This window comes from Polyodon spathula, chromosome 7, assembly GCF_017654505.1.
Source record: "Polyodon spathula isolate WHYD16114869_AA chromosome 7, ASM1765450v1, whole genome shotgun sequence".
Taxonomy (NCBI): Eukaryota; Metazoa; Chordata; class Actinopteri; order Acipenseriformes; family Polyodontidae; genus Polyodon; species Polyodon spathula.
In genome coordinates, this window is record NC_054540.1 from 1,971,181 (window position 1) to 2,190,745 (window position 219,565).

A 219,565-nucleotide genomic window follows, 5' to 3' on the forward strand; every position below is an offset into this window, starting at 1 on the left:
ACCACAGTAATGCAGTCCTATCACTGTGATGTGTGCAGTGCAGTGTGTGGATACCACAGTAATGCAGTCCTATCACTGTGATGTGTGCAGTGCAATCAGTCCTATCACTGTGATGTGTATGAGAGATACCACAGTATAATTGCAAGTTCAGCAATGAAACAGTAATGCAGTGCTATCACTGTGATGTGTACAGTGCAGTGTGTGGATACCAATAGACAGTCCTATCACTGTATGTATGCAGTGCAGTGTGTGGATACCACAGTAATGCAGTCCTATCACTGTGATGTGTGCAGTGCAGTGTGTGGATACCACAGTAATGCAGTCCTATCACTGTGATGTGTGCAGTGCAGTGTGTGGATACCACAAATGCAGTCCTATCACTGTGATGTGTAGTGCAGTGTGTGGATACCACAGTAATGCAGTCCTATCACTGTGATGTGTGCAGTGCAGTGTGTGGATACCACAGTAATGCAGTCCTGTCACTGTACTTGTGGATAGTAATGCACCTATCACATGTGTCTGCAGTGTGTGGATACCACAGTAATGCAGTCCTATCACTGTGATGTGTGCAGTGCAGTGTGTGATACCACAGTTGAGTGTGTGGATACCACAGTAATGCAGTGTGATGTGTGCAGTGCATTGCAGTAATGCAGTCCTATCACTGAGAGAAAACTGATGTCTACAGCTTAATGCAGTCCTATCACTGTGATGTGTGCAGTGCAGTGTGTGGATACCACAGTAATGCAGTCCTATCACTGTGATGTGTGCAGTGCAGTGTGTGATACCACAGTAAACCTATCGCTGTGCTGTGCAGTGCAGTGTGTGGATAATCCTTAAGTGTGTGATACAGTCCTATCACAGTATGCAGTACCTATCATGTGATGTGTGCAGTGCAGTGTGTGGATACCACAGTAATGCAGTCCTATCACTGTGATGTGTGCAGTGCAGTGTGTGGATACCACAGTAATGCAGTCCTATCACTGTGATGTGTGCAGTGCAGTGTGTGGATACCACAGTAATGCAGTCCTATCACTGTGATGTGTGCAGTGCAGTGTGTGGATACCACAGTAATGCAGTCCTATCACTGTGATGTGTGCAGTGCAGTGTGTGGATACCACAGTAATGCAGTCCTATCACTGTGATGTGTGCAGTGCAGTGTGTGGATACCACAGTAATGCAGTCCTATCACTGTGATGTGTGCAGTGCAGTGTGTGGATACCACAGTAATGCAGTCCTATCACTGTGATGTGTGCAGTGCAGTGTGTTGATACCACAGTAATGCAGTCCTATCACTGTGATGTGTGCAGTGCAGTGTGTGGATACCACAGTAATGCAGTCCTATCACTGTGATGTGTGCAGTGCAGTGTGTGGATACCACAGTAATGCAGTCCTATCACTGTGATGTGTGCAGTGCAGTGTGTGGATACCACAGTAATGCAGTCCTATCACTGTGATGTGTGCAGTGCAGTGTGTGGATACCACAGTAATGCAGTCCTATCACTGTGATGTGTGCAGTGCAGTGTGTGGATACCACAGTAATGCAGTCCTATCACTGTGATGTGTGCAGTGCAGTGTGTGGATACCACAGTAATGCAGTCCTATCACTGTGATGTGTGCAGTGCAGTGTGTGGATACCACAGTAATGCAGTCCTATCACTGTGATGTGTGCAGTGCAGTGTGTGGATACCACAGTAATGCAGTCCTATCACTGTGATGTGTGCAGTGCAGTGTGTGGATACCACAGTAATGCAGTCCTATCACTGTGATGTGTGCAGTGCAGTGTGTGGATACCACAGTAATGCAGTCCTATCACTGTGATGTGTGCAGTGCAGTGTGTGGATACCACAGTAATGCAGTCCTATCACTGTGATGTGTGCAGTGCAGTGTGTGGATACCACAGTAATGCAGTCCTATCACTGTGATGTGTGCAGTGCAGTGTGTGGATACCACAGTAATGCAGTCCTATCACTGTGATGTGTGCAGTGCAGTGTGTGGATACCACAGTAATGCAGTCCTATCACTGTGATGTGTGCAGTGCAGTGTGTGGATACCACAGTAATGCAGTCCTATCACTGTGATGTGTGCAGTGCAGTGTGTGGATACCACAGTAATGCAGTCCTATCACTGTGATGTGTGCAGTGCAGTGTGTGGATACCACAGTAATGCAGTCCTATCACTGTGATGTGTGCAGTGCAGTGTGTGGATACCACAGTAATGCAGTCCTATCACTGTGATGTGTGCAGTGCAGTGTGTGGATACCACAGTAATGCAGTCCTATCACTGTGATGTGTGCAGTGCAGTGTGTGGATACCACAGTAATGCAGTCCTATCACTGTGATGTGTGCAGTGCAGTGTGTGGATACCACAGTAATGCAGTCCTATCACTGTGATGTGTGCAGTGCAGTGTGTGGATACCACAGTAATGCAGTCCTATCACTGTGATGTGTGCAGTGCAGTGTGTGGATACCACAGTAATGCAGTCCTATCACTGTGATGTGTGCAGTGCAGTGTGTGGATACCACAGTAATGCAGTCCTATCACTGTGATGTGTGCAGTGCAGTGTGTGGATACCACAGTAATGCAGTCCTATCACTGTGATGTGTGCAGTGCAGTGTGTGGATACCACAGTAATGCAGTCCTATCACTGTGATGTGTGCAGTGCAGTGTGTGGATACCACAGTAATGCAGTCCTATCACTGTGATGTGTGCAGTGCAGTGTGTGGATACCACAGTAATGCAGTCCTATCACTGTGATGTGTGCAGTGCAGTGTGTGGATACCACAGTAATGCAGTCCTATCACTGTGATGTGTACAGTGCAGTGTGTGATACCACAGTAATGCAGTCCTATCACTGTGATGTGTGCAGTGCAGTGTGTGGATACCACAGTAATGCAGTCCTATCACTGTGATGTGTGCAGTGCAGTGTGTTGATACCACAGTAATGCAGTCCTATCACTGTGATGTGTGCAGTGCAGTGTGTGGATACCACAGTAATGCAGTCCTATCACTGTGATGTGTGCAGTGCAGTGTGTGGATACCACAGTAATGCAGTCCTATCACTGTGATGTGTGCAGTGCAGTGTGTGGATACCACAGTAATGCAGTCCTATCACTGTGATGCTTACACATAGTAATGCACTCATTGGGTGGTACTCAGTTGTAGGCGAGAACACGTTTTATTGTTTCCAAATCAACACTGTAATGAATGTGTTTATTTAACACCTGCTGGTAAATACTTCTGAAAGGGAATTCTAAGTTTGAGCATCAGCACAGCCCCTCAGTGTGCAAATCCAGTCCTCGAGTCCTCTTAGTTTAATAGATATACTTCAATAATGAATTGATTATAACCTAGAAGGTTAAATTGGTTAAACAAAGTAATTCGAGGTACAGGTGGAACAAAGAACAGGGTGATAAAGCACATTATCACAAAATCATTTCCTTCAATAGTTTAACGACTGTTTGCACATGCATGTTTGAAATCCTAAATCAGTAACTTTCATCGAGAGGAACATTTAAATGTTTCACAAGTCTGGCCCACACAACCATCGTGCATTGAAACGCACTGACATCATTTACAGCAGTTAAAAATTCTCCTTGTGGCAACACCACTTCAATAGGAGCAGTAAGCGCTGCTTGGATATCTCTAATCAATTCCTCTGAGCTGCCTGGCAGCACTTTTTTTTTTTAAATGTAAAAATGTTTTGGCAGTTCTGAACAAGCCTCTCATAGTGAAAGCCAACACTTGAAAGAAATTGCATTGCGTCCGTACCCAAGCCTGTAATAGCCATTAATGTCTATGTTCCAGCTGACTAGCTACGGCTCTTGTGTTTCCTTTTTTTACATGTTTCATTATGCCGGTGATACTTGTTTTGATGGAAATCTAGCTAAAATTCGTGATTGACGCAACATTCTTTTATATAAATACACCCCCAAAAGGTAAGTGGGTGTAATACTTTAATATTGATACTTTCTCTCATTTTTTGTTTTAATTTTACAGGCTTTATCTGGGTTTTTTGTACCAATCAGGTCGTTATTTAGTCAATCGACCCTGATATTAACTAAATACCCTCGTCTTCATCCAATTGCACCCCTAAGCTCTGAATTAAAAGCCTATGGCATCTTCATTGCTATACTTTATAATGCCTGTGGTGGCGCTGTAAGGTCCATTGAATCCAGGACCAGGTAGTGAGTGGCTCAGCCAGCTTGTTGTCAAGCAGGACCATATAGCTCTACTGTGTAAACTCTGACTATTTGCTCCTTGCTCTTCTCAGAGTTGCTTTCACTAAACGGCACACCCACTGTGCCAAGACTCTGGAATTCCCTGCCAGTTCTTATTAGGGAGAACAGCCATCCAGCCTCTTCTTGACCTACATGTTAAACACCTTGAGAAAGCCACTGCTGCTGCCGGTGTATTAACTAAAGCCTGCTATTGTAGCGTTTGTTGTTATAAATTGTTTAATAACCCTCCACCCAGCTTCTAAAGCAGTGGCTCTTCCTCTCGCCTGTGTGACCTGAGTTTGAATGGCCCTCCAGGGCTGGGATTGCTCATCAATGCTGTATAAATGAGTCAGAGTGTACTGGGTGCCAAAAATGACCGTGCTCCGATTTGCTCCTAAAACAGCATTAACAAATGACAACAAAATGCAAAGGAACCCAATACATCAATGACATCTGAAATATATTACTTCATCATCTTGAAAGAATATCTGAACATGACAAACCTGTGTCTCAGCACTAGGATAAATGTATCTTTTATTATCATGATTGTTTAAAAAAATAACTATATATATATAGTATATATATATATATATATATGTGTGTGTGTGTGTGTGTGTGTGTGAATGTTACTCAGATCAATGCAATCGTGCAATTAAAGGACTGTCAGTAACCCTGTATTGATGACATGACAGTGCTGTTGAATATGCATAATCGATTCAAATGAACCCGCGACACTGCAACAACAAAGACCTCCAAGAAACGTTGCTTCACACTTATGCAGAGCCGCCTTATGACAAGTTGAACTGTTCGCATTGGAAGTACAGCTAATGTTCTGCCACATTTGCTCATCCTCGCCTGTACAATCACAAGCGTTGTCTCCGGCATTGTGTCAAGCCGATGATTCATGGTACGGAATGCATCAATAATGGATATTACCTACACTTTAGTGTGCATGATGTTCGTATATCATTAAGGGTTACCGTTGTGAAGCTGCCTATGATGATAACACCGGGGATCTCACCTCGTCTCAGCCCTGACACAAGCCAAGCCAAACCCGGAAAAACTGATTCATGTACCTGACTCTGTCTCGCACACAGAAAAAAAAGCCTGCGTAAATCAAACTGGAGTCAGATTCGACGGATCGAATACAGGTTGCTTTGATATGCACCTGTCCTTACAAACATTAGATATAGAATTGAAACAAACGTCACAGTGATCAACCGTGTTTCCCGTGGGCTAAACTATCTCCCCTTAGCATCCAGTTGAATAGGATCGTAAAATTGTGTCAAGACTAAACTATCCAAGTTTCATGAAATCAGTGGAAAACGACTGGGTTCATATTCGGAAAGAACCCCCTTCGCCCTATTAAAACTAGTCATGTATTATCATAACCGCATTATCTCATCCACCTCACCTGGTCGTGTGCCCACCTTTCCTTACTCAAATCAGAAGGGCGCTGTTTGATAGACCGCCTGCCTTCAGTTTCTAATCTCACACAAACAGACCCATCGCATTACCGACATTTACACCGGAAACCGAAAGAGAATGAGAACGCACTCATGCAGCTCTACTGCCTGGCAATCGTTTTAAACGCAGTGTACTTTTATTTTTTGGAACGTAATTGCATTGTTAAGGCAGAAGGTGATTGTTTGTAACCCCCCTTATCCTGCCCGACTGCCTCCTTGCAGTTGTGATAGAGCATGGCCCCAATCAGCTAGCTAGTTGGCTCTCTCACAAAGCGAATCTCTCTCTCCTCCTCCCTCTCACTCACTCCATAACGAGGCTGCGAGAGACACAGCATTGAATTACAACGGCAAGAAAAAAAAAAGAAAAAAAAAGCATAGTAGGGATACAAACGTAAGAGACTGGCTGTACCGAGATTGAAATGCACCTAAGATTTATATTCCAAACCTTCTGAATGAACACTTTGCAGAGAAATGCCGGGCTGGAAAAAGAGTATCCCCGCCTGTCTGCAGACCGAGGAGGGAGGTAAGAGGAGATTTATAAAATACAATCCAGCAGTGATTGCTTGCATCGAGTCAGCTGGAATGGAGAAAGGGGGTGGCTAAGGTAGCACCTTGGCTTCAGACCAGCTTTCATATTCCCAACGCGAGGGTGCTGGAAGTTCGCGTGTTCGGGCACGTTGTGTTTATAAGATTGATTTAGCAGCCTTTCCTTCACTACTTCGTTTTCTGGAACCAAATCCCGCCGCTGTTCCCACTCTCCTGCTTATCTCTGCCTAACTTTTTTTGTAGCTGTGATAGTCGTAATACAGTGCGCTGCAAGCCCACTCAGCGACTCGCGGCTACGTTTTAATCAGGCCTGGGTTGTGAAATATTTATTACATTTATAGATTTTTATGTATTTATTTATTTTACAATCCAACACCGCTTAACTCCCAATCAACCAATGCCATACACATTTTTTTTTTCTATTATTCTTTTCAGTTCGCAGGGACCTGATGAACACAGTTGCTTGCGAAACGGTTTCATTGTAACCGTGCCTTGCAGCGTGCACGCAATGTACCTGTTCGCTTGTAAATGTGTGATGGTTTGTATTTGTTGAACGCTTCTTTCGGCTACGCGTCAGTGGAGCGCCCAAGTCTTTGGTCGAAAGGGTACTAACACTCTTGTATTCGGTGCGATCTGGGAATGGCACACCTGGGCGGTGTGGGAGAGGTAGACACGATTACAGCATTGGGAGTGTTGACAAGGGTGGAAGAGGAAGAAAGCATTTTATGTCGCTGCGAGGCATGCGTTGTTCGACAGTTTAATCTCCAGCATTACAGACCTGAAGTTTAACATACCTTCCTGCCCGTGACAACGCTGTTTTTTTTTATTAAGACAGATTGCTGTTTTTATTCTGACTAGTGTCGTTTTGTGTGAGCTGATATACACAGTTGTTTGACACGAGCGTTGGAAAGTATGACAGTATGTTTGTCAACTAGGTCAAAACACTAAATAAAAAATCTCCCAGATAATATATATATATATATATATATATATACTTATGTATATATATATATATATATATATATAATATATAATATATATATAATTATTGATAATAAATATTATTTATAAAAATATATTGTTAAATGCAAAAAAAAAGCAATGTTCGGATAAGGATCACAAAGGATAGTTATGGAAATATTTCAAATGATGCATTTTCTTTGCATTTTAGGGAATGCACATAAACAAATGACCTATTTTAATACTGAATTTCAGTTTTTAAGTGTAACTTTGGTCAAATATTTATAAATAATGAATTACAAATCCATAACAAGCATTCAGATAAAAAACGATTATACAGTGAAACTTGTAATGCAATAAAAGAAAATCCATTCCATTTCTCAAACCAAGGTTTCCGAATGAAAGCCCCTGTGAAGGGGTTAGTGGAGGCGTCCTATTCTTGCACAGATCTGGAGAACTGAATCCAGTTATCATGACACTTGGCAGTAACATTATTTAGCATCAGTTATTGTGAGTATCAGACTCTGAGGATATATGGAGGTGTCTGTCTGTCTGTCCATCTGCTCATTTCATTTTTGCATATGTCTGCAGAACCTCTGAATAAACACTTCTAATTATTTTGATTCTGTAGTATTCTGTACTTACTTGAATGTACAGCTGTGCCAATGGGGGATGACAGGCTTGTATGTTGGGTCCTGAGCTGTGCAATCACTGAGCGTCCTTGCTGAGTACTGTGCAGAGGAAATTACACACACACGCTATACAAGACATGTAGTGCTTACACTTTGTTTCTGATAATATTATATCACTTTAACTACTACTGCATATACACTTCTATTGCGTGCGTGTGTGTGTGTGTGTGTGTGTGTGTGTGTGTGTGTGTGTGTGTGTGTGTGTGATGTACAGGCTTTGTCTAATGCAATGTCAGCCAAGGAAGGTTCTGGATCCAGATATGGTTTACTGAACTCCACAATATGTCTCTCTCGATTTAGAGGTGAACACTGGGCAAGAGTTAGTTCTCAGCATGCACAAAGCAAATGAGATGTGTGTGTTGATGTCTCTGAGTGATTGTACTCCTGTTCTACGTAGGCCTGCTGTTTTACATATAGATTGAGAATACGCACAGTAGTTTTTTGATGATTCATGCATCATGTATACAATATGAATACAGACCATTGTATGATTGAAATGTATTCAAAGCCCCATCTTTCCACATACAGTATATTGGTTTTAGCTAAACATGCCTTGACTGCATGTAATAGCAATGAATAATAATGAATGGCAAAGTCTTGACATTTTCCATTGTATCAGCTTCATAGTAATTTAGCCTCATTAAAGGTTTTTTATTATGCTATTGGAATTATTTAATTGTCTTGCCTGTGCTCGGATAATGTGAATTGTCATTCTAACATTCAGTTCCTCAATATATACTGCTACCTTGTGACTAGTAGGATTTGCATACTCTTTTATTTTTAATCCAAAGTGAAACATTACAACTTCCGAGACTCTCTTAATTTTAAGCTTATTTGCACTTAAAATTCAGGGCACGTTTTGCCAAGATCTCGGAGTGAGTTGGTGAACCAAATCCAGTTAAAGAAGTAAATGCTCTTCTGGGGTGACATTTGAGCAAATACTTGAAGATAAGAGGAATGTTTCTGAAATTGGAAAAGGATATTAAACAGAACCAATCAGCTTAAAGGCGTTCTGACAGCTACTGATGTTGATTTCATGATTGATCACGGTGACAGTTGTCTGCTGGCTTACAGAATTTATTTTGTTCTCTTCCCGTTCTTCTCGGAGGTGCCATGCTAGTACTGTTTTCCTCATTGGGGATTGTTCCAGTGGTTCTTTAAAATTAAATATTTTTTCAATTTTTTCATCCAGTTCTTAGTTGACACTGCGTTTTGAATTACAGCACGCCCCTCCACCCGGAGTGCCCAGAAGTATGCTTCTCCCAGGCAGTTGCATCACAAGGGGAAAGTAATACATTCATTATTGAAGGGCTTTAACCCTGAAAGTGAAAGCAGCCCTTTAAAGCACTTCTGTGTTAGGCATTAGCCCATGCTTGTGTGTAGAAGCACAGCTTCAATTTGAGAAATCCAGTACAGCCACATGCTGCGCCTCGGTAAAATATCCTAAAGTGAGAAGGCATTGTAAGGTGGATAGCATCTGCACTAGAGCTGTTAGTGAAGCTCTGTGCACAGGAGCCTGTTCAATGCTGATATGCTTCCCTGCGTCACTTCCTCAAATCAGTCAAGAGGAGTTTGCTAGAATAGCTATTAGAGGCATTCCAAAAAAACAAGTGGGAACAGCACCCGAGGATGTGAAATATCAATAGACAACAGGATCTGTGTGTGTGTACATGTGCGTGTGTGTGTGTATGTATGTGTATGTGTGTGTGTTTTACATCAGGTATGTGACACCTGTTTATTTTACCTTTTTTTTTTTCTTGGCATGAATATCTCTGCTCTGACTGCATTTGACCAGAAGTCATGTCATTGACTAGCAAAGTCGCTGCAACCCGTTGTATAATTAATAGGATTCATGATGTTTCAATAAAGATCTCGAGTCAGCTGAAAGTAAATAAGGTACTTTAAAAAGCGAGTGATTTATTATGGGGTTTTGTGAGCCCCTGAAATAAAAAATATATTGACCAGAAGCAGATCTAGATCCAGATAAAGAAAAAAGAGGCAGCTCATTGTATCCTCTTCTATTCTCAAAACGTGTTCTGAAGATAAGCAGTCCTCTTCAATGACTGTATTTAAATAACAAGAGACATAGCATGCAGCCACTATATCTCCCTCGCTGCGGACAGTAAAGGGTTAATGTACTTTAAACACCAGTCAAGTGGGGGAGGCTTGTGTAATTCAGTTCGATTAACTGTGGGGGGTGGGGGTGGGGTCCTATCTTTAGCATAGCTTTCAGCTGTGTCACTTGGATACATTCATTACATCTTTTAACACACATTTAATCTGATTAAAAATAATAATGCTGCCGTGAGTATTCTGCCCTGGCATTAAGACACACAGTTTGTGAAGCGTCATCTGTTTGTGTTAAGTGAGAATGTGAAAGGATAGCGTCGATGGCAAGGCTGGGTACTGTCAGGAGACTCGGAGACAGAGAGCTGCAGTTAAGGCAAGGGGGCGCATGTTTATTTACAAACACAAAAAAATTTAAAAAACACTGAAACAAAAAAAGTACAAGGACCAAAATAAAAGGGTTAAACAAAACTCAACAAATCCAACAGCAAATCAGACACCCAAGCAGTGTTATCACGTGCATCTTACATGCACGCTTGGTTCAGGCTGGGCATTAGCCTTTACTGAACCCAACTTTCAAACTCGTCTCTCTAAACAAAGTAGTTCTGCTTTTATTTATTCATCCCAGTACTATGTTTAAAAGCTTCATTTGAAATCTGTGCATGTCTTAGGGGCACACATTTTGCAGAGACCTGTTAAGTATTTTTAGACAGCATCAAATTATACATGTGCATGGCTTGTGTTAGCTGCAAGAGACTTGCTGTGGTAAACGGCTGTCTAGTGGGAGGAAACGCATCATTGAAATGCCATTAAATAACCGTAGAAAAGAAATCGCTCACTTTGTGTCACCTTGCTGATAAATGTGTACTGCAGTTCTGTGTTAATAGTGCATTTTTGATCAGTGGTTAGAGGAAAAGAGAGAAGCTGATAAAGACCTGATTGGAGCCCAGCCTAGCACAGCAGAAGAGAGCGGTACAGCTGGGAGCAGTTTAGTTTTTCAAACTGGAATCGCTGTGCAGTATGGATTTTTCACAGCGGGTGATGGCTTGAGTGTGGCTGATGAAGAAGCATTCAGGCAGCTGGCATCAGGAGGGACAAGTTGCTGTTTGAGCGTTTTTTTTTCTCTAAAGGTGAAACGGGGCATTCTCTTGGGGGTTTATTTTCCCACAGTACCCTTTCGCCATCATATGATTCCTGCTGCCACTTTTAATGTAAACGCATAATGTATCCTCACAATGGATTCTTTGCTAATTCTGCCTTGTTGTCTGCAAAATTTAACAGGAGGAGTGTCTCCATAAAGACATTCTGTCTGAAACAAACAGTGTGTAGTGTGGTGACTACATCCTTTACACAGTAAAGAGATCAGTTTCTTTTAAGGATTGTATAGCTAGAAAAATAGCTTATAGCTCATTTCTTCATTGTCAGATTTATAATTAAGTTGATAATGAAATGGTCATGCTTAAACATTGCAAATTTATACCTTTATTAAATGCAGGTACAGTGGAAAGAAATAAACTAAATAATAATGAAATAGGCAATTCATTTAGCTTGCTTACTTCAGAAAAGCCCTGCTTTGAGTGCAGTACCTTGGGTCTTGAGATTTTCAGCATAGAAGAATGCAGTGCTTTGCCATTTATTGTTCCTGTCTTTTTTTGCTTTTAAGTTTAACATATCAATTTGAACATAAAGCCTGCACATAATAATTACAGAGAATAAGAACTGATTATCATATTAATAAAATCCAAACAGTGTGCAGGCAGCACATCCAGAGTTCAGGTATGTCAGGAAGGGAAGCTCTTAATAAAACCTGAACTGGATCACATTGCAATTCACTGGCAGTCGATTTGCTGCCTCTGTTGCTGTTCTTATCTGCAAATCTCTGGTGCTGTGTAAGAGTATTCATCCTTTTTTATCTAGCACAGCAGCTTCCAAAGAAGAGGATGCATGAAACTGATGGTAATTCTGACATATTTCTCTTGTCCAGCACAAGCTTGCCCTAAACAAGTCCTGTCCAGCTTGCACTTAGTGTAACATCATGGGATAAATCCATCTAGCCCTTCCACTGTCTACCTGATGATTGGAAATCCGGGACGGAAGTGATCCTGATTAGAAATTGCGCAGTGAAATGTCACAGCGGGTCAGTGAACTCCAGCGAGGAGGAGGAGGAGGAGATTTCTGTGCGATCACATTAATGTATTGCTTAAGAAATGGATTCACTGCACCGTATTGCCTCTTTCGAATGCCTGCGATCCTATTGGTCTCTTACCTGAGGCAGATGCCTTGGGGGGCAAAGAGACCATGGTGACTCAGACAGGAAAACAAGAACTTGATCAGCTGCAGAGAACGTTTCTGCCATTTTCCAGGGCTCTTTCCATTGGGCTGATTCATTCAGGGAGAGGGAGAGACTTGTCACGCACACACACTGTAGGGTCAGCCCAGCTCGTGTGGCTCAAGTGGGGGGGTTCAACCCCTTATGTCAATCACTCATGTTCACTATTGTCTGATATAAAATACCTTGAAACAGGCTTTCAAAGTTAATCTTTTTTTTAAATTATTATTTTTTGTTGGGATCATCTCCCACATGGAGAAAAAGAATGTCAAAGGTCATCAAAGTGGGCTTTACAAAAAAAGATGTTTGTCAATGTCACACCTGTGATGTCTTACACAGATCTTCTTTGGTATAAAGAGAACGTCTCCATCACATGTCATTTATGTGCATCATCAGCCACAAATGGAAGAAACGGCATATGACCTGAAATGACCTACAGTGTGTGTGTGTGTGTATGTATGTTTTTTTATATATATATATATATATATATATATATTTATATATAATATATATATATACATAATATATATATATAGATATATATATATATATTATAAAATCAGTATTGAAATCCTATCTGTAAATGTGTTATAGAACTAAAAGAATCTGACTGAAAACATTGAGACATTGATAAAAACTTTTGGTCAAAACGTTTGTCATTGAGGGCATTGAGAGAGACTTGCTTCTAGGTGAAATATGTCAAATAATGTTATACGTTTATTTGGTATTAATACAGTAGATCTTTAGTGTTTTTATGGTTATAGGTGATTTGTTTCATTATGCACTTTCGAGTTGTATCCAGTTGTAATACACAGTGGTGCTGATCTTCTATCAAATCTAGATAGTTTTCTAATCTAGATCTAGGTAAGCGGTTGTCTTGCCGGTATGTCTTGTGCGTGCTGCTTCTCGTTTTAATGAAGCTGTTGTAGCACTCATGCTTCTGTTCTGATAGATGGGTCATCATCTCTGCTTGAGCAGGATCCCAGTGAGACCCAGCTGTGATGCAGGTTTGGGTTAAACAGGGAGGTCATGGGCACAGTGGGTTCGCAGGTGTTGCGTTATATCATTATTTCCATTGTTGAGAGACTGTGACATTTGAGTCACAAGTTGAATTTAGATCTAGTTTTGACTTGCTTCCAGGATCCAGCTGTTTTGGATAATGGGCCTTGCTTATTTATTCATCATGTTGATTAAGGGTTTAGTGTATTGCACCAAACCCAGCGGATTTCATCATTTCCACCCATCAGAAGGTAAAGTTTGCAATGATATGCACAGTTTGGTTTGAGAATGTCAGTTGTGCTTACTCTTCTAAAAAGTTTCCCATGGTGAAAGAATAGGAAAGTGTAATAAAGCACAGTGAAAGCACTAAATCACTAAATGTGACCAACAGTGGTGAACTATCTGTCTTTATTTTTATATAGCGTCTTTCAAAATAGATCGCCGCAAAGCGCTTTACAAGGATACAAACATTAATAAATATTACAAAAAGTGACAATAAGTAAAAATGAACAGAATAAAAACAAAACAATAAAATGCACATGAACCAGTGAGAAAACATTAAATATATATACAATATATAATATATATATATTATATATATATATATATATATATAATATATATTATAAACTAATATTTTTAAAAAAAATCTTCCGTTTTAGATACACTATAGTGATATCAGAAACCCTTTGGGTACTATAATGATATTAATACTGTACACTTTGAATTGGGGTTCCCTGAGGTGATTTGTAAACTTGGTGAACCTATAGGTAATTGGGTCTTTAAATCAATTATATATATTTATATATATATATATATATATATATATATATATATATATATATATATATATATATCGCACTTCGCCATCACCCCACTCCATCGGCAGTTTTCTGATACAAAGCCCATCATACTTGTTTATCCGTCACAGCCCGTGTTTTTTTTTTTTTGTCTTTATTGTGCAGTTACACAGCGCTTCCTCCAGTTTCACAAAATGCAGCCAAAACAAAAGTGAACGAGACAAGCTAGGGTAATGCAACAGTTACTCATTACACAGTTTTAGATACTGTGATGTATTTTCATTTAAATCTGTGATTTTTAGTTGTGTTTGTGCATTTTCATTTGCAAGTGAACTGTGACATTAGGGCCTTATCGAGCAGCATTATATTCCGTAATTTTAAATACTGACTTTGGATACGGTTTTAATTCTGGAAGTGTTGTGGGCTTTTATTTTTTTAATCTTTTGCTAAATTGCATTGGCTTTTACGTTGTACGCAGTTCTGTGCGTGGGTAAAATGTTGTTTTTATTTTACTGTTGGGTCGTTAACGGGGAATTTGACATACTGCTACAATATGTACCGGATTTAAAAGTATGTACTGTATTACAGTCCGCGTGTTGTCTCTTCTGGCAACTGATATTTGTTGAAAATATAGTACTGTATCAATAAAATGAATACAGTACATCTAATTGGAAGCATGCTTATTTTAAAACAGTCCTTTTGGATATATGTTTTTGATATTGTATCTTTTTTGGTGTTCCTTGAAAAGTGGACAAGTTTTGGAACCAAAATTTTGGGCCAAAATTAAATAATCGAAGATGCGCCACACGCGTTTAACCGTCACTGTGGTTTTTTTTCCCATTTCAATAGAAGTTTAAACTAGCATTTTTGGGATGAATATATAATCTTACATTTTCATATCATTTATAGTGCTACATGAATGTATATTAGACTGCATTTGTACAGTTTTATGAGCAGATGGAAAATAAGTTACTGTCCACTTTTTATTGTAGAAACAATAACCCTGTATTTGACAAACATTTTGAAAGAAAAAGGTTCACACTTTTATTTGAATTTCTTGATACAGTTGATATAAATTATGCTAAAGAAAATGAAATTGGACAAAAGTGTCTCGGTGAGATGTAATCAGACCACGAAATGGATGGCGCCTCCGATAGTTTTTGTTTGCAAATGAGACCGTGCAATAGGAGGGTGCTGCTGTGTATTCCTGTTTGCTCAGCAAAATGCAGTGTTGCATTTACATGCAGTCATTTTTTTTCATTCATTTTCCATTAAGTGTTTTTATTAGTTGAGCCATCTGAAAAACAATTGCTACTAAAGCTTTTGTTTGTGTCCTAAATGAACAGCCTTGGCGCTCATGTTTTTAATGCTGTCACAGTGCCATCACTGCAGATTTATTAAAGAGGTGATTTATTTCTGCTTGTCTGATGCAACAGAAGAATAACGCTTCTCTGCATTTACGTGCTACAACATTTTACACAGTGCTTAGCATAGCCAAGGCCTTCTCAGAGAGTTTACCACGCAGCCAAGAAATGTAATAAACAAATCAAATGAATTCACAAGTAAAAGAAGTACATTTCAAAAAAGCATTATATACAACAAATAAAGTAGAGATTGAATTCAGGTTTCATACAAATTTGTAACCGAAAAACTTTGTGTTTTGCATCTTCCAAAGGTTACAGAAGAACACACCACTAGTCTTAGTGTGCTTAGTTTGCTACCAATTTAACACTTGCCATACTCAGTGTCTGCCTGTATCTTCTATCAGATCCATTTATGTGTGCTGGTTCATTATCCAGAATTTGGTATTCAAGTTTTAAAACTGACTTGGAGATCCAGGAACCCTGATAATGATGGGAATCACACACTACATTTGTTTTTCTCCGCTTCCAGTTGTGCTGGCTGTAAACAATTGAAAATGGATGCCCGATTTATAGCAAACCCTTTAAGAAGACAGCTTGACAACTATTTTAAAAGATGATTATTAGAATAATAGGCCCTTTAGGGGGTCAGCTCAGGCTGCAAACCCCAGAGGTATCCCAGAGACTGGGCTGCTTCATCATACCCCTCGTTTATAGACAGGCTGCAGTTTGGGATGGGTGTCCTCTACTAAATCAATAAGACTCGCACACACAATTACAAACCCCAGAGGTATCCCAGAGACTGGGCTTCTTCATCATACCCCTCGTTTATAGACAGGCTGCAGTTTGGGATGGGTGTCCTCTACTGAATCAATAAGACTCGCACACACAATTACAAACCCCAGAGGTATCCCAGAGACTGGGCTGCTTCATCATACCCCTCGTTTATAGACAGGCTGCAGTTTGGGATGGGTGTCCTCTACTAAATCAATAAGACTCGCACACACAATTACAAACCCCAGAGGTATCCCAGAGACTGGGCTGCGTCATCATACCCCTCGTTTATAGACAGGCTGCAGTTTGGGATGGGTGTCAGAGGTATCCCAGAGACTGGGCTGCGTCATCATACCCCTCGTTTATAGACAGGCTGCAGTTTGGGATGGGTGTCTTCTACTAAATCAATAAGACTCGCACACACAATTACAAACCCCAGAGGTATCCCAGAGACCGGGCTGCTTCATCATACCCCTCGTTTATAGACAGGCTGCAGTTTGGGATGGGTGTCCTCTACTAAATCAATAAGACTCGCACACACAATTACAAACCCCAGAGGTATCCCAGAGACTGGGCTGCTTCATCATACCCCTCGTTTATAGACAGGCTGCAGTTTGGGATGGGTGTCCTCTACTAAATCAATAAGACTCGCACACACAATTACAAACCCCAGAGGTATCCCAGAGACTGGGCTGCTTCATCATACCCCTCGTTTATAGACAGGCTGCAGTTTGGGATGGGTGTCCTCTACTAAATCAATAAGACTCGCACACACAATTACAAACCCCAGAGGTATCCCAGAGACTGGGCTGCTTCATCATACCCCTCGTTTATAGACAGGCTGCAGTTTGGGATGGGTGTCCTCTACTAAATCAATAAGACTCGCACACACAATTACAAACCCCAGAGGTATCCCAGAGACTGGGCTGCTTCATCATACCCCTCGTTTATAGACAGGCTGCAGTTTGGGATGGGTGTCCTCTACTAAATCAATAAGACTCGCACACACAATTACAAACCCCAGAGGTATCCCAGAGACGTTTATAGACAGGGCTGCTTCATCATACCCCTCAGAGGTATCCCAGAGTGGGCTTCTTCATCATACCCCTGCGTATAGACAGGCTGCAGTTTGGGATGGGTGTCCTCTATTAAATCAATAAGACTCGCACACACAATTACAAACCCCAGAGGTATCCCAGAGACTGGGCTGCTTCATCATACCCCTCGTTTATAGACAGGCTGCAGTTTGGGATGTTGTCCTCCACTACTAAAGCAGTAAGACTCGCACACGCAATCACAAAAACTCATGCACTAGCCTTGAAAGGAAAGGCCTTTTATGACAAACTAGGCAGTGCCCATCATTTCAGATGGGTACAGTCTTATTGTGACTAACTAGGTGTTTCATTGTATTTGTGCAGAGCAGGTACTGGCCAATACAGCTGGCTCACTATTGTCTAGGTTATTTGTGTGTACCGAAGGTTAGTAAAATCAGAGACCAAGCTTTCTCAATGTATTCGTGTTTAGCTGTCCCAGTTCTCTTCTGTCGGTCACTAGCTGCATTTAACCACATGGAGACTGAGTTGATAGTGGCTCTTTTTATTGTGTTTTATTTATTGTTAATAAGGGGTTTGTGAAATCAGTCAGTTTAGAGAGTTGGAGAGGAAACAGCAGCAGGATTAATTGTTAAATGTTTTTTGAATGTTACTGTTTACACTAGATCATTGAATTGACCTCAATGTCTTCATTCTTTTTTTTTTTTCTGATTGCAGTTTGGGGATAGTGATGCTCAAACTCCTCGCCACCCACTAGGCTCCTTGCAAGCTCTGATAAATCTTTGCTTCAACCCTTTTATATAACACAGCTGATTGCATGGTAGCTCGGTCCCTTTGCATGGCATGCCTCGTCTGCTCGAGTCACTAATGCTTTCTGTACACGTTGGTGGAGATGCACAGTGTGCTGTTTAGGTGAATGGACTGGAAGTTTCCCGTCCGGCTGACAGTATCAGGGATTAATCGTGGCGTTACAGTGGGTTCGCTGTCAGTCAGCTCCCTGATAGATGACTGATTTTATGGCCTGTTACCGTCATGATTAGTCTGCGTTGGGAGGGAAGTCACACAGCAGCAGCTCAGAGGCAGTGATTCATCTAGCTTCAGGATAGATCAGCTTCTGCCCCAGTGGTGGGCATTGCTGTGTATTTCTGAAGGTGCTTTCCCTTAAAACTTTAAATGATTCGTGGTGGTGTCGGTCTCGGCGCTGTCGGTGGGTTTGACTTGCAGTCAGGTACCATGAATTCAGATAAACATCCTTGTAAGAGACCATTATACATTGAAAGGACCATAAAAGGTGTCAGTGATGGTGTCTATGAGGATGACCCAGAATGCATGTAGTTACACAGCTGAAGATAGGTCTACATTCTTGTGTACTGGTCGAGGAACTGGATAGATTTAACGTTGAAACGTTGCTTGGTGTCAAATCACTTTTTAAGTTTGTACAAAATCTCATGGAAGACAATCTGGCCAGACTATCAGAGGTTGTTCTGTTTCTAGGCACATTCAACATCTAGTCTTTTCCTCTGATTTCGATCGGTTACGAAGTCTCTTGGAAAGCGCTTCTTTGCTGGTCTTGCTTTACAAGCTGGGCTACCCTCAATAAGGCCAAGTCTTAAGATTTTGTAATTGCAGCACATTGAGGACTCCTGGAAGGGTTTTTCTGTTCTGTTATCCAGCTGTACTGGTATTCTAGTTCCTCCTGCTTTCTGTCCTTTGTAATGCTAGATATGGTATAGATAATCTTATATAGTTGTTACTGTCTTTTTTGGGTCATTGAATGTGACTGATTTCCTTCTGCTTTCTAAACAATACATATTTGACAGTGCAATAAAATTAAGTATGGACAAATGGAAGACGCAAATGCATGAGAGCCTCATGAGTCGGATGCCATTGTTTCCCCTTTAATTCAGCTCCCCTCTATTGTGGGAGAGATCCATGATAAACCTGTGTGAATCCCCGCAGTACATGCACTGTGCATTAACCTGTGTGTATCCCTGCAGTACATGCACTGTGCATTAACCTGTGTGAATCCCCGCAGTACATGCACTGTGCATTAACCTGTGTGAATCCCCGCAGTACATGCACTGTGCATTAACCTGTGTGAATCCCCGCAGTACATGCACTGTGCATTAACCTGTGTGAATCCCTGCAGTACATGCCCTGAGCATTAACCTGTGTGAATCCCCGCAGTACATGCACTGTGCATTAACCTGTGTGAATCCCCGCAGTACATGCACTGTGCATTAACCTGTGTGAATCCCCCCAGTACATGCATGCATTAACCTGTGTGAAGCATTAACCTGTGTGAATCCCTGCAGTACATGCACTGTGCATTAACCTGTGTGAATCCCTGCAGTACATGCACTGTGCATTAACCTGTGTGAATCCCCGCAGTACATGCATTAACCTGTGTGCATTGCAACCTGCATTAACCTGTGTGAATCCCTGCAGTACATGCACTATGCATTAACCTGTGTGAATCCCTGCAGTACATGCACTGTGCATTAACCTTTTCACTTTCCAAGCAGCCCCAAGAACAGGGCAAAAAAATGATGAAAACACCCTTCCTGTATGTGTTTGAGCTTCTGCTTGTCTGTGTGTTTGCTGAGCATTCAGATTCATCTGATAAATGCACAATAGAACACAGAGCTGAGGACTGTACCAGGCGATTTCTTTAAACCATGACCGAGCAGAAGCTATTCTGAAGTGTGTTATCACCAATATGAATGCGGGTGTTTTCATCAACTGCTGATCGTACGGATCCTTGATTGGCAGTGCTGTGTGCAATGTTATTACTCTTTGAACCGTATGAACTGCAGTCCTTGCTTTTTGATTTTGTTGGCTATAGTAGAGCGTTATCTGTTAACTTCATTCTATTCCACTGGTTGTCTATAGAAAAGTCTTTTGCAAGGTGGATTAATGTAGTTTGGGAGATTCCAGCTTTCTTTGTATATTTTACTTCCAGCCTGCTTTGCTTGGCATGCATTGTTTCAGTGAAGCTGCGTGTGTGTGCCTGTGTTTGTGTGTGCGCCACTCTTCTCAAATAATGAGATGGGGTTCAGATTATCTAGAATAGTTGTGTATATTTTTCCTTGTTGTGCTATTGTCAAACAAATCAGTATTATGTATAATTATAATTAGGGCTTCTGTTTTTTGGGTTTTATTAATTCAATTTTTCGGTGCTTATTTTGAGCTATTTTTTAGTTTTAAAAGCGTTTTTTTTTTTTGGGATCCTTCATTTTTGATATACTGTATGAAATATACTGTGTGTTTTCGGTTACTTTCCAAAATGCTTGAACGTTTTTTTTGTGTGTGTGTGTGAAACTGTGTATAGTAGTAACTCAACAGTACTTGTATACTTAAGTTGTACCTTTCTTTAGCTGTCTTCCACAGCGGAATCTCTATGGTCACGGGCACATTCTTCTGGGGTTTTTGTGTGGAGGCATTTTTGTACATTTCCCCACAATTCTGTTTTAAATCCTCTATATCTTAACTGTAATACAGCTTTAAATCTCGCTAAGAATCCTGATTGCAGTCTCATTTTAAATCTCGCAAGCGGAGTCTCCAATAGAAATGTGGGAATGTGCTGTCACTGGGTTGAAAGGTGGGTTGAAACGAGTCAATGATAGCTACAAGTCAGTAGGGCGGGACATTGCCCAGCAACACTGGCAAATGTATTTATTATTATTTTTGTAGTAGATTTTATTTTTTTGAATAGGAAAAGGGTAAAGTCAACGTGAATAGATTAACCATTTCCACAGTGTTTATTGGCTATCCACCGATTTCATTATTGGTTGAAACCGAAACTTAAAAGCCCTAATTATAATGTACTGCTTACAATATGTAGACACCGTTACTGTAGCTATGATGCAATTTTAATGTTCTTTCTTGGATATGCCAAATGTTTGCCAATTTCAAAAGATCATTCCAGCTCAAGTGGACCAACTGAGCTTTTTTCACCAAGGTCTAGGTCAAGATCCTCACAGTTTCTTTTAAGTTTTCCTCTGATGAACAGACATACTGTATGAAGTGGAAAGAGAAACTTGGAATAAGTACTTTAAAATAGAATTCAGTTCAGCACTCGGTCGTGAAGCCTGATGTGCATCGCAGCAGATATTAGTGGAGTTAATGTCTTTGTATTGTTCTCTGGGTGGTAGGCTGATACTGCAGCTTTTATAATTGACCTAGTAAATATCATTACGAATGCTGCTATATGAGCGCTTGCACAAGATTTTTTGAAAGGTTTGAAAACCCCCAAACTGTTAATGGAAGATTAGAAAATCATTGAGGCAGAATGCAAGCAACATAGGACTGCATTCATAACCCATATTCACACATAGCTTAATACAATAGAACCTATGAAGCATAGGTGGGGTTTGTTAGAGACACAGCCAATCTGGAAAGCAGACTGTGATAGTTTGTAGGTGGAACACTATAATGTGTGATTGCACTGTTATTTATAGGCTAACTGTAAGGGTATGGGTCCTGTTATTGCATACACATGTAGAGGCTCCGGCTCTACACAGAAGGTTCCAGAGATTCTAGTCCTTGTATAAGACTTCACTGTTCAGTATCTGACATCACACACCTGTTTAGGCTTGAATTAAACTGCTTCTGAAGACTGTGGACTGACTTTATTAAAATCCACTGTGTACAGTAGGCATTCAGATATGGCTTTTCTCATCAACAAGTCTTGTGCTTTATAAAAATAAGTGAGATTTTGTTCCCCTCTCTATCGCATTGCTATTCAAGAAGTGGCTGCATGCCCTGCGGGAATGCAGATATCTTCCAAGCGCAGTTCAATGTGTTCTTCCTGTTCCTGTGCCTGTGCCTTGAATCGGTGGGATAATGCTTTTAACCCACGAGAGGAATCCTCTCGTTCTCATTTCTGGCTTCTTTACCCACATTTAAATGGTGTAATAACTTTTGTGCTGTATGCTTGCCTTTTTTTCTAGCTTGCCAGTGCTCTCTATGCATCGCCGCTCATTGTTTTGAAGGGGTTTCGCTGCCGTGGAGATTTAAAAAAATGATTTCCAAGTTATGCACCTCTTACTTTGTCTTGTAATTTTTAATGCTGGCAGCATTTTTTATCATCTTTCTGCAGATTCCTGTCACCCAGTCCTTCTGGCCCAGAAACCTTTTGAGAAAAGACTTTTTGCAGCCGAGCAGCTAGATGTGCGTTTGTTTTTTTTTTTCTTTCAGGGTTTAGATTTTTGTCCTCCACTTTCCACAGGCAGTGAAATGAATCAAATGCATTTTGATAAGCTGAACCAACAAATGCACATTGATTCCTTTTCTGGTGTTTGAATTGGTACCTGCATTGATCTCTCTTGTAAAATAGAGCAGTAAGCATTGTGCTGTGCTTTCGCAGTCTCTGCTGTATTCACTGGTAGAATTAATGCATGCCAAGGGAATTGTACAGTTGTGAAGTACTTTCACAACAAATTGTTCTTCTGTGAACACTGGAGAGGAAATATACATTTAGCAATGTGTTTTACATTGCAGTTATTTCTCCCTTGCCATCTGCCAAAGTCTTTAAATTACCCTGTTCTGTATTTAAAGTATTACATATTAGAGCCAGTAGCAAATCACATACACAATTGAGATTATGTTATGATTATATTTCCCACCAGCTGTGGAATATGTGTCTTTTTGGTATCCACGGTGTATTTTTTGAAGTCATGGTCCCAGAAAAACAGGTTTCCTGAAGATTTACTGTGTGCAAATATTATATACCTCTCAACCTATACCACGTCTGTTGGGATAGATTCAATTTTTGTACACAGTGCATGAAACTTTTAAGAAATCCTCAGCCGTGTGTGTGTGTGTGTGTGTGTGTGTGTGTCTATATATATATATATATACTCATGCAAATTGTCTCTTGATAACACAATATAAAAACATGAAACAGTGAGAAAATAACTAAAAGCCGGGGTCTAATCTCCATGTTTTTGTCAATTAGTTTATTATTGACACAAACATTTGAAGACACAGCAAGAGAGGGTTTCTTCCAGAGATAGCCAAGCATTTGGTTCTGCAGATATTTTTGTTTTTGTTTTTGTGAATAGTAGTATTTTATAGAAATGTTCAGGTAGATAAAAGCACCCTGACTTCAAAAATGCTACAACACAAAGCAGACTTAATAACACATCCATATTTAAACTAACATTGGGACAGGATCCCGCTGTTGCTGTGAACGTCAGAGAGGAACACAGCTTGTACTATTGTTCTTTTGTTCTGTCGATCCTGCCTCCCCTGGGTCTCCTCCCTCTTCACTCCGTGTCATCTTCCTCCATCATAGAGACTGTTCTTTACTCATATCTGTCCGCCCCCTGAGTGCATGTGTGTGTGTGTGTGTGTGTGCGCGCGCGCGCATGTCTGCTGTCCTGCAGCATGCTTTTTTCAGAGCCGCTGTTTGGCCATGGTGTTTAACCCAGGTTCTATCTGTGTCGTTGCTGTCAGGAGTCCCAGGTGCTTGTTGAAGATAAAGAGCAGAGTTACTGACCCCAACGATCAGGCCACAGAGCCTCGCCTCTCCAGATAAGGAAGCATGGGGGCAGGGCCCGGTTCACAATGAGCATGATGTTTGTTCAAAGCGCTACCCCGCATCAATACTTTCAGATGAAAAGAGCTTGAAATATTCATTATCTCTGAAGCTCTGGGTTGTCAGGGATTTGAAGCTTTTAACAGTGGTTAGCATTCTGAGAGCACTCTGTCCTGTATTATGTTTGTAGCAGTGTTTATGTGCACTGTATAAGGATGTCTTCGAGGCTGTCTGTGCTCACTGCAAAAATGAGACATTTAAAATCAATATTTAGGACCCCTGTTGAAGGGAAATCCCAGACTAAAAGCCAAGATCTTTTATTTTTATGCCTTCCCTTATAAACGTTTCCCATAGGAAAATCACAGCACAGTGTAATAAAGCACAGTGAAAGCATGGTAAAGCACAGCGTGGTATAGTAAAGCATATTAATAAACCAAGATAAACTGTAGTAAATACATAGTAATAACCATGGTAAAACTTTCGTAATGTTTCCTTTGTCTTTTCAAGTTTGCAAATATATTGAGTGGATCTGGGTTCTGTTCATATATGCAGATATGCGGTTTTTATTTATCTCTATGTCTGTCTTTGCCTATTAGTGAGTGTGTCTGGTAATTTATAACTTGGCTGGTTCCTCCTACTCGCTGTCCATACAGGTAGAGTTGGCTGGGCCAGCAGAGTTGAAAGCTCATGTTGTCACATGGCAAATTTTTACATTTAATAGTGTAAGTGTTTGTAACCCTTTTGTGTTAACGGCTGTGTAACATTCAAACTGTCCTTACGGGTGACTTGATTTAGAACTGTATAGTCATATTTTATATTTCAATGCTATCTTTCAAATTTGACATACACTTTTCCCATGCAGTGTTGAATTGTAGTAGTTTGCAACGTATACTATTGAAATAAAAAATCTATTGTAAGATCCTAATGAATCTGCGAATTTTCAGGAAATCATATTATGTGCATGCACTGTGCAGTTCAGTTGAAACCATTCACAGCTCCCTCCTCTTTCCCCATCATTATAGTGCCATTGCTGTGGTGTGGAAGATTGCCTTGTGCTGACCCGAACTAAATGGCAAGTCCTAGAATGCTTGCGGAACTCTGGCTGCAGAATTTCATTGGGTCGTTATTAGTTTATTGGTTTACTGTACATGGCATGGCTCCTGAAAGAAGATTATCTTTGAGTGTAACTGAAACGCACACATTTGAATTGTTTTACAACTCCATTATTAACATACCCAGGGAATGATTAACCCTTATGTCTGTTTAGGAGTAGTGTGGTCGCTGTAGATGTTGTTTTTTTTGTATTGTTTTTTTTTTTTTTTTTAATGTGGTTCGTTATACAGTAGGTATGGAATATCAGAATTATATTTACCAGTGTATTTTTCTTTAGGTTCACATTGTAGAATTTTCTGTTTGTTAGTCCATCCCCCCCCGCCTTGCAGTGGATGCATGCTAACCTCCAACCGGACCCCCTGCAGCACTCGCAGTGGATGCATGCTAACCTCCAACCGGACCCCCTGCAGCACTCGCAGTGGATGCATGCTAACCTCCAACCGGACCCCCTGCAGCACTCGCAGTGGATGCATGCTAACCTCCAACCGGACCCCCTGCAGCACTCGCAGTGGATGCATGCTAACCTCCAACCGGACCCCCTGCAGCACTCGCAGTGGATGCATGCTAACCTCCAACCGGACCCCCTGCAGCACTCGCAGTGGATGCATGTTAACCTCCAACCGGACCCCCTGCTGCACTCGCAGTGGATGCATGAAATACCACTTTTGTGTTTTTTTTATTTTTTTTTATTTTATATTGACAGTAATGTGCAAATCTATTAGAAGATTTGCCATTTATATGTGAATTTCCATTTTCGCTCCAGTATGTGTGAATTTTCACGATGTGTGAAAATGTAAGAACACTTCTTTGTGCTTTAATTAGGCATCTTAAGTCAAGCATTTTACCATTTGTGGCTATGTGGTCCTTTTCTCTTACTATTTAAAATGAATTGCATGTCCTCAATTTAATTTAGGGCTGTGTTCAGAGGTTCGTTCGCTAGCCAGGGATTCGAAGAGTGTTTTAAACCTTCGAAGGTTCGTCCGACGCCATTGATGCACTCTGTTTTTTTTTTCCTGTGAACAGAAACATTTTGTAGTGTAGTTGTATTGCTTCAGTAAAATATGTAGTGAATATCTAGTGTACAAGACAGTGTAAGAGAAGTGCTATGGTACAATATGTACAAACATGCAAAATATACTTTAACACTAATTTCAATTTCAAAAGCTGAGCACCGCCCCCTCCCCCCCTCCAGCTTGTGTTATCCAGAAGCAGACCTTTCATTTCTTCATTCTCCATCTTGACAGCAAAGAGTTGTATAGCGTAAGCTGCATTGAAAGAAATGTCTCTCAACCCCTCTGCTGTTTGGGATTTTTTTGTTAAATGCCCAGATGACAAAAAAAAAAAAAAATTGAATGCAAACTGTGCAAGCGACTCATAACATGGAGGTGTAACCAGTCTCTGGGTCACTTGCCAAGCATAAGTTCATATTATTATTATTATTATTATTATTATTATTATTATTATTTTTAGTAGTAGTGAAAGGTGACTGTTAAACTCCGCTGCAGTTGTGCAATGCAAGCTTACTGTATGTATCGCAAACCTCTTAAATTATGTGTAAATAAACAACGTGTATTTTTATTTTAATTATAAAAACAGGATTACTGTTCTATATAATGTATTTTTAAACTACATGTGAATGTTTTATTCCATTTATATGGATTACCCATAAAGTAGGATTTTCAATCCAATATAAACAAGTAGTTTTGGTGATGTCACCAGAAGATTATGGTAATGATTACCATTGACGGTTCGAACCTTCGAAAGTCAAAACGTATACTTCGTTGCAGCTCTCATTTAAATTAGACAATCAGTAAATTTGCCTATTTTTACCATTTTTCAAGATTCAGTTCCAGAGGTTTTATTTCACACGCACAACATACTAAAACGGCAGATGCAGTGGGGTGTTGTGTAAATGTGCACACCACTGTACAGATCGATTTTTCCATGTGCTACTCCTGCTCCACCATGCGTATTCCTAATTAACTTATAATTAACTTCTGGAAAAAACTTGCGAGCTGATAATAACCTTGACTTGGGGGGGGGGGTCAGGTTAGTTGACTAACTCCTATTCATACTGACTGATGAGCATGGAGCTATTCATGTGCAAATGATGCCTGAGAGGGAGCCCTGTTTATTGTCATTACAGTACTGTAAGTGATGAAAGAACTCCAGGAGTGGGCTGTTAAGTACAGCAGTGTTCAACCAACTGCTGCTTTTACAACATGATATACTCTTTTCAGCTTTCAATGAATGATTAATGTAAGTTCTTCAAGTGCAATTGGGGCTCTTGACCACTGACATGATATCCAGACAGCTCTTGTGTGGCACGGGCAGGGTTAGATCTCTGTGTCTTAGTGTGAGACTAATCGCTGGGCGATGCTGTTGGATTGTTGCAAGATTTGTCCCCACTGGCTGTGCCAAGTGGAATTATTAATTAGACTGAATTACCAGCCCTGCGCAAGTGAACAAGTTCATTAAACTCACCTCCAAAGCAGATACTGAATGCTTCTCTCCTTGCATATCCACTGTATATCTGTGATCATTTTGAAGACTCAAATAACACTCTTGGACTGTAAGCTGTCTGTGTTATTAATATGCAATCTTTAAGTATTGTATTTGACCTCCAAAAAGAAACCATTTCACAAATGCCATCATATTAAGTAGATGAAAGTAATTGGGGGAAGTTTGTGTCACTTTAGAAAATGCTTAACCTTAGCAGCTCCCCCTAGCTAAAGTCATCATCGTTTTTTGTTTTTTGTTTTTTTTCTTGGCTTTGAAGTTTCTGGTCGGTTTAATCAGACAGTTTCTCTATTACTGACTTGGGACCTTCAAGTAAAGATGTGTGAAATTATCTGGGATTGGCACAGATCCTTCCAGTGGAATTTCATGTATGGAATCCCACTTGGATTTGGTATCGCACTGCACTGCAGCACTATAAAGCTGTTTGTTTAATTAAGCCTTGTTTATGGATCAAGTCCACCACCTATTATGCACTTGCACCCTGTTGGCGTTATACACTTTCAGTATGAGAATGCACCCATCTACTGTACCAAAATGGTTTGAGGTGCATTACGGAGACTTTGGGCATCTTACATTGCAGTCTATGCCACCTTGTGTCAAGGGTGTGAGGCAAGTGGTGGCCTGACCAGATATTAGATACAGGTCCTAATAAAGCGGCCGTGCAGTGTATAACCCGTGCTTTATCCTACCTCACGCTCACTTGAAAAGTATTGTTCTTCGAGCTGATCTGGTAAGAAATGTCAGATGCCAGCGGCATTCCAAGAAGAGAGCACACCTATACAGGTGTATATATATCAGGTTCAGTTACCTGATAGGGTGAGTCACGGCCCTGAGGTCCAGTCATCTTTACTTTTATTCAAAACGAATCCGTCACTCTCCAACAGAGCAGCCTGTCATACAGAGGAGTTTTAAAACCACAGAGCAATAAATTGCAAGCATTGTTTGTGAGCTTGAGACAGCGCTATGGGAGGAAACGCAAATACCATCGTGCACGCTCCTGGAATATTGCACTTGATTATTGAAATATTTTCCCCTCCAGTGCTCTTGGCATTATGCCGTCAGTTAAATGCTTTGTGACATTTTTATACCCGCTTTAAAGCGAACACTGAGAAACGCTGGATTTTTGGATTTCGCATATCACTTCTACATGGAGAAGCAATTTAGACTTTATCTCAACACCCAAGCTAGAGTGGAGCAGGAAAGGTCTGCTGTTTTTCTTAGCTGCTAGGATCTGAACATTCTGATTGCTCTTATCTGTGAATGATTTTGCCTTCATGTAACTTAATTCCGTTTTTCTATGGTATGTGTAAAATACAGCAATATTTAAAATAGTTTTTTTTTCCTCGGAATGGCGCAGTAAGTGATGCATGTTGCCAATTTTGCTAATTTGTTAATGTTTCTGATCCCTTTGTAACCAGACATAGTTGTGTGGCAGCATTCTAATTTGATACAGCAACCTGCTGTTGTGTGCACGAACAATGGATGCATATGGAGATGGTTCTGTCTAAGGAAAAGCATTTTGCATTGTTCATTGAACTTTTCACTGAACCAAACTCAGACTGCAGATTGTGGGTAATTCCTTACTCTGTCCTGAACAGAGTCTTTGGTGTTTAATTAATGAGCAGTATTGTTCGTGCTCAGTATGTCAGGGTTCACGTTATTCATGATCCATTTAGGTTAGATTTTTACCCTTTTTATGTTTTTGAAAATGATCTTGATGGAGGGCTTGGTCTTGGTTACAATGACTCTGTTTTTTTTAGCGACCATAATTGGTTCAATTGACCAAAAGCCCCTGTTGCTTATAGAGATGTTTTTGTTTCTTATGTACTCTCCATTTCACTGTTGATGCAATATAATAAAAACTTATGCCCAATTGCCTTGCTTTTAATTTCACGTAATTCTCATTTCTCAGTTCTCCTGGCTGCATTCAGGTCGATCCATCAAAACCAGCTTGGTTATCATGGCTCCTTGCACTGCTCCCCTTGCACTGCCACACTGCAGAGGAGAGCCTGGATATTCACTCCTCACACTGCAGAGGGGAGAGCCTGGATATTCACTCCTCACACTGCCACACTGGAGGAGAGAGCCTGGATATTCACTCCTCACACTCCCTCACTGCAGAGGGGAGAGCCTGGATATTCACTCCTCACACTGCCACACTGGAGGGGAGAGCCTGGATATTCACTCCTCACACTCCCTCACTGGAGGGGAGAGCCTGGATATTCACTCCTCACACTCCCTCACTGGAGGGGAGAGCCTGGATATTCACTCCTCACACTCCCTCACTGGAGGGGAGAGCCTGGATATTCACTCCTCACACTGTGGAGGGGAGAGCCTGGATATTCACTCCTCACACTGCCACACTGGAGGGGAGAGCCTGGATATTCACTCCTCACACTCCCTCACTGGAGGGGAGAGCCTGGATATTCACTCCACACTGCAGAGGGGAGAGCCTGGATATTCACTCCTCACACTGACAGAGGGGAGAGCCTGGATATTCACTCCTCACACTCCCTCACTGGAGGGGAGAGCCTGGATATTCACTCCTCACACTCCCTCACTGGAGGGGAGAGCCTGGATATTCACTCCTCACACTCCCTCACTGGAGGGGAGAGCCTGGATATTCACTCCTCACACTCCCTCACTGGAGGGGAGAGCCTGGATATTCACTCCTCACACTGCCACACTGGAGGGGAGAGCCTGGATATTCACTCCTCACACTCCCTCACTGGAGGGGAGAGCCTGGATATTCACTCCTCACACTCCCTCACTGGAGGGGAGAGCCTGGATATTCACTCCTCACACTCCCTCACTGGAGAGGAGAGCCTGGATATTCACTCCTCACACTCCCACACTGGAGGGGAGAGCCTGGATATTCACTCCTCACACTGCAGAGGGGAGAGCCTGGATATTCACTCCTCACACTCCCTCACTGGAGGGGAGAGCCTGGATATTCACTCCTCACACTGCAGAGGGGAGAGCCTGGATATTCACTCCTCACACTGCCACACTGGAGGGGAGAGCCTGGATATTCACTCCTCACACTGCCACACTGGAGGGGAGAGCCTGGATATTCACTCCTCACACTCCCTCACTGGAGGGGAGAGCCTGGATATTCACTCCTCACACTGCCACACTGGAGGGGAGAGCCTGGATATTCACTCCTCACACTGCCACACTGCAGAGGAGAGCCTGGATATTCACTCCTCACACTGCCACACTGGAGGGGAGAGCCTGGATATTCACTCCTCACACTGCAGAGGGGAGAGCCTGGATATTCACTCCTCACTCCCTCACTGGAGGAGAGAGCCTTGATATTCAGATTGCTGAAGTCACCACTGGAGAGTGTGTTGGGAAACTGGTTGACGATTATTAAGGAATTAAAAGAAAAATATAATAAACAGATATACAAAACATACATCATGCCAAAGTCCTGCTAGTAAATTTGTGAGCAACTAAAAGTTTGCAGATGGTTTAAAAAGTAACTATTATTTTCAATAATATTTCAATAATATTATCAATTATTTTCTGTTTTATATTTGTAATTAATTTGGAACAATTTGTAGATTTTATTTTTCACTTTGGCATTATGGACTTTTTTGTGTTGATCAGTGGCAAAAACTCCTAATTAAATCCATTTTGATTCCATGTTGTAACACAATAAAATGTTGTGCTCAGCATTGGTTGGATTTTATGTATGTGTGTGTGTGTGTGTGTGTGTGTGTGTGTATATATACAGCTCTGGAAAAGATTAAGAGACCACTGCAAATTTTTCTTAAATCTGCATCTCTACATGTATGGCAGCCATTCCATTCCAGTGTCTGTTGAATTCCAACACAGGCACACCTCATTCTACTGAATGAGGTACTGATTAGGGGATCACCTGAACCAAATCTTATTTAACGAGGAAAAGTATAAAAACCACTCCTGTGGTCATCACTATCCTCTTGCAATAGGACCAGCTGGATGGTAAAACAGTGCTACTAGTACCTCAAAAGTAATTGAAATCAAAAAATAACTATTGACCATGCCCAAAGAGTTGAAAAGGAAAGTTTTGAGTGAGGAAAAGAAGGGTTCAATTCTGGCTTTACTGCCAGAGGGATACAGTGAGCGTCGGGTTGCTTCCATCCTTAAAATTTCAAAGACGGTGGTTCATAAGAACAAGGTCAAGCAGCACACATCGGGGACAACAAAGCTACAGACCGGCAGAGGGCGAAAACGATTCTCCACTGACCGGGATGACCGCCAACTCATTCGAATGTCACTCAGCAACCGTAGGATGACATCAAGTGGCCTACAAAAAGAATGGCCAAACGGCAGCTGGGGTGAAGTGCACGGCGAGGACGGTTCGAAACAGGCTGCTAGGGGCAGGGCTGAAGTCGTGCAAAGCTAGAAAAAAGCCCTTCATCAATGAGAAGCAAAGAAGAGCCAGGCTGAGGTTTGTAAAAGACCATAAGGATTGGACCGTAGAGGACTGGAGTAAGGTCATCTTCTCTGATGAGTCCAATTTTCAGCTTTGCCCAACACCTGGTCGTCTAATGGTTAGACGGAGACCTGGAGAGGCTTACAAGCCACAGTGTCTTGCACCCACTGTGAAATGTGGTGGAGGATCGATGATGATATGGGGGTGCTTCAGCAAGGCTGGAATCGGGCAGATTTGTCTTTGTGAAGGACGCATGAATCAAGCCAAGTACAAGGTTGTCCTGGAAGAAAACTTGCTTCCTTCTGCTCTGACAATGTTCCCCAACTCTGAGGATTGGTTTTTCCAGCAGGACAATGCTCCATGCCACACAGCCAGGTCAATCAAGGTGTGGATGGAGGACCACCAGATCAAGACCCTGTCATGGTGAGCCCAATCTCCAGACCTGAACCCAATTGAAAACCTCTGGAATGTGATCAAGAGGAAGATGGATGGTCAGAAGCCATCAAACAAAGCCGAGCTGCTTGAATTTTTGCGCCAGGAGTGGCATAAAGTCACCCAACATCAATGTGAAAGACTGGTGGAGAGCATGCCAAGACGCATGAAAGCTGTGCTTGAAAATCAGGGTAATTCCACCAAATATTGATTTCTGAAGTCTTCCTAAGTTAAAACATTAGTATTGTGTTGTTTAAAAATGAATATGAACTTATTTTCTTTGCATTATTCGAGGTCTGACAACACTGCATCTTTTTTGTTATTTTGACCAGTTGTCATTTTCTGCAAATAAATGCTCTAAATGACAATATTTTTATTTGGAATTTTGGAGAAATGTTGTCAGTAGTTTATAGAATAAAACAAAAATGTTCATTTTACCCAAACACATACCTATAAATAGTAAAACCAGAGAAACTGATAATTTTGCGGTGTGTCTCTTGACTGTGTGCTGTCATGTACAGAATATATATATATATAATATATATATTATATATAGTATATATATAATATATCTATATAATATATTATATATATATATGATAAACAAATGAACTCAACAAACTGCATTGTTAAGAAAAAAAAGGCTGACAGCGAGGCTGTTCTAATTATCCAAATAATGGAATAATTAAAGCTAATCAACAGAATATTTATCATCATGCAGCTATGTAATTAAGAACCAAGTAGCTTGAAAATGTCATTTGAATTGCATGTTGCATTCCCCTCACTGTGTTATGTTGTTTGAGGAGTTCTGGCTCGTTTGCTCCCATATTGAAGTATTCTCATTTTTCTCTGAGTCTGCTATTACCTTTCTTCTACCCTTCTCCACTGGCACATCCGACCCGTGAGGGCTCGGTACAGTACGGGTACGGGTGCTTCTCCACTGGCACACCCGACCCGTGAGGGCTCGGTACAGTATGGGTACGGGTGGGTCTCCACTGGCACATCTGAATCCGGCCGACGAGCCAGGGGAGGGGTTATGGTGAGGGCTCGGTACAGTACATGCTGGGTACGAGTGTGGTGGGTACAGCCTCCACTGGCACATCCAGAGAAGTGAGGGATCTACAGTCATGCGTCAGAAATGAAAAAGTTTATGCATGACGATTTGAAGCAAATGGGCATAAACCATGGTACACTTGAACTCCACTGGCACAAAATTCAACCGACTTCCTTGACCTTTGAGAAAAAAATGCAGCTCTGGTACAGTGCGCAGCTTCTTCTAAGCACCCAAACAAAAAGCAACTCTAGAAAAAAAAAACTATCCTACATTATCCTAACCATAACCGTACATTACCCTAACTATAACCCTACATTACGGGTAACCCAACATTACTCTAACCATCTCCACTACTCTAACATAACCCTAACCCGTGAGGGCTAACTATAACCCTAACCCAACATTACTCTAACCATGACCCTAACCCAACATTACTCTAACCATAACCCTAACCCTACATTACTTCAACTATAACCCTAACCCTACATTACTCTAACCATAACCCTAACCCAACATTACTCTAACCATAACCCTAACCCTACATTACTTCAACTATAACATCTAACCCTACATTACTCTAACCATAACCCTAACCCAACATTAATCTAACTATAACCCTAACCCTACATTACTTCAACTATAACTCTAACCCTATGTTATTCTAGCCATAAACCATTTCCTTCTTAAATGTGTTTTGCGGTCCTCAGTGCTGGCTCACTGTTTATTTAATTTCAGTAACCCATCTCTTGCATTATGATCAGCCAGCCGTGCCTTCCAAACACGACCGCCCTCTAGTTGCCAATCATGCTGAGGGTCAGATGTGCTTTTGTCTTTATCTCTATCTGTGCTGTGCAAGCTGGCAGCAGCATGCAAATGAGAGTGCTGCTGTGGATCACGTTGGGATTGTGCTTCATAGTGCCCTCTGTTCTGGAGAACACCACAGTGTCCCTGCACTGCAAAATGAATTCTAATTCTAAACTGCACATGCGTGAAAGTGTGAAGTAAGGGTTTGTCTCAAACAGCTTAGGTTCAGAAGTTTATTTCATCCTGCCTTAATACTTTTATCAACTCAGCAGAAGGGTAGAACTTATAATAATAATAATGAAACAGAATGACTCTGCCACTTGTGATTTTAGCTCTGTTTTTGAAGAGGTCAGTGGACTGAAGGGAAGAGGGTAAAATCTGTTCTCAGGTCACTAGAGAATGTAAGAATGAAATGACGGATATTCATGGAACTGTTCTAGAATGTTGTGGGATTCTTGACCAGCAGTCTAGAGTTCCATACAGATCAAACTCCTTCATTACTGATTTACTGTCAAACCCACTCATGTTATGTTTATTATCACGACACTGAAATGTTCTGGACAGACTATAATGGGAGTCAATGGGGGACAAACTCCTTGTAACGCATTGGTTATTATACTCCGGTGTGCTGTCCCTTTTCTATTTGACTCCACTGGCACCCCTGTACCTAGTGCGACCACAGCAATATCTCGGAGGGCTTCTGTGTTTTAATCCTAAGTTTTTGTTGAACTAATTTCTTTCTTGGTCCAGTGTTGAAATTATATCAAAAGGATACTGGCACATTGTTCAATGCCGACCCTTGGTTGAGGGCTCTGGTTGTTACAATAGGGGGTGAAGGAGGTGTGAAACTTTTGGGTGTCTGGGTTGAGAAAGGGGAGAGAGATTTGTACGTGAGAGAGAAGATTGAGGTGAGTAGTTTACCCATACACTGTGAAGAGCAGAGGTTTTATTTAAGGTTGATGTAATTAATATTGCAGAGGTTTTATATAACCCAGCATAATTAAGTATTGCAAGGGAACCTGATAGTGGACTGGGAGTTAGGTTTCAATTCAATTTGTGAAATATGATTTGCAAAATTATTTAAAACACACACACATTTGAGTTCTTCAAAGACCTGAAGAATTACACGGCTCTGATTCATTGATTGGGAAGATGATATGTGATCTTTAACATAATGTCAGGAGGATTTTTTTTTCCAAAAAAGCAATCTCAATAAGGATTAAAGCCCATAGTTACCAATGATAATTTGTTACCAATGATGTCTTTTTTTTTTTTCATGCTGTGGGGTTCTGAAATCTCTATCTAGCTTTGATGCCCTAAAGGAAAAATGCAGTCAGTAAAATATGATGGGTGTTAGGGCCACTTGTAGTATAGGTTTCTCCACCCCCTCGATTTCTTCCCTCGGACGGCTTGACGTTTTTTATTGTGAAGATGCAGGATCTGTGACTCACTCAGATGCATATCGTTGTGTTGTGTGCAGAGAAGTGCATTCAGTGTGCACACTCAAACTGGTCCTCATTTTTCATGTTCTAAACTGACCTTTTCATAACAGGGCTCTCTGAAACTGAGGGGCTTCTCCTCCCTGAGGTGTGTGCTAATGTTATGTGGGCCTCTGCGCTTGCTGGAGCGCTGACGTGACCAAACATGATTTCCCTTGCGAAGCCTACAACGCTATCACTTTGGAACCGGATTCCATCACCTCTCTGAAGATGCAAAGTTCAGAATTGCTACAACTAATTGCAGCCAGGCACGCTGATAGCTGTTGAGAACCAGTTTTGGACAAGGCAGAGAGCTGTGTAGACCCTTGGCTGTATCAGGAACAGTGTGGGATTACTAGTAACATGTGTGTTCTAAAATGGAACTGTGGAAATAGGCTATGTACAGTGTGAAGCATTTAACTACTAAACTCACTGCTCTCTGCATACCCATAGTCAGTGTCTGGACAATCTGTACTGAATTCTGGCTGGATTGACACTGTTCCAGCCAGCGCAGTGTTCCAAGTTGACTTCAGGTCTTTCCTTCAGCTGCTCTTCTCTCAAATAACAAGCCAAATCAATAACTCAAATTCGTGTGACGATCACAGCACTGATCTATCTTGTGGTGTATTGAGTCTTTAATAACTACATGCAAGATACTGAGACTTTGTTTAAAAAGCCGGAGCGTTAACGCAGCTGTTTTTCATTCTTCCCAGCATTTTAAAGTATCAAAATTAAGTATCTCTCCCCAGCAGTAAATTAAAATGACTTCCTTTGCTTGTGTTTTTTGTCAATTTGTTTTACTCAGCAGCAAAAAGTATGGGTATGGGTACGGGTGGGTCTCCACTGGCACATCCGACCCGTGAGGGCTCGGTACAGTATGGGTGCTTCTCCACTGGCACACCCGACCCGTGAGGGCTCGTTACAGTACGGTACGGGTGGGTATCCACTGGCACATCCGACCCGTGAGGGCTCGGTACAGTACGGGTGCTTCTCCACTGGCACACCCGACCCGTGAGGGCTCGTTACAGTACGGTACGGGTGGGTATCCACTGGCACACCCGACCCGTGAGGGCTCAGTACAGTACGGGTACGGGTGGGTCTCCACTGGCATATCCGACCAGTGAGGGCTCGGCACACTATGGGTACCGGTGGGTCTCCACTGGCACATCCGACCCGTGAGGGCTCGGTACAGTACGGTACGGGTGGGTATCCACTGGCACATCCGACCAGTGAGGGCTCGGTACAGTATGGGTGGGTCTCCACTGGCACACAAGACCCGTGAGGGCTCGGTACAGTACGGGTGGGTCTCCACTGGCACATCCGACCCGTGAGGGCTCGGTACAGTACGGTACGGGTGGGTCTCCACTGGCACATCCGACCCGTGAGGGCTCGGTACAGTACGGGTGCGGGTGCTTCTCCACTGGCACACCCGACCCGTGAGGGCTCGGTACAGTACGGGTGCTTCTCCGCTGGCACATCCGACCAGTGAAGGCTCGGTACAGTACGGGTACGGGTGCTTCTCCACTGGCACACCCGACCCGTGAGGGCTCGGTACAGTACGGGTGCTTCTCCACTGGCACATCCGACCAGTGAGGGCTCGGTACAGTACGGGTACGGGTGCTTCTCCACTGGCACACCTGACCCGTGAGAGCTCAGTACAGTACGGGTGCTTCTCCACTGGCACACCCGACCCGTGAGGGCTCGGTACAGTACGGGTGCTTCTCCACTGGCACATCCGACCAGTGAGGGCTCGGTACAGTACGGGTACGGGTGCTTCTCCACTGGCACACCCGACCCGTGAGGGCTCGGTACAGTACGGGTACGGGTGGGTCTCCACTGGCACATCCGACCCGTGAGAGCTCGGTACAGTACGGGTACGGGTGGGTCTCCACTGGCACATCCGACCCGTGAGGGCTCGGTACAGTACGGGCACGGGTGGGTCTCCACTGGCACATCCGACCCGTGAGAGCTCGGTACAGTACGGGTACGGGTGGGTCTCTACTGGCTATTTGTGTAGCCGAGCGAGAACCAAACCGCAAAACTCTGGCCTCACAAGACATCTGAATCCGGCTGCGAGCTGAGCCAGGGGAGGGGTTATGGATTTTTGTCATTACGGTGGGTCAGTCAGTACACAAGAAATAAAACAACAAACATGCTGGGCAGCGAGTGTGATCAGAGAAACGTACAGCCTCGGGACGCTGAGGAAGTGCAGGCTGTAGTTTCTGTGTGGGCAGATAGAAGTGTTTAGGAAGATCTACAGTCATGCGTCAGAAATGAAAAAGTTTATGCATGACGATTTGAAGCAAATGGGCATAAACCATGGTACACTTGAACTTGCACACTCAAACACAAAATTCAACCAAATTTCTCTTCCTTGACCTTTGTTATTAATATAAAGAAAAAAATGCAGAAAATAAAACAAAACTGTAGTAAAACAAAATACAGCTGTCCTGAACATGCCACTATGACTTGCGCAGCTTCTTCTAAGCACCCAAACAAAAAGCAACTCTAGAAAAAAAAAACTATCCTACATTATCCTAACCATAACCGTACATTACCCTAACTATAACCCTACATTACCCTAACTATAACCCTAACCCAACATTACTCTAACCATAACCCTAACCCAACATTACCCTAACTATAACCCTAACCCTACATTACTCTAACCATAACCCTAACCCAACATTACTCTAACCATAACCCTAACCCTACATTACTTCAACTATAACTCTAACCCTACATTACTCTAACCATAACCCTAACCCAACATTAATCTAACTATAACCCTAACCCTACATTACTTCAACTATAACTCTAACCCTATGTTATTCTAGCCATAAACCATTTCCTTCTTAAATGTGTTTTGCGGTCCTCAGTGCTGGCTCACTGTTTATTTAATTTCAGTAACCCATCTCTTGCATTATGATCAGCCAGCCGTGCCTTCCAAACACGACCGCCCTCTAGTTGCCAATCATGCTGAGGGTCAGATGTGCTTTTGTCTTTATCTCTATCTGTGCTGTGCAAGCTGGCAGCAGCATGCAAATGAGAGTGCTGCTGTGGATCACGTTGGGATTGTGCTTCATAGTGCCCTCTGTTCTGGAGAACACCACAGTGTCCCTGCACTGCAAAATGAATTCTAATTCTAAACTGCACATGCGTGAAAGTGTGAAGATAAGGGATTTGTGCAGCAAACAGCTTAGAAACTGTTCAGAAGTTTATTTCATCCTGCCTTAATACTTTTATCAACTCAGCAGAAGGGTAGAACTTATAATAATAATAATAATGAAACAGAATGACTCTGCTGTCACTTGTGATTTTAGCTCTGTTTTTGAAGAGGTCAGTGGACTGAAGGGAAGAGGGTAAAATCTGTTCTCAGGTCGAGTTTAATGATCTAGAGAATGTAAGAATGAAATGACGATTGATATTCATGGAACTGTTCTAGAATGTTGTGGGATTCTTGACCAGCAGTCTAGAGTTCCATACAGATCAAACTCCTTCATTACTGATTTACTGTCAAACCCACTCATGTTATGTTTATTATCACGACACTGAAATGTTCTGGACAGACTATAATGGGAGTCAATGGGGGACAAACTCCTTGTAACGCATTGGTTATTATCACACTCCAGTGTGCTGTCCCTTTTCTATTTGACTGGCCCACTGTCCAGCGATACCCCTGTACCTAGTGCTGTAGTTTCCACAGCAATATCTCGGCATCAGCGCTTCTGTGTTTTAATCCTAAGTTTTTGTTGAACTAATTTCTTTCTTGGTCCAGTGTTGAAATTATATCAAAAGGATACTGACATATCATTGTTCAATGCCTGTTGACCCTTGGTTCTGGTTGCAATGCTGGTTGTTGACCAATAGGGGGTGAAGGAGGTGTTTTTGAAACTTTTCTAGTGTCTGGGTTGAGAAAGGGGAGAGAGATTTGTACGTGAGAGAGAAGACTGAGGTGAGTAGTTTACCCATACACTGTGAAGAGCAGAGGTTTTATTTAAGGTTGATGTAATTAATATTGCAGAGGTTTTATATAACCCAGCATAATTAAGTATTGCAAGGGAACCTGATAGTGGACTGGGAGTTAGGTTTCAATTCAATTTGTGAAATATGATTTGCAAAATTATTTAAAACACACACACATTTGAGTTCTTCAAAGACCTGAAGAATTACACGGCTCTGATTCATTGATTGGGAAGATGATATGTGATCTTTAACATAATGTCAGGAGGATTTTTTTTTCCAAAAAAGCAATCTCAATAAGGATTAAAGCCCATAGTTACCAATGATAATTTGTTACCAATGATGTCTTTTTTTTTTTCATGCTGTGGGGTTCTGAAATCTCTATCTAGCTTTGATGCCCTAAAGGAAAAATGCAGTCAGTAAAATATGATGGGTGTTAGGGCCACTTGTAGTATAGGTTTCTCCACCCCCTCGATTTCTTCCCTCGGACGGCTTGACGTTTTTTATTGTGAAGATGCAGGATCTGTGACTCACTCAGATGCATATCGTTGTGTTGTGTGCAGAGAAGTGCATTCAGTGTGCACACTCAAACTGGTCCTCATTTTTCATGTTCTAAACTGACCTTTTCATAACAGGGCTCTCTGAAACTGAGGGGCTTCTCCTCCCTGAGGTGTGTGCTAATGTTATGTGGGCCTCTGCGCTTGCTGGAGCGCTGACGTGACCAAACATGATTTCCCTTGCGAAGCCTACAACGCTATCACTTTGGAACCGGATTCCATCACCTCTCTGAAGATGCAAAGTTCAGAATTGCTACAACTAATTGCAGCCAGGCACGCTGATAGCTGTTGAGAACCAGTTTTGGACAAGGCAGAGAGCTGTGTAGACCCTTGGCTGTATCAGGAACAGTGTGGGATTACTAGTAACATGTGTGTTCTAAAATGGAACTGTGGAAATAGGCTATGTACAGTGTGAAGCATTTAACTACTAAACTCACTGCTCTCTGCATACCCATAGTCAGTGTCTGGACAATCTGTACTGAATTCTGGCTGGATTGACACTGTTCCAGCCAGCGCAGTGTTCCAAGTTGACTTCAGGTCTTTCCTTCAGCTGCTCTTCTCTCAAATAACAAGCCAAATCAATAACTCAAATTCGTGTGACGATCACAGCACTGATCTATCTTGTGGTGTATTGAGTCTTTAATAACTACATGCAAGATACTGAGACTTTGTTTAAAAAGCCGGAGCGTTAACGCAGCTGTTTTTCATTCTTCCCAGCATTTTAAAGTATCAAAATTAAGTATCTCTCCCCAGCAGTAAATTAAAATGACTTCCTTTGCTTGTGTTTTTTGTCAATTTGTTTTACTCAGCAGCAAAAATGCAATAAAAGCAATCGGTAATCAACACAAATTACACCCGAGTTTGTGTTGAAGTTGATGAATAATGTACGTTAAAATTATTTTGCAGAAAAGACCCGTCTATATATTGCTCCTTGTATGAATGTATTAACTGACAAATAATTTTATATAGCAAAGGACTAATCACTTAAAAATGCATGCTTTGTGGTCTGTATAAAATTCCACAGCTCATCGAGCGTGCTTGTGATTTCTTTTCATGTAGGTTGCTGTACAGCTCTGGCCAAAAGTTTTGCATCACCCTATAGAATGAACTGATTTTGCTTCATAAAGTTGAATGAAACCAGCTGAACAATGTTATATTGAATTACATACCGATTTGCAGTTTCATATAGTTACTATAGTTACAATAAATGCCCCTGATGCCGCTGTCCAGATCCTCACGTAGCTAGCTAACATAGTCCTTACATAATGCTGTTAGATCAAAGCTCTTCCGTTTCATCATGAGAAAGAATCTAATGAAAAAAGCAAATGTCTTCCTTCTTTGCAATAATGAAAGTAATAGTTAAAATAACATTCTTAATGCATGCATTATCGTACTGTTTATATGTGTACATGAATGTCTTCAATTGTATTTGAAGGCTTGCTTTTGATTACTAAAGTGTTCGCAATGTATTGTTGATTATTACCTGCCGGATATTGCATTAGGAAATTGGTTGCATCTCATCAGATAGGCTGCATCTCCCTGTTGCAATAGGTTTCAGTCACATGACCGCTGGTATTCAGTTTGCAAGAGACATTCAAATTGCTTTGTCCAATTATTTTTTGCAATGCTCAATTTGGGATGTTTAGCCCACTTCACAAATGTAATTGGCAATGCTTCAAAACTAGATAAAGAAATCCTTATCACCCGCTACCCGAAAGCGCTGTGCAGAGTTTAATGTTCAATTCTGTAGACTCAAGTAGGTCCGATGGATGAGAACAGTGCAGTAATTAAATGCTAAACGTTGATTGGCACAGATTGTACTGGCAGATTGGCACTATTAACAGGCCATGCCTGCATCTAACTTGAAACGTAATGAGATGTACAGATATTTGCAATGCACATGCTGTCTTATTTCTCTTTTTTTGAGTTTATTGAACTCAAAAGGTAACTTTTTAAATGTTTACGGATTCCAAGGTGTCATGTTTGTGCGTGCTTGTGATTTTTTTCATCTGCACTACGAGGGCTTTTCCTGAAAAAACAAAACAATGAAACAGGCAATCATTAAAAACCCATGAAGCTGTCCTCGTCCAAAATGATTTAGGCCTAATACCGAAAGCATGTTTAAAGACCACGGGGAAACAAACCATGGAACAGTTGTTTATTCAGATTTGCAAAACAAATTGATGAATGATATGAACTGTAACTGCTTCCTGTTTTTCAGCAACCAGTACACATACTAACATTAATTTCTTGTGATAATGTGTCAGAATGTGTCTGCGCTCCAGGCATGCAGAAAGCCTTTGCAGATGACAGCTAAGCTGCAGAGTTCAGACAGTCTGCTGCCAAGCTCAGGGCAGCACTCATCCTCAGACACAATATCCCAACTGGAATTAATTAAACCGGGGCTATGAAATAAGAATGCACTGTTTAGTAATGTTAAAAATGCATTGTAAAACATCACTATTTACTAGTAATGCTAATAAGAATGCACTGTGTATAATATCACTGATTAGCAATGTTAAGAATGCACTGTGCACAATATCACTGATTAGCAATGTTAAGAATGCACTGTGTATAATATCACTGATTAGCAATGTTAAGAATGCACTGTGTATAATATCACTGATTAGCAATGTTAAGAATGCACTGTGCATAATATCACTGATTAGCAATGTTAAGAATGCACTGTGTATAATATCACTGATTAGCAATGTTAAGAATGCACTGTGCATAATATCACTGTTCAGTAATGCTAATAAGAATGCACTGTGCACAATATCACTGATTAGCAATGTTAAGAATGCACTGTGTATAATATCACTGATTAGCAATGTTAAGAATGCACTGTGTATAATATCACTGATTAGCAATGTTAAGAATGCACTGTGTATAATATCACTGATTAGCAATGTTAAGAATGCACTGTGTATAATATCACTGATTAGCAATGTTAAGAATGCACTGTGTATAATATCACTGATTAGCAATGTTAAGAATGCACTGTGCATAATATCACTGATTAGCAATGTTAAGAATGCACTGTGCATAATATCACTGATTAGCAATGTTAAGAATGCACTGTGCATAATATCACTGATTAGCAATGTTAAGAATGCACTGTGTATAATATCACTGATTAGCAATGTTAAGAATGCACTGTGTATAATATCACTGATTAGCAATGTTAAGAATGCACTGTGTATAATATCACTGATTAGCAATGTTAAGAATGCACTGTGCATAATATCACTGATTAGCAATGTTAAGAATGCACTGTGTAAAACATCACTGTTCAGTAATGCTAATAAAAATGCACTGTGTAAAACAAGAAAGTACAATGTTCAGATTAATATAGCTTCTCTAATGACATCCGTCCTTATTCCTTAACCTATCAGAAAAGGCAATTACATACTGATGCATATTTTTATCAACCAATCATATCATTGACCACGTGGGTCCACCTTCCTTTTATTACGTTTAGTGAATGTGACATCAAAGCCTCTGATGTTTTCCACGGGAAACCATAATTTAAGGCAGGAAGGAGATTGTAATTATTTTTAAGGTTTTGGCCCCAGAATGTTATCTCTGAGAAAACACAGGGTCCCTTTAAATTGCAATATGTTGCATTTCAAAGCTTTCTCCTTGCCATTTGTCATCCTGCTCCAGTAATTCATATTAAACCCAAAATTGTCTAACTAACTGAAACCCAAATACTAACTGATTTTTAAACCCAGTTAATTTAGTAAACTATAGTTTCTCCAACACACGCGTGTTCATTTCTTCAAGTCTAACAGCGGTGCTCTAAAACCCTCCTGGTGCAGTGTTCTGTTTCATGTGCCATACTGCGGCATGGTTCTGTTTGAGTTGAGCAATATAGTTGCAGTGTGCTGCTGTTCATTCTAATAGATTGTGTAGCCTTTAGCCTTTTTCGTAAACTCCTGCTGTAGGTGTGCCACACTGGAAGACAAACCTGACAGCCCTCAAACACATAATTACTCCACAACGGGATGTATTTCAGTCTTCAAGTTTGAGTCATTGCAGAAATCAGTTGAGTGCTACCCGGCAATCGCTTGTGCTGCAAGGAAGAATAGCAGATTCCTCTGTGCTGATATAATACACACTTAACCCCTGAGCTGAGCGACCTGTCCAAACCCCCTGTATAAGGAACTGTCACATTTCCTATAAATAGTCTGCTTTGAGTCTTTGCATTTCAACATATTGTTGATTTTTTTGGGATAGTTTAAATGCCTGTATGTGTTGAACTTTTAGAATACTGGAAGAAAGTTGAACTGTTGTCATAAATATGCATGTCCAAAAATAGTGTTTATCGCTTCAGTAGCTCTAGAGTGATATTTTGTTAATTATTTGATCAAAATCTTTTGCATACACACAAAGATAACAAGCAACTACAGTAGCAAGACAATAGCCAGGTGCATCTAGGGATTTAGAGACGCCTTTATCCAAGGCAACTTGGAGACTAGGGTGTGTGAACTATGCATCAGCAACAGAGTCACTTACAACTCTCACTGAAAGACGGAGCACAAGGAGTTAAGGGACTTGCTCAAGGTCACACGGTGAGTCAGTGAGTGAGCTGGGATTTGAACGGGGGCCTCCTGGTTACAAGCCCTTATCTTTAACCACTGGACCACACAGCCTTCAACAGAGTTCTTTTTACAAAAACATATCCTCCTCTTTTAGCAGCTGCTTGTATTTGAAGCAGCACATACAGAAATAGTTTCTCCCTGATACCTGACTGAGGAAGCAGTGCTCCCCAGGCAGGGGGATCAATTCATGGTCCAGTGATTAAAGAAACAGGTTTGTAATCAGGAGGTCCCCAGTTCAAATCCCAGCGCAGCCACTGACTCGCTGTGTGACCCTGAGCAAGTCCCTTAACCTCCTTGTGCTCCATCTTTCAGGTTTTAAGTGATTCTGCAACTGATGCATAGTTCACACACCCTAGCCTCATATCTTATAAAACTCTTTGTGATGGTGGTCCACTATGAAAGGAGCTAAACAAAAATAGATTAAGATTGTACACTCTGCTGTTGGGTATCTTGAATTACCACTGTATTTCTAATATATACAAGGCTTCCTTGGTGTGAGCTGTGTGGTGCTTTATAATCTTCATTGCCACTGTATTTCTAATGTATATGAGGCTTCCTTGGTGTGAGCTGTGTGGTGCTTTATAATCTTCATTGCCACTGTATTTCTAATGTATACGAGGCTTCCTTGGTGTGAGCTGTGTGGTGCTTTATAATCTTCATTGCCACTGTATTTCTAATGTATACGAGGCTTCCTTGGTGTGAGCTGTGTGGTGCTTTATAATCTTCATTGCCACTGTATTTCTAATGTATACAAGGCTTCATCAGGACATGGTTGAAAAAGTGGAGGAGTGCTTAATTTATCTGAGATTGAAGTCGGTCATCTTTCTTTCTTTCTTTCTTTAGCTCCCTCTCCCTCTCCCCCCTCTCTCCTGGTTCTCTCTCTGGATCAGTTACTTTTAAAATGTTAATGCTGTTTTTCATTGGCATGGCAGCAAATGTAAAAGTTCACAAGTCTTTACAGGTCTGCTCGAGGCTTGACTGAATTCTGAAATTTGCTGTAACATTGTAGAAAGCATCTGTGGCTGCTCGTGTTACTTTACATGGGTTGCGTTTCCGTTTGTTGAAATTGGATTTCATTTTTTTTTTATTGTTTGATTTTTTTTCTACCACTGAATTGGAGGCAGAATTGGATCCCTCTGGCATTCAGCATGTGGGTGAATCCCTGCAGAGTGATGCTGGAGTCCTGCTGCAGGGATAGCGCTCCACGTAAACCCCACAGGAATCCCTGCAGAGTCATGCTGGAGTCCTGCTGCAGGGATAGCGCTCCACGTAAACCCCACAGGAATCCCTGCAGAGTCATGCTGGAGTCCTGCTGCAGGGATAGCGCTCCACGTAAACCCCACAGGAATCCCTGCAGAGTCATGCTGGAGTCCTGCTGCAGGGATAGCGCTCCATGTAAACCACACAGAGGATGCAATCTCTGGAATTTGGGATATACAGGAAAACCATAGTTTACCCTGGTTTGCCATGTTTATTAATATGCCTTACCATACCTTGCTATTGTTTACAATGCTTTACCATGCTTTCACTATGCTTTATTACACTTTTCTAAGCTTTTTATTATGGAATGCTTTTATAAGGGTGGTAATGGTGCTTCCTAACAGCAAAAAAAAAAGAAAAACTGTTTATTGGTGTAGCCTGTGTTGCATATATTTATATTTGGCAACTAGAACTGAATATCTAGTCCCAAACTCAGATGAAACCTCCTTAAACACAAAAACAAAGGATCGCAATATCTGTGGCATAAAAGAAGCACTCAGAATGCGTGCAGTCCTCATACCTGATGTGCTGTCATGTATAAATCAATTTCTATGTACATACCAGTAATGGTAAAATGGGGCTGATTGCAGCCAATCACAGCACAAGTGCACTGGGGGAGCTGCCTGTGTGAATATGTAAATGATCTCTGAAAGGCATGTCTCCGAGCTTTTTGTAATGCTCTATAAAGATATTTTATGATTTTAAAAATAAAAAAATAAAGAATGAAGGGGTAGATAGCAATTGAATTTTAATTGATGCAACAACCAGGGGAGTGAAGATTCTGCAGTTCAGGCGTGTGTAATATTTCTCACTGCATTATTATTATTATTATTATTATTATTATTATTATTGTTGTTATTTTGGGGAGATTGTTTTTGATTTTTTTTTTCAGTGGGGCTGGACACCAGATAATTTTCATATTATTCAAAGTTTTTTTTTTTTTTTTTTTTTTTTTAACCCTATTGGACTTGTGTTTCCCTGAAGTGTAAGTGAAGGTGTGTGCGCACCGTGTATGGCATTGTGGTAATAGACCAACTAAGCTAGAATCGTATCTCCTTTTTTCCCCAGACCACACAGACCAGCACAGGGAGATTCAGCTTGTGCTTGCTTGAAGTCCAGTAATGTTGAAATACAACAGTAGAGGGCACTCCAGGTTTATCAACAAAAAATACAATTGCTAGAAAGTTGTGTGTCTCCCAGTCAGTTTCAGTGTTTTGCTAAAATTTGACTGTTTACTGTAGTTGTTTCCATAGTTTGTCTTCTGTGTCCTGTCTTCTCAGAAGTTACTCCTGTCTTCAGAAGTTACTCCTGTCTTTTAACATTCCAGTTTGTCTAGATAACATTCCTCAAAGGTTGCGTTGGCTACAGAGTCGGATTAAAGGATGTGGGGGCCCTACGCTAACCCATATTTTGGGGGCAGATGAATATTATGGTGAATGCTGTTATTGGCATATTGGTTAATCCAGCCCTGTGCTGACGACAGAGTGAGAGACTCTGAGACCAGGTCTGCTGTAATCAGGAAAGAAATTCATAGCTGTCATAAAAGAACACAATTAACTAAAAGCAAGCTTCTGTGAGCCTCTCTTCCTGTGTGTGTTGGGGCTTGTCCGCACACATGCAGTTTTTGTAAAATGTCCCAAACAGACGGCAACCTTGCGGGGGCCCCAATTCTGCTGGGAGCCCTACTCTATAGTGTCATTTTCGTATAGGTTAATCTGCCCCTGTTTGGCTGGAAAGAAATCATAGATCTACCCTAAACATCATGCCATGTCTTCAGAATTGAAAGTGACGGTGCATTGATAACTGGGTACAGGTCCTAGCTGCCGAGATGAATGGGCCAATTCAACATTTAAGAACATGGTTGGAACAGAGACCTGGACTGGAAGGAGCAGATTTGGAAGGACTAGCTTTTTAAGTTGATTTGTCCCCAGTGATGCTAAAAACATGAAAATATATATTCTTTTGTTAGGAAGGGATGATGCCAACCTTTAAACACGGCAACAAACTATACTTTATATGTGTTTATTATTATTATTAGTAGTAGTATTAGTATTAGTAGTATTATTATTTTCCTTCTATTTTGGATTGTTAAAGCTAGTCTGAACCTCCTGGTGTGTGGCAGTCCATGCACTGTCACTTCACATCACTAGCTGTGTGGATTGCATGCTAGACTAACAAGATTCTAAAACAGAACCTTTAAAACAGTGCTACGAATGAGAGCTGACTGTCACGTCTCATTACTACCCAATGCTTGGAACTGTATACATTGTATAACTCTTTAGATTGTGTAATCAATAAGAGAGATTTTTCAGTGCCCGATTATTCCAAACTGTTTGGATTTTTCCTCTTATTTGGTAATAAGGGCTTCTGAAGGATTATAGGAGGCGATTTCAACTCAGTATTTTTTAATATAGTTTGTGGTTAAAACCTGTGTACACAAAGGGAGGCTTCTCGTATTCTTGTAACTATTTCCAGTAAATCCGCAGTCTATTGGATTATGCCCAAGTGCAATCTATAGCAGGCCAGAAAGAGGAATTGGAGGCAGGTATTGTGCTCACCATGTAGAGTGTGACAGACAGACAGACGGATACGATGAGTCGATAAGGCTCCGTACAGTAACAGTGGTAGCAATATTTTATGTTTAAATGTATTTTATGGAAATATTGGACTGTGAGTGTGAGAGAAGATGACACCTGGAGTATTACTTTTTTTTTCTCTGTGTACTGGCCCATGTTATATGGTGTTTTATCACCACTAATGATCTTTTCTGTACTCATGTATATTAAGCACGTCTTTAAAGTCATCAGCCCTTATTTGAATCTTTGGAGCTCTCTCCGAGCAAGCCTGAGCAAGATGGAATTTCACAGATTTAAAATGTTACAACTAACTTGAAATCTGCAACTGGTTAAGCTGAAAACAAGTAAAAAGGTCTAATTAAGTAAATTATTAGTTCAATTAAGGGTTAATTTAAGTAATTGAGAGCTCAGTTGGAATGAAAACCAGAAGACAGCGGGGTTCCCAGGACCAGGTTTGAGAAGTACTGACAAAGTAATCAGTACTTTAGAATTGAAATAAAATAAAATATAAAAGAATGTTTACTCTTCAAAATACAGTATTATTATTATTATTATTATTATTATACAAAGTAATATAAGCTTTGCATTCAGAACTTTTATTATTATTGAAAGCAAGATGATGTCGCAGGTTCATATGCCAGCCCATCTGTACATTGGAATGTTTCTGTCTGCAACATCTGAAACCCCCAAAACATACATAGACAGTGCAACCCGTCTGTGCCTGTGTGCTTGAGACAGTCCAGGTGAAACAGCTGGAATTTGTTTTTGTTGTAATGCTATGTGTATCACATTGCTAGTATGGTCATGTTCATCGTGTGATTGTACACTCGTTGCGTGCTGTTGAGACCTGCAGTCTAAGGGCTGTGTTTCCAGGTGAGGAATTTGAAATAGAATGAAATAAACAGCACCTGAAACCACCTCTGGGATCACAAAGAAAGTGTGTGTATAATTGTATCATGTTAAGTTTTCTATCTGTGTTATACTTTTATAATTCATAAATTTTTTTTTTTTAAATGTAAGATAAAAATGTAATTCTTTTACCCTTCAATATTCTAAACACGAGAAATTAAATGGAAGAAAATCTGAAACTGGCTTGATTCTGATTACAGGAGATGCAGTAACAAAATTTGCTTCCTCCCATCCAGTAATGTATCCTCCTTTCAGAACAAATGCCATTCTGGATGAAAGTAGAAAACATTGTCAAATGTATTTAAACAATTCAAATTATTGTGAATGTTTGCAAACAATCAAAGCCATTGTGTGAAACCCTCCTCATATCTGATAAATTACTGCAACACAAACCTGTATGTGTACGACAGCATTTAATTCTATATGGAAAGAAATATGAAGTAACATTGAATATAAAATCAATTGGACTGCACTGTACACTGACTATGTAAACAATGTAGATCTGAACACCTTCATAATGGACAACAATGAAATTCTTAACTTTTGACTAATGTTTAAAGTCGTACACCTCTGTTGGTTTCAAGAGACTCTTCTCTGAGAGAAGCACATTGTCTCTCCGATGGGTCTGTTCCAGGTTGGAGCTCAGGGCTCTGCTTCTAGATTAGTCTCTATCAGATGGGTCTGTTCTAGGGTGGAGTTCGGGCTCTGCTTCTAGATTAGTCTCTATCAGATGGGTCTGTTCCAGGGTGGAGTTCGGGCTCTGCTTCTAGATTAGTCTCTATCAGATGGGTCTGTTCTAGGGTGCAGTTCGGGGCTCTGCTTCTAGATTAGTCTCTATTAGATGGGTCTGTTCCAGGTTGGAGTTCAGGCTCTGCTTCTAGATTAGTCTCTATCAGATGGGTGTGTTCCAGGGTGGAGTTTGGGCTCTGCTTCTAGATTAGTCTCTATCAGATGGGTCTGTTCCAGGTTGGAGCTCGGGGCTCTGCTTCTAGATTAGTCTCTATCAGGTGGGTCTGTTCCAGGTTGGAGCTCGGGGCTCTGTTTCTAGATTTGTCTCTATCAGGTGGGTCTGTTCCAGGGTGGCGTTTGGGGCTCTGCTTCTAGATTAGTCTCTATCAGATGATCCCAAGCATCAAGTAACCCTTCCAAGACTACAGAATGCTTATGCCAGGCCAGATCCTCACAGGCTTAACGAATGTATAGGATTATTAGCATGGTCAAGATACCATATCATCACTTACTGTGATACTGTGTATACCTGATACACAAACAAGAGGACTGACTTCATCCCGATGGACTGAGAATCCGCCAACTTATCCTGGAATGTGGAGTGAAGAGGCTTGTTCCTTCTGAATAACGTAGACTGCCTAAAACTACTCCACCAAACCATCCTTCTGGGATGTTTGGCTGGAGCAATTGTGTTTCCTCTTAGCCCACTGAAAATCCAGTTCATTTGACTTGTAGTCTTGTTTTATGTGAAATACCCCATTCCACAGTTTTTCTTGTTATTTGATGATGTCAGCTGTATGAGTGGAGTCTCCATAGAGGAGTGCATATTAAGTTTATATTTTTATTATTACAGTTCATTTTGTTTTTTGTTAAACATCGTCTGGGTCTTTGCTTGTTTATTTAATCTGGCATGCATAGATTTTTCAAGTACAACGTTCTATAGAAAAAAAAAACATGCTCAAACTGTTTCCTCCTGGTATCTTTTCACTTTGTGTGTGTTGGGTCACATGGCTTGATTGCAGCTCTGTCATTGGAGTAAAACTGGGCCACCGAAATGATTTCATACCAGGAGGAAGCATCAACATTTACTTCCAGTACATGGCATTGTCTTAAATTCCAAATTGAAGTTATAAAATACAAGCAAACATTAACAAGTCTGATAATGTACTATAAACAGTAAAAGGTGATTTGTTCATATTAATAAATTAATACATTTATAAGTGAATGCATTGAGATTCTGACTGCTATGGCTCAAGCCAGCCCTGCATTGATAGAGCCCAGACGTAGCTTTGCTTTGCTTTTCTTTATAGCAGTTATTTTGGGACATCTGTAGGGACAGTGAAGTCTGTTGTCATGACACCAAGCCTGGTGGTTGTAACCTCAGCAATGGGAGGTGTAACTGTGAGTTGGAGCTGAGCAGGCAGGATGACTGAACTCCCACAGAGAGCCTGGCAGACTGGCTGCTGCCCTATTAGAGGGTGCAGGAGGTCACAGTTTAATGGGTAATGGTATATCTCAATGCTTGATAATAGCTTCTGCTTTACATCTTTTTGGCTTTTTGACTCCGTTCTCTCGTAAGGATTTGCATCTCACACACAGAATGAAGCCGGTCCCGGTGGTGTTAGTGTTTTGTGTTGATTTCAAGCTGCTGATGTTTCACAGTACTAAAAACAGCATGAGGTTTTTAGCTTGCCTGGAAAGTTCAAACTGCCTAGGACAGGACAGACTTCCTCATTCCATTCAAATCATGTGATAGAATGGCATGTTGATATAACCACTCTGATAGAAGCTCTCAATGATAGAACAACTGAATGCTAGAACCTCTCTCAATGATAGAACCACTCTGAATGATAGAACCACTCAACAATAGAACCTCTCTCAGTGATAGAACCTCTGAATGATAGAACCTCTCTCAATGATAGAACCACTGAATGATAGAACCTCTCTCAATGAGACAACCACTCTGAATGATAGAACCTCTCTCAATGATAGAACCACTGAATGATAGAACCTTTCTCAATGATAGACCCACTCTCAATGATAGAACATCTCTCAAATGATAGTAGAACCACTCTAAGTGATAGACCTGCTGTCAACGATAGAACCTCTCTCAATTATAGAACCACTCTGAATGATAAAACCTTTCTCAATGATAGAGCCACTGTGAATGATAGAACCTTTCTGAATGACAGAAGCTTTCTCAATGATAGAACCACTGTGAATGATATAACCTTTCTCAATGATAGAACCACTCTAAATGATAGACCCACTCTCAACGATAGAACCACTCTGAATGATAGAACCACTGTGAATGATTGCAAAGATCATAAGACAAGGGAAAGGTGGATGAAATGCATTTGCTCTTTAGCTATAAGCGTAACTGGTAACACTAGACATGTTTCAAGTCACTTTGCTCTAGATTTAGATGTGTGATATTAGAGTGAGTCATTCACGTTGCTCTGCTAAGACACGGTCACAGTTTTTGGTTTGTCAGTTGAATTGATACATTTTATAAAGCATTTGAATCCTGTGTTGTACTGGGTGGAAGGTTGTAAATAAGTGAGGAAAATACTTTAAGTTTGAGCCAGTCTTTATTTCGTGGTTTTAATTCACAGCCATGTGTTAAGTGTGGCTGGTTGATGCTCTGTGGACGTGACCCAGGAATCCACAAGACAAAACTCTTTCTTCTCTGCTAATTACATCCTCATATGCAAATCATTTTAATTACAAAGCAGATGTTCACTTCTTTTTTTTTTTTTTAATACAGGATACAAACATCCTTGTTTGTTTTAACTGTGAGTGAAACACAGAGCTTGTAAAAGTGTCATAAACACACACGTTGCTGTTTGTATGCTGTGGTTGAAGTTGATCATTGGTGTTTGCTATTATTGACAAGCCCCAGCCCTGCAGCTCTTAGATAATTGTGCTTTGTTGTCAGTTTTATTAAATCCACTGTTGCTAATCTGAATTTAATTACTGTCAACAACTGACAGCAGAAAACTAAACAAGGCGTGACTCTATCAGCGTCCACCAGAATAGCTGATTATTATTACTGGGATTATACTGGTCATTGCCAACAGCTACTGAAAAGGTCTGCTTTCCATGGCACTGTAGCCTTCAATAGAACACCTTGAACTGCTGCTTCTGTACAGACCTGACTGACCGGCTGCAGTTCCGGTTCCCTTATAGAGCTGAGGGTGCTTGTGTCTTAACCCTAGAAACCACACTGCTCAACTTGCAACCAACTTATTAGAAAGGGAGTTTGAATGAGAGTATGTGGAGAGCACAACGCGGTACAGTATGTGCAGATATGGATGACGTCGCAAGAGCTGGGAGTGATTTACAAGTGACAATGCAAGTGTGCGACACAGTAAAACCTGCTAGCACTACATGAGTAATTGGGAAATCAAATGAATGTATTACATTTTGAAAAATTTAACCTGTAAACTCGTTCTTGAATGAATCAGAGTTGATAATATCCTGATCTAAATTTGCTGCAGTCATTTTATTTGTGTTATGTTGATGCTGTTACAGAGTTTTGAGTTTGTACAGAATTCTCTTGTATTCTCTTGAACCAATGCCTGTCACTATAAGGCACATGTTTTTAACATGCTTTGTTGGTGTATTGCACACTCCTTTCTAGAACCAGCCAACTGGTGGGTTGTACACTACAGGTCTGTACACGCTGCGCTGTCTTATACAGGCAATGCTATCCTGTGACGTTAACTACCTGGGTAATTCTGCTTTTCAAACCCCACTGAGGGGAATTAAAGAGACACAGGATGAAGGATTTTCTTGTTGGGTATCAGTGAGATGAAGTGTGGCTAGAGATTGGATAGGACTTCCATTGTCCTCATTTAAGGATAGGCTAGTTTAAAAAAAAAAACTGGAGCATTTTTAGCTGCCATTTACCTGTTTAAATGTTCTCTTTACCTATATTGTTATGGTAACTTACTCTAATTTTGTTAAGTGCAAAAGTTTATGACTAAATGCAATATATCAAATAACAAGTTCAGCTTGTGTTCTGATTTACTTCAAAGGAAAATGTATTTGGTACTTCATGGATTAAAGACATGCTAATCTGATTTTTGTGCAGGATGTTTTTGGTTCAATCAGTGTGGCTTGCAGGCAGATAGAGAGTCATTAATATAATGGCAGAACAATGGAATTCACAGTTCAAAGGTCGCAGTAGTTGTGGATTTTGCTGATGATGTTGGCGAGAGGATAGATATGAAAATTAGGTGGATGGAAAATATGTGGCCCTGGAATTTAGCCAAACCTGCAGAGAATTAAGAACTGGACTGCATGCAAGAAGTCAGAGCTAATATGAGAGTGCTGATTTGACGCAAATAATGTATGTAGAAACTGGCTTTTCCAGAGGGTAGCTTGGTATGCATTATGTTAATAAGTCTGTGCTGTGAGCCATAATGCAGCAAAGGAAAATAACCCAATTTGAATGATCTTTTCAATATCTATCACAGAATGTTGTCAGGGCCTACGAACACAGTACCTCAATTAGCATATTAAAGTGACACAACAGATGGTGTGCAGAATTCCATTAACATATTAAAATGCCAAAGTAATGCTTTTTTCTTTAAAAAAAAAATAAAATAAAATACGTATCGCTAATCAAATCTTGTTTCAGTTTGACTAAACTTGATATATTTAGAAAAAAAGGTGTTCACAGAGGCTTTGCATTAGTGATCAAACCATATTGTAGTCAGAAGTGACAGCCATGCTACTACCAGTACAACAGAGTTCAGTTCTAAAACAGTGTCTTAAAATTACTCTTTCTTCTTTTCAATGTTTCATTTTCAGGGGCTCACAAAATGCCATAATAAATCAACTTGCTTTTAGAGTACGTATTTGACTGGCGTTCTTTGTTACACACCATGAAAGCTGTTAATTATAAAGCCGGTTTCACCACTTTCAGGTTGAGTCGTTTCAGACCAGCTGAGCGACACAGTGTGATTGAGTGGGGCGGAGAAACAGTATCCACCGCTTACACCATACAGGGTTATTTCGGGCAGCCATTTATATCCGACAAATAGTGTTTGCCGTTTGCCATTCCCATTGATTTCAATAACAAAGGCATTGTTTATACTTTGTTAAGCACCACGTATAATTTGGGCAAACTCAACTGTTTGGATCTCGGTCTGTGCCAGTCACACAGATTTCAATACAAAAGGCAGCACTTTACTGTAGAGAAAGCTTGACTGTTTGATTAATCTGCTGTTTGCACCTCGTTACTGAGTGATTACTCCTGTACTGTACCTTGGCTATTTTAACACTTGGCTGGAAAGAGAAAAGTGATGCGTATCATCATAAAAATTCAGGGTGTAAATCAATTGTCTCTGTTAGATACTGTGCGCTTGCTAAAGCATGCTTGGAACTCTGTCAAAGTGCTGATGAAAATACAACAGAAACTGAAACTCAATATGTACAGTATTGGACTTGATTAATTGTTTCTGGGTGTTTTAATCACTTTTGGGAATGTTTCTAACACATGGTCATCATTCTCTGTTTTTGCCGCTTGGGTTTTAATCCTGTTTTAAAATGTATTGGGGCATTTTGAATGGTGTGTCAAGACCATGCTGAATAGCCCAGGCATCAGGAGGAGCCCTGGGGCAGCTCCGAGTCTCATTGTAGAAACTCACATAGCATTTGGGAGTCTTGCACTCAGTTAGTTCAACCCATTAAGTAACAGTGCCTATGAAGAGTCTGGGCACGCACACACACACACACACACACACACACACACACAGATAGAGAGCTTCCTTCGTAATCATATTGTGTTTTAAGTTTTGCTAAGGAAGTGATTTAAGCTTTTACCAATTTATTACTGCTTTACACAAGATAGTGACATTTAATAATAATGGGAATATACAGTATATCGGTATGTGCAAAGCTGCAGTGGCATTGTTGGGTTGGAGCATTCCCGCAATACTGTCATTTTGTGAGTAATTATAAAATATCAGATAAATAATGTGTGTTTCCAACAGTGGCCTAAACCAAAAAGAAAGAATGATAAGCACCAATGACTGAGGTGTTTTGTTCCTTTGTAAGCAAAAACTACTTGCAGGAAAGTCTCAATTAATCTGAGTTAAACTTGGTTTAAATCAGATTAATTGACTGAAAAAAAAAAAACTTTCTAAGTTGCAACATGTCTCCTGCAGCTGGTGATGATGTATTTGCATCTTGACAAGCCACGATATATAGCCACAGCCATTGGGTCCTGCATGTTCTGAAGTCATCTGAGCCCCTTGCTTGCACCTCTGCCATGTATTTGGGGCATAAACCTGTCAACTACCTGATAAGATCGCAGGGTAATAAACACACAACCACTGGGAAGTGAATTTCAAACCCAGGGAATTCTTGAGAGGACTGGACCTTGGACTCTCGTATGGGAAGCTGGTGAGTGAATGCCTGGAGAGATCCTGACCTGCAAGAAGGGAAGCCAGGGTGGTGAGCTCACAGCTGGCTGGGGGTCTGGCGTGTCGCTGAATGATATCTGAAGTTACAGAACTACTTGAGACCTCGGCTTGGGTTTCAGAGCGGCTTTGGAAGGCAGGGGCATGTTATTGACTGCTGTGCATAATGAATGGCTTGTTGGCTTTAAAATGTGGAATTAGCATCTTGCCTCTCGCATTGTGAGGCAGGCTGACTGCGGGTGCTGGGTTTGTGTGAAAGGAGTGCTAACCAATGTTTTCATTTGCATCTTCTCACCTTATCAACAGTGCTAACATTTGTTACTGAACCCATTGTCATGTATTCCAAATAGACAAAACAATAACTCCTGGTACCTTACGTTCCCGTGGTCTGATTGCAGCTCACCCGCTGACGTGTGTTTGAATTTAAGTCTATGAAGCAATTTGGTACAAGGAATCGCAAGCAGCATTTCATCAATACCGTTGTTTTTTAAATATCTGTATATTCTAAACTGAGAGCTAGCATGGCTAGTGCTAACGAGAAGTAAGGAAATCTCTTCTGAAATCTGTATTCTAGCACGCCCTTACTGTAGATCTTTCGATTACGACGGCTGGATTGATACAATTTGCATGACCGATTTGCTCTGTTGACTTGATATGTTCGATAAAGGGAAATCAAATTCCATTCTGTCCTTGGCTGCTATTGCGTTGAGCTCCTGATTGACAAAATCCATTTAGCAGCTGATTACAATCTGACCGTAGCATACTGTACCTCAACTGTATACTATGGGAGTTGTTAGAAAGACTTTTATTGTGATTCATGTCGAATTAGGTTTTAACAGTGAAGGTCACTGGCCTATAAGATGTTGTTTCTCTCCGTTCACCAGGTGGCAGCACACGTGTATAGGGGCACTCAGTTTTAATCAAAACATCCTGAGATCTGGTAGTGCGGTACCCAGTCGGGTCAGTATCGTTGTAGATTACACACTCCTGCAACCATTAGTATAACTGTGGATTTGACAATGCATTGCCAATGAACAGGTTACAAATGTTTGCCGCTTTAGCTTTTATACTCTGGTCTGTCTGTGGGTCTGTCGAAGCAATTAGATTTTTTTTAAAAGCCTCACAATATGAATAATTCAATTGAAAAACACTTTGCCAGGAGGTTCTGCATGAACAAATTACCATAGTGTGCACCCAGGCAAGCAGGAGTGCTCTATTTGTAGTACTGCCAGTGAAAACCTGATACATCCAGTAGCCTGTGTGTGTGTTCCAGAATATGGATTCCCGTTTGGAACACTGGGTATGTGAACAATCCGAAAGTGCACTGACAACCACCCCGGAACAGGATTTGTTTCCTTGATCTGGATTGGATGACGACAGGAAATCAATGCCAATAAGCACCCAGGCACTTTTACTCAAAATTACACAAATCATTTCATTCCCAAATTATATATCATGCTGTGCACAGTAATGTAATAGGCAAAATACATATGCTGCCGTATTGACTGTGTCCTTTTTTATTGTTTCAGCATCAGATGGAATGTTGAATTGGTTTCCTGCATGGCTGTACAGTTGATGTGCTCATTTACATTAGATGTAATTCTGCCAGGATATATGTCTGGCCACCTCACTGCTGCAGAAGTTATGAAATCATGTTTCTTCTACAGTGAGATATTGATTGCTGTACTTATAAGAAGGAGAATTAGCATGTTCAGTGCTAATTGTGTTTAGTACTGTAGTTGGATTGTACGATTGCCCTGTCTGCTTGTTTAACCACGATCCTGGTGCCCTGCAATACAGTGTAATTCCTTTTGGAGAGATTTATGATGTTGTAGAAAATATTTTCAAATGTAATCGAAGGCACAGAGTTTCATTAAAGAAAAAGGATAAAGTCTGAGGGCATTAGTTCCAAGCCACAATTACATTTTCTCCATGATAATACACCCTGTCCAGATTGATCAATGTCCTCTGTGCTGTAGCATGGATAAATTGGCCTTGCAAGGGCTCTTTTACTTTAAAGGTGCTCTGTTATGTACAGAACTGAAACACTGTAGAATATGAAATCCCAGAAAATAAAATCAGCACCCCACTGGCCCACTTCTCTGTACTTGATATACCTTTTTGCATTTCTGATTCAGTTATTCTGCTGTCCATGTAACCATTCCTACTCAATCAGTCAATCCCGCTCAGAAGTGAGTTGCTAAGTGTTTTGTGTTTAGTGTTGCATTTAGATCTGCCAGCGCTGAGAGAGTCAGGGGACACGATCCTGTAATACTAGTGCCAATCGCTCCTGAAGGCACGCCACTCATGTGGCCATCGTCTCAAAGGGCACTCCATCTTAAACAGAGCAGTTACCAGATTATAGCCAAATGCAATCCCAGACCTCTATAGGAACCTCGGAGTGTGTGTTTGGTGTCTGGTGAAGAAATCAAGGCAGTTTGTGTTCATCCAGTAGAGTGTGACACAGATAGACACACACACAGACAGATGGAGAGACGTAATTAGATAGCATTATATTCATGACGACAGAGTTCTACTAGGTAAAACAGTCAGGAATCTAATGCACACAAACTCCTTTCTAGGCATATTAATTAAGCTATTATCTGGAGGTACCAGTGAATGAAAACCATGCAGTTTTGTTGAGATCTGGATAAATTTATAATGATTTATCTCTATATATTTATATCCCTATATAACATATCAAGAACAGTCAGTGAAGGAAAGCTAGATTTGAGAAGAGTACACTAAGAAAGATCAAAAGAAGTTTATCAGCAGGGAAGCGGATAATGCATCAATCTTCAGTACAGACTGCAGATTATTATTACCTGCAGGCATATTGCTTTTAACCCCATTGCAGCCCGGACTGGAACTTGCTCAAGTTCCTATGTTACCAAGACTACCCTAGTAGTACATCAGATTTGCTGTAACCACTCTTGTGACTCCAATTGTAAAGTCTCAGAGGCTACACAAACTTGATTGATTAGATCAGTCTGGGTGATTCGGAGTCAGGCACTGGACTGGTTTAATTGGTCGGTAGGGCACTTGGAAGAGTTTTTTTTTTTATAGCTTGTCTTCCCCTGGATGCTTCATAATGAAATTAAGTCTTACATTGGACACTTTCATTATTAGTTTACTCTGCCTGTCATCCTTGTGCAGGAAATATCAAGATTTCTCTAGTGAATAAGACCACTATATAAACTTTAAGTAGGTTACTTTGTCATACGTATGCAAGTACATCAGAATCCAAGGTAAGCGGATGGTGGAGTGGTCTTTAATTGATTGAGCTGGAAGCAGCACTGAGCTCTGGTTAATGGGATTAACTGTGGTGTTAAGTAGCAGGCAGTGTGCTCTAGAGGTGAAAGCAGCAGGAGAATCTGGGTTTGAATGCTGACACCGGGATCGTTTCTGTGACCTGGTGCATGGCTCTCTCCTGGGTTTGAATGCTGACACCAGGATCGTCTCTGTGACCTGGTGCATGGGTCTCCCCTGGGTTTGAATGCTGACACCGGGATCGTCTCTGTGACCTGGTGCATGGGTCTCTGCTGGGTTTGAATGCTGACACCGGGATCGTCTCTGTGACCTGGTGCATGGGTCTCTCCTGGGTTTGAATGCTGACACCGGGATAGTCTCTGTGACCTGGTGCATGGGTCTCTGCTGGGTTTGAATGCTGACACCGGGATCGTCTCTGTGACCTGGTGCATGGGTCTCTCCTGGGTTTGAATGCTGACACCGGGATAGTCTCTGTGACCTGGTGCATGGGTCTCTCCTGGGTTTGAATGCTGACACCAGGATTGTCTCTGATCTGGTGCATGGGTCTCCCCAGTTCAAACTGGACCCCATTGATAATGAGATGCCTCCTCTCCGAGTGAAGGAATGTACATGTCATATATAGTACTGGAAAATTAACCCATTAAGTGCTGGTGTCCTCGTTTGAGGACAGGCTTCTTTTTATTGTCTTAGAGCATTTCTAACTGGCATCTACCTGTTATTTTAACTTTCTGTTTAACTATGTTGCAATTCTCATTTTGTTCAGTCTAAATGTAATATCAAATGACATAAACACAGCTTGTGTTCTGGTCTTTCAAAGGAAAATTAATTTGGTGTTTAATGTGTTAATGCACAGGGAATGGTGAATACCTTAGCTTTTAATCTGTCCAGTTTCACTTGTGAAATCCTTCCTGGCTTCCTCCCTTGGACATGCTTCACTTTGGCATCAGCGGATTTAATTGAGTGAAAAGCGACTGTCCGTGATCCATTGACGTGACAAACACTTGACATGATTACGGCTAGAATTGAGAGTCCATGATCAGTACAAGCGTTTTCATTACCAGTGCAAATATGTCATTCAGGCATCACATGTCGTTGTACTGGCTGAGTGATTCTTCAAATGAATCTGCAGCACACTCTTTAATTACAGTTCATTCCCATCTTATTCTTCAGCTTCTGTGTTAATCATTTACATTTCATGACCCTGTTTGTCCCGAGACAAAGCCGATGTTGATTCTGCTGCATAAAAAAGCCAAACAATACTAAATTTACTAAATTTAAATATAATTCAGTTTTCTCTAGTTCATGTGTTAATGCATATAATAAATACATGTACTTACAAATTCAGATAGTTGTTTACATTTTTTCACAGAAATTTCAGAAACAGGCCAACTCCATAAGACTTCAGTCAGATATGCCACTCCTGTTATATTGAGTCAGCGAGCCATGACGGTGTTTTATCACTAGCCTATTAAAAGCCATGCCAGTCATCCGTCTGTATCAGTAGTATGGTGTAATTGCAAGTCTTATTGTAAGGTTTTGCAGGTAAACATGATGCCCGACTATTCCAGATGCCCTACTATTAGTGTTTTTCTCGAGTAAGGAGTGCAGAGGGTTCAGTTATATGGTCATAATTGTCGCAAACTGGCCCCTAGTTAGATCACACCAGTCTGGTAGTACAACAAGAAGGACTTCCATTCCATGGGAACGGTACGCTTGTAACAGGCAAGCCCATGTTATTTTTTGCACTGATCCCAATGCACAAAATCATCAAATAGTCTTGTGCTTGCCAGTAGACTATAATTGGTGACTTATCCAATGTTACAAACATGAAATTACCCTTTTTTCACATTTTGGATCCCCAATCATGCACACAAAACAGATTCAACTTTTTGTCAAGGTGAAACCAAACCAACACACTACAGCTGCTTCCTGCAGCAGAAGCAGGTTATGAAATTTGTATTCCATAAAAATGATTTGGAAAGTAAGTGTGCAGGGGAGAATGAACCCTGTGATTACTTGGTTTGTAGGCAAACGCTGTGCAAGCTAGTCAAGCAAGCTGAGACACCTGAGACCATACCGGTCAAAAGCAGGTGCCTTTGCATCAGAAACAGTTGGAGAGCTAGAGAAAGTCGTTTTTAAAATGAACTTGTCAGGAGTGAAAAGCATTACCGACGTCTCGGGACATCCAGTAAGGTCTAGAAGTCTGAAGAGTGATTGTTTTTAGCTAGGCACACCATCATGCCTTTAATAACTGATTTTGTAACAGTATTTCACTGGGGTGACTCGGCGTTAGGGCGAGGGGGCACATTGCACTGGGGTGACTTGGCGTTAGGGCGAGGGGGCACATTGCACTGGGGTTAGGGCGAGGGGGCACATTGCACTGGGATGACTCAGGGTTAGGGCGAGGGGGCACATTGCGTTACATTGCACTGGGGTGGCGAGGGGGCACATTGCACTGGAATGACTCAGTGTTAGGGCTTCAGGGGGCACATTGCACTGGGGTGACTCAGCGTTAGGGCGAGGGGGCACATTGCACTGGCAGTGACTAATGGGTTAGGGCGAGGGGGCACATTGCACTGGGGTGACTCGCCGTTAGGGCCAGGGGGCACATTGCACTGGGGTGACTCGCCGTTAGGGCGAGGGGGCACATTGCACTGGGGTGACTCGCCGTTAGGGCGAGGGGGCACATTGCACTGGGGTGACTCGCCGTTAGGGCGAGGGGGCACAGTATTTATTTTTTTTTTTTTTGAAAAAAAAAAATGGGAAAGAAGAGCTGACAGCGGCAAAGGCAGGAAAAGCAGTAGCAGCAGCTGAAGAAATGTAAGCTGATGCAGCCACCGCTGGAGGACCCGGCCAGACTCTTCCCTTGGTGTTCCTGGTGCGGGAAGGAGGAACACCGCTGGCGGTCCTGCCCAGACGTGCCACCCGCAAACTGGTGTGGCCGGTGTGAGGAGGACGGCCACAACTGGGCAGCATGCACTGGGGATGACTCGCAGTAGACATGGGGAAGTTAGGCACATTGAGGGGGTTAGGGCCATTGCACTGGGGTGACTCGCCGGTTAGGGCGAGGGGGCACATTGCACTGGGGTGACTCGGCGTTAGGGCGAGGGGGCACATTGCACTGGGGTGACTCATAGCGTTAGGGCGAGGGGGCACATTGCACTGGGGACAGCAAGGGTTAGGGCGAGGGGGCACATTCAGCCGTTAGGGCGAGGGGGCACATTGCACTGGGGTGACTCTGCGTTAGGGCGAGGGGACAAATTGCACTGGGATGACTCAGCATCTTCACATTTGATAGACACAAGCGGTAAGACAGGTCCTTTGCATCTGTAGAATATAAACAGTGTGTGGGCAGGTTTGTATACTTCATTGCTTCTATTCTCTTCTCTCGGGCAGTAAATATGTTTCAATGAAATGGAAGAACACCAGCTATTGTGGGAAAACAATAATTACCAATAATCAAGTCCCAGAGCCAGAGAGGGAGGAGGATCTGCCGTCGCTCCCAGAGCCAGAGAGGGAGGAGGATCTGCCGTCGCTCCCAGAGCCAGAGAGGGAGGAGGATCACCAGAGGCCGTCGCTCCCGCAGAGCCAGAGAGGGAGGAGGAGCTGCCGTCGCTCCAGAGCCAGAGAGGGTGAGGAGCTGCCGTCGCTCCCAGAGCCAGAGAGGAGCTCCCAGAGAGTGAGGCCTGCCGTCGCTCCCACCAGAGAGGAGCGAGGAGCCGCCGTCGCTCCCAGAGCCAGAGAGGGGCGGAGGAGCTGCCACCAGGCGGTGGTCTCCTCGGACTCCTGTATTGCTTCGCCGCCTCTACTCTCTCCTTGCAAGGGGGTCGCGCTCTCGGCGGGCAGCTCCACCAAGGAGTACAATGAAATTGAAGAACGCTTTTCCTCCGCCACAGAGGGAGCCGGGCCGCCGCCGCCCGCTATTGTGGGAAAACAATAATTACCAATAATCCACCCCCTCCGCCCGAAGGGAAGCCGGTCCGCCGTTCGCCCGCCTTCCGCCACTGCTATTAACAGCCCACCCAAGGGACATAATTGTACTCTTGCTGGGGGGGGGGGGGGGAAGGGGGGAGTTGGCCGATTGCGGCCGGTGTACGTTGTACATGGGGGGAGGTGTGTGGCAGAGCAAAGCTATACCAAGAGCTTCAAAACTACTCTGCTTTTGCAGTGTCTAATGGGATCAGCTGCTCGCAATGGAAACCTTGGTGGTACTGGTTTCATATATTTTTTCTGCCTATTTTTTATTTCCTGTGTTTGTCTTAATAAGTTAGAGTTTTTTTCAAGATTGATCAAAACACTGGTGTTTTATCAGGACATTTTCTATTTTGCATTCTACTCTTCTGGACTTGATGTGTCAATGCATCTTAACTGCAGGGATGGAAATAAGACTCCCGTTTCATAGCAGTTTGATCCATTCCTGGTTTCACTAGGAGTTTAGTAATGCACACCTGAACTTGTTGCCTAGATACTGTGGCTAATCAAGTTTATATTAAACCTGGAATGGATAACATTGCTCTTCAGTAGGAGTCTTATTTCGAACTCTGACCTATTGTTAAATTGGAGTACAGATGGGGATCGCAGGGAACGCTGTTTCTTTTATTCACTGTATTCCACAGCCACATGTTTTCCAAAACCATGTTCGTTGGTTCCTTGTTAAAAGACGTCCCTGTAGAATAAGGTGCTCAGGTTCACAGCTTTCTTTTGGTCTGCGGTTCATTTATCCATCATGCGAGACGCCTCTGTACACATGCTTGTGTTTTTTGAGCTTGGGGTTAAAAAATAAAATAAATACCCAGCGTGCCATATCTCAACAACACATGACTGTAACAAGGTTGTATATTACAGTCATTTACCCTTTAAAAAAAAAAAAAAAAAAAAGGAAAATAGATTTTGCACTTGTCATTATTATTAAAATTATTAGCCTGTATGTTTCCCCAGTATGGCCGTACTGCGTGTGTGTTCTGCATGTGTGTGTGCTTCTGTATTTTGTTCTGGGGACAGATCTGCCCCACAAGCAGAATAACACATCTCCAATCTAATTGGTTTACTATGGAAAGGAGGCAGGGTTTTGTTTCAATGACATTTCTCCAATTAATTGGTTTACATTTGGAGGTGGGGTTATTTTTGACTGTTGAAAGAAGCCACTGATTTGGAGGGAGTTATTCATTTATATTATATTATGTTAACTTACAAGCTTTTCGATTTAGAAATCTTTGTAAGAGGTATTCCTTAAAAACTCAAGCTAAAATGACTTTCATCAGACACTTTGGAGTATTCTGTGGTAATTTGCAAAGTTTGACTTGCTATTTTAAAAAATTGTGCGTGCATACTTTTACAGTATTAAGTAATTTTTAAGCTTTATTTTTTAACATCTCTCTTTTCAGAGCTTTTCCTTTATGTAATAAAACATTTATCCAAGCTTCCCGCATATTAAGAATCATTTTCCAACATGTAGTCCCAATTGTATTACATTTTAAATTACTTTACCTCTGAACTTTTTGTGAACACACTCACACCCACATCATCCCCCAGAATCTCACACTGACACACGCCCACACCCACATCATCCCCCAGAATCTCACACTGACACACGCCCACACCCACATCATCCCCCAGAATCTCACACTGACACACGCCCACACCCACATCATCCCCCACAATCTCACACTGACACACACACCCACGTCATCCCCCAGAATCTCAAACTGACACACGCCCACACCCACATCATCCCCCAGAATCTCACACTGACACACGCCCACACCCACATCATCCCCAGAATCTCACACTGACACACACCCACATCATCCCCCAGAATCTCACACTGACACACACCCACATCATCCCCCACCACACCCACATCATCCCCCAGAATCTCACACTGACACACGCCCACACCCACATCATCCCCCAGAATCTCACACTGACACACGCCCACACCCACATCATCCCCCAGAATCTCACACTGACACACACCCACATCATCCCCCAGAATCTCATACTGGCACACGCCCACACCCATATCATCCCCCAGAATCTCACACTGACACACACCCACATCATCCCCCAGAATCTCAGACACACGCCCACACCCACATCATCCCCCAGAATCTCACACTGACACACACCCACAGCATCCCCCTGACACACACCTGCACACACATCTTCCCCCAAGGCAGATTCTCTAAAGGCAGAGGAGAACCATGACAATAATAAACCTGTAAACATAAATATTAATATTCCATACCTGTACATAATTCTATACAACCTATATAATATTATTGCTAAAATGAATGGCTATGAATGAGCGCTTCTGTGAACTTCATTCTTGCAAACACATGTATATCTATATTTTTTGGTCATGCAGTAAATAATAGCAAAACAGTATGACATTGTGAAAATGTAGGATGGTATTTTGAAACATTATTTTGTTTGTTATTGAAGTGCGGTACTGCGTAGCTTTACAGTTGACTGTGTGATCTCGCCTCGGCTCGGCTACAGATCAGTGGGCTCGGCTTATTCATAACAAGCAACAAGGGCGACCGAACATTCTAATATTTGACCGAAGTGTGTTTGTTTTCAGTTATGAAAAAACGAACCATGCATGCGCGAAGAAAAGTCCAAGTATCTCGGTAATTGATCGAATTTGTTGGTTCCTCAAAAAGGCCCTCCTCGTTAATAAGTTCTACCAGCCTACCAAAGGAGCTGTTTAAACTCGCAGCCGTTTTTTAGTTATTTGAGAGCAAAAAGTCTGAATAATTTGTAAAAACTAATTTTTACTCTTCTGTAACTTTAAAACTACCGAACAGATTGTCACTACCTATACAAAAAAAAAATCTCGTGACACGGACACCAAGCGTGCCAAATGGCATCCTGAAGGGCAGAGAAAACATACCCCCCAAAATCGGGTTTAAACAAGACAAGTCAGCCACTATTATAATAAATGAACAACTCCCTCCAAATCAGGGGCTTCTTTCAACAGTCAAAAATAACCCTGCCTCCAATCAGCTGGATAAAAGTCATTGAAACAAAACCCTGCCTCCTTTCCATAGTAAACCAATCAGTTTGGAGATTATTCTGCCTGGGGGGCAGATCTCCCCCAAAACAAAATTCATCGCAAATAACTGAACTGAGCAAATTCTCTGCTACTCTTTGTTTTCATGGCTGGACAGCGACGCCAGTCTTTTAGTGACTGGAAAACTAAACCAGCCTATTCATCTGTGCAATATTTGTCAAGGTCAGAGCCTTATCTGCCAAGAGATTCTTAGCCGAGGTGGTAGAGTATGACACTGCATAGAGTTTGTTAGTGATTTCCTTTCATGCGTGAAATGAAATTTAAAAAGTGGCGTGTTTATTGTAAACTCAGACTTCCAGTGTGAGTGGAATTTGAGACTGGAGGCCTCCCCACCTCTCCGATCGGGAGGGTAGCCAGCTGTTAGCAGCAGCATCTGCTCTGGGCCTCGTCCTGGAGACTGCATCTCTGTCTTGAACTGCCTACGACGGTAGGTTCATCCAAAGCAAAACAGCTTTTATAAACTCACTCCCCTTACTATATAGTATAGGAAAGGTTTTAAGGCAGATTCGACAGGAATGAGTTCCAAACAAATTATTGCTCATAAAAACAACCTTCGTCATTAACTCAGATGTTTACTTTAGGTGGTTTAAAGTCATTTCCCTTTGTTTAAACTTTTTAGGCTGCTTTTACACTGGGTCCGTTTGAAACAATGTAACTTGCTTGCTGTTCACACTTATCTGCATTCAAAGAGACCCAGTTAGTTTGAATGCATGCTGAAGTTTGAACCTTTCCCTTGTTTTTCAGGACTGAGTTTGTTTATGTTCACAACGCAGTTTCTAAGTGCATTCGGTTCCTTTAGCTGTGGTCTGTGAACTTGGTTTACCTTGTCCTGCAAGGTATCTTCAAAGATGGCAGCTACTGACATATTGCTCCGGTTTTTAGTAGCATGTTTTATATTCTTGCATTCTTATGCATTGCTGTGGAAGAAAGCAATGATGAATACTGGAGGAGAGTTCAGGACCTCGAGGGAGAGCATTCTTGCCATCTTCCAGTGATCCACAGCCGCTGCTGGATGCGTTCTCCAATGAGAGAGAGATCCAGAGCAGAGCAGGCGGCATGGAGTGTTATTATTGTTATTATTTTCTTTTAATTTTTTTTTTTTGCTGAGGTCAGGTTCATAATATTGGTTTTTAAATGGTCAGTATTTTATTAGGTCTGTCTATTCCACTCAGCTGCTGGGCAAGGCTCAGCTGTATCTCGAATGCCAAGCCTCAGCTCCCCCCTGTTTACACTTGGCATTTGGAGCTAAACATTTAAACATCTGTGACGCTCTTATCAGTTACATTACCTGTTAACACAAGTCACCTTCACAACCGAAGCAGAAATAAATTGGCTAAGGCACGCGGCCATGTTCTAAGGCCCTGAAAGAGATTGTATTGTTTTCTCTCCAGTAACTGTAAGTTAAATCACAGGTGTCCTTACCGTTTAAATCATTTTAATAGCTCTCTTTGTGGTGTTCTGTATTCTTTTATAGGGGTTCTTTAAAATCCCATTTAAAGTCATATTATCCAGCAGCATTGCCCTAGTCTCTCTGAGTTCCCGCTATGTTTTGTTACTTAAACACAACACCATACATTGAAAGTTGCTCTTCCTGGCGGCTAACAGCTTCCTGGTTTGTGTATCACTCCTGTAATCGAGCCATGTGACCTCGAGCAGGAAGTGATTAGACACCAGGCTAATCTGTAGCATTCATCCATGACTATAAAACACTATCAATTGTAATGTAGAAATAAGAAACTGGTAAAAAAAAATAATAATAATAATAATTAAAAAAAAAAATTGACAAACATTTTAACTAAGGCTCTTCATCAATGTTAGGAAAGACTACTTATCAAAGAGTTTGACTAATTTTGTTTAGTATTTCTACATACTCTGCAGTGTTATTTGAAAAATCTGCATATTTTAAAAGAAGCAAGGAAACAAAATATCTTCAGCCACACAGAGGTGGGTTTGGGGTGAGTGGGTAGTAATAATGTTAATCATGCTAAAAAGATGTAATGCACAAAACCAGGGATGTTATAGTGGTTTTAAAGACACAGAACCAACAGATCTGCTGCAGTGCCCTGACAACAGTGATGCCGCCATGTTGTCCATCAATCAACAGTCCAAAGCACCTTTGACCATTGTTCCATAGTCCAATGTCTGTGTTCTTCTGCATATTGTGGCCTTTTAGTCTTGTTTCCCTTTCTTAAAAAAGGTATTCTTACTGCAACACATCCTTTCAGGCCTGATTTTAATAGTGACCTTTGTACTATTGATGGATGGACAACGACACCTGTGGCTTCTGCTGGTTCTGTTTTTCAGTTCAATGCCTGTCTTCTTTCTATTCCTTAAGGATATTATCTTCAAGTATTGCTCATCCTTGTTGGGGAGCTTTTTGGGTCTTCCAGTCCTGGGTTTGTCAATTAAAGATGATGTTTCTCTGTACTTGTTGCTTATGCTTTGGATACCACACCTTGAAAATTGAGTGATGCAAGTGATTTCACTCAATGTTTTCCCTTCTTTATGCAGGTCAAGGTTCTTATAATTGTAGAAAACACTGGTGGAGGCTTTGAGTAAATTGTTGATGCTCATAATGCATCAGAGTAGAAAAATGCAACATGTCTGAGACTTTCGCACAGCAGCGTACATCTATAGATTCAAATTCCTTTTCACATTTCAGGCTTATCTAGTGATGCTAACAACTAAATCTTTTAGGAAAAAATATATATATATTTGATGATGATCGCAAAAGGACATGCTTTACAGTGGATCTAAAATATATCAACATAACAAGTCCTGTTCAGACTTTTGATGTGCACATTCAGAGCCATAACAAGATTGGAGATTAACACACAATGCATCCCTTAGTTCCTCCAGCCCTCTGAGTGTGCTTGCTGCGTTGTCTTGCTTTGTTCTTCTCTGTATGATTATGCGCTGTGGGAAATAGATGCACAGTATCTGAATAGTGGTGGGTGTGAATAGTATTTCAGATGTATTATTGCCCTCGGAGTAGAAGTGCCATTTTAAAGCAGCTGCTCCCCTGCTCCAATTAACACATCTCCACTTGTCTATTAGTGCACCAAGTGGATTAAACCATTGTGCTTAGCACGGCAACCACTGCCTTAAATGTGGCAGTTCTCAAACTTGCGAGGTTAGCAGTGTCCACAGTGGAATTTCAAGGCAAGCAGTGGAATACCTTGATTGTCTCCAGTTCTGGTGCAGTCTCTAGAAATGCAATGCATCCCCACCCCCCCTCTCCACTCCCCCTCCCTCCTGCTCTGTAATGGAATGACTGTGTGTGAGAGAGAGAGAGAGAGATAGAAGAGATAGTAAAATCCAAGCGCTGGGATTCCTCGCCTGTCAGGCAGCTCTTTTGAACTTTATTCCTCTCCTGTGAGAGACTAACAGGAGCCACTGCTAAATGTTGTGTGTGTTTTCCATCCACCTTGGGAAAATAATATGCACACACATATGCTAGCGCAAATGGATTTGACTCTGGGCAGTGATGCTGTGTGCTGGAATAAGGAGTGCTGCTGCTGAAACAGTGGATGACTAAAACTGCCTTTTGCACTGACGGAATGGCAGGTTAAGAGAGAGCAGCTCTTGTTTCTTCTGTTCTTGGGCTTAGTTTTTTTTCTGTTCTTGCTGCTGACTGCTCCTGCTCTCTCATGCTCGAACTGCTTTTTGTCAAGACCTCCTGCTGGCACAGACACACACGCACGCACACGCACACATACACGGTTTGTGAAGGTGAATCGCTGCTGACTGCGCAGACAGGGCTGAAATGGAGCGCTTCTTTGGGTTTGTCAAGCTGATCGGGAGGTCCAGGAGACGCAAAGGCAAGAAGTATCGCCCCGAGGAGGATTACCACGAGGGTTACGAGGACGTCTATTACTATGCCTCGGAGCACCTGCAGAGTAAGTGCCTGTGCTGGGGGACTCTGAAGAGCCCTCGTCCCTTTTGTTGTTGTGCTGTAGTTCAACACTGGCTCTCCTGAGCTCCGCTCCTTCCATCATACTGTATGTATGCATGAACTGGGGATTATGTAAAGTTTGTAAGAGAGAGGAGGGGATCTTAAAGTGGCAGACACTGAATAAGACTGTAATATTTTAATTGTTCTTTAAGTGTTTTCAGTTTGGGTTTTTTTACGTGATCAGTCCTCCAGGCATTACTTGCTCTTCAGAATGTGAAATTAAGCTTCCTTTTTCTTTTTTTTCTTTTCTTATTGTAGATGAGAAGTCTTTTTTTAAGTAGCTTGTTTGAAAACAAATCAAAGAGTAATACACAAATCCCTTTTTAGCATCGTGTGCAGTTACTGCTTCCTACACAGTGTGTTTGTGGCGCGATCAAAGGGATGTGAAGTGAACGAAATTCGTAAGTGGCAAATATATATATTTTTTTTAACCTGTCCGAGAGGCAGATATTCCCGGCTGTGTTCCCCTGGCCTGCCTCAAAGCAGAAGGTCTCTAATGCCAGAGGAATGAGTGGTGGCCTATAATTTGCATTTTTGCTGGAGTGTGGGAGTTTGCTTCTCAAAGGGCTCTGACTAGCCCCTCTCTCTCTCTCTCTCTCTTTCTCTCTCTCTCTCTCTCTCTCTCTCTCTGTGAGTGAGACAAATGACTGCAGGTGCGGATTGTGAATAATTATCCTACAAAATAAATGTCAGGCTGAAAATGTGTCTACCACCAGATAAATAATTAAGCAGTGCTTCAGCAGGGACCTTTTTGTTAAGCTGTCAGTCCTCTTAAAATCAGCCCTGATCCCAAGGCCCTCTCCCCACCAGATACGAACTGCCTCGAGCCACCGTAGGGGATAGAAGCAAGACTCTAATTACACAGCAGTTTGATGCATTCCTGGTTTTATGAGTTTAATAAGACACACCTGACCTTGTTACCTGTACACCGTGGCTCATCAAGTTTGTAATAAAACCTGGAATAGGTGAAATTGCTATGCAATATGAGTCTCATTTCCATCCCTGCTGTACTTTGAGAATTTTATTTGGAGCACCAATAATTAATTATAGGGTGGGGGGTCAAACAGCTTAGCCAGTCAAGGTATACTGTGGTGCATCTAGGAGTCTGGGAGTTGTACATTCCCCTTGTCAGAAGCACCTGAGTGTCGCATTCTAACATGAGATTGGGTTAGCATTAACCATCGCCCATGGCTACTATTCCTTTCTTTTCTTTTTCTTTTGGTTGGTATGTTGTTAAATTCGGATTATTTCTGTACACTTGTTATCCCGGCCTGTCTAGGAGCTTTGAGTAAATAGCTGTTGCATTAATCAGCCGGTCAAGACAAACTTGGCAGATCAAGAAAAACAGTGACCCTCTGTGGCTTTAAATCCTTGCACAGAATGCAGCAGTAGGTACGAAGCTGTCATGGCACTGCCTGCACACGGAGTGTTTTCAGGTTACTCAGCTAAGCCACATGCAGTAGTTTAGACACTGCTGTCAGAGGAAGCAGTCACATGGAAAGATTCAGGTTGCACAGACATTTGTCTTATTTATTATTGTATTTTTGTATAGCAGTTAGTAAACCACAATATTAGTCCGGGTTTTGTGCAAAACTGCATAGGAAGTGTATTGCAATTCCTGAGCCTGCTATAAATATTGAAGTATACGGAAAACAAAACTGACCACACTTTATAATATAATAAATCAAATGTTTATTGATTTAAATGATAGCACTGTGTAACAATTTTTTTTTTGTTGCTGGGTAGTAAGTGTTATTTCCTAATTGCTTATGCCTCAAAAGTATAGAAAATGGCTATTATTCTCCACAAACTTTGCTTTTGTGACCAGGACAGGTAAATTTCAAAATATCACTATTTCCAATGAGAAAACGGGCAAATTTGTGTCTTTTCGTTCACATAAAGTCAGAAAAAAACAACATATGAATCCAAATTAACATGTATTTATACTAAAGTAATACAAAAATGACTACAAAAGATTTATAAGCGAGTAGTTTTTCGAGATTTACGATTATACTGTAAATTTACAGTATGTGGGGAATAATAGCCATTTTCTATACTTTTGAGGCATAGCAATTAGGAAATAACACTTACTACCCAGGAACAAAAATTGTGTTACATAGTGTAATAGGGTTTGATACGATTCAATTAGATTTTACCTGAATTCCAGAGGACCTGTGTCGCAGTGTAATTGCACATAAATTGCCAGTATTAACACTTCTTGTTAAGTGTCTCCTGATCTAGTCCATACAGGAGGTTACTGCAGTTTTTCCTAAATAACTCCAAGCCATTTGAAACATTGAATAAAAACCAAACCATTACTTCAACTAGACAGCATTTGTGCACACTTGACTAAATCAAGGCCATCTGCCTACTAAATATGAACTAGCGTCAGTGGGCAAAACACTGCTTTTATCATTTTATACTTAAAAAAAAAAAAGCCAAACTGCAAATGGAAAACAAGATGCTTGCTATCTGCTAAACTACTGTGCAGGATTACAGAAGAACGCGGATCGAGCTCTGCTTAAACAGCCCTCGAAAACTTGGCCACGTGGGAGGGGCCTCCAGAGGTTCTTCAGCGAGTCTTGAACCCAAAGAGCTGTCCGCAGCACAGAGCGCACACACCACAGTTGTGAAGGTGTACACAGGTCCCACTGGAGCGCCTCAGAGCCGGCATTGTAATCTCTTGATTTACCGGAGTAATCAGTTTATGGGGTTTGATTCATGTACAGATATATTTTTTACAGCCAAGACAACAGCTGGTTTTCCTCTGAGTCATTGGTCTTGTGCACAGGAGGATTGGGTGATAATTGGGTCTGATTTTGCAAACCTGAGGCTTAATTCAAGCATCTGATTCAGCAGGATTTAGGTGTTTGTGTGTGTTACTTTTCATTCTAAGAATGTTTTGCACTTACTGTTTTGCAGTACTAACCCATCAAGTACCAAATTCATTTTTCTTTGAAAAAATCTGAACACAAGTTGTATTTATGAAATTTGATTATTGCGGTTAACAAAATTAAAATAAGTTATCATAACAATATAGTTAGAGAAAATTTAAGTAACAGGGTAGATGCCAGTTAAAAATGCTCCAAGCCTTAGCAAGTCTGGCTTAGCTGGAGACAATAAAAAGATTCACTTGTTCAAAATCATGATAAAAGGCAGTATACAGAGTAAGAAAGAAGCATTGTGGCATCGGATTTCTGTTTGGGTTTATAGTTATGTGTTTTATACAGTTTATCAGCCAATGGTATGAGAAAAAAAAAGATAATGGAAAAACAAATTATTCATGATTTTGGTAACAAGTAAATTCTTAATGAATGGACTCAAAGGGATTGTGAGTCAGGTACTAGCTTTCTATCATTGTACAGTTTGATTTTTCTTTCCTCATTAAATTACAATGACGCAGTGGCGTAGAAAAAGCAGATAAATCAGATAAATGGTTTAATGCACTTTCATTTGCTTCAGTATAAGAATCTGGGTATAGAAGCAGTTTGTCTGGCTGTCCGTCCGTCCTGTCGCACTATGTATATTTGTACTATGTGCATACGGTGAATGTTGGTCATGGTATTTGCATTTCACATCATGTCACCTCAGTGCTATTTGTCTCACTGCGAAATGGAAGGATTTTCTGATCTCTGTGTATAAAGGCATCAGTGAAGGCTTTCCTCAATTCATCTCTAGGTCAGACTTACTCAAACCGTGGTCTTGGATCAATTTCACAGGGGAATGCATCCAGAAAACCAAGCTATGTTATCATTGTAGAGGTTTGATATCATGTCAACATCCTACAATAGAAAAAAACACATCAAGCAATTGCTCAACCGATCGATCAATGAAGCTAGGTGATGCACTCTTGAAGTTCACCAGTGCTCTATGTGTTCTCAATGATACTGCACACTGCATTCTACCCATCTGCATTGAAACGACTTCTGTTGTAAAAGCATTATCTTCAGTACAGTGTGATAATGTTGTGCACGAACCGATCTGAGAATGTAAGAGGTGTTTCTGCGTTCTTATAAATGACTTGTGACCGACAAACTGCAGTATTGATCTGGTCCACTGATAAATCTTGGCAGCTGTACTTTGTTTATGAGTAATGTGTGGGGGTTTCAGAAATAGGAAAGGCAATTCAGCAGGGAACAGGGCTTTGTTTACCCAGTGAGAAGGGAAGAAGTGCTGCCTTGTGTTTCGAGGGAGGCAATCCCAGTATAGTAAAATGACGTTTTCGCTAGTGGAGGTAGTAGTGCTTGCAATGCATTTCATTTTTTAATTCTGCATGTGTTTTAAAAGGGTGCTACTTAACATCCCTTCAGCCTGTTCACAAATCTTTTACTTATTATTTGAAGAGTTTTTATAAACTTTTCATTTGGTTTATGACAAGAAAACCAAGCGGAACCATCTGTGGAGTCTGGAAAAGCTAGTCATGAATGCCAGCCTTGTATAATCTAATAAAACCGGCTTTAATATGGACAGCGACATAGCAATCTCTTCTATTTCCCTACACCTCTAGACAGGTATGCCGTGTTGAAAGACACAAACATCTGATATCATTGTGGTTCATCACTGAACATTTCATCAGCAGGCCTTTGGAGAACAAAATGTTAGTCCAGGTTTCTGAGTTAAACCACAGCTTAAAAGAGAATATTTGACACATGCAGCACCTTCCAACGCACATACAAGACAGTGGTTAATAATTCTGTAAATAATATTATACCTACACGGAGGGATTTTGTGATTACAGACGCTTGCTCAGATGCATTAAAAAGAAAATCTTCTTTTCGTTCGTTCTCTTTGTGGTGTGCAGGGATATTGCTGCTGGTGACTAGTTGTAGGTTGCAAGTTTCTGAGACCATTGTATTCTGCATGAATCACTCTGTAATACTGCAGTATGTTTAAATGATGATTATTATTAGGATTGGGGTAGCTTTGCCTATGTTTTAGGCCAAGCTACCCCTTTTGTAGACCACATCACACTGGCTACTGATTTCTGAACACCCCCTCGTAAACTAGATGATGGTTTAGTCCAGTGATCTCTTCTTTTAAAATAAAGGAAGGGCTTGGGGTTCTGTCATGTTGCTAGCTGTGAAATACATAAGATACAGTGCTGAAAGAGAGTAACACTTTGGCACTCATGGTTCAATGAAACAAGACAATACAGGTCTCTATTAACAGACCAGAGCGTGCACAGTGACAGGCTCACGCCGGAAGCACCTAAATCTGTTTGTGTTCATTTATGTTACCAGGACAGAGCCCAGTGGGACCCACCCCCTCCCTCCCCTTGTGAGTCCAGCCGAAGTGCAATGCAACGCAACAGTTGAATGCAGTCTGATTAACACAGCACCAGTCAGTAGAGAACATTTCATTTTGCAGAGCAGTGACTTCAACACAACCAAGCTCATGTAATTCACAAAAACACATAACCAAAAAGCACGTCCATCCTGCAGAGTCTTTTAACTGTTGTATTGCAATGCTGTCAAGCTTTGAAAGTGACATGGTTTCCATCTGTACAGGGCCTGTACTGTAAATAATGGGAGTGGGTTTTACAGTTGAGAGGTTAGTGTTAATTGGCTGGGAGGATTTGAATTGCATATCGGAGTTGTTAAGGAGCCCAGTGTGCAAGCTGCTTTCCTGGGAGTGTTAATGAAGGTGTTGGGTTTCATTTACACGCTTTGCCAGTTCAGTCTTCTGAACCACTGAAATCGAGCTTGTCGGGCAAACCTGAGCTGGTCTGTGTGCTTACTGTGTTGGACTAGAAAAGTGTTGTTCCAAACGAAGGCCTTTTTTATGCTGAATATTTCATTACTATCTTGTGTTTTTGTAGGGAAGTTGCTGATGGTAGTTGAAGAGAAATCGTTGGCTGTTTTAATCATCTAATGGATGAACCACAATAGTTCTAAGTGGGTTATGCAGAACGTAATTAAGACAGAAGGCAGTTTTTCCTCACTAGTTGATTATTTCCATAAGATACCAGGTTGTTGCCATCTTTTTTTCTCATTTTTTCTGCATTAAACTTCCTTGAATGTTCTGAAGTAATGGAATGCTTTGATTAGATTTGCCGATATCGATCTATGGAAAATGTATTTTCTATTGAAAACCCCACAAGTGTGTTAGGCAGATGCTTTTAATACATTATTAGACCACCCTGCTATAAGAATAACATACACTTCAAGTCCTTGACAGAAATAATTATATTTTTTTTTAAATGAGGAAAGCCTTTTTTTATATCATATCTTACAGCCTTATTTAGCAATTTCATTCAATACTGAGCACCCTCACTTTAAATTATTGTTCTTTCAAGAGAAAAAAAACAAAAAAAACAATCCTTATTTCCATGACCATCATACCCTCAAAGTGTTTCCAGTTCAGTGTAATAAACTGTACTGGAAGTGTTTAAGTGGAGCCCCATTAGCTCCCAAATGAACATGTCATTAGTGCTGTTTGTATCTTTGTGCTGAACCACATCCAATGAGGCCTGCAGCCACCCCAGTGCTTCTCGTGCTTTTGGAAATATCATCCATATTCAAATGAAAAGCAAACGCCGCCACAGAGTTCTTTCCATTTGATCTGACCTGAGCTCATTACAAGGTGCCTAATGGCTCTGAGATTAGGAGGGGTGGAATGGATGTCTCAAAGATATTTCCAGACTTTGGGCAGAGCAGTAAAAATGTCATTGACATCTAAGCCTAGGAGGCGTCTGAGCTATTGCTTTTAAAATGAACGATGGAGCAAGCTCTTGATAATGGCTTGGGGGAGTCCGAGCTATTGCTTTTAAAATGAACAACGGAGCTACTGCTTCCTTTTTATTTATTTATTTTTGTATCTGAACGACTATATGAATTTAATAGTAGTTGGTTTAAATTTCCCAAGCTCAGTCCACTATGTAATGATGATTGATTTGAATTAGCAGCTCCACTCGGCACTGTTGCCGGGTTTTGCACAAACCCTGAGCTGCACGTTAGTCTGCATCGCGAAGTAATTCGTTCGGATTTCAATCGTGTGTTGACATCAAAGCAGATTATTCCTGCAGTGCACCTCCATCTGGTTCTTTATTTCATCGAGGTTAAACGATGGGCTTGGGATGCAGAGGTTAACTACGTATTCAGTTAACTAGGCTTCAGTCTTGGGTCTTGTTCGATTAATATTAGAAAGTGCAGTCTTTCCTTTAGGTCTGTAGTTTACTGAGTCGGGAGGAACGTACAGGACAGTGTTTACCTTGAAGCTGCAGTATGTCAATCACTCATTAATTGTTGAGTGCAATACAATGCTCACTGTGGAGAGACTTGGTTTAGGGTTACCCACCTGCCAGCTGTTAACAGTACAGTATGTGCACTGACGATGTCATGTTTTGAAGAATACATAATGGAAATGATAGTGGCTTGCAGTGTTCAACTACCATAGCCTCGTGCCCCATGACGCACATGTAGATTGGGTCTGCAGCATTCTAACTCGTATTAAGCTTCTGTATAGGTATCAGTACGACTGGGTGTTGAACGAAACGAGTAGTGGAATAGAACAGTGTTATTTAAATGCAATCAGCCATTATAGGGAGGGGCTGGGATATGTAACAATGTTGATCAACTTTACTATCGCAGGGAAGCACAGTGGGGGTCGGCTTGATCATTGTAAAGTGCATATGAAGGAAGTTTTTGCAGCAGAGATGTTTAGTGTTTATCAACACAGATGAAGCTACATGCCGTATTTGTAACTGCACAACTAGCAGCCTAGTGCCTAGCAACTAGTAGCCACATCTAGACAGAGCTTTTTAAAATTTATTAAATTTTTTTTATAAATTAAGTAGTCACCAATTATTTATTTTTTTCTCTCCAGTTTAGTAGTGCCCAATTATTTTTAGGCTCAGCTCACCGCTACCACCCCTGCGCTCAGGAGGGGCGAAGACAAACACGCGCTGTCCTCCGAAGTGTGTGCTTACACACTGCAGACTCACTATGCAGGCACTCAAAGCAACAGCGTCGGAGGACAACGCAGCCCTAGGCAGCTTACAGGCAAGCCCGCAGGCGCCCAGCCAGACCACAGGGGTTGCTGGTGCGCAGTGAGCCAAGGACACCCTGGGTGATCTAGCCCTCCGTCCCCCCTGGGCGGTGCTAAGCCAATTGTGCGCTGCCCCCAGGGAGCTCCCATCCACGGTCGGCAAAGGAATAACCTGGACTCGAACCGGCGACGTCCAGACTATAGGGAGCATCCTGCACTCCACGCAGAGTGCCTTTACTGGATGCGCCACTCGGGAGGCCCTAGACAGAGCTTTTTAATAGGAGGCTACAGGACAGTGTTTGTTACTGTCCTAATATTGCTTTATATAACCACCATATCTCATTTGCGTTTAAGCTGCCTACATTCTCTTGTTCTGTCAGCTCATAGATTGCATAAAATGCTGAAAATGCTATTTAAATTGTGGTCATGGCTCAATTTGTTTTAAAGGCTAACAAACTAATGTGATTGCATATGCACTGTATAACCGTGATAGATTTTGGCAATTTCCCAAAGGAACAGAAAACTCCCTCTGAGGTGTGTGTTTTTTTTTTTTGCTCTGCACCCATTCTGGAAAGGGATAAGCTCAAGGGAAGCATGGGAATGATGTGAGCCCCTCTGACCACTAGGGGCAGCACGGCCAGTGAAATGCACACCACCTGTCCACATTTGTGACCCGAGGCAGCTGGGAATGCCTTAGTGTAAGAGCAAGGAGGACATTTAAATAACTGCACTCAGCTCAAGACAGGAAGTGGAGTCCAGAGAACCTGTGACCAGCAGGTTAGCTGTTTCATACTCTTCACAAGACAAGCCACCAGAGCCGCCAGTCCAACAGCGTTGCTCTTCTGCACAGTGCGGGCACCTGCATCACAGTGTGGCAGCTGGGAGGCAATACTGAAAGGTGAAACAATGCAGTGAGGCTGTTTATTTGCCCAGCAATGTTCCAAAGCACAAGTGGGGTGACCATGAGTAGCTGTATCAAAGTCACTGGAGACCAATTATTCCATTAAAATGCACCGCATTCAAAATGAAACCTCTCTATTACTTTTAATGAAAAAAATTTAAATGTATAATTTCATATTTCTAAGGCTGGCATCATTATGGTGTGTGCTTTCATCGCTAATAGTGGTAACACATTGACATGTCATTCTGTATTGCTCCTACTGTAGTTCTGTTTCTCTGCGGTATCTGATTGGAAAGCTTTCTGCACCTAGTCAAACATGTCCTCTGTGTGGAACCAGAAAGCCAAGGTTCTACAGAATATACTCGCATCTGTACATTGCACATACTCAGAACTATTCTAGGGTTATGGACTTTTTCACCTCTTGGCCGCTAGTACATTATGAGTGTGTGGTTGAGTGTAAACAGAATTAACAGTAGCCTTCTGTTATGTTACAGATTCATATTGCATAACCGTTGTTTAAAACACGCACACTCACTGAAATAACAGCAAAGCCTGACTGTTTGCAGGGTTTTTTTTTTTTTTTTAATAATAAAAGACTGGAATAATTACTTCGCTATACTGCTGTATTGTTTTCAGCGGTAGCCAATGACCTTGATGATTCGGAGTCCACAGTGTCTGTATTGACAGTAGCCTAAATCCTTGTGTTCAATGAGCATTGATTGCATAGGCTAATGCAGTTTACTGTTGACTGCTTTTATTTTAAAAGGCAATTAATAGTGCCAGTGTGTTTTATTTAATGCGCGCATCCAATTCCAATTGATTGCTGTGCACCCTGTAAGTAAACGCTGTCTCCAGCAGCGACGTCTGAGCACCGCATTCGAGTATGAGCTCCAGGGTCTAGATACAGGACGGTGTGCTGTTCTGTTTCCCTGTGGCTCCAATTGGTAAGAAACTGGAAAACACTCTATTGCTGCAAAATACACTTGATTCTTGTGTTACTTGAAAGAATGAAAAAGAAAAAATGGACAAGTCTGTAACATGGGGATTCTACCTACAAGTTACACCAAGAAATGAAATATTTATAATGGAAGATACTTTTTTTCCCCCTCAATAATTGCAGTTTTGCAAATTATTTTAGATGTCTGTATTTTGTATTAAATATTGTGTGTGTATATTTTTTTATTTGTTTTTTTCCCCACATTGATTAGGCTCCTTCAGTATATCCGGTCTGTCGTGCCAGTTTGGGCAGCAGCAAGGCAGGTCTTTTGAAAAAGTGCTCTCGCCACTGCAGGCAGATTCCTGTGCAGATTCGCTTCATCATTTCTGCGTGTTTCAGGTTATTTTTACCTTTGATTCATTGCAAGTCTGGAGTCCTGGGTTTGATCCATGCTCAGGTCACAAGGGAAATGGGTGTGGTCAGCGCAAGACACCGGTAGTCCACACGATAAAAACCTTAACAATAGCGGACAATTGCCAGTCTCTGCTTGTAAGAAGTCCAGAACTAAATGGTGGTCATGCAGGCTGACTAAAATGTAGGTAATAATAATAATAATAATAATAATAATAATAATAAAACACTGTGCTGTTTATTATGGAAGTGTATAGTTTGGAATATTAGTAACTTGCTGTTTTTTATTTATTTTCGATTTTGGTCTAATGAAAAGTCAGCACTGGGAATGGCTTCCTCCTGCACACTAGTGTGTGAGCCCTTTGTGTTTAGCAGACCTTTTAGTTGTTGTAACCTTTCAATGCTGGTGGATAAAGGTCAGGCAAAGCCAGAATAATTGGTGCTAAAGCAACGCAGCCCTTGTACAGTATTCCATAACATGCCAACAGTGATGGCTAACTTCTGCAAAGACCAATTAATATCTCCTGGAGTTTTGAAGTACTGTGCGCAACTGGATTGATCATAACTTATCACTCGAGAAAATGTAATAATGCATAATAAACGCTTCATTTTTAGGGCTTCGTTCACAAAAATGTGGATGCACTTAAGTGCTGATTTTGTCCATCCGTCGCTGTGTCTGTCTCTATACATGGTAACCACGGAAACAGCCTTGATTCTTGCACAGGTCTTCCACAACATACACTCCTGTCCTCCAGTAGACATTTCAAATGCATTTGATATTGTCTCAAAACTCGATTTTTTAAAAATATATATATTTTTTTACCTTTTCAGGTACTGTAGGATGTATTTAGAACCGCCTGTGCTTTTTTGTTATTTATTGATTAAAACCTGAATTGATTTATTTATTGATCAGAAACCCTAGCTACGTATGACATGCTGTGAAAAAACTTAAATGCAATGCGTGTACACTCAACTGAGACTTATTTTTAAACTCACAGCAAAGCCTGGAATTACTTAAACTGCATATTATATGTGGTCAATCCTTGAAGCCACCCTCCACCCCCTGCATCCTTTTCAGCATGAATCGCACCTTTTTATTCAATTCCGAATGTGTTGCGTTTTGAAAAGAAATATCTGAAAGTGTTTGGAGCTCTCAAAACATAAGGCCCTACGATGACAATGATAACGAGGTTCTATCAAGTGTGAGCTGCTGGCGCAGCAGGGCGTATTGGCTTCTCATTGCTGTGACCTTCACATCCCTGCTCTCTGTTTTTCTTGTCATTACTCTGGCAGTCGGATTTGTCACCGAGGAGTGATGACATCTCGCGAGCTGTCAGGAAGCTTGGGGAAAAATTGATGTGTCATCTTTTGGCAGATTTTTTTTGTTTTTGTTTTATGCCTTCTCACTTCTTTTTTTATTATTGGCTTCCACAATCTAATAAATAGTTTAGCGTGGGGGCAGATTTCTGCAAAGCACATTTGAATAATTGCTGCAGCATTTAAGATGTAAGCTCTGAGACCAATTTGGCAAGATAAAACAGAATTCATCAATATTTTTTAGTATTAAAGTATGAGAAAAAAAATGCAAACTTCAGAAACACAGCCAGAAATCTCCCACTAGCAAGGATACAATGTGATTCCTCACCATTTTATTAAAGCTATGGATCAGAACGCGTACTATAGAAATCTGAAGGAATACCAGGGTCCTTGTGACTGGAATATATTACAAGAATCCCAGCAGCGTTTAACAGGATATATTGCTAAGTGATGTAGCCCCTTTGTCTTAACCTGAGCAGGGCAGCTGATTTCCCTGTGATATGCACATGTGTATGTGCAGGGGGTTGAGCAGGGCAGCTGATTTCCCTGTGATATGCACATGTATTGGTGCAGGGGGTTGAGCAGGGCAGCTGATTTCCCTGTGACATGCACATGTATTGGTGCAGGGGGTTGAGCAGGGCAGCTGATTTCCCTGTGATATGCACACAAGTTGGTGCAGGGGGTCTATGTGAGGAATATATTTGTGTATTCTGCCCTGGGTTAGAACACTGCAGTTCTGCAGGGTTGCTGGAAGGGTGCCAGACTGAGTTTAATTAGGCGCTTCATTGTGTAGGAATGTGCTAAATAGTGTTCAAGCTCTGCACAGGATAGACTCTGCTGTAAACAAGGGGTCTGGGTTTAGCAGTAAAATCAGTGGTTGTTTAACTAGCTCTGCCTTTGTGCAATATCATTGCATAACCTGATTCTCTAAACCATATTTACCCTGTTTTTTTTCCTTCTTTGTCATAACTACTGCATTATGTAAACTGGTTTGCAGGCTTGCATTGAATATGAGATAAATATCAATTACTGCTTTCATCAACAACAAAACGATGACATTAATACGCGTAATTTAAATGTTGAAAGGAGGTACTTTATACAGGGAGACCTTTCAGCAAATATGCTGGTCTCCATAGGAGACCTCGTGCTCTGGTATGAAAGGAGGGCTGTACAGTTCAGTGATTCCCTGAACGGCTTTTACATATCGGGAGAATGCAGATGAAATCTTGGAGGCCACAGACAGGCAGTTGCAGACAGATATCCTGAAAGATGTTCAAGTGCAAGTTTGTTTTTTGAATGTTAGGTGTTGGGAGAAGCAGATATGAAGTGGGTGGGACTTTGATCACACTTTGATGATGAAAGGAAGGAACGAGTCCCTTTGGGATCTGCACGTTATCAAAGCAGATGGAACAATTGCTTCAACGTCCATTTCAAACGTTGGGCTCAACAGCTGCATAGCCCTCCAATAAGCAATCCCTTTATATGACTAGAACCATTCCGAGCTACATATAAAAGGGTGAAGGATACAAACATTTCAGCCAGGGTCTTCCTCAGTGAACAGATCTGACCCTCTTCAGTTATCACTTGTAAGTGTTACCACCAATATCTGTTGACTAAATATAGACCGTGCACAGATTCAGTAACATATGCAGTAGACCTGGGATCTATGTAAGTGTTGAAGCAACCCTTATAAAAGCTTCCCATAGTAAAAAAAAAAAAAAAAAAAAAAAAAAAAAAATGCAACATGAACAAGGTACCGTGTTTCTCTAAATTAACACCTTTACAAGCAGGATATGGGTTAACAGACTGTTGGATATTATTATTTTAATAATAAGAGGCTGTTTGACCCTGGAGGCTGCTCCCTTATTAGTACTGCTGGAAGGACGGCTGCTAATCCTATGATAGATCCCAGTATTTTAGGCCACACAAGCTTGCCCGGGATCTTCATCTACATGGACATTTAGTGTCTCAGCAAAGATCTCTTCCATTTAACCCCCCATCGTCCTCACCTCCTAGAAGTAGAAATTTGGGCTGGTGTTACCCACTCCACTTAAGATTTTGTACACATCAATACATTCAGTAACCCTTACCTAGCTCATTTGTAGACTGTACTGCTTCAGTGACACATGCATTAAGCCTGGGATCAGTGTAAGTGTTGGAGCATCCCTTTATAAAAGATTCCTCATGGTAATAACAGAGCAGAGTGTAATAAAGCACAGTGAAAGCATGCTAAAGCATATTTAAAAAACATGGCCATCCGTGGGGAAAAGTAAGGGAAACTGCAAAACGAGTGTGAATTTACAGGGGTGACGTTTTTGAAATGAAAATGACTTTACGGAGTATTATTTTTACGGAGCACTTTTGAAAGACGGTTTCCATTCCAGAGCCCCCTCCCTCAGTTGGTAATGATTTCCAGTGTCACGGCAATGACAGCTGGGTACAGCGGAACCGGATCACTCGGACACTGAAGCAACAACTCCAGCAAATGAGTGCAGAGGAAGTCCGCTCGCCTTCGTTCCGCTTTGCACTGCAAAAACATCCAATATAAATATTGTTTTAAAAGCAAGGATTGTGGTGTCTGTGTCGGGATGTTATGTTAAAAATATTAATAATAATAATAATAATAATAATAATAATAATACAAATATTGTTTTTAAAGCAAGGACTGTGGTGTCTGAATAGGAACGATAAGTAAATAAATGAATAATAATTAGTTACAGTAGGGCGTTAAGCTTTCCTTGGGGGGACGGTAGAATACCATAATTATAAACATGAGACAGCGCTCTTTATAAGAGTAGCAGACACACAAACAAAGCAAAGAGGAGATTACAATGTTGCCCCTCTCGTGCCCTTACACAAAGACTTGAAGAAAAACAGCATAATACTAATTGTAATTAGCAACCCAGGCTGTGACATTTCACTTTGACAGCTTGCTTTGTGTGTAAAACTGCAAGCTTGGGTTGGGGTTCTGCTGGTGGAGCGGATGTAGCCAAGGGGATTCTGACGAGGGCAAATTAAAGCACGCTGGCGTCAGTTATGATAATATTCATTTGTATGCCTCATTATGCTTGGTGACACATCCCTGTAAGGATCCCTAGGGTGAAAGTAATGGAGCTGTCATCCATGCCATTGGATTTTGTCACATTTTGTTTTGTTAATCTCGTTTTTTATTGTTGCAAGATGTACAGAGTTTTCTCTGGAGTAGGAGGTGATAATAATAAATATAGCGCCTTTCAAAGCACTTTACAAGATATGAGACTAGGGTGTGTGAACTATGCATCAGCTGCAGAGTCACTTACAACAACGTCTCACCTGAAAGACACAGCACAAGGAGGTTAAGTGACTTGCTCAGGGTCACACAGCAAGTCAGTTGCTGAGCTGGGATTTGAACCAGGAACCTCCTGTTTATAAGCCTGTTTCTTTACCCACCGGACCACACAGTGATGGTTAAAAACAGTCTTTATCTTGAAAATATCCTCAAAATGTCCTGCTTGATTGGTTACCAGGTTTCCAGAGTGAAAAACTAGCTTTTTTTCTTCAATTCACCGAAGCCGTTAAAATAACTATAAATAGTCAACATCGGATTTATTTAATGCAGATCCTCACAACTAATTGTTGTCTTTCAATTGTCATCTAATCAAAACATGTTCATGTACAAAAAGCCAGATTTGAAAAAAAAATGATTATCTATAACCGTTTAAACATCCTATACTCATAATCAGAATTATTAAACAAACACTGAGAGTTTATTTCATTTTATAATGGCACTAACACAACCTAATGAATGACTTTGCTGTTAACGTGCTGAACCACCTCCTTCTAAATCCAGCTTCGAACGAAGCTGATGAGATTGGTGCAAACTTTTAGTGAACGGATACATGATTAGCAGTAGAAAACCTAACGAGTGAACATGTTTAAATGTGACACACATAACAGACACGGGCCGTAGAGGGAGATCTAGCCAACATCAACATAAGATTGCGTTGTCATGGTGAAATTAAAACCGTCAGAAGGCAGTAAACATTGGGATACACCAGAATTGAGGCTATTCATTTTTATTATGGTTTTATAAATGTCACCCTTTAGATTGTCCAGGACTGGCTGGTACAGTGAAATAAATGTTATGAGAACCCTTTTATCTCTACCTGTGGAAAAGACATCTTACAGGTGTCAAAGAGAACACAAATTACTTCTGTATACCCCGAGCAGGCTTTTCTAAAAGCACAGGTTCTTTTCTGCTGGAATAGTTAGTAAGCCTGGTCAACAATGGTCTCCGAGAAAGACAGCGAACATTATGAGATGCTAAACTGATGAGAAATTATATATTATAATTATGAAAGTACAGGTGCTATTGTTAAGGACCCCTTGGGGGAAAAACAGCATACATTGGAAGTATATTTAAGACCCTGTTATCGTTTTTCACAGTTATTGAGCATGCATTTTGGCCTGGTTCTCCGGAACCGTACTGTGAGAAGCTGCCGAATTAGAGAAGTATGAATCAGTGTGTGGCGTTTTCTCTTTCACACTTTAAAGAAACTGCTTTCTAAAAAGACGATGGATGTTATCCAAAGCAGCCTCCAAGGACTGGGTGACTAACCCCGCTCCTCGCTGACGTAGCGCTGGAGTAGGCGGTGGTGTTGAAGCTGTGCTCATGTGCTTCAGGAAGCAGATCAGAAGTGTCTGTCGACTCGCCTCTCTCTTGTTACCTGTATACTGCATGTAATCAAGCATGTATTAAAGCCTGGAATGAGTGAAACTCTTATGTCCATCCCTGATATGGTATTGTGTTTTATGGGGGAGAGTTTGTGTGTGTGTGTATCAGAAATTGATATGGGGTAGCAGTGGTGGGCGATGAGATCTGAGATGGAGTACATTTAACCATGAGCATGGTAAGCCCTGATTTACTGTGCCATGGCTAGCCATTGCCAGACCATGTTTGGTAAATGGAAACACAGCTAAACCACATTCTAGTCAACGTGTAACACTCATGGGGTCTTAAGTTGAACTGACCAGATCTTAAGAACGGCACAGTTTTAAATCATTAGGCAAAATTCCAGGTTTGGTCTGATTTTAATATTCTGATGGTTTATTTTTACTGTTTAGATCAATTGAATGAAACCCATGATCAGCAAGTGTACGTCCTATGGTGTACCAAGGATGGAAATGAGACCCTGTTGCATAGCAGTTTCACCCATTCCACGTTTTTAAATTCGCTTGATTACCCACAGTGTATAGGTAACAAGCTCAGGTGTGTCTTACTAAACATAGTACAACCAGGAGTGGATCAAATTGCTATACAATGGGACTCTTACTGTCATCCTTGTATACCTGAGAGTAATTGGTTTTAAATGACATTTTCACACACACACAGAGACAGACAAACACACACACACAGACACACACACACACACTTCCAGACCCCTTACCTTTGTATGATGTTTGCAATCTTTCTGAGTCGTTCTTGTTAAAACTTACTCTTTGAATCCTGTGCTTGTAAGGTGCTTTGATTGTGAATTCAGAGTCTGTTGCTCAGTTCTAGTTGCCAGTCATATGCATAGAGTACAATGGCTTGATCGCTGTTTTCTTCTTTGTTTTGGAAACCTCTTTTCTATCCTCGCCACTAGAGGGATGCATGAAACAGCAATAGAGGTGTTGCGCTAGACCTGCATTGCGTGTGTGCCAGTGTAACACACAAGCAGACTGACTGCTGGCACTGAGCTGACATGGGTGTGATGTCACTTATACATTCTGATTTATTAAGCAGTCAAAGAAGTGTAAACTGAATCATGTGTTTGACATTCTGCCTGGATTTGATTTGTATTTCCCTGCTTCGGACTGATATGCGACTATTCGGGGGAATTCGCTGATATGCAACGTACAGCTGCACTGGCTTTGCTGGTGCAGATGTGGCTGAGTTCATTAAACACCCAATCAGATACTGTATGGTTATCAAGACTGATTCAGAAACATGCTTGAGTGGCTGTACAGTAAGTGTGCCAGGTTAGAGGCTCTTCATATTGAGAAAGCACACCTAGGTGGACACTCCAGGGCCATAATGTAGCTAGCAGTGGTTATTTTGCACTTGGTAAATCACTCCACAGTGCACATCAATATTTAGACATGCTATGTCAGGGAAGCACAGTATTAAACAGATTTGTATTAACCATGGCTGTTAGTCGTGTTGATGTATTTGAGATTATTAGATCAATACTATACAATGCTGGCAGTTTTAGGGTCCTCCAGCCTTGTTATCTCACTGCCAGGAATAACCAGCACAATATCAGTTCAATTCCATTTTAAGGGTTCAGTTTCATACTGGGAATGAGATGAGTTTGAGTTTTACAGACTGGTTTCATGGTAAATATGGAAACATTTGTTTAAAGCATCCTGTTGAGACAAGCACTTTAAAATTTGCCCTCAGGCTTTCATTTCCTCATTCCAAACAGAATGTGCTTCTGGGGTTATAGTATAGAGCTGGTGGAACCAAAGCATCACAGGGCATAGTGGTCACTTAGCGGTCCAGTGAAGTTAGCTGAAAGATGGTTGAATATGACAATAAAAAAAATGATTAAAAGACTGTACTGCAGATCACATTGTGGAGCCACCGGGTATGACAGCAATCATCCAACGTTTCTCTAGAGGTCTTGTGGCAAAGTGGTGAATACGTGCAGGTGAGTGCAGTGCAGAGAGGATTAATGACACAGACGAATGATTTACAGGTGCAAGGGTGTTTATGAAATTATTGTAATGTCCAGAGCCTTATAGCGAACCTGCAAACAATAATAGTGTTGGAAGTGGTACAGCGGCGTGTATCACTTCTGATTATAATCCCACGGGTTTGACCCGTAACCCAAAGTCCAGTTCTTTCACCCATACAAAACACAGACACAATTCCGACAGTGTGTGATTTTAGTGCTCGTGGTGCAAAAAGACAGTTCCTGTAGTGGAAACGGTGAGTGGTGATATCCGGGTTTTACACTGGCCTGCGGCTGCAGCTCCGGATCGTGCTCAGTATTCTTGGTGAGAAACGACACACAAAACAAACAGTGTTAATACACAGACGAGCAAAACACTCACGGTTTTTATTACACAGACGGGCTCCTTCTAGGTTATTTGGCTTAACCATATGCAAAGGAACAGATCGCTGAAGCTACACCCCCCTATTTATACTCTCACCCATGACCCCTAGGTTAACGAGGGCATCTGCTCCTCCAATCCTCGGATGCCACGCCGTCAACCGTCCGGGTCAGTGAGCTTGGGTGCCATAGTTCTGTCCTTTTCCTAAATGGCCGACTTCCACCTACCCTACGGAATAAATTGTCTTGTCATTTGCGTAAGGTTACTCTGTTCCTTCTTTCTAGTGCCCTCACAGGTCAGGAAGGAGATCTAACACCAAGCATCATTCGATCTCTGTCACAGGTCTGAAGAAATGTCTTTAGATTTTATGATTTAAGGATATAAAAACAGCTTTCAAAGCCAATTACTTTAAGAACGGACAGCTAGGCATCTCTCTGGAGAGGAGCAGTGAAGTAATGATGGCAGCAACAGGCCATGAAAATGATTCATCCATCAAGTGCTGTTAGTCACCATAGCCAGACTAACTAACATTGTTCTGTAATCCTAACAAGCACACGTGCGCACGCATGCATGCACCAAGACACGCACACACACTGACGCGCACTCGCACACACTCACACTGAAATGCATGCACACACTCACACAGTCACGCAAGCACACTGAGAGGTGCGTACTGAATGTACACACACACACACACACACACACACACACACACAGCCATCGTGATTCTGCAGGAAACCAGTCTCAGGACATCCATCAAACATTCGTTCTGATCGCACAGCAAACTCCATCCACGATCCCCGCAGCCCAACAGTCATTATCTTCACCAGACAGCTTGATTCCTTGCAGCTCAGCGCCAAACAGAACGTATTACTCTGTATGAATTGTTTTTTTATCCTTTTATGGGAATGTTTTGATTTGCAGCTCCAGCTGCCTATCAAGTGAGTGTAAAGAATGGGATTTCAATTTCGACTACCATTTTAAAGGCTTTGTTTTTTGTCAATTAAAAATGACTCCCATGCTGTTTTATTTGTTGTACTAGTCTGCGTTAAGGTGCTTTCAACTAAGTAAAGGCGCTGTTCTTCTCTTCTAGTTGTCTAAATGTCACCTGTGTCTGGTGAAACAATGGAGCTGTTACTTCTATAAAGACGGTTGTCTGATCTGACAATACGCTGCTGTGCACTAGATGCCGCTGTCTCTTACTTCAGTGGTGACGCTTTGGCTAATCTGACACTTATTTGAGAAACTGCAGTGAGAAGCTCCTTAAATGCTTGTAAATATCAGAAAGTAGTGAAGAAAATAGGAAAAATGTATTTTGAAGAGACCGGCGCTTTAACAGCATGTTAATACTGTATATAGAACTGCTGACAGAAGAAACTGAAACCATTGTTAACTGGCCTGTGTGTTTTTAACCCTGTTTCCTGTCACACTGTCCTAGCTGAGCACAGCCAGCTGGTGGTGCCCCTCCTGGTCCTCTCAGCTCCTTGGTCCTCACTCCAGGGCACCCTGGGCAGGGCTGTCAGGTGGGAGTGCTGCTTCACCAGCTTTCAAAGCTTAGGAAGCAAAGCTTGGGCTCCATGAGCTGCCTGCTTATCATGACGTCTACTGTCAAGCCTCCTGGAATCAACAAAAATGAACAAGGTAGAGAAAGTTGAGTGCAGAAGTAAAGGTGCATGGCTATCAAGTATAAAAGGGACACTTGAATATTTAATTTGCTTACAAACGCATTTCAATTAAATACGAGCAGTTTCACCCATTCCAGGGTTTAGTATGTGTGCGATTAGCCACAGGTGTATAGGTTACGAGATGAGGTATGTCTTATTAAAGTCAAAGTAAACGTGGAATGATTCAAACGGCTATACAATGGCTGTTCGTACTGTGCATGCACGTTCTATAGGGTTTCTAAGTTGCCGGGTAGAGATACTCAGGCTGGCCTGAGTCCGACCGGAAACTACAGTATTTTAATATACTAACATTTGTTATTATGCGCTAAGTTATTTGCATGTGTAAGAGATTACAGGATAAGCATGGTATCAACTTTTAGTTCACGAAAAGAGAAAATCAGTGCTTTTGAAACTTTTATGTGTGTGTGTGTGTGTGTGTGTGTGTGTGTGTGTGTGTGTGTATATATATATATATATATATATATATATATATATATATATATATATATATATATATATATAGCTGATTGGTGTTTCCAAACCTGCTGTTTTGTTCACTGCAGAATGATCTCAGGTAAATAATTGAGTTATCTACTGTTGCTCCCAGTGTGCCTCACTAATTGTATTCCCTTCCTGGAGTTGTGGCACGGCTCCCGGTCTTTATTTCGATTCTCCTGGCAGGTTGAAGACAGACTCATTCTAGTCGTGCGGATCCCGTACATCCCTGAGATGATGAACACAGATGACAGTAATCAGTCATGTGGCAGCTGCTGTCTCTGAGCTGGCAGTGCGATGTCAGTGCAGGAAATATTTACTCACATCTCAAGTGACAGGCTGTTTATTTATCTGAACTACTCCTAAAAGGAAAAAAATGAACTTCTGTAGTGAAAGGTGATAAAAGAAAATCAGAGATAGACATGGCAGTGATTGATTTCATTCTACAGAACAAAAAGTCTTGGGCTGGCTGCCAGGCAGGGGTCATTGACTGTGCTGTAACAAAACAACTGTGATACATAACAGCAGCTGCTAACCAGAAATAAAGTGTTAACAGAAAAGTGAAATTGGACTTTTCCAGTAGATTATTGGTGCAATTATGACATTTGGGCACTAGGTGGTGGTGTGCATTAAGACTAAAACCCCAAATCCTATTTACACCGTGCAGCCACTTGGTGGCACTGTGCCTATAATTTGTTTAGTGGGTTCTCAGAAAAAGAAGAAAGCTGATACACCAGGAAGTTGCTCACTGTTCCTTTCAGATTGTCTTGCTTCAGCCTTTTTCATTAGCTTGTTGATTTTATTAAGAGCAACATTGCTGTTGCTAATTGTTGCTTACATACCATGGACCCATTAATGACTCCATTCCGCCAGGCAATAACCCATTTAACACATTTATATCTGAGCAGCGTATAGCTGAGTCATGTGGCAGCTCATTACCCAGCTCTCAAATGCGCAGCTCTATCGACTGCTGCATTGAAACCACACGGGTTCATACAAAATGACACGAGAATCGAAGGCTGTCTGGAGCTCAATTGAGTTTATGTGTGTGGACAGCACATAGATGACCTCTTCCCTGGGTAACAGAGTTTTGTTTTCCCTTGGGCAGGTGCACCCGGTGGAAGACTGTATTGGTTTGAGTGTGCGTGCCTTGATCGCTGACTCTGTGTTTTAATGCGCCCCCTCCCCCCCCGGGTATTAGAGGAGGCAATTAGTGCAAGTCCAGTGAAGTCAATACTCCGATCCCTCTAAACGAGCACATGGCTGCTGCTTCCCCTGATGAGCTCCAGCCTCCCAGCTCCAGTATTGACAGTCTGTGTCATGACATCGCAGCAGCAGCAGGAGCAGGAGCAGCAGCAGGAGCGGGATGCTGTGCGCAGAGCCCTGCTCTGCTGTGCACCTCCTGCATTCTGCATCCCCTGGAGAGACCGGCAGGAGCGCCTGGCTGTGGGTTTGTCACATTCTTTAAATTTTGCAAGGGAGGCTTTTTTTTTTCTTTTTTACTGCCTTCTGCAAGTTCTGTAAGTGAAATATGGAGTTAAAAAAAATAAAGTAATATATATATATGTGTGTATGTATTTGGTGGGAAATTGTTTTATTTGCTTATTTTAAGTAGAGTTAATATTTAAGTGTTCTTGGCCGATCTTTCTACTGGCATTAAGTGTACATTGTGTATAACATGAACTGGTAGTTTTGATGCTGTATCAAACTTTAGGTAGAACTGCAGTGTTACTTCATGGCCATCCTTCACAAAGGCTTATTTTCATTTTCTTCCATGGTTTTTTTTTGTTTGTTTGTTTTCTTCCTGGTAAAATCTTACTTTTAAAAACTTGAAGTAGAGGCTTAGACATGCTATACACAGTATGTAAGGGTGATAGTTTTCAGTTACATCTTTCAAGTGTTATTTCTTTAGTTTTTCTTGCTAGATTTGATTGAATCAGTAACTATGTAGCCGATCTGTCCTCGAAGACCTTTTTTATTTTGCATCAGTGCATCCACAACAGGGCCAGCCTCACAATGCAGGACTAACCAGTGATATATAAATATCCGATAGCGTTTTATTTTGCGGTGTAATGCTGACACACACACACACACACACACACACACACACACACACACACACACACACACACACACACAGCTACTTCCTATTGAATGACTGCTGAGTACTGTAGCTGAAGCTCAAGAAATGGGCCATTAATTATCAATAAATATTTATTCATGCCACGCAAAATAAAGCTTAAGCGCATATTCTAAGTTCTTCAAAACGCAGCTTTAGCTGCAGCTCGCTCAGGGGAGCTGTTGTGCTGTACCTCTTGTTTCTTTAGCTGCAGCTCGCTCAGGGGAGCTGTTGTGTTGTACCTCTTGTTTCTTTAGCTGCAGCTCGCACGGGGAGCTGTTGTGCTGTACCTGTGGAATAGTGATGTAATGTCGCCCTTGTGGTTTTTAGTGGAGTCGTGCTAGATGTTTGTTTAGCTTGCTTTATTCAGGTAGGGTTTCATGTTGTGCATCATGATGTCGGAGCAAACATTATCAGAAAACCGTTCTGTCAAGTAGTCAGCCCTATTCCAGTAAAATTACTGACGCTGAAATCTAGAATCGTTATTTACAATGCTCCTGAGAGAAATGGCAGTGCATTCATGAATAACGCACTGCATGCATTTATAATAATAATAATAATAATAATAATAATAATAATGATAATAATAACCTGTGCTAAGGGGGAGCTAAAGTGAAAAACAGGCCTCTTTTAATGGTTAATTTTCTTGCATTTTTTTTTTATCCACGAGAGGCTGCTGGTATCATGTTAGATGAATAAAAGAAAGAAGGGAAGATGATAGAAAAAGATTAAAGCAAAAAACTAGGACATAACCTTTTGAGTACTTGTTCGGTGGAAACTGGTTGACTTGCAGTATGTCATTTTGTAAAGCCTAATTATTAGTTGGATGTTTTGTGAGAAAGCTGGAGAGAGAGAGAGGAAGCAGTTACAGTTCTTTAAAAATAAATTACTAGACATCAGAAAGGAGATTAAGGAGGTCTCTGGCACAATTTTACCAACTACACCTATAAGGCTGTTATTTTTGTTCTTCTTTGATTACCTTGCAGGAACTGACAGAGCTAGTTCAACATATGAGAGCTCCTACATGCTCTCTTGATCCTATTCCTAAAAAACTATTAAAAGATGTCCTTGGTTTATTAATACTCACATTAAAAAAATGATAAATGGTTCACTTTCCTCTGGTACAGTTCCCTCAGCTCTTAAGGTAGCTGTGGTAAAGCCTGTGCTTAAGAAACACAATCTGGACCCTAAAGTCCTCAGTAACTATAGGCCAATCTCCATCCTGCCATTCTTAGATAAGGTTCTTGCAATTCAGTCACCAACATTTCTAACTCTTAATGGTATATTCAAGAAGTTTCCTTGTTATCAACCCCGTATCTTTCGAACCGCACTCTGAGATGACAGGATGCAGGGCTGCTGGTTATTCCTAGGGTCAACAAAAGCAACATGGGAGGTAGGGCTTTTTCTTGTAGAGCTCCTAAATTATAGAATGCTCTGCCTTCATTTGTCAGGGAAGCTGGGACCATCACAGTTTTCAAGTCAAGACTAAAAATGCACTTTTATAAAATGGCTTTCTTATTAGTGGGTTTTAATGTAACTTTAAAATTGCTGCTTTTGTATTATGTGTGTACTGTTATTTAAAATTTAAATGGCCAGACTCTGGCAGTTGTATGTGTGACATGCTATACAAATGTATTGTATTGTGGTTTGTTCTTTTATTCTGCTATGTGCTGTACAGTGCTTTGCGATACTTCTGTATAAAAAGCACTATATAAATGCAATAAATAAGTAAAAATGCAGCCATGGGTCTTAGCAGTGCTTTAGGAATTCCCGGAATACAAATTCACAGCATCAGCCAGAATGAATTTCAACCTCTTCCTTCAAACGCCTTGTAATCCTCCACTGGACTCAGATATCCTGTCATGAAGCAGAATCATTTCTTATCTAAAATATCGCTTCACTTCTCCCTCAAGTTCTGTGTTCTGAGAGGCTGAACTGCACAGCTGAGCCTGTCACTTCAGTGGCAGTCCATGGCAGTTTTAAACTGGTGTCTTTCTTCAGTAATGGACCTGGAGGATATCAGTGGGTAAATGAACTGGGCCTGGCATTGCTAATGACATTCGGTATTGTCATCGAGGCGCAGGTCAATTGCAGTCATTTCCCCTCAATTAGGGTGTGATTTAGAGGAAGCCCAGTTCGGAAAATTCATTCTTTGCCACACAGTGTCACTGTTAGCCTATCACAGGCATTGCTTCCCCTAACATTTCATACTATGTATGTCATACTGCTTTCATTATAGCCCTTTTTATATTACTTTCCAAGCTGATTTAATCAACTAGGCATATTCAATTATATATACAGGATATAGCATGAACATTCATGGAGTGCTGTAGCTTTTCCACAAAATAACCTAGTGGCTTGTCCACAGCCACAATCATGAGTGAAATAATCACAGCACTCAATGAGTTTTCTTTTTATAAAACAAGAGCCATGTATGAAATATTTCCACTGCTCTGCCCCAGTATTCCTCTGTCAGTCACTGCACAGTGTGGGAGTGTCCTGATTGGTGCGTGACAGTTTTTTAAGGTTTCTAATTCATGGTAACTGGAACTTGATGTTCATGTAATAAATTGCTTTGAGAGACAGCTTTCTTTCTTGTGCGATGCATGATGAAATGCAGCTTTCTGTAAATGCGACATTTCATTAAAGAGTAAGTCCAGGAACTAGGATTAGTGTATATGACTGGATTTTCATGCTCATTTAAATTCAATATTTCAGTTTAAGAGACTTGCAATGTGGAAATTAACATAATTTAATCTTAAATGGGAACTATGAAACAATTGTTATTACAGAATATGTAATAATGCATAATTATTTAATTGTACTGAATTAATGAATCATTAAAGCACAGTGGGAAGGCTGGTTTATCTCTTTAGTCTTGCAAGTCTGTGTATTCGTGGAACCAGCTAGAGTAACCCTCAATGACAGTCGCTGGATTGAAGTACGAACCAGCCAAAAAAAAACACACAGTTTCTGCAGAAAGATACATAGAATCATAGGCTGGTCCAGCCTCTGTATAAAGGAGTGCCATCTGTATGGAATTCGGACAGCAATGTGTACCTAACTGTATCTTTTGATTTGAATGTTGTATTTATTCTGTCCCTAGCACCAAGAGGTATGGTGTGCATACTGTATTGTTACTGACTAAAGTAAAAAAAATATTGCATATGCAAATAAAACTTGTTCAATCTGGTGGGCTGATTCTTAAAGCTGTTTGCATAATTTATTTCAGTTGATTTTATTTTATATTTATATATTCCACCTTTCAACCCACAGTGGCTCAAAGCGCTTTATGCTTTACACAGGGTTAAACAGAAAGAAGTATGCAATATTACAAAATAATAATAATAATATCATCAACAAATAATAACAATACAAATCATACATAAAACAATTAAAGAATACAGGAAATATAGTAAGAATTATATTAAAAAATAAAGATTACAAAAATAAGCAAACCAACAACAGATTAAAACAGTTAGATTTGTAAGTCAGGTTAAAAAGACTAAACTATAAAAGCAAGTCTTTAATCTTGACTTATATATCTCTAATAAGGTGATGAGTTCCACAGCCTGGGAGCATTATCACTAAGTGCACTAAACCATGACTGCGGCAGGTGCTGTACATCAAATACACACCTGACTGCAGGTTAATGTACCAGATGAGAAGAAGCTGTACAGTAGGCAAAGCAGTATTTAAATACAAGAGATGAATAGAAGCGACGCTGTTAGCACCTCTATTCTCGTTAACCTTGTTTTTCCATTAATTGAGTTTGCAAAAGAAAATGAATTGTTTTCATGAGCACGGAGAGCACAGTGACTGCTTGTTTCCTCATTGGATGAATGCCCACGTTGTCTTGCTTTGGTACTAAACCAAACCTTGGGCTTCATTACAAATACCACCCCCCTCCCCACCACACTCTGGATGTCTTCATTATATTAGATGGGTATGTTCCTTACACAATCAAGGGCATCAGGCTCTCCTTGGCTGCTAAAGCCGCTGATGAAATTGAACCACTTTGTCTCGGAGCTGTAAAGCTAAACAGCAGCTCAGATTGCTTTTCATGATCACGTTTAACAGCTTTGTTAAGACGATGGAGCAGAGGATCTGCTGAGCTGTGCAAGCTTGCCGTTGCTGTCTTTCAGCACGCAAGAAAAGACACCTTTTTTTAATAAGGCGAGGAAAAAAAGATTTGCCAAGCACCGATCAGCTGTTTGGATGGCCTTGTTTATGAATGACAAAGCTCTGCTACATGATAGAAAGCTGATCTCTGCATCTGCCAAGGGGAATGAAGCTCTGTCACTCTCTTGTGGGACTGCCTTTCTCCCAGTATGTGCCAGGAATTCAGATGCTGCTTCTGCATCCACCAGAGCACAGCCTTAAGAGCACTTTGCCTTCGTGCCATCAGCTAGAATGATAGCTGTCTCTTTCAAGTGTCGCTGTCAGATCCTACGCAAAGTGGCTAAAGGTACAGTGCTTATTCCTGCTTGTGCATATCATTGATTCTGCTGCGATGTGAGCTTGAGCTTGGCTTGTGGTAATGCATCAGTCTGGCACTGGTGCAAGCTCTGTATTAGGGAAGTGGGTTGGAAAGTGGGAGCGTGGTGTTCCACAAGGTGTTGTTTGGGAACAGTGCTTCATGTTGCATCCAAAGGGGTTTTTACACTCTGATATGAATTTAATGTTTGGTTTATTCTGTGTTAAAGCAACTAGGATTAAAAGCCACACCATATATATATATATATATATATATATATATATATATATATATATATATATATATATATATATATAAATAAAATGTGTGTGTGGTGTTGTCAAGTGTCAAATTAGCTTTAATTTCTGTTGTATATGATTATTGGAATGTTTCCAGTGTATCAGCCGTTTTAGTGCCAGATTTATCAGTCATCAAAATGCTGCTTTTTTTTGTTTCATTAAAAGTAATCATCTTACAAAACATGTAAAAACATTTTTAAAAAAGACGTTATGTATCAGTAACAGATTTATTTTTCTTTCTAAAAAAAAAAAAAATGTCCAAATTGTGTGAAGCCCTTTATAAATCTGGCCCTGATTTGTTTGTGTGTGTGTGTGTGTGTGTGTGTGTGTGTGAGATGTGCTTGTGCAATGAAATTGTGTGTGTGTGTGTTATAAGATTTGCTTGTGCAATGAAATTGTGTGTGTGTTGTATGAGATTTGCTTGTGCAATGAGATTGTGTGTTTCTTAATCTTGGTTAATAAATACTGTATACATATTTTACGACACTTGGAAGGGGCTAGCTGTGAAAGAATTGTCCTCTTGACGTATATTTGTATAGTTTTACCTTTTTAAAAACAATACACATATACAAATGAATAACTTCATGAAGCTTATTGAGCAAACGCTTCATCTTGGGGGCACTCAGTATTGTTTTGAGGTCATTTCTGCACATGGGTTCTTCAGATCATTTAGAATGCTAACCTCGGAGCATCCCTGCGTAATGAACTGTGGGTGTGCCCTACGTCATCCACAAAAACGTAAGAACCATTCGCCCCATCTTGTTGGTTTGGTCGTTAGTAGCTTATTGATCCCAGAATCTCATCAACCAGCTTCTTGAAGGATCCCAGGGTGACGGCTTCAATAACATTACAGGGGATTTGGTTCCAGACCCCCACGATTCTCTGTGTAAAAAAAAAAAAAAAAAAAAAAAAGTGCCTCCTATTTTCTGTCCTGAATGCTCCTTTATCTAATCTCCATTTGTGACCCCTGGTCCTTGTTTTTCTTCATGCTGAAAAAGTTCCTTGGGTCGACATTGTCAATATCTTTTAGGAATTTGAATGTTGTAGTCTTCTTTGTTCAAGACTGAATGGATTAAATAGTTTTACCCTGTCTGCATATGACTTGCCTTTTAAGTCCGGGATAATTGTGGTCGCTCATCAGCTGATTGGCTTTCTGAGTCTGACTGGGCGGGACTGTGTGAAGCAAAAAATATTTAACAAATAGAAACCTGCTGTCACAAAAATGAAAGAGTGCTGGTGAGTGCAAAGTTATGTATAATAGTGGTGTTGCACTGTTTTGGTAGATAGTGTTTACTGTATAAAAAGAAATTCAAGCAGTACGATTAATTATTGTTAAGAGGCTCTCCGTATAGAATCGCCACCACAAATAGTAAATACATTTACTAAACTGCTGAAGCAATTCACACTCACTTTACATGTCGAATGCATTGCAGTTTAGAGAGGCGAGTAAAAAAAAAAAAAAAACCTGACCTGCCTTAGTGTCCTGAGATTCTGGAGCCTGCTGACAACCCTATCTGAGAGCTACGAGGAAGAAATTACCGTGATGATCCCTGTACCGGTTGTGTAACACATATCAAATAGTTTTAAAATATGTTAATAAAACACAGCAGCTCCCAAATGGTTTAACTTGGCACATTACAATAACATAATTTAATTTCTTTCACGTCTTTCACATCTGACAGTTGTAAAGTTAGCAAAAATATATATTTCTGTGCACAGATTATTATTATATGGTCTCTAGAACACGTTTGACAGACAAAGCAACAGTTTGTCGTTACTGTATATTACAGGTTTACTGCATAACTTTACTCCATGAAAAGTGTGATGTGAATGTGCTGTTGCATATGGGGGTATGTTTGCATTCAGCAGCTGCGTGTGTTTAGTGCATGCGCCACCAGTAATAGGGAGTTGAGAGCTGCCACAGAGTTCATCACATGTGTTCTTGTTCTTAAATACAACAGTTAGGTTCAATACCGGATTTGTGTCTTTTATTTAAATAAATGTTGCACACATTGAAGGGATGTATTAAAATGGATGTGCATGTGGGAGGATATAGGATTCGGATTCGGTTCACTGAATCCTAAGTATTCGGCAGAATCCGAACCCTGCTCAAAAAGTTGGTATCCGGGCTGAAACCGAATCCTGGATTTGGAGCATCCCTAGTTTATAGGGTGTTAATACCCATAATCGCACGCATTCACAGTGACCCAGTGGGTTTGTAATTCTTTTGTGTCTGTTTTTTTTTTTTAATTTAATCATTGCCAATGGGTTTTTACCCCTGTTTTCTCCCCAACTTGGAATGCCCAATTGTTATTTGTATCCCAGTTCACCGCTGCAACTCCCAACTGGAACACACGTCCTCCGAAACGTGCTCCTGCCAATCCGTCATTTTACACACAGCAGACTGGCAGCGAGGCCACCGGACCTATAGTGCCGGAGGACAACATATCTGATAGCTCCATTGCAGAACCGCAGGCGCCCTATCGGCCACAGGGGTCGCTGGTGCGCAGTGAACCCTGGATTCCCCTGCTGGCCTGAGCCCCCCCTCCCCCTGCGATCCCCAGGCTGTAGGGCGCATCCTGCACTCCACGCGGAGCAGCTTTACTGGATGCACCATCTGCATGCTGTTTTAATAAGCAGCCCTGTATGGACAGAGCATTTCAGATTTACAGTCTGAAGCACTCGTTAATTCCATAAATATTTTAATGGCAGCTATTTGTATCAGCTTGGCTCAGCAGGTCAGCTCTCTCTCTCTCTCTCTCTCTCTGATTAATCAGAACTGCGGCATATAAGTGCAATGAATGTTTTATTCTGTGTCAAACTTGGCTACCCGTCTTCTTTGTTGGCAAATAAGTTGTAGATGCATTATTGAGTGCCCTGAGAAATATCCAGAGCTGTCAGTGTTCACTTAGAACAATCTACAGTGATTTATTCTGAAGTGTAACTTCATTGAAATACGCTTGGATTTGTATTGGCCATAAAGCAGCTATCCCTGCTGTCATCTTCTATTCAGAGACCATGCAGACATTCAGGGGACACCATTTCATACTCACTTACTGAACCCAAAATCCAGAGACCAATTATAAAAAGCCAGGGATTGAATCTTTTCATTACCCATTGTTCAGAGCATTTTAATTATTATTATTATTATTATTATTATTATTATTATTATTATTATTATTATTATTATTATTGTTAATAATGTTGGGCTTTACAGTGCTTAATGCATCGCCTCCCCATAGATTAACGTTTCAGCTCATGCCTCCTTCAGTGTTCTGAGTTGAAAAGCTTGGACGCTGTATTTGTTGCATTGTTCTGAGTTGAAAAGCTTGGACGCTGTGTTTGTTGCATTGTTCTGAGTTGAAAAGCTTAGAGGTTGTATTTGTTGCATTGTTCTGAGTTGAAAAGCTTGGACGCTGTGTTTGTTGCATCGGAGGGTGTGTTTGGGAGAATAAAACAGTATTGGTCTGTCCACGAATTAGGCTCCGAGAAAAATCTGTCTCTCTCTCTCTCTCGACCATTCTTATCATGTGCACCATGCTTGAGGTAAGCTTCTCCAGTCTTATCATGTGCACCATGCTTGAGGTAAGCTTCTCCAGTCTTATCATGTGCACCATGCTTGAGGTAAGCTTCTCCAGTCTTATCATGTGCACCATGCTTGAGGTAAGCTTCTCCAGTCTTATCATGTGCACCATGCTTGAGGTAAGCTTCTCCATTCTTATCATGTGCACCATGCTTGAGGTGAGCTTCTCCATTCTTATCATGTGCACCATGCTTGAGGTGAGCTTCTCCATTCTTATCATGTGCACCATGCTTGAGGTAAGCTTCTCCATTCTTATCATGTGCACCATGCTTGAGGTGAGCTTCTCCATTCTTATCATGTGCACCATGCTTGAGGTAAGCTTCTCCATTCTTATCATGTGCACCATGCTTGAGGTGAGCTTCTCCATTCTTATCATGTGCACCATGCTTGAGGTGAGCTTCTCCATTCTTATCATGTGCACCATGCTTGAGGTGAGCTTCTCCAGTCTTATCATGTGCACCATGCTTGAGGTGAGCTTCTCCATTCTTATCATGTGCACCATGCTTGAGGTAAGCTTCTCCATTCTTATCATGTGCACCATGCTTGAGGTAAGCTTCTCCAGTCTTGTCATGTGCACCATGCTTGAGGTAAGCTTCTCCAGTCTTATCATGTGCACCATGCTTGAGGTAAGCTTCTCCATTCTTATCATGTGCACCATGCTTGAGGTAAGCTTCTCCAGTCTTATCATGTGCACCATGCTTGAGGTGAGCTTCTCCAGTCTTATCATGTGCACCATGCTTGAGGTAAGCTTCTCCAGTCTTGTCATGAGCCCCATGCTTGAGGTGAGCTTTGTTGCAAAAATATATACATAACATGTTGTAAAATAAACAAAAATAACACTTTCCTCTTCCATGAATTGAATGACAATCGTGCGCTGTGACGATATATTCGAAGATGCTTCTATCGCTCCTGTTCATCAGATTAGTTGACCTGCAACTGGTATTGTTTAAACCTGAAGATTATGTTCAAACATGACTTGGCAAAGGGTGGCATGCAGCTACCGACACCAACTATAATGCATGAAACCTACAAGCAGGTCTTGAAACAAACAATGCTATTTCTCTTCCTGAACCTTTTTATTCTCTTAACTTAACCCCTGCCTTTGTGACAAAAAAAGAGTTTGCTATGCCTGTAGGGGAAAAGATTTTGTAAAAGTAACCAAGTTGCTTCGATCTGTAAAGCTACTCTGCAGTGGGAAAAATCATATTGATGGCCACGAGTTGCAGAGTTGAATTAGCTTGATTAACATGTATCTTGTTTCCCACATAACCGTGCCTGTAAACTCTGAAAGCGAACACAGCTTTACAACCAAGATGCATACACATCAGCAACTTCTGCAGTGCACTGCAATATCCAAACATCCCTCGTCTGCTGTAACCCTTGTATTCACTTCAGACAGGCTGGGGGCAAAGCGCTCTCTGGACTTCAATATTGAAAACAGAGGACTGTTTGAAGTTAAAGCATGTCAGCCCTGGCGATCGGGAGGGGGTTTCATATGCAGGGCCGGTCCTGAATGCAGCAGGGCCTTCTTTCTGACAGAAACGTTCTACCATACTTTCGTAAGGTTTGCACGGAAAACAGATTTCAAAGTCAGGGGCAGTAAGCAGTGTTTGCTTATTCTCCGCAATCAACAATACTGTAATCTGTTATTAATTGAGTTACAAACCATTACAAACTGTTAGATTGTCGGGAAGTGTTTGGAATCTGTACCGACTCGACAAAATGTTCATCATTGGTGCATGAGCAATAAATCAGCAAAGCCAACTGCAGAGAGGGAGTTTGAAGGCTGAGAGAAGCATTCACTACAACACCAGGGAAGCCTAAGGGTTCAAGTCTAGTCCACGTGAAGATACAGTAGTTTAAAGAACAAAGCCAGAACAGACTGAACATAATTTTCTCTGCTTACACTGGGATCCCTGGTTGTTTGAACAGATAATGCTGGTTTCCACAACATATAAACACCTCATTTATTCCATCCTTGTGAATGCCAGCAACAAACAGAATGTTTGTATTTACACAGGGGTGACACGCAACTTGCAACTTCCAACACACATTCATTTAGCATCATTAAACAAAAAAGGGTTATGCATGTGCTTTCCAAGTGAAGCGTGTTCGCTGACAGCACTGATACATTTAGAGCTAAATCACATCAGGAGGCACCACTGAAATGTTTGTGTTATCGGTAGGATAATGTCTTTCTGCTGTTTCACCGCCTGCTTGTTTGGAATCGAGCCCACCTTGTTATCTGCGTGTCCAAACTTCTGTGGCTGTGTCTCATTACCCAGCACTGCAGTCTGTACTGTAGGCGATGCAGTGACGATCCAGATTCAGAATTCATCTCATGAGATTTTCCAGATGTATTCATTTTATTAATTTTTTTACATCGGTTTTGTTCTTTCTGAATTCGATGATGTCGTCAAAGCATTCTCCCTACATTTAGATTAGCACTGCCACAGGAAGCCCTCTTCATTTACGACAGAGCCGCACACATTTCAGAGGTGTTGCAGAAAGCAAACAGTTTCTGAAAATAATTGGACTGGTATGTTAATAATCACACCACATATTTTACCTTCAGGGACAGTCTGTGATCAAGCCTGAGCAAGGTGGGATTTCTGTAATGAAGCCAGTATAAAAATAGACATGTGGGGTGCACTTAGGGGGAGAACTGGTAATTTTTTCCTTTCCAGCTCTCTGTTTCAGGGGGGAAAGAGATCAATGTTGCACACCTTTGTGTACTGACCTTATTACAGAAATCCCACGTTGCTCCTGCTTGCTCACCATGTAAAATATCAGAAAGAGTAACGATAGGGAGTTATTAAGATCATGAGTTAATATAGTAAATGGGCAAACACGTCTATATACATTGAGAGGGTATATATACACACACGTTGGTTTTCTTGCTACATAAAGTTTCCAGTATATTGTATACATAAAGGAACATCGCTTAGCTTGGATTTTGAATTTTGACCAGTCTAGATCCAGACTCTGGTATAAACACGATAGTATCCAACTCTAGTTGAGTGCATCTCTGCTCCCAGCCCTCAGAGCCACAGCTGCTCTCTAAGCAGGACAGTGCATTAAGGCTAAAACAGAAAGTTACTGGAAGGCTGGTTGTGAACCATGAAGAGGAAGTTGACAGGCGGAGGCCGAGAGGGAGCCTGCGGTCTGCGTTCAACTCCCCAGCTCACCTCACGGAATGAATGTGAGGGGAGTGAAGAAAAAAAAAAACTATTCCTGAGGCACCGACTGTTCCAGTAACTGCTTCAACCATCTTAATATTGCAATACTTTATTATGAACATCCTTTTACAGCATAACAAATAGCCTTCAGAGAAGCAAAGATGCTAGATTATAGTGATGTTCGTTTTTTAAAGAAAAGGTTTGATGTGAAAGATTTAAGGACAATGCTTCCGTGTAATGTAATTACCCTGTCTTCTAATGAAAATAATACTTTGGTGCTTGCTTTATGTTGGGCGTTTGTTATATTTACGGCAGAGGCTCATGCCCTTTCTCTTGTCCGCTCCGTTCTGGTAGGGATTGATTCAGGGATGTAGATTTATTCTGGAGCTTCTGATCCTCTCGGGTCGTAAAGCTTTCATTGTAGGCTTGATTCACACGTTAGTGGCACTGAAACTGCACCTGCAGTTCAGGATTCTTTCAGGCATTTGCCGAGAAACTGGCGCTGCAATATTGAAAGGCTGCATACACATGGCCCATTGTTACTGTGGTTCAAAGCTGCATTGTCAAATGTGAAAGTTAGGCAGAACCATTGGTAAAGCCGGGTCTTTCAGTGACAGGATCTGTGGGAATCACACTGTCAGCCCCACAAGCTGGTATTGCCCTGGATAGATTGAGGTCCCATTCAAACATTTCTATGGCAAATACAAGTTCACAATACAGAGAAACCTTGCTGCATGTATGGTGTACTCTGATTGGAGCCTGAATAAGTCTGTGGATTTGTATGACTAACACAGACTAAGCGTCAGTCAGGTTCAGATGATCTGTTAACTGGGAGGCTGGTTATTCTGTGCTTTGATGTTGACAGGTTCAGATGATCTGTTAACTGGGAGGCTGGTTATTCTGCAAATCAGACTGCTGGTTCCCATGGAAAGAAGGTTTTCCAGGTTGCAGTGTAGATCTTGTTATTGTAAACAAGGCAAGGGGGCACCTAGATAACGACTGTCCTGTTTTCTACTGCATCAACAGATCCATTACTGTACCGATGAGTCTATTAATCACAGAGACGTGGTTGTTTATTTAACTAAAGCATAATCTAATTCTAGAAAGGGGTCTCTGTTTCAGCGCATAGCAGTCTCTTCCCTTTCGCTTTCTCTAACACTAGGAGAGACGCAGCAGTCCTGCAGTTCTCCGGTCGCTGGTTCCACACTGTGATCTGTCACATTCTACATGGTGAATATGATGACTGCCTCACCTTGGCATCAAGCTTCTAAACTCACTCCCAGCCTCCTCTAGATGTTTCAGATTGAATTAAAGCTATAATCCAATAAACTCGCAAATTTATACCTGGTCATTCAGCCTCTCATGTTTTAACATTAACACTTACCTTTAGATCCAGATTCTGCCTCACTGAGCAGCATTACCAATGGCACACTTCAGATCAATTAGATATTAGACACATTTAGCCCTTGCATCTATCAGGTACTGACATTATGAGGCTTGTGTATGAATGTGCCTGGTCTGGTTAATGACGTGTCCAGCTGTGAATTTCAATCTGTGGGTGCTTATTCTACAATCCAAGCACATTTAAAGTGTAGTATACACCATATGTTTAGCTTATAATTCCACTTGTGGGATATATTGCTGTGAATTCCAAACAGTATGCATTAGCCTTCTGTAAATCCAGACAAGAATAAAGTAAGCAGATTAGCATAAGGTCCACAGCTGTTCCCAGACGTCATCAAAGAGAATATGTTCAGTATTTACTCAAAAATGTGCGCTATTTTTATAGCAATACGTAATCCATCGCAGAAAGATGCCAGTCTCAATTAAATTTAGCACTGCTAACTCACACTGCACTTTAAGATTTCTAAAACTGGTACAGTATGTTGGGAATTCATTTTATAACATCTGAAACGTCAGATAGCTTACAAATAATAATAATAATAATAATAATAATAATAATAATAATAAATAATAATAATAATCAGGGTTCCTAGTTGTTGTTGGTATAGCAGACTCTTACTAATCAGAACCCTGGTTGTCTTGATTCAGCATTGCTGTTCTCATAATTAAGTGTAGAAAGCAAACTTCAGCATTACATTCAATGGGAACTCCCTTGTAAAAGTAGTTTTGCATGATGTTTGTGCAGTTTTCCTATGCATTTACCCTGGTTTGCCTTCTTTAATATGCTTTACCGTACCTCGCTGGACTTTACAATGCTCGCTGTACCTGTGCTTTACCATTCTTTCAGTGTGCTTTATTACACTATGCTATGATTTTACTATGGGAAACTTTTATTAGGGCTGTTCAAAACATTTGTTGCTATCTCTGTATTTTTATTTAAAGGGTTATTTCCTGTTTCTCTAGTACATTGTAAAATGTAGTTCTAGTAACTTAAGTAAGCCTTTGTTTCCACTTCCACAAACCGCATTCTGACCTGAACCTCGTACTTGATGAGCACTGTGCTGTTCCAGTGACTGTCCTGCCCTCCCTGAGGAACATAATCTTACATTTCTTTAACCCTGTAATGCTCATTTCAGTATCAAGTCTGATGCAATGCTTAGCCACCCCTCTATATTATTATATTTTAAATCCAGCCTCGCAAGCCAGAATTTTTCATATCAGTACATTGTGTTGCCAGAAGGAAACGGAATCTAGAACCAGTATGAACTTAGTTGTTTTTTTTAAACATAATGTAATGTTATGTTGTGCAGTGAAAATGTACATTAATTGTCTGCTTAAGGATCAGAATGGAAGTTTCATTATTGCAATAAAGAAAAAAACACAGAAAGACCTGAACTAGATCCCCCCACCCATTCCACTTTGCCTTCTGTTGTCTCCCACATCTCACAAGGCTGGGAAGCATGCTTGACTTAGTGTGACAGAAAGTGGCCTTGCATGAATACCAGCTAGAATACCGCATGTAAAATTTAACAGCTTTTAATCCCAACACACTGCGGGCGGGGGCGGATTTTTCCTGTGATGATCACATAAATGCAGGAGAGAGCTGCTATAAACTTTTTTTTTCTAGTGTGTGCCCTAATTAAATGTTCCTCCCTTCCTCTTTTCTATATGTGATATGCATGGTTGGGCATTGTATGAACTGACAGCACTGCATCAGTGCACTTTAGGGGCACTTCACTGCACAGGCAGTGTTGCTAGTCTAGGGAAGCATGCTGTAGGGAATGATGTTTTTTTTTTCTTTCTGTTTTTGTGAATGAGTTGACCTGGTACACGTGTATGTGTTGTGTTTGAGCATTGCATACACCTCGGTGTTGAATGGCCTGGCTTCATGACTTAGTTCTGTAGGAGCAGGCTGAGTAAATGCCAGCTGCTCGGTCAGCTGATCAGTAATACAGCACTGACTGGAATTCCACTGCTCCCCACGGGGCGCCAGGAGCGTGTTTAAATGCAACTATGGAAATGCGGAGCGACCTGCCAAATGCCTTCCTGATTAGCGTATAAGCTAAATTAAAAAAACACTCGGCTGCTGGGCTGAAAGGGTTTCCCAGGGTAGTTGCAGTACAGGTACGCGTTTTTGAACTAATGTAGCTAGCTTTCTGCGGTCGGGCGAGAGACAAAACTATGATCTGTGAGGATTCAGCAGGACAGCTGGGAATAAGACAGGAGCTCAGGGGCTGGTTTCTGAATGGTCTGGTACTCCCAGTGAGCTGCCATCGAGTAGACAAGCAGCAGATAAGCCTAGCCTGCTAGGGGACCTGTCATGGCATTCTTATGTGGCACAAGTCGTGCTTTTCGCGATGAAGTTGGTAAGTACAACTGATTCTTGAAATGAGATACTGTATGTTTTTTGACAGGCACGGGACACTTTTGCTGCACCTGTTCAAGTAGTCTGCTGTGAAAGGTGTAATTTGACATGTACCGCATGCATTTCTCGTACTGTAATTGTGTGTTGAATTTTCAGCTTTGAGTTCTATAAAGTTTACCACCACTGGTGTTAAGAGAAATGTGACAATGCTATGGATGAGGATTTGTTTCATATACAGCACATGAGGTTGTTTTATGAATACGTTTCCTGAGGTAATTTGCTTTACTGTATATGAGAGGGGGAGGGTAGGGCTGTGCTTTGTGGAATTTCGCTTGGTTTTGAAGAGGTGGAATGTGAATGTGCTTTTCCGCCTGTCACAGCGTCAGTGTGGGAGAGCTGAGTCATCACCAGCTGTGCGGGGATCAGGAGTCACTGCCCTGTCTTGGCTGTACAAACTACACCAGGGTCCACACCCTGTCTAATGAGCGTTGAAAATCATTAGTGAGGTTATAGGACGCCGTGTGTCTATGTGTGCAGGAATATCAGCATAAGTACAACATTCAAGGTGGGCCTGTTTTATTAATCATGATCAACCTTGCTTTTGTCCATTTATGGTTGTCATTGAATGAAGCTGCACTCAGGAAAGCATGCTTGCGAGTCCCTCATTGAGCACCAGGGAGTAGCTGGAGTTGTTAATGATCATGATGATGGAGTGTGTTTCTCAGCCTCTGAATTGGATGCAGGCTGCCGCTCTGCCACACGTTGTATGTTTCAGTCCTAACGTTGTTTCAGCCCACAGACGAGTGTTATTAAGTTTGCTGACAGCACACTTGGAAAGGCAATGCATCTTCTGTCCTGTGTTCCTGGATCGGAGCTGGCTGTATTCCAGGTTTGCTCCAGGCAACATTGCTAAGGGAGTAACAACAGCATTGTCATGCAAAAAATACAGGCGGAAAAAAGACAAGGACTTGGGCTATGTTATGCTTTCAGAAATAAGTTTGAATGTGCTCAGCACGGACAGTGTTCTCCCTGGCATATGATTCAGTCAAAGAGCCTGTTCAGGAGCACCGTGAGTCTTGATGCATTAGCACAGGGATGCAAAGCCTTTCACGTCTAGTTCTAGTTCAGACTAGTGGCACCCATTTCGATCACATTGTGTTTGAGGGGTGAGCTGCTGGTATTTGAGTTTTAGCTGTAATAGTCTCGATCCTTGTTGCCTGTTGTTTTCTAATGTGTTTTTTTTTATACTTTCACCCTTGTTCTCTCACTGTCTCCGTCGGTATACTGGATCAGGTACACAGTATATAGGAGATAGTATATGTGTGTACCACAGGGATTGAAAAACGACTCCCATTGCATAGCAGTTGGATCCATTCCTGGTTTAATAAGCACCTGAGCTTGACACTGTGGATCATTATTATTTATTTCTTAGCAAAAAGCTCATAGTAAAACCTGGAATGAAACTAGGGATAGATTATTTTTTGGAAGGTCAGCAGATGATATACAGGGAGGATTTCAAATATATTTCATCAGCTATTGCTTGGAAATGACTGTGCTTTAGGAGCAGTGACTTGAATCGCCTGAGAATCTACTGTTAATGAGCCAATGAATTAAGTAAACTGTCTCTTTTTAAAAACAGTTTGTAAGCATGCTGTCTGGTGGACGAATGATAAATAGCCTGCTGTCAGAGGTTGAAGAAGTGAGCCACCTCCTGTAGCTTTGTTTATAATATGATGATTGCTGCTCATTACAGAGAATCCCATGAAAATCCTCTCGACTCAGATTGGAAGTAATAGGCGTCCATGTTGGTTTCCCTTGCTGTTGCTTTAGGCAGTGCAGTAATACAGCACACACCTGTGACCTCTCACCCCTCCATGCTGATATAGACACGTGGCATCCAGTGCTTCTCTGGTCTGGGGCTATGAACTGGTTCTGGCACCACACTGCGCTGCTTGATTGTTCTGATGGTGCATCATCATGCAGCGTGTGGGCAGCTGCTTGTTGCTGCTTGAAATGATGAGCACTTTGTGTCTCGCAGTGTTGCTCCACCTTCGTTAGGAATTGAATTCAATCCAGTCTCTTGAATTCTGTCTCCAGTAGAAGGCTGTATACTTGCCTGGGTTGCTAGTCTCTTGTCTACTTCACTGTGCTCAACTAGTTCTTGGCTTCTCTGTGCATTTGGTACTTTGCCCTTGTCAATATGCAAGTCACCTAGCTTATTATTATTGTGTCAAATTTGCAAACTGTTAACTTTTTTAAATCTTCTCTTCCATTTTCCAATAATAAATCACAGATGTTTTCTTAATTGTCTGGCCAGTACTGATGCTGCTGCCAGATCTTTCTCTCTTGTACATCTCTTATTGTTATCATTGAGTCCTGCCAGTCCTGCCACTACATGACTATGTGAAATCAGTGGTAACCCTTTGCTTTCTCTCTATTTTCAGATGAGGGACCGTATTCCAAACCGTCCAACCCCTCGAAGCCACCAGAGGGAGCGCTGGCTGTTCGAAGGCAGAGCATCCCAGGTACTTCATTGGGACTTTGTGAAACTTCTTTAATCTTGCCGGTCAAAACGTCTCGTAGCTTTACCAAATGAGCCACATGATTGTGCTACGTGTGCATAACAAATCTAAAATATTTATACAATGATAATATTTACATTTTGCTTGTTTCAATATGTTCAAACTTCATCCAAGCAAAAAATAAAACAAAAAAAACAAGCAGTTATCTGACTAACCACTGCTGAGTTGTGGACGTGTTTCCTCTCTATCTGCATGCTCCATCGGTGTGCATTTGCATGAAGATAGCCAGAGGCTTCAGTCCCCTTCTGTTTCTCTCAACAGGTTGGTCTGACAGTCAGGCTTCAATCACCTGTGAAATGTATTTCTGTGCAGGGTAAATATTGTACACAGTGACGCTCATAATTATTAGGGATGTGAACTAAACCATAAGCTTGAGTACGCCAGCACTAGTCCAAGGAGATTTACAGTTATTGATTTTCCTTTGTAGTTATGCTGTAGTGAATAATCAGATGCTATACAGAAACCACACAAAGGGCAAGGAATTAACAAAGAAAGCCATAGAAATACCCTTTTAATGGTGGCTGCCAGCACATTTCCTTTTGACAACTGCTTTACAAATGAATTCAATCCAAGGCTGTTAAATTTACGTATTCAGTATTGTTTTTGGGATGATAATAAAAGGATTCCTTTCTGAGGTTATGTTCAGACCGGGGGTCAATTACAATTGTATTGTACAGTTCCTAATTAAATGCCATCACAATGTAAGTGCAATTACATTGTGCAGTTCCTAATTAAATGTGATCACAATGTAAGTGCAGTTCCTAATTAAATGCGATTTACAATGTAAGTGCAGTTGTAATTGAATATTGGCACTCCTGCATAATTTGTAATTGCACCATATCATTGATCCATTCCAGTTCAATTACACACTGATTTGTCATTCGATCATTATTGGATTTTCAACCACTTTTGGGCACTCCATTTCATTGAAGAAAATAAGTTTGCAGTATGTTTGTATGTTTGTACCTGTGGTTATTGTTTGGTTATTTTGAATAAATAGAGTGAGCATGTTAACGTGTGTAGTTGTTTCGTTACTTTTTAGAGGGATAGTAATTAGAAGTGTGATTACTGCAGCATAATGACTTTGTTTTCAGTTGAGATTTGTAGGACCCTGTAGATTTGAATATGACAGCGTCTTTTATAACTCCTGCTATACGGTGTAAGTATGGTAGCAATCTTAGTCAAAAAGGTGCCGCAGCATGTTTCACTGCAACTGGAGGTTAAACTAGAATAAACTTTAAGCAGTCAGACGTTTCAGCTAATAATTCCTTCACCAGAGAAAGGGAGATTGGGTTTGGGGATTGGTCTTGGGGAGGAGGTCATTTAATATTTATTCTCTTGTTAGTTTTCTGTAATTGTAAAACTAACAAATAGAATTGAAGGATGTAAACTACAGAACCTAGTGTATAAGTATGTTCAGTAATAATTCAAAGGTATTGTAAGACAACTGTGCTATTTTTATAAGAGCATTTCGATTCGCATTCATAAAACATAAGAGTGCTGTTAAGTGCACTGCAGCTCTTCAGACAGCATGTTTCTCTATCTTAGTTCATGCATTTTCTGGCATATTTAAAGAGCCAGTTAAAGAAAAAGAATGTCAGTAATATAAAAAGGATCTAGATCATAGAGGTGCAGCACGATGCCACTAGATCATAGAGGTGCAGCACCGTGCCACTAGATCATAGAGGTGCAGCACCGTGCCACTAGATCATAGAGGTGCAGCACCGTGCCACTAGATCATAGAGGTGCAGCACCGTGCCACTAGATCATAGAGGTGCAGCACCGTGCCACTAGATCATAGAGGTGCAGCACCGTGCCACTAGATCATAGAGGTGCAGCACCGTGCCACTAGATCATAGAGGTGCAGCACCGTGCCACTAGATCATAGAGGTGCAGCACCGTGCCACTAGATCATAGAGGTGCAGCACCGTGCCACTAGATCATAGAGGTGCAGCACCGTGCCACTAGATCATAGAGGTGCAGCACCGTGCCACTAGATCATAGAGGTGCAGCACCGTGCCACTAGATCATAGAGGTGCAGCACCGTGCCACTAGATCATAGAGGTGCAGCACCGTGCCACTAGATCATAGAGGTGCAGCACCGTGCCACTAGATCATAGAGGTGCAGCACCGTGCCACTAGATCATAGAGGTGCAGCACCGTGCCACTAGATCATAGAGGTGCAGCACCGTGCCACTAGATCATAGAGGTGCAGCACCGTGCCACTAGATCATAGAGGTGCAGCACCGTGCCACTAGATCATAGAGGTGCAGCACCGTGCCACTAGATCATAGAGGTGCAGCACCGTGCCACTAGATCATAGAGGTGCAGCACCGTGCCACTAGATCATAGAGGTGCAGCACCGTGCCACTAGATCATAGAGGTGCAGCACAGTGCCACTAGATCATAGAGGTGCAGCACAGTGCCACTAGATCATAGAGGTGCAGCACCGTGCCACTAGATCATAGAGGTGCAGCACCGTGCCACTAGATCATAGAGGTGCAGCACCATGCCACTAGATCATAGAGGTGCAGCACCGTGCCACTAGATCATAGAGGTGCAGCACCGTGCCACTAGATCATAGAGGTGCAGCACCGTGCCACTAGATCATAGAGGTGCAGCACCATGCCACTAGATCATAGAGGTGCAGCACCTTGCCACTAGATCATAGAGGTGCAGCACCGTGCCACTAGATCATAGAGGTGCAGCACCGTGCCACTAGATCATAGAGGTGCAGCACCGTGCCACTAGATCATAGAGGTGCAGCACCGTGCCACTAGATCATAGAGGTGCAGCACATAGAGGTGCCTAGATCATAGAGGTGCAGATGCCACTAGATCATAGAGGTGCAGCACAGTGCCACTAGATCATAGAGGCACAGTGCCACTAGATCATAGAGGTGCAGCACCTTGCCACTAGATCATAGAGGTGCAGCACCGTGCCACTAGATCATAGAGGTGCAGCACCGTGCCACTAGATCATAGAGGTGCAGCACCGTGCCACTAGATCATAGAGGTGCAGCACCGTGCCACTAGATCATAGAGGTGCAGCACCGTGCCACTAGATCATAGAGGTGCAGCACCGTGCCACTAGATCATAGAGGTGCAGCACCGTGCCACTAGATCATAGAGGTGCAGCACCGTGCCACTAGATCATAGATCTCATTCCCATTCTTTATTATTTAAAAAGAACAAAGTTTAAAAACAAAGAAAAGTTTCAGCCAGATGGCCTTCACCAGGCTTTAGTGAATAGACACAGCCCACACCTTTTAACTACATTGACACCTAAGCTCAATACAATCATTGAAAATTAGCAATTCATATATTCATCATAATACATGCAAACAATGCTATTCAAACACAATACAAATATTTGAAAACATGCATATATGTATATTTACTTTTCTATTATAATCCCAGGTTTTTGAACAAGCAAGGTGGAATTTCTACAGTGAGGCTAGTATAAAACCCACCACCAGAAATAGTGAGTTTGTTACCTGTGTTCCATTGTAGGCTCAGTGTTTCAGGTGGGGGTATTAATGTATATATACTATATATTATATACTGCCCTTACTGTAGAACTTTCACCTTGCTCAATTCAGTCTAACCCAGATACAAAACTTACAGTAGCTGGTGACCTTAATAAACATGCAAAATGTGAAACAAGAGTGCTGAAACAGTAATAAACGATGATGAACAGTTTAAAAAGAATACCTATAATGGTACTGAAAGTTAGCATTGCAACAAAATGATGGGTTTATAAATCCTGTATCATCATGAAAAAACAACATTCATCATATGTTGATACAACTGGCCACCAAGGGTAAAGTTAACAGCAGCTAACTCATTTAGCTGGATTCAAACCCAGCCTGATGCATTAACCAATAAAACACTTAGCCACGATCACCGGTATATCCAGACCCACAAGCCCCAGCAGAGGGATTTACTGCACGGAAACATCTCTACAATGATTGAGGCCGGAGCTGAAGTTTTGGGATGCTGAACAAATCATAGCTTGGGGCTCCCTGGCGATTTCATACACTTCTGCTAGAATGGCTGGATCTTCAAAGGCGCATTCGGATGGGGATGACAGAAGGAATGTAGAAAGATTAAAAAATCGGAAAAAACATTGTCAGGTAGAGATCAGGCCAGAGGTTCTTTACATCTTGGCTCGAGAAAGAAAGAAAGGCTTTCTTCACAATTATGATAAAGCAGGTTTTAGCAACCTTGTGCTGTCGGCAACAGCAACTAAGACCTCTTACAGAATTGTTCTAAAATCTATCTGGATAAAACTAACCATGTTGCTTACCTAGCTGATTGCTTAGGAATGGAAATGATATTGTTCTTGCATTTAATCACAATGCTAACTGCATGCCTATACGTTCCTTGCCTTTAATGGTCCAGGGTATGAATATTGCAGTACTATATAACCCCCAGTAGTTGTGAATAATGATTTGAAACTAGCCTTGATCCAGGCAAAAGGCTCTAGTGGCTTAATAGACACTTGCTGTCCTTAATCACTGGGCTTCTAGCCCCTTCAAAGGACTTCTCCATTATGGCACAGTGCATAAGAACAAAGACTACCTCTGCGAATCTGTATTTGAAAGAGGTTCATGAAGTCTACAGGTTTTATTTCACAGATTTGTAAATCACATATGAATAACCAATGTTAAATGCCACAAAACCAAATTTAAAAGAAAGAACTTGTTTATGTTTAATTGTAGTTCCTGAGTTTTTATGATTTCAAAATAGGTAATGTGTAAGTTGTCTCTTATTATTTGAAACTTCATTTACCCACAGTTTCAGCAACCAGAGCCTCTCATCCACTGCACGTGATTACACCCTTTTACTATAATAGATACCCTCCAGGCAAATCAAGCTCATTTGTATTTGCTCTTGTCAACTGATTGATTTGTGTCATTCTCAGAAGTGTTGACTGCCAAACCGGTACCTGCAAACTATAGCAATTTTAGGTGTATACTGTATATGCAGCTCAGGAAAATGAAAAGCTTGCAGCTTGAGTTGCACAGCCTGGGTGATGAGAAGAGGAATGGAATGGGTACCGATTAGAAATGAAGAAGCCCTAGCAGAATGAGTTGCACAGCCTGGGTGATGAGAAGAGGAGTGTAATGGGTACTGATTAGAAATGAAGAAGCCCTAGCAGAATGAGTTGCACAGCCTGGGTGATGAGCAGAGTGGAATGGGTACTGATTAGAAATGAAGAAGCCCTAGCAGAATGAGTTGCACAGCCTGGGTGATGAGCAGAGGAGTGTAATGGGTACTGATTAGAAATGAAGAAGCCCTAGCAGAATGAGTTGCACAGCCTGGGTGATGAGCAGAGGAATGGAATGGGTACTGATTGGAAATGAAGAATCCCTAGCAGAATGAGTTGCACAGCCTGGGTGATGAGCAGAGGAATGGAATGGGTACTGATTGGAAATGAAGAAGCCCTAGCAGAATGAGTTGCACAGCCTGGGTGATGAGCAGAGGAATGGAATGGGTACTGATTGGAAATGAAGAAGCCATAGCAGAATGAGTTGCACAGCCTGGGTGATGAGCAGAGGAATGGAATGGGTACTGATTGGAAATGAAGAAGCCCTAGCAGAATGAGTTGCACAGCCTGGGTGATGAGCGGAGAAATGGAATGGGTACTCATTGGAAATGAAGAAGCCCTAGCGGAATGAATTGGAAAGAGGACACATAGAATATCCAGCTCTACCCTCTGGTACATTTAACACCGGTCTTTGGGACTGTACACATAAAGAATGTTTTAAATACTACGATGACTACTACTGCTACTTTCCCTTCTACATCTGAACATTTCATTTACAGTCCCTTCTGAATTGGTTTCTATTTCAAATTAGTTCAATATCCATCCCTGTTCGCACCGTTTTTTTGAAGTTGCTAAATAGTATTTTTCTCCAGTTGTCATTTGACAGCTAGTGTGGTGTCTCATATGTATATGTATGAGTACTTCTTATAATAATATTTATAATGTTGCATTTACATGACAGTCTGCTGTTTTGCTTGTTGCATTGCTATTAAAAGCTGCCAAGTGTAGAGCAATGCCAGTGATAGTACTTGGCTCATGTAAACTGGCCCACATTGTGTGAGCTGGTGTGTACAGCTGAAGCAGCGCTTCTAGGCAGTGACTGCTCGTCTGGAGGAATTGCAGCGCTGGAATCCCCCTCCTGGCTTTTAAACCAAGAGAACCCCTTCAAAGGTCAGACATGGCTGTAGAACAGCGACCTCAACTGCACAGAATTAAAGACCATTTCTCATAGCTGAATTTGCATAGACCCCACGGAAAGCGATCGATTAGATGTTTCAGTGCCTGTACTACCCACTTAGTTTAGCTAAATTCATTTTGTACATTGCATTACCTCTACCTTTCCATATTTGGAGGCTCTTGTTTCATATAGTAGTTATATATATATATATATATATAATGTATGTATACAATATGGCCCGACAGGCCATCCGTATATGTCAAATATACAGACGCCTCGGAGTGTTGTGCGGCTCGAGACAAAGTCGAGTGGCTCCAACCCCCGGGAAGACCGGATATTCAACGTATACAGACACCCTGAAGGGCCTTGTAACATTTATAATCCAGGTCAAACAGTGGATTTGAAGAAAAAAAGCATTCATCATGTTTAGGGCATCCTTTCGCCAATGAAGTAGCCGCATTTATAACTTTGAACTACACGCTAAGTTAAGCCGAGTAAATTCATTTCACTGGAACATGCAACTGGAACATGCAAAAGAAAGTAGATCTGTAATTTTGATATTGTGGACATTGCCATGGAAAGATATGGCACTAAGTTATTTTTTCCCCTGTCACTGATAGTGTCCTCTTGACAGTGTAGACAACCTGTTTGAGCAGAACAGATGTGAGGAATAGAAATAAATACAACAACGTCTCGGATTCCAATTATTTGAAGGTAGGAGTGGATAATGTGCAGAGTGTCTTTTTGTGTTTTTCTTTAGCGTTTACAAACTGCTAAAAATACATTATTTTAAGTGACAAAGTTGGGGTGAGTGAGTATAAAGAGTATTTTATTTGTATTTTTTGCTATCTTCCAGTTAATTTAATTGTTCTTCGATTCAGTTTTAAGAGAAAATAAATGTATATACTCTACAGTGCATGCAAAGCAATATGTGTGTAGGGAGTTAGAATGATGGCTTAAAGCAAAGCAACATATTTATTATAGAGTGGTCACATTTCTATAGGATTTCAACAGAGGCATTTTCCATTGTGTTCCCACACAGTTTGAACTCAATAGAAAGAACAGTAACAAAAACCAAAGTCCTCATGAATGCTGAGGGACTAAAAACATTGGCTACCATGCTTAAGCAAGAATAGGACATCAGAGCCTGACTGGTCACCACTGTGACGCACAGAATTCCCATTGGCTGAATGGACAATTCAAATCCAATATACAGTATGATGGTAGAGGTTAATTAGCTTTGCAATGAAGAGGTTTCAACAGAAGGCCATGGTATCTGTCACCCCTGTGTCTGAGCAGTGTGTGTGAATCCCACAGGCGTGTATTTCTGTTCTTTATACAAACCACCATCACATCAGGCTTTTATCAGAGGGATTTCACAATTTGGAAATCAGTAGTGGAACAGTGAGATTGTGGGCCATGGTAACCAATAAGTAGTGCTGTACCATTTCTAGATGTCAGAGTGACTTCATTGAACCAGTTATAGTTAGCCAGTTAGCCTCTACCATCACATACTGGATTTGAATTGTCCATTCAGCCAATGAGAGGTCTGTGCATCACAGTGATGACCAATCAGGCTCTGATGTCCAAGTCTTGCTCAAGCACAGTCAATGCTTTTAGTCCATCAGTATTCATGAGGACTTTAGTTTGTGTTACTGTTCTTTTTATTGACTACCAACTGTGTGGGAACACAATGGAAAATGCATCTGTTGAAATCCTATAGAAATGTGACCACTCTATAATAAATATGTTGCTTTGCTTTAAGCCATCATTTTAACTCCCTACACACATTTCTTTTCATGCACTGTAGAGTATATACATTCATTTTCTCTTTATAATAATTAAATAAACAGACCCATACAGCCAGTTTATCCCAGTACAGAACTAAATCATTTGAAACATTTCCACTGGAAGTCTTAAACATCAAACTCAAAACAGAAACCAGAAAACTCTTTGCCTTGTACTTTGTTGAGCAGAAGAAATATGAAAAATCTCCTGTGTCTCCACCTGCAGTCTCTACCCAGGCTCAGTCTCCTGTGTGTTTCCCTACAGTCTCTACCCATACTCTGTCTCCTGTGTGTCTCCCTGCAGTCTTTACCCAGGCTCTGTCTCCTGTGTGTCTCCCTGCAGTCTCTACCCAGGCTCAGTCTCTTGTGTGTCTCCCTGCAGTCTCTACCCAGGCTCTGTCTCCTGTGTGTCTCCCTGCAGTCTTTACCCAGGCTCTGTCTCCTGTGTCTCTCCCTGCAGTCTCTACCCAGACTCATTCTTCTCTGTGTCTCCCTGCAGTCTCTACTCAGGCTCAGTCAGGTGGTTCATAGTTCTTGTGGGTATGTGACTCGTGCGATTGAATGTTCTTTAGGTGTCTGATCCATTCTAATCTTGAAAGCTTTATCTGCTTGGAGCTGTGCACCCAGACTTGAGCAAATCCTTTACCTGGGAAGAAAGCTCCTTCTTTGCGCCTGACTGGGGATGGCAGCTTGTTGGCTTCATCAATAGGCCTTAGAACAGCACAGTTTTATCCTCTCGCTAGAGTGCTTAATTATGTTCATTTAAATATATCATGTTAACTCATCAAGTTACTGCATCTGCCTTCATACTTCTCTTGCCGTTATTTATTATGCATGCATTATTCTCCAGGGAAGAGGCCTGTGATTGATTAAAGGAGGACAGAGTGTACGATAGTGAAGGGGGGGAAAACTCCTGAGTCATGTTTTCAGACTAGCAAGTCTGTGAGAAGAATAGTTAATCCGACGCTCCCTGAGAGACGTGTTTCTTGGAATGTGATTCCGCACAACCCGGCACAATTCCCTCGCCGCTGACCCTCGCGGTTTTGTTTGCGGTTCTGAAATGGATCAGAGAGCAAGTAGAATGGATCATTGTCTCATTCTCTATCTTTTTTGTTTTATAGAGGTGTGTTAATGTTAGATTGTTGTTGGCTCTTCTTGTTGTTGGTCTCTAATTAAACAGTTTGGCAAGTACTCCTTTCAAAAAGTGTTTGTTTTAACCCTCCCCAGCTGAAGTCACTCTTCAGTGAGGAAAATTGCTTATCCAATTGTGATGAAACAAGTTACTGAGAGTGTCGGACCATGGAAGTCAGTCGGGTAGATGCTTCAGACAGAATGTTTGCCTACGTGACTAAGTGGTATATTTTTCAAACTGTACCCACTGGGATAAGCCACAGCTGTGTTTCATTAGTGCATTTTAAAACACTGAGGAATTGCCCCTGATTGCATCAACCACATACCCAGGGGTTTCCTAAATATAAGTGGTAGATGCCATGCAGGTGGGTTCCCTAGACCTGTAACATGAATCAGCTGTGGCTTGGATGATCAAACTGTCAGAATTCGCACATACTCTTTTTACTGATATTTTTGCTCTGAACACACTTCTTAAACCCAGGGGAGACGTTTAAGGAGGACAGAGATGTTCAAAACTGTAAGTGGTTTTGTTCGTGCACTGGGCATACTGTATGTCCAGACAACTTTAATATTCAAGAAAATCACACAGACTCGTTTAATTTGAAGTTTTAACGAATCAGAGCAGTAGCAGTGCTATTTTCAGTTTATTAAATGCTTTAAAAATTGGATTGGTTGGTTGCGCAGACCCCCATAAATCCCAAGTAATAAGCAGTCCAGGCGATCTGGTGCCTTTACAAGTTTAACAGCATTAGTACTTCAATATAATAATACAAATGGTTATCATATGCTTAGCCTTCAGGCTGTAACATGCAAAAAGCTAATACTCCCACAACTATGCTTTAAAACATTCAATATATCACTCTCTACAGCTAAAATAAAAATGATATACCTTATAGCAATGCATCCAATATAAAAGTGATATTAAATTCAAATATATGCTTACCTTCCAGTATATGGAAGAGTAGTGTAGGATATATGAAAAATAAGAACTTTCTTCAAAAGGCAGAGACTTCTGAACAGTCAGTTTTTCGGAGACCCTCAGAGCATGGACCGCGTCAGCTTGCAAGTTCAAGATCAATGGTATCGAATGGCATTTTGCTCTGGGGTTATATAGGATTTTTCCTCCATTGAGTACGTCAGGAGTCCCAGTTAAATCTGATCATCAATCTGCCTTGACAGTTCCTATCTTTGAGTTAATGACACATTTCTAGAAGGATCTGGTCAACTCTTTTTAAAGCTAACTGGAGATAACTTCTTTCCAAAAAATATTGGAACCTGATTTGGCTCCCTTTTTCCTAACCCCTCCTTTCTCCAAAAAGTCAGGTGAAACAAAGTTCACAGGATCCCTGCTGCAATATAATGCAATATGATACAAGTTTATAGGTGTATAAAAAGAGATGTTGTTTTATATATTTAACATCAACTTTCTGTATGATTATATTAATCTTAACCTGATTACTATATTCCTTCTGAGTAACATATCACCTTTTCAGTTTGGTTTACTTTAATATACAGATATGTTAACAAAATATGGAACGAAAAGACGGTAGGGGTTTATAACAAGCCTTTGAATAAGTTTACAGTGGTTAGTTATGATTTCCATTACATGGGAGCGGATGTTAAACTTCATGCTGATTTGAACTCGACTCTTGCCAAGATAAGCACCAACTAAGACGTAGCTTTGCAATAAACTAATGTGATCCGTCTGCATCTCCATCCATTTGTATTGTTTTCCATCTGATGATGTAGATATCCTTCTGTCTGATGTTAATTGCTGAAGTGTAATGCTGGATCCAGGGATCAGCTCATTTTGCTTCCCCAGCGCATCAGCACACACAACGGCTGCGATGCTGGCTCTGGGGATCAACCACAGTGCGGTCTCCCCAGCGCATCAGCATGACAACCGTTTGGATTGAGCCAAGTAGGGTACATCTTTGGGGTCTTCAAGTGGGCACCTGCCATCCTCGGTGTTTCGTTGACTAACCCACGACACCTCAAGAGGACTCAACAGTTATTCTGGCGTCCCAGCATCACCCCCCTCCATCCCCCACTGAGCTCAGCCCAGCTTACTTACCTGTACATCAGCGTTGCTTTCTTTCTATTGTGCTTGAGATCCCCATCCAGAATCTTTCTGTCTCAACCACAGCCAGTTGCTGCTCCTTTCTGCTGCTTCAGATAAGTTCTTCAATGTGTGACGCAACTCTTGGCCACTGAACCCGACATCTCTGAGAAACCGGGTTGTAGAGTGTGCCACAAATCCTCAACAGCCCACCTCCACTGGGTCAACTCGGACTCTCCATCCTCGCTGTACCGCTTCAGCAGTTAGTTGAGCATACCAAAGTTTCTTCCACTCATACGCCTCATCCACAGCATCTTCCCATGGCACTGTTAACTCTACCAGATGAACAAGGCGTGCTGATCCAGACCACAAGACAATGTTTGGTCAAAGGTTAGTGGTGGCAATCTCAGGTGGAAAAATAAGCCGTTGACCAACATCTGCCAGCATCTTCCAGTTGTCCTGGGCGAGGCTTGGTTTTAACACCTTTTCTTGGTGGTTGCTCTCCTGGATGGAGGAATGTTGTCTTTTGTGTGTAATGCTTTGATGGAACTGGTGGCAAATTATTAGTCAGGCTTGTCTTCCAATGCTAAGGCCAAGTAAACCATCCTTGGCTAAGACCCACCTTACATCCTGTCAAAATGTGTCTTATTGTTGCAGGTGATGAACACAAAGGACAAAGGGTTCAGTTATTTCCATGTAAATGTAAGCTATAATTGAATATGTTAAATATAATAGTCTTATATTAACTTGTGCAATGCTTGGACTAAAACTGACCTCTCTTTGTTTCTAAAGGTTGTCATTCACAAACAGGTTTCCACACACCTTGTTTACTTGCCAAGCCTTGTATGTGTGTATGTATGTGTGTGTGTGTGTATATGTATATATATATATATATATATATATATATATATATATATATATATATAGAGAGAGAGAGAGTTTTTCTTGTTTATAAATATCTCCAGGCAGATGCAGCCATTTCCACACAAATCTTCATAGATAAATGCCACGGGTCACAGTGACCCGAAACATCTTATTTGTATACATGACCTGTTCTAAAAAAAATAAACATCTCAAAGGTTCAGTTTTCTGTGTATAAGTTCATGACCCTAGTTTAGGAAAAGTCATAAAATTTCAGATAGATAATGAAAAGAAAAGTAGCATTTAAACTAATTGGAAACTACAGTCGGGTCAAATAGACCCAAAACCTAAAGGAGGGTTAAATGGCATTATAAGATGTAATTTAAGCTTTCAATGGAAGGTCCAGTTATTTACATCTAAATACAGGCCACTGTTAACATATTAGAATGGTATTGTGTTATAGTGACTGAACTAAGTCTGACCACCTTCACTGTTCATACAAAATCGTCAAAGCAGGTTTTAAGACAAACTCTGCTTTTTGCCAATTTTAGGGTTGATTACGTAAACATTTTCCATTACTCATTATTTCAAACCAATATCTAACTTAACGTATTAACACGTCCTACGCTTTCCATTCCCATCTCTTCCTGCCAGGTTCTAATTCATTTCTGTTATATATAGAAAAATATTATTGGAGTATAAACTCCTATCTTCTGTTATCCAAAAGGTATTTCATTCGTTAATATTACCGAGATCGCTCATTATAGAGAGGATCTTGGCTGTTAAATCGCTGACTGTCAGAAAAAATCCGGCTTCATCGGCCAAAACCAATGAGTCATCTTTAACACTGCCTGTACCACAAGCAGGTGAGAATCAAGGTTACAACATTAGCTTGTATTCCTTTAGTAAGTGTACTGTTAGAGTTACAGTTTGTACTGTTTTTATTCTATTGTCTTGCTTCTTTTAAATACAACATTCTAATAGCTGTATTATTGTAATCTAATAAAAGATTTACTTCTAACTCTGGCTCCTTTTAGATCAACTTGCAATGCGCAAATGATTGCAGCAGATGAGTTTAATGGCAGGTAATGTTTGTGGTGATTTACAGTTTACAACCTTTTACTGTGTAAACCAATGGTTTCAAATTTCATAGAAGCATGTATAATAGTCACCAGATTGCTCAGCTCAATTGTGTTTTTAACTGGTTGACGTGAGCAGCAGATGAGTATTTTGTGGATGGCAACTATTGGATTTACTTTGAATGTACAGTGCAGGATAGTTTGCCTGAAGAGCAGCTGTTATACACTGAGCAACCTGACCCCAAGATAACTAATGAAATAGTTTCTTTCCTGAACTGTCTGCAGTGCTGGAAGGGTTAGTCTTGGTCCAGCCACAGTTAATTTTTCAGTTGATTCTTCGTTCTGGAAAGCAGTACCCTAATTTTGAAAGCATTGATTACACTTTTCTTTAAAGCTGCGAGATGTAAGTTTGTGACATCTTGCAGATCAAGGTTTCAGCAATTTGCTGTATCAAGAACATTCAGTGCAGGGCTGTCTGTTTATTGACAAGCCGACTAACCCCAAAGTCAGGACATTCGCTTCCACATCGTTATTCAATCATTTAGTTTGTAGTTTTATTGATCAGCAGACCTAAGATAATATAAAAGCTGTCTCCTTTTGCTTTAATCACCAATACTCTGCTCCTTATTTATAGGGCCTGACACCTTTGCTGTGTATTCTCTGTGGATTGTTCAGTTACACAGATTTGCAGAGCTGACGAACCTTGTGAAGAAATCGTAAATCAAACGACGATTTTAAAGACAGGGGTTTACTGTTATGTGATCTGGTTTGTGGATTGCTTTTATCTAATCAAAGAAAGTTTAAAACAGCTTGTGAAAGAGGCCTTTGGATTTGACAAGTATTGTTTTAAGTTTTGTTTTTATTAACTGATTATCTCAGACAATCAAGACCTGTAAAATGCTAAATTGAGGGATGCGTCCTAGAGAAACCTAGCCTTGCTTTCTATACGTACCAACCGAATAGAAACTTGAGAGAACTCAAATGTTTGTGGATTATCACATTGTTTCCCACCACTGAGAAATCAACCAATCACCATTGAGGATTTATCAAATTTCCAGTATTCAGGGTATCCTATGTACAGGTGTTATCTTGTCATAGAACCTTCAGCATTGTTATAAAGTTAAAAAAACAACACAAAATATTTAACACTAGTTCTTGGGAACAGTCTTCAGTTTTGTAATTTATAATAATAATACATTGTGTGTAGGGTGTCTCCTATTGGTGGCAAGGTAGTGTAACTGCAGTAACTGAATAATGTAATTAAAATCAAAGCCTTTCACAGCTATTTGAGTATCTCTTTCATGTTTGTGTTAAACACAGTAACATTCAGGATTGCAGTGTTCTTTCATACCTCAAAGATGTTTGTGGTAATTAAAATTATTCATCTACTTGTGGTCATTGCAAAAATAATTATGTACAGAAAACTGCTTTTTGGAACGTAATCAGGCAACGTTTTAGACCAAGCTGAACTTTTGTTTTGTGTTGGCAGCGAGATGCATATTCCAAATAACAGCAGTGCTGCTACAACAAACTAGCCATCAGCCTTTCAATCCCATGTAGTCAACTGTGCATTGGGAATGCTATGGTAGAAAGGCAGCCCACATTGAGTTAGAATACAGCATGACCTTCTCCCAGCCTAACCTGACACTCTTGTTCTTTCCACAGATGAGTTCAAGGGCTCTACAGTAGTGGAGCTGATGAAGAAGGAAGGCACCACCTTGGGGCTGACGGTGTCTGGAGGCATCGACAAGGATGGCAAGCCCAGAGTGTCTAACCTGAGGCAGGGGGGCACCGCTGCTAGGTAACCGCGTCTGTCGCTGTGGGTGGAAAGCGTTGCTAGGTTACCAGGTCTGTCACTGTGTGTAAAGAGAGGTGCTAGGTACTCTTGTCTGGTGCTATGTGTGGAAATCGTTGCTAGGTTACCAGATCTGTCGCTGTGTGTGAAGAGAGTTGCTAGGTTACCAGGTCTGGCGCTGTGTATGGACTGGGTTTTCAAGGCTGCCTCGGTGAAGCGGTAGGGCCTGTTGGCAAAGACAACACTGGTGCTAAAACACAAGGACTGTGAGTATGCTCTCCAGAGACGAGAATACAAGAATACTCCGGTCTCATCTCACACTCATCACTCATCTGTCTTTTTTAAATGCAGTTATAGCCATTAATAAATCATCTGTCTACATGAAAAATTGCCCCTTTGTTTATGCGAGTGCTCTGAATCTGTTTCTGCAATCTGTCCTCCAAATACCAAGTGCAATAAGCTTTGACTCCTTTACTTTTTATATCAATTATTCATTGGTGTATAAACAAATTGAGAGAGAGAGAGAGAGTTGCATCAACGTGCAAGAACAAAACAACTGCTGTGTATAGAGCTCTGCAGACCAGTTCATGATCCAGAACATGCTTTCCCATCAAATGAGTCAGAAGAGCTGCTGTGTATAGAGCTCTGCAGACCAGTTCATGATCCGAACATGCTTTCCCATCAAATGAGTCAGAAGAGCTGCTGTGTATAGAGCTCTGCAGACCAGTTCATGATCCAGAACATGCTTTCCCATCAAATGAGTCAGAAGGTGTCTGCTAAGTTTCAAAAACTAAAAGTGCAGCTATTTAAATAAATAAATAAATAAATAAATAAATAAATAAATCAAATGCATACCAATGCGGAAATGCACAGTTGAGTGACACTCACTCCCTATGTCTGTGTTTAGCACTTTCATTCATTTCTAGACAGGTATTTCACTAATAAGCACATGCTTCCTCTTAAGTGTGGGACACATTCCATCTTTCTTACCATCAGAGTTAAAAGAAGCTACTCTGTGATGTCTAATTTGTCCACAGTGTATTGGACAAGGAGTGTGCAAAGCAGGTGTTTGTATATACAGCCTTGTGATAGGAATCTCCTACCATACAGAATTAGCACAGCAGACAGATACAGAGGCACGTTACTGGAGGACGGTACAGAATGCTCCGGATGTGCTGACAAACGCGTCCCGGTGTATTGAAACCCTGACTACTGCATGTAAACACTACAATCCGTTGTCCTGTACTGTGCACTGTATTATGACTGGGGCTACTGAGTGCCATGGTTAAGTCAAATATAATGCTGGAAGTACACTTAGTTCCATCTGGAAATCCTGTAAAGAGACATTTGAACCTAATGTTTGATGGCAGACAGTACTGATGATCTGTTGATCCTCCCATTTATTCTCTCACGTCTTGTTTTCGTTTACAGAAGTGACCAGTTAAACGTCGGCGACTACATCAAATCGGTAAACGGGATCAACCTGACCAAGTTTCGTCATGACGAGATCATCAGTCTCCTGAAGAACGTCGGGGAGAGAGTGGTCCTGGAGGTTGAGTACGAGCTGCCACCAGTCTGTAAGTCCTGATGTGCAGAGAGCGGCAGGGAATCCACGCGGCTGGTACTGCAGAGCGGATAAGAAGGGCGCTCTGCGTTTCGGGAGATTTCACTGTCTGATCGCAGTCGGATGCGTCAGTCAGTCACTACATTTGTTTTACTGTTTTGTTTCCAAAGAGACTGTCTCCAGTGATAATTAGATTTTCATTCTGAGAGAGAGAGCTTTCTTTGTGTCTGTGGAAAGAGAAAAAAATGAATTGGCAGCAGGCATCTATCGACTTGGCACGATATTATTATTATTATTATTATTATTATTATTATTAGTTTAGTCAACAATTATTTTTTAAATTATTTTCTCCATATTTATAATGTCCAATTATTATTTAAGCCCGGTTCACCGCTACCACCCCTGCACTGACGCAGAAAGCAGCAAAGATGAACACACTGTCCTCCGAAGCAAGTGCTGACTGCTTCTTTCACACACTGCGGACTCACCAGGCAGCCACCTCATTACGAGGGTCTCTGGTGCGCAGTGAACCGATGACACCCTGGCCGACCTAATCCCCCCCCCCGCCCCCGTAGATTTACAGCCTTACAAAAAAAAAAAGGTTGAATGTTTTGAATTTCTATCTGTTCATATTTACTTCACAGAGAAACTGCCCTTTTTACACTATAAGCATAAGAACAGAAGAACAGAAGAAAGGTTACAAACCAGAGGAGCCCATTCGGCCCATCTTGCTCGTTTGGTTGTTAGTAGCTTAGTAATCTCAGAACCTCATCAAGCAGCTTCTTGAAGGATCCCAGGGTTCTGTGAGAGATGTATTGTATAATGCAGTCATCTGGAGCTCTCGGTTTTGCACCAAGAATAGCCATGCAAGACAAATATAGAATTCAGCATGCTATGCTGGGTGTTACCTGGGTGTACTGCAGTGATGGCATGCCACCCTGCGGTGTACTGCAGTGACGGCATGCCACAGTGAATTCTATATTTGCATGGCTATTCTTGGTGCAAAGCAGAGAGCTCCAGATGACTGCATTATACAATGTCTCTCACAGAACACATACTAAAGTTAGTGCATTTTAAAAGCTCTTTACTGTGATAGTTGGTTGAATAGTTGATTTTCAAGCTGTGGTTTGCTTTGGTTAGCCCTGTACGAGTGAGAAGATCTGTGCCTGCAATCTGTTCAAAGTGCTTGCAAACTGTTCAAAGTGCTTGCAGTCTGTTCAAAGTGCTTGCAGTCTGTTCAAAGTGCTTGCAGTCTGTTCAAAGTGCTTGCTGGTTGTTAATATGCCTTCTGTGTTTTCTCACGTTGCACATCCTCTTTGCTCTCTGTGCAGCTGTGCAAGGATCGGGCGTAATCTTCAAAACCGTCGAGGTCACTTTACACAAAGAAGGCAATACCTTTGGATTTGTTATAAGAGGTATGTTTGTTCTATTCTATAGAAATCTTTCAATTTTTGCAGTACAACCCTGATTACAGGGCAACACCGTCTGGTAGACACTACCGTACAGACAAGGTGAGCTACCAAGGTGAAAGGTGCCGGTGTGCCTCAGTTCACATGTTTATTTACCTTTTCAATGTTTTGCCTTTTTCTTGTTTCTCTTTTTAAAAGCTTCACATTCTGTATAATTGTGTTCCAGATGTCTACCAAATGGTAGTGCTCTGCAATGGAGCTTCCTGATTGGTGGAAGTTCTGATGTAGAACCCTTATAACATTGCATTGCAAGTTACAGGCAGTGCTACATTCTCGAGATCAACCTTTTTTTTTTACTTTGCCATTTTTTAGTTCATATCATTTCACCTGATTTGTCCCTGCACCTCCCTTCTTCAAGAGAATTGTGCGTAGAATTGATTGTGAACTAATGTGTATTTACTTCTCTTGCCTTTATTCTCCAGGGAATATAGAACAGATTGTGAATGATGTTTATATTCTTTACTTTCAAACGACTGCTTTGTCTTCCAAAGGGGGCACCCATGAAGACAGGAACAAGTCCCGCCCTGTCGTCATCACCACAGTTAGGCCCGGAGGCCCAGGTGACAGGTGAATCTCACTTGCTAAGTGTGGGGCTGCTAAAGATGATGTAAAGAAACTAGTATTGCGTTTTATAAGGATTCATGTCCAAACAGTAATTAAGAATTTAAAAATAGTTCCCTTTATTGCTCCCAGCATTCAACAGTTACTCACATATTAGACATTGTCATTAGACATTACAATGTAGCAACTAACTATTGCAGAAGTCAGGCATCGATCGGTTTACCTTTCTCATGGGAGAGCGTCGGCACTCACCTTCAAGCAAGAGTACTTGGGTTGCATCTCAAACAGTGTCTCTCCTGTGCCTATTATATGCCATCATGAAGCTGTGAGCTATAAGCTTGTCGTGTTGCCAACTGGTTTTTGCTGACTTGCTAATTGTACTTTCAAAGGAAAGTAGAACTCAACCGAAGCACTGTGGAATATGAATTGTCACATAATTTTTGTGGCTCATAATCCCATTAACTCACATATGAACGAAGATTACTTTTTTTTTTTATTTGAAGAGCAAATTGATATCAAAGCAGTGCTTTACCACACAGCAGCTGGCTCTTTGAATATATGGAAATTCCATATTAAAAACATTTCCTCAGTGATTACTGCTTTGCGTTTCAGCCTTGGAGAACACATTACAAGTCATCTCATTTTGACGGTTTTTACATTAGGGGAATTAAATGGATTACAGTGTTTTTCCCTTGGTTCTCTAATGTCAAATTGCAAAAGCTATTGTAGTCTTCCGCCACTATTTAATCTGCTAGTATTTCCTAAACGCCAATGTTATTTGAGATGTTACTGATGTGTAACCTTCGATGGCTAGAGCAACATTGTAACATATACAGTAACTACGTAATACTCGTTCTCATTTATATTTTTAGTACTTCTATTTAGTTAAACTGAGGAAACTAAAAAATGTCATCTTGTATTTAAATGTTTTTACTTTTATGTCTTTATATGCTTTTATGAAAGGTTCCCACAGTAAAAGCACAGCAAAGTATAATAAAGCACAGTGAAAGCATTGACAAGCATAGGAAAGCATTGCCAAGAGTAGCGAGTTATGGTAAAGCATATTACTAAAGATGGCAAAGCAGGCTAAACCTTGCTAAATGCATAGTGTAACAATGGAAAAGCATGGGGGGGAAACTGCAAAAATGCTGTGCAGAAATACTCTGATAAACTTGTGGAACGGTTCCATATTGCTGAATTGACTTTATCTTTGTCTTTGACAGTAACGTGTTGGAATCTGTTTGGATTCACATTCCTGTCTTTCCAGAGAAGGAACCATTAAGGCAGGAGACAGGCTGCTGAGTGTGGATGGGATCCGGCTGCACGGGACATCCCATGCGGAAGCCATGAGCATCCTGAAGCAGTGTGGCCAGGAGGCTACGCTCCTGATTGAGTACGACGTGTCCGTGATGGGTACGTTGTGAAGGAGAGATCCGCTTCACAGCCCTCTTCTGACTAGGATACTGGTAGATACTGATCAGGTGCTGGTGTACTGTCACTGGGGTGACTGTTAGCATTGCTCATCTCTCTGGATTCACGAGACTGGAAGTGCTGCCCCAGACTCATTTCAGACTGGATGTATTACTGGCAGAGCTGCACAAACCGCTTGTTGGGATCAAAGCTCTCTACTGGTCTGGGTCATCGCTGTTGATTGGGAATGGATTACCATTCCAAGTGAAACAGCTGTGAAGAAACAGCTGCTTGGATTTGTGTGGATTGCTGTTGCCCACAGAGCCATAATCTCAAATCCAAGCAGCTGTTTCTTCACTTGTGTGATTTGCTAAATCAGCCCAATGAACACTGTGTGTTTTAATCAAAAGCTTCCTAAGTTGAGCACCCTTGAGTGTTTTCTATTTATGAGTGTAACATTATTCTTGGAAACATAGATCCCAAACAGAACAAGCACAACCTACGCGTTCCACTCTATTAAACAGTTTCAGCAGTTTCAAGCAGCGGCTGCTGGAATATACTGTTTCTTTCTGGAATGAATTTTGCTGTGCTGTTAAAATTAATAAAAATGAAGACGTCCAGCACTCTGCACAAACATTCATCAGCAATGCTTCTCGTAGAATTCCACAGCCAATAATTCAAGGCAACGCTATGAGCTCGGCAGTCACGGTGGAGGTATTCTAGTGATTGAAACATCTTGAGTAATTCATGGAGCGCTGATTCATTTTTCATAAGGCTGCTTGACTCCCAGCTGCATATAGGCTCACTCTTGTCTATCAAGGTTCTGTTATTGATAGGTTTCTCTGTATCCCCCTCCCTTCTGTTATTCATAGGTTTCCCTGTATCGCCCTCCCTTCCGTTATTCATAGGTTTCCATATAGCCCCTTCCCTACTATTATTGATAGGTTTCCCTGTAGCCCCTTCTCTACTGTTATTGATAGGTTTCCCTGTAGCCCCTTCCCTACTGTTATTGATAGGTTTCCCTATAGCCCCGCCTTTCTTTTAGATAGGTTTCCCTGTAGCCCCTCCCTTCTGTTATTGATAGGTTTCCCTGTAGCCCCTCCCTTCTCTTATTGATAGGTTCCCTATAGCCCCTTCTTTCTTTTAGATATGTTTCCCTGTTGCCCCTCCCTTCTCTTATTGATAGGTTCCATATAGCCCCTTCCTTCTGTTAGATAGGTTTCCCTGTAGCCCCTCCCTCCTGTTATTGATAGGTTTCCCTGTAGCCCCTCCCTTCTGTTAGATATGTTTCCCTGTAGCCCCTCCCTTCTCTTATTGATAGGTTTCCCTGTAGCCCCTCCCTTCTATTAGATATGTTTCCCTGTAGCCCCTCCCTTCTGTTATTGATACGTTTCCCTGTAGCCCCTCCCTTCTCTTATTGATAGGTTTCCCTGTAGCCCCTCCCTTCTATTAGATATGTTTCCCTGTAGCCCCTCCCTTCTGTTATTGATAGGTTTCCCTGTAGCCCCTCCCTTCTGTTATTGATAGGTTTTCCTGTAGCCCCTCCCTTCTCTTATTGATAGGTTTCCCTGTAGCCCCTCCCTTCTATTAGATAGGTTTCCCTGTAGCCCCTCCCTCTCTTATTGATAGGTTCCCTATAGCCCCTTCCTTCTGTTAGATAGGTTTCCCTGTAGCCTCCCCTGTCTGTTATTGATAGGTTTCCCTATAGCCCCCTTCCGTCTGTTATTTCAGTTGACTTTACCCATGCACCCACCATTTCATTGTTATGAATGATGATTGTTTAGAATGTATTCTCCATTTGCTTGCGCTGGTTGAGTGTGAATAGGACTTGTTCTGTCTATGGCCTCTTTCATACCTCTCTGCTTACCACTGTATGGCTATCAGGGTTCACCCTGGTTGGCTTGCTACATGATGAATGCATGCAATCTCAATATTGCCAGATGGTGGTGTTCAACAGAATGTTCACCCTTCCGCATTTACTGTACCATACTCACAATTGCATTCAGTGCTATTTAAATACAGATGAGATGCCTTGTTGTTAATTGGGGATAGTGTAATGTATTGTAGTGTTGTGTTTTTGTTGCTTCTGATAGATACAATAGCAACTGCTTCTGGACCTCTGCTGGTGGAAGTTGCCAAAAGCCCAGGCTCCAGCTTGGGAGTTGCGTTAACTACCTCAATGTACTGTAACAAGCAGGTCGTTGTCATCGACAAGGTCAAACCTGCAAGCATTGCCGACAGGTAATTATACAGAGCTTTGAACCCTTGTCACAGGCACTGTACTCGAGGTGTGCCATTTCACCTAACTGAAGTTGTATTGTCTTTTAGTAAGTAGGATTTTCATATTCTCTTCCACTAATGAGAGGTTTTCACAGATATTGTGATGAAATGTAATCTCTGATGCATGCTAAAAAACCAAACTGTCTAGCACAGTGGAATATCCATTTAGTTGTTTATTCCACTTGTTGGTTTTTGGTGTCTACAAGGTGCATGCAGTCCTTTTAAAACATGTTTTCCACTTCTTCAACCCTCACTCTGCTGGGTTTGTTTAGTAAGTGAGGTGTTATTGAAAGGTCGTCAGTGCAGTAAGTGATGTTTTGCTCATAGTGCCAACATTGCACCTTTGAATTTGAACGTTCTTACTTCTCTTAGAATTTTTTTTTAACTTTATTTAATATAATAAGTAATGTTTTTGATAAAAGACAATCAAAACCAGGTGCTAGATGAGGGACCTTTTCCATGTGAGTGCACTGGCTGGATATTGTTGAACCCATGTAGGTGTGGTGCACTGCACGTCGGCGATCACATCCTGTCCGTCGATGGCACCAGCATGGAGTATTGCACTTTAGCAGAGGCCACCCAGCTCTTAGCCAGTACCTGTGAACACGTCAAACTGGAGATCCTCCCTCACCACCAGACCCGGCTGGCTCTCAAAGGCCCAGACCACGGTAAGAACCCCCCATGACACTGTGGCAGAGCTGAGCCAAGCCAGAGGCAGGGCAGAGGACACGTGTTGGTATTATTATTATTATTATTATTATTATTATTATTATTATTATTATTATTATTAATATTAAAGCTTCTTCCAAGGGTTTTATAGTTATCATTCTGTTTCTTTGCTTATTTTACATTATGTTGCCCACAAAAATCCTGGCTTCAGAAAGTGTCTTTATTATTTTCATGCTCCATGCTGAATGTTGAAAAAGTGCCTTAAATTACATTGAGGGTCCACTGCAGCACCAGCTCCCATCCTGCTGCTATCTGATCCCTAGGACAGCCCTCTACACTGTTACAAAAGACTATTTCAGTGTTCTATCCAGAGATGAGATGATGAGAGCTGTGGAGAAGCTGGCTATGACAGGGCTGTCAGATTTGAGTCTTCCAATGCCTCCCAGTGGCTTTCGCATGTCTGGCAGGCAGCTACAAACAATGAATGGATTTGCTAAATGAATGCTGCTGGGAAAGGGAAAGAGAAATGTACGTGGAGAATCCAAGGCAACTGCAGACAGCTGCAAAAAACGGGGGTGGGGAATTAAAAAGAGTATTTGTTTAGTGTGGGCCAATCAGGGGGCTGTATTGCATTCACCAGAGGACGTTTAATTCTGTGTACAGATGCTATCGACACTAGGAACCACGCAGGTCCTTCAGTTTGTAGAATATTCCGTAATTAAGAAATAGAGACCCCTACAGCTAATCTTGATAGTGATATCAACGTGTTGGTTGCTGTGGTCCTAGCAGGTTTCATAGTCCTAATCATAATCTTCCGGTTGTGTTGCATGTTGTATGGTTCACAGGGGACAATGCTCTTGTGACTACATTATAAAACCAGCTGGAACTGCAGCAACCAAGCTTGAGCAGCAAGCAGCTTCCTGTTACGTTTTCATCTTTGTATGTTTCATCTTGATGTTTGTAATCATTCTGAGTGGTTATTATTGCAATTCAAGAGATGCTGTTCAGTTATGGTTGCCTGTCATGTACATATGTAATGTACAGTAGGCTCAATCAGTCTTTTATTTGTATGTGGCAAAGCCAGGGTATTGCCAGAAATGCAAAAACTGTGGCTGGTCTTGCCTCTGTTACAGCCCATATATCTGTGGCAGTCCATTATAACTGAAGAGAAGCTCCTGAACTCAGTCCAGCAGTGTAATCCAGTATTTGAAAAATCTCAATAAGAACCGCTCAGAGTGATTGTAAAGAGGATATAAGAGGATAATAAAACAATGAAGAAAATGTGATTTGACGCTACTTGCTTTTTGATTTTAAACCGCAGATGCGACCCCAAAAACACTAATTTATTTAATGTTTCCAGTTTCCGCTCACTTAGTTACCTTTCCCTGTTCTCTGGTGCTTTTTGTTTTGTTGTCTTGTTTTTCTTTTCTTTTGGTCTGCGATACCTGTCATCCCTTCATGTGGACAGTCAAGGTGCAGAGGAGCAACAGACAGCTCACCTGGGATTCCTGTGCCAACAACAACAGCAACTTCCTCACCTACCAGCATTATAACACCTTCCACCCTGACCATAGCAGGACGCAAGCCTTGAAATACCAGAAACACTCTCCAAACAACCTTCGTAATGTTCCTTGCTTTTTTCCCTCTCCTCCTCCTCCTCCTGTCTCTCTTGCAGAGTGCCTTTCTCTTTTATAAAACAGATCGCTACTAACACGCCTGGTTAGGGATATTGTACCTGGAATACAACAAGATCTCATGTCCAGTCCTTTCCAAAACCACCGCTCAGAGGAGCCCTTGGCAGTGGGAGCAGCGTTGTCAGTAGTGCTCTTTTCTTGAATGAAATCAGATGAAAGATGGGTTGGTTTGGTCAGGCATACACAACCAGGTTTTAGGAACACAAATTAAATCTTGCCGCTGAATGTTCTATAGAACCTTATGGGTTTGTGTCGCATGGCAGAGTCGTTGTGCAATGTGAAGCTCAGGGGCACAGCAGCCTGGATGCTGATAGCTGGAACAAGTAAAGGGAAGCACGCATTTACAATGGCAAACCGATGTGTTTTACACTGTATAATGCATCTTAAAAAGCCCTATTAAGAGTTCCCCTTTATTCAAGACTTAGTGCGGTGCTATATAAAAATAAAGATGATTATTATTATAATTATTATTATTATTATTATTATTATCGTTATTATCGTTATTATTATTGTTATTATTACATGTGTTCAAAAAATAGAGTGCTTCCTGCTGTCTAGTCATTTCCTGTGCTGAAGATCATAAGCAGTGGACAGAAAAGGGATACCCATAAGCAATATCCACCTGCGATTCTGTAGAATTGTATTTCAAATATTTTAATATAGGACTAGAGCTATCTGCAACAGAAGAAAAAGGGGGGGCAGTATTGGATGCTGCTAGTGCTAATATGAGGGAAGAGAATTGATTTTAAAATGATAAAATGGCTTTTGATATAAAACTGAATTCATCTTCCATGGCTAAACCCTAATGGACCTCTGAGTCTGTTGCATTCCAATGACAATGTTGTGTATGCTAGCGTGGTGTTCTTCATATTGCATCCTTCACAGTGAAGCATTCAAGAGCAGTCACTGCCTTCTCATTTTACAAGCTGCTGCTCATTAGCCATCATGCAATTGTCTTTTTGTTTTCTGCTCTAAATCATTTCAATTTTTTTTTTGCTACTTGAAGGATATTCCAGTTTTCTTTCTGGTGGTGAGGGGGTAGTGACATCAACTATTTCAGAAACGGCTGAAAGTTAGGTTTCATTTGCCTGTTCAATTAGTAAATAATGCATTCTCCAGACAGTAAAACACAAACGTGTATATTTTCAAAGTCTGTTGCACATGAAACTATTATTGTGTGTCTTGCATTTTGTTGTGCTGTGTAGCAATAATTTAACAGATGTTTGTTTTTGTGGTTGTGTTTAAAAAAACGGTATTGTTGCTTTGTCTAGAGCAGAAAAACAAGATGATTAAAGGCAGTTGAGCGGTAAAGTGACTAACTTTATCAATCATAATTTGCTGTACCAATAAATGCATGCATTCATGTGCCCAAGGCCTGTGTGTATAAGGCAGGTCTCTGTGGAATGTGTACTGTGTCCAATTAGACTTAAATATTTGATGGTTTAATACAGTGTATTAGATTAACTGTGATATAAAGCCACTAACTTTTCAAGACCTCAAAAGTCTCTTCTTTAGGTGCAAGTAGAAGTTTAAGAAAAAACAATGTTCTTGCCAGGTTCTGGGTTAGGGTTAGGGTTGCCATTGAAGAGAATGGAAGTGGTCAGCTTCCTCTACCGAGAACAGCAGAATGCATGCTGATCTGAAAGCATTTTTAGCAGGTGTTCAGGAGAGAACATGTAGCTGTGTCAGCCCCAGAACCCTGCAATTGCCTAACTAGAGCAGGGATTTAAAAAAAGGAGATCTGAAGCCATGCATGCACAATACTTGCGTGTGCCTTTTGGTTATTGTGTTCCTAGTACATGATGGACATTTCTTGAAATGGGCTTGGCAGTACGCAGCACGTTTTCATTTTAGATTTTGCAGTTTATACAGTAATTGCCAGAAAATGCCTTACAGTGGTTAAGTGCTTCAGTACTCACATTATTGTGCTGAATAATGGTACCTACTGATCCCGTTTGAAGTGTAGGTTAGCGATAGATTGACGGGTAGATAGATTGATGTAGGAGTCCGTGTCTGTCTGCTTGTGCTGTATGATGGGACTGACTGTGTGTTGTGGATCCTCTCTCCCCCCAGCTGTGGTGTCGTTGTCCTCCTTCTCTCCTGCCTCCATGAGTGTGTACAGCCTGAGCTCTCTGAACATGGGGACCCTGCCTCGCAACCAGTACCCCACCAGCCCGCGGGGGACCCTCATGAGGAGGAAGCTGAAGAAGAAAGATCACAGGAGCTCCTGTATGTCAGCCCTTCACTACTGCTTCTGCAGCACGCCCTTGTGGTGCTGCTGGTTTATTAAGCGTGCGCGCACACACACACACACACACACACACACACACACACATATATATATATAGCAGGTGATTCTCACAGTGTCTGTTAAAGCTGGTGTAGAATGGTCCACCTGGGATGGAGTTGCCTACCCTGCTCTTTATAGCGTGGAGTGGAGTTGTTTAGACAGTGAGAGCTCTGGAATACTGGCTTTTTGTTAGCTGGTGAACATACTGTACTGTACATGCCTGCTAAATGCCTGTGTCATTTAAAAGAAGTGGCTTGTATTGTTTTGCTGAGCTGCAGATTCAATCTGTTGACAAGTGTACTGGCCAGTCACAGCAGATCAGGATTGAGGTCTGTGATACGGGACTCTGCTTACACAGGCTCTGTTGACAGCGGTGCCCTTTCTGAAGACAGGGCCTCAGATAATGTCATTGTGAGGCTGCATGAGAGATGGAAAGCCAGAGACCAGGGAGCGTAGGAGCTCCACAATGGAGGCTTTTCTAGGTGTCAACCCCTGAATTAAAATTATTATTACTATTATTATTATTATTAGTAGTAGTAGTATTAGTATTGTTGTTTTAATATGTAAGCAATGTATGTGCATTGTTAAAGTGATTGTAGCTAAAAAAACAATAAATTAAAAAGCAATTCCATGAATCTCAGGTCCTTTGCACAAGCTACATACTGTAGGTCTCAAATGTGCAGTTTTGAAAGCGTGAAACGCATGCTACAGCAAGCATTCATTTTAACCCTGATATCTGGTACTACAGTGCCTCAGGCTGAAGAAAGTGTGCATAATGAATGGCACAACAAGTAAGATTAATTCTCTTGTGAGCTACGATCACTTTAAATTGCACTTTATAGTAACTATTTCTCTTTTTTTTCAAATGTTCTAATCTATTTTTGAATTTATATTAATGACATGCTAAATTGGCAGCTTTTTTAATGTGTCACTGGCATTCTTCAGCTCTGGGCTTTTAGTGATTTAATGCAGCAGGGTAGACATTTCCAGATTCAGCAGGTTCACATTAACATAATGTAATTGTCAGCTAATGTTCCGTGTTGCTTGATATCATTTCCATACAGTGCCATTACCGCTAGTAATACTGCTGGAGAAAATCCAATCAAATAGAAACGCACTAAAGGAAACCATCGTGTTTGGAAGACCTTGATTCTGTAGTATAAGCCAATGCAATTTCATGCCTTGGGTGAACTTTAAACCTCAAAGTATTTGGAATTAAATCTAAAAAAGGCTTTATTATGAGAAGAACAGTTTTATAATGCAGTTAACGGTCGTTTTACATACAGGGTCATTTACACCGAAAAACATCCCTAACTTTGTGAAGGCTGGCATGCATCAGGATTTGTTTGTGGAAATGCAGCATAGCTAATAATCGTAACAATGGCATGTCTTTCTAACAAATGGTGCTTGGTGATGTCAGACCAGTAAATACAGACTCAGTGCTGTGAGTGAATGCGCTGCGGCACAGATTTATTGCAAACTAAATGTTTTAACAAAGCAGAACAAAACACTGATAACCTAAAATAAATGACCAAAAGAAGCAGACACACAAAACAAACAAACACTAACCCCAAAACAAGTGTCATGCTGGTCCTCCCAATTATAAATGGATTTCTCTCCTCATTCCCGTTCTCCACTCTGAACACCCAGCTTCGAGTGTGAGAACAAAGCAGCGTGAACTATTTGTGCATTACCCATGCCCACATACCAATATACATTTTAAATAACCCATGCTGTTAACCCAAGCCATACAAAATAACACAAAACACACCAGGGGCGAGGAGTACCTGTCACATGCCCGTATTAAGAAATCGTTAACCGGCTAGCAGTAATTGAATCATGTGGCCCATTTGGTATTAGAGTGGTTAGCTGACTTTATAATGGCCTTCTAGTCCAGGCAAGCTACCAATAATTTCTATTCTGGTAATAGAGAATTTCAGAAACATGTATGGCATGAATACAATCAAGTAGTAGGAGTAAAAATGTTTTTTTCTTTCAAATGGCAGCATTTGAGATGAAATGAGCATGAAATATAAAGTAACAATAGGCCATAAGAATAAAGTCCTTGCTTGAAATAAGTAATTCCATTGGGCAGTGAAAAGGCTTTTGCTCCCCCCTGATATTCTCTCTCTCTCTCTCTCTCTCTCTCTCTCGTGTCCAGTGTCTTTAGCCTCCAGCACTCTGGGTCTCTCCGGGCAGGTTGTCCACACAGAAACCACCGAGGTTGTCCTGGTCAGTGACCCCGTCACAGGCTTTGGGATCCAGCTGCAGGGTGGAGTGTTTGCCACTGAGACCCTCTCTTCTCCACCTCTCATTGCGTACATGGATCCCGACAGCCCTGCAGAAAGGTGAGGAGGTGTTGATGAAGCCAGATTTAAAGCTGTACCGCACCTTTAAGCAGAAATGTTAGTTGTTAAACTCAAGCGATTCGTAATAATAATTTCATGGCGTACTTGAGAGTTTGGACCTTTTATGAAGTATTGGAAATCTATCTATCCAGAGCTACAAAACATGATCAAACACTCAATGGAAGATAATGCAAATGAAATTATTTAACAAACATTGATTTTTGAAGATGTTTAGAGTGTCATAGCTCTTCTTTTAGTTGTGTGGATTTGTCACTTTTTATTAGAGCTTGTCTGTTCTTACTGTATATCTTCCAGAGGGAGAGGAGATAGCAGAGGTCTAGAGCTGATTGCTAGGGGGATAGTCTTTCCCAGTTAATGATGCTCTGTGGCTCGAAGGGACAATTCTGTCTTTTCTTAAATCAAGAGATCTAACGCCAGCCCCACCAGCTTTCAGAGGAAAATGTCTACCTTGTAAAGGACATGAGGCCATTGTAGGACTGTCTGACCTCCCAATGCTTTACTGTGACTTGACAAGAGCAAACCTTTTGTGAGTCTCACTTAGTGTCAGAGCTGCAGTGACAGCCACGTGTATGTGAACCGTGTCGCAAAATATCAGTGACTAGCAGGAGCATTCAGATAATGCAGAACTCATAGAAAATGTTTGTAAAATCAAACATTGAAAAGCTCTTTTGGAATGCTGTGTAGAAACAAGGTTTACAAATGCAGGCTAGAGCGATTTAGTTTTTGTCTTCATGCTAGCAAATATAAATGTCAAGGTGTTGTTTGCCTCTGTGATGAGCAGGTGTGGGATCTTGCAAGTCGGGGACCGGGTTGTGTCTATCAACGGGATCCTGACGGAAGACAGCACCCTGGAAGAGACCAACCAGCTCCTCCGAAACTCCAGCATCGCCAGCAAAGTCACGCTGGAGATAGAGTTCGACGTCGCCGGTATTTGCATTGCAAAATAATTTCCCTTTTAAAGAGGATTTATCTTCAGATGACATTTATAATTTTCAACTCTGCCAGCCCCTATTTATATAACCAGAGATGGAAATAAGACTCCTATTGCACAGCAGTTTCACCTATTCCAGGTTTAATTAAGAACTTGATTAGCTCAGGTGTGTTCTGTTAAACCTTTTTTAATGCGTGAAATATAGAAAATAGCTGAACCATTTTTTCCATTGCTTTACGTGGGGAGAAAACCTCATCCACATATAAAGACTAGAAGAGAGGGTTTTTTTTTTTTTTTTAATCTGTCCCCACATGAAAGGGTTGAACTCATAGTAAAACCAGGAAGGGATCAAACTGCTATGCAATGGGAGTCTTTTTTCCACCCCTGGTGACTACAGTGGCTTGCGAAAGTATTGACCCCCCGTGGCATTTTTCCTATTTTGTTGCCTTACAACCTGGAATTAAAATAGATTTTTTGGGGGTTTGTATTATTTGATTTACACAACATGCCTACCACTTTGAAGATGCAAAATATTTTTTATTGTGAAACAAACAAGAAATAAGACAAAAAAAACAGAAAACTTGAGCGTGCATAAGTATTCACCCCCCCAAAGTCAATACTTTGTAGAGCCACCTTTTGCAGCAATTACAGCTGCAAGTCTCTTGGGGTATGTATCTATAAGCTTGGCACATCTAGCCACTGGGATTTTTGCCCATTCTTCAAGGCAAAACTGCTCCAGCTCCTTCAAGTTGGATGGGTTCCACTGGTGTACAGCAATCTTTAAGTCATACCACAGATTCTCAGTTGGATTGAGGTCTGAGCTTTGACTAGGCCATTCCAAGACATTTAAATGTTTCCCCTTAAACCACTCGAGTGTTGCTTTAGCAGTATGCTTAGGGTCATTGTCCTGCTGGAAGGTGAACCTCCGTCCCAGTCTCAAATCTCGGGAAGACTGAAACAGGTTTCCCTCAAGAATTTCCCTGTATTTAGCACCATCCATCATTCCTTTAATTCTGACCAGTTTCCCAGTCCCTGCCGATGAAAAACATCCCCACAGCATGATGCTGCCACCACCATGCTTCACTGTGGGGATGGTGTTCTCGGGGTGATGAGAGGTGTTGGGTTTGCGCCAGACATAGTGTTTTCCTTGATGGCCAAAAAGCTCAATTTTAGTCTCATCTGACCAGCGTACCTTCTTCCATATGTTTGGGGAGACTCCCACATGCCTTTTGGCGTACACCAAACGTGTTTGCTTATTTCTTTCTTTAAGCAATGGCTTTTTTCTGGCCACTCTTCCGTAAAGCCCAGCTCTGTGGCGTGTACAGCTTAAAGTGGTCTCCGCTGTGGAGCTTTGCAGCTCCTTCAGGGTTATCTTTGGTCTCTTTGTTGCCTCTCTGATTAATGCCCTCCTTGCCTGGTCCATGAGTTTTGGTGGGCGGCCCTCTCTTGCCAGGTTTGTTGTGGTGCCATATTCTTTCCATTTTTTAATAATGGCTTTAATGGTGCTCCATGGGATGTTCAAAGTTTCGGATATTTTTTTATAACCCAACCCTGATCTGTACTTCTCCACAACTTTGTCCCTGACCTGTTTGGAGAGCTCCTTGGTCTTCATGGTGCCGCTTGCTTGGTGGTGCCCCTTGCTTTGCTTAGCCTTTGGTGTTGCATTGCACACAGGTGGACTTTATTTAACTAATTATGTGACTTCTGAAGGTAATTGGTTGCACCAGATCTTATTTAGAGGCTTAATAGCAAAGGGGGTGAATACATATGCACGCACCACTTTTCCGTTATTTATTTTTTAGAATTTTTTGAAACAAAACAAACGACATTTTTTTCATTTCACTTCACCAATTTGGACTATTTTGTGTATGTCCATTACATAAAATCCATATATAAATCCGTTTTAATTCCAGGTTGTATGGCAACAAAATAGGAAAAATGCGAAGGGGGGTGAATACTTTCGCAAGCCACTGTATGGTGTAGGAAGCGCTGGCAGAGTCAAAAGGTCATATTGTCACATAATTTGAATTTGAATGAGTATCAAGTCTAATGCATACATGCTACACAGAGGAGCTCAAAGGATTAACATTTGCTGTTGAAGGCAAACTTTAGAAAATATACAAGATAACCTTTTAATTAAATAACCCAGACCTGTTTTTCATCTTCTTGTGAAGTTTCTAAGGTGTCTGGTTTTCTCTTGTGTTTGAACCTGTGCTCCTCTCTATCTTTTCTCCTCAGAGTCTGTTGTTCCTAGCAGTGGCACGTTTCATGTGAAACTCCCTAAGAAGCAGGGAGTAGAGCTGGGAATCACCATTAGCTGTAAGTGTCTGCTGTTGTCTTCCTGAATGAATCATGCTCTGCACTGACATCTTACCCTACTGGAAAGGGTCATTACTTTTGTTACTACTGTGTATTAAAAAAAATATATATATATAAATGTATATTTAAATGTATATATTTTGACTTCATCTATAACTGTTAAACACTCAATAGAGCTAAATGTAGAATAACAAAGAAACTTTATAAGTTCAGTGACAAATGTTTGGACAATTGTCAAAATAGGCAAATTAGTAGTTTGTCTAACTTAATTGATGACTATAATAGGCCACTCATGAAGTTTATTTGAAACAGTAAGAGAACAAGAACACATAGCTACAAATGGTAAAATGCATGAGACTTTTTTAAAAGTTGTTTAAGATGCCTAATTAAAGCACAGTGGTCTAACATTCACACATAAGTGTGTATTGTTTCTATCACTGATTACTGACTGAAAATTGAAATTCACCCTCTGAGGTTTTCATGCAGGTAGGTATATAAAAGATTTAAATGACAGATCTTAGGGTTGTTCTAATATATTTGCACACTACTGTATTTAAGGCTTTTTCTGTACATGCAAATTTTATGTTAGCAGTTTTTGCAAATGCTAATGCTATTAAATGTAGTTGTGCACAGCCTATATGGCATGTGGTTATGTACTCGCGTCCTGTAGATTGTGCTGCTTACCCGAGGGGGGTAATAGGACACTCATTGCAGAGCTATTTGAGCTGTGAGCTTTGTTTGCCCCTCCTGAGTATATCCCTGGTGACCAGCATTCTGACCGTCCCTCTGCTTTAGAGTTTGGACCTATCTGTGTAGAGAACATCTAATCCAGTTGTGGTGAAAGGGCATTGTTTGTTTAGCACAGTTTGTTGGGTGCGTATCCCAATATGGGGGTATTCGGAAGCGGTCCCTCTGTTTGGTTGCCTCATTTTGATGTGGCAAGTGGGATTGGGAACATTTCTGTTGGAACGTGAATTTTATTTTAGCAATACCCAACTTCACTGCCCTTGGTTTGCAGAGTTTGGGTCCGATTGTTTCAGGGATCAGTGCATGAGCTGATATGGGACATGTATTTATTTATTTATGTATTTCATCTTTTATCGATGCTGTGATAATTTGGTATCAGCTGATTCACAGGGCTTGTTAAAAGGTGAAGGCATTTCCCTTATTATCTTATATACATCCTCTTATTATGCATGAGCACTTATTATGTCCCGCGATATATATATATATATATATATATATATATATATATATATATACGTAATAGTGATCTGGTTCGTGCCCCTTTAAAAATGTGACCCAGAGATAAAAAGTTGGATTTTTTAAAGCGCTTACACGTACTTTAGTTCAAAATACAAAACAATCCAAACAAACATAACCCTAGCTCCCTTGGAGCACTAACTACACATATGCAGGTCCCTGACATACGTGCAGGACAGCTAAGCTGTTTACCTGACATATAACACAAAAACAAACTCTAATACAGATTTTTATAAAACCAAACGTAGGTTTTACACGGACTTCCAGTCGGGCTCTACACTTCACAGCAGCAGCACAGAACAAACTGGCTGCACTCTTTAAATACCCTGCACCTGGTTCTAATTTACAATTACCTCCAGGTGCAGGGAATACTTAACAATTAACAAACACAATTAACAATTAAATTAAACAAAACATGCATTCTCTTTAAAAAAATCTTATTTGGGTCTCCGAATCCTGAAAGAATCTTTTCGGTCCCTGTTCTGTACACAGGTGCATTCTGAGAAGTCACAATAAATTGTCAATAGTGTCAAAGCAGGCACTTTAGTGTGTGTGCCACGCAATCAGGCACGTTCAGCCAGTCTATTCTGAGAGCAAGCAGGCAGCCAGGTCTTCATCATGAATAGTATATAACAATCTCTTAGAGAACGTGTGTTCTGAAAGGTACAGCTTTCTTTGGTGGTTTTGCTTCTCCGCTGCTGTTAATGGTTTAAAGGGAGCGGGGCTGTGTATGAATGCCTGGTAGTAGGAAAGGATCACCATAGGGACAGATTTCATCAAAGAGGCAAAACCTGGAATGAGACGTGATGGACAGTGCGTCCGTAGCAACAGTGAATGATATCACATGGCAGACTACAGGAAGGCATTTGAAAGCACGTCAATTAAAACGTTCATTCACAAATTTGGCTTATTCACCCATTAGACCATGTTGACAGCATGTTGTCATTTATCTTACTGTATAAGGGCCCTTCCCTAGTTCGCTGTTTTCAATATTTCATGATTTTTGTGATGTGTAAAACTCGGAAAGGGAGCTCTGTATTGTGTTAGTGTTAGCAGTATATTCCCTGGTTAGACTTGCTGAGACATTGAAAGCACTGTGTAATACAATTCACAGACTGTAAAAGGGTAGAATACAGAAGGACATTGGCATTAATAATGCCCACAGTTTGATTTTCAAGTAAGATAAGTATGGAAAGGGCTCTTCTCAACGGACAGACGTCAGTGTTCTTGGTTTTCTCGACACAATGTAAGGGTATGTTCTGGGGTAAACTTGGCCTTGTCCAGCTAGCTCACAAAATATAGTGCATTTTCCAATGAAACACAAAGGTACAGCACATGTGAACAAGTACCGGGTCAGTTCCACTCCAACTGTGCAGAACTTTAAAACAAAACTTTAAAACTCAGTGATATACAATAGCATACAGGTAAGTGACTCTGCCCTGGAGATCACGATCACTCAGTGATATACAATAGCATACAGGTAAGTGACTCAGCCCTGGTGATCACGATCACTCAGTGATATACAATAGCATACAGGTAAGTGACTCAGCCCTGGAGATCACGATCACTCAGTGATATACAATAGCATACAGGTAAGTGACTCAGCCCTGGAGATCAAGATCACTCAGTGATATACAATAGCATACAGGTAAGTGACTCAGCCCTGGAGATCACGATCACTCAGTGATATGCAATAGCATACAGGTAAGTGACTCAGCCCTGGAGATCACGATCACTCAGTGATATGCAGTAGCATACAGGTAAGTGACTCTGCCCTGGAGATCACGATCACTCAGTGATATGCAATAGCATACAGGTAAATGACTCTTCAAGGGCTGGCAGCACTATGATAGGGATCATTTCAACAGGTTGTAGTATGACCTGAATACAACAATGATAGACCCGAAACAACTGTGCAAAAACCCTTTGTAATAAATGTGCTTCACTATGAAGCTCTTCTGTTTTCTATCTAAAATCTCCCCCTGTCTTGCAGCTCCATCCAGCAGGAAACCAGGGGACCCACTCATAATCTCGGACATTAAAAAGGGCAGCATAGCTCACAGGTGAGAGTCCCGTGTAAATCCAGCTGCAGGATCTGTATTCTCTCAATCTCTTTTGAGGTGAGAGTCCCGTGTAAATCCAGCTGCAGGGTCTGTATTCTCTCAATCTCTTTTGAGGTGAGAGTCCCGTGTAAATCCAGCTGCAGGGTCTGTATTCTCTCAATCTCTTGTGAGGTGAGAGTCCCGTGTAAATCCAGCTGCAGGGTCTGTATTCTCTCAATCTCTTGTGAGGTGAGAGTCCCTTGTAAATCCAGCTGCAGGGTCTGTATTCTCTCAATCTCTTGTGAGGTGAGAGTCCTGTGTAAATCCAGCTTCAGGGTCTGTATTCTCTCAATCTCTTGTGAGGTGAGAGTCCCATGTAAATCCAGCTGCAGGGTCCGAATTCTCTCAATCTCTTGGCAGGACGGGCACTCTGGAGCTTGGGGACAAGCTGCTGGCGATCGATAACATCCGCCTGGATAACTGCTCGATGGAGGACGCCGTGCAGATTCTGCAGCAGTGCGAGGATCTGGTCAAACTGAAGATCCGCAAAGATGAGGACAACTCAGGTATCAGCAAACGCACCCCTAAGAAAGCAGGGTGTGCTTTTACAGGAAACTGCACTTGAAACGGGATACAGGGCTCCTGTAACAGATGTGGAGATCAGAGCCTGGGGATTTTAACAGATAAACACAGCTCTCCTGGTTTATTTCGTGTTTTCTTATTGTTATTCCTCATGTTAAAACATGTGTTGTATTAATACACATAGATTCAACCTGGGGTGTCCAATTTCAGTCCTGGAGGGCCATTGCACTCCAGGTGCAATGAGATAATGAACCATGGCAGGGTCTGGGTGCAGGTTTGATTGGTTCAGTTAAACAAGATAGAACAGGGTTTGAACAAAGACCAGGAGTGGAAGATTCAGCTCTGGCCACCTCTGCATTACGTCATTGAAAATAATAAGTTTCACAGATGCAGACATTTCGGTATTATGAGCATCCACCATTCCTCCATGCTTCCCTCAGATTGCCATTTCTTCAAATTCCTGGTGTAAAGGAATGACTGTAACATTTTAAAAATACGGAATAGCTTTCGTTTTGTATTTTTTTGGGGGGCAAGGAAGAATGTTTTACTGTGCTTGGATTAGCAGTATTTGTTTTGGTTTTTAATCCCCTTGCCAAAGCCTTGTGGAAACAGCGTACGGTTTCTCTGATTGAAGCACCAGACAGCTGCAAGAATTGAAAAACTGAACACTTTGATCCTTGATCTTTTACATTGTTTTATTTTATTAGAACCATAAAATGGGTTTTCAATAAAATAAAATAAACCGTGGTAACGCAAAACAATAATGTATTTTATATTATTATCTGTGGGCATGGCTGGGTGTCTCTTTAGTTAACTCTTTCAAAACTGCAGAGCTGTGCACAGGTCAGATAACAAATCTTGCATATGCCCATTTAATACCTATTGCATTCTAAGTTAAAACCTTTCCATACTGTTATGCATAGATGGGAGGTACTTGAAAAAAGTGTTAACATCTACCTAAATCTGACATTTATACCAGAAGAGATTTGCTTTAGTGACATAATAGGAATAAACGTAGGGTCGACATCCATTCCTCATGTTTGTTGTGCAAGCTGTCTGCAATAATAGTATAGCTTCAAATGAAATCTGGAAAATACTGTAGTGCACCCCAATGTACGCATGTAGATTTGAACAAACTGTGTCTCTACATGCTGCTTTATGCTTTTTTAATCGCACCATGATTTTTAAACTTTGTCTCAGAGTGCCTCAGCCTGTTGCTGGTTAAAACTGAAAAATAAATGTTGTAATTAATAAATTATAGTAATACCTGAAATCATTTCTGCCATGCATAAAGACCAAGATATTACCATGCATAAAACCAATACGTCAATATGCGTCTAATTACTGACTGACCCATTGATTTCACAGTATACATGTAATCTTACCCGTAGTGTCAAAGGAGTCCCTAATCAAATTCAACAGTAAACATTTTTTAATTATTAATTACTAATAATTTCCTCAAATTGCATATCAATTACTTTCCCTTTAAGATGTTATTGGGTACTTTTTGAGGCTATCGTATAGCACTTCTAGAGGCTGAATGTTATAATTGCTCTGATATAAAAGGAGAATTTATACATTCTTCTTAAAAGGATGGCCCATTTTGAAGTAGGCTGCATATTTGTGGGTTGAGTGGGACAGTAGTGTGTTTTGATTTTAACTTCTCCTAAGATCCCCTTGGCTGTGGCTGCATCTTTTGGAGGAAATCCATGTTTCCTGTTTTTTTGTTGTTGCAGATGAGCAGGAGAGCTCCGGCGCAATCATCTACACGGTAGAACTGAAGCGATATGGGGGGCCACTGGGGATCACCATCTCTGGGACCGAGGAGCCCTTTGACCCCATCATCATCTCCAGCTTAACAAAGGGGGGACTGGCAGAGAGGTAACTGACATGCTAGATTAACACACAGACTGGATCAGCAGGCAGGCTAGATCAACACACAGGCTGTATCAGCAGGCAGGCTAGATCAACACACAGGCTGGATCAACACACAGGCTGGATCAGCAGGCAGGCTAGATCAACACACAGACTGGATCAGCAGGCAGGCTAGATCAACACACAGACTGGATCAGCAGGCAGGCTAGATCAACACACAGGTTGGATCAGCGGGCAGGCTAGATCAACACACAGGCTGGATCAACACACAGGCTGGATCAGCAGGCAGGCTAGATCAACACACAGGCTGGATCAGCAGGCAGGCTAGATCAACACACAGGCTGGATCAACACACAGGCTGGATCAGCAGGCAGGCTAGATCAACACACAGGCTGGATCAGCAGGCAGGCTAGATCAACACACAGACTGGATCAACACACAGACTGGATCAGCAGGCAGGCTAGATCAACACACAGGCTGGATCAGCAGGCAGGCTGGATCAACAGGCAGGCTAGATCAGCAGGTAGGCTAGATCAACACACAGGCTGGATCAGCAGGCAGGCTAGATCAACACACAGGCTGGATCAGCAGGCAGGCTAGATCAACACACAGACTGGATCAGCAGGCAGGCTAGATCAACACACAGGCTGGATCAGCAGGCAGGCTAGATCAACACACAGACTGGATCAACACACAGACTGGATCAGCAGGCAGGCTGGATCAGCAGGCAGGCTGGATCAACACACAGGCTGGATCAGCAGGCAGGCTAGATCAACACACAGGCTGGATCAGCAGGCAGGCTAGATCAACAGGCAGGCTGGATCACCAGGCAGGCTAGATCAACACACAGGCTGGATCAACACACAGGCTGGATCAGCAGGCAGGCTGGATCAACACACAGGCTGGATCAGCAGGAAGGCTAGCTCAACACACAGGCTGGATCAACACACAGGCTGGATCAGCAGGCAGGCTGGATCAGCAGGCGGGCTAGATCAACACACAGACTGGATCAGCAGGCAGGCTAGATCAACACACAGGCTGGATAACACACAGACTGGATCAGCAGGCAGGCTAGATCAACACAGACTGGATCAGCAGGCAGGCTAGATCAACACACAGGCTGGATCAGCAGGCAGGCTGGATCAGCGCACTGCTTCTTATATAAGTAAGTGTATGAATAATGGCAAAATCTGTGCATCCCATATAGAACCAAACAGAGATGTACTCAGATCAAACAAAGTCAATTCTTAAGACCACCGTGAAGGCGTTAAGACATCTCATTGAAATATTTGTCTTTCTAATACTTCCATGTATTTTATTGGAAAGAACAGTCCCATTATGTTTTATAAGAGCTACAAGCAGTGTGAAATCAGCCATTATAACTTGCAGATTGACATCTCTGACACAGACTAATTTCAAGTTGCATGTACATACTTTTACACAACCCTCTCGGCAATATCCCTGATGTGAGTGATCTGTCACTGCTGCCCAGGCTCTTGTTAGTGTTTAATGCTGTTTCAAAAGAACTACTGCTGCAGGTGTTGTGTGTTTCATTGGATAGCATGGAGCAATAAAACAAGAAACTTCATTGTTCACTGTGCAGCTTGTAAGCCTGGTAATATCTCTCTCTCTCTCTGTCTCTCTATCTCTCTCTCTCTCTCTCAGGACTGGAGCAATTCATATTGGAGATCGAATCTTAGCGATTAACAGCAACAGCCTGAAGGGGAAGCCATTGAGTGAAGCCATTCATCTTCTACAGATGGCTGGAGAATCTGTCACCTTGAAAATCAAGAAGCAAGGAGAGGGTGAGCCAGGTCTGGAGCAGGGCCAAAGTGCAGGCCTTCATCACACACTCAAATGCATTCTTTATGCATGTACTGCAGATCATGATGGCAGAATCTTACTGGAATAGAATCACATGTGCTGTCAGCTTGACGTGACTCAGCCCTGGCTCTTGCTTGCAGTACAGTGTAATATAGTGTACAGCATAAGGGTGGGTCTGCTTCACAGAGAACACCAAGCACCCTCAAGCACATAACAATAATGTTCTACTGGGCCTGCACTTGCACTGGTGAGGTGCAGACCCTGCAGTGTGCATGCTTGCATAGCTATTTCTTTAAAGCCTTATCAGATATTCCAGTTTTGCAAGCCGTTCTGTTGATGATTTTGAGCTGCATTGGATTCACGTAATCATTCCCATATTTAAAACCACTGAACCCAGGAGCAGTCAGTAACCGTAGCACAGCTCAAGCATTGCATTAGGAATGCCTATTGCACTTAACAAGTGGGCTACAGTAACTATGGTGTTAACATGTCAGATGTTTGTTTATATAGTCCAAGGGGACTGTAGGGTTATGAAGGTGTAAGGAAACTAAATAAGGCATCTGTGTGTGAAGGAGCGCACACAACAGGGGTTTAAGCAGAATTTAACAACTTTCCTTTTATTGATCCCAATAACCAAGTTACAATTTTACAGCTTAATTGTTATCTTTAGACACAATAATGAGGCCACTAGTTATTAACAGAAAAAACAGTTTGTGGAAGAAGCAACGGACATGACGTTGGTGTGTGTTCACGGAGGATTTTGATGCTTCTCAAATGCGCCTCCAAGTGCTGCTGTTTTATACAGTCTTGATACCCCTTTAACACACCTAGTTGCTGGCTTATCTCTGTGTGACAGCAGCATTTTAACCAGACAACTCCTGCTTGCACCAGGTCTGGTAAAGTCAGTTTTATTGACACTTTCTCAGACAATAAAACATTATTTCCCTCATAGCAGCCAGATAACAGGATACATATTTACACAGTTGAATCGATATTGATATTGTTGAGAGATTGTTAAGATAACAGAGAGCAAGCGAAGCTCGGCTTTGCACACACAGAGTTAGGCAAGATATTCAAGACAGGCACTCATTAGTGAGAAAAGCTACCCGAATCCTCTCCTGACGACAGACCACCCTCGTACCTAAGCTTTCTCCCAGAAAATTATGTAACCGATCACTGTTTGATTTCTGTTTAGAGCTAGGTGCTACATTGTTGTGACTATTGATAATGTTTAAGCTATATGTGTGTAACTTTTGCATATTAGAATCAGTAAAATAAACCTGCTAATGCATCATATTGCATTGTGCGACTCATTGACAGACATCATGGATTTGTTTATTAGTTTCCTTACAGCTGCTGTTTGTGTTGCAGTGACAAGCCCTAAGAAGAGCTCTGTATCAGGGCAGCTCAGCGAGCTCAGTGATGTGGATGATGAATCTCTGACAGCGCTGCAGCCCGGCAAGCTGTCCGATATCTACGGCACCACCATCCCCAGCGTGGACAGTGCCGTCGAGTCCTGGGACGGCTCCGGCATCGACACGGGCTACGGGAGCCAAGGTAGGAGCAGGGAACCCCTCTAACAGTTTGCCACGGTGTTCTCATTGTTCTTTTTGCAGTTTTCCCATGGTTATACTGTACTATGCATTTATCTATGCCTGGTCCAGGGTACCAGGCGTCTGGGTACAGCTTTCACAGCCACGAGTGGAGAAACGCCAAACACATGGGCAGCCTGTCCCCTGCCAGCCACCAGAGGAACTACGCCTTCCAGGACATGGGGCTCAGTGACGATGAATGGGACAGACCCACCACTAGTGGGTAAGCCGGCAAGCCAGAATTCAGTAGCCCTATGGTACTCCCTTCAGGCGCCCTAGTGCCCCCTTACGTAAACCACAGAAAAATAAAGCCGGTCTTGCTATGTGTTAATCCAGGGGTGTTCAGCAGGCCAGAATAACTGCATTGAGATGATTAAACATAAAGGTATTCTTATTTGTTATCACAATCCAAGAATTCAACTTCTGATTAGCCTAGCTTCAAGGGGGTCCACGTGTGTCTCTCAGGTTAGCTCAGGTAGCTCACCCTGCACCAGCCCTGTTGAGTTAGGTGGCTGGCTCTTGGTTCTTCTGTTTTAAGTTGTGTCACGCGTGGTCCCTGCCAACTGGGAACGGTGTACTGTTCTTGCTTGTGTGCTCAAGGTTAACCCTCTTGGTCCGTTGCAGCTACACTGGCATCAATGACGGCACTGAGCCTGACCAGGAGGAGAATTTCTGGTCGCAGGCTCTCGAAGATTTGGAGACATGCGGTCAGTCTGGCATCCTGCGAGAACTTGAGGTAATCAGAGAGTCAACATCATTAACAAGTCTTGGAATGTAGATCTGCAGCGTAATGACACAACTGCATGGAATTATGGATTGATTGTTGTTTAAATCCCTTTAGCGTTTCTCGGTGCCCTGTTGTCACGTACAGTACTAGTAGTGGATTCAATCAGTGTGTAATAACTCCTTTTTTTTCCAGGACAAGCCTGACAGGCTTCTGAATAAGAGAAACCTGGCCATCTTGGTACCCTTCCCTTTTGTGCTTTTCTTTGCCTGTGACGCTCGCATTTGTTCAGCTCTCGGAGCTCTCTATGCACCGGCTGGTGACACAAAGTGGGTCCTCCTGCACGGTAGCTCCAGACCACTTTGTTCCACCATGATTTCAATTTTCTATAATTTGCTGTATCCCAATATTTTTTTATTGTTTTGCCTAGGAGATTGTTAGAATATCTCTAGTCTTCAATGTTACCTTCAAATGGAGGTAAAGTGAATAGTGTCTCTTATGGTGTCCCAGATTTCTATTTGCTTTGAGTAATTCGATGTGTACAACAGCTTGGATGAATAGAGAGCACCGTGTTTGATGTTTTTTTGCTGTTGTTGTTTTTGGTTTATTTTGATCTCTCTGTGTTATGACAGCACCGTGATGGCAGGTTTGAGTGACTTGAATTGATGCACTTCAAACCGTCACGCCTGAGGGAGCATGTCTGCTCTTGCAAAGCATGAAAGGAAAGGCTTCTGAGTGCTGTGGCTAGATTGAGGGATTAGCGGTTTACTGAACTGCAGTCAAGATTCTGAAAAGTCATTTTAAAACAGCATATTTTGAGGTCAGGGTTGGGGCTTGTATTGCCATCGCCTGCCTTGTAAAAATGACCTGGGTAACCTTTTCTTTTTTAAATGCACTCTCTGTTTGGGGCACGTCTCTTTGCCATTATTTCTTGTGAACTTTCTATAATGGTATGGATTTAACGTATGGTATGGTATGGACGTAACACACTAATGAGCAAAGCTGGGGGAGGCGTTTTAAAGTAACACAGCTCCAGAATCTTGTCTCACATACATTTGGTGTTTTCTGTTACCACCGCCTAAGAAATAAAGACAACCCAGCATGCAGTTGCAGTTCTTCTTTCCTTTGCATTACCCTTTGTTTTGTGTGGGCTGATAGCAACTAAAAAGCGGTGCCTCTCTAGCTGGATCGCAGCCGTGTTGCTTGTACTCAGACGTGGTGGTGTTTGTTTTTTTGGCAGGCTACCATCATGTCCGGGAGTACGATGAGCCTGAATCACGAGCCGCCCCAGGCCCGCAGTCTCCTGGGCAGGCAGGCCAGCTTCCAGGAGCGCAGCGCGTCCAGACCCCAGTACACTCAGGCCAGCCGCAGCAACACCCTGCCCAGCGCCGTGGGGAGGAAGTCTGTGGCCGTGAGGAAGATCAAGCAGGAGATGATGTCTCCCACCCCTGTTGAGCTGCACAAGGTTGGCCAGTTTCATTCTTAAAAAAGTTAATAATTATTCCATACATCTTACCATTTTGTTACTGTATATGGGTCTTCAAATATTATAGTAAATTGGTATTTCATCAAATGAAATGTCATAATTCAACACAGCAGGTCAAAACTGAAAGGATAGTGCTCATGTACGATTTGCAATTAAATATATCTTCATTTCGACACAGCAGCATTTTTTTCTCGCCTACTGTAGTACTGAAATGATCCACCTAGTGGTCAAAACTAAAAAGACAGTGCTGAATTCATAGTTTTCTATTAAATAAGTGTTTTGGTTTGAACACAATATAGGCGTTATTTATCTGGGTATTTAAAACTAGTTTTTATTAAGCCTTTTTTCCTGTGCACTTGCTGTAAAGACCTTGACCCATCTGGCTATAAGTGTCATGTTTTATCATTTTGTTTTTAGTCGTTTCATGCATGTCTAAGCATGTGTGCGTGTGTTTTTTCTTCGTTTTAACCACAGTGCATGTTGTTTTTTTCAGGTGACGCTTTACAAGGATTCCGATTTGGACGATTTTGGTTTTAGCGTTTCAGATGGAATGCTGGAAAAGGGGGTGTACGTGAACAACATCCGGACCAACGGGCCAGCTGATCTGGGAGCCCTCAAGCCTTACGATCGGCTGCTACAGGTAAACTGTTCTCCAGAATGTGTGCTCTGTGTTGTAGTACAAACTCCACACACTTTACAGACTAAAGTGCCTAAATCCTCTTCCTTCCTTTCTGTGCATTCTCACTGTTATTGACCACGCTAGTGTGCATATGTGACATTGTCACGTTTTGCACATCTAGAGAAATGCTTATCCAGTTCTAATGAAACTTGATTCTAGCTTCCAGAATCTGGGGTACAAAGAGAGACGTGTTTGACCATCCATAGGTCACTCTTACATGCAAGGTGGATCCAGGCCACGGTGATCTACTTTCTCACGATGCCGAGAACGCTTATATTGGATTTACAGCCGTGGGAGGAGAGGAATGTAGCAAACATGCTTGTGCAATTAATGAAAACTGGTTTTATGCTGAAACTAAATCCAAATAACTATTGTTATTTATACATTTGTTTTTTTGTTTATTTTAGGTAAACCACGTGCGGACCAGAGACTTTGACTGCTGTCTGGTGGTGCCTCTTATTGCAGAGTCCGGCAACAAACTGGACTTGGTGATCAGTAGAAACCCCCTGGCTCGCCAGCAGGGGGCAGAACTGGTCCAGCCGCTTTTACAGCAGAGCGTCTCTGGGGAGTGGAACAACCAGGGTGCCGTGCTTCAGCAGCAGCAGCAGCAGCCTGGACGATTAGCGGGAATCGATATGAGAGAGCCCACGAAAACCTTATAGCAAAGCCAACTCTGAACGACTTGAGCGTTCCCACGGTGCTACAGCACTTTGAATTGTGCTCCCCTGTGGCGATTGGGGCAGATGTCTGTCAAGAGTCTATAATAAGCACAGTGAATTTCCTATATTACCAGAGCATGACCCACAGTTAAAGCCCTCGGACCCTACTATCTCTCTTACCTAGGATGGGTGTGTTTCAAACCTTTGTGATGATAATGATGATAACAAAGTGCTTTTGGTATGTGAAAAAAGTGCCATCCCTTATTTTTAACCCAAGAAATGTTAAAAGACTATTGTGCTCACCTGAATCAAAGAACAGAGCCAAGCAGATGACATGGATGCTTTTATGTTGCACCGACCAATTTGTGTACATGACTGGGGGGGTTTACGCCCTTCAAACCAGACCCTCCTCCTAAGGGGACATCCCATATACAAGACTAGTGATTCCAGTAATTCAGCAAGGTGAGACATAAGCCCTCTAGACCACATCCCTGCCGGTGGAAACTGAGACAGCAGGTAAAACAGTGAAGGGAAAAAAACTGCTGTCTTTAATCTTTAACTGCAACTGCACGGGGTCTTCACTTTTCCAAAACACATGAATATTGTGCTCATACGGAACAGGGGGCGGGTACAGCCTCAGCATTAGATTAATTAGCGGGTTTCCGGAAAAGAACCCTGCTCCTTACTCTCTAAGAATTACACTTCAGGATTATTTTTCCCTTTGTCGAGGGCATCCACTTAAATGTGTTGCTTTAAAAGGCAACCCTAATCCATAAACTCAAGACGCATTTAAGGGGAATGCAAATTGCCTATTACATTTGCTGTAGAAAAATGTGCCTGTGATTTGACCATAAGGGAACATATGGGCCCAGGGTGTTTTATGCAACTGGCCACAGTCCCTCAGCAATCAGGAGACACTGTGATGAAACAGGTGGCATTGTAGCAGATTTCTCAGCCTCACACTTGGGTCTTGCTTACACCTTCTTTATAAGCCTGAGGTGCCGCAGTTAACCCAAGCTGATACAACTGTACTGTTTTTTTTGTTTTGTTTTTTTTACTCTGCATCTTTTCCCAATTTTAGTAAATATTTACTGACAGTGCATTGATGTGGCATTGCAGCTTTGAGTTTGTGGTTAAGCAGCTGTTTACTGTGCTGCAGGCTGTACAAATAGAATTGTGTGTAAGATGGCACTTTACAGTATGTGGGTTCTGAGAGTTTTGGGGTCTGGTAAATTTGCTGTATTTCAACAGAAATGCAATGGTTTTTTTTTTTTTTTTTTTATTAAAGTTTGTCCATAAGATTTAAATATTTTAAAAACACAGGTAGAAAATGCACTGGGGAAAAAAAAAGCCATGTGTGTTCAGAATGATTAAAATACCTGTGCATGTGATAGTGGCTTGTTGACTGCTGTTCCCCTCATGTAGACACCCAACATTTCTCAGCAAATCTCACAGTAAAATACCCCTCATTTCAGCACCCTGACCAAAATGCACACAACCTTGAAATGTTTCCGGAACACCCTGTAGCGTTTAAACAAACACATTACCATGCCTGTCTGGTGTTGTGCGGCTCTGGCATCAGCGTTGATTTTGGCTACAGGAGGGGGATGTCTGTGTGTCTGGACTGGCACTACAGATGTAATCGAAACATGACAAACTGTTTTAGGGCAGGTGCAGTGACTTTTTATTGTGCTGATTAACAACTGGCATCACCAAAATGCTGCAAAATGATCTGTCGATCTTGGGCAGGTGTTGTGACTCTTGGTCTCCCAGTTCATGGCCTGTCATGGACAGTGTCTGGTTATACCGTCTCAGTATGCTGCCCTAGTCCAGCCTACAAAGTGCCGATTGCACGAAGTCGCTGCTTTCTTGACATACATGGCATTTGGTTTTGTTTTTTCTGCAATTTTTTTCTTTATTTCTTTTATTCAAGCTTGCAATTCAAGAGCTGAAATCACTCCATATCCAGTGTCCAATCAACTGTCTCACTAATTAGGTGATTAAGTGCATGTGCTTCAGTCATAGTCACTCAAGCGTGTCGTGGTCAAGGATGAATGACCGAGTAATTAAAAAGAAACCAAAAACATTTCGTCAATGTCCATCAATTATATACCTTTACTTTTTTTTCCCGAAAATAAATGTTAAAATAGTGATAAGTTTCTTTTGATGCTCCGTGTATTATAGGTACCCATATAAAATTGAAAATAACACTTTAAAATAATCGGTTTCTCATTCAATCCCTTGGATATTGTATCTATTTTTAATGAACGAGCATTACAGACTGTAAAGTATTTTTGTACAAATCAAATACTTTGGTAGCATGATATTTAATCGTCTGTGTATGACTGGGAATTCCTACAGATGTAAACCTTTGTATGGGGGAGGAATAAAATATACACAATGGTATAAAGGTGTATAAATTAGTTTATTTATTATACAAATTGGCACGTCATTATAGTGCAAAACTGAATTCTTCCATTATCACATATTTATACTTACAGCAACTTGCACAGTGTAAAAAATGATGTTATAATTGTTGCCCTTACAATTGACAAACCACTATTTTAGTCATAATATATGCAAGGGCTTGACTGAACCAATGTCAAGCTACGTTTTAAATTTGCTGCTTCATTCCTGAAAACGGTTCCTACTGTAGTTCTAATGACATTACCTGGGAAACAAAATAAGTAGATCATGATGAACTTCATCATTAGAACTCTGACCGGAAACAACAAACTACTCTATTACAGTACAGTATATATGCTTTTCATTATCCTGCACATTCCAAAACAAGGTATTTAAACAATTAAAGTGATGATAAAAAAAAAAAAAAAAAAAAAAAACCCACGTGGGATTGTCAGTGTGAGGGAGCAAGTTGAAACAGCTGCCTGGGTCCTGTCCTGTGGCTGGCTGTTCAGAGAGGAGCAGGGTTGAACAGCTGCCTGGGTCCTGTCCTGTGGCTGGCTGTTCAGAGAGGAGCAGGGTGGAACAGCTGCCTGGGTCCTGTCCTGTAGCTGGCTGTTCAGAGAGGAGCAGGGTGGAACAGCTGCCTGGGTCCTGTCCTGTGGCTGGCTGTTCAGAGAGGAGCAGGGTTGAACAGCTGCCTGGGTCCTGTCCTGTGGCTGGCTGTTCAGAGAGGAGCAGGGTTGAACAGCTGCCTGGGTCCTGTCCTGTGGCTGGCTGTTCAGAGAGGAGCAGGGTGGAACAGCTGTCTGGGTCCTGTCCTGTGGCTGGCTGTTCAGAGAGGAGCAGGGTGGAACAGCTGCCTGGGTCCTGTCCTGTAGCTGGCTGTTCAGAGAGGAGCAGGGTGGAACAGCTGCCTGGGTCCTGTCCTGTGGCTGGGTGAGGGCTGGTCAGAGGGGAGCAGGGTGGAACAGCTGCCTGGGTCCTGTCCTGTGGCTGGGTGAGGGCTGGTCAGAGGGGAGCAGGGTGGAACAGCTGCCTGGGTCCTGTCCTGTGGCTGGCTGTTCAGAGAGGAGCAGGGTTGAACAGCTGCCTGGGTCCTGTCCTGTGGCTGGCTGTTCAGAGAGGAGCAGGGTGGAACAGCTGCCTGGGTCCTGTCCTGTGGCTGGCTGTTCAGAGAGGAGCAGGGTGGAACAGCTGCCTGGGTCCTGTCCTGTGGCTGGGTGAGGGCTGGTCAGAGGGGAGCAGGGTTGAACAGCTGCCTGGGTCCTGTCCTGTAGCTGGCTGTTCAGAGAGGAGCAGGGTGGAACAGCTGCCTGGGTCCTGTCCTGTGGCTGGGTGAGGGCTGGTCAGAGGGGAGCAGGGTGGAACAGCTGCCTGGGTCCTGTCCTGTGGCTGGGTGAGGGCTGGTCAGAGGGGAGCAGGGTGGAACAGCTGCCTGGGTCCTGTCCTGTGGCTGGGTGAGGGCTGGTCAGAGGGGAGCAGGGTGGAACAGCTGCCTGGGTCCTGTCCTGTAGCTGGCTGTTCAGAGAGGAGCAGGGTGGAACAGCTGCCTGGGTCCTGTCCTGTGGCTGGGTGAGGGCTGGTCAGAGGGGAGCAGGGTGGAACAGCTGTCTGGGTCCTGTCCTGTGGCTGAGTGAGGGCTGCTGAGAGACAGGCTCTGGAGTTTGGAGCAGCCCAGGGGAGATTCAACTAACAAGACCTTTGAAACAATACAAAACGAAGAGCAAGACGTAGGTTAATACAGTAGCAATGCATACAATATTAATTTCTAGTCCATGTGTTACTGTATTTCAGCATATGACAACTCATTTTTCAGAAGGCTCATATCAATTGGAAAATAAATTTGAAAAATAAATAAATAAAATCAACACTACTTGCTGCACTGTTGTTCCTAATGCCTAAAAAACACAGGAGCCAAACACAAGGACATTGCTTTGATGAAACAATGGTATCAGCCAGTAATTGCATTTTTGTTTCTCTCTCAAAAGCTCACTCGTGACCCTTTTGCTGTAACATGGAACAGTATATGCAGGCCCATAGGCTGCTGTAATAAGCAAGGAACCACTATTGCACATTCTTGCCAAGAGATGACTGGCCAATATTGCGCCTGCTTTTTTTTGTAGATGTTCTAGAGCAGTGTCTCTCAACCCTGGTCCTGGGGACCCCGTGTCTGCTGGTTTTCATTCCAACTGAGCTCTCAGTTACTTTGAGACCCTTCATTGAACTGATAATTTGCTTAGACTAATTGTTTTCAGCTGTTAAACAGTTGCATAGTAAGTTAGCTATGATATTTTATAAGTAACTTGAAATCTGCAACTGTTTAAGAGCTGAAAACAATTAAAATGCCTAATTAAGCAAACTATCAGTTCAATTAAGGGTCTAGTTAAAATTGGGAGCTCTGTTGGAATGAAAACCAGCAGACACAGTAGGTCCCCAGGACCAGGGTTGAGAAACACTGTTCTAATCTAGAGGATACAATTGACCTGGTGGTAAATCCCAAAATATGATCTGGTTTTTAAGATTTCTACATGGGAAGCACGTCAAGCCTGTGTGAGTACTGACTGCACAGCTCTTACTTTGGGATGCTTTGTAGGAGTCTCGTGCTGGTCAGTGGAGCAGCTTTGTCTTTTACTGCCAGAAGAACAGCCTGAAGAAGCAAGTCTTTCACAGTTCACAGAAGTGCTCCCGTGGTCAGAGCCACCGGCCCGAACCTCAGAATCCGAGGAGCTCATCTGAAGGGGCTCCTCTTCTTCAGCAGGTGGAGAAGGCATGTTTAGAAAGCCCATTGGGGACCAGGTGTACGCTTGTGAAAAAGTGACATCATCTAAGAGAGAGGTGTCTCCAGTCTCTGAGTCTGTTCTTTGCTTCTCCCCCCAAGCGTTCCTTTGGAACAGGGGGTTAGCGGAGCAGGTCATGCCAGCATGGTTTCTGGGACGTGCTTTAGGGGAGGACTGTGTGTAAGCCCAGCCCCCGAGCCCTGTGGCTGGCTTCAGCTGCTGCTGGGAGTCAGTCTGTGTGGAGGATCTCTGGCTCAGCAGATCGCCGCCCACCTCCCTCCTGCCCCTGGTCATTTTCTCTCGGATCAGCTCTCTCAGACGGGTGTTGCGCCTGGGGCTTTTGGAGACAACTGTTTTGATGAGGTTGCTTTCCTGAGCGACCACATAGACTCGTTTGCGCCCTCGAGTCACGGCTGTGTACATGTGCTGCCAGTTCTGTCTGCCTGCAGGGCCGAGGACATACACCACCGTCTCGGCTTCAGAGCCCTAATGAGAAAAACAGTCGTTAGTCTGCAGGAGTAGATCAGCATATCACTAATTAAGTAGTTTGTGAATATTTTAATGAGCCAATACTATGCATGCACTTTTAACAGCCAGTGCTGAGCAAATTTGCACAGTAGCCAAATAAGCCAAAAGCATCCAAGTTTCAAGGGTGAACTAGAACGACTTGTATTTACTTTGAAACAAAATCCAAAGTTGAATATTCTGTTATGTACAATACTGAAAAATGAGGTCTGGTTTCACAATACCCAGTTAGCACTACTATTACTACTACACTCGCTAAAGTTACATTAGGTAGTCCAAAACCAGACATAATAAAGCACTCCTACAACTCAGCTGAAACTCCATACTGAAGATTGTTTGGGTTCCACAACAAATAATGGTTTAAAAAAAAAAAAAAAATTCAGGCTCAAGGGTTGATTGTCTAAACCAAGCAACTTCAATAAAAACAATAATGTATTTGTAAAACCTCTTGTATGTACCAGATCAAGCAGGGTAGGGGTTTCCAATTCCCTTTGAATCAATTCCAAGAGAATTAATTCAAAGGGAATGGGAATTGATTTTAAAAAGGAATTGGAATGGAAAAAAAAAAAAAAAATGACCCACCCCTGGGACCATGTTTAGTTTAAGTGAGATGTACAGTATTAGTTACAGCGGTTCTGAAGAGACCAGTGAAAGAAAGACACTTGGTGAAGTAGGGCACATTAGGGTTGTATAAAAAGTGAATCATTGACAACATAAACCCTCCTGGATGCCTATGGTGGCGCCACACACAGGGCAGCACTGTGGTCCTCAAGACTCAGCCCAGTCTGGGCTTCTGTTCAAAATCAGGTGCTAAGCGAATTAACTGACCCATAGTAGGCTCAATGATCTAATCCAGGACCTGCCTGGAATAAAATCCTGGACTAAGGTTCAGTATGGAGGGCCAGAGCTGTGCACCGCTGCCCTCCACTCTCTTGACAATGATATGGCAGGCTTTTCCCTGTTCGTGTTCAAAGGGTAAGTTTTGTACCTGGAAAGTGTGGATGGTCCTGGCCCAGGCATGAGTCAGCCTGCACTCTTTCTGCAACTCTTTGAAGGAGACACACACCTGCCGCCCGTCTCTGTCATCTAATGTCAGGTATCGCTTCTTGTCGCTTTCTTCATCCTTTGCAATAATAATTTTAAAAAACACAAACAAGCAACAAAAACCATAAATAAATAATCAGCAATAGAAAAAATTTGACTCCTGCAGAAAGCAAAGTACCTGAAACATCTATCAGATACAAACATCAGTTGTGTGGCTTGAATCCATCTATCCTCAATGTATTACTGCGATATACAGTAAAACCTCTCTAATCTGGCATTGATTGGGACTAGTAAATTGTGCTGGATTACAGAGGTACTGTAAAATCTAATGCTGTACCCCAGGAAAGTAAGTATCATTGATAAACTACTTAAACTATATCACAGTATGTATTCATGCAACACCCTTGTGCCGGACTGCTGTGTCAGATTTATGCAGATAACATTTACCGGATTCCAGAACAGACTCTTTCCGGATTGTAGAGAGGATCACACCATTCATTTCTATAAGGGTTTGGACAGGACCAAAACATTATGCCGAATTACACAGAATGATGGTTTGCAGAGGGGCTGGATTAGACAGGTATAAAACTTCAGTCATTGCAAAAGCCTGCACATTGAAGTATGTATTTTTAAACTTAAAAGAATATTCGGAGCTATAAGCTTTGATGTTTCTTTTTTTGACTGTTTCACAGCACACACACGATCTCCCCAGGCACACGTACCCCCGTAATGAAGAATATTTCCCCGTTACAAAGCCGGACAGACTCCTTGCTCTTTTCGTCAGTTTTCATGTTGAGCTCTTTTTCTTTTGTCCGTTCCAAAACATTTCCGTTTTTTGTACAACAAACTTTGTCACGAGGCTGGAATACTTGCTTATTTTTGTGGTTTCTAAAAAAAAAAAAAAAAAATAGTAATATTTTTTAATTGAAAAGAACTGCCTTAAAAACAAATGGCTGTGTTTTACAGTGATTCATGTTGACTGCTACACTGTTTACACGTTGACAGAATTTGATTGCAATGATACATTCCTCAGAATTATATTCTTTAAATCTGACCCAGCGTGATACAACCCTCCATGAGAGCTTTATTTATCTGCATAAAATGCTTCTGTAACCACGCTACTCTTTCTGCAAGCCTGCCAGTGGGAAACACTAGAGTTGTGTTCTTAGTTTGGGCTGTCCCATTGAAACCAGTCTATGAAACCTGTTTTGATAATATTGTATTTGAAACAGTATTTTATTTGAAATTACTCAAGGGTTGTAGTATCACTTATATGTATAGTTTATAAATTCCTACTACCGCTAGTAGTTCCCTGCAGGAATTATTAATGGACATCCTGTTCCATCTACAGAAATGATGGCCGATGAGGCTTTACAAAAAAAAATTAAAAAATTACGACAGATATTTACATGCAAAAATATATCCTTTAACCCTTAAAGGTACAAGGGACATATGTGTCCCACAAATAAAGTGATGCTAGCTTTCTTATTTTTGCAATGAGGTGCACAAACAAGGGTTTAGAACTTACTGACAGTTTGGATCTGCTCATCCACATTGACAGTCTCTTTCTTGTGATACTCGAGTCGCTCTCAAATGCATTTTAAGAGGAAACCGTTTGAACAGCTGCTCAATTCCTCCAAGGGGTCGGAGCAACACAACAAAGAAATGTACTGCCATGACAAAAAAAGTCTGAAAGCACATCCAAATCTGAATACCCAGAATACACCCCTGAACCTTGTCGGAAGACAGATGGGCACGTATTTTATACATTTTTTAGATGGTTATCTTTTAAAACAACAGGGACAAGTTCCACCTTACTTGGTTAAGTGGTTGGAGTAATGATTGCAGCAAAGTTCATTTATTAAATCACAATCCTTCCTGCAATTAAAGAGAAATGCATTTCTTTAAACAGTAATAGCAAAAGGTTAATTTCATCCTGACGTGCTTTTTTAAATATTCATAAAAACAGAGCTGACCAGCGTTTTTGGTTCAGAGAGCCACATCAATTTCCATACTATATATATATATTATAGCCAATGAGAAAAAAAAGGTTTAGTCTACTAAAAAGCAGACTGAATAGTAGCAATTGCGCTAAGACCTTGTTGCAGCAGTTCATTAAACATCAATACGATTCATTCTGATAGAGTCTTGCAGTCTTTTTAAAAAGAGCTGTATTGTGGAGCTCAATAAGCCAGACATAACACAAGTCATCCTTTGGGCAGCCCTGCTTTATACTGTATGTTTCTAAGTGTTTGGTGGCTACCGCTATCAAGTTGAGAGCGGATTTCTCATGCACGCTTTGCTTTGTCATGCATACAAAGAGTGTGAGAGAAAGTATACTCTCAACTTGATAAAACTAATTGCAAGCCATTAAATATAAATTTAAAAAAATGAAAAGCTGATTTTAACATACTTAATATGTTCATATTCTGTTGTGGCTTATTGTGACTAGTATTTATTTATTGTTGGAAGCCATCAAGGCAACTGTGCAGCCAGGATCCTGCTAAACCTGGGCTTAACAGATCAGACCTTGATAGAGGGTATACAAGTATAAAACAAAGTTATGCTTTTCAAATCATCACAAAAACAAACAAAAAAACCAAGCCAGATTGATTTCCCATTTTTCCTACTAGTTCTAAAGACTTTGCATTGTGTATTCTGCATAGCCGTCACTCTGACTTTGAAGGGGTCTGACTGCTCATCTATTCTCAAGCTTTGATATGGTGTAAAGGAAGAGCTAGGAAGGTCTACTCTCATAACCAGGAGAACACAAGTCTCATTTTGTTTTGACCAAGGACTACAAATGCAGAGATGCATTGTGCTCTTGAGTAATAATAATAAAAAAAAAAACTTTCAGAACGCCCCGCGTGCTTTCCTAATTCTCACTCCGAGTAGAATGATTTTTACCTTCTGAATGCAATGAACTGTGAACAGTTATCATCCTCCAGTCCTGGGGCTGACTGCAGAAGTAATTTGATTGCATCCTGAAGCTCTAAAAGACAACATGATTGTTAAAGTGTAGAGTATTACTACAAAATGCATTTTGAAAGGGCAGATAAACAGTATGTAAAAGGAGCAGGGATAATATCAGGGATGTACAAAACAAGAGGTCTGAAAAGTTTCCAATGGGGGTGTTAATAGTTGGGAGTTTATTAGATCTTTTCTGATTTCCAATATGTTAATGGATACAAATCCCTCTAGTTCCCAGTATCTCTATTGGAACATCTTCTAACAAAATCTTGGTTATCACGTCGAGCACAGTGCACTTTGAAAAGGGGGAACACACCCTCGCCTGTCCCAAGGGGAGGTAGCTACTTGCGATAAACTACTCACCAAAGTTGCTGTCTGTCGGCGGCAGGGCTAGCAGAATAAACCTCTTGTCTGGGGAGGGCATTGAAACAGCAGAGCCACCCCCAATCACAGCCAGCTCTGCATCAAAATCTAGGGGTTTATAGCAGCTCTTCAACCCATTATCAGCAATCCTACAACCACAGAATGGAGACACTCTCTAAGGATTCCACAGGTGCATTCTGGTTTATGATAATGAAGCAGCTTAGTAGCGTGGCACTGATGCTTGGTTCAGCAATCAATAAACTGGAGCAGAACTGTCCAACTTTGGATAGAAGAGCCATGACAATTGTTTAGGGAGTTCTAAAACACAGTGACTTTTACAATAGGAAAAAAATCCTAAGCTTTAAAACGTTTAGGGGACAAGGGTGATCCTATTGTCACGCGACTACTAACTAAAACAAATTGCTGTGGACAGTGTGTCCCTTCGCAAATATTCATACTCAGTAAGGAGGCGTCTATGACTAATCAAGTAAGACTTGTTTGTTTGATTTGTAAGAGAAGAATAAAGTCATTGTAATGGTAAACAACTAGAAAGAACCGACTCAAGAACAATGTAACAACTCTTTGCTTCAACTAGATCGCTTCTTGTTACCCCTATGCTTCTACACTTTCACTTTCTTCCCAATAGGATCCCTTTGTGTAATGTATCCTGCCTCATGTCTAATACGTACCTTGCAGCGTTATCCACAATGAGCTGCGACTCGGCTCGATGGTTGCTTTTCATTTCTATGGCCCATCTGATTTCAGAAAGGCTGTTGAACATGTCAGCCAGAGTGTTCCCGGGCTCAATGCTGGGTAACTGCCTTACATCACCTAACAAGAAACCAACGAGCGACACAGACCACGCACCATTTCATTACTTTAACACAGTGCTGAAAATACCAAGAATCCACCAAGTATATTCCAAATCAGTGTTAATCCACTAAATTGTTCAGATTCTTCTTCTTTTTTTCTGCTTTCTTACCTTTTTATGGTTTTCTCAATTATTCCGAGTGGTTCTTACTGAAATTGTTTGTTTTCTTTCTTTTTTCATATGTCTGTGATGTACTTGAGGACCTGCTCTTCAAGTCTATTTGTCTGCCGCAGACATCTGTAATATAGGCTTGATCAGCCACAGTGTCTTTAAATTAGTTAGCACCAGCACTCTCCAGTGCACGGTAATATACCGCCAGAAAAACAAAAGGAAACCCAAAGTTGCCAGTGGCTTACTATGCTGATCTAGCAGGCAGCTAGAACAGAAGAGCAGGTCCTGAACACACAGTCAAGCACCTTCACACAGATTACCAATACACTGCAATTAAAAAAAACAGTATTTCATGAATTGCATGAATTTATATTTTCCTAAAATAGATATATTTGTGTTGCCTCCAGCACAAATATCATCCCATACCTGGCCATTTCAATAGCCCTTTCCCTCAAAACGCTTCCACATGCACACACAGTTTCTTTGTTGCAAAAGCCATTACACTTGTGTCCTAGGGAAATGATTCTGGTAATTACGTCCTGTCATTCAAGCACTCTGAAGTGCACTGTGCTGTACACGAATATGTCAGAGTGTCTAGCTTGAGTAGACTGGAAATAGGCACAGTTAATAATTCAATTTTTTTTTCTATTATTGAAGGGAAACCATCACAGATAGAATTATGCTAAAGGACATCAAAGTGGGGGGAATTAACCAAGTCTATTAAACTCACCCAGAATAACTAGCTTTCTCAGCTGAGCGTGCTTCATCAGCATGCTCAGCACAGAGTTAAGGATCTGCACAGAGACCAAGCTGCCCTCATCCACCACGAATATCTGCACTGCACTGAACTTCCAGTTCTTAGGGTTGCCTTCTTCATCCTTCTCTGCTTTCATGTAGCTCCACAGCACCTGGAAAGAATGCAGTTTGACATATGAAGACAGACATACAGTACAGCACTGCACTCAGGACATTTTTACATACCCACATAGTCCTTTATAACTAGATTCAACAAAGATTGGGGAGGTGGTTCTATTCAATTGATCTAAAACAGTGATAGATCTTAAGACAAAATCACACTTAAGAGGCTCACACACACACAGTGTTGTTTTAATAGGGCATAGAGGCAGTTCAGTTTGCATGCTTGCTCAACCCCTGGTCTCTCCTTTTGAAGCTGCCTGTAGAAACGCTCAGTGACGATTATGCTGACCTATGGGGTGGTTTAATGATGTAGACCAGTGGGTCTAACTTGCAGATCTTTCAATGCATTCCAGTCCAGGACATTATTCCAACTGTGTCATGAACTGAACTGAACAACCAGGTCCTTAATTGGTTGAACTTAGTTATTCAATTGAGTAGTTATAGACCCACGCCTGGATTAAAATCTAAATTATGGCAGCGCCTTTGCCAGTATGAAGTATAGCTATGGCACCACCATACACTTTTTAATTTAGGAGCTGGTACCGTAGGAACAAGGCCCTGTTTTGGATTGGAATGAAACAGCTGCAAGTGAGCATCACTGACATAGACAACAGTCCACCTATATTCTAATGCAATCCCTCCCTTTACCTTCCATTAAAGAATGTCATTGAGCACAACCCACCTGGTGCAACGTGTACGCCTCGGATTCCGTGCGTTTGTGGAGCAGGGACGCGGCTCTCCCAGTCGGGGCTGTAAGGAGAACCTTCAGAGGCTTCTTCGGGTCAGAGTCCTGGGCGCTCTGCTCCTGGGGCTGGCTGGGGATCCCTATAAATGTGTCCCAGTCTTCCGAGGCACTCAGGTCGTTCTCAAAGTCCTTGCAGGCTCTCTGCACCTCCTCCTCCTCCTCCTCTCTGCGGAGACTCCTCGCAGCCGCTTGGAATATAAGACTGACCACAGTGGTCTTGCCACAGCCTCCTTTCCCACTGATCACAGTTACAGGATTGGTGCACATCATTTCGGCAGCTTTCACCTGATCGGGATCCAGTTCAGCGCTGCAGTCGCTGTCCTCACATTGGTTTTTAGGATCGGTCCCCAGACCATTGACATCGCTGTGCTCCAAATGAACAGAATCTGTACTCTCAGCACCATCCTCAGTTAAATCATCGCATTTGCTCTCGTTTCCATTCCTGTGTGCCTTTATGGCCATCCTATTAATCTGGGCGTCCCGGAGGACCTGTTTCACATCCAGGTCAATGCACCAGGGGGGCATCCTCGCCAGCTTCTCAACGCACTCGGCTATCCCCTTCTCGTACCGATAGAGGTGTCTGAGGAAGACCCTCTTGCTCTCCTGCACCACCACTTTTTCGTCCTTCAGAAACTTGAGGGATTCCCAGGCCTTCTCAGCAGGAATGTCCCTCAGGGCTCTGGTGAGGTTCTCCACGGTGATGTAGGTGTGGCCCCACTCCCTGCAGGAGCGCTTCAGCTCATCGTACAGCAGCAGGGCGTGGTGCTGCAGCTCAGGGATCTTCGAGACCAGGTCAGACTGGCGGAACGCCTCCAAGGTAGCCTCGCAGCGGACTAGGCCAAGATCCCTATAGGTCATCTAGAGGAAAAAGATCAGGCTACTAGCTAGAATTATATAGGCTATTTCAAATATCTCTGTTCAAAGTGATCTTGGAAATATTAAGTAAGTTTAAGGCCCTGGTGGGGTCCTAGAAAGACTGCCTCTTGTGGGGAGATATGATCACACACACACCAGACAAACTGTACTTTTACGTACAGCTATTGACATATTTGCTCTGTATTAAGATCTCTGACTATACAGTATAGATTACATTTCATTTGAGGATATATAGATATAGACATATATACATATATAGATATATAATTTTTTTTTTTTTTTTATTTCTACAATTTTTAAATTATTATTATTTTTTTTTTATTTCATGTCACAATTAAAGCTCTGGTTATTACCGGGGGGAGGGGGGATCATTTTATCCACAATGTATTCTTGGTTTTGCATGTACATGTGACTATTTCACTTCTAACACTGTACTGTCCACCCCAGGCAAAAGCAACTGCATACTTACTACACTGAACCCCAGCTTCCAAACATCTGTCCTGAGCACCTCTTCCAGCTTATCCAGGACAAATGTCCCTGTGCCGTCCTCGCTTCTTCCGTCGCTCTGCTCCCCCTTGTACTTCTTTAACAAGTTCTCAAACTGTCGTGGCAGGAGCCTGGGCACATAACTCATTACCTGTGGGTAGCGTGAGGCTACCAGTACAGCTTTCCCTGCATCTGACATCAAACAAATTCACATTGTTTAGAATGGAAAAGAAAACTGAAGTCTGTGGGTGTGTATTGTAAATGACTGTAAGGAAAGAGTTTCTACAACTTGAAGGTGATATTTTAAAAGTACAACCCCTCTTAACAATGGATAAGAACAGAAATACCACAATACATTTTGAGTTATTTTATTTATTTATTTTTATTTTTTAAGAGCGCTGTGCCCATTGAAGTTCTATAGGAAGAAAAGGAAGAGGAGGGGTCTGTCTTAAGAACAGCAACTGCAGTGCCAAACATCTCAGGCCGCTGTGAAATTACACCTCCAACAGGAACACAATGTTGTAAAACTCGCTGAAAACTTGGATCCAAACTGGATTTGCAGTTGATTTTTATTGTTTTAATTTGTATAGATAACTATTAGAAACTAAATTAGCAAAAACAAGGACATGAAGATAGTGGTCAATGGAGATTATGAAAATGTGGAGTTTCCTGCTCTTCCCAGACAGTCTAGAGATAGAGCTGGCATGTTTAACGCCTTACAAAAGAGAAACAAACGCATGTACCTGAGTAACTGATCCTTGAGATTATATCTGACGCAACAGTATCAGAGTGATCATACTGTTCGTCAGCAAAATCTTTCAAACGGTCGTGCAAGTTTGAAAAATCCAGCCTGCATGATGCAGGGACCCATTCGATAAACTGCATGACGTGCTCTGCGACCACACCGCACTCCTTGAGGAACAGCGCGATGACGGATTTGGGGTTGTCCCCCAGGTCGGTCCGCAGGCTGTAAGAAGGGAACCCCAGTAGGAAGAGCTTGGACCGCCGCCCTCCTCCTCCTCCTCCTCGCACTGGAGCTGTCACCTCCCACCACGGGTCACAAAGAGAAAACCGGCCCACCAGCTTGTACTTCGACTCAGAGTTCAAGTCCTGAAAATCAACTGACAACAACAGGGATGGAAAAAAGACTCCTACTGCATAGCAGTTTCAGCCATTTCACGTTTTACTATGAACTTGATTAGCCACAGTGTATAGGTAACAAGCCTAGGTTATTAAACTCATAGTAAAATCAAGAATGGAGTTTGGAGTCTTATTTCCAGCCCTGAACAAAATACAGCAAGGTTAGGAAAAAAATTAGACACAATATAGTAATGGGTCATTCCAGCAAAAGTGGACTAAGCGGGCTTCCCTTGCCCCCTCAGATCAATGACTCAGGGATGGAAATAAAACTATTTCTTAGCGGTTTCAGCCATTCCAGGTTTTACTACGAGCTTGCTCAGCCCCAGTGCATACGTAAGAAGCTCAAGTGTGTCTTAATAAACTCCTGAGCTTGTCCCTGAACACCTTCCGGTGCCTCCACAAAACACACCTGTTCAGACAGCATCTGTAAACCTCACAGCACTGGACTATACTGGACTATATGGCACCCTATTGTACCACTACTTGCATCAGCTTGTACTTGCACTGAACTGCTCCATACCTTGCAGTATTCTACTACTGCTCTTAATTACAACTGTTCACTGTATCTTGTACTTGATTTTACTCTTATAGATATCCATATGCACGTTTTTGGTAATTGCTCTCATTTGAAATTGTTCTTAACCACTGTACTTACTATGTGCTCTTAATGGACTTGTATAAGCAAATATTTTTACTATAAGTTAACTGCTCTTAGTCCAACTGACTCTTAAATGTAATTATTTACTGTATTCTTTACTTTGCTCTTATTTGAATTTGATCTTATTTTCTACTGATTTCATTGTACTTTGTAACTGCTCTGAACTGTAATGTGATCTTCTGTACTGATATTTTGTAAGGTGATACAGTACTTTGTATGGTGATATTTAGTAATAACTGTAAGTCGCCCTGGATAAGGGCGTCTGCTAAGAAATAATAATAATAATAATAATAATAATAATAATAATAATAATAATAATATGGAACGGGAGTCTACATATCTTTAAAAGTTACAGTACACAGTGACGCTCTTAATAATAATAATAATAATAATAATAATAATAATAATAAAGGTTCGTAGTTTCACCCATTACAGGTTTTAATGTATGCCTGATTACGCCCAGTGTAAGGCTAATAACAAACTCAGCTTTGTCTTATTAAGCTCATAGTAAAACCAGGACTGGATCAAACGTCTGTGCAATGGGACTCTTAACATTTCTACCTTCCCAGTTGTTTAAACACAGGAGGAACCACTGAGAAAAGTCGACCGAAGAATATTTATTTTTCACTACAGTGCGTTTTTTTGTACTAAACGCTAGTAGGTATTGGATTATTATTATTGTGATTATTATTAGCATGTTGTCCACTCAGTCTGCAGTGCTGTATCTTCTATCCATTCTTGTTTACCTTCTCTCCGCGGTGGAATGGAGGATTTGATCAGCTGCCCTCCCGATGAAACGCAATCCATCTCCTTGAAGTCTAAAAACTCCGGCTCGTTGTTGTCCTCCTCTTCCGGCTCCGACAGCGACTCCGCTCCTTCATCTCTCAGAAGTACTTGTTTTTTCGGTAAGATATACCCAACTAAAGACCTGTTTCCGCTTGTTTCAGCTCTGCGTTCAGTCATTTTCAAAACCCCCGGGCCGAACATCTGACCGCAGACAGAACTTTTTTTTTATTTAGGCAGGGAAGCAAAACTTTGCGTCTCTTGCGTCGAACCAAAGAGTTTCTAACCAAGAATGTATATATCTGCATATATCTTCATTTATTTCTGAATACGCCCCCTGCAGGCCTCATTTTAAAATACCGCACAGAGAGAGCCGACTGCAGCGTAAAGCAATACCCGCTAGAAACTAGCTCCATAGGCTATAAAGCGAAGCAAATACTGTACAGTTATTTAATATTCTTTATCAGTTTAAATGTTTTACATGGTCATTCTTTTTTTGTTTGTTTTACAGAACAAACATTGAATTTATTTTGAAGTAAATGAAACGATGTTTGCGAGAAATCACTCACTACCCAACATTCAGATAGAAGCTCATTGTTATTAGTAGTTGTCGTCATGGTGTAGTCGTATTTGTTGCAAACTTTAAATAACCAGTAGAAAATTACCTGCTTCAGTATTTCGCGTTAAATTGGATTCATTTTTCTATGAGTTTTTTTTTGTTTTGTTTGTATTCATCTGTTTCATTAGGTCTATTCAACCCCAAATAGCTTGTATTCATATTCAAACTAAAAGTGCCCAAATATTTTGCTTGTTGTTTCACCCAGTGTGGGGTTTTGTTCCACTGGAGTCAATGCAAAGTCCTCATAAACGTAATAGTACATCAAAATAAGGTTTCCTTTCTTTATTGATAGGACAAAATTTTAAGCGACTAAAAACGAGTGATATAAGCATGTACAGTGTCACATTTTGACTTGCTGAGTTGTGGCGCTCTGAAATGAGGTTTAGAAGGAGTGGGTAAAATGACTGGCTTGAATACTGCTGGTAGCTGAGCCTGCCACTGGTTTAAATTTGACGTCAGTGTGGATGGTTGCAAGATTAATTGCAAACATGACAAATAATATTGGCAGGTGTATTTGGAATCGCCTTTCTTAAAGAGCTTGGATTAATTTACTGTATCACATGCGACAGCCAATATGAACTCTACAGTGACATTTGAAACAGTTTACCAAATCGTGATAGGACACAATTACGTTTCTATTTGTTTTTCACTTGGTTGTTTTGGCGGTACCTAAAAGCACCTCCCATTATTCTCATCCCAGCCAAAGTTTCGAGTTCACAGATTTTAGCGTTATAGGGTGTGTCAGATCACCGAATAATTTATTTGTCATTCCTGTAGTTTGAAAATGGCAAGACAGGTTGGAGCTCAACGTAAAATTATAGAATTCATATTAAACAATGACCATGGTCTTCAAAACTCAGAAAACGAGACCGATTCGCAGGTGGAGGAAGATAATTGCGAAGAGGAATTTCTCGACCCTAATATGCTGATCAGTGTTTCTTCGGCCAGATACCAACATATTCCACCCTCTGCTGCCCGGCAGAGAGAAGGTATAAGTGTTTCCATTCTAATTTGATTCCAATTATTATTATTATTATTATTATTATTATTATTATTATTATTATTATGATGATGATGATGATGATGTAATTGAAATGTTACTGTACAAGTCCATTTCTTAAAAAAAAAAGTCAATGTAGAGTTGGGTCAAACTTTTGTTTTTCATAACAGATTATTTGTAGTGTATGAACAAGAAGGAGCCAATAATCCTGAAAAATTACGACCACTAAAACATACCGTAATATATCTCTTTATATAATTTAACACAGCATCGGTCTACCTAGCGATTGCATGCTACCATGTTATCTGAAGAAAACAGAAGCAGAAACGTTGTAGCTCCAATTATTAAAATACTAGTGAGTTTGAATACAATATTATCTTACTTATTATACTAGCCATCCTAACTGTAAATTAACCAATAAGAAAAACACAAAGACAGTTTACGGTAGGTAGGTACGAATCCGGACATCTATTCTAAACGCTAGTGTTACTCGAGTCAGATTATACTGTTCAGCAGTCTTTCCTGTGAGGCTGCCAAAGCGCCAAAATTATTAAACGCGGCAGAACCTTCCAACCACCAATCAGAAAGCAGCATTCCAAGGCACTTCCACGCTGTAGTTGACCACAGGGTTTTCACATAATTTCTAGTTTCACACACACACACACACACACACACACACACACACACACACACACACACACACACACACACACACACACACACACACACACACACACACACACACACACACACACACACACACACACACACAAAAAAAAAAACGCGCTAAACAGGCGGCAATGAAAACTGCCCAGGTAAAAAAAAAAAAAAAAAAAAAAGTAGTGGTATAGTGGTTAGCACTGCTGCCTCATAGTGCCTGGGTCTTTGGTTCAAATCCAGCCTAGGGGATATGTCTGTGTGGGCTTTGCATGTTGTTTGTCATTGGTCATTTAGCAGAGGGTGAACTATGCATCACCTTATTCTGGGTTTGCTTTGAATGTTCCTTCATCTTCATGATGTAGTTTTTGTTAGGAAATGTACTAACCAACTGTGGGACCTCCCAGAGACAGGTGTATTTAACCTGAAATCATGTGAAACACCTTCATTGCACACAGATGAACTCCATTCAACTAATTATGTGACTGCTAAAGACAATTGCTTGCACCAGAGCTTATTTAGGTGTGTCATAGCAAAGGGGGTGAATACTTATGCAATCAATTATTTTCTGTTTTATATTTGTAATTAATTTAGAACAATTTGTAGATTTTATTTTTCACTTTGACATTATGGACTTTTTTTGTGTTGATCAGTGGCAAAAACTCCTAATTAAATCAATTTTGATTCCATGTTGTAACACAATAAAATGTGGAAAAGTCCAAGGGGGGGGGGGGGTGAATACTTTTGAGAGCCACTCTGAAAACTGTCGGTGTGACACACACACACAATCACATACACACACATATATATTATATTATTATATATATATATATATATATATATATATATATAATATATATTATATATATATATATATATATATATGGAAACCAAATTTTTAAATGGTTTAAACATTGGCACTATTTTCAACCGCCACCCTTTAGGTCAACTGACCATTGTATTATTTTGTACACAACTGTATTCTATGATTCTCTCCATCAAGTTCCCATTACAGGTATTGCCCAGTACAATTGTTAACATCTAGCTTTATTATTGTTAGAGAACATGTGCTTTTCACAAGTCTAATACACAATAACTAGTTTGCAGCCACATTTGTGATTTTTTCACAAATCTATTTAATGTATTTTACATACCATTCTATCAGAGTTGCCATTCTCCTTACATTATGCCCCCCAAAAAAGCTTTAGTTCCTTCAAGATGAAGTTAGAGAATTACTTATCCACAATTATGAAAGTACTTACTAAATGATCAGCAGCAAAACAGTACAGGATGTGGGAGTATGTAAATGAGGTTAAAGCCATGGCTATTTCCCCTTTAACCCAGACACCATGTTGTATAGTTCTGTTTCAGGAACAGAATAAAAAGGAGAAGTTGAAGGTATATGGCTATTTTCCACTCACTGGCCCGTGGTGGCACCTGAAAGCATCAGTAAACGTTGGATATAGCAAGAGCTTTCTGCAATGGTCATCCTACAGCTTGAGTTCAGACACAGACCAATCCATAATCTCTTTATTCCTGACAAAATGTGATGTTGAAGATAATCACAGAGTAATGTTTTTACAGTGGGCTAAAGCAGTTCATTTAAAAAATTTGGAAGAACAATTGCAAAGGTTTGCCAGTAGAAAGCCTAATGACTCGGAAGAAATTGCAAGACAAATATGTGAAAGAATCAACAGGTCAGGTAGGTGCAAAACAGAATGCATTACTTGGAAATACGAAATAATTAATTGCACATGCATTACAATTTCACTTTTATACCCCTTTGTTTATTTTCTTTTATAAGATGCAGGAAAGTTTGTACAGATAGCCTGCGATTACCCGTTAGTAATGGAATATGTGTCCAGACTTCTTCCAAGGCGATTCATAAACTTGCTGAAAATGGCAGAGAGAGTTCCAGGTGATGACACACACATCAGAGGTCTGAAACCGGGTTTTTTGGACAAACTGGAGGAGATGCTTACTGACAAAACAAACATTTGGAAACTGGGATTTTCTGAAGTAAGTGCTCTAATCTGTGGGGCTTGCACAGTATCCACTTATTTTGAATGGACGCTGGGCCAAATAACAAAGTGTTTGTTTGCAAATAAAATACTAACTGGAAGCAAGGTTTGCATGTGATATTGTGTTTTATAAAGAAAATGTGTTTTGCTGTAACCTGCCTGTACATAGCAAAGCAAAGTGCGCAACAGATGGGATGGGATTATCCGAACAATATCTTAAAGCAGGAAAATAATAGGATTTTTCTTAAGTACCTTTACGACTGTGAAAAAGAAATAGCTGAATCCGTACAACGACTGGCTGGCAGGCCAAAATCATACTTTAATATGGAGAGTATTGTCACTCTCGTCAAAAATGAAATACTGTTGGACGAAGAACAACAGAAAGCTGTTGAAATGATTTGTCACAATCCTATCACATTAATAAGTGGGAAAGGTGGATGTGGTAAAACTACTGTAGTAAGCCAGACTTTGAAAGCTGAATACCAATCCGAAGGAAAGGAGCCTGGGAGAAAGCCTAAGGTTCTCCCCACTGCTCCAATAGGAAAAGCAGCAAACAATTTAAAGAAACAAACTGGCTTTGATTCTTATACATTGTATCAGGTATGTATCATGTTTAATTAGCTTCTAAACAATGTTCACACATCATATTGGAAGCAACCTAATGAGCATCCAATGCAAAGGCTGATGCCCCAAGATGAAATTAAAACAAGACTTTTTTCTGACTGGTTTCATGGTGCAGATGGCAATGTGGCACAGTTCTACACAATTGTTTCTAATGAACAGGTATGCACCTAGATGTCGGTGAAAATGATAGCTAGGCGCAAGAGCACACTGCTCAACAAAAACGCATTGCATACATCGGAGAAACAACATAAGGCAGTGGAAACTTGCATTCAAAGTGTTTATTACATTACAAAAAACACTGGAGCATGCGTACTGTAATGCGCTACTGTAACACTGTGGATGCCAGATAAAATCCCAATGTTTATTTCTGACAGGTGCTTTGGAGTTATTCTCTTTATCAAAAAGAGAAGGCTAAAAGAAAAAAGAATATGAGGGTTATCAAGAAGAGTTTACATGGAGGTTTTCTGAGGTGGAGGTCTTTGTGGTGGATGAGGGCAGCCTGGCTTCGCTCCAGATCTTGAACTATGTGTTTACACTGTTGATGAAGGAGGCACAGTTAAGAAAAGTAATCATTCTCGGTGAGTTTGATATGGCAGTTTCTAATTAAACGGTTATTTCCATCATGTTAGAGGTGTACTCTTTGACTGAAAAAAGTGGTATGCGCAGACATTGCCCATTTCTTTGATAAGCTCAGAGATGCCATCATAGATTAATGGCAGGAGAAAACATGTTCAGCAAAGTTCAATTGCAGTAATCCTGGATTTTGAGGAATGAAAAAAGCTGATTAATGCACAGTGGAGGTTGTGTAAAAGGGGTCCTGGCAGTGGGCACGTTTGTGCATGTGAGACCAATAGGTTCTGCCCACTATACCAGCTGAAATAATGTGGAATAATACTGCAATACTTATGTAGTAGCAGACTAACTAAAATAATTACAAAATGAACACAACTTTGTTCTCAATCTCTTATATTTGTGCCATTTGCTACACTTGCATTTTAATGTCGTTTTATTTTAAATTCTGGAATGAGTGGTTAAATGAGAAGGTAAATGTCAGAAGAGAAAAATATTCATGTCCTCAAGCTGTGGCCAAGGAACAGGAGGACTGCTGCTCTACAACATCACAGTTTAAAATACCCAAATGGAGCTGTATTATTTCTTCTTAGGTGATATCAGACAACTACCCAGCATCCAGCCTGGCAATGCTCTGTCTGACCTGTTTGAAAGTCTCAAGAAAAAAGGATGGGCTATAGAGTTAACCACTAATCATCGTTCTGAATCCCATCTGATTGTGCGTAACACTACAATGTAAGTTCCTGGAAAACCCTGAACGTCTGGTTAATATTTACGGCTGCTTGAATACTGTAGGTGCTTGGTCACAAAGATCCCTAGCATGCGCTTCATGGCAGATCACATGATTAACAGTGAGATAGAAACTTATCTTTTTAAATACTTTGACCTGACTTTGGCCAGCTTCTCATTGTCAGACAGTCAGTCTGTGCTGAAAGTCCTGTGGAACTTGCTGTTCATGGCATGCTGATTGTCTGATGGGTTGCAGGTTGTATGGAATAATCTATGAGCACTTGGTTACCAAGGAGATGTATTTAAATGTGGCCAGCATTAGTAAAGACAATCGAAAGGCAAATGTTTTGGTTGGCCTAGTGTAATTCTAGAGGTTACCAGGGGATGTTGCCTGACGATTTCGATATTAGATTTTGAACTGAATGACATTGCACATAAATTGCTATGCAGGTTTCATCCATGCCTGTAGTACAACTGCATGGCTGTAAAAACACATTTAACATGATTTGTAAATGAATGTCTATCTGTGCTCCAACTGGCTGAAAATGACCTTGAACATTGTATAATGTTATGAGCCTATGCTCATTTGCCTATGCTTTTGGCTAGAAAGTTTTTTGTGTCTCTATAGAATTCTATGTATTTATGTATTAATTTAGAATTTCGGAAACACACACAGGGGTTGTTGCTATGCCGGCCTGGAATTTGATGCTATCGTCACTGTACCGACACAGAAAGATTCGAAAGCCACAGTGCAGACTGATGACAAGAGCTTTATTTTCATACCTCTGCCCCCTGGTAAGTTAAACTGTGAGCACCTTTAACTAGTTTTTGGTACAGGAGAATGATTTGCAAGATGCACCTTTTAAACTGTTGTTCTATGATGGAGAATTCAGTAAGGCCAATCGATTGTTTTTTCTGAGTTTTTTTGCAGGAGTTTGTTTTTTGTCACCAGTCTTATTTCTGTAATCGATAGTATCCATGGAAACTAAACACTTTAAGCACTAACATTACAAGGATAGTTCCATCCTGGGGATAGCAAATTAATATTTTCAATATACTGACTAATTGATCAGACACAGTTATATGTCCATTCCTTTAGTTTTGAGTGGAGTTGTCTTTCCTAGATTTGCGTACTGGTCTGCTGTGGTGAAAGAGTTCAATATATTTGTTTTTGTGTCTCCCAGGTTTGGAAGATGCTATTAGATTCCTTTTAGAAGCAGCCCCAGGGTTGAAGGATGATGCAAAATCACAGTTCATTACATTTAAAAAGTAAGCCATTGTTTGTTATATCCTTTCAAAAGTACTACTTTCTCATTGTGCCCTTGTCCATTTAAACTGAAAATATTTAAAGGATAAAACACTCCAAGGTCTTGTTTGTGAACTGATAATTCTGAAAGAGCTGAAAGCATTTATCATCTTACTAGCAAAAACTGTACACCTAAAACACAATTTACATGAAGTAACACAAATATGAACATTCAACCATATTTTAATACTGTACAGAACTCCAAACAAACTTTCTGCTTTAGGAGCCAATGGCTCCTAGGCCCAAAAACATTGGTTGCCAAATCCAATTGCTGGGTGCCACTTTTTACACAACAGCACTCACATATGATTGGTCATCATCACAACTGCTGCATGAAACTGGGGTTCCCTTATTCTGCTGGTGTTAATACAGCACCTCTGAACTTCCAAGCATTTGTCTGATCAGATTGTTACCATCAATCTCGCACTTCAGTTTAAAATATATGATATTTAGGCTTGTCTTTCTTTACAGCACGACATCATAGCACATTCATAAATACTGACATGTTTTTAAATGGAGAGTGTGACAGGGCAGCTTCATGGCCCAAGCTGTTATCAGCAAGAAGGAGACCCAGAGACAGAAAGCTGCAGTGTAAGCACTGGTGCACACATTTACTGTATGAACAAAATAAACTGGCACAAGGGCCAAAATAAAAGGTTAAAACAAAAGAATAATACCCTTGCAGGCTGGGCATTACCCACCACTACCACCACTACCACTACTACCACCACCACCACCACCACCACCACCACCACCACCACCACTACCACCACCACCACCACTACCACCACCACTACCACCACTACCACCGTGTGATGGTGATGGTGGTGGTGACCGTCATGTTGGTGTGGTGACCACCACCACCACCACCACCACTACCACTACTACTACCACTACCACCACCACCACTACTACCACCACTACTACCACCACTACCACCACCACCACTACCACACCACTACCACTACCACCACCACCACCACCACTACCACCACCACCACCACCACCACCACCACCACCACTACCACCGCTACCACCACCACTACCACCGTTACCACCACCACCACCACCACTACCACCACCGCTACCACCACCACTACCACCACCGCTACCGCTACCACTACCCCCACCACTACCAGTACCACTACCACCACCACCACCACCACCACCACCACCACCACCACTACCACCACCACCACCACCACCACCACCACCACCACCACCACCACCACCCACCACCACCACTACCACCACCACCACTACCACCACCACTACCACCACCACTTCCATGCATTTGTCTGATCAAACAAGTAAAAAGGTCTAATTAAGCAAATTATCAGTTCATTTAAGGTTATAGTTCAGTAATTGAGAGCTCGGTTGGAATGAAAACCAGCAGCCACAGGGGGTCCCCAGGACCGAGTTTGAGAAGCCCTGTTTTAGTCACAGTCCGAGCCCTGCTGTATTTTGCTATATCCTATTTGCTGACCATGTTGGATAATAAATGAGTGAATCTAAACCCCATGCTATTATACTATGTTTATTCACATAGTATGTATGTTTATTCACATTTTTACTGAAGTGATGATTGTGATTTAATAAATGAACTTTGCTGGGAACACTATTCCAAAAAGAAAAGCAGGTAAGATATTTGGTATTCGTTGATTCATTCTGTCATACTAATGCTAAGCCACTTTGCACAGTGCTGTGTCAGCACTGTGCTACTGACCTTCTTTGATATCTGAGAGTGACAGTGGAGTGGAGTGAGAGTGCCTGGCAGGTACAGTGTCACACAAACATATCAATTCTAATTAAGGATATCATTGTTCATTCTGCAGGTCTGAGGCAGCACACCCCCAAACACAAAGCATTGCATTGCTAAAAGCAAGGTAAGACCCAATCCCCCAATCAATACAGTGTAATTCCTCTCCTTAAGTAGAATGCTGTCTGATTGGTCACGTTTTAACTCTACAGATCAAAACCTTCAACAAGTTTACACAAAACTGATTGCTTTGTTTTGTGTAATAGACCTGGAATGCACTTACAGAAGTTACTTGTAATATGAACTTGTGGACTTAATGTGTTTTATATTTAAATTTAAAAAAGATTCAATTGTATTTCAGAAAACCAAATTTGGTTTTCGAAATTGGCAACAAAGTATGTTGCACAAAAAATGTCGATGTTAAGGAAAAGACAAACGAAAAAGAGTTCAGGATGAAATCCGCTGAAGAAGAAACTGTCCGGCTTTATAACGGGGAAATATTCTTCATTACTAAGGTTTGGGTTCCGTTTAACACTTGAAACCAAGGCTGCTTCTTTCCCTTAATTCAGTTTCTTTATCTTCTGTGCATTAATGTAGCAAAGACATATATCAGTTTGCCTTTCTGTCATAAGAACCTCGAATGTCCCAGAGCATTGCCCCACCTCTTCTGAGTCTTTTAAATTGGCAGAGGTTGCTTACATATCTAAGTGTTTCTAATGAGTTTAATCTTATTTATTTGGAGGGTGAAGTAAGACTTCCAGATCTCTTTGTTTTCCCAGACACTGTACACTATGCCGGACCCTGTCACTGGTTGATTCAGAAGGACCGAATAGTCTTTTAGTTTTTTGTTAATAATTATGAACAAGTTGATGCACCAACCTGGATTAAAAAAAAAAAAAAAAAAAAAAATCTGCTAAACTAGGATTAGTTAATCTGGGAATATATTTTAATATTGGATTAAGAAATGTTTAACCATCCATTAACAGGATTACATATAAAACCTGGTTTAAAGTTGTGTGCATTGTAATTAAAATATCATCCTTGATTTAGTCTGGGTTAGTGGTTAATCCACATTGGTGCAATCAGCCCCCAGGGCTGGTTTCACAGACCAGATTAGCCATAATCTTGGCGTATCTAATGTTATGTTAGGTAAGGTAGTTGCTGATATCTTGTGCTAAACAATGCTCTTTTCAGGTTTCATCATAACTGGAAAATCAGTTTTCTCTATGTGAAATTTGAATACAGTCAGACAACCTTCATTCCCCCCAGATTATGATACACTCAATAACGTGCTAAAGAAGTTTCATGACAATTGGGTTAGTGATTCTAGAGCTATGAAAGTCTGTAAAGGGTTAAACATTGTGTTCAGACATAACTACATACACCCAACAGGGATATGCACTCCACTGGGGCATGGTAAGATTCCCATTGCACGTTAAATCCTGACCTTAATAAAAGTAAATACTACAGTATTTTTGCTTTTGCTTAACAGTTTGAGTTCCCTGCTATTTTATTAAAAACATTATCCCTACAAGGTATTGGCATGGCTTGCTTCTCTTTCTTCCAGGCACATCCAGGCACTCTCTCTCACTCTCTCTCGCAAAATTGCTTCGCTTGTCTTTCCAGCAGCATCAAGCACAAAGTGACCTAGCTGCACTGTGTGCTGTTTAATTAAGGTATGTCCCAAGTAAGTGGTGCTCAAAGTTTTTGGGCCACAGACACATTTGTGTTTTTCTCATGAGCTGTACTAGTGTTCCTCTACTACTAAATTAGCAGTATTGCAGATTATGTGAGTTGCCGTCCCCCCTTTTATACAAAAAGTGAAATGGTAGTTCATTAATGCTGCTTATTTAAGTGAAAAGGTGAAAGGCTTTGGAAGACCCGCGATGGTTTGTTTCTAATTTGTTTCACTAATCTTTTCACAGGATGTAGAAATAAATAGATGTCGTTTATTGACACTCGATGACAAAGAGGGCCGTGTAGTGTGTGGCTCCTACAGAGAGTTAAGGGACGGTAAACTGAAACATGCCTGGGCCAAGACTATTAACACATACCAGGTGAGAAATGCTGTTTGATGTTAATTAAGTTTCCCTGAACCAAAGGATAGGGAATGTGAGAAGAGACTAGATCAATTCTCAAGCACAGATGGCAGCAGAAGCTGGCATTTTTGATATTATTTATTTTAAGTTTCAAACTAAGCCACAGTTAAGGCCATTGCATTAGAGATAAATTAATTGGTCACATGTCAGATATTTAAAAGTATTCTACTTCTTTTGCTTGTTCCGTGTCTTCAAGGGCTAAATAAGCTTGTATATTAACAATAAAACTGTTTTATAATAGGGTTATAGGACTGTGAGAGTATATTTTGATTGTTTATTTACCATCATGTAATCAAAGAAACTACTCAATGACAATGCAAAGGTCTACCAGAAGCCACAATAGTAGTACAGCATTTCATGTTAGATTTAAAAAATGTCACATTTTTTTTTTATATTCCTTCATTCTTCATCCTCTAACAACTTATGGAAGATGAACTGTAAATGAGGGAATGGATCTGGTGTGCTATCCATTCTTAATGAATACCCATAAGGAATTAATATTTATACCTTTCATAAAACCAAGGTTATAAGCATAACCCATTGTGTATAATACTTTTAGTATTCCGTTTTGTTTTCAAGGGTTCTGAATGTGACACAGTCGTATATGTTATTACATCTGTGGGCTATCAAAACTGGCAGCATATATAAACCGCAGTGACGCGGGAACGGAAGCGGGTTTACATGGTCGCCCAGAAGAGTTTTCTGACAAAGGTGATATGACAAACGGAAACGAAAAGAAACACCCGCCTGAAAGAACGGCTTAAGCAGTTCTTGGACGAGGAAAACCCAGAGTGGAACGAGACGTCGTCTCCCCGGGCTACAGAGTTCCCAACCACTCAAGCCACCCCCAAATCTACCCAGCCTGGAACACCTACATAGTGTCCGTCCGCTGCCAGTGGCTCCACAACTCGCCTACAGCCAAGAAATATGTGGGGTGGAAAACAAGGAACAGACCTAGGCCTTGGGTTGAGCTCAAAGTCACAGGATCAGTTCATGGAGTCTGAGAAGGGTCACACAGAAACAAACCCTCTCACTTCTGATTCCCAAACCAGTTTCTTAAACACAAGCAACAATTCTGTTGATGGCAGAAATTCAGATTACTTCAACTGTACGGGAGCTAATTCTAGATTTTCTTATGACAGTAAAACGCAAAGCAAGTCCAATGACCAGCACAAGACTCCTTCACTGCATTCCAAAGTAAGAAATCTAATAACAAAATATCAGTAAACGTACACAGTCATCGTTCATTAAGACATGCCTCAAACAGTTTTTAGATCTCTTAGCAAAATGCAGAGGGGGCAGAAATTACAGTTACACCTATACAGCAATTTGGAAATAAACAAAACTTACTTTGCCAGTAATAGGCAATTCAAATGTTAAAAAACTATTAAATATGTAGATGCTATAAGCTGAGGCATGCTTTTACATTATGGTTCAATAGATATATTGCATTTTTTTTTTTAAAAGCAAGAAACTTCTCAGTGCAAAGAATGAACTGTTCCTTCCTGAAACAAAGCTGTGTCCTGATAGTTTCATACATGTGCTGTGAGATCACAGGGACCCTTTTCATCTCATAGTCAGGCAAGAAGAGACAGACCCCATCCCGAAAGGTCCTCCCGAGTAGAGTAACCTGTGGAATCGCTGACATTAGAAAATTTGGTATTTTGTCCCGAAAAGTAGGCATGCATCGTTTCTTTATTTTTTATCTAATGATCAGAAAGATCAGATGTTGATTAATTAAAACCTTTAGGTCCTAGAATGCCAGTATGGGGCTCATTTAATTTTTTCAATGATACCAGTGCTGTGATTCTCTAATAATCAGTAAACGTTGTAGTTGTACAAAGTTGTAACGCATATTCTTACCTAGAAGTCTGAGACGTGCCTGCCTGGGAACTCGGATCAAAGTGCTATGCATGTATATGCCAGGAAAGGGTTGTGTCACCACTGGGTTTCAACTTCATTTGAGTTTTTTTCTGAAGTTGATTCTGTAAAACATTAAAAAAATAATAAAAATCTTCCCAAAATGATATGATGATGTAATGATGAGTGTTAAAAACGGTCACTCTCGGCATCAGCTCTGTGATGTCAGCACTTCCCTGGCCTACTGATTCACTGACGGGAGATTGCTTGAATCACAAGAGTAGTTCATTTATAATTCGCAAATGGGATGTGGTTGTCAGGTGTGCAGGTTTCTAAGCCCAGTAATCATTGGGTAAAATACATTAGTGTGTCGGTCGAGTTTGAGGTCGCCAGCCGCAAGACCCTCCAGTCTTTGCATTCATAAAATTGTCCTCAGTGTGCTAAAAATCTTGTCCTTGTATCGTCTTTCCAAAGGTTACTTACTGCAGAGTACTCCCTGTTCTATCCCAAGCCACAAACCCATTCCTAACCCTGTGTCCTGCGGTTATACTAATCATTGATCTGCACAGTTAAATGAAAATTGGATAATGATTGATCTGCACAATTGAAAGGAAATTAGATTTTTCTTTGTAAATCTTTGATTTTTCCTCTGCTTCCCCCCAAAAATCTGAAAAAATCAAAAATCTGTTCAAAAAGACAGAACACACATACATTATTTAACCCCTTTTTATTACTGCCACATTTGTACAGAATAAAGCCATCTTCCACACAGTGGATCACTCTGGATGTTTTATAGAAACGTAAACAGCACTGTTGAACAGTCATTTTCAAAGTTCTACTTGGGTTTCGTGATACACACCTGTCAAGTATTTTATTTAAAGCATTTCATTGTTAAAGCTATATTTCAAAGCAAGTTTAAATAATATAGTTAATCCCCAAAATACATCTTAAATTTGGTTATGTTTACATTAGCTTCCAAGGACAATATAACCTGGTAGGAATTACAAAGTGGAAAATCCTGTTGCTTCAGCTGATGTCGGCTGACTTCATAAGTATTGCACAATATCCAGATAAGCACACTTCACATAAGGAGGAGCAAACGATTTCATCACTTATCTCAGAATTAAATACCATTAATAAAAAACTGGTAAAACCAACTTGGCCCGAAAACATCAAATTGTTAAATCTAATTCCAAACCTTGCTTATATTCCAATGCTAAGCTTTTCACTGAGGAAATATATTGTAATTTGACTTCAAGTTCATTGAATGCCACAGATAACTGGTTTACCGACTGTATGACAGAATGTCGTCTGTAAACTGCCAGCAACCTTTGCATAACTTGTGTGCAGTACCACAGAGAATATGAATGCAATTCACTACTGTAACAGAACTGCATCAAATTATTAGAAATCTCTTGAATTTTCATGGTGTTTTAAGCTTCTTTGTCTACATACCATTATAGACACACTGCCACACAACATATTGGAATTCATTTTTAAAACCATTTTGTCAATGCATATTAATGGCTTATTTCACAGTGCATTTTGTTATTGCATGTTATAAAACAAATATAGAATATGTATCAATATCTTTAAATGTATTTTATAATTTTGACATACTGTACATTATTCCAATATTTCCAATAAAAAGCTGACAGAGAAGGTTGTTTCTTTGTGTCCCGGCGTTCCTGAGATTTGCACACTAGCTTTGTTCATAACACTCATCTTCTGTCAGCTAACTGGATGATGTCTGTGGAAACAATTTTTGAAAAACTCACAAAAATGATATTAAGTTATATTCGTCCTACATGCGAGTATCTCATAGAATCTGAATACAGACCGTTCAAAGCAACTGCTTTCCCTGTGTATAATGATCTCTGATACATGGCTAGTATGTGTTACTGGAGGGGATGCAATAATGATTGTGATTCTGTTTTTCTTAATTGCTGTTAAAAGGAGCATGCAGCACTACTAATAACAAGTACTGACAAAATGCTTCTTGATAGTATTACCACTTAGGTAATGACAATATACATGTACAAAATAAACATTTTTCTCAACTCAAAAATGGGAAAAACACCTGTTGGAAAAGAACACAGCAAGTCTTTAATTGAACACGGTTTAAGTTATTTCTCATTTTGTAACTGAAAATGTTGTTTACTTACCCTTTACACACACACACACGATAGGATATTAAATTGTGAGTGGCTTTTTTAAAATGTATTTATTATTATGATGAAGTAAATATTGGGCTGATGTAAGTTAGAGGAGAAGCACTTGCCTCTGGGGGTATCAGCTGTTGGTAAGAGGAACCCACTCGCTCTGCATTCCTCACACTGTCCTCCAGCTTCTTCAGAGGCACAGCTGCACTCCACCGCTCTGCTGCAACAAGGGCCTGGCAGCCGCCGAGACGCAGGCCAGTCCTCGGCTCTGCTTTCCGGGAGCAGGAACCTCCACACGCTGCTGGGTGACTCGCTGGCAATTGCCTCACTTCCCCTGAACGTGACCTCCGACTGGCTGCACTCACATGGGCTCTTCTGGGCTCTCCCCTGCTCCCTCTGATGGGAACCGTCTGTGTTCAGCTCTGGGGTTTGGAAAGGAAAATCCTGGATTTCATCATTCTCCACTGGCAGGCTCATGCGGACTTGTCCGTAAGTCAGAGGAGGAGCCTCCATGTCTTTCAGTGTATGAGGCTGATCTTCTGCTGAGTAACAGGCTGGGTTCAGTTCACTAAGCACTTCCAACACCTGCACATAGCACAAAAACATCAGTGTTCACAGCACGCTACAGTATTAAGGCAATCAAGAGTTTTGTATCCTTTACTGTTTCTGCTTGCATCATTACCTGCCATGCTTAGCTAACTAGTCCAGCAAAATGACTTGTGAAAGGACTCCTCCAGGGGGATTATTCTGGAGCGAGGTGGGTAAGAAGATTAGTGCTGAATCCCCTTGGTGCACCATTGTGCAGTGAAGCCTGTGCTACACTGACTTGCTTACTGTCTCACTTCCCCACATTCAGCCGTTAGTTTGCATGAAAGTAGTTTGCACAGCAGAAACACCAACAGAGAATGACCAGTGCAAACATGAAAGGATATTTATGAGAATGTCTGGTCAGACCGCTGATAAAGTGCTTTTCTGCAAGTCAGTTAAAAAATAAATCAGTGCCTCCCAGGGTTAGTGGTTCATAGGTTACAACTGTTTGCCATGTGTTTTTAATATGCTCTACCATTCCTCTCTGATTTACAGTGCTTACCGTGGGCCTTCACTGTGCTTTATTACAGTGTGCTATGCTTTTATTTTGGAAAAAGTCTATGAGGGATGATGCTTCATGTACTGGTCATTGCTTACAGTGGTCATCAGAGGCCTGACCCTGGCGCGGGATGCTGTGCAGTTGATCGCTAAGTGGAAGAGCTTCAGCGACACAGCGTGGGGCCAGGAACCAGCCCTCTCATCCAGAAACTGCAGACAGGAGTCAACACTACCACTTCTCTCCACCACCTCTGTGACCACATCCCTCTGGAATAGAAACACAGATTACAGAACACAGTGAAGCCTCACCGCTAACAGAAGCACAGATTACAGAGTACAGTGAAACCTCACCACTAAGGCCAGTCAAGGGACAACAAAATGCGGCCTTCATAAAAATGCTTTTCTTATTAAGAAAAATGTACTTGCTTCCTATATTTAAAAAATGAATAATTTTCTTTAAAATATATTAAAACTAGAAATGTCCTGCCTAGATCCAAAATCTTTGAAGCCAGGTACATCATTATTTCTGAAAAGCATTTTTGGTAGTGTGTTTTGTATTTTTGTCTGTAATGAGTTTAAGTTGTGAAGATATGAAGATCCACAGATTCATTAGGAATTCAAGCAAAGCACCGTACGAATAAAAGCTAACCTCCTGGAATTTATTTTCATTGCAGTCATTACTGTAAGGTGTGCCCAAGAAACACACGGGCTCCAAGACTCCTCCCCTGCGGTATGGTAAAGCATATAAATATGGTAAAACCAGAGTAAACTGTGGTAAATGAATAGTACATCCACGGCAAAAGCATGGTAAAACTGCAAAAATTGATAAACTTTTGTAAAGGGAAACCCTTATTTACGAATATTGATGCAGGGCCAGTATATTCCCAGTCTCACCAGCACAGTGTGTCCCGGGCCGTCATGTACAGCTCTTCTCCCTGACAACACCTCCATGATCACCTAGGAAATACAAAGGGCTATGTCTGAGCAGTCGTTACCAAAGACCTGAATACCAGGGGTTTGTTTGAGCACAGTCTAGCCTCAAGAACTGCATGAAGTGCACCGAGTAGTGCTGGTGCTCACCACCCCGAAGCTGGAGACGTCCAGTTTGACTGACAGCTTGCCATCCCGGATGTACTCCTCTGGCTGGTACCCCCAGGCTCTGCGGGTGCCGGGGTCCAGGCTGATGGTGCAGCTCTGATTAACAGAGTGAGGCCTCAGGCTGGCCATGCCAAAGTCACACAGCTTGGGTTCAAATCGTTCGTCCAGCAATATATTCGCACTGAGGAGGTCGGCAAACAAGAGATTTGCATGAAGAGAAAACACAAAAATGTCCCGGTCATCTATTTCTGGAACGAAGGGCCAGGCAGTGTTAGTATGGAGCAATGCAATGCAATGCTATGCTACACCCTTGCATTATTGCAAGACACCTGATAATCTGCTCCAGGTGGGAAAGGACCCTGTTACCACCAGTGATTTGTGTTGATCATACCACACTAAACATGCTTTACTAGTCTTTGTCTAATGTTTGATACATTACAGTAATTGTCTTTTAAAGAACAAATACAACCACATCTGTTTGTTTCAAACCCTTATCACAAAATGAAGAGGCTGGGTTTCTACAGCTGTCACAAGCATGCGTTTCATAATGATGGCAGCATGGTTCAGTTCAGATTACCAAGGGTCTACTGTGCTTACATGTAATGTAGTTAAACTCTGGCAATACTATAGTTATATCTTCAAAAGCAGAGTGTAAGAAAATGAGCTACCTGGTGATGTTGCCACATACGACAGCACAGGGCTGGGCTGTGTGCAGATACTGGATGGCTTGTGCTGTTCCTTTGACAATGTTGAGGCGTGTCTCCCAAGGAAGGAATGTGGGCTTGTCCAGAAAAACAAAGAAAAAAATACATACAATCTTCAAACTAAATAACCAGCCTTAACAGTGAACTAGATAACACTCCCACTGCATTGTTTGAGAAAAGATCTAGGCAAGGTAATAGGCACTGTTTCTGGTTCCACCAAAAGTCCCAGAAGAATAATGTGGTAGAAACAACTGCCCTGAGCCTGGTGAGGGGGAAGAGGACGGTTGCACATGACTGTGATATCTGAAAGGCTTCAAATAAAAGATAAATGCTAACCAAAACACTGCTGTGTTGATCGGAACAGAGCGTAGCATAGTCCTGGCTAGTCTGTGGTGACTTACCGAGGGACCGTGGAGCCTGCTGTGCAGAGAGCCGTTGTGCATGTAGGGATAGACCAGGCAGTAGCTCCCATTGTCTGAGCAGTAACCACTCAGTTCTACAATGTGTGGATGGTGGTACCTAGAAGCATTGGAGACCATTATAAATATATAATTTAGAGCAAGCAATTACACATGCAGGCCAAAAAACTAAATAAGATGTACTACAAGATACATTAATCTATGTGCATTCATGCTGGCATGCACTCATTAATAATTGAAGGATGCCATTACTAAACTCTGAGTTTAAAACTTAGTGCTCTTAAAAGGGGAGGAGCCCTGTGGTTTGCATCAAACACACTAAAATAAAGGTCCTCTTGTAATTGCTTGCAGTGCTCCGATTGGCTAATGAGGGGTCATGGTTTCTGAATACATGCATATATTTGACAACAAACTCTGAGCTGCACTGTGTGGCATTGAACTGATGAAGTACTTTCATGTCTGAAATGTCCTGAATACATTGTATCTACATTCCTCAATTCATTTCAATCAAAGGTTTTTTACATACATGAATACTAGGGGTGTAACGATAAACTAATCACACGACACGCATCACGGTATGTAGGTCGCCAACAACTTTTATCACAATACATGCAACTGTCTTGATGGGCTATTTGTATGATGCATAATAAGACCAAACACTTATTCTTCATTCAAGAACCATGTGGTGATCTCCAATGAGCCACGTGGTGCTTTTGGTCTTGTATCAGGATACAAGCCATACATACCTCTATTATGATCTGATACATCATGTAGAAAAAGCATCACTATTCATCGATACATGATGAATCCTTACATGCCTAATGCATACCTAAATACACACATGTACACATACATGACAGCTTCATACATGTACTTACAAAATCAGAACGTTTACTTCCGACATGAAGAGTTTCCAGAGTTTTTTCCATTCAGTCTGTTTTCCCTGTAATTTGTTTTAGTAAGAGAGATGAGGCTGGAAGCTGTTTTCTATGAATATTAAACAAGAGTAATGTAAAGGAGCTTGAGCTCCATGTCCTAAAGCATCAGCTAGAGATTTTCTTTTCATATGTTTGGGCTTTGGGAGAGACTACTGCTGTTTTATACTATTTTCTTAGCCTAAAACACTCCTTGAGCACCATGGCAAAACAGTGATAGGGGCTGGTAGGCTGGAGCAGCTCAGGTTCACCTGTGATACCAGTCAAAGCCTTTATGTGGGGCAGTAGCAGTCAATCAACATGGGCTGATGCAATATAACCCCAATACTGTAACAGCATGTCCGGCTCCCCGACTGCATTCACATTGCTCAATGCATTCACACTGAGCTGGGCATCACAGAACTGCATTATCCAAGTGTACCTGCTTGAATAACTTCACAGCATATGTCTGGTTCCTCATCACTGCTCTATACACCTCTGAGAAGGTCCCCTCTCCAATCTTCAGGTCTTGGTGAAAGTTCCTGGAGCTTCACTGAATACAGTTGTAGTCAAAAGTTTGCATACCCCAATGGAAATGTATAATTTCTAGAAATTTCTCAAAAACCAATACTTATAGGAAAAAGCTTACATAGCAAAAAAGTTTTGCTTTTGTGGATGAGGAAAAGAACGTTACAAGAAATAGCTGTCAACAAAACACCAGATAGTTGATCAGAACTAACTTGCACTTATTATTTGGAGACTGAGCTCCACCCCTCTCCTGCTTCTGTCACAGGAAGGCAAGGCAAACGGGCCCGCTTCATCCTGCTGAGGAGACTTCAGCCATCGGTCAGGGCATTGTGCACAATATTCATTTTCAAATTTTCAAATCAAACTTGTAACTGTCATCGTATACCTAAAGCAAAAGCTTACGTAGACCTTAACCCGCCAATTTCAAGGTAGGAACTTTGAATGACAGGCGCTATAGCTGACAAATGAGAGCATTCTAGCACTGCTTCAGTCAACGACATCTGTCAGAACAGGGTGAAACTACAGTACTAACAGGCCACTGAGATGACTGACAGCGACCCCCAGCCATTCAGAGCAGAAAGGAGATGGGGCAGACAGCAAGTATAAAAAAAAAACTAGAGAGGATTTATTTTTATTTTTGGTAAGAAAATAAAATTGCAAGCAATTTTACTGACGTTTATCATATATAAATTTTAACATATTTTTGGGGAATTCGACATTCAACAAGTTTTACCGATTAATATTGAAAAGTAATAAGTTAAAAATACATAAAAGAAACAGGCATGTGTGTTGTAATCCAAGGCTATTATTGTAGCATGACCAGGTCCTGCTGTAGGGGAGTACCCTGGGTCTGGAAAGCATGGGGATGATTGCTGACAATGCTGTGTAGATTAAATGGCCAAGTCAAGTACATCATTAGTAGTAGTAGCGCCTGTTACATTAGATATCTGAGAGGTGTTTTAGCCCCTAGTGTGCATTGTTCGGCTTAGACCTTTTTGCATCATTTTTTTCACAGCACAGTTTTTTTATACCATTCTTTATAACATCATCCCTTTTTTTAAGAAACCTTGAAACAAAACTCCCTTAAGTGTAACAGTACATGGCTGAGGGAAACATACAGAGGGTACAAAGCTTTCAGTATTTTCAGCTTCCTTGTTTACTGTGAATTGGTAACTGATCGGTTCTTTTTTTAAGGTTTATTTTGTATTGCCTATGTATCATAAGTAAAATTTTTTTTAAAGTTTGTATTCATTGCCACTCAAATTGTCTCCATTTTTAAATGTTTACACCCAGCTGTGCATGAGTACCTGACCCTTTTTTGGTGAGAATATCACCCCTATATATATATATATATATATATATATAGATATATATATATATATATATATATATATCGGACAGGACAGCCCCTCTCACTTGGAAAGATAATAAACTATGGGTAGCTAAAACTAATCAGGAAAGTAAAACAATAACAAAAGCACACAGACTTGAACAACATTACAGTGCCTATACTTCTGGTGTCCTGCACGCTGTACCTTGCTGTTTGAAGAGCTGTATGGCCCTCTGATGGTCCATGTCTTGCAGTATTTGCATGAGGTCTCCCACGGTCCCGTTCCTCTGTGCCCAGCTCCACAGCAGCTCACGGGTCCGGCTCTTCCCCTGCTCGCTCATCCTTTCCATGCGACGCACCTCCAGCCAGTCCGGCAACATCCGCTCAGCCGCCAGTTAAAGAGCGGGCACCTTCAGTACACCACCTATTCGTTTCCTCCTCAACCCCCTGAGCTTTTTACGATGCTTGCAATCCTTCTTAATGTTTTTATTGCGATGTCTATTTCTGTTTGACTCTGGGTTCTGATGCTGCTCTTCAGACCTACTTGCCTGGCAGCACCAGCCAGTAAACCGCTGTCTATGGATGGCAAAACTAAATCTAACTTGTTTCCAGTGTCAGATCACGATTGCATTATTTAAAATATTAACACATTATTAGTAGTAGTAGTAGTCGTAGTCGTTTATAAAACAAACAAACAAACAGATACACCCCTGCACTCCAATAGTACAGGGGCACAAACAAAAAACTAAAAACGTTTTGTTTTTTAATTATTCATTTTTAATGAAATTGAAGTCTTCCACTTACCGAGACCCCTCCAGCCAAGATCTCCATCACTGCTGTCTAGTATTTTACAAAAGCACTCTATCACCAATGGCGGAACGTCGAAGAGGGACGTGGATGCAGTTAAAATACAATTCGCCATTCGTGACACCGTGTTGTACATTAAAAGCACTCCTCAGTTATATCCAGTCCGGCTGGAAAGGCTTCTTTTCAAACAGCCGTCTGCACACTTCGTTATTGCCGTGGACTGGGACTGCCCCAGCTCCGCCTCTTTGTACAACACGTGATGAGCGTTGCATAAACCCAGAAAGACTGCGCCTACTTTTTTACAAAAATAAAATAAAAATACATAACCTAAGTCTTTTAAAACTATCAATAATTTGTGTATGTGTGTCTATATATATATCCAAACAGACGTTCAGAAGTTAAGTCAACAAGCTTTTATAAAAACAAACATGCAAGAAAAAACAGTAGGCTCTGCGCAGTCATATACACATTTTTAAATAACTCCTTAAAATAAAGCTTTGTGTATGGGTGTCACAGCATGCATCCTGTCATTTTCCAGTTTAAAAAAAATGTTGCCTGTCTGTGATGGTGTGGGAGTGGGGCTGTGCCTCTCTGTGATGGTGTGGGAGTGGGGCTGTGCCTCTGTGGTGGCCTGGGAGTGGGGCTGTGCCTCTGTGGTGGCCTGGGAGTGGGGCTGTGCCTCTGTGGTGGCCTGGGAGTGGGATGCGCGTCACTCGTACAGACTGGCTGGTTGCCCCCCCCCCCCACACACACACACACACAAACACTGCCCCCAATTTCCAGGATCTCAAATAAATTGCCCTGTGCTGGCCAGACAAAAGCAGAGACATACATCAGCCACGAGAGCCACTGAGAGCACTGCCAAGGTTATGAACGGTCCATATACATGGTACAGAGGCACTGCCCAGGTTATGAGAGGTCCATACACATGGTAGAGACACTGCCCAGGTTATGAGAGGTCCATACACATGGTAGAGACACTGCTCAGGCTATGAACGGTCTATACACATGGTACAGAGACATTGCCCAGGTTACGAACGGTCCATACACATGCTAGAGGCACTGCTCAGGTTATGAACGGTCCATACACATGCTAGAGGCACTGCTCAGGTTATGAACGGTCCATACACATGCTAGAGGCACTGCTCAGGTTATGAACGGTCCATACACATGCTAGAGGCACTGCTCAGGTTATGAACGGTCCATACACATGCTAGAGGCACTGCTCAGGTTATGAACGGTCCATACACATGCTAGAGGCACTGCTCAGGTTACGAACGGTCCATACACATGCTAGAGGCACTGCTCAGGTTATGAACGGTCCATACACATGCTAGAGGCACTGCTCAGGTTACGAACGGTCCATACACATGCTAGAGGCACTGCTCAGGTTATGAACGGTCCATACACATGCTAGAGGCACTGCTCAGGTTATGAACGGTCCATACACATGCTAGAGGCACTGTCCAGGTTACTGATCAACACAAAAAATTCAGTTATTTTCTGTTTTATATTTGTAATTAATTTAGAACAATTTGTAGATTTTATTTTTCACTTTAACATTACTGACTTTTTTTGTGTTGATTGGTGGCAAAAACTCCTAATTAAATCCATTTTGATTCCATGTTGTAACACAATAAAATGTGGAAAAGTCCAAGGAGGGTGAATACTTTTGAGAGCCACTGTACAGGCTCTGAAAAGAGAGATACACGTTCCAGCTACAATTCTGCATTTTACAGCATCTCTTACCCCAGTCTTTTAATCTTAATGTGTCTTTCCACAATTAGCGTCAGTCATCTGATTAGACTGTAACCTCATGACCTTTCTGATCAGATTGACGTATATGTGTTTTAAGACTGCAATTCAAAGACTGTTTCATGCGAAAAAGATGAACAGCTCAGAATATAACGTGCTGTTATTTGATATGACGGATTGGGGAAGATGACAGCTGCAAAAGATTGTGAAATCTCAAAGGTGTCAATCACAGCACAGCAGTAACCCAAACACACAACATAAATATGCACAGTTCTTACTGGCTTTCAGACAAGTCAATAAATTGTCATACAAGAGTGATCAATTTGACCTATTTAAAAGTGACAGCAACCAATGATATTGACTATAGGAGAGACGCCTGAGATCAAAGAGCTGTGCTGGATCTACCAATGAGGAATGCAATCAAAGCCTTGAGTCAGGCTAGCCCATGGTCAACAATAACCAACGTCAGAGAGGATCGATCTCATTGAAACTCTGGTGAAAAAAATCAGACAAGCCCTGCATTTCTACAGTAACCACAAAGACCCACTCCTGACTGTTGGTTCATCAGTTCTCTTTTTTTCAGTAATTCACTTCCCTTTTCCTTTCAAAGCTGAAGATCTTTGTGTATGATTGTAAAACGTCGCCTCTTGTTAATCTATCTCTTTTCTGTGTAAATGTGTGTATCTGATCAGACATGCCACGTCTCACTCAATTTTAGTAGTCCAGATCCTAGACGAGAGGAATTGACAATGTATTTGAATAGAATATTATACATTTCATCCAAATCTCACTCGCTATGATGATCACATCTTGGCATATTTGCTTGAAAAAAGTTGACTGTGGTAAATTGACCATGGTAACAAAACACAGCACCAGCAAGTACAGTAAATCACATGTTATTGTTAAAAAAAAAAAAAAAAAAAAAAAAAGGTAAGTACTAAAAAGTATAAGCATGGAAAAAAAAAAACATATACAAACACAGTACTATTTCTCACCACGATTTTACTAGGAAGGAACACCTTTTTTTTTTTTTTTTTCTTGGCCGTTTAATATTAAAGTTGCTAGCTCTGTGAAACAGTGACCCCTGGTGGTAGCACTGACCTGAAACAGCACCAGCTGCTCCCAATGCTTGCGTGCATCTCGGCACTCCATCAGCAGGTAGCTGTTAACTTGGCAGTGATATAACTGGGTTTTATTCCCAGCTTAAATGTTGACCATTAAGCCTCAATTATTCTGTTCCAAGTAACATAATGTACATATCTGCTGCCAATAATATAAATGGATTACTGCGTGGAAAATGCACTCACATTCCGATGCCAACACGGTTTTAAAAAAAAATGGAATCATGTAAACACAGAAAAGTGACATTTTCAGAAAAGTAATATTGTGATTTAGTTTTCTGAAGCCTGCATTGTTCATTACACTTTGTAGATGCACTGTATGAGCTACACCCAGTGCAGGTGAGGCAGATTAACGTACCCCCCACGCTGTCCCTCCCAGAACACACATGCGCAGTTTAGTGAGTGTTTGCAGGAGAATCTAACGTTTTTGAGGAAGCAGTGCAATAATAAGAGGAAGCGGTGTTTGAATAGCTCCATAGAAAACGGTCAATGAGCCGAGCTGCACTTTGTGGTTGAGTCTGCTTCATTTTCCAGCTGGGATTTTGTTCTCAGGGTGTCACTGCAATGTTTAAACACATCCCTCTCGCCTCATGCGGGCTCACCTCTTTCTTTATCAACAGCTCTCACACTTTGATGAGCAGCATTTTAAATCATTCAAGAGATTCTACAGTCCAGAACCACAGCTTCTGAGTTATACCTGCGGGTTAAACAAGGGGAGATAGCACATCTGTCATTCAAAGACAGGCAGCCCAGACCTGTACCATCTCATTAATGTAGCTCCCTGTTACAGAAGCCCAATGATCCGTGTTATCTTCCTTCAAGCAGACTTGTTTTCTCTTGAGTGACTTACTAGACTGGAAACCATGGCAATCCGTACTCTCTTGTAGAAAGAAATACAGTCAAAATGCAAATAAATTGATTCTGTGTCTTTTAACGTTACCACAAACATACTGCTCATGCAGTTTGGTTCCACCTTGTTCCCTTTCTTTCAGATGTCTTTGCAAATATTCAGTCAGCTATTTCGTTTCAGTAAATGAAGAAAGCGTTTTAAAGGCGAGCTACTGTATAGCTGAGCTTGAAATGTCTTCCCCTTAGCAACTGCAGCACGTAGTACCAGACAAATGCTACAAAACGTTTTCTTGCATTTTAGCTCAGTTGCTTCACCCGTGCACCTCACTGTGGTGGGTATTTGCGTTGCACCTCTGTACTTTTCAGATGATCTGGTCTGATCTCCTTCTGCGTTTGATTACACAGGTTGGTGTCAAGCGATCGATGATGCGATTATGCGGAAGTGAAGCTGACGAGACAAGGCTGTTGCTGCGTGTTTTGGAGAGGAGTGTGTACACGGCTGTGTTTCAGTAGTACTTGTACTCTTCTGTTGTGTAAAATGGAATCCGAGAAGTATCCACGATCGTCTATCGAAGATGATTTTAACTACGGGACAAATGTGGCGACAGCCAGCGTCCAAATCCGAATGGGTCAGTAAAAACAAATAAACTGAATGGAAATCGAAAGTATAACAGCGGAGGCTAAATTCTGAAATATCAGTATCATTTAAAAAAAAATACTGAAGGGACTTTATATCTGACACATACCAGACCCTTTCTTCAAATTAACTATATTTGATACCATTGACGTGTGTTTTATAACGTTTGTTTTCATCTATTTTAAAACGAAACACGTTTTCTCGTACGGAATGTGCAATACCGCGATGACGCGTGCTGCTCTGTGCGGTTTTATTTATCCTATATTACTGTGATATTTTTGCCGTTGTTTGTTTTGTGCAGATCGATAATACTTTGCAATAACTGGACTGCAAAACCTAATGTGCGCACGGCTGTGCGCAGCATACACAATGACGTGGTTTGGTTTCCATTGATCATTGCATTTGTGTGGAACTGTCGTTTTGTAAATAATGTAATACAAACCAGTCTGGTTTAAAATAATAAAAAAAAAGACACCGGGAGTTTCTGTTTTTGCATATAATCCCTTTATTTCAGTCAAGGACTAACATGAGCTGTGATTAGTCGCATGGCCCCGGTGAAATGCATGGAGTCGCGCAGCTGGGTTTAATCAGGGGAGGCCGAAGTTCGTCTAGTCGTCTGTTACAATCCTGTTTAAAATGGTTAATCTCTGGTTTATGTATGGTCTTTATCGTTCAGTCTGCACATTGAGAAATGCAGTGGCGGGTTTATTCACCTCTGTTTTAACCACTCTTCATCTTCCTTCCTTTGACAGATTTTCTGCGGAAGGTGTACAGCATCCTTTCCATTCAGATTATTCTGACCACAGTGACGTCAGCTGTCTTCATGTACAGTGACTCCATCAAGAACTTTGTTCATGCAAGGTATTCTAATAGTAATACACTGAAATCCCAAATGATCTCTCTGCTCTGAGACACTGAGCAATTAGTAATACAGTGAAATCCCGAATGATCTCTCTGCTCTGAGACACTGAAATCCTGAATGATCTCTCTGCTCTGAGACACTGAGCAGTTAGTAATACACTGAAATCCCAAACGATCTCTCTGCAATGAGACACTGAGCAGTTAGTAATACAGTGAAATCCTGAATGATCTCTCTGCTCTGAGACACTGAGCAGTTAGTAATACAGTGAAATCCTGAATGATCTCTCTGCTCTGAGACACTGAGCAGTTAGTAATACAGTGAAATCCCGAATGATCTCTCTGCAATGAGACACTGAGCAGTTAGTAATACACTGAAATCCTGAATGATCTCTCTGCTCTGAGACACTGAGCAGTTAGTAATACACTGAAATCCCGAATGATCTCTCTGCTCTGAGACACTGAGCAGTTAGTAATACAGTGAAATCCTGAATGATCTCTCTGCTCTGAGACACTGAGCAGTTAGTAATACAGTGAAATCCTGAATGATCTCTCTGCTCTGAGACACTGAGCAGTTGGTAATACACTGAAATCCCGAATGATCTCTCTGCTCTGAGACACTGAGCAGTTAGTAATACACTGAAATCCCGAATGATCTCTCTGCAATGAGACACTGAGCAGTTAGTAATACAGTGAAATCCTGAATGATCTCTCTGCTCTGAGACACTGAGCAGTTAGTAATACAGTGAAATCCCGAATGATCTCTCTGCAATGAGACACTGAGCAGTTAGTAATACAGTGAAATCCTGAATGATCTCTCTGCTCTGAGACACTGAGCAGTTAGTAATACAGTGAAATCCTGAATGATCCCTCTGCTCTGAGACACTGAGCAGTTAGTAATACAGTGAAATCCTGAATGATCTCTCTGCAATGAGACACTGAGCAGTTAGTAATACAGTGAAATCCTGAATGATCTCTCTGCTCTGAGACACTGAGCAGTTAGTAATACAGTGAAATCCTGAATGATCTCTCTGCTCTGAGACACTGAGCAGTTAGTAATGCATTGAAATCCCGAATGATCTCTCTGCAATGAGACACTGAGCAGTTGGTAATACAGTGAAATCCTGAATGATCTCTCTGCTCTGAGACACTGAGCAGTTAGTAATACACTGAAATCCTGAATGATCTCTCTGCAATGAGACACTGAGCAGTTAGTAATGCATTGAAATCCCGAATGATCTCTCTGCAATGAGACACTGAGCAGTTGGTAATACAGTGAAATCCTGAATGATCTCTCTGCTCTGAGACACTGAGCAGTTAGTAATACACTGAAATCCCAAACGATCTCTCTGCAATGAGACACTGAGCAGTTAGTAATACAGTGAAATCCTGAATGATCTCTCTGCTCTGAGACACAGAGCAGTTAGTAATACAGTGAAATCCCGAATGATCTCTCTGCTCTGAGACACTGAGCAGTTAGTAATACACTGAAATCCCGAATGATCTCTCTGCAATGAGACACTGAGCAGTTAGTAATACAGTGAAATCCTGAATGATCTCTCTGCTATGAGACACTGAGCAGTTAGTAATACACTGAAATCCTGAATGATCTCTCTGCAATGAGACACTGAGCAGTTGGTAATACAATGAAATCCTGAATGATCTCTCTGCAATGAGACACTGAGCAGTTAGTAATACAATGAAATCCTGAATGATCTCTCTGCAATGAGACACTGAGCAGTTAGTAATACAGTGAAATCCTGAATGATCTCTCTGCTCTGAGACACTGAGCAGTTAGTAATACAGTGAAATCCTGAATGATCTCTCTGCAATGAGACACTGAGCAGTTAGTAATACAGTGAAATCCTGAATGATCTCTCTGCTCTGAGACACTGAGCAGTTAGTAATACAGTGAAATCCTGAATGATCTCTCTGCAATGAGACACTGAGCAGTTAGTAATACAGTGAAATCCTGAATGATCTCTCTGCAATGAGACACTGAGCAGTTAGTAATACAGTGAAATCCTGAATGATCTCTCTGCAATGAGACACTGAGCAGTTAGTAATACAGTGAAATCCTGAATGATCTCTCTGCTCTGAGACACTGAGCAGTTAGTAATACAGTGAAATCCTGAATGATCTCTCTGCAATGAGACACTGAGCAGTTAGTAATACAGTGAAATCCTGAATGATCTCTGCTCTGAGACACTGAGCAGTTAGTAATACACTGAAATCCTGAATGATCTCTCTGCTCTGAGACACTGAGCAGTTAGTAATACATTGAAATCCCGAATGATCTCTCTGCAATGAGACACTGAGCAGTTGGTAATACAGTGAAATCCTGAATGATCTCTCTGCTCTGAGACACTGAGCAGTTAGTAATACACTGAAATCCCGAATGATCTCTCTGCAATGAGACACTGAGCAGTTGGTAATACAGTGAAATCCTGAATGATCTCTCTGCTCTGAGACACTGAGCAGTTAGTAATACACTGAAATCCCGAATGATCTCTCTGCAATGAGACACTGAGCAGTTAGTAATACAGTGAAATCCTGAATGATCTCTGCTCTGAGACACTGAGCAGTTAGTAATACACTGAAATCCTGAATGATCTCTCTGCTCTGAGACACTGAGCAGTTAGTAATGCATTGAAATCCCGAATGATCTCTCTGCAATGAGACACTGAGCAGTTGGTAATACAGTGAAATCCTGAATGATCTCTCTGCTCTGAGACACTGAGCAGTTAGTAATACACTGAAATCCCGAATGATCTCTCTGCAATGAGACACTGAGCAGTTGGTAATACAGTGAAATCCTGAATGATTTCTCTGCTCTGAGACACTGAGCAGTTAGTAATACACTGAAATCCCGAATGATCTCTCTGCAATGAGACACTGAGCAGTTAGTAATACAGTGAAATCCTGAATGATCTCTCTGCTCTGAGACACTGAGCAGTGCTTTCATTGCAGCAGGGCCACTCCTGTCAGCAATATCAGAGTAATGGCAACCCCCACATTTTATTTTCAAAGTGATATGTAAAAAAAAATCCATAGGATTTTGATTGTAAAAATATCTTGGGTTTACCCATAGTAAATAGAGTAAAGCCTAATTTTTTGTATTTTATGAATGTGTGCTGAGTTTATCCATCTCTGCCCTTTGCTTTAGAGCAGTAATACTAGATTACACAAAAATATGCATACATGCAATTCAGTACTTTCATATATACAGTGGTGTCCTCTAAGCCAGGCATCATATGTGTAGTTGTGCAGGTTTTTTGTAACCCTGTGGTTCTGTTCTCCCAATAGCCCTGCTCTGGTTTTGGTATCAGCTGTTGGCTCTCTCGGTCTTATCTTTGCCTTGGCCATCTACAGACACCAGCACCCAGTCAACCTTTACCTGCTCCTTGGCTTCGTAAGTATTTACCACCCCTCACCCCAAAAAAAAAGAAACAACCTGTACACTGTCAAATGTAGGCCTGTTCATCGTGACTGAGCACATTTTCAAATACTTCTTCCACAGACACTTTTTGAAGCTGTCACTGTTGCTACTGCTGGTGAGTGAACTTCTGATCTCTATTCAAGCACTTGCATGAAGACAAATGTGCTAAACTGCTTTGTATTACTTTACCCAACCCTTTTTATCAGACATTTGGTTCTTGATTCAGGAATAGAAATAAGACTCGTGTTGCAGGTTTCAATAGGATTTGATTAGCCACAGTGGTGTGTTTTGTTAAACTCATAGTAAAACCAGGAATGGATCAAACTGCTCTGCAATGGGAGTCTTCTTTCCATGCCTGTTGATTTGATGTGTTCCTGTATTAAGTGCTGCTGTTGTCTTTCAGTCACGTTTTACGAGTACTCTGTGGTGCTCCAGGCCTTTGCTCTCACTGCCGCTGTGTTCGTTGGCCTGACCGCCTACACCTTCCAGTCAAGGAGGGACTTCAGCAAACTAGGAGCGGGGTTAGTGTTTAATCTGTCCCAAAACAACAACAACAACAACAACAACAACAAATAATTCAAACATACTGCATTCCCCAGTTTAATAAACAACTTGCACCGATCTTCATTAGCGATATGTTTGACCTCTTCAACAATAACAAGACGACTTTTCCCCTCACTCTTTGACTGCCTAGCCCCCCTAATCTATCCAGAGATATACAGATATTCTTTAGAGCTAAAGTGGTACCGGAACAACTTGGATAGCTGTGGCAGTGCCGCAGATTTCCCATAAAGTTCAGTCCTGTACACCAATTCTGTATTCTAACAAGGCTGGAGTGACTACCATCACTCCCAATAGGAGAGCCTTGGGCTGGGACCAGGTAAATGCTCTGCCATGGTAGATAACCTCTCTGATGTTAAGAATATTGACTGTAGGCACCAGAATTAGGATTAGATTGTCATCCCTGCCGTCTAATGTTGTCTGTGTATTCAAATTGACTGTGTTATCTCTAGCTTTCTTTGATTGTTCTGTTATTTCCCTGATTTTACTTAGTTTGAAATTATTATAATTGGGGAATTGTCTCTGTTGTCTCATTACTTTGTCCTTTCTTAGATTTACCCACTAGCAATACTTACAACTTCAAACAAGAAACTTCCCAGAACAGTAATTTTCTGCTCCTGCCATTTTCTTTTCTTTTATTTTTTTACCATTGTCTTCTCAAAATGTGCCTTTCTTCTGTAGTTAGTTTATTATCCTGTGCAAAACCCAGTTCGAGTAGGTTCTCTTGCTGTGTTGGAGTCATTATTCTGAAGCTTGCTTGCTTACTTGTTTTCAGGCTTTTCGCTTGCCTGTGGATTTTGATAATTGCAAGTTTCATGAGGGTAAGTACTTTTTAAAATGTTTTTATTTAAAACGTGAGCCAAAGAAAGTTGAAATGTATTGTAAACCCTCCCTCCCCCTCCTGAACCGAACAATTCCCGTTGTGTTTTGTCGCTCAGCTGTTTTTCCACAATGAGACAGTGGAGCTGGTGTTCGCTGGTGCTGGAGCCCTTGTGTTCTGTGGCTTCATCATCTTTGACACCCACCTGCTGATGCACAAGCTCTCCCCTGAGGAGTACATCCTGGCCTCCATCAACCTGTACCTGGACATCATTAACCTGTTCCTGCACCTGCTGCGCCTGCTGGAGGCGATGAAGAGGAACTAGACTGCCAGGCAAGAGCAGCTCAGCCAGTGCCTTGGGTTACACGATCAGCTGTTATGTTTTAATGCTCATACTTTCCAATGCTGGCTGCAAATGTATAATCCGTTCCTAATGAATTCACTGTTTGTTATTCACTAATTCATACCCTCTTACTCTCCCACCGGGGGACTGTGTGAGAAGTGTGCATTCATGCATGTGTGAATGCATGCCTTATACATGGGATTAACATCACTTGTTGCAAAGGAAAATGGAATGAATGTGGGTAATTAAAGGGCTGAATTCAAATTGAATGACTTCAGAACTCAGAGGAAGTGCAGAATATATTCAGGTGTTCCTGTGGTGTTCAGTCGGAATAAATTATGAATTTATGGCCATTGTATTTACGGATATAAAAAAAAAAAAATTTGCAACAATTTTTTCTGTTAATTATTTATAATTTAGACTCTAAAGGTGCAATATTACTACATACAGTATATTACTATTTGTTTTCTAATATATTTAATGCTGGGAATACTGTGCTTGATAAATGTGAAGTATTTTGTATATTAGAATATGTTAATAAATTTGCATCTGTCCAGTTTTTTTTTTTTTTTTTTTTTTTTTGTAGTAGCCTAACAGGTTAAATTACAGCCCTGCAAGAGGGTGAGTAGAATCTTAAACTGTAAGACAACCATTTAAACAAGCTAGCTGGCATTTTTAATGGGGGTGTGGAAGGGTGGTGGGTAATTCACTGACACAGGAGACAGACAAGTATAGGTGACGACAACACACAGGTGCCCAGTTTTATTTCCAGGGGATGTTTTACTTTTTAGCCCGCAGAGGGCGCTGTTGTCTAATTTTGGATTACATTACCTTTGTGTTCCAAGATACAAAACTAGGGTGTGTGAACCATGCATCCGCTGCAGAGTCGCTTACAAGGACATACAGTGAGTCAGTGGCTGAGCTGGGATTTGAACCAGGTACCTCCTGGTTATAAGCCTGTTTCTTTAACCACTGAACCACCCTTCCTCCTACGATACTCAATACATAACTACTCGATCGCTGGCATCACAGGAAGAACCAGCCACTTAGTGGCAGTACTTTTAAAAAGCTGTCTTATACAAGACATTGACAGTGTGCCTATCTTGGATCATTAGAGGTAATGACTGCATAGCTGCAGGGAAAAAGTAAGAAGAAATTATTTTAAACTATAGGACAAAAACAAAAACTTAAAGGTCAAACAGTTCTTGTGGATATCCAAGCCATCCTGGCACACAACAGTCAATAGTGAGGAGGGAATACACTTTTATTGGTATATTCCTTCACATAAGTAGTTTTAAGCATACATTTATAATAAGAATTTACATTGATTTACTTTTTTTTATTTAAATACAAAGCTTTACAAGATTTAGGCATAATATGTATACAGTATATAGTTTACTAAAACCATATGTTCTGTTTCATTTTATAGAGATATTCAGGCGCATGGTCACAGCCAGGACAGTATTATGTTGTAAAGGAGAGACACTGAGATGCTAGGGGTCTTCCTATTAACAGTACCAGTCATCACTGCTGCTATACAGCTGGGTTGGACAATAATGTCATTTTCATTCATATTTTAACTCGCATTAATTGTTAGTTTCTACACTGTTCTCTCCCACAGTAGAAGGCAGGTCTGAATTGAAGTCATTTTCCTGTGCCCATTTTAATTACCTGGCACTGAACAGCTCCCCTGCATCTCTTTCTGGACAAACCGGTTGTCTACAGGAAGAGAACATGCGAACACTTATCTGTTTGGAACTTGAAATAATAGACTTGGGCGTGACTACCATGATGCCACCAGAACTTAAAACCACGCACCGAACCGTGGCACCAACTGCTAAGGTATGGGAACAAATTCGTTTTAGTGCAACACGCAGCTTGACCACAACATAACACTGGTCGTAATGCACTGTATCTTTTCGTTTAGTACAGTGATGCCTACACCCTTGAAACAAATAAACTGTTGTTTTTTGTTTTTTTTAAGAAAACTGTACTGTATTGCATATATACTGTTGTAAGATTTTTCGGAGACTTCGTGTCGGTTTAGAAATGGAGACCCTTCCACACACAGTGTTTAATTTAATGTTAATAATTTAACATTAACTCACTCACTGTTCACTCCCTGCATCAGGTGAGCACACACCACAACGCTCGCTCTGAACTGCGCTACTGCCAAAACATTCACTCCGGGAGCTAACAATACATTTTATTTAAACGTTATAATTATTATAGATTCTACCTCTTGATTAACTGTGTCAATATAACCTATAACTGTTACACTGTCACGAAAGCTTTGTAAAAACGCAGTGTCTCCCGCTAAGTAAATAAAGGGTCGGCGAGGCGCTGTGAGCTCCACAGTGGTAGGGCAGTATTAGTACGCGACTCTCTCAAGTAAGTGCTCATCCTCAGCCGTGCATCGGGTCCTATGTCTCCGTAAGAAACAGGGTCGCCACGGAAATCCAAGACACCACGCTTTGGCCTTTCCGTGGATGTGTTGACAAAAGTAACATCAGTGACGACATTCGAGTTTAAAGATTTCAGGGATACGATTAAAGGCTCTTCCCGTTCAGCCGCCATAGCACGCAGCAAACAATTCGTGAAATTGTATGGCTTCCAATTATTTCTGAAGTGAATCAGTCTTAACAGCTTGCATTTGAGATGGTAAAAATGCACATCAAAGTGGGGCTGTGACGAGGATGCGTCACAAGAGTGGAATGGCAAATGTTCTGCGTTTTCCTAAAAAAAAACACCACCTATGTCCATTTTCCCCAATGTATTGTAGCGATGTCGGTTAACGCCGGGCGAGCGCGGGTGTGAACCCGGGACCTCTCGCACTAACTGGCCCCTCTGCAAGGACAGTATAGCAGGTCTTTGTGGTATGTGTTTCCCCTGTGCGCGCTACAGTATCCTGTATGATACAATTTGTAAAAAAAAAAAATTGGGAGCCATAAACTTCAAAAAAAGTTGTTCATGAGGTTCAGAATAAATGTGGCAAAAAAATATATAATAATAATAATAATAATAATAATGTGTGTGTGTGTTTGGCCATTATAAGGTGAGGGTAAAGGGTTAGTCAGCCATTGGATTGCATGTTTTCTACGTTGTGTTTGTTTTGTAAATGTATACACATCGATGTTATTCGCTTTACAGTACAAGTTGACAAGATTCGTTGCTGGTTTGTAGTTTTTTTTGTTTTAAATCTCAACTGTTCTGCGTTTTTTCTTTCTTTTATTTTTGGACTGGAACCCAAGTTTAAGGGTCTGGTAGCAGAATTTCATCTCTGCTAGTTCTTGCACGTTGCTTCTGAAGATTTGATCTCATTTCTGAGGTACTGTTTCACATGTGATCGCATGTTTGAATGTTTAAAATGATCAGGTTCTCTTTTCATGTCCAATAATCGTGTGTGTGTGTGTGTTTTACCCAGTTTGTATAATTTAGTATTACACAGCCCATGTTGTGTAGCTGTCAATCATATTTATATATCAATGTACCTGTTATATTTAAAAGACAAACACATAAATACACAGCTACCCTGCAGTGTTAGTACATTAATGCTGTCCGCTTCATGTCGTTATGCTGTCTGACGCGAATTTCAGAGAGCACTGCCGTTCTAAATGTTTCCCTCTGGTTGCCTGGCTCTGCACAGCTATTGCCCCTCTGCACTAAAGCCAGAGGAGCTACAGTTTCGCTAAAAGGGAACCCTCCTACGCGTTTGTAGTCAATGTCTTCTATGCACACGTGCAATGTGCCAATCCGACCAGCAGGGGTCGTTCATTAGAGCCCCAAACTTTAAAGGTCCGGGGCTAGGGTTAGTATATAGAAGGGATCATTACAAAATGTCTGAAAAACGCAAATGAAAAGACACAGTAGAGGGTAGTCTTGAGTCAGTAACATAAGCTGCCTCTTGCCTTCAGGTGCGTGTGTGGTTTACTGGCAAGCATTGCTTTACATATCTGTTACACAAATGACTCGAGGTAACAGACCCCGACTGTAATTAATTAACCTGTATTCCAAATTATACACAGTAATAATACAGTTGCGAGGAAACCAAACGACAGTTACTATGAGAATACATTCCGAGATCCTTTCGCTACATGTTTTACTCCTAAAGGTAACCATATTCACGTTTTTTGTAATTGCTCTTATTTGAAATCGTTCTTATCCGTTTAAGAAAGTTTACAAACGAGAGGCGACCATTCGGCCCATCTTGCTTGTTTGGTTGTTAGTAGCTTATTGATCCCAGAATCTCATCAAGCAGCTTCTTGAAGGATCCCAGGGTGTCACCTTCAACAACATTACTGGGGAGTTGATTCCAGACCCCCACAATTCTCTGTGGAAAAAAAGTGCCCCCTATTTCCTGTTCTGAATGCCCCTTTTGCTACTCTTTCTGCGCGCTGTTGATGGCATGTACTCTTATAAGCAAATATGTTTACGTGTACCTGCTCTTAGTCGAAATCACTCTCAAACATAATTATTTACTGTATTTATTTTCTCATTTGATTTTGCTCTTACTAGTGACTTAATTGTATTTTATAACTGCTCTTATCTGTAATGTTTTTGTAACAACATTAAGTCGCCCTGGATAAGGGTGTCTGCTAATAAATAAATAGGACTACTACTACTACTACTACTACTACTAATAATAATAATAATAATAATAATAATAATAATAATAATAATAATAATGTTCTTGTAAATAAATTACAAAGAAAGGGTGGGGGTGTGTGCGTGTGATAATGCATTGAATCGATTCAAAGTGTTGATACAATCCAACACACAATAGTATTTTTCTGGTACTATAGTTGGAAGTTGTTTATAACTGAGAGAGTATAAGAGGACAGTTCATGTAAAGCGGATTTATTTTTTATTTCACAGGCCCCTCCTAGCACTAGTCTTGAACTACCTCATGTTATATTAGGGAAGGTACTCCCAAGATTTGTGCTGATTAGGGCATGTGAAACCAGCTGTAAATGTTGATGCCTATGCTCATTACAGCCACACTGTTTAAGTACAGTAAATAGAAAACACAAAGACGGGCCAGTGTAAAACTGCTCCATTCTTTCAATTAGGGTTATGGTTAGGCTGATTTCAATCTTATACTCAGTGTTCAAATTCTCTCAGCTGTACATCAATGAAAAGCCTGGCCCATCTTTCTACCTATGCCCCACAACATTAAGGGTCTTGAACTGTGGTCCTGATATGGTCACACACTGGTACTGGCAAGGCGGCATGTTACTGCATTGGAGTACCATTGTGGTGGTATATAACATGCCTCTGCAGTAACAGAGTACAGTATCACGAGCAGCCTCACGCCATTCCCCATTTGTGAAGATTGCATTTTCATTACACTGCCGATCATTTGGTGAGGGTATGGTGTGAAATGGTGAATGATACTAATAATAATAATTTCAGTTCCACTGAAAGAAAACAAGTTTCATCACAATTGGACAAGGGATTTCTCTATGAATGACAGCCTAAATAGACCCTCAGATCAGTGGCAGAGCAACAGCAGGTGCAGCTGCACTCAGACCCACGCACTCAGAGGGCCACGCAGGGGTTAGAAAGGTTTTATTTATTTTTGAACAATGATAATATCCTTTGCATTTATATGTGCAGATGTTACACATTTGTATCACTGTAGCTGCCAGTAATTCAGATTGTATCACTATTGTCTTAATTATCCTATCTTTTTTCCCCGGAGGCTGGTACGAGGCACATCTGGAAGGTTTTGGGGTACTACTCAGCACAGTTATAGTCTGTGTTCCCGACTCATCCTGTAGTTTAGACGGAAGCTGTTGGATGTTGCTGCGGGCACCAAAATAAACTACAGCAAATCAACATGCCTGCATTTCTGATTTAAAATAATAATAATAATAATAATAATAATAATAATAATAATAATAATAATAATAATAATAATAATAATAAAAACTGTTTCCTATGTGAGACAATTTCTGCAAATGTCTGTGCAGAATTGTGAATTCTGTAATCATTTCTGTGATCGCAGAATTGGGGAATCTTGGTAGGCTTGATGATTAAACCTGTCAGTTTATGATTAAAAATAGTGTAGTGTTGGATGTAAAGATGTACGCAGAATAAAATAAAGTAGGAGAGTAGAAAACGTTCTTATTACATACTGTTTCATACATGCTAACATTCTGATAATTAAATACAGTTCAATGTTGAACACTTGATTTGGTGTGTTTGATGTTTATAACTAAGGGTTAAATGAACGTTTAGGGAGAGGGGCCCAGAATAAGGTCCTGCACTGGGGCCCATGTTCCTCTTCCTTCGCCACTGCCCCAGATTATGACAGTAACTTCATAAAAAGGGGTTCTTGGCCAGTTTCATCACAATTGAACTAGGGGTTCTCTAGATAATATGAAAAACACTAAAGTGTAAAAGGGATGCACTCCCACCTCCACTGCAAAAACAGCAAATTAATGCTAACCTGAGTACTGCAAAAACAGCAAATGAGTGCTAACCTGAGTGCTGCAAAAACAGCAAATGAGTGCTAACCTGAGTGCTGCAAAAACAGCAAATGAGTGCTAACCTGAGTGCTGCAAAAACAGCAAATGAGTGCTAACCTGAGTGCTGCAAAAACAGCAAATGAGTGCTAACCTGAGTGCTGCAAAAACAGCAAATGAGTGCTAACCTGAGTGCTGCAAAAACAGCAAATGAGTGCTAACCTGAGTGCTGCAAAAACAGCAAATGAGTGCTAACCTGAGTGCTGCAAAAACAGCAAATGAGTGCTAACCTGAGTGCTGCAAAAACAGCAAATGAGTGCTAACCTGAGTGCTGCAAAAACAGCAAATGAGTGCTAACCTGAGTGCTGCAAAAACAGCAAATGAGTGCTAACGTGAGTGCTGCAAAAACAGCAAATGAGTGCTAACCTGAGTGCTGCAAAAACAGCAAATGACAACTTTCAACCTTTTGCCGACACAAAGGCCTTCAAAGCTGAACAAACAAAAAGCTCTGTGATTCTGCCTCACTCGCGCGAGGGAAGGTGTAGGACAAGGGAAGGTATGATGCAAAACAAAAGAGATAGTCAGGGGGCCTCGCCCCTTATCTCCACTAACTAGACAGTCTTGTGCTCTCAGCCAAACTGTTTGAATTACAGCATTCAGACAATGAGCCCCCCCTCTCCAGGAAAGTGCCAACAGAGAGCTAAGGAGTCGTGGAGCATCCTCCCTGGTGAATAGAGAGGAAACAAAAAAAAAATCCACTTCAAATTCCAGGGCATGATGTATTCATGCTTAGCGGCACTGACAAATTCCATGCTGATTACGTCAGCCTTTGATCTGGCTGAATTCTGTTCTCTCAAATCACCTGTCCTTGTGTTGTAAAAGAACACATAGAGAGCCTGCACGTTTAGCACTGTGGCATTACACATTAGCGGAGACTCCTTGGGTGGTGCAAACGGACTCCCGACTGCAGCCGTTTCTCACTCTCAGTTCATCATTGATCTGAGCATTCTTTCACAGAATGAGTGTAAGATCACCACAGTAATCTGTGATCAAGTATATCATCCTGTGGAATTTAAAGCACTCATCAACAGCCTTCTTCTAAGGGTCTCTATTATTTCAATTTCACTGATGCTGACATGATGGGATCAAATACAAGGATTGGAGAAATCATAAACCCCTGCCACATCACTGTTAATAGGGCCCAGGCCGACCGTCTGCAGCGGAGAAGGCTTTGGGTAGAAGGAAGGAAGGAAGGTGTATATTACTGTTACCTGCTCTAATTTCTCAGGGAATATGAAACCCTGTAGTAAAGTTAGTCAGAGGGCTAGTCGAGATGGAACACCGCTGCCGTACTATTTTCAGTAGGCAGCTGTGATGCAGTCGAATTGGAACTCGCATAATAGGCAAGCGACTCACATCTCCTGCACAGCTCTGATTCAGTCAGTAGTCCTCTTGATGCAATGAAAAGAACAGGAACTTCTATTCCGAACTACAGTTATGGATTCTGTCCTGTCCTCTGTTGGTGAGATGACATGAGGTTAAAAGCTTTAACACCACAAAGGCAGACGAGCCCGGCTCTCGAGCACTGCTGTTTTTAACATCTTGCTCTTAATGTTTCTATATTCTATCTGTTTGCGTGATTGTGATTTGAGAGGGTGGAGTCCTATGAATGGAAACATTCAGCAGAATAATTATCCTAGTTGGCTGGGAAGGCACATATAGAGTGCCTATAGGAAGGATTCACCCCCTTAGATGTTTTCACCGTTTGTTGTGTTACAACCTGAAATCTTAATGCATTTAAATGGGATTTTTTTTCCTTTGATTTACACAACCTACTCAACACTTTCAATGTGTGAAAAAAATTGGGGAGGGGGGGTGTGTGAAAAAACAAATAAATTAAAAATAAGGAACCTGAAAAGTCTTCATTAGATAAGTATTCACCCCCTTTGCTGCTCCTAAATAAGCTCAGGTGCAAACAACTGCCTTCAGAATCCACACAATAAGCTAAATGGAGTCCATCTGTGCGCCATAAAAGTGCTTCACATGATTTCAGATTAAGTACACCTGTCTCTGTAAGATCCCACAGTTGGGTAGTGCATTCAAAGCAAAGATACTGCCATGAAGACCAAGGAGCTTTCAAAACAACTCTGGGATAAAGTTGTGGAAAGGCACAGATCAGGGGAGGGGTATAAAACAATTTCAAAGGCATTGAATATCCCTTGGAGCAAAGTCAAGTCGATCACTAAGAAGTGGAAAGTATATGGCAACACCATCCCTACTGTGAAGCATTGTGGTGGCAGCATCATGCTATGGGGATGCTTTTTAACAGCAGGGACTGGGAAGCTTGTCAGGGTAGAGGGAAAAATGGATGGAGCTAAATACAGGCAAATCCTTGAAGAAAACCTGCTTCAGTCTGCAAAAGACCTAAGACTGGGACGAAGATTCACCTTTCAGCAGGATAATGACGCCAAGCACACAGTCAAAGCGACACTGCAGTGGCTTAAAAACAAGAAAGTCAATGTCCTAGAGTGGCCCAGTCAAAGCCCCGACTTGAATCAGATTGAGAATCTGTAGCAAGACTTGAAGATTGCTGTCCACCAACGATCCCCATCCAACTTGACAGAGCATTAACAATTTTGCCAAGAAGAATGAATGAATATTGCACGATCCAGATGTGCAAACCTGGTAGAGACTTACCCCAAAAGACTAACAGCTGTCATTGCTGCCAAAGGTGGTTCTACCAAGTATTGACTCAAGGGGGTGAATACTCATCTAACCAAGGTATTTCAGTTTTTTGGTTTTTCATTAACTGTTGTTTCACAATAAAAATTCTCTTGCCTCTTCAAAGTGTTGAGTAGGTTGTGTAAATCAAAAATCCCATTTAAATGCATCAAGATTTCAGGTTGTAACACAACAAACTGTGAAAACGTCCAAAGGGGGTGAATACTCACTATAGGCACTGTATGATAGAATAATTATCTTGGTTGGCTGGGAAGGCGCACATGTGATAGTTGCACAACGTGTCTGTTCCATGTACAATCTGTTTAGAAGAGGAATATGATACAATTAGGAGGATGACTGTCACAGATTTCAGAGAAGACTTCTGGCAGAGGTTATGATGATGCTGGCACAGGCATTCAGTTATACAACAAGGGTGTCAGATGCTGAAAATTCGAGATTTAAGGACAAAAGGACTGTTCGTTGCTGGTTAATCAGATCTGTGGAAAAATCGGCCAATTTCTTTTTATTTATTTCTTTTTTTTTTAATTTTACGAGAAAACCCATTACAAGCAGCGGTGCAGCAGCTGCACAGTTACAACCAATTTAAACTAGACAATGCTGCTAGAACAAACTACAGCGTATCACGAACTTGAAACTGGAAACAGGACTCCTGTAAAAGACATGAAGATCTGAAGCTGGGCATTTTAACAGTTAAACACAGCTCTCCTGACTTAGGCTTTCTCCTTCTTCTTGTACCTCATGTTAAAGGTGTGCTATTTTATTAAGTCAACACACACACACAGTAAATCATTGGAAATAATGCAAGTTTCATAGTTACAGGCATTTCAGTCTTCAGAACATCCTCCATTCCTTATGTGTCTGTAAGCGGGGTGCAGGGAGGCTGCAGATGGTCAGTTGGTTCAGGTAATTGTTACAGTGAAAGTGGACAGGTAGAGTGGTCCCAGTCATGTGTGCTGTGCTGCAGACAGTGTTGTGCATTTCAATTGGAAGGTAGCCCAAATTACAGTATATGAAAATCACAGACCACCTCCATCCCCACTGCCCAGCCTCTCTCTGTGCCCAGGCCTCTCTGCGTGCCCAGGTCTATCTGTGTGCCCAGGCCTCTCTCTGTGCCCAGGCCTCTCTGCTTGCCCAGGTCTATCTGTGTGCCCAGGCCTCTCTCTGTGCCCTGGCATCTCTGCGTGCCCAGGCCTCTCTGCGTGCCCAGGTCTATCTGTGTGCCCAGGCCTCTCTCTGTGCCCAGCTCTATCTCTGTGCCCAGGTCTATCTGTGTGCCCAGGCCTCTCTTTGTACCCAGGCCTCTCTGTGTGCCCAGGTCTATCTGTGTGCCCAGGCCTCTCTCTGTGCCCAGGCCTCTCTCTGTGCCCAGCCTCTCTCTGTGCCCAGGCCTCTCTGTGTGCCCTGGCCTCTCTCTGTGCCCTGGCCTCTCTGTGTGCCCAGGCCTCTCTGTGTGCCCAGGTCTATCTGTGTGCCCAGGCCTCTCTGTATGCTCAGGCCTCTCTCTGTGCCCTGGGTGGGATTATTTGGATTTCCATGACAGCCCTGCTATGTTTTCATCCATGATACATTCCTGTTGAGCCCAGTTTGATTAATGCCTCTGGGAATCTGGGACCCTGTTCTTTTAAAGGACTTGTACTCCACACAGAGGAAGCCCCCATGTAAAACTTTAAACCTCTAATGGAATGTCAAGACAAATCTGTCACTTGAAACTAAAATATTCCAGGCCATATTTTATCCCCCAAAGTGTAGGAAAGCTCTCCTGAAAAGAGCTACTGTTTCAGCGAAAATAAATAAATAAATAATAGACAACAAATCTGTGTTTGTGATTTAGAATTACAATCCATAATTAAATGTACAGGGAAATAATAACAAGGAAATAGCCAAATTCACTGTACTGTAATCTTAGCATCTTACATTGCTTAGCTTAACCTTAAAACAACTATAATGTGCTTCTTTCAAAACTGCACAGCAGAGTCCTGAACAGTGAATGAAAGAGCAAGTCATTCACTCTTCATGGGCAATAATAAACCTGCCTGTGTGCTAATTTCATTAATTACATGCTGTTTAAATACCCATAGCGGACAGGCTTTGGTAAAAATACAAGACAGCTTTATCTAATCAACTTTTAAATTACATATTGCAAATCGTTTATACTGTACATGGACGTAAACGTAAACTGTTAAAAATAAAGTGTTTAAACCAGTTCCTGGCAGTGGTCCCAAATCAATGGTGCTGATGGGGATAGAGGGCCTCACTCCCTGCCTTCTCCTCCTGCTGCTGAACCAGCAGTCTTGTGTTCTTATGTTTTAATGGCGTGGTTTAGTTTGTCAGCACGCTTCTCAGTGAACCAGAAGGCAGACTCACTTTGTTTCCTTTGCTTTACAGCAAGGTCATTGTGGAGCTGTTATAACAGCGTCTTTGCTCCTTGATGTCCGTGTTCTCTTGTCATTGCCTTGACCACAGGTCCATAAAACTGTTTTTACAACGGTGTGGTGTTATTACAAACCCTGTCTTGGTATTAGAGGTTGACATGTACTGAGAGACATAGCCCTACCTCCTTCTCCCTGATAAATAGAATAGAACTGCCTGGACACTGCATCTACCCTATTGGCATCGTGTGGGGCAAGTACTTCTGGTATCCCCTGGGTCATCTGGTTACTCTGGAAGGTAAAACCAGTTTCGTAGTTTAGTTAAACATCATTGCAGATCAAGCTCACTGAACAATGGGGCACTTGCACTCCGATGAAGGTGGCTACATAGCTGCCGTGCAGTGTGCCAGAATCCTGCGAATAGTCTGGGGAGCATGATGGGGATTTCAGGCATCTTCCATGGCCATGGTTTTGAAATAGTAATTAACTATAATTCATCTTGCACAGGTGCTAATGTAACAAGGCTTGTCTGCATTTATGGTTATAGAGCTTTTAACATCACCCTCAAACTACGACTGCTTCATTAGCAGCCTTCCTTTAGAAGCAAAGTGGAAAGCTGTGTTGCCCAGCGGTTCGGAATGAGAGGTCTAATTTACCCTGTTTGTTATTTAACATACTTGATTTCTGAAGTGTAACCAAATGTACATGCTTCTGAACTGGGAGCAAGATACTGCATCTCAGATAGTTCTTACCTGTTTATATATTCTTAAAGAAATAAACCAAGCCCTGGGCCCGTGCTTCAAGCCTACAAAATAATTCAGTCCACCCGCGTTTGTGAAAAGATGTTTATTTGGACAAGATGTGAGGTGGAACCGCGGTGTAGAAAACCAGACCTCTGGGTGCTGCCCATTGTGCTACTACGCTGGTCAGCCCTGAACGAGAGTAGTATTTTTTTCCCTGCCTGACTAAACAGCATTTCTAAAGCTCTGGATTTTGTTTACAGTCAAAAACATTTTTTGAATTCCTCTGTAGCTGCTTTTTTTATGGCAATGGAGGCACACAGTGCCATGTGTTGCTAGGTGATGCAGCGCAGCAGGGGGGCCTGTTTATGTGCTGCCACGCAGTCAAAATAATTGGTGGTGTGGCTGTTTAGTTTCGCACACACTGGAACTCTGTCTGCCACGTGAGCTGGCTGAAGTGAAACAGTCTGGATCCTGAACACAGACCAGGTAGCAACACACGCCGCGGGTCATTTATTGTGGCGTTCCTGTTTACTGTAGAAGTGTAGAGAGTCACATGATCTTACACTTACGAGGCCTTGTGTCACCCAGGGTTACTCCGTTTTGAAAGGGTAAACGCTGGACAGGTGGCCAGTGGAACTGGGAGTAACACTTTACTGGTTTATAGGCTTCATCTAAACTGCTTTTTATATTAAAACGTGTAAAAGTACCTCAGAATATACTACATATGTTATGAAATATTTTGCAATCTGAACCAAGTAATACAGAGGACTTCAGCCACTGAAAGCCGGGAAATCCGTCTCGGCAAATACTGGATGGGTGTCAAAACCCTGAAGTTGCCCCTCGGCTTCTCTGTTACCAGAGTGTGTGTCTCTAACTGCTTGCAGACAGTCACATTGATTTTGGCAAATGTTGAAAGAGCC

General features: G+C 41.3%; 5 protein-coding genes across 15 annotated transcripts; 3 read left to right on the forward strand and 2 right to left on the reverse strand.

Annotated features, from left to right (window-relative positions):
• The first annotated feature begins 5,995 nt into the window (after nucleotides 1-5,995).
• Nucleotides 5,996-158,697, forward strand: LOC121317984 (glutamate receptor-interacting protein 1-like). 9 transcript variants are annotated; one of them, XM_041254109.1, is made up of 25 exons: nucleotides 5,996-6,206; nucleotides 111,616-111,696; nucleotides 126,565-126,700; nucleotides 128,126-128,271; nucleotides 129,590-129,673; nucleotides 130,219-130,294; nucleotides 131,556-131,701; nucleotides 133,792-133,939; nucleotides 134,477-134,646; nucleotides 136,116-136,268; nucleotides 138,415-138,570; nucleotides 140,793-140,979; nucleotides 141,782-141,927; nucleotides 144,170-144,250; nucleotides 147,507-147,576; nucleotides 147,976-148,121; nucleotides 149,874-150,018; nucleotides 151,678-151,826; nucleotides 153,208-153,393; nucleotides 153,501-153,651; nucleotides 154,053-154,164; nucleotides 154,348-154,392; nucleotides 155,393-155,617; nucleotides 156,132-156,278; nucleotides 156,725-158,697. In XM_041254109.1, the coding sequence occupies exons 1-25, from the start codon at nucleotides 6,155-6,157 to the stop codon at nucleotides 156,977-156,979; spliced, it is 3,393 nt and encodes a 1,130-aa protein (XP_041110043.1). In that variant the 5' UTR covers nucleotides 5,996-6,154; the 3' UTR covers nucleotides 156,980-158,697. The 9 variants fall into 9 exon arrangements, with proteins under 9 accessions (XP_041110043.1, XP_041110037.1, XP_041110038.1 ...); XM_041254103.1 differs by lacking the exon at nucleotides 5,996-6,206 and adding an exon at nucleotides 70,346-70,901; XM_041254104.1 differs by lacking the exon at nucleotides 5,996-6,206 and adding an exon at nucleotides 70,346-70,901 and having other exon boundaries at nucleotides 151,678-151,817.
• Nucleotides 158,698-159,071: 374 nt separating this feature from the next.
• helb (helicase (DNA) B) lies at nucleotides 159,072-173,919 on the reverse strand. Of its 3 annotated transcripts, XM_041254115.1 has the most exons (15): nucleotides 173,613-173,919; nucleotides 171,812-172,189; nucleotides 171,052-171,260; nucleotides 169,644-170,564; nucleotides 168,774-168,951; nucleotides 167,751-167,892; nucleotides 167,062-167,210; nucleotides 166,636-166,720; nucleotides 165,547-165,606; nucleotides 164,451-164,616; nucleotides 163,673-163,807; nucleotides 161,959-162,645; nucleotides 160,965-161,081; nucleotides 160,757-160,849; nucleotides 159,072-160,418 (listed from the first exon to the last, which is right to left on the reverse strand). In XM_041254115.1, the coding sequence occupies exons 1-14, from the start codon at nucleotides 173,851-173,853 to the stop codon at nucleotides 160,790-160,792; spliced, it is 3,528 nt and encodes a 1,175-aa protein (XP_041110049.1). In that variant the 5' UTR covers nucleotides 173,854-173,919; the 3' UTR covers nucleotides 159,072-160,418; nucleotides 160,757-160,789. The 3 variants fall into 3 exon arrangements, with proteins under 3 accessions (XP_041110049.1, XP_041110047.1, XP_041110048.1); XM_041254113.1 differs by having other exon boundaries at nucleotides 159,072-160,878; nucleotides 160,933-161,081; XM_041254114.1 differs by lacking the exon at nucleotides 160,757-160,849 and having other exon boundaries at nucleotides 159,072-160,592; nucleotides 160,891-161,081.
• A 4,351-nt stretch (nucleotides 173,920-178,270) lies between these two features.
• LOC121318985 (DNA helicase B-like) lies at nucleotides 178,271-183,799 on the forward strand. Its single transcript, XM_041256222.1, has 6 exons — nucleotides 178,271-178,546; nucleotides 178,945-178,980; nucleotides 179,019-179,148; nucleotides 179,734-180,664; nucleotides 181,054-181,138; nucleotides 183,011-183,799. The coding sequence occupies exons 1-4, from the start codon at nucleotides 178,271-178,273 to the stop codon at nucleotides 179,877-179,879; spliced, it is 588 nt and encodes a 195-aa protein (XP_041112156.1). The 3' UTR covers nucleotides 179,880-180,664; nucleotides 181,054-181,138; nucleotides 183,011-183,799.
• Nucleotides 178,896-195,428, reverse strand: LOC121317986 (interleukin-1 receptor-associated kinase 3-like). Its single transcript, XM_041254116.1, has 11 exons — nucleotides 195,340-195,428; nucleotides 193,719-193,829; nucleotides 193,241-193,305; nucleotides 192,345-192,462; nucleotides 191,908-192,020; nucleotides 191,222-191,420; nucleotides 191,036-191,098; nucleotides 190,241-190,408; nucleotides 189,175-189,640; nucleotides 186,897-188,643; nucleotides 178,896-179,105 (listed from the first exon to the last, which is right to left on the reverse strand). The coding sequence occupies exons 2-10, from the start codon at nucleotides 193,755-193,757 to the stop codon at nucleotides 188,615-188,617; spliced, it is 1,260 nt and encodes a 419-aa protein (XP_041110050.1). The 5' UTR covers nucleotides 193,758-193,829; nucleotides 195,340-195,428; the 3' UTR covers nucleotides 178,896-179,105; nucleotides 186,897-188,614.
• A 4,665-nt stretch (nucleotides 195,429-200,093) lies between these two features.
• Nucleotides 200,094-206,880, forward strand: tmbim4 (transmembrane BAX inhibitor motif containing 4). Its single transcript, XM_041254118.1, has 7 exons — nucleotides 200,094-200,295; nucleotides 201,056-201,164; nucleotides 204,468-204,573; nucleotides 204,682-204,715; nucleotides 205,004-205,121; nucleotides 205,937-205,982; nucleotides 206,100-206,880. Exons 1-7 carry the CDS (start codon nucleotides 200,205-200,207, stop codon nucleotides 206,304-206,306), a joined length of 711 nt encoding a protein of 236 aa, XP_041110052.1. The 5' UTR covers nucleotides 200,094-200,204; the 3' UTR covers nucleotides 206,307-206,880.
• Nucleotides 206,881-219,565: the final 12,685 nt, after the last annotated feature.

Coding starts and splice junctions, on each gene's coding strand:
- LOC121317984 (XM_041254103.1), top strand. CDS start 70,769: ATGGAGCGCTTCTTTGGGTTTGTCAAGCTGATCGGGAGGTCCAGGAGA. Junction 129,674..130,218: donor CTTTGGATTTGTTATAAGAG/GTATGTTTGTTC, acceptor TGTCTTCCAAAG/GGGGCACCCATGAAGACAGG. Junction 153,652..154,052: donor GACAGACCCACCACTAGTGG/GTAAGCCGGCAA, acceptor GGTCCGTTGCAG/CTACACTGGCATCAATGACG.
- helb (XM_041254115.1), bottom strand. CDS start 173,853: ATGTTCGGCCCGGGGGTTTTGAAAATGACTGAACGCAGAGCTGAAACA. Junction 170,565..171,051: donor GGAAGCTGGGGTTCAGTGTA/GTAAGTATGCAG, acceptor TTTTTCCTCTAG/ATGACCTATAGGGATCTTGG. Junction 162,646..163,672: donor GGACCATCCACACTTTCCAG/GTACAAAACTTA, acceptor TTTTCTCATTAG/GGCTCTGAAGCCGAGACGGT.
- LOC121318985 (XM_041256222.1), top strand. CDS start 178,271: ATGGAGAGTATTGTCACTCTCGTCAAAAATGAAATACTGTTGGACGAA. Junction 178,981..179,018: donor CTCTTTATCAAAAAGAGAAG/GCTAAAAGAAAA, acceptor TATCAAGAAGAG/TTTACATGGAGGTTTTCTGA. Junction 179,149..179,733: donor AAGAAAAGTAATCATTCTCG/GTGAGTTTGATA, acceptor ATTTCTTCTTAG/GTGATATCAGACAACTACCC.
- LOC121317986 (XM_041254116.1), bottom strand. CDS start 193,757: ATGAGGAACCAGACATATGCTGTGAAGTTATTCAAGCAG. Junction 193,306..193,718: donor CTGTGAAGTTATTCAAGCAG/GTACACTTGGAT, acceptor AACAAATTACAG/GGAAAACAGACTGAATGGAA. Junction 191,421..191,907: donor GTATGTGGCAACATCACCAG/GTAGCTCATTTT, acceptor CGACCTCCTCAG/TGCGAATATATTGCTGGACG.
- tmbim4 (XM_041254118.1), top strand. CDS start 200,205: ATGGAATCCGAGAAGTATCCACGATCGTCTATCGAAGATGATTTTAAC. Junction 204,574..204,681: donor TTTACCTGCTCCTTGGCTTC/GTAAGTATTTAC, acceptor CTTCTTCCACAG/ACACTTTTTGAAGCTGTCAC. Junction 205,122..205,936: donor TTCAGCAAACTAGGAGCGGG/GTTAGTGTTTAA, acceptor ACTTGTTTTCAG/GCTTTTCGCTTGCCTGTGGA.